This window comes from Ammospiza nelsoni, chromosome 2 (genome assembly GCF_027579445.1).
Source record: "Ammospiza nelsoni isolate bAmmNel1 chromosome 2, bAmmNel1.pri, whole genome shotgun sequence".
Taxonomy (NCBI): Eukaryota; Metazoa; Chordata; class Aves; order Passeriformes; family Passerellidae; genus Ammospiza; species Ammospiza nelsoni.
Window position 1 is genome coordinate 92,445,724 of NC_080634.1, and position 220,759 is coordinate 92,666,482.

The window sequence follows — 220,759 nt, forward strand, 5'->3', positions numbered from 1 at the left end:
ACCATCTGCAGTTGCGTGAAGTTGGAAGAAAGCAAAAGCTCGAGCAAATACCACAGTCAGAAGTTACTTACAAAATACTTTTTCATTTCCAGAAAAAGAACTTGATGTAAAGGTGCTGATATTTGTGATTGGAGACAGGCAGTCAAATTCTTTGACCAAGCAGCTGCCTCATCATCTGTCCTCAATAACCCTTCCTTTCTCACTTCTTCCCCAGGCCTACAATAATGGCCAATAATGCTTGTTCAATGTCAGCAAAGCTGATCATGCATTTAGCTCTGAATAGGTAAAGGCTCTGTGCTGTCACTTTAGAGTGACAGAATCATTTAGGTTGAAGAAGACCTCAAAGATCAAAGCATCCAGTTGTTAACCTGGCACTGCTGAGTCCATGTCACTGAAGTGTCACTGCCAACTGCAGTACAGTAAGTTTGTACTGCATCATTTCAACAGTGATGGAAAATGTAAAGTAGTCTGGAAACAGAATATCAAAAGCATATGCCTACTTAAAACTGGTCTTTTAAGTAGGCATATGCATTTTACTCTGGTCTCAAAGGGAGAGATGAGAGTAAAAAAAACAGCATTAATTTTGTGATTAATATGCTGGTCTGGAGACATGGAGTCCAAATTCCCTGCTTTGCCACATGCTTCCTTTGTGAATTTAATTTCAGCGTCTCTGTCTCTATTTCCTGACTTGCCTGCTGGGGATAATAGCACTTCTGTACCTGATGCCAAGTGCATTAGCAGCAGAATGTTAAACTTTGTGATGGGTTTGTAAGCTGAAATAAGTAGGCAGAATACCATATTTTCTTTAAACTGCATAGGAAGAAAATCGTCATTGGCTGCATTACACTGGAATGGAAGGAATGATCTCCTTACGAGTCTGTGGTGTGTGTTTTGTGAATCCTATTAAATTACTTGCTTGAGTATTCTGGACTGAATTTTACAAGTTAATTAGAATGCCAGCATGGTCTAATACTATGTAATGGATAATTAATAACAATTAAGAATTGTTATTTCTGTTGTAAAGAAAGACAAAACAAAAATTTAAATCAGCCCCGAGGCGCAAATTTGCTGCAAAGTGCAGACAGCCTGGGGAGGGAAACTGTGAAACTGAATTCCTGGCTTTTCTTGGTACTTAGTGTTTCCAAAAGCTGCTAGTACTTAGTGTTTGGCATTTGAACATGTTTGGGGAAGGCTCTCCCACTCTCTATGAGAATGCCTTTGCTACTTTGAGATTATATTGCTAGCAGACCAGGCTTTAGGGATTTCATATTTAAAAGCCCTGGAAAACTGTACATGATGCAATTCACTCGCTGTTAAATCCATTAAAGTGCCCTCCAAAGGAAGCACCACACCGGCTGCGCTTGTTGGCTGGCACTGCCTGTTAATAATTTCCAGAATTTACTGGTTTGCAGTTTGCGGCCCTGCTAGTTGCACACCTGCCCAGCCACCTCCCTGCCCTGTCAGGCTGGGCTGGTCAGAGGTGCTGACCAGGGACAGCCACCTCACACAGCTCCCCAGCAGGATCAGCAATGAGAGAGACCCTAAAATCCTTGCACACAAGCTGAGGTTAATTAAAGACATTCATGAAGCTGCCTACAAGTAATGGCAGACTGCCCAAAGCAGATTAGAAAAAAACAAAAGGGTTGTATTACCTTCAGCTGGCACAGAATGAGTACTTACTTCTTTAGGTGATATAAGGAAGCTTTGCTGATAGACTCATGAAAATGGGTGGGTGTTTTGGGGTTGGGTTTGGTTATTTTGTGGGTTTTGTTTTGTTTTTTTTAATTGAGGAGGGGTGGTGTGATTGGTTTTTCAACATAATCACGCCATGGTTGAGGTTGGCAGGTAGCTCTGGGGGTCACTTGTCCAACCTCTCTGTTCAAGCATGGCTACCTACAACCAGGTTCCCAGGATCACATCTGGATGTCTGTGGAGTACCTTCAAGGGTGGAGAATCCACAGCCTCCACAGACAACCTCTGCCAGTGTTCACTCACTCTCACAGCAAAAATTTCCCTGATGTTCAGAGGGAACCTCCTATATTTCAGTCTGTTCCCCCTGCCTCTGTTCCTGTTGCTGGATTCCACTGAAAAGATAATGGCTTTGTCCTCCTTTCACCCTCTCTTTTCAGATATTTTTATGAATTGGTAAGATGTCTCTGAGCCTTCTCTTCTTTGGGCTGAGCAGTCCTAGCTCTCTGTCTCTCCTCACAGGAGAGGTACTCTAGTCTCTAAAAAATATTAGTGACCATTTGATGGGCTTTTTCCATGTCTCTCTTGTACTGGGAAGCCCAGAACTGGGCTCAGCCCCCCAGGTGTGGCTTGAGCAGTGCAGAGTAAAGGAGAAGGATCACATCCCCCTCTTCTGGCATATCATCCCTTCCCTTTTCAGCCATATACACTATTTTCCTCTTTATTGCAGAAATGTATTCTCTGTGATGCTAAAGTCTTGCTGTGTTTGATTCCTCATCTTGGCAAGCAAAAATGAACCCTGCCAAGGAAAAAAATAACAAATAAACAAACAAAAGTACTACAGACAGTCTGTGTTTCTACAGCTGTGGTCCTCTCTAGAACCATGCTTCTGGCACTGCCATCAAATACCTTTTGTGCATCATAATCCCCAAAAATTACATTCTTTTCCTGGTTCTGATGGATACCAAAGTGGAGGTGCTCCATGTTTGAATTGTTCTTTCTGATCTGTGCTCACTCATCCCTGTCTATGCTGATCTTCACTGGCTTAACACATTCCTTTGGGCTGTCTTCTTGGAGCCATATAGATAATTCCTTAATCCTGGCAGGCAAATATTTGCATTTTTCATTCCAACCCGCCACTTCCTTGTTCTGATTTTAAGGACAGCAATAGGTGGTGATACAGACAGCTCAATAATATCACCTTTTCTGTTATGCTCCTTTCATTTATCCACAGTCTGCCTTTGAACCTCCCCTGATTTGGAATGAGGTCGCTTCTCTCCGAGTGAAGTGGAAGGTTTGGCACTGTTGGAGGTAACTTTCTTACATTTACTTTATACATTTCTGAGCCTTAGCGAGGTGCTAGCCTTTCCCCACACCGTTGCTTATTAACGCTGTTGCATTCTTAAATAATGTTGATCTAAACCGGACTCTGGCTCCAGCAAAACTCACCTAAGTATATTTGGCACTCCAAGGTGTGGCGAGAGCTTTCTTGCTACAAATTATCCTGCACTACCCAACCACGTGTAGGAAACAGTGAAAATACTTGGAATTGTTTTGACAGCAATTTTCGGTTCTGGGGAAAAAAAAAAAAAAAAAAGAAAAAACAAAGAAAAAAAGCCGAAAAACACGAAACCAGCACCAGCCGCTCCGAGGAGGCACCTATTTCACATAACTGCGGGGCGCTCCGGCCCCAGCATCTCCCGCAGGGCGGACAGAGGAGGCGAACGATGCCTCCCGCGGGTCCAGCGGGAAACACATGGGAGGGACAGGGGGATCCCAGCTCTGGGCAGTGACTCCGGTCCGCTTCTCGGGGAGGGCAGGGAGATCCCATGTCCCGGCGGTGCCTGCCCTCTCTCCCGGCCGGGAGCGGTGTGATCCCATGTCCCGGCGGTGCCTGCCCTCTTTCCCGGCCAGGAGCGGTGGGACCCCATTTCCCGGCGGTGCCTGCCCTCTCTCCCGGCCGGGAGCAGTGGGACCCCATGTCCCGGCGGTGCCTGCCCTCTCTCCCGGCCGGGAGCGGTGGGACCCAATTTCCCGGCGGTGCCTGCCCTCTTTCCCGGCCGGGAGCGGTGGGACCCCATGTCCCGGCGGTGCCTGCCCTCTTTCCCGGCCGGGAGCGGTGGGATCCCATGTCCCGGCGGTGGGACCCCATGTCCCGGCGGTGCCTGCCCTCTCTCCCGGCCGGGAGCAGTGGGACCCCATGTCCCGGCGGTGCCTGCCCTCTCTCCCGGCCGGGAGCAGTGGGATCCCATGTCCCGGCGGTGCCTGCCCTCTTTCCCGGCCGGGAGCAGTGGGATCCCATGTCCCGGCGGTGCCTGCCCTCTTCCCCGGCCGGGGCAGCGCGATCCCACCTCCCGCCGGTGCCCTTCCCTCTCTCCCCGCGCGGGGGCGCAGCGGGCGGGGCGCGGCGCGGGCGGAGCGCGCCCCCTGGCGGCGGGCGGGGCCGGCGGGGCCCCCAGCGCCATTACCGCGGCCGGCGAGGCCCCGCCCGCCGCCGGTGGGGAGCGCTTGGCGGGAGCGGCGGCAGCGGCGGCCGCCGGGATGCTGGGGGTGGCGGCGGCGGCGGCGGGGATCAACTGTAACAGGTAGGAGAGGCGCAGGGGCCGCCCGCGCCGTCCCGTCCCGCCTCCCGCGGCTGGCGGCTGCCGAGGGCGGCGCTTTGTCTCGACCGGGCCGCTGTCACCGGCTGCTGCCCGGGAAAGGCGCGTTCCCGCTGCTGCCCGGGCGCCGGCGGGGTCGGGCTGGGGTCCCGCCCAGGGGACGGGGGGCCCGCAGCCGTGCAGGGTGTCCCTGCCGCTCCCTCTGTGAAGTGTGCGTTCCACGGGCAAACTTTGCCCGTCCCGGCAGCCGCAGCGAGGGGCAGTGCAGGAATTCCCTTCTCTCCGCAATCCCTCCTCGGCGTTCGGCGCTCGCTCGGAGCGCTGGGGCGGGCCCTGTGCCCTCGTTGCACGATCGGGAAAAACACCCAGACCTGCGGCTCGCACGTCCCAGCAGCGGCGTGAGCGCCTCTGATGCCCAGTGCGTTAAAAGGCGCCCTGCCCGGGTGGTGGCTCTGTTAAAAGCATCACACTAAATAACCTCGGGTGTGGATGTGGTGAGATTCGTGATGTTTTGTGCATATCACACAATTAGCGAGTAGTCTGTCTTGGGGACGGGTTAATGGGGTGGACTACGGAAAGCAAAGGCTGTTCTGCTCATTGCTCAGCGTTTCAAAGCCTCGTCCTGTGCAGTTATTTCTTGGGAAGAAATGGCCCTAATTAAAGCACTTGGCAAAGTGTTGTGCTAATAGGTCAAAACCTAGAGCTGAGGGAAGGACAAAGACTGATTTTGTGACTGCCTTGGACTGCAGGTATAGGACGGCTGCTGGCACACAAACTTTAGCCTGTCTAAGGACTGCCTTATCTTTCCCGCGCCCGACTTCTCCTGCAGGCTCCTCCAGCTCTCTGCCATACCTTTGGAGAAAAACCGTGTCAGTTGCAAAGTCAGGCTGAGTTTGGGCTACACAGGTGCCATCCTGAGCGAGGTGAGCCAGCTCTGCTCCCAGGGTCAGTGCTCTGATGTCCTGGGCAGGATCTCACCAGCCTTGACCAGCTCTCGCTCCAGCTGCAGTGCAGCCACATGCTTAGAAAAACATGATAATGTGATTCAGGTGTCCATATGTACTGTGGGTGACTGTTTTTTCTTCAGATGTTCCAACAGCCACTTGCTTTTCATAGTGGGTGGTAGAATCCAGGCCAGGATTCTTTCTGCATTCCTGAAAGTGGCCAGTTGTCAGTATTTGTGCTGCCAGCGTCAGTCTGTGCTGTGTCTTTCGGCCCCACACAGGTGCTGGGGCTGAGCCGCCTCTCTGGCCAGGTAAACAGAGCAATTGCATATTTGGCATCTGTTCTGCTGAAGTTGTCAGGGAGCGGGCCAGCTGCCCTGCTGGTACACGCTTCCGAGGATATGAGCTAAGCTACACCCCTGGCACGGTGTGAGATTTTGGGACAAAGTCAGACTAGAGCCCTCGCCTGCAGAAACTTGCAGAGGTGGAGTAGCAGGGAGGTTACCTGCAGCAGCATGAGCCTGGCCAGCACTCCCTGGGAAACACTGGTGGCAGCAGAGCCATCCAGGGTACAGCTGGTGGCTCAAGCATCCTTTCACAGCAGCAGGAGCAATCATGCTGCCTCCTGGCCAAGCAAATGCTCCCGTGGCTGAGAGTCAGCCTGGAGTGCTGCTGCTGCTGGTGTGCCCTACATAAAAACTGTTTGCCCAGTAAAGGCTGGACGTGGGGCCCCTTGGCTAAACTGGCTGGCTTCCTCTGTTCCTCTCACTGTTCGTTTGGGGTGAATGGGTGTATGGAGGACAAGGGACTGTGCTGTGATCAGGGAAGTGGAGGTGCTGTGTGCTTCACTGTCACAGAGGCTTGGCTCGAGGGAGCAGAGGGAGGTGCTGGCCTGGACAGCAGGGCTGCTCATCTGGCAGGGTGGCACAGTGTCAAGAGGCTGTGGAGTCAGCTCCTTCAGAGGGGGCTTTCTATAGACAATTCCAGTCCACTGAAATCAAAACAAAGGGATGGGGCTCTTGGAAAATGTATTTAGATTTTGTAAAATACAAGGAGGGAAAATTAAAAATGAGTGTGTTTTCTTGTTCTGATTCTTTGGATTTAGAAAACCCACTAAAAATGTGAATATTTCATTCAAACCTACTTTTTGACAAAATGTAAAGTGATCTGAAAGGCCTCCACAAGCTGAAATTCCCAAAGGGTTTTGTATCTTGATGTTTGGGTCTGATTTAGAGAGTTTAAGTGATCTGAGTTTTGGTGAAGAAAACAAAAAAGGAAACATTGATCTGAGGTCTCTCTAGATTTAGTGCACGGAAAAGCAGCAGACATCTGGTCAGCAGGTATGTGCAAAGAAATACTCTTCTTTTTAATTTTTTTTTCCCTCTCCCTTTGTTTTATGGAGGCATTTTGAACTTGAGCCACTCCTGTGGCTTTTGTTTTGCAACTAGAGGAACTTGGAGGCTGGTGCTGTCACTTGCACAGTGCTTACTGAGGCACAGCTTTCTCACTCAGAATCACGCTGGGAGACCAGACTCTGTCCTGGAAGAGAGGGATTTGGGTAAGGAGGGATGTGCAGAGGGTCGATGCTGGGTGGGCTGCTCAGCATTGCTTGGTGTGCTGCCTGGGGCTGATAGCTCCTTGTGGCAATGCCTGCTTGCTTTATAAATGTCCTCTGAGTTTTGTGGGCTGCTTTTCCCGCTGGTTGTGCTGAACTCATCTTGATGTGTTATCATTGGAATAAGTTTCATATGTGGTTCAGAGGAAAACATTGGCTTCTCCATTCAGAGCCATTATTATCTTAAGCTTTTGTAGTTTCCTAGAACAAACAGAGTTTTTCTTTGTAGCAAGAAATACAGGCCAGTATGCAGCAAAATACTGGAAAAAGCCAGGTCCTCTTTACTCCAAGCATAACTCCACTTGAAAAACTAGTACAGACTCATTGGATTTACAGTTCTTATTCCACTGTAGACTGTGAAGCTGAAAAACGGGGGCACTTCATGGTGTTACTGGCTCTGATAGGGGATTCTAAATAAGAAGCTAAATGTGGTGCTGTAGTTTAGTCTCAGTTGTAGTGTGCAGGTCTTTTTCTTAGAACTTGTTTCATACAATTACTGCAGGGGAACCATTAATGGTCTGCAATATACAGAGGGTGGTTTGCACAGTTAACAAATTCTTTTTCAAGTTGCAGTGAAATATTTATTATTGGAGCACTTAAGGCAATGTTTTCAGCTCCTGCAATTGTGGCTTCATGCTGTGTGTCAGGTTACACATCCTGATTTGTCTGTGCTTTGTTCTCCTCCAAAGCCCAGTTCAAAAGTTTTTCACTCTGTAGCATAATGCAATCTCTTATTACTTTTCAATACAGGGAAGCTTTAATTATTAGCTGTGCTAAAAGCAGCTTGATAGTCAGTGGGGAAATTACTCGTGTCAGGTTTTCCCATGATGGCAAGTGCTGATGACAAGGAAAATGAAACTGACAGTCACATTTTGATAGCCAAAGCCTCCCCTTGTCTAAGCTATGCCTGGTGAGAAGCAAGCAGCCGTGTACGTGGTCTGCTGTGCTTGTTGTGTTGGGATGTGCTACAGAGCACGTCACCCCTAACAGCCTGTGCACAAGTGCTGCTCTTGGGGCAGAAAGGGTGAAAGGCCCTCATTCAGTCTGGCAATTAGGGAAAATGTAGCAGGGGACTGTGCCCTGGGGTTAATATTTTTCTTCCAATTAGGATGCTTCTTTGCAATCATTTCAGCATTTTCCTTCCTGTGGTGTGTAAGTCTTTATGAAAATGCTGACTTCTGTTTTTTAAGCAGATAGAAGCAGGGGGGAAAAAATCAGAATACTGTAATTTCCTTGTAATTACTATGGTTTTGTGTACCATAGCAGCTCTTTATGTCAAACAGTTTGCTGAATTTGTCTCAGCATCTGGAGGCTGTCAGCAATATGCAGGATGCCAGAAGCTGATAGTGTGGCCAGTGACAAAATATGGACAAAGTGGACCTCCTCTACAGCCTGAAACCATGTTCCTCTGCCAAAATGGCATAGTCTGGAGCACCCTATAGTGCATGAAAAATAGCATTACAACATGGTTGGCACCCAGGAGGAGGTTTTATGCTCTGCATTTTTCATATTGATTGCTTTTTTTTATATGTTAAATAAGAAGTTCTTGAATTCCAGCTTGGATGTCCTTTCTTTCATCGCTTTTTGATTTATTAAAAACCTCACCAGCCACTTCTGTAGAATTCAGTGAGAAGGTGGGTCCTTAATCATGTGGATTTAGGGTTGCTTCAAACCCTAGTCGTATTAAATAGTTTGAAGAACTGAGAACACACTGGTGGGTGTTGTCTGAGTGAAACATAAACTGGTGTGAAGAGTAGAGTTAAAACCAGGGGAGGGATATTTCTTGCATCATGGGTGGGGAATTGATGTGGATCATCTGGGGAGCTAAGGCATTGTAATGACTTTAAGGACATTTCCTGGGTGGCCAGAACAGCATGGAGTAGCTGCTGTGCTCAAAATTAAAAGGGTTTTCTGTATTAATATGTTGTTTCATTATAGTTGGGGGCACTGGGGAAGACCACAGCAAAGCAGTGCAGTAATGCCTGGAAATATTTGGGAGGCAGCGACATGGCAAACTGGCTTTAGTCCAGAGCCCACACTGACATTCAGCAGCTGTGGGATTGATGTGGGGAGAGGGAACCGCGCAGAGAATTAGTTTCAAATCCACCCTGGGAGGGAAAAAAGGGACCTTGATACTTTGCAAGGACTCTCTTATGGAGGCATGGCCATCCCCACTGGGGCTGGGTGCTGCCTGGCCAGGGCAAGGAACTGGCTGCCAGCCTCCTGCCTCGCAGAACAGAGCATCCCCGAGCCCTCCTTTGGTGTCTCCTGGCACACTGCACCTCTCATTTGGGAATGCAGAACCCTCTTGGCAGGCAGGGGAGCAGGGCGCCACCAGCACTGCTGGGGAAGGCCCTGCGGAGTCAAGGCTGAATTGGCACAGCAGCCTCTGCTTGCAGAACCCTCTGGCTTTCCTGAGGAAATGCTTGCACATAGGCACATATTGCTGAGCTTTGCATGTGTGCTCTTCTGAACTGTGTTAGTAGCAGGACAGACTTGTGTTTCATGGCAGAGAAACGGACATGTGTGCTGTATTAAGTAACTTATTTTTGCTGGGGTCTGCTGTAAGTGGGCTGAGATTCACTTGGCAATGGCTGAATCCCAGACCCATCTCTGGCCAGTGTTATGCTTCAGGACAGATCATCTATGGGCCATGCCAGGGCAGCTGCTCTTCCCATGGGCAGTGATGGTTACAGAGATGTTTAATTAAGCATGTGCTTGTGCTACAGCCGCCTGGGGTGACCCACACATTCCTGTCCCCCAACATTTCTAGTGCCAGCACCATGGACCTGAGCCAGCTGAAAACCTGTGGTGAGGGAGATTGGTAGATACATAGATTTAAAACTGAGTTTGTCTCAGTCTGTATCAATCCTTGATCTTGTGGGTGGTAGTGATGTCCATAGGAAAGAACTTGGGAAAGGTGGCAATACCCATTTTGGCAGAGAGCAGTGTGAAAAGTGGAGTTCTGTGACAAGGTGTTGGGGATTTGAAGAAGGAGGGAGCAGTGTTTGGTGGTGGGCTGGGCTGGGTCTGGGGACTGCTTGTGGCTGCCCTGGGTGCGGTGTCAGGGTTGGGACTCCATGGACTCCATGCTCTCTTGCACTGGAAGAAGGATCACCCACCTGCCTGCAGGTGTTGTGGAAGGATTGTCTGGGCAATTTTGCTTTCTGCTGTGGGAAGTGCACTTGGGTTTGTTCTCTCTGCAGCTCGCTGTCCCCTCCTACTGCTCTGTCTGAAGGGAAACCACCCCAGCAGTGGTTTTGTCACAGTTCTCACTGAATTGGTTTGCGGAAATTCACCTTCAAAGGACTCAGAGGAAGGAAATCTCGTGTCCTACCCTCCTGACATGTAGTTTATGGTTAGAAAGGGTACAGAGAACAGTGACACATCTTGATGCCTGTTTAAATCTTCCTGATGTTTGTTGCTATGATGAGACTTCATGATCTGGAGATGCCCATGGGCTTTCTTCACCCATTGCTTTCAGGTCCCAGAGGAACTGGAAGCTGTTTGTACCCGCTTGTACTGTCAGAAAAAAAATGGAACAAGATCTGCTGTGAGCTCTGGCAGGCTGAGCTCTCCATGAAGACACAGAGAGCTGCTGGCTTTTTCTCAGCCCCTGTGTCCCAGGCTGGGGGAGAGGGGCTTGTTGGGAGGTGTCGATCAGCTTCACTGGAACTGAAAAAAGGACAGGCACTTCTCTAATGAGACATTTCTGTAGTACTTTAAACAACCCAGAAAACATTTTTTTTCTCCTTTCTGTGCTTCCTTTTGTGAGTCTATGCAGTTGCAAGAGAGAGGCAATATTCTGATTATATGAAAAAAGATTTGAAATGGAGCATTTTAAAGCTGCTGCTGTTAAGAAAAAGCTGACTTTTGAGTCTTTGTTCCTTCATTCACATTTTTTTTCCTTTTTCTTGGCCAATCTCAGGAAATGAGAACATTCTTTTGGCTTTCTGTGCCTGAGTCACATCTTATATATATATATATATATATATATATATAAATACGTTAAAACATCTGGAGATGTTTGTTTCAGAGAGGTACTTGTTTTGTATTAGAGTGTCTGAACTCTTAAGTGTTTATACACAGTTGGATGTTTCCAGAATTTCCCATACTTCTCTGGTTACAAGGACATGTATATTGCTCTCAGAAAAGCAAAGGGAAATGTGCTGATAACCTAGGGAATATACAAATAAGTAAAAGTAAAGCCTTTCAAGAAAGTGAGAATTTCCTTTTTTTCTTTCCAAAATTAAACTATCAAAGCTATTGTTTAGCTTGAGTTGCATCCAAATATGTAGTTGTTTAATGTTTGCTAAGTATGTATTTAAAAAAGAAGGGTGTGAGGAGGAAATCAGAACATATCAGTATCTTTTTCCTTATTCTTTTTTCCTTAAAGAAAGGGGGAAAGGAAGTATTTAAAAGTTTACTACACCCATCTCTGCTACTGAGTGGGCTGACACTCCCTGGGCTCTGGCAGTGTTCTGAGTGCACGGTGGGGTCTCCCTGCCTCCCTCTGTCCTCCCACCGGGGTCACACGGAGATCGTGAGACCGCTCTGAAAGGAAAAACAAAAATCCATTTAGTTTAAACCAAAGGCCAAATATTTAACTTTAGCGGGGGAGGTGGTGGGATTTAGGAGAACAAGTACAATTTCCACCCTTGGTTGTTTAATATAGCTGCACTGAAAATGATGGGAAGCTGGGATGGTGGGTGCTGCTGGTGTCCTGTGCAGGGAGGGATGCAGGGATGGCAGTGGGGTGTGAGGATTCCCCTAAGGGGCTCCATCTGCCATGACCACATAATCTCCAGGTGCTCACAGCAGCTTCTCCTCCCACAGCTTCCACTGAAATGCCCTTGAGTTTATGGCTTGGATACAAAACGGCTCACTGATCAAATATTTTGATTGCATCCCGGCCTTCCTATTAGTTTCTTTGATCTTTTCTTATTAATGGATTATAGCAGACTTTCAAAGGTCTTGTTTGTTGAAATAGTTGTATAAATATGATCCTCAGGGTAGGTGTTGCTTAGGAAAGTGCTTATCTCCCAGAAAAAAATCTACCTCCTTTTGCCCTATTAGTGGGCTCATTTGCTATTGTGCATCAAAGTGTGATTTCTGTAATCATATCCGAAAATGAATTGTATCAAACAATTAACAATAAACTGCTATTCTAAGGCCAGTAGGTCTTATTCTTTTTGCTGATTCCCTGCTCATTCTAACACTGAAGAACTGTTTCAGGTTCACATTAAAAAAAAATAAATACAAGAAACTCACAGAGGCAGGACAGTCTGGGGTGGGGTGGAACTAAAGGGTTCGCAGCCCTGGGATGAATCCCCCTGTGCTGAATTCTCTCACAGTTAAAACTTCTCTCTTTTCAAAGTGAAAAGGCTCCCTTCTCCATGGGCATCCTGGTCAAGCGATGCCCCTTCTGAAATGGTTCATACAGCCTCCCTTAATGCCATGCTGGAAGCTGGATGTCTTCAGGCACTGGCACAGGGCAGTCTGGTCACCATATGGGGTTTAGCTTTGGGTGGTGGAGAGATGAGTTGTGCCACAGCTTTGCAGTGAGATGAAGTGAGGGAGGAGGGCTGGGATATTGCTGGTGGCTACTCATGGTGTAAGCCTGAAGGTCAAAATTTCCAAACTTTGTCTGAGACTGAAAGCCACATTTTCCTTATTGTCACATGCAGGATGGGAATTATCGAACTTCACTCCAGCAGGACCTGGAGAGGATCTGAGGGTTTCCAAAGGTGGTGGGGTGTTCCATTTGTCAGGATTCTCAAGGAAAGGTGGGATTCTCCTTGGTGTCAGCTCATACCCGAGGCAAATCTCACCCTGCAGCTGCTGCTCTTCAGACCCATCCTGTCGAGGTGAAGATGTCCCTGCCCAAGGCAGACCTGTCTTCCAAACCATTCTCTTATCCCCTCCACAACTTGCATTAAAATCTGCTGCTGGACCAGGCCTTCATTTTGAAAAGTACAGGGCAAATGAAGCATTGTTTCCAGTGTCATGTATTAATGAAGCTGCTTCATTTTGATGTGCGTGAAGCTCTCTGTGCTTGTGATTGCTGATGCGCTGCAAGGGGGAAATAATTTGGACTTCTTGTGTCAAATTGCATCTGAGTCACAAATGTGAAAATCAATATTTTTATCATTACCATGCAGAGGTGGGCAAACAGTACAGTTAAGAGGATCCTTGACATTACCCTTGGGAGAATTACTAGCGGATGATAAAATGGCAAAGGATCCAGGAACAGTAATATTGCATTACTGCTCAGGTTTCATGAGAAATCTTTCTGCTCACCTTGGGCTATTTACTAATTTATGAATAGCTTTGTCAGCTTGTACTTGAAAGAGACATTGAAGAAGTTTAATGTCATTGTGTGATACTGGTGTCTTTTCAGGGTGGTTTCAGGCAGGACAGATTCCCAAGGAAGGCAGGATTACATAATGAGTATTTTGTGTCATCTGAGATAAAAGTGGTCTAATAAGTTTTACCTGATGGATTTTGGTAATGTTTAGCTGTGTAGCGGCTTGATTTCAAGAATGGATTTTCTGCTAAGTCCAATAGCACACAGTTAAAAACATGCAGCAGTGTTATGTCCATACATGTGCAAAAACAAGCACCAGAGTTCAGGGATGGGATATGGGGTGGGATGGGGCAGATGCTGGGATCTGAGTCGCTGTGTGCCCAGCAGAGCAGCTGTAGCCATCCCAGCCATCACTAGGGTGGCTGAGGTGGTGTAATGTGGCCTGGGAGGTTTTCTGTGGGAAGAAGGGCTCTGTTCTCCCAGAGGAGGAACTGCACCACTGAAAGCTGTCTTCTAGTGTCCAACCTGTGTAGGCAAGAAGGGTGTTGATGGTACAAATGTCAAGCAGAGGATTTTTCTCTTATATATGGAGTGATGTTCCTTCCTTGGTTTGCATTGCCAGGTATTTGCCAGGCTGGTTGTCCCTGCCACAGAGGGAGGGGAATATAGTGAAAAGCTGCTGAGTCCAGATTTTTTAACCTGTCATTAATCCTTTGTCATGAAAGCAAATGCAAAATGAGCAGAGCCTCAGTTCCAAGTCAAAAGGTTTTTTAAACTTGGAAAAAATCATAGAACAGGTCTGTGTTCGTGGTTTAAATAGTAACGTTCTTGGAGTTGATCTTGGAGATGCAAGGAAGGCAGGGTCTACCTGAATTAATTGTGAAGAAATCCATAGTTAAAAAAATGCTTTTTTTAATAACACAGAGGTCTTGTGGTATCAAGTTCATGTTGATTTAAAGTTTAATAAGGCAAAAACATCGGTGCTGTCAGTTTCATCTTTTAGTGCTGAATTGGTGGTCAAGTGGAGGTGTTGCAAGGGCATTAACAGAATTGCATTAACTGAAAATTTTTTGCTGTGCTATTTTCCTAATGGTATTAAGAGAAGTCAGGGAGGACAAGGAGATCATATTTGTTTCATGTATTCTTATCTTAAATTGAACAATAAAAATGTTTAGAAAGGACATTTGCTTTTCAGAAATTAATAGACAGTGAAATGTATTTAAGTAAAAATAGTCAATTTATTTAGTCTGAAGACAATACAGTCCTCTTGCTCATGCAGAGCCCTTAAGTTAAATTCCTATGTTCGCTCAGGTCAAGTTATGAGTTTAAATTTTAATTTCCTTGAAGCCAAGAACTCAAGTGCAAAACACATGTCCTCAGTTAGCAGGACCTGGGTTCACCCTCACAGTTAGTGGCTTATGTGAGGGTTGAGTGCATGTGTGTTCTGTATTCTCTTTATAAGCTTTTTTTGTAACATACATCTATCTGGCACATAAAATATTTAAACCAACAACACAGGTAAGAAGAGTAGCAGGAGAAAATACAGATTTTTTTTTTAAGTGATTCTGTCATAAATTTTACCTTAACTATGTTCATTGTGTACAAGCAGGTGTTGCAATAGGGTGTTGTTTCCAAATTACTATTAGCAGTTGCCTGGTCAGGCATATAAACAAATACAGAGTGTCACTTCTGAAGTCTTTCTTTCCAAAGGCAAGAAATGCACCATCAGGAATTAAGATTTTAAAACCTTGGCAGATGATGGTGTGGCACCAAAAACACTTTGGCAAGGGGTGCTTTGGTGCCTGTCACCTCCACAAATGGTGTTTTGACATTTTTGTCCTGGATGCTGGGAAGTTGCAGCTGGCCCTCGATAGGATGCTGCGTACCGGAGCTGATGGTGTGGCGTGGCACAGCTCAGCCAGGGAGGAGTCCCAAATGGTTGCTCAATGGGTGGTAAAGGTTACTGACTTGCCTGCCATGTCCATCCTCATGGGCTTCCTGTGCCAGCATGCAAAGTTTGCTCCATGTAAGTAACAAAGGACTTGAGGAAAGCAAGTAGCAGCATCGGGAAGCATCCAAACACAAGGCAGTAGTTGGCAGCCTGCATAGTAACATGGGTGTGGGAGCATTCCTGGCCAACTATCTTTTCTCAGCACCAGAAAAGTCTTTTTTCTTATGTATCTTATAATTTTTTATTGCCCTATATTACCTTATGTTGCCCTGGTTTTTTGAGATTTTCTAAGCCTTCTGATGTTGACATTCTTGTAGTGAACTTTCTCACACACTTTCTGTAAATAACTCATTGTTTTTCATTCCTTTATGGAGGAGGAGAGAGTTGATGGACTGTTGGTTTAACCTGTGTCATTGCAGAGGTGTTACTGTCACCTTCCAATCCACTGTCACTTTTGTAAAACTATAAATATTGGAGTCAGAGAAAGAACTTCCCTTTTTTCCTTCACCTTGAGAGAGGTGGTGTGCTTGTGTTCTTTCGTGTCCGTCAGCGACAACCTTATACCTACACTATCTTATATTTTTATTACCTTATACCTACATACTATAATGTTTGATTTCCTAATAGCTCAGCTGTATCCTGTTTCTTTGCTTCTGTAAATAACACATTTGCTGTGCTAAAAAATGTGTGCTTTTAGAGAGGACACACATCTTCAGTGCTTCATCAACCCACACTGCAGCAGTGGCTTTCTCTTCATCACAGAGGCATACTGCTGTGCTGTGAACCAGTTGCACTCATAACTTATGTGCAGGGGGAGAAGAGAGGAAACTGCTGAAGTCACGGATTGTTGGCTTATTCAGTAGTTATGAAGAGCCAAGCTGAGCTCAGTTCTAGCTAGCTGGCCAGGGTGCTACTGCTTGCTTCACTAGAGCTCTGCATAGTTACTGCCTGCATGACCCCTTACAATCCAGTTCCTTTCAAATCTGCAGGGGTCTGTTATTAACTGCAACAGAAATAGATTAATGAAGCTTTGTAACAATTCCTCAAGACTGTATGCATATAAATGGAGAATTCTATACCAGTTTGATTACCTTCAGCACATAGTTAGGGATGAAGAAATGACTGTATGTGTGACCTCTCACTGTTGAATGTTTCTGATAACGTGCAAATTCTAGAGGTTAGAGTGTTAAACTAATACAGTTAGACAGCAAGTCTTAACCAGTTTTCCTCAAAGCCATTTGAAATTCCACTGCCCTGTTTATTGGAGCTTGATTTAGTCTTAAGGGTCCATAAGTTGAACATCAATGGCCAAATAAGACAAAGTACCTGCTAATTCTTGGAAACTGGTTCTGTCAGCTTTGAAACCTTGCTGCTTTGTCTGAGGTATAGTGACAAAACCATCACTGCTCTGAATTCGCTCTGTATTGATGGTGCAGTAAGGTCAGCCTTGTAAGAGGAGGATATCTTCCTAATCTCTGACTTCTCATATTTAAAGAAGAGCAGCTGGTTATTACACAGATGGGTCCAGCATCTTATGTGACACCACCGTGCCTGGCCAGTGTCACATCCCTGTGCCTACGGATAAATGTCTTCAGCTGAAGTTGTCATACGCTGGATTTGATACCTATTTTGTATACTTTATACTTGTTTTTATAAATACTAACTAAGGCTGTTTCAGCTTTTTTAAATACAAATGACCTGAATTTAATTAAAAAATTATCATTGTAACATATATATATATAAACGATGTAGTTTTACTTACAGCATTTTTCAACAGATCTCTGTGATGCCTTTTTTCCACTGCAGTTGGGTTTGCATGGTTTGGCAACTGGCCATGCAAATGTAAATGTGTGAAAGAAAGCAAAAATTCACCAAGCAGAGCGAGCCACTGTCACCACAGGTCTGCTTGCTCACAGGGTCAGAGCCCATATGAATTTGGTTTCTGTCTTATGCAGTGGAGTGTTACAAAGTTGTGTATTAACCCAGTGTACTGCTAACTGGTATCATTTAATTTACATTTTTAGCCCAGTAGTCACTTGGTAGTGGCCTGCATGTTGTTCTTTGGTGCAAACAACGTGGTTATGGATGGGGAAGCAAGGAGGAGGTTCCTGTTCACTGGAGCTTTTGTGTCCTCAGTCACACCCCTCTGAGGTGTGAATTTTACAGCAAGTGAGTTGTGTTCATGAAAGGGAGCTGAGCTCTGGGTTGGCAGTGGAGTTGCAAGTGGGTAGGGGTTGGAGTGGGGTTGGTGTCCATGGAACTGTGGACTGTGGGACACCTGGTGACCTGCCTGAGAGCCAGGCTCTGCTGAGGTGAGGTCAGGGCATCTCTTGGTCCACTCCCATGGTGTGGTGGTGTTCTGCACTAGTTAAATTTTGACAAAGTGAGAACACCATTCAAGAAAGAGAGAGCAGGGGAGAAGTGCTGTGCCTTGTAACAGTGGTTAGTGAATGATACATGTGAATAAAAGAGCAGCAGGGAAGTTGACATTTATGCACCAGCTTGTTAGGAGGATTTTAATAACTTATGATGCATCCCACGAGCTCTGAATCACCTGCAGGCAGTTCAGTACTGAAGAGGTTAAAAAAGGAAAGTGAATATAACACAGTGTCTAAGTCACTGTGGTTTCTAAGGTGTTTTCTGAGAATTTATACTGCTTGCTCAATGTTTCTTGCCTTAGTTGGCATTGTGCAAGTGTTTTTCAGTGACATTAAGAATAGCACATTGGGGTTTAATGGTAAAACAGTATTTCTGTTAATTTAGTATCACCCCCTTCTTCCCTATGAACTAGATTTGATTTTGGACAACTCTAATGATTTATCCATGAAGTTGCTGAAATAATAGTCTCTGTGAGTGTTGTTTTTTGGGGGGTTTTTTTTGCATTTCTAATTAATTTATGCTGGTGATTTCTGCTGAGTGCTGAGCACCTGGTTGGATTGCTCAGAGCTGCCTTTTATTATCTCCTTTATAAACACTTGTGGAAAAGCCAATTTCTGAAGAGGATAGTTGCAGGGCAATGTTAGAGCAGATTTGCTGCCCTTGCAGTAGCAAGTAAATGTGATATTAGACAGATGATTGGACTACTTTTGCTTTCACACCGCAGCATTCCCATTGTAGCATCCCAAAAGTCAAGGGGGTGGGAGAGGATAGGGAGTGCTTTAAGTGCAGTGATTGCTAAAAGCCGTTAAAAAGAGAAGAATAACTCTGCTACAATGGGATTTTTAGAAGGGGCTAGCATTTTTAGATATGTTTTATTCCATTTAACAGTACTGGCAGATTTCATTTGGGCTATAAAGAACTCTGGTTCCTATCCCACTTTCTGAAAGATAAAAATCTTGGTAGTTTTCAGGAAGCCTGGTACAGTGAAGTGCAGCTTAGGATTGGGCTTACACTTCTGTAGGATGGCACTTGGTGGGACAGCCATGCTCAGACACAGGCACAAATGATGTCTGTGTTTAACTGGGCAGAGCACTCAGCACAGAATTTATGCCAGCTGTTGGAAGAGCAAAGGTAACTTCATGGTGGTGTGTTTTACAGCAGGACAGGTTACCTGCCACAATTGTTTTTTAAAACATCTCGTCAGGGTAAGAAAGTTTCTGTGGACTGGTACTCAGCATCATCCTGCTGCAGCTGTGAAACAGGCTCTCTTTAAACTGTCTCTGAACTTTGATTTCAAGGAGATGGCAACTTGCTGAAGGTCAGAGAGCAAGCCAGGAATGGTATACAGATTTTGTTGTTGTTTGTTTGTTTGTTTGGGAGAAAGAAAGCTTAAAAACAAACACACACAACCAGCAAACAAAACAAAACAAAGGAAGCCTTTGCTTTCCCAAACGTTTTGCTCTTAAGAGCATCAGCAATGAGGTACTCTTGAACTGGCATTTCATCTCCTACCTTAGAGGGTAAAACAGCCCCTTTTGTTCCTTAGTATCTGGTTTATGAATCTTTTGTTTTTATACTCTCACTTCCAGCTTGATTGGACTGATTGTTCTGTATTTAGGAAGATTCCTTTGAGCAGTCAAAGCATACATTAATGATTGGCTTGAAGATAAAGCAGCCTCCTCCCTGGGTAGAGGGTAATGCTCTGAGCCCAAAAGCAGGGAGTTGTCCTCCAGCTCCTGTCTGGAAGGTGATGGCAGCACAGCACAGTCCCCTCAGTAGCATTCATCCCTCCCTTTGGGTAGGTATGGGCCATTGGCAGGGTTAGCCTATCTTAATTCCTTAAAATTTAATAAAACCATGCATTTCTATTGTACTTTATCCACATACAAATAACATTTTATTAAGATTTCCCTAGCTGAAAGGAATTCAGTGAGAAATCCTGTGGCTGTTCTGACAACAAGAAAACTTTATCTTCATTTCTCTTTCTTCTTTTTTGCCTCTTCCACTATATAATTGCTGTTCCATGGTTCCTGGCACTGGTGATTAAAACTGAGGGCTGATTTAAATTTTAAATTTACATTTAATAGCTTTTGACATTTATAGGTTGCAAATCACGGACACAGGAGAAACAAAATTTAAAGGAATTTCGGACCACTTCGAGCTTTTTTTTTTGAGAAAATCTGATTTAATTTCAAGTCTGAGGTACAGAATAGTTCAGGATTATTTAAATCTGGGTAATTAAAAAGCTGTTTTTCTGTAATGAACCCAGGAAGAGAAGCCTGGGTTACAAGTCCTATTTTGGGAACACTGAGCATCTGAAGCTGTTCTCATTCATGTCAGCAGAAGTTCAGAAACATTTCTCCAACCATTTTTTTGAAGGTGCTCCCCTGAGTCTCACTTTCATTTCACATATTGTATTTCATATAATACTGGTGTGTGTCATCTTCTCTGGCTTTATTACTGTCTTGAATTCATTTACTGGAATTCCTGTGCTTTCCTCTAAGCATCTACTCTTAACCACTAATAAATCTGGAACATATTCAGACTTGGTGGGACGTTGGATTTTACAGGATGAAACTTCGTTGTTTCCCTTTATAGGCTGTGGCTTCCAGAATACCAATTATGGTAATTGCCTTCCCCTCCCTCCCGCCGTCCATCATCTGCAGTCCTCTCTTACTGCATCAGCTTTTTCTACCCAATCTGTCTCTGCCTGTTGCTGCCTTTGTCTCCACTTCCTGCTGTGGGAAGAAGATTCCTTGCAAATCCCATCTGAACTGCTTCATCTGCAATGACTGCAAGAAGTTTTAAGTGACTTGAAATGGCACAGAAGAACAGCCAGAGGCCAAGTCTGAAAGATAAGATTTGAAATTAGAATACATGCCTGACATCACATATTTTACTGAATTCTTGTTTTCACCCTTTTTTTTTTTTTTTTGGGTTTTCTCTTTTTGTCTCATTTTAAGTAGTTAGCATGGGTAATGTCTTCACATTTTTGTAACTGCCCCCCCTCCTTCTTTAAAGCTCAAAAATCAGTAATAAATGTGTCCCATAAATCCCAGAATCATGGAATTCTTAAGGTTGGAACGGGATCTCTGGAGATCATTTTGTCCAACCCCCCCTACCAAGGCAGGGTCAGCAAGAGCAGTGACACAGGAATGTGCCCAGGTGGGTTTTGAATGTCTCCTGAGAGGGAGATCCCACAGCCTCCTTGGGCAGCCTGTTCCAGTGCTCTGCCACCCTGAGTGTAAAGAGATTCTTCCTCATGTCGAGGTGGGAATTCCTGTGTTTTAAATCTCTAGCTGTTGCAGGCACCAGCATTAGCTGGTGGGTTTCTTTGGCCCCAGTCTGGCCCACTGTGTCTTCCTGGGCTGCATGTTCACAGTCATGGAGGAACTAAAAATGACAGAAAACTTCTGCTTTGCTCCTGGTTGTCCCTGCTCGCATTTCACAGCATGGCAGGGATGGGGTTGTCTCTGGGGTGGGGCAGGGAGCAGGGCACACGGGAGATGCTGTGGGGATCTGAGGAGCTGGACTCCTATGGCTGATCTCCTGGCTGCTCACTGTGGTTGTCTTTGGCTGTTTTGTTTTCTTTTGTTTTTAATTAAAACTTCCTCTACATATCCCCCTCCCCCCCGAGTCTGAAGGAACCCAGATTGTTTTTCCATATGTGCATTCAGATGAAAATGCTTTTCTTCCTCTTTTTCTTTCTGTCAAAAGAACTGTTGGATTTTTTTGGAGTAAAGATTTTTTTCCCCTCAGGCTTATTCTTTATGTTGGACCAATGCCTCATTTTTCAGTAGCAGATCAGAGCTACCAAAAAAGGAGTTTGATAGACAAGCAAACTTCTTAAAATTTAATTTGGTACTTTCTTGATACACCAACATTAGTAATTGTTTGTTACTGGCCTTACCATTATCTAAAAGTGGTAGTAAAATAAAGATGGTTTAAGCTGGCTTTTTTTGCTGTCCTGAATGAATTCTGTTATGGGCTGTGTTCAGAATAGCTTGGCATCCTTGCAGATCTGTAGTACTTAGAAAGCAGAAAAGTCAATTTTGCAAGTAACTTCTTTCTTTTCAAATATCTAGTGCACAGCATTCACTTCTACTTTTTGTCGGACACAACATCTGGGGATTTCCATTTCTTCTGTTAAGTATATGCTCAAATTAGGGTGGTGAGGGTTATTCTGAAAGATGTGCATCAGGCTTTTTTGAGCTCTATGGCAGCACTATTTTCAAATAATTTCATAAGTTTTGAGTGCCTGTGGAAGTTCCTGGTTAAAGCAATGTCTGTATAGTACTTATATTTTCCTTATCTATTGCTATCATTGATATTAGCATGTAACTTACCATAAGGGAATTAATTAAGGGAAAAAATAAACATATAATTGTAATACTGGTTTTGTTACTGCTCTTGTTCTTCTAAGCTTGCTGTATTTTCCACACAAATAAAAATGACCTTTACCTTACCACACACCTGATGTTGTTTATCTTTTTACTTATTTATATGCTGAGTATTTGATGTGCTTCATTACTTGATGACTTGCTATTTTTATAGCAGTTAGAAATAAATAGAAATTGAAATGGGAATGTCAGAGTGCCAAAAACCTGCTGCAGGTTAGTACTGACTTCAGACCTGGTTTTTTTTCTGGTTGTTAAGGGTAACCCATGAGAGTAATTATTTATCTGAATATGATTGTTTATATGCTTAACACATATGTGACCCATATTTAGATTGCCTTTAGAATCTCTGTGAATGCTCCTTCCTTGCATTCTTTCATGAAGGGTGTGTGTCCACAGAGGCTTTGAAAATTACTTTTAAGGGAAAACAGTTCTTGAGAAATGGCACACACTCTTGCTTGCAAGAAGCCTTGTGCTGTTTTTCTTTTGGTTATGTTTCCTTTTGTTTTCTTTTTCCTTCCTGAGACTGATGCTACCTGAAAGTTGCCCTGGAGTATCTGATGGTGGTACTGGCATAAGAGCCTGTGTGATGGGCCAATAGCAGTGAGCAGATGATAGTTGCTGAGACCAGCTCTTTAACCCCTGCAGTCTGCTTGTCTGATGTTGGAACTGTATGCACATAATTTATAAATAAATAAAGGTACCTGTACTGGGGATACGAGCTATTTTTTTTTTCTGATAGAAGTACACAATCAAAATAATTTGGAGACCATAGCTCTAGCAGACTGAAAATAAGTTTTCTTTTTTTCCCCTTATTTGCCACCAGATTATGGCCTTGCTAAATTCAGCCCTCTGCAAATACAGCCTCCTCCCAGCTTTCAGACACTGATGAGATGAATCCCCCACGTAATTTGGCTGAATACACCACCACCTCCCCAAGAGAAGACATAAATGAAGGGGTCTGACTGAAAGGGAAGCCTGTTTGCAGCCTGCCTCACCAGTGCAGTTAATTGAAATGCATCCACGTGATCCCTTCCCTTTGATTTGAATGGGAGCTGGCTGGTTTCCCAGTGCAGGCAAAAGAGCTGTTTTCTTCTCCTGAAGTGAAATGCCTCTTTTTGATGCCCCATTTACCAAGGACAGTTAAGTGAAGTAAAGGAGAAGGGGCACAGGCAGCCAGTGGGGTGACTGAGGCCAAGGGCAGCAAGTGTGGTGCCATAATTGTCAGGGCTGGCAGGGTGCAGCAAATGTGCAGATGAGGTGATCAGGGCGGTGTTCCCACTGATCCACCCCACTGTGCCTCCGGGCCTGGATTCCTTCCGTCCTGCCACTCCTTTTCTCTTAGAGAAATGCTTCCCTGCCCTCGCCAAAAATGAAAACACAGGCGCCTGCCAAGGTGCTTTGGAGAATGGCCTCTGGTGGGCTGCAGGAGCTTGATCTTGCTCCCCATGACAGATGAACAATCTTCAGGTGAATCTTCAGTATCACCCTGTGAATGTGAATTCATCCTAATGGCCACCACAGGAGCACCCAAGTTGGCCACTGGTGGGAGGGAAGCGATTCCCTCTCTTCAGACTGCCTAGTGTAAAAAACTCAGGAAAAGGAGTGGGACAGACAGACAGATGGACATTCCCTGTCTTACTGTGTCCCCAGACAGCACTTTCATATCTGGCTCTGAAATGCCAGAGACCCTCAGCCCAGCCAGCAAACAGGCTGCAAACCCAAAGCTGAGGTGGCATTCTGCTGCTAGTGAGGGTTTTGCTTGAGAGCCTTGAAATGCTTCCCTTTTGTTCAAGTTAAACTGCTCCATTTATTTTCATTTTTAACTAAGCATCCTTTCTGCTAGAGTGTCTCTCCAGACTTCATGTGATCTGAGGCAAGGATGCAAGTCCAGAGCAGGATTTGATCCCCTGTGCTGCACCATCTCCTGCTCCCGACTCTTTGATAAATGGTGTTGCCTCTGCCCCAGCTCCAGAGCTGCCAGCTGAGTTCAACACCACCTTGTCTTACAGGAGTGCTTGAGGATAAATAGTGTAAGGACCCTGAGATGTTTAAACACTACAGAGTCAGGCCTGTACATAGCAGAGGGAAGTAGGCAATGGAGGACTTATAGGTAAAGCAGTTAGTCATCTGGGGAATGGCAGACTGCCTTGACACCCCCTTCTCCTTCCTAAAAAAAGCAAAATCAGGTAAAGCTGCAAGAGGAATACAGTTCTGAAATTAACAGAATGTCTAATATTCCATGGGTGGAATTGCAAGCAAAAGAGGTGTTGATGTTAAAAAAATTATTTATAATTTATTATATTTATTTATTATATTTATTTATTTATTATATTTATTATATTTATTTATAATTTATTATTTATTCAGTACTAAGCAGTAGGGTGATTGAATGTGATTTATAATAAAAGTATTCTTGTTTCCCCTTTATGATTGGTTTTGTTACAGCAAGCAGAATGGAGTAGTACCTTACTTTATCTTGCAGATAAGACTTCTCTGCTTTGCTGTAAAGTGCCCCTATTTTTTAGGGAAAAAAAAAAAGATTCTGGTGTCAGCTTGGAAGGTTATTGCATAGCTACTGTGACATAAAGCAGAATTTATAGTAAGAGCTTTAAAATATGTACAATATGTGCATTGACTTCCTACAAACTGGCATTCTTCACAGTTCCTGGTAGAAGTTACGCCCAAGCTTATGTTTGTATGGTCAAAACCAAGATGTTTATGGTGAATAATTACAGATCAGTTGTTTTGGTTTTATCTTCTGAATGATATCTTTTTGCTCTTTACAACAGGGAGCACACACTTGTGCCTCTGTGTTGCTGCACATTTCTGCTGTGCTGCTGGAAAAGCACCCATATGGAAAGTCCCTGGATGAGCCATTTGTGAGGGAAGAGGAGAGTGCTGGGGAAGGAGGGGAGGGTGTGCAGGGACTGGCAATCCCTCTGGGTGACAGAAGGGGAACTGGATGATAAACAAGGGTGATTTCTGGAGATCCATGACCTCACTACTCTTGACCTGAAGGGGTGGAGTAGTTCTTGAGGTTTACTGCAGTGATACACAAGACAGACATGTGGACTAGGAAGGGCTGTCTGAATAAAAATACTTCAGGCTTTTATGACTTCAGAAATAAATGCTGCATACATTTCTAGTTGCTTATAGCATTCTTCTGTAATAAAAAACTTGAAGGCAGTTTCATGTTGGAACACAAATTTCTTCAAACTGGGATCCAGCTAATTATGCAATGGAAGTCCAATAATCCAAACACGTATTCATAGGTGGGGTTTTTGAGCTGGAGAGCCTGCAGACTCTTTCTGAGTCTATAAAGTACTTTGGAGTCTTGTGAGAGATTGTGCTGAGAACACTTGAAATTCTTAAAGATGACTCACTGTATTCCCCTCCAAACAATTAAGTTGTTTCAGTGAGCTCATCTTCACTGGTCTGGTATGTAACAACTTGTTTTTCCTTCTGCTGATGCCTACATTTATTCCTCCAATAGCGTTCTTAAATGTGCAGCTTCATGATGAACTTTTTCTGGTGCTACAGTTGATCAGTAATCCAGAAGTTCATAACTGCATGGAGGATTGCCACAGATCACATAATTCTGTGCAGCTTCTTGGTCTGAGCATTGAACAAACCACACCTGAATGAAATCCAGTCTTTGCAGTGCATTTTTCCTCAGGTTAGGGCAGGCATTTATGCCCCAACTCTCTGCTCTGCCCTGTGGTCCAGCCCTGGCCAGGTGGGCAAGTCCAGACAGACATCACCTCGGCTGATCCTTCATCCAGAGAATCCTGAGTTGGCCATGAGATTCAAGGACAAAGCTAATGTCTGTGGGTGCTGTGGATGCAGGGCTTCCTTTAAAGCCAAGCCACCGCCTGCATTTTGTGAAGGTTGGGGAGTGGGGCAAGCCCTTGCAGTGCCCTGGTGAGACAATGCCGAGCACAAGTCACTTGGTATCGCTGGGAGGAGAGGGGGAAAGGAGTCCTTTGTACTCCCGACTTCCGATGGGTGCAGCAGTGAGTAGCAGAAGGGAGGTGCGACAGAGGGAAGCAGGGTGGCCGGCAGCGGCCAGCTGGCCCCGGGTTGGTGGCAGCGCGCCTGGGAGGGGAGATCCCTGGGCCCCTGCCAGCGAGTGTGGGAGGAAAGCAGCTACCGATGGTGTTAGTCAGTGTGACTGCTGAGTGCTGTTCAAAGGGCTGGAGGCTCTAACAAGGACCGACTGGGCGTTATCTCATTTCCTCTTTCGCATAACCCCAGGGAAAAGGGAGAGCGTTAATGAAACCCTGGAGGTGAATGGAGCCAGATCAGGCTGAAATGTGTAAAGAATTTCTCACAAGAGATTTGTCTCTTTGGTCCTTTCATACCATTCCATAGGCATAACCTTCATGGTTGCAAGTTGTTTATTTTCCCTTGGCTGCCACTGTTCCTGTTTAATCCTTAAAGATAATAATATGCATTAGTAATGGTGAGGAAGAATGCTTTTCGTGACATTAATGTCAAACATAGTGTGATACAATTTCTCTAATATTTTGGCTTAATACTGTGCACATTGTGCCAGCAGTAGTACTGGATGATTCAGAGACTGCTGTCAGGCCTATTAGGGATGCTTTTTCAGAGCTCATGTAAGAGGCCCCAGAAGATTGCCCACAGTTTTTATATTTGAAAATGATGACAAAAACAGGCTGCTGGAGAACTAAAGCTCAGTCAGTCTAACTTTGAACCCTAGCAAGTCATGAGTGCAACTAACAGTCAATATATAAGCACTTACTGAATAATAGAGCATTAAAAGAGCCACATGGATTTCTAAGAACAGATTGTTTCAAAGCAGCCAATTTTCCAGGTCTGGCAGATGAGCGTGCCTTAAAACAGAAAAGAGGAAATAGATGTATCTGCTGATGCTGTCTCACACAAAATTTCATAAGCAAACTTGAGAAAGAGGCTTTAGAATTCAAGTGATGGTGATTGACTTTGTTGGAGCTTAAGCCTTGCAAATTCTCTTCTGTGTATCCACTTGTCTTTTCTTGCCTCTCTTGTTGTGGACCATTCACGTGAGTGCTGCTGATATCTCCTCCTGTTTCTTCATCATGTCCTTTTAAGGTATATTAGTGTGGACTCAGGGCTTGGTTTCAAGAAAGCATATTGCAGTTTAGAAATAACAGTCTAGGTGAAATTGCTGGAAGGGAGGTGTGCAAGTGTATGAAAAGAAGCATTTGGACAGGAATTGATGTTTTGACAGAGCCACCAACAGGATCCCCCAAACAGAACCTGCCTGATTGCACCTTTCAGTAATTCTCTCTTTTATCACTTGCATTTAGTACTTGATCAGTGACTTGGATGCTGCAGCTGAAAGTTGGCTTATGAAGTTTGTGAATGTCCTTGACTTGGATAAACCTTTAGGGATACAGGAGATGAATTAAAAATGATCTTGGCAGTCAGAAAAGAGGCTCCACAATCAAGAATTGAAATTTCATGAAAATAAATGAAAAGAGTGGTGATCACGAAAGAGAATTCAAATGACCATGGGCTGGGCCATTTGAAGGATTATTTAAAAGCCTTATCATGTTTTATGATGTGCCTGCAGAGAAAAACATCTTATTTTGGAAATGCTATGCATTAAATAGAAAGGAAGGTTGACCTAGATTATTTTGAAGAGACTCTGTATTTAATACTGAAAAAGCCTGAGAGTTGTTGTCCTGCCAGAGGAGGATAACAGAGAGGCCTTGTTAAAGCAACAAAGCACTTGAAGAAGATTGGAAATGTACTGACTAGTGAGTGCATGCTTCTTTACTGAAGCCTAGGAACAGGGTTGTATCCATGGATAGCAAATCCTTTTTGATTTTTTAGTGCATCTGTAGTCTCTGTAAGTGAAATAGAAGAGATATGATAGCCCTACCCTGAATTAAAATCACTTTTTTCTCTGAAGCAGTATTCCCTCCTCCAGTGTGCTGTTGTGTCAGAAAGGAGACAGGCACAGTGACGTAGGTAGTTGAAATCAGGGATCCTGAAATGGGGCTCATGCCCTGATGTACCCTTGATGACTGTGTCAGTTTGGCCCATGGCTGTGCTGTCCATGCAACAGGGTGTGTGCATCTCCCTGCACATCAGGACGCAGCTGCAAGGAACCATCCAGTTGTGCTGGGCATTATGGAGCCATCCTGTTTGTCTTGCCCTGCCATGGGCACTGTGGAGGAGGAGGCTGGGCAGAATGGCAGGGATGTTATCTTACTTCTAACAGCAGTACTCTTGTGGAAAGGCCAAACCTTTCTCCTGTTATTCATAAGCATTTTAGAGGAGGGGAAGCTTTTGACAGCTCCTGGCATCAAATACTTCCTCTGATCAGCTGCTGCAACCCCATTCCTGTAGTGCCAGGCGAGCCATCTGCTCATGGCCAGCACTTGGGTCCCTGCAGCCTGCCCCTGCTCCAGTCAGCTCTGCCACTGTCATGGCCCCAGGAGAGGACACTTGGTGAGGAGAGTGAGTGTAGTGGAGGAGCTGGTGTTTCCCATCCCTTCCTAGCTGAGCAATGTAGTTCATCCTAGGGCATTGCTCCAGGCCTGGCTCAGGTGTAGCAGTAACCCTTTTGAAAAAGTTGTCTTCAAGTACTCGTTCAGGAGAAGACAAATGGCTGTCTGTCCTCTCATTGTTTGAGAGCAGACTGTATTAATTGGTGCCATTTCATAGTATCATAAAATTTAGGGGGGAGGGACATTAGAGGCCATCTAGTCCAGTGTCCCTGCAATGAGCAGGGACATCTAATCTATCACGTTGCTCAGAGCCCCATCCAGTCTGACCTCGAATCTTTCCAGGGTCGGGGCAGCTACCAGCTCTATGGGCAGCCTGTTCCAGCATTTCACCACCATCATAGTGAAAAATATCTTATTTGAACGGCTGAAATTGTGACTTTTTACCTGAGCTTGAGTCAGTCTGGCTGGGAGGTCTGGCTCTGATGGACGTAGATTTGCTGTTAGCTTTTGGTGGCCTGGGCTCTGCTTTGAACGGCAGCTGTGATGGCACTGACAGGAAGGACTGCAAGGGGAACCCCAGGGGCGTTTGGGGCTTTTTTCCTCAGTTTTTTTGAACAGGCCTCCCCCGGTGTGGGGAGAGAAGGGCGCTGCGGGCAGGGGACCCTTCGCGGGCCGGGGACGTGCGGAGAGGCCCGGGCGGCTGGGCCCGAGCGCGGCTCTCGGGCTCCGCCTGCCGGTGCGAGCGCGGCCGGGCTGGGCCGCCCCACGGCGGGTCCCGGGCACGGCCCGAGGGGAGGGAGGGGGCGGCTGCAGCCGGGGGCTCGGGGATCATGATGAGGGAACATCTCACTTCTGCTGAGCTGGAGGGATTCTTCCTGCATCTTGTGCTGTGTATGGCACGCGCTGGTCCTTTGCCTTACAGCAGCTGCATTCACTAACCCACCCCCCGCCAAACCCGGTCTTTTCCCGTTTTCGTGGCTGGGAGAGAGCTCTTGAGAGAGGAAGACATGGGCTGCTCCTTGCAGCTGGGGTGAAGGTGAGGGAGGAAGGAGTGTATGGGGAAGGGGAAGGAAGAGCGTCGTAAGTTGAAAAAAGGAACTTGGTGGTGAGCTCCAAGGTCAGTTCAGCCGTCTCTTGTATACACCCTCGGCAAACTGGAACAGCTGAGGCATGAGTACATATTTCCTTCTGCTTGTTTTGCCCCGGAGATGGTGATTTCAGGGGGTGGTGAGACAGACAGCTGCAGGGTGTGACTGTCTGGCTTCTCTACCAGCTCCTGGCACCTCAGAGGTCTCCTTGCAGAGGGTGGTTCTTGTTGCCTGGAGCAGAGAGGACGCTGACTTGTCCAGAAGCTGCAGTATTGAGCATCCCAGAGCAGCTCTGGGGATTTGGCACTACCTGTGCTCTGCAGTTCTAGTTCATGTTGGCCTGCTAGAGGGGCAAAGAAAAATACTCTGAATCTGTGGAAATGTGGATATGAACCAGTGGTTCCCTTCCCTAGTTAACTTTTGCTTGTAGACTAACTTTTTGGTCGAACTCTATGCTTAGTGCAGGTCCAGCCCCCTCTCTGTTACCTCAGGAGCTCATGATCACTGCAGAGCCACATCTGCTGACCTGTTTTGCAGGAAGCCCTGGTGCCAGCAGCAGCTGATGGGCTCGGCTGAACCGTGTGACTTTGTCCAGAGCTGTTTGTGTGACTCTGCCCTGCACTTCCCATCAGGCCTGGTCTGGGCAAGCACCAGCCTGCAGTGATGTGTCAGTGCCTATGAGCATAGTCTCTCTGGGGCTGGTCTTGTTCTGATCTCATTGGTCATAATTTTGTTCACAAGTTTTCTTTTAGCATGGCTCTTCTGGAAAACAAGTTGGTGATAAAAGAGAGCCAAATATTGTGATGTGAACAAAACTGAAAAACATGGCTTAGCCAGGCCAGCTGGTTAATGAATTGCTCAAACATGCTTTAAAACGTTAATTGAAGAGTTAATGCTTATTTTCCTAGTTCCCTTTTAGTGGATGCTTATTCACATTAACCATGAAATGTTGTAGCTTGTGCAGTTATGGTGAATCAACAAACTGGCCTTGCTTTATATAAAAGCGGAACTGCTGGCATATGAGCAATATATTCAATAATATGAATTGCAGTGGCAACCAAGGCCTCTCATTCTGTATAACTTTTTTTTTGTGATTTATTTCATGCTCAAGAGTAAATGTGTTACCTTAACGTTTGCCACATTATTTTGAGAGGCAAAGCTGTAGTGCATTCTTTCGCCTGGGAGGGTAACTGTCCAGTGATAAGTTTATTGAAATTTTACTGCTGCTTTTGTACTTGAAAGGTCTTTGCAGGAAGAGATAAGAAGTTCAAATGAGGAAGCACTATGTGACAGTATGGGAAACAGCAGCTTGGAAAGATAACTTACATTGTTAATTTGTTCACAGAAAAGGGTTAGCGATAATGTTAAGTGGCCTAAAGACAGAAATAGGAGCAAGAAACAGGATGTAGAGACATGATGAAGGAAAAGCAAAATTGGCTCTTCTGGTATGGCATAGCATTATTTTGTGTGTATGGTGAAAACAGGTGGTAAGGAAACTTTCCTGCCTGACCATTTGGGAGGGTGCACTGGCAATCAGGGGGACCAAAGCCTGAAGCCCTACTGCTGTACTGAGATGGGGACACTACACTGCTGCCTGCAGACATCAGGTGTGGCCTAATTTCTTTGTCACTGATGGTGAGCAAGGTTTCAGGCTTTTTTTACAGATCTTCGTAGCAGCTGATGGGGTAACATTGTTGATTTTAAAGGTATTCCTGCCTGAGGCCTTGAGGTGTCCCAGGGATTCAGATTGCTTTAGAAAAACTGAGTTTGAGTCTCTGTCCACACAAGAGAGACACATCTCAACTCTTGTTTTTCTGGGCAGGTTCACCACCCTAACCTGCTCTGTGAGATGGTGGTTTTGTCCCCAGTTAGTCCTTGTCTTGTGCTGAGGTTGTCAGAGGTGGCAGTAGCCTTACAGTGTGTGACACTGTCTGCTTTCATCTCAGAAAAGAAGAAAATCAGTGAGTATTCCTCTTTCTTAGCAGGTGGGAAGGTGGGGAGATGGAGATGTGATCTTCCCACTCCACATGGCACTGACAGACGCTTGTGATAGGTTGAAGTGGCCCTGCTTGACTCTTTGCTGCTCATCAGTGATTCCAAGGATTGCTGTTCCCATAAAAGGACCTGGAATGCTGTCCTGCTGTTCTTATGGTTTTGTACTTCTGTACCATACACTGATGGTATAATGAAAGCTTTAGCCTTTCCTATGAGGTGGAAGGTTTGCTTCCTTCTCTGTCCTTAGTGGTTATGAGATGGAGAATTGGCATGACACAATTTGTGGAGCTGAACTGTGAATTTTAGTAGATTTAGTCTCTCTTCTTTACAGCATCAAGTTTTTACAGGGCCAAAGAAGGAAGTGGTTTACTGAGTCACTTAAATTATTCTTCTTTTAAATTTTATCACAACTACCAGTAATAACCACAGGGAAAGCATGCAAACAGTGGGCATTTGATGTGCAGCTTTATGTGGGAAAGGCTGCTCATTGTGAACGTGCTGCCAGCGAGGCGACAGGCTGACAGTAAGTGTGCACCTGGTCAGTGGGGCTGAGGGTCTGGCTGAGGCATCTGCTGGAGTGCACATTGTGCTGCCTTCTGAGCCAACAGCCTGGCTAGGAGCTGTGTGGGCTTTTAGTCACTCACAGGGAAATTACTGGGAGCAGGAGCCATGCATGGGAATGGTGATAAATAGAGTTAGGAAGAGGACAAATAATAGTTCTGCTTGCTGGGTTTTATTACTACTTAAACCAAGCAGCATGGTAACATAGCTTTTAGCAAAGTCCTTTGTTGTTCTGGAAATGCTGAGATATTCTGGTATTTCCAGTAGTTTTTTATCGTTTGCTCAGTGGGAGTGTTTTTAGGGATGCTGTTTTGTCCCCACCCAGAGCAGAGGATTCACGGTCAGTTTGAAGATACACCACTGCTGACAGGTCTTCTGCTGGCTGAGGAAGAGGACACTGTGACAGAGTAATTGAGCCCAAAACCATAATTCCAGTGGAAAGAAAAGATTTGTGCCACTTGTTACAGAAATTGTGTTGCTTCTGGTGTGGTTGTTTCAGAAGTCAGTAACTTTGCCAGCGAAACAGAGCTTTTGCGGTAGGGCAGCTGTGCATTATTGGTTTAAGGCTTTTGCTCTGATTTAAGACTCTTAAGTATGTTTTTCATGTGCTTTAAATATCATGAAAAGTCCATATGAGATCATATTTTTAGGTTTCATGCTGAATCTCAAAGCAATTTTTACAGCATTAAGGGAAGGGGGGGGATGGCTTTTCCATTTTACATCATCATACTGAATGTCCAGGTTGAATTACTTTCATTTCTTTTGCACTGTTTTTGTTTGTTTGTTTGTTTTTGTTTCATTTTGGTTTTGGTTTTTGTTTTATTTTTTCCAGTATGGATTTTTCTGCTTGGATATGAATTACAAGTTTTAATAATTTAGAAACCAAAATGTAAATACTTAAAACTTAGAATTTTTTTGAGTTGCTAAAAATTGCACCTTGCCTGTGATTTTTAAGTGTTTTTACATGTGTTCAGCTTCATTCTTTGTAGACACCTGATCTACTTTCTGTATTTTGCTTTAGAGAATATATTAGTTCTTATATACAAGAAACCATCATACTACAGGTTTCTGAGCATTTGAAGATGATACTCTCTAGGCACCCACCATTTTCTACCTTTCTTGGAAAAGCTGGTCAGAGTATAGAACCACTTGTCAGTATGTCTGACCTGTGTTGTCTCAAGTGTTTTCTGAGTGTCCTCACTGCCTCCTCCCCTTTCCTCTGTAATGTGTTTTCCATGCCTTGGTTTTTTGGGCAATAGAGATTGTGTGAGGTGACTGAGGGATTTTTTTACAGGTGTAGAGTCAGGATTATTGCTGCTTCTGGGCTGCTAAATTCACCAACCCTCACCATACAAGCAGCAGCATTCAAAGGCTCTGGTGCTCACTTGGGAGCTCAGGGTTGAATTGTCCTCCTAAAACAGAAACCCTTGGAGCTGTAAAGTAGTGTCACCTGCTGCTTTCATTGTATTTGTTGTGTTTGTTTGTGTGCCAGGAGGTGCTGGTACCTTCAAGCATGTAGTCAGGGTTACCAGCTTTCCAGCCTTCTCAAGGGAATTGTACTGTACTCTCTTTGGCATTTCATTTCAGTAAAAGGAGACAAAACCTTGATGAGAAGCTTTTCTTTCTCTATGTTTAATGGAGCATTAGTAATTTGAAAAGTATTTGTAAGATGGATCCACGAGAGTAATTGCTGATAGTCAACAGAGTTTATAGGCTGCTGTAGTTTTGTTTGCATTTATTTAACCCTGATGAGTGATGTTTGGAGAAAAATTAGGATTTCCTAATAGTCCCATTCCTTCTCTGAAAGGGCAAAGTCAGTTTGGGACCTGTTTTGAGATGTCCCAGTAGCTCTCCACCCAAACCAGGGCTCAGCAATTGCCCATCTGATATGTCTCAGTCAGGTTTTCTGCACCCTGGAAGGGCTTGCTGGCTTTCAGAACACAACCTGACTGCCAGAGCTGGTAATTCCTTGGGGTATCAGGACAGCTGCTCTCTGGGCAATTTCCTGTTTCCTTCATTTGCCACCTGTTTTCTAGGTCTACTTCTTTCTTTTAATTTTTTTTTTTTTTAAACATGGAGAAATCTTCAGTCTTTTGAAGCATCTACTGGGAAACTTTTAACTACCCAATAAGCCAGCTGGCACCTGGGGCCTTTTGCCCTCATTTCCAGAGGCAATTTATCTTATCATGATAGAATAAAGTAAACCTTCTGGACATATATCTACAGTAGCAGAGTGCAAGCAGAAATAAACTTTTTCAAAGATAAGACTTTTCAGCTTAGGATCTTCATGCATCATAACCAAGGTGCTTAAATGTAAAAGGTAGGTTTCTGACTGGCTTTGAAAATCTCTGTTGGGAAGGGGTTTTCAATTCCAAGACAGTAACAATTACTCAGAAGGCTAGGTCCTGGATCTAGAAATGCAGGGTGGGAGTTGCTTGTGGTTTTTTGCTCTACATGCTCTGGACTGTGAAAATAAATCTAAACTGTGATTTTATTGGCTTTAAACTATCTCTCCCCTCATCATTTTGGTGTAGGTTTTTTTTCCCCTTTCTCTTTTACGATGTTACCCTGTCATATACCGGGTCCATATGAGTAATTTTACCCATCTTAGGGCATCACCTGTTTGCCAGCTTGTTTGTCACTCTTTTTTTTTAAGAGGCCTATGTACAAATGGCAGGACAAAACTGATTCATGCCGTGTCACGCTTTCTTCTTTGCACACCTACTCATGCATGGATCATCTGCTGATTAACAACATAAATTTCTGGCTATGATGCCAACCTGCATCTTCACCCGCTGGTCTCTCATTCATCTCTGCTCTCAGCTTGGCCCCGGTCTGAATTACTAAAGTAAATGTGGGTTGATCCGTACCTCCCTCTGGCTGTACAAAGAAATACTGGCACGAGAAACGAGGCAGTATTTTCCCAGTAGAGGGAGGTATTGTAAAACTCAGCCAAAGTAGGTTTCTGCTTGCTGGAGAAGGGTTTTTGCAGGGTTTTTTTTTCCTGCTTAATTTAAGAGTTCATGGAGCAGCATGTGCAGAGAGCTTGGAGAAGGAAAGTAAAATACCTTGCTCCATGTTCAGGCAGACAGAAGATTTTCCCATGTTTGCTTTTTTAAAATTATTATCAGAATAGAATATGTGGAATGAGAACAGGGATCTCTGCCACGCTTCACCAAAACCTTGTGGGCTGCCAGCCATGGAGGTGGAGATGCCTTTGGTACTGCCAGGATCAGACAGGACCCCTTTTCTCACCACAGTAACCCTGCCTTCACTTTGCCCCATCAAATCCCAGAGGACTCCAGTGGGTGGAGTGCATCACTGCTCTGAGCACACCATAGAATCGTTGAATGGTTTGGGTTTGGGTTGGAAGGGACCTTAAAGAGCATCTACTTTGAACCTCCCCATCTTGCAATGGGCCAGTACACCTTGCACTAGACCAGGCTGCAACCATCATGTGGGCTTTTACTTTACATTGTATGGCAGGGACATGCGGTAGTAGATGAGGTTTAACAAAAACCAGTAACTACTGTTAAATTGCAGCAATCTCACTTGGTCAGCTGGAGCATGGACATAAATCCAAAACTCTGCTTTGTAGTGTGAACATACATTGATCGAGTGCCTCAGTGCTTAGCCTAATCCACAGATTAAATTTGCATGCTTCAGGATTGATTTATCACTAAGTGGAACATGGGAAGAAACATCAAAACGGATGTTGGAGTGACATCAGACCAGAAGGAAGGAAACATGTAATTAATTTAGCTCCTTGAATCAACAGTTTAGGCTCCTGTGAAGCTTTGAAATTCTAGTTTCAAGGTGTGTGTCCTTAGCATTTGTGCTTGGTATTCTCTCTGTGCATTTCCTTTTATCACTGCCTGTCCCAGCAGGGACTCACAGTGTGGTACACTATTCCTTGGCACCCAAACCCATCTGTGGGGACTCATTCTGCAGGTCCAGAAAGCTGTGAAGCTTTGTTGGCATCAGCGCATCATTTGGGTGCTTTGGAGATTCTTGCAAAACTGCCAGAAGGGTTATTACCACCTTCCTTCATTTTCTGCAGCAAGTCCTTCGCTGATGTATAAGCCTTTTCCTTCACTTCAATATGTGCTTTCTTCCAGATCTTGTGAGAAACAGTAGAAAACAGTCATTCCTGTACACATTCCTCTGGAAACTGATTCCAGTGATAAACAGGATGGAGGAATGTGCTTATTTGAACACACAGCCACCTTGTAACTGTGAGCACACTACAGGCATTCCTGTGGTATTAGAATACTCTTCTGATTATTGTTTTGACTGACTGTGCTGCCATGAAAACAATTTTTTCTATCGATTTGAAAATCTTCAACTAAATTTAATTGAGATTTGGTAGGTTTTTCAAAGGTTGAAAAAAAAAAACCAAAAAAAGAACATGCCACTGGAGGGAATAACAGATGACACACATTGACTTTTCTGTGTGGAATAAGAGACCTAAAACTTCATCTTTTTTGGTTTCTATAGCTAGTGTATATTCTCTGTAAATATAGGCTTATGAAGAAATGTCCTGAATTTGCAGCACTTGACATTTATTGTTATTTCTGAATTCAATTACATGTGTTACAGCATCATGAATTGATGTTCATATCCCTTTGAATGTAGTATAAAGTAGCCAGGCATAACCTGTCTATCTTAAAAGATTTTTAAACTGGAAAATTCTGCTGAATACCTAGAGTCACCAGAACAGCAGTACTTCTACAGAAATTTAAGGGAGAGCACTGGAGGCCTGGAGTATCAAGATAGTACTCTGTAGGACTGCTGTGAAAACTCAGCCATGAGCCTTGTCCCACATAATAAAAAGTTATTTACTGCTTGTGATGAATGAAGGACTGCATACTTTGTGCTGGTTAGACATGGGGGAATATTTTCCTCTGCTGAAAGACAGGTACCACAATGGTTATCTGTCACATCACATCACATCACAGTAGCAATGTTGGCTTTCTCTGGGGGCAGGAGGATGGTCAATAGCATCAGAGAAGAATCACCCACTGGAAAATGAAGAGAAAACCTTCAAAGTACAGGATATACAAGAAGGCTGTGCATTACTGGTAATGAGAAAAGCTGTGGTAACTTGGCTGGTCCTCAAAAATTCTGATGGAATGTGAAAGGTCCAAGTGGCCCCATCCCATGTGAGAAGAATGTAATCTCTCAAAAAAGGAATTATAAACAGCAGATAGGGGCTAGAAGGTAAAAAGGGGTGTGGGGAACAGGAGGCACTCTCTGGGAAAGCTCTTCTTGGAGAGCCACGTCTGTCCAAGTTCCTTTGTGGAAGCATTTAAGTTAGTCAAGAAATAACATTTGTGTTCTGCAATGTCTCTGCAAAAAACACCCTTATAACTTGTATTTGATACTCAGAACCTAAAGTTTGACTGCTTGGGTAAATTCAGATTTGAAACCTCGTTTCTTGTGAGGATTCATGGGCAATCCCACAGTGCTACTAGTCCAGTTTGTGTTTCTTCTTGTAGAAAGCTTTTAGCTTGTTCAGAAGCTCTCCAAGGAAGTTTTTTCTTTATCAGCATAGATTCATGTTGGAGTTTGCTGAAGAGGCCTGTGAAATGAGCTATGGAGCTGAGTCACTAGTTTTACTTTAAAAACCTAACTATCTTGCCCTCCTTTATATTTAGTTGGATTTGATCTTTCTAACAACTGATTTTTGTGTCTGGACTTGCTATATTCCTTTAATTTGCATGCTCTGTCTTGATGCAGCTCTGGTTTCCAAGGACATTTGAGTAAAAGTTGTTGCCCTAGCCCAGCAGCTTCTCGTGCAGATAAATAAAAGTTTAATGAAGTGATGTGTTTCAGATTAATGCAACGTACAGCAAAGTGGGTGAAGAATTGTCCTTTTGGTTTTTATTGGCTTGAGTCATGTTTAATACAAAAGCATTAAGTATATGCTGAACAGAGGCTAATGTAGTGAATAAGAATCTGTGAACAAATTTATAGGTGAAAGTTTAATTTCAGTAGTTTACAAAGAGCTTTTTCACAGAAAAAAAATGTACTCATCACTTTTTAGATTTTTTTATCTAGAATTGATCATTGGACAAAAATAAGTCATATGTACACAGATATTTAAAGCAGAATATAAACTGTTGGTAATGTATAAAAGTTGCTGTGCCATGAACATCTGTCATCTGCCATCCTGAACCTCCACTCATAACAGCATTAACTTTTCATTGGATTGCTGATTGACTGACTGCAGGGAATTGGTATTTAATTATGTTTAAGCTTATCCTACTGAGTACTGAGAAACAACTATAAATACTTCATTTGAAACTGGAATGCAGCATGTTTAGGCAAATATTGTGATCGTTCTTGCTTTTATTTTCCGAGGATGGGAGCTCAGATGTGTACAGCTCGTTGATAGTTCAGTGTGCACAACCCTCTAACATCACGTAAATCACTGAGTTTTTGCAACCATTTTCTATTTGGCATGTTACATGATTCCTTTTCCAAACAATTTTGTTATTTTTCCATTGTGTGATGTTTAATATTATGCACTGATCACATTCCAGACTGAAGCATATTGATAGTTTTATATAAAATTACTGAGTTTGTGTTCAGTCTGGCAATCTCGACAAAATTGGTGTCATATGATATACCCACTATTACCTATGTTACACTTTTTTCCTCTAGAGAAATTTAAAAATACTCTTACATATATTCTGCTACAAAATAAACACTTTATTAATGAACTCTATAATTCATACCAGATAGAACTCGTTTCCTATTATAGTCAAAACAGTCCTTGCAAATTGTTAGGTTTCTTGGCTTTTATTAAATGCAAATTCATTTTAAAAACACACCTTCCCAATTCACCATGTAGAATGTAAAATCTCTGAATTAAGTTTTTGTTTATTTGTGTCAAGAACAATGTCAAAGAAATAGTAAACATTTTTCAAGAAGTGGTAAGCTTTTTTGATGCCTCCTGAAATTAAGTGCTTTATTTACTACTAAAAATTTACTAATTGAAATGAGACACAGAGCTTGCAAAATTGCCTGCTAACCGCCTTCCTGCCTTGCAGGAAACTTCAAGCGCTTCCATTCCTGTTTTACAATTACACAGGACACTCCATCACTACCAAATGTGACAAACTGGTAGAGTAGTTTGTGTTTGATAGCTGAGAGTAGGAAGAAAATTACTTTGTGGTTTTCTTCTGATTTTCAAGGTAGAAAAAAGAAAAGTGCACAGTGCTGTTGCATTTCCAAGAGAGCATTTTAATGCTAGTTACCAAAGTTACTTTGCGGCACACTTTGCTGCATTAACCTCCCTGTCAGAGCTTGCCAAAGTGCTTGAGTAACTCTGAATTTTCATAGCTCTAATGACTTTCCTTTTGTCATAAATTAGAACAGGAAAGAGTAAACAGCTCATTGCAGTCCTGGAGATGTGTAGCTTTTTGCGGCTGGGAGGGCCGCCTGCTTTGCCCAGCACAGGTCGTGCCTGTCGGGGCGGTGAGAGTTTGAGGAAAGCTGGAGAGAAGGGGGTGAGCTTGTCGCACACATCCCTTAGGTGTGATCGAGTGATAAAGGAAATGTGGTGCCCTTTGGGAGGGTGTGTACCTATGAGAAACAGGAAGCAGCTCGGCGGGTGCCTGCCCTGCCTGCCTGCCTGCCTGCAGAGGTTGGTGGCTCGGCGGGCGCAGGTGTGCCGGCCGGCAGACAGACAGACAGACAGACAGACAGACACAGCGCCCAGCCGCTGCTCTCCAGGCATCTTGGCAGGCGCGCTCCTCGGCACCCACAGCTGCGAGAGGCGGGGGAAAGAAACCCAACCCAAAGCCAAAACACCCCCCTCACCTTTAAAAAAAACCAACCCTCCTCCAGGTAGGGGAATATGACGGCCTTGCAGCTGAAAGAGTTGTCACATTCAGGTCTGTACAGGAGGAGACGGGATCGTCCCGACAGTGTCCTGCCCGGGTCACAGGAAGAGAGCCTGAGGTGAGTGCGAATGGATGGGACTGCCGGGGCACCGAGCCCTTCTCTGCTGCCCGCTCGCTTCGGTGGGTGTAACAAACAAAATGCAACCACAGCTCTGGAAAGGCCCTGCAAAACACATACATTGAGAAGCAGCCCCGAGGCACGACAGAAAAACCCCTGAAGGACCCCTTGCGCGCTTTGGAGATGGTGTGACAGCCTGCCCTAATCTGGGAAGGGCAGATGTTAGCCGTGTTTACTTTGGGATCCCCTCTGACGGCCAGCACTCACAAGTAAATAAACATTTTGGAGCCAGCCAACTTTGCTCCGTCTGCTTTGAAGCTGGTTCTGGGTCACCCATGTTCTGTGGATCGCGCAGCCTCTTGGGTCTTGGCACAGTCCCTGTGCCAGGCTGGGGCTGTGGAGCTGGGGTGGCTGCTGGGCTCTGGGGTTCTTCATGGGGTTTTCTTTCTTGCAGAAAGGGCTTCAGACAAAAGAATGCAGCTGGGCCACTTAGCCTGACCTTACTCAGCGAGGGTGACCAAAAGCCATTTAATGTCTGGGGTTATCTTCCTGCTGCTGTGAACCTTTTGAAAAAAATTAACAGTGAATTGCAAAAAGCCTCTGTTTGGCGCAGAAAGATTAAAGATCTGTTTGTAACTTGAGTAAGTGCAGATACCCCGCAAAAAAAGGTAAAAATGCTAAGATGTTTTTCTAAGTGTGCTCAGCATGAAATCCATTCCCACTTCAAGCTCCTCAGCAAAGGAACCTTGTATATCTGCTAACTAAAGCCTCAGTGAGAGGAAGTGCTTCCTATCTCCTAATGCCTGTCTCGTATTTTTAGATTATTTTTCCTTGGTAATGGTTGTGCATCAGGTTGGAGTGCTGTGTAAGTTGAAAGGCTGTTACTGTGTTTGTTTCAACTGCATTAGTGATTTCAGAAGAATGGTTATTCAGATCTGGGGGATTTACTCTTTGTTACAACTAAGGACTGTAATTGTGGCAAAATGTATGATTGTAACTTACAGAGATTATCTGCCATGAGAAGTCAGAAATATCATATCACTTCTAGGAATGTGTTAACTTGCAGGTTTGGTATATGTATTTGATATCTCTTTGTAGTATTAATTCTGAATTGATTTCTGAGATGGATGTCTAATAGTATTAGCAGTATATATGTTATATTCATATGACTGCAGTTGGAAGAATAGCCAGACTTAGAAGAGTAAGAGGTAAGTGCAGAGATTCCTGACATTTTTACATTCAGCTTATTTTGTACAAAACTAGTAATGAGGAAAAATAGATCTATTTGGGGAAGAGAAAGCCTCTTTTTAAAGCATACACATAACAATGAGTACTAGCTCTATATGGTTGTGTTGCTGTTATTACTGTGCATATCTAAGATAGGAATGAGACCATTTTGGGGCTGGATAGGGAGAAGAGGTGTGTTTACTGCACCAGTACAAGTGTGGGTGTTTTAATCTCCTGAGTCTCTTCTGGTTAGAGATGAGAAATACATGAAACAGGGATTAGTCTTGGGAAATAAAATCCACATGGGAGGAAATAACAATTCAGGGGCTTGTGAATCAGCAGAGGGCAGAGTGTTGGAGGTGCAAGAGCACATGGTCAGGTGATGCTTTTGGAGCAGGGGGACAACCCATATGTCTAACCAGAGCTTATCTTATGTTTGCTAATAGCTTAAGCTGGTCCTTATTCAAACTAAACCTTGCTCCTTCCTAACCCATATTGTGATAGTGTGTTGCAAGGCAGGCTTATTTGTCATTTTTACTGCATTCTCCATGACAAAAGGCTATGGCATTATAAATACAGAATTATGACATATCAACAGGGCAAAGAGCAATTGGAAGCAAAGAGGAAAAGCTCATTAGTTTTCTAAAAATGGAAAGCTCTAGTTTTTTCCACATAATCTCCCAGTGCCACTTAGACGCCTGTCCTTAGCAAATACTTTCAGAGTATGTACAGTCCACAAGAAAGACAAGAGGTTTCTTTTATGTCTGCTAAATATATCTTGCCATCCACGGCTTTTCAATGCCTCCCATAGTATCTCTCTCCAGTTCTTTGTTCTAGTGCCTTTGTATTTTGTTTTACATACATATTAATCCAGATGTGTTAAATAATATCAGCCCTCAAGCAACAGTTCACTGAAACCTGCTTTCTGAGTTCAAGTAGTGTTCTTCTAATCCTGGGCCAAAATGTACTCAAGATGCCTGTGTCCCCGGGTCCCCCTTGGAGAACTTCTGTCTTTAAAACCTTCAATTTCAGCTGCTGGGTCCAGCCATCACAGCAGGAGCCAGATGTGCTTGGTAGGACAGGGACCTGTGTACCTGCAAACTGCAGCTGAGACATAGCCAAGTGTTGGCATTACAAAGCAGCTCAGCAGGGCTTGGTGCCAAAATTCTGCCTTTTTCTTTCCTGGGAATGTCAGTGTGATTTGTACTTAAAATGTGTGAGATTACTAATAATTAGGGAAACAATGTACTGCGAAACAATGGTGAAACAATGTACTGAAACTCCTAAATGTGCACCAGAAACATATGTTTGTCATGTAATGTATCACATACATTTAATTTGTCCTGACAGCACAGCACAGCACATTGGTGGGGATGGGAAATTTAACTTCTCTTTCTGTCTCACCCATGTATCACTTAACAAACCTCATAAGCTCTGTGGCAGCCTTTTAATCTGTTGCTACAGATGCAACTTGTGCTTTACTGACTTTTTAGGAAGCTGCAGCCTGTCTGTGCCATGTAAAAGATGGTCTGGATAGCTCATTCTTTTCTTGAACTTGCTCAGTACAAGAATGTGCTTGGTTTAGACCTCCAGTGAGGCTGGCGTGCTGAATGCTGACCTCTCTTTGCCTGTTTGAGCAGACTCACCAGCTCATAAACCTAAATTATACAGGATGCTCCCCGGGTGCAGAGTTCAAAATGCAGGAGGATGCCAGGCACCTTCATCTCTCTCCTGTGTGCAACAGATGCAGCCACCCTTGAACTAAATGCAACCTGAAAAATCTGCTTTTCAGAAGAGACTGTTCTGAAGACTTGTTCTTTTCCAGCTATATTGATTTAGTGGGAAAACTGACATCTTCTGTAGGTCTCGACTTGCTTTGTCTTTAGAAACAGCACCTAAAAAATTCTGACTGTATGCTGAGCTATTCTTTCTTGCTTTTCTCAGCAAACAGGATGCAAAGGAAATTGTACACATATATTTATGATTAATCATTAGGAGTCATTTAGCAATAGCAGTATGCTTGCTATTTTTGCTCTTTCCCCTTCTCATCCCTTGGGTCTTTGTAAAAATAGAATGATTCCTCTAAAAGAATTGATACTATTAATTCTCAAGGCTCAGTACAAGGTAGTTGCAAAAGCAGAGGCAATTATCTTTGAGGTTTTTTTCTTGGCAATTACACTTAAAATTAATTTGATCACTGTTAGCTGCTATCTGTAGCTCTCTTTTCCAAATTCATATGCATTCAAATGCCATTAAAAATGTAAACAGCTTTTAAAGAGGTTAGTTTCAAGTTTTTTACCAAGTAGTAAATTTCAGCATTTACAATAAATAATCATTGATGAGCTTCCATCAGTGGCTGTCAGTCACTCGTAGCTCACTGCTCTGTGCTGTGCAGAAAGCACTCTAGGTGTTTTCCATATTAATAGTTTTAATTTATATTTGCATTCCTTTTGCTCTCTGCTGCTGAAGTGATGGGTACATGCATGTGAGTAGGTGCAGACAATCTTCTGCTGGATCTGTTCAGGCTCCTGCCTGCCTCTGCACATTGACTCCAGGCTGGAAGGCATGTGGATGTGCCCCAAAATTTCAAGCACAAAGACTTCCTTGCAGATGAAACAGGAGGCATAAGCACACTGTTATGTCCCACTGAGCCTTTGGGGGACAGGCTCTGCACAGCAAGGCTTTTAGGTGAGTGTAAAAAGAACCAAATGAATAAAATTCCCCCCATTGGCAACATGGTAGGGCTTTCTCCCTTTGTTTATGAGATGCAGCATTTGGGAATTGTGCAAGGTCACAAATCTCCTTAATCTGCCATCAAAAGCATGTGTAGCAGCCAGACAAGGTGTACAGCTACTTGCAGCCATACATCAGCTCTGAAGACCTGCTCTTCCTTGGAAGAAAGAGTGAAAATGATGGTTGGGAACTGTCTGGGAAACCAGGGATCTGTTGAGCTTTCAGATGCTTTAGGGTACTGAGAGCCAGTTAAGGTGAAAATAAAGACCTGTCTGCACCTGGGAGCTTACTTAAATTTGATGTCTCCTGGTAATGCTTCTTTATAGCATCACCAATGTCAACATTTATATGGCTGCTTTCTGTGGGAGTTGTTTAACTTGTTCACCCTGTCAGTGTCAACAGGTGAAGCAGATAACTTGGTAAAAAAAGTGATTAATTTGTTAAAGCAGGAAAAACTTTAAAAGAAGTGCTAAGACAAAAAAATTGTGCTTCTCCCTAATAGCTCTGTGAGAATAGTGGAGAGCTGGGTGCTACAAATACTCATTTTAATCAGTGCTTGGAAGCTCTGAACTAAAAAAACTTCAGCTTGTCAGCTAGCTGATCTAACTGAAGAAGGGATTTGTCCGTGTAAATGTAACGCTGAGTTGGTACCATTAATTAGAGTAACTTACAGCCAGCAAAAATATGCTTCATGGTTAGATTTAAATATTGGGATACCTAGAATTTGCATTGTACCTTAGTTTGAAGCATCCACATGACTAGAGGCTTTTCTGTTGATTTGTGCTGTGCTTTTCATTGCTCTAGGGGTTAAAATAACTCCTGAGGAACACACCCTTTTCTGCTTGCCTTCTCTCTCACCCCTTGTCTCCTACATTGCATAACCACTGAGTGATTTTGTTTGACTTGCTCACCCGACTATCACCTCACCTCTCGTGAGTCCAAATGACTGGAGATAGCTGCTTGTGTAACATCAACCAAAGCACTAATTGCTTTTCCTCTTAAATATATGATTTTAGTAATGTAAGTTTAGTAATTTTAGTAACATGTAAACTTCAATTAGGGTTTTAATTATAGCAATTCGGATTTTCACTGCTCTTATTAACTGGATTAGCTGAGTAAAGGTAAATTGTACATTTCTTTTCTTTTGCTATTGTTTTTGTGTGTCCTCATGATACCTAATCAGAGGTGTTCTCTAAAAAAAATGTTCTGTGATTGGTTATTATTCTTCATTGTAATTAAGTTATCCTTTGAATGCTTCAGTCTGTCACACTGAAGTGAGTTTAAACACAGAAGAGAAAAACTAAATTATGCCAATGTTACTATTTAATAAAAAATTACTAACTTACAGGTGTTTGGGAGAAAAGTTTAAAAGGTTGTAAGTTTGGATGCCCTTTCTGTATATTTTTTATTTGGTTTTCCTGAGGTCTCTGAGCTGTTGTGGCAAACCTGAAGCTAGCTGATACAGTGTCCTGGAGAGAACCATGAGCCTTTTACATGATGCTCTCCAGGCATGGGAACAGCTTGCCAAGTATTCTGCTTCTGAGGATGGCCAAAGGCCGATGCCTGTGGAGGGAGGTGGAAGGAGAAGAGTGAGCCTTTTATGGGATTGCCCGTGGTACTAACCCCAGCTTGCCACCAGCTGTGGCTCAGGACTTCCTACAGAGTTTGTGGCACTCAGTGTTTTTTCCTTCAATTAACTCCTCTGGACTTGCCTTGCACCCAGCATTCTTGGGGCACTTATTAAGTCACTCAGTGCTCTGAATTGTCATGTGTATTATCTGATGGTGTAGCACACACAGTTATGTGCTATTTTTTTCTTTGCTTGATTTGTCATAGCAGCTTTAGGTTGCCATTGTCCGGCTCTGTAGAAATTCTTATTTTAGGTAGTTGCTGGTAGAATTCTGAAATGATGTTTTTATATATAATACTCTGTGAGCAGTGTTTTTTGATGATTGCTCAATTTTGCCAGCAGATTCTAAGTCATCCTGTGATGTGTCTTTGTAGATGAACCTTTCTGATCTTTTGGAGCTTTTTGTCCAGGAAGAGAAATTTGGGTTCTGCCTTTTGTAACATATTTCCTTGTAGCTTTTCTGCTGTTTCTGGCTGCCCTAATAGCCATAATAGTACTAGAAAAAATGAACTAAAAACTTTTTACTATTAGCCTCAAAGGAAGTAACATACTGACAGACACAAATAGCAATACCTGGCAGCATTTCTCAGCTTGTGTTTTTTTAAATTAAAGATTCAAAATATTCCAGCTGTTCCAGCAAGGAATGAGTGGACAGAGGTAGAGTAAATATGAAATGATGTTTGTCTTTTCTAGCATGTGAAATCCATGCATACCACACTCTTCATAGATCATAAAGTTCTTGATCCCAAGGTGAGTCTACCTTTTGAACTCTGTTTCTATGCAGCTATTGGTCTACCACTCAGTCATGCCTCAGAACTGCCCTGGCTGGTCCCCTTGTTCCAGTATGGGAAGTTTGCATTGAAAGCTATTTGTCCTGCACAATATTTGGCTTTTCGGTTTTTCTTTTGTACATTTCTTCTCACTGACTTCAGAAACTGAAGTGAAGCATACCCTGTATTTCTGATACATTGCAAAGTTGGTCCTCATACATATACTTTTTTAAAGGACATTGTAGAAGTGCAGAATAGGATAACTCCATGAGCTGCCAAGTTGCAGGTTATGAATTTTGCCTGAACTGTACAAGTAGTTGTGTGGCTTTAAACTCAAATTCTTTCTAAAGCTACTCCTCAGATTACACCAGGGTATGTAGCAAAGCAGGAGGCTTGGCAGGGCTCGAGCCCCTCTGATTGAAAGCTCAAACCCCTGTCATCTTCCCTCCTTCCTTTGCTTCTCTTCTGTCAAGCAAAAAAACCTGCTGTTCTTTTGGATGATCCCAGCAGAATATTCTTGTGAGGGGTAACTTCTGTATCTTCTTCCCTCAAAAGTGATACAATAGATACTGTAACTGTCCACTGCTGCTTCACTCGAGTTGTTGGGAAAGAAACCATTACTTTTAAAAAACCTGGCAAAAAGGTTTAAAAGAAACCTTGCCAAACCTTCTGCTAGAAAAATGCATGGAAGTCTTCCTTAGCACAAACTGCTACTGAAATTCATTCATGTTTACTTGACAGGTGTGCTACCAGCATGGAATATGGAATAGCTAATAAATGTAAAGTACAAGATTAAGACCTTTAGTTTGCATTACCCTAAATGTTAAGACTGTTGTAATAAAGTCCAAATGCTATTTTGTGTTAGTGTTATTTGTTGACACATTACTCATTATTGAGTGTTAGGAACATAAACTGCTTCTGGTTGTTCTCTTGGCAGTTGAATATTAGGGCTATTATTATTTCATGCTACGTTATTAACTGCAGATGGCTTAGCTGTCTGCCATCCTCTGCAGGTTTTAAAGCCTGGTGATGCTGTAGTGAATGTAGGAAGAGAAAAATGTGAAACTGAAACCTGGAGTGACTAATAATTACAATTTGGTATGTGTATGAGAGAAGAGGAACAGCTGAGATGTTTTCTGTAACACATTGTACTTCTGCTCAAAATTAATTAATTCAGGCAATGAAAAACTTTGCACTTCATCATATAGAAGCTCGAACTAATGAAGGTGAGAAGAGATTATGTTGCTGAAAGTGTAGATTAATAGTAATAAAGTAATAATAAAAGATGTGTGTGATGTGCAGGTTACTAAAGCTGAAGGTCAGTCCTCAGCACGGTGTCTCCAGTGGAGATGTGACTATAATAAGGATGTTGCTGTGGGTGGGAAGCCTGGTTTTGCAGTTCTCTCTGCCCTACAAGGAACTGCAGGGATGTACTGGAAGTCTCTCCTGATTGCTGGGGTGTTACATTGAGTCACAGTATTAATTATAGCTCCTGGATGAACTGCTCAGGTCATAGTGTTCAGCTTGTCAAAACATTGGTTCCACATAGTGCAGGCAGATGACTCAGGCAGAATCAAAGGCTGGCATTTGCCATTATGCTGAGGATTCAGTGGAGGATTTTTGGTCGATGTCAGTGACAGATGACATGAACTGAATATTGGTGCTAGGAAACCATTACCCTAAAGAGAAATATGTTACTGCATCATTTTAATATCATAGAATCATTTAGGCTGTAACAACCTCTTAACGTTATCAAGTCCAACCAATAGCCCATCACTGCCAAATCCACCTCTAAACTATGTCCCCAAGTGCCACATCTACATGTCTTTTAAATAGTTTCAGTGATGTTGAGTCTGCTCCACTTCTCTGGGCAGCTTGTTCCAAATGCTTGACACCCCTTTGCATGAAAAAACAAAAAAAATTAGTGTCCAATATAAACCTCCCTTGATGCAACTTGAGGTTGTTTCTTGTCCTGTCAATTTTTTGGAGCTTGGTGGACTTGATCTTCTCTTTTCAGGTTTGAAAAGATGGTTCTTTTCACAGCAAGTGTCTCAGGGACATTTGATGTGCAGCCACTAGTATAGAGTGGCTGACTGTTTTTATTATTCTTAAATTGGAAATGAGAATGTAAGTGTTGTATGAAATGCATCAGTGCAAATACAGCCTCAAATTCTATAGATTTTGAGGAATTTGGATACAGAATTTGGATGCCATAATGTAGTAGGCACGCAGTTGACTATGCAGGGTGGAAATTTCAAGCATAACCAATAATATGCTGTGTCTCATGCAACACAAAATTATTGGAATTCGTGGGCTTTTCATATATGATACTGTTTGTTTTGTTTTTCCTGTCTGCACAGGATTGAAAGAAACAGTAGTGGGGGAGGAAGAGATGAATGTTTTAAAGAGTACCAAATATCTGTACACAGAAGTCATTGCTTGGTTTACACAGAGCATGGCTTCATTTGGTAATAGACATAACCAGCAGGAAGAAAACACAATGCTTTGCTGAAATATTACTTATAACAGGGAAATGCTGTAGTTGCACATTGCTCTCCCTTTCTACAAATTCTGTCAGAGGCTGATATTTCACTGTGCCTGAATGACTGATAAACATTGTGTGGGAAGCTGCTGCTTACCTGTCTATTCCAGTTATATTTACTTCCTTATGGAGAGATGGAATGTGAACCTTCTCTGTTTGTGGAGACCAAAGCATTTTTTGGACATGTTTATACTAGAATAAATATATACTGGAGGATATGAAACAACTAGAATTGCCTTTTTGTTTGCCCTGTTTGAACTCCCACCACATAAGCTTAATTATGCATTTTGAGGTGAAGACTAAATAATGAAACTTTCAGGAACACTCAGAATTCACCCGATTTTTACTGCAGTGGTTTCACGAGGGTTTTCCATATTTTTTAACACAAAAAGTAGTTAGAGCAGTGCTGAGCACATGTGAAAATCCTACCTGTAAAATGTGCATTTGAATGATATAAAAGATTCATACCTTTTTTCAAAATGCCTTAGGAGACCAGCTTAACATGGAAAGTATTTTATTGCTTAAGAGATAAACAATTGCAGCAACCAGAACCCAAGAGTGTTTTTAATTTCAATAAAAAACCCCCACAAAAGGTCAACTAGTGCTTTAAAATGTTGGTGCAGAAATCAGAGCAGGGCACTGCAAGCCCACGCGTCTTTTGCAGCCAAACTTCTGTTCTCGGTTGTTCTGTTTTTGCGTGTGAGAGTCACCGCATAGCATCTGTCAATGCATCACTGAAATGAGAGCGCTCGTACCTGCGGGGGAAGGGGTGGGACGCGCTGTGCTGACTCATCCCGCCTGTGCCCGTGTCCCGGCGGGCCGGCGTGCAGCGATATGTCACGATATGTCACGGTGGCACAGAGAGGTGGCCGGGCAGCAGCTGCCTTTGCCAAGCACCTTGTTTGGAGCCGTGGCTGCTCCGCGCACGGCTATTTGTGGCACGGAGCGGAATGCTCCGCGGGCTCGGCTGGCCAGCGAGCCGTCTCTGTAAGAGTCCCTGTGTGCCCCTGGCAGCATGGGCAGCCAGGCCGCAAGGCTGTGCAGGGAGAGCAGCGTGGAGTGAGGCGGCAGTCATCCTTCAGCAAGGATCAGGCACTGCGCCTGGTTTTGCTGTTGTTTACCAAAGCCCTTCTGGTAACCGCAGTGGAACACTTCTCCCTCCCTCTTCCACCGTTTCCTTCAGCACCTTCCCCACCGCCAGTTTTGGCTTCTGATAGGATCCTCAGTGTGCCCAGAGGAGACTGTCTATTTCTTTCATACCTACCTTTTCTAGTTAAACATTCGACTTCTTTTCTCCCTAACACTGCCTTACAACAGGCTGCTTGCTATGTTTTGTCCCATATCCCAAGGAATGCCCTTGGGAAGCTGCTGCTGCAAAACAACCTCTTACATACTTCTCACTCCCCATGGGCAGCTTCACCTCAGAGTAACCTAGAATTCCCTAATGAAAATGCAGTGTATTTTTAAAATGTATTTCAGATCTTGGCAGCATGCCTCCTACAAAATGTCAGAAAAGAGAAGGATGGCCAGCTGCTGATTTGTGGGTTACCAGACCTCCACAGTAGAAGCTGTGTTTTGCTTCAGTAGCATAAAGGACCATTTTAAACTCCTATCAAGCTTGTTCTTGTTTAATGGAAAAAATCAGGAGTCATTCCTCCAGCAGCAATGGTAATATGACTGGAGAACCAGGCAGCTTCTACTTATTGCACATATGGAATCCTATTACTTTGAAGGACTTCTTCCTGACAAAACCTAGGAAGACAAAACCAGGCTTTTTGGATGGACATCTTACTGCACTGACTTGCGGTACTACTTGCTTTGCTACAGCCATGCAGAAGACTGCACAGTAGCAAGCTGAAGAAGCAATTAAATGTTTTCTTGTTGACCAAAGAGGCAGCAGAAGTGACTTCCAACCACATTGGTCACCTGTGGATTTCAGGTTATTGCAAAATTGTAGTAGTCCACTAGGAGAAAGTGTCTACAGGGCACTTTTGATTTGCAGCAGCCTCTTCCCAGGAGAATTGTCTGTGATCTGGGACAAAATATAGGAAAAGAGTTGGGAAATTGTTGAGAAAATAGTGATAAGAGGAAGAGATAGGCTGACTTGCTGTTTATTATCTTAGTGGCTTTGGGCACCTTTACTAATCCTGGGTAAATCAGCATTTTTAGTCCACTGCAGTCAGTCTCACTGAAGATTTTTATACCCACAGAAGCTCAGCACTGACCTGTGCAAAAAGTGTTGGGAAGCAAGAGGAAGAAGAAGAACTGGCATCACTATACCTCTGCATGTTTCTTGGCAGACACTGCACATTTTCATCACTCATGTTTCAGAGAATGCAGAAACCTTTTATTCCAGGAGTGCAGTGGTGCTCTGGCAAGATTTTTGTGGCCTTGGGCTACAACCTGATAATTGCTTCATCTGCAGCTTGCCCCATAACAGATAAAAATAGGGTTTGAGCTGCAGCCAGGCTGTGTCAGTGGTGAGGGTGCAGCCTCCTTAGCCTGTTAGAGCTTGACTCCTGGTAGCTCTGGCATAGGGTGAATAATCATACCTACAGACAGGCAGATGAGGAGGGTCATGCAGCCTGGGTTCCACCTATGCAGGGAAATAGCTTGCCTAGGGGGTTGCTCCTTGTTGAGGGGAAGTGAAGGAAAGACACTGACCGAACCCATTCTACAAATTTGTCAGCAGAAGCAGCAGCATAGGACTGTGTTGGCTGAGCTGCAGGAAGGTGGCTGCTGGCAAGCTCAGGCCTGCATGGACAGTGGCGTGTGGGCTGCTGTATGCTTGCTGAACAAGCTGTCCTAGCTGGTGGTGAGAGATATGGCCAAAAACCATCACCAGCCAGACCCTCTGTGGCAGGTCCTAGGGAAGGTGCAGGTATATTAAGAAATTGTAGCCTTGACTGGACATTCTGTCATATCCTGTGACAGTACAAGAGGAAATGGCCTCAAGTTGTGCCAGGGAAGGTTTAGATTGGAGATCAGGACAAATTTCTTCACGGAAATGTTGTCAAACACTGGAACCGGAAGTGTCCCAAGGAAGTGTTAGCATTACCATCCCTAAAGGTATTTAAAAGATGTGTAGATGTGGCACTTGGGGACATGATTTAATGGTGAATGTGGCAATATTAGATTAATGGTTGTACTCAGTGGTCTTGAGGTCTTTTTCAATCTTAATGATTCTATTATTCTCTGATCTTAGTTCTAGTTTCTCTGTTTGTTCCTGTTACTCATCTCCTTCTTGTCATCCTCTGCTTCCTCATGCCCCCTCACTGACTGGCAGATTCTTCAGCTACCACTGTGCTGTGTGTCACGAGCACAAAGTGCATGCAGTTCTGCAGTTCAACTGATTGCTAACAAGGCTGAGACAGTTCAACACAAAAGTTAGTTGCTCCAGAGGGCTTCCCAAAAGCCTTCCTTTTCTGCAGTTAGGAAGTGCTGGAAGCTGAGTATCCCAGATCTGCCACAAGTACTATGCTTCAAAGAGAGAGAGCTTGAAGGAGTCTGAATTATTAGCTGCAAATCTTACTTCAGTTAGTGTTCTTACCTTGGATTGTTGTTCTAAATGAAGCACATCACTGGAAATAAAGGTTTGGTTTTCCTCCATAAGTGTCCATTATGGCATGCCTGTCAGTTTTGTTAACGGCCTGAGAAACACAACAGAAATGAAACCATCTGCCTGTACCTACCCCTTGTCTGAAGTACTGACAGGAGGAAAGACAGTAAATAGATAAATTCAACACATATGACTTAGAAGACACAAGTGGAGCATTAAAGGTCATTTTTACAATGTAATTAACACACTATGGGCATTAAAGCAATATTTACCTGGAGACAGGAGTCTTCTGTTCCTGCTTTCCACTGTTCCTGGTTTTCCCATGGCAAAATATTGTTGGATTCTGCCTCCATGCCCCCTCAGCAGAAAGAAGCTGCAGCCAAGTTTGGTGGTGATTTTATTTGCTCACATGGCTTACTCACACCAGAGCTCTCCTGGGCAGCTTCTGTCGGCAGCCAGCAGCAAAGAGCATTTCCAGCATCCGAGTTTACACGAGGGCCTGGCAGGGGTGTTCTCCTCTGTGCGCAGCCAGCCTCAGTAAATCTTGGCGTGACAGGCTCGCAGCCCTGCTGCTGAACTTTTAACTTGAAGCTCTAGCAGGGTGCTGAGTAGCTGCAGCTACATGACACGAGCTGTGAAAGTAAATCACTGCGCTGGGAACAAGGGGAAGTCCAGCATATTGTTTTGCAGACTTTGCCTACAGCTTCTTTGCAGTGTAAGGATAGAATATATACACCTGGGAAAGCAGTCAGAGCAAGATGGACTTCCAGCACAGAGCTCAGCCCTTCCCCATCCCAGAGGATGAAGAGGTTGCGTACAAGGTCGCTCCCAATGCTCACAACTCTGCGAGAAATGAAGGCGAGAAACCGGTGTCAAAACTGCAACGTAGGCACAGTGAAACAAAACTCTACAAAGAGTTTTGTGACTTTTATGCAAAATTGTAAGTTTGTTCTGTTCAGCTTTGGGGTGTAACTGCAGTGGCATTACTGGTTTATTGTACATAATGTATTTTATTATCTGGGGCTCAGGCTGTGCAAGCTGTTCTCTCATCCAACCTTTGCCACTGTTCTGCTTGAAACATTGCCAGTTGTAACTGCCAACTAAAATTTGAATTGTTAATTTAAATTTCATCATTAATTGCATCAGAAACTTTTACCAGCAGTAAAAATGGTGTTGGAATTTTTAAAGTAGTCTCTCTGCCTTCAGGTTGTTTGCCACTTATTCTGGGCAAATGGATAAACTGCTTCATTAATGCAGGAGTATTACATACTTCACTAGTTTTACATATATGATGTGCTTCAAAGTGAAGCACTTTTCCCTGAAGAGGTAAACTGTTTTTATTTGGTCCTGAACTTTGTATCATGTTTTTTCTTGGATTACACTTTACATACAGCAGTGCTTAGCATCCTTAATGCTAGAGCACTGTTGAAGTGGTGATGAAAGATCCCAGTTTCTCTTGTGATTATTCTTAATTTAGATTGATAAGGAGGATAGGGAAATGGTCTGAGGTTTTGCCCCACAGAAAGCATACACAGTCCATGAAGACCATTGGTGAGCTTTATAGTTGATCACAGTTTATGTGTATAGCCACTGCAGTTTGTCCATAGGTCTGTCTGTTATGTATGGGTTAGACCATCCTGCATCTGATCTTCACATGAAATTTGCTCACTCATTTCACTGTGAGGACAGTGGATATTTGGATTGCAGTTGCCGTTTTCCTCATCTGCGAAGATCAAAAGAGAGAGAAAAAAATGTGCCAGCTAATAATAACATGTCAGATGTGACCTTGTGTAGGGCTCTTCTGTGGGACAGAGTAACAAATAGATAAAACACATTCCATTTTGAACCACGTGCTAGGTGTTTGCTTGCTCCCTTGGATGGTGTGCAAGGAATGAATTCAATTCCTGTTGAACATGGTGGGAGCCCAGAGTATCCCCTTGAAGGGATAAGAAGGAAGGCTTGGCATCTTGCAGAGGACTTTGGGCTTTGCACTTACAGGCACAGCATGATAGCTGTATCAAAATGTGTGCATGCATGCACATGTGTTTCAAATAATGTCACTTGTCTAATAACCTTCCAGATAAATTTTGACTCAGTGGTTTTGTAAGCTGACATCACATTGTAATGAAACTAGACCATTGCCCTATATTTGCTCTCTGCTATCACATTTTACTAGCGCAGTGGGATGATCCTGAAAGGCAGAGCTTTGAGAGTCTATATACGAGTGGCAAAATGTTTGCAAAGGAAACATTTTTCTGGCTTTAATTAACTGAAGCACAGCTGTACTGTCTTCTGCAGATGTGGACAGCTACCACACTGCCATTTTTTTGGTCCTGTGCCTTTGAGAAACAACAAAGGTTGCTGTTTCAATATTTCTTTGCATCCCTGGCATGCGTTTGCCAGCTTTGTTGGCCTGTGTGTTGGTCTCTGTGGGGCAGCCAGAGCATTCCCACCCTACCCCTTGGCCCTGGAGTGGGCTGGCAATGATGAGCTGAACTCCCTGAGATAAACCTTAACAAACCAATCAAAAATCCCATGACTTCAAACCAAATTTGTGAAATTACTTCAAGCTATGCAGAGCTCGTATAAAGGATAGTTATTTAACTACTCTGTTTCTCAGTAATATCTGCCAGACCAGATCCTGCACTTTGTCACATTGTTTATTTAGAGCTCTGAACTAATGCCATTATATATGTGTATTTTAGAATTTATGTATGTATATATTAGAATTAGTTTACAATAAATTGTTTATGTTTTCCTGTGTGATGCCAGTCCTCCATCATTAATATTTGCCCTTGTTTTCAGTAATATTAATGTATATCATAATTTTAATAGTACTTTGAATTGCCTTTTTTCATCATAAGAAATCTGTAACTGTGTCTGCAGTGACAATGTTTCTGTTTGTGGTTTTCAGTTAGTTAGAGTGTATCACAGGGATTTTGTTTCTAAAGAGTTAGAGAGCAGGGAGAAGTGATAGCTTTATTTCGAGGAGATGCCACAAGCCATGAAGTTCATTGAAAAACTTATGTTGAGCAGCTTAGCATTAGAGTGATGCAGTTTGGCCTGGTGAGGGGGGGTGGAGACCCACAACCAGTGTTGCTGTCTATTTGGGCTAATTTTCTTTTTTTTTTTTTTTTTTTTTTTTTTTTTTTGTTTCTTTTGAATGACAGCAACATGGCGAACGCTCTTGCCAACGCCATCTGCGAGCGCTGCAGGGGGGGCTTTGCCCCTGCCGAGAAAATTGTCAACAGCAACGGTGAGCTGTACCACGAGCAGTGCTTCGTCTGCGCCCAGTGCTTCCAGCAGTTCCCCGAGGGGCTCTTCTATGAGGTAAGCAGGGCAGAGGAGCCCTCCTGTCCCCCCTCTTGAGCCTTCATTCCCATGGCAGAAGTAGCTACAGGCAGGTGGATAGCTTAGAAAGTCCCATGGGAGGATCTGGGCTCTGAAAGTGTCTGCCCAGGAAAGGGAGAAAAAAAACCAGGAGCATTTCTGTGCTAATTTGGAGGACATCAATGTATATAAAGTTCTTTAAATGTGCACCTCAGGGTTATCAGCGCTGAGAAAAAAATTCCTGGAGATCTTTTTCTCAGCGCAAATTTTTTCCATGAAACTTGTGAATCTGATGTATCATACCAGAAATACATAGGAAACATACTTCTTAGAGAAAGTTATATAGAGGGAAATCCCCTCATCCTGTGGTCCATAGGAAGTTTGTCACTGAGTTGAGTGAGTCCAGCTTGGCATTGGAAAAGGGATGATCTGTATGTGAGCATGCTTTGATCCAAACCAGACAGGGCCAGTGTAAGATCAACTCTTAAGTTTAACAGTCTAGAGCATTCAAAATTATCAGTTCTTAACACACTTTCAGGGGTTTAAGACCTGATCACAATAATATTTCTCCAGGTTTATTTTCCTCAGCTTAGGAGGGTATTTTGGAACAGGTTTCATTTTCTTTTACATTTCTCCATTGTGTGAATTCAGAATGTGGCTCAGCACAAAGTGGTAGTGAAAGCTCTAGACTGGTTCATAAAATACAAAGTGATTAGTATAGGGAACCATAGATGGTGTCAGTCAGGGAATTACTGTCAGAGAGATAAGGCTCTGCTCGAGGAGCTTACAATCCATTTTAGGGTAGCAGTTACAGGATTTGTGTCATATGATGATCTGAAAAGGAAAATGAGCAGAGTGTAAAAAGAACAATTCTGTGCTCTCACATACAGGTGTCATCCTTTGGCAAGAGCACAATAGTTTATCTTCCATAGAAGCATTTCTGATTTTACAGAGCTGTGTTATATGGTGATGAGGAGAGGCTGAGGGAGGAGTGTGGATTGCAAAAGAGACTGGCTAAGGGGATTCCTGGGGATTTGCTTTTTCTCACTTTGTTTGAGGATCAAAAGGCTCTAGGGATAGTGTTACACAAATTGTAGTAAATTAGCCTCTAGTGTTCTATAAGACATCAAAAGCTGAGCTGCAAGGCAGAATTAATTAAATAGAAACAAAAGAACACCCCTCTAGATACTTAACAAGTTGCATTACAGTTGTTAATATATACTGAGCTGACTCGGGAAAGAGTTCATCCTGACACGTTAAAACCTGAGGCAAATGTAAAGCGATAGGAATGTTTCAAAACTAAAATATTGGTATTTATGTTCATAAAATTGTCTTAAACCAATAAAATGTATTTTCTCTTAATAATTAATACTTTTTTCATTCTTTTTGTGACTCAAAAAACAGTAAGTGATTCCAGGGACCTCTTTCAGAAAGTGGAATGGTCCTTAAAGATAAAAGTTTGGGAAATCATGCTCTAGGCAGCCTGTATCTTCTGGAGGAGACTACAGCAGAAAAAAAGTCTGACTTTTGGACATAGTTCAGGAGTGTTGCAATCTCTCTGTGTTGCTCATGGGTGGCCATACCTGAATCTCTGTGGTAGAAGAGGCAAGTATCCTAGTGGTGCTTAGGTACACTGGATGTAGGCATTTTGCTTCCTACTGCTACCTTGTTAACATTCATATTCAGGATGACTGGTCTTTGAGCACTCTCTTACTGAAACATGCTGCTCTCAAGACAGTAAGTCAGAAGTGAGTGCCAGTAGATTGTCCCAGGAATTAAAATAACACTGTGTGCTAAACATGTTTTGGCTAATGTTGCTAGGGGTTTTTTTTCAGGCTAGGTACCCTGAGAAATGTTGCATGGAAAGTGGAACGTTTCAGTTATGGATAGATACTTTTTGCCACAATTATTACACAGGTAAAATAACATTGGATAGGCTGAGGGTGTTGGGCCTGTTCAGACTCAAGAAGAGACGACTGAGAGGGAACCTCATCAATGTATATAATTATCTGAAGGGAATATGTCAGAGGAGGAAGACATGCTCTGCTTGGTGGTGCCAAGCAATAGGACAAGAGGCAACAGGCAGAAGTTGATGCACAGGAAGTTCCACCTGATCAGGGGAAGAACTTCTTTACTGTGCATTGGTACAAGTTGCCCAGAGAGGTTGTGAAGTCTCCCTCACTCAAGATACTTAAGAATCATCTGGGTGCAGTTCTGTGCAGTGTGTTCTAGGATGACCTTGCTTGAAGAGGGAGGTTGGAGCAGATGATCCCACCTCCAACGTGACCCATTCTGTGATTCTGTGAGAGGCAGGAAAGCCCTGAGCAGGTAGAAGGTGGGCTTAGCTTGGTGAGTGCTCAGGAGTGCCTGACAGTGCTCAGAGAACTTGAGATAATCTGTATCACTGTCAAGAAAAACTCTGACTGGAGAAGAAGTGCAGAAAGCACATCTTCCTCAGACTGGCTTAATGCACTTTTTGAGAGGATGGCTGTGTTTGGAGGTGTGGCCAGGTAATGTGTTTTTCTGAGCAGGTTCTGTGGGTAAACACAGGCATTGTTGGTTGCCCAGCATGAGCTTGTGTTTACTCTGTGCCTGGTTTAGCTAAGCTAGTATTTCTTGGAAATGATTTCCAGCTCTTAGCAATTAGGAAGGCAAATATTGTTCCCCTGCCTATTGCAAGCCTTGCAGGGTTCCCCCAGTTAGTCATTAAGCTGCTTATCACACTTGCTGTCAAACACTGCCATGATAAGCCTTCACACTGTGTTCCACGGGTGGGGGTGGAGCTGGTCAGGTCTCCTGTGCTGCAGGGCTGATCTCGGGGCTGCCTTGCAAGCCCCCCCATCAGCACAGCTCGCTGTGTGCAGCACTGGAGCCAAGTCACTCACAGGCACAAGTGGTGCCCATCCCCTGGTTAGAGTCTGCACAGCATAGCAGGGGTTTTGTGGATGGCCTCTTGTATTAGAAATGATAGTTTGGATTCCTGAGACCTGCATGCCTAACGTTGCACAGAAACTGTGGGTATGGTGTATTTGATTTGTGCTTCAGTTTGCTCAGTAACATCATTTTAGCAAGGTTTTTTTATGCACTCAATCTAAACAAAAATTAACACAAGTAGATTCCAGTAGAGTTCTCTGTTCTTTGCTGTTGGGTGTGAAGTGGTAGCAATTCTGGTCTGCTTCTACTCCACCACCTGGAAGATGTGTATTCCCTAGAGCTGCTGTTGTAGAATTTCTCTACAGGTAGCAGTGCACAGTCCTCTACTAATGGCAGAACAGATGTTCATGTTTGTTTCCATTCTCGAGTATTTTCTTAAAATGGTTTTTACCAAAAGCTGCCTTAGAGAAACAATCTCTAAAGTCTCAGTTTTTGTGCATGACTTTCCACTTAAGTTAGCTAAAAACATGCAGGTAAGCTGGAGGTTATTTCACAGTGAGATGTTTTATGCAGGGCCATTCACCTCATGGACCTTCAGCACACAACAGTGAAACACTTACTTCTAAACTATGTACTGTAAGGTTTGTTACAGAAGCTGAAGGCTTTCTGTGATAATAACTGCTGGGTCATTCACAAAGGGCAGCACAAAGGAGCAGAGGTTGAAAATAGAAACAAGACTGAATGGAAACCAACCTACCTGACAAAAACAAAGAGGGGAAGAAAACCTGTTTGGTCTGTTCAGATCAACATGTGGTGGCTTTGAAATCCAAGCAAACCTAAGCATCCCCCGGTGGACCACCTGTTTAAACAGATCAGGAAGCTTTCAATTTTTTTTTCTGTTTGGAAAGGATTTTATCATGCAGGAAGCAAGCACAATTCACAATGAATGAGTAATTTCCATTACTCCTTGAGAAAGTAATAGCCCTGTATCTCTCAAATATTATTTTTTTTTAATTAAAAAGTAATCTGTTTTAGAGTATTACACTGGAATAACACTTGATAAATTTCTGACAGAGACTTCTGAAAAGGTCTGTACTGGATTAATGTATTTCTGTTCCTAATAGGTGCAATTCAGGTTTGGCACAGGAATTTTCTAACCATAAATATCTAGTGAAATGTTTTATTAGATCCCCATCCTGCCAGCTGCAAAAGTATTTATTATATTTATATTATATTAGAATCTTGCCATTTCATATTATACAACAGGTGATCTTGAACCACATTTCTCTGTTTTCTGTCTATGCACAAATACTTACTTTATGGGTAGTATTTTACGCTACTCACTTAGTTTTGTCTTAGGCCCAGTGAAAAGAAAGGAGCAAGGTTTCCTGCTGTCCTCCTTGTTCCACTGTTTAAACTGAGACATTCAAATCCAAACATTTTATAGCATACCTGATATGTCTACCTGGTTTTGACATGCTCATTGGCATTTGTGTCTAATAATAATGGTGCCTGAAGGTATCTAAACATTTCCCTTCATTTCAGCACATATTTGCCTACATGTTTTTACATATTCATTGGCTAAGCTACTAATGCAGTGCTGTTGAATCTTTTTATTCCATATGGATTTTTTTTCAATGGGAGCTTGAACTGTAGCTGAACTTACATAAGCTGTGATAAAATTCAAATCCCTTAAAATAAATTTAACTTGATCGATGTAGTGAACTTTACTCTTTAATATTTGGACTTGAGTATTTTAAGGATCTTTCCCAACCTAAATGATTTTATGATTCTATGAAATAAACATCATGAAGGAAAACGCTTATTTTCCTTCATGTTTTGGCTGAACTGCTTCATAAATTGCAAAGATTTCTGCCCCTGTGTGTTCTTCCTACCCCAACCTCCACCCTCTGGTATGCTGGGTCATTCTGGCAGGAAATGTAGAATGAGGAAGACATCAAATAGGTTTGAGGAAAATGCTTCTCCCCTCCTGCTGGCCAATACTGTTTGTTAGCTAATTTTCTGCTCAGAATATGTTTGGTTGCTTCAGTTTCAGTAGTCTGTCAGAATTCAGATGTCTCTTGTGATGTAAATGGGTGACGGAAAACGCCTTACACTCTCAGCAGTACTGGAGAAATGGTGTGCTATTAACACTACATGCTAACTAGTAGGTGAATTAAGGTGGGTGGGTGTAATGCCTAGCACATGTAGCTCATGGTCTGGTTGCTTTTGCTCAGCCCCTCTTGTTTTACTACCTAATTGTATCTGGAAACACAATAGGCTGTTACTGCATTTTATGTTAAGTGCCAGTTCCTCATCCCTCTTTCTATTTTCAGTTTGAAGGGAGGAAGTACTGTGAACATGATTTTCAAATGCTTTTTGCCCCTTGCTGCCATCAATGTGGTAAGTTTTAAGGTGAAATACTTCACACTGATCACAAATGGGAGTGTCACTGGGGGAAGCTGTGCTGCCCTTGTATCTGTTTCCTGGGAGGTGCTTGTGTTCAGCTGAGCATCTGTACTTCAGGAATGAGCTGGACTTCAGGCAAACTGGCGAGTTGCTTTTTCTAAAGGTCATAAACCAGTAGGATTTAAAATATTTTTTTAATAAATAATTTTTAAATAAAGTTATTTTAGTAAATAATTTAGCTGTTGAGCCAATGATCCAATGCACAGACCATTCATAAATTGCATATACAATTGCATATACAATTATATATAATACTCGTGATTATTTATATCTATACATCTCTAGGTGCTGACATTTGTCCCTTCTCATGTAGCTGAAACCATGCAACAAGACTTTGTCATCTGCTTTGACTTTTGTAGCCCAGCTGTGCTGTCCTACTTCACAGAACCTGAGACAATATTCATCATCTAGTGTTATAGTCAAGTGATGGTCAGCTGGACCCTGCTGATTTTTTTGAAACATACCTTTCAGGCTTCAGTGTCTAATGTCAATCCTACATGATACTGAGAGCTGCTTTTTATTTGCCACTGTTGATGTAGATTCTTGTGCATCTGTTGCACTGTAATCACTTGCATGTTTTCTTTTTCCCCTGTGTGTGGCACATTTTGGTGGGCCATAGCTGGGAAGTTATTATTTGGCTATTTCCTAAACTGCTCTGGAAGCCCTTGTGTTTCTTTGGCACCTTTGGCAAGGTGCTAAAGCTTTAATTTATCTCAGTGAGGCCTTTCCTTTTGTGGAGGGAGGTGTTGATGCTAAGGGAGGTGTTGACCAAGGGAGAGGGAAGCAGATGCTATGGAACTGTGAATTTAAGGCTGCATATGTGAACAAGCAGAAGAAGAGGAAGAAATGAGTTGGTGGCAATTTGTGAGGAGCTATGCTATCTCCAGGATTTCTCCTGCACAGTTGGCACAGCTCCACCTTCTCCTATCCTCTCTCCTGGTATTGCCAGCTCCCTTAAAACGTCATCAAGGTCCTGCCCAGAGCTGGGCTTTTCCACTGCTTGTACTTAATAAACACAGACAAAGTCATTGGGGCTGTTGTCAGAGATGGGGCCTTGAGCATTCCTGACATGTCTGGAGTCCATTGGATTTGTTCTTGCAAAGCCATGACTTCATGGGGATGCTACAGAGTAGCATGCTGGATGTTGTCATCCACACCTTTACCTGCCTGAGCACTCCCCTTTGGCAGCCATTGGAGCTGTAACCAAAGCCAGAGCTCAGCCTCTGAGAGCACTGGGAAGCTGAGCTCCCAACACATTTTGCACTGCTCAGAACCCCTGTTACACTGTCCATCAGCATAGAGAACAATCAGTGTGTGACTGTACTGCACATGACATCACATGTCAATCACATGTGGTGGACATCACTCCACTGCCTGTGCAGTACAGTCATACTGCATGCACAACACTACTTCTCACATTTTTTTAAAGCCTTATGGGGCAGGACTCCTTGTGGTAGGTCAGAAGTTGCGTGTGTTGGATTGACTGTTCTGCAGCTTCACTGCACCTTTGCATTTGGACTCCATGGGAGTTTTTTTGCAGGATATTCACAGCCACCCAAGTTCAGTTCTGTTGTGCTTTGAGTATAGAATACCTTCAAGTCCTAGTGGAGTAGAAACCTCTGCTATGTACGTGACAAATTAACATTGTCATACTCTTAAAGAAGGGAAGGAGAAAAATGATTAGGACACAAGAAAGCACTTACTGTATTAAGTACTCCATCAATTTCCTCATAGCTTGAGAACAGATAAGTAAAACCAGTGAAGGGACCAAAATAGGATTATTGCAGGGAGAAGGTGGAGTGTGCATGTTGAAGGACTTGTACATAAATAGCAGAAGGTCCTCTACCAGCAAAAATGTTTTCTTTTAACCCATAACAAAAAACAAACCCAGATTTCCAGAGTTTGGAATCAGAACTGTGATATTGAAAGCAATGTGTCCTACCAGATTTTGGGGTAAGGAAAGGAATGATGATTGTAGTCATTAGTGATACATTTGTGAGTTACTTTTAAGTTTGTCTAGTATGGTGTTTTACATCCTGGTGTTGTGTTTCTTACAGGTGAGTTCATTATTGGTCGTGTTATTAAAGCCATGAACAATAGCTGGCATCCAGAGTGCTTCTGCTGTGATATCTGCCAGGCAGTATTGGCTGATATTGGATTTGTCAAGAATGCTGGCAGGTAAATCTCCACCCTTCCTTCTGTTAACTGGTCATCAATTAAATGAACTAATAGTGGGACTGAGAGGTTTTGGTTCCTGAGGCTTTCCAGCTTGAATGGAGCATCTGAGGTATTTTTTGTGATATGGTCTAATTGGGCATCACAAAACCACAAGATCTTAAAAATACTGACATTTTGCCTGCTTCAACAGCAAGTTTCACGGCAAACATTTTCTTTACCCAGTGACCTTTTGGGATCATTGTTATATGTAATAAGAGAGTAAACTTTCAGATAAAGAACCATTGTATTTTTTTTATAAAAATGTTTACTTTCTTTTTCCAACTTGGTTCTTCAATTTTGGTCTAGTTTGGCACCATATTTAATAACAATTGCTTAATGTTCAGTTGGACCCTTCACATAGCAGGATATTTTTGCCATCTATGATCAAAAGAATGTTTTACATGTGCATTATATGGCCATTGGCTTCTTATGTATAATACAATATACAGAATTATCTACAGAAGGAGAACCTGTGTGCTCATACAGCTTCTAATCTAAATTTTTAAGATTTTGAAAATAAAACATTAATCAACAAGAATCTATAAGAAACCTTGTTTTCTGTGTTTCAATACAGTTTTAACTCAGCTGAAGAAATGATACCCCTGTGGTGACAGAAAATTAAATGATCACCTGGAACTTGGGCAATCATTTTGGTGCTTTGAACTTGGTTTGTCTTAGCAAGGAAGTTGTTTTAACAAGACTCAAAAAAGAGCTGATAGAATTGAGGTTCTGAGAGATTTTTGGTTTATATTTTGCACTGTAGTACCTGGTAGCAATACTTACCTCTCTTTTTTTATGCCATTTCAGACATCTCTGCCGTCCTTGCCATAACAAGGAAAAAGCCAGAGGCCTGGGAAAGTACATTTGCCAGAAGTGTCATGCTATTATTGATGAACAGCCTCTCATATTCAAAAATGATCCTTATCACCCTGATCATTTCAACTGTGCAAACTGCGGGTAACCTGAGTTCTGCAAGGGGAAACAGGAAAATGCTGGCCTTATTTGCTTTAAATTAAAGTGGAAACTTGTCCTGTACAACTGACAAGAGGGGGTGGGGTTTGGATGTCTTGTGGCCAGATGTGTATTACTGCTTTTGGCTTGTGGGGTTCAGACAACAGCTGACCTACTGGGGAATAAAGAAAGATTGGACCCTGCAGGACAAGGCAGTACCTTACAAAATACCAAGTACTGGCACAGTTATCATGTCTATAGTAGTGAAATGATAGCTTACCATTCTGCTAAGAAGTGGCTCTTTTTTGTTGCTTGAATTACTATCTTGCCTATGTTTTTTTCTTTTTTTAGTTCAACGACATCCAAACTTTGTTCTCTCTTTTTAAAGCCTGTCTGTTTTAGAAGCCTTCTCCCATCTCATTTTATCATCTTCTGCAAGTGCAGCTCATGAAATTGCACCTTTCTACATCCTGCACTTATGCAGAGATGAGCATTGGAGCATGGAGCATTGTAGGACATAGCATGGATTCTTAGTTTAGTTTATTTCTGCTGCAAAGGAAGCTACTATCTCAGTGCCACAGCAAAGGCTGATTTGAATAACAGTATGTAGTGTTACATCAGTGGCAACCAGTTGAGAATCTTTGTGATTTCAGTCCCTTTAAGGTTTAGCTTAAGGTTCTCAGTATCTAGCCATGCAAATTACTAAAAAGTAGAGTTTATAAGATTCTGCAACAGGAAGTGAACAAGTCTAGCTCATGTGGGTCTGTAGTTCTCTTTCCCTGAAGTTTGATACAAGGAAAATGTAACTAGATATAGAGGACTGCATAACTGCATTTTACTTTCAGTTGCAGTTATGCAAATCTAAAATAAACTGGTGATAAGTGCCAGAATATAAACCAAACATGTTCAGCTTTCACACACAGATTTGTGCTGCTTAAGCAGAATGACACAAGGGCAGTAGCTGTTTCCAGAGGGACTCACTGCACCTTGCTTTGCAGCCTGTTCTCAGCTTACTGAGATCAGAGCTGAACTGTGTTGAATTGTGTTATATTTGATGCTGCTGCGTTACTGTAGTAAAAATATAATTGCTAAAGCAAATGCTGATTTTTTTTTCACTTTTCACTTGAGAGTAGAAACTCTCAAGAGTTGACATTTTTGAGTGCCTTTATTCATGCTCTCAATTCATCAACTTCTGAACAGGAAGGAACTTACTGCTGATGCTCGTGAGCTGAAAGGAGAACTCTACTGCTTACCCTGCCATGACAAAATGGGTGTCCCCATCTGTGGGGCTTGTAGGAGACCAATTGAAGGCCGTGTGGTGAATGCTATGGGCAAACAATGGCACGTGGAGGTAAACATCAGATGCTAAATGATCTCTCTTACAAATGTAAACCGTAGCATATTTATCTGTGATTTTTCTGTTCAATTTCAATGAAAGGATTCTCAGAGTTTGCAGCAATGATTATAAATGCCTTCTCCAAATCCCTCTTCCACCTTACTGTGGCTGGTCTTCCACTGTGAAATAGGAATTACTTGTCTATCACCTTAAAGAGAGCTTTGACTGTGGAACTAAAATCAGTAATTCAAAGGAAGCCCAGCAAGGTCCTTACAAAATAAAATTTCAGAGCTCAAAGCAGTACATGTGGAGAAGCAGTCAAATCTGTGCCAACCATGTTACTAAGCATCATAATACCCCTAGGTACATATTTCTCTAACAGTTCATGTGAGAGTTCATATTTCAAGACCACATACAAGATTTAGTTCCACATCTTGCATTTTAATTAGATAAATTGTTTATTTCTTCTGTTGTTTTGAAAAAATCTCCTCTAGGAAATGCTTTCTTCACACGGGTATAATGATAATGCCAATTATTTAACAACTCTTAATTCTGTTCATTGATAAAAATTGAGACTCTATTGCTTGAAATTGTTTTGTAACTTTTAGATTGAAGACATTAAAAGAATTAATATTTTAATGGCCTAAACGTAGAAACAAAAGTTTTAACTCTGCTTTTCAAGATGGCTTAGTAGACTTCAGCCATGTTCAAGTAGTGGACATGGTTATTTTGCTTTCCAGAAAAAATAACGTTACTTCCAAAAGATAAAAAAATGTATTGTAATTTTCTTTGTAGCATTTTGTTTGTGCAAAATGTGAAAAACCATTCCTGGGTCATCGTCATTATGAGAGAAAAGGCTTGGCATATTGTGAAACCCACTACAATCAGGTAAGGTTGCATATTTTTTAAATGGCATTAATTGGTAAACTCACAAATAGGTTTTATTAGATACAGATGGAAAGACATGGACATTCTTCTGTTTTGTTAAAAGCACCTCTGGATGTAATGGCAATTAGCATGCTCTGTTGCATTTAATTATAGAGGTTTCCCTATTCATCTGTGGAGCATAAAAAAAGAAAACTGCAGGTATTTCACAAAGGCTGGCCAGGACAATCAGCATCAAGTTGTTCTTCGAGCTTAGTGGTACTTAAATAGAGCTGTTACAGAGCTTTGACGTGTCTGTGGATCAGAGCAGCTAATGACAAGTAATCTCTCCTAAGAAAATAAAGATTATTTTTTAATCTTTATTAAAAACGTAACTCACTAACTGCGTTTGGAGGCCCCAGTGAGTGCTGTGGGTTTCCCTGCAGCTGCTGCTCTAAGACACTGTGTGTCGATGTGTGCTCCTGCTCAGTCATTAGGCTAATAAAGACTTCCAAGACTAAATTTGTCAGAAGACACCCTCTAGTGACCACTTGCATTTATGTAGAAGTTACATGTGGCAGCAACACTCCTCTCCAGACACCCTTGGATGGGGAGCCACCCCACCATACACGGACATATTTTTCTTTGGAAGCCATCTGTGTCATGTCACATTCACCTCCCTTGCCTTCATGAATACCTGAGAGGGTTACACCTGGGAGTTGTATGGCATCTGCTAATTACAGATGGACTCTTAATTGGTCATTAGTGATGAAGGGCAGATGATTGGTGCTGGCACACTTGCAGACTGTAAATGCTGTGACGTTCACAGTAATAGTGTTGCAGCTGGGATGGGCCAAGTCTGTGCACCAGAAAGAGCTGTATGTAGAGTGGATGTCTTTTCTGAGGTTAACTACTACAGTAAAAAAACATACATACATGAAGTTTTTGGCACTTCTTATTATATTGTGGACAAAGGTTAAGCCTGGAAAAAGAATTTTTTTTTTTGTCTGAAATTTTCCTTTTTTTTTAATAAAGATAAAATGTTCTTACAGTTACAGCAATGCATTATTTTAGTCATGCATGTTAGTCCAAATGTTACATTTTCTGGTTAGTAACCATATGTACATGACACCATTTTCTGGTTAGTAACCATGTGTACATGACACCAACTGCTGTATTTCAAATCTTCAGGATTAGAGAAATCTTGAAACAAAACAAAATCATACTTACAGAGAATCAAAGGCAGATAAATGTTTTCATCTTTAATATTATCATGACTTTTTGTGATGAGATGATGCAAAATGTCCTTGGAAAACCAAACCAGACTTGCCAGCATTCTCTTTATTTCACTGGAACAAACAGGAAAGCGATTGTGCCCATCAGCTGAAACATAGTTGTTTTATTAGTTTGATAAGTTACCTTCAATAAAATCATTATATTAAAAATTTATTACTTCTCTTTCCTGTTCAGCTGTTTGGTGATGTTTGTTTCCATTGCAACCGTGTGATTGAAGGAGATGGTAAGCACTTCTCTGTTTCCTTAAGGTTCCTTTTTGATGGAAGTTCTCTTTAGAAGTGAAAGTAAGGGGGAAGCAGCCCAGTTTTCATTAAAACAAAAACAGATGATGTCTTGACCAGAAATTAATTTAGAGCTGATTAGTCAGAGACCAAACGGTAGGAAAGCCTAATGTCATTTCATGATGGTAGAAGACCACCCCATGGCCAAAGAGAACTGTGAAACCCCTTAGTGACAGTAGAGGCCAGGGATGCTGGAAGATGCTCAGAAGTCACTTCTGCCACACCACCTTCAAAAAAGAACACATGCAAGGGTAAGCAGGAGCATACAGGCATCTCCACAAATGAATTTGTGACTCATGAGCCAGATTTGAAAAATATTTAGATACTAAAAGACATAGGTGGGCACTGTTAGGAATTTTTTTTTAAATGCCTTGTTCCCATTATGTCAGTTTGAATCCTGGAGATATTTACCTATCTATTTCAAGCACCTGTCTTTTGAAAATCTAGGCTTATGATAATGTCACAAAACCAGGAATGATCATACTTGGAAATATATGTCCTGTAAGGAAGAACTGCAAGTAATGTGTTTGGTTTGTTATTGTTTCATTGGGGTTTTTGGGAGAAGGAGGTGGGTTTGAGGGTTTTTGTGGGTTTTTTTGATAACTAGCTCTGATAAAATACCAAAAGCAAATTATTCTACCTGAAATAATGTGGCATTATATGCCTATTTATCCTGTTCAAAGTGAATACTGTGTTAGCTTCATTTAAGCCAAAGGCATTAGCAAAGCAGGAGCAAGCTTCTAACATTCAAAAAGAGACATAAACTAGTTTATAGTGATGTAACTATAAGGTAAGACATGCATCCTGTAGATGTGCTTTCCCTGGATTGCACTATGCCTGCAGAATGACAACCCAAAATGCTTTAGAGGAAAGAGTCCTCATTTTCAGGAAAATTCTACAGGAAGGAGCAGAAATTGAACTTTTCTGATAACTACATCTCTGTATGATTCTAACCTTTCATCATATATTCCGATACCCATAATTTAAGTTTTGGTCTCTGAACTGAAAATATACAGTGTACATTAATTTCTTTATTTTCTGTGCATGTCTTAAATTACATTTCTTCTCTCATTTCTGAATACAAATTTTAAGTCAGCTGTCACAAATTTGGTATCCAGCATTGTTTTCTGTTGGTGAAACAAATATCTGTAGCAGCAGTTTTTCAGGAGGGTGTCTATGACTGCATTACTGAGGTTGCTTGGGAGCAAAGACTTTGACCTGTCTAGTATTATTCTGGAAAGTAGTGGAATAACTGTGTATCTGTGGACATGCTTGCCCCATAGTGCAGAAAAAACTCTCTGCATGACAATGCTTTGGTTCTCCTTGTTGTTGACAAAATACTTTGAGAAAAACATTGAGAGATTGAGTGAGAAAAACATTATAAGAAAAATATTGCCCTGCATTCCCTAAATTAGGAAAATTTTGGAAGGGGAAACTAGAAAGCTGTACTGAGAGAAAGAACAGGAACTGGATTTACCCACAGAACAAATAGGAAATAGTTACTTTCTCTTCAACACAAAGAATAAAGAGAGTCCATTTTTTTTTCACCTTGATAGGGCTGATTTACCAGCAGTGTCTAGCTGCTGCCCTTACACTATTTACTTCAGCTGGGCAAGTGCAACTGTTGATTGCAGGGCAGTCTGAACTGGATCTGAGAAATGAAACTGTATGAAAACATAAACACAATTGTGCTGGATTGCTCTTCAGCTGGAAGCATTTCCTGATTAAGTTGGAACCTGGCCTCACAGAACCATTGGAGATCAGCTGGGTATGAGATGAAGTGGAAGCAAAAAATAGGAGGCAGAAATAGGTTAAGCTGGTCTTGCCTCAGGGACAGCTGTATCAATGCCTCACAGTCCTGCACATTACTCTCTAAAATGTGCCTCGCCAGTCTGGCCACGTTATGATGATCCTTAATACAAGAATCAATGAGTGTTCCTTACACCTCATGAATATGTAAACTTAAAATTTTTGTAATCACTTTTTTTTTATTGTTAAGGCTAATGATTTCTTTTTTCCCATCTCTCTAGTTGTGTCTGCTCTGAATAAGGCATGGTGTGTGAACTGTTTCGCTTGTTCAACTTGCAACACTAAGTTAACCCTCAAGTAAGTTTATGGATAAGTGTGATGTCTTCAACACATATCACTGGTTCTCTTCAAAGTGTAGATGTTGCTATAGTGTAGCTGTTCCTGTATGAAAAACATGTAAGCAGCATCGAGGAAATAAGTGTCTCTTCCTCTTGCTCCACTCAGTACTTTCCATCTCTTTCCACTGTCTCTTCAGGTCTTCCTTCAGTTAGTCTTCCTAACTCTTCTCCTTTTCCATACTTTATTTTTTCTTGTTTAACTCTAAAGGGATAAGTTTGTTGAAATTGATCTAAAACCTGTCTGCAAACACTGTTATGAGAAAATGCCAGATGAATTTAAGCGACGACTTGCCAAACGGGAACGTGACGCAAAGGATAAAGAGAAGCAGAAAAAGAAAAAGCCAATCTGTTTGTAAACTTCCTTTCCTTCTCACCGCCACCTCTGCTCCTTTCTTCTGTGGTTAGTCCTGAGGATGTTTTTTTTTTGCACTTTTGCATGAAGTTATGGCAGTCAAAACCAAAACATCTTTCACGCAGCTGCAACTTGAAATACTAACCTGTTATTCCATTATCTTATGTTTAGTCTACAATTAGATTTGAAAGGCTTTCTAAATTACACTGTTAATAAATATGAGCTTTTGGGTAAAATCTGCACAACTTGCTCAACAGGGTATTGTAATCACTGTCTGCAGTGTACAGAACTTATAACTTAGTGTATTTGTAAAAATTTATTTGTATAAATTTGTGATTACAAAAATTGGGGAGCTAATTTTTTGCTTGTGCACATTTAATAGGAGATTTTTTAAAATTTTTTTTTACTATCTCATCTGTTAAAACTTTGTCTGTTTCTTTTGCTTTGTTATTTTAGGAATAAATTTGTTGAGTTTGATATGAAGCCGGTGTGCAAAAAATGTTACGAGAAGTTTCCTCTAGAGCTGAAGAAAAGACTGAAGAAATTAGCTGAAACTTTGGGAAGGAAGTAAAGACTTCATCTGCTCTCCTCTTCCTTTGTGAAAATCTTACAGATAAATACTTGTGGGGTAGGGGGGAGTTGCTGCTTTGAGGCTGCAGTCAGACAACGGATGCTGATGCATGCCTTCTATCAACCCAAAATATATTAAGATTCTCTGTTCTCTCTACATGATGCTTACTTGTTGACAAACAGACCATACTTCCAAAATAAATACCAGCTCACCTGAAAGGTTTTTGACCAATAATGCCATTGTACTGATGCAGGTGGCCCGTTCTATACACTAATTCTCTGTGGAACTCTTCAGAGAGAGAAAATTTGCTTGTGAACACCACCTGTGAAAACAAACTTGGCAAATGTACCCAACTTTAGGGACGTGTATTGTCATTTATGTTAGTGAAAATATTAACCTTCATATTAAGCATGCAGACAAAACTCACCCAAGCCCAAGTGATTTGGGCAGGAAACCAGGACGCTTTGCCTCATGGAAAAGTTCACACTTGAAGTTCAGGCTGAGTCAGCTCATTAAGGAGCCTTGTTTCAGATGGTTTGAAAACTATCACATTTCTAAATACAGCCACTGTACAAATGACATACATAAAATGATAAACATGATAGATTATGCTTACATGAAGAATGTTTCTACATCAGGCTTAGCATGAGATACTTATATAAAAAATGTATTCCTATTGCAAGAAATGAGCATACTCAGAACTACTTGAATTTTGCTATATTCACTTAAAATAACACATTAACTTCTATATATGCTTTTGCATTCTATTTACTTTTTGTGCCTTATTCTGCTGGACCATACATAACATTGTACCATTAAATATATATAGTTTTATATTTTATTTCATATTTTTATGCAGAAACTATTATAGAAGGTATTTTCAAAAGATAACATACTTTGCCTTAATTATACAGGATGCAAGAAGAACTTTATTTGAAATGTGAACATCTGCATTTAAAATCTAGCTTCTAGACTTCATTGATTTTCAGAACAATACTGAAAATGCATATTTCAATTAACTGGCAATATTACTTTTACACCTCTGTGTGTAAATATGCAAGGTTTGATCCTGCTAGGATCTACTTTAGCCATCTTCAAGGACTGAGATTACAAATAATAAAAATACTTTATAACATACATTTAATTGTTTTATACTGTTGAGTTCTGTCCATGCAAATTTTTTTTATTTTTCCCTTTGTTTTAGAAAATACAGCTACTTAGGTCTTCTTGATGGTACGAAGTATGCAAACTTTTTTTTTATTTTTATACATTAGTGACTTAAACAGATTTCATGTAATTATGTAACAGGAAGTAAAATTTTCTCTCCTCTTTATGAAAAATTAGTTACTTTAAAACATCTGCTTTCCTGTGTCATCAATAAAGGCCATGTTATTAAACCTTGTATTGCTTCTCCGAAATAAATGCTTGGGATGGGTGTGAAAGCAGTAAAGCCCTCTTGGATCCCTGAGCTTTTACCTGTGACTGTAAATACCTGTAAATACCTCCTTATTAACTTGATTTAAAGGAGACATATGCCTTTCCTAAAGGCATGTGTCTGTATGTGGTTCCAAGGTTCATAAAAGAAACCACAGTTTGTTTCATAAGGAATAGCTTGATTATTCTGGGTATTTTCTCAATTGGCACAGTCACTAGGTTTTCCTAAAGAAAGTAACTTGTCTGAGTGTAAAACATATACCCTCCTGTTAACTTTGTCTCTCCTGTTTTCACTGTAATGAAACTGTCACCCCAAACTTCCAGTTTATTGCTAGATAGGGTATTTTCTGGCTGTTTTATGCTACATAATTATTGAATGCCATAACATTCATAAATGTAGTCAGTCCCCGACCCTGTTTAAGACTATACAAGTTTAAAATGTCCTCAAAAATTGTTTACTTAACTAGCACAGTAGCCCTGTTGGAATTTTGGACTGTGCCATGGATTCAGTAGACCACACTCTTGCTTCCTCCTCAAGTTCTGACTTCTAGGTTTTCATGTTACACTGCCTGTACATCTCCTCCTTCAGCCTGTGTGTGCCCAGCCTTACTGCTCAGAGCTGGGAAGGGTCACTAGCCCCAAAGCTGAATGACAAGATCTGGCTCATATCCACACTGCTCAGGGTTACATCCATCTGCAGCACAGTGGCCTCAGATTTCCCTGCCCTCTGGTGGCCCTTGGGCCTGGCACAGGCTGGGTTTTTCCATTTCCAAGTTCCCGATGGTGAACGCTGTGCTGCAGTTCACCAAGGCAGCCCCTTCTGTTTCATGAACTCTAGTGTGTGTGTCAGACCCCAGGATGCAGCACTCAAAGCATCTGAGGGTACTTGAGGGTTCAAAGCCTGATGAAGTGTGGAAAAATGTTGGATGGAAGGGACCCCTAGAGATCAGCTAGCCCAGCCAACTGCTCAGAGTGGGTCTAACTTCAGAGTTGCATCATACAGAAGGTCTTGCTTGGCCAAACTGAGAAGATCACCATGCAAGATTTCACAGGGCTTTGTGGATAGTATGTTCCAGTGCTTCATCACTCTCATGGTGAAAATATTATTACTGGAGTCCTATCTCAAGTGGAGTGTTCCCCAAATCCATATGCTCTATTGGGAACTTTGCCACAAACTGTCATTGGTATAATACCCCTGCACATGGTCATGAAGAGGATTAGTTAAAAGCAGTGCAAGGCAGAGCCAGGGAGCAAGCTAGCAATTAGGCAGCCTGGACAATTACACGTCTGGTGCTGAAGCTCACTTCCTGGCCCAAAGTATTATAAATATTTGAGTAGCTGCACATACTTTCCTGAAAGATGTTTGCTAGTACTCTTTTTCTACCCATGACCCCCTGTAAGGTCTGTCAAGGAATCTGTGAGCCATGTGATTTGGGAATGGATGCCTCAGGAGCTTTGTCCCTTTCTGCTGCATGGATCAATTCAATTCTGCATGGGCAAGAGAGGTTCCTTTAGACAGCCTGGCCAGGCTGACAGTAGGGAGCACTCCAGAAATCCCAGTGGATGTCGCTGTGGGGGGAAGAGCTGAGCCTAAAGCCTTTTGTCCTGTGCCCAGTTCAGTGAGCACACACAGCCACGTTGCAGGGACAGCTCTCTGCAGTACTGTCCCACACAGGGGACAGGATCACCAGGGACAGCACAGGGAGTGTCACTTCTGCAGCACCGGGTGAGACAGTGACCAGAGCCAAAGCATGGACTGGTCTATATGAAGGCAATTTCCCATGCCTCCCCATCAGCTGAGTGCAGGAATATTCTCCAGTGAGTCAGGAAACTCTGATGTTCTCCTCTGCACCATTACCAACACTGCCATTACTTAGCCTGGCAGGTGCAGATAATAAATTGTTCAATAATCCCAGCTGCAGGCACACCATTCAGAGTACAGAAAAAAAATATTTTTTGTGGAATTAAATCCAATGTCCAAATAAATCACCATTATAGAAGAAATAATAAAAGAAAGGATTAATGCTTTCAGTCAGGGTCTTACATGGATGTTGCTGGTCTTAGAGAAAAAGTTGGCTATGTTTCCTTATTTTCTCTGCAAAGAGGGTAAGAGCTGTGAGGCTGTCAGTATATTTAAGGTGTAGCAGGAATCCTGTGACTGTCAGTGGGTTGTTTGAGATTGAGAACTGGAGAAATTTTTAATTACACTTCTTCAGAGACATGGCCCAGTGGCCTCATTTTGACCAAAGCATCTGAACTGGCAGGAAAGATGGCTAATTCCAGTGAGTAGAATTTGAGGCTTCCTGCTGGGAATTTCACCACAGGGCTCATCCTCGAGCCACCAAACCTGTAAAACTACAGCTTGCAAATCTGTCCTGCCTTGAGGATTGCTGGTCTATCTTTCAGTCCATGTTCCCAGCTGTGTTTTAGAGCTTAATTGTTTAATTATACTAGCCACAGTCCTTGGAAAAAAAGGTTTCTCACCACAGCTGCTACAATATTTGGAGACTCATTTTCTAGAACACTGGATCTCAGTAAGAAGGGCCTTATGCTTACAGATTAAATTTATAGTTGCTCTGAAGTATAGAATCATAGAATATTACAGGTTAGAAGGGACCTTAAAGATCTGGTCTTTAATGGGGGATACTTACCACTAGGCCAGATTGAAACTGCCTGGGATGGGCACCCACAACCTCTCTGGGCAGCCTGTGCCAGTGCTTCACTGCCATCACAGTGAATAATTTCTTCCTTGTAGATAACCTAAACTGCCCTTCTTTTAATTGTACCCATTACTCCTTGTCCTATCACTACAGTTCCAGACAAAGTCCATCTCCTGCTTCCCTGCAGGTTCCTCAGATTCCGGAAGGTTGCTATGAGGCTTTCGTGGAACCTTCTCTTCTTCAAGCTGCACAGCCCCACCTTCCTCACCCTTCCTGAAGGGGAGATGCTCCAGTCCCCCCAACTTCGCGTCTCTCCTCTGGACTTGCTCCGACACTTCCACGTCCTCAAGTCATTCTTATGGTGAGGGCGCCAGAACTGTTACTTAGCTTTAGGGGAAAATTTGTTACCTAAATATATATATATATGTGTGTGTGTGTGTGTATATATATACATATATAGAGTATATTATTTAGGTGATAAATACATAATCACCATATATATTTTTATATATCACTGAGGTGAGTTTGTTGTAGTTTCAGGTGAGAAATTGCTAACATTTGGATTCTCACAGTTTTCCACGACAGCTTTTCTCCCCCTGCCCCCGCGCCCCCTGTGCGCATGCTCAGCGCCGGCCGGCCCCGCCCCCGGCCGTTGATATGGGGGCGGGAGGCGGCACGCGCCGGGGCTGCGCGCGCTGCGCGGCTGAGCGGGAACTTGCGTAACGCGCGGCGGCCGCGTCGCTCCTGCGCTTCCTCCCTCCGCCTCCCCTCCGCGGCCGCCGGGCCGGGGCCGCCGCTGCCGCCGCGCCGGCCGGGAAGGCGCGTTCCACCGCGACAGAGGCCGGGCGCGGTCCCCGCCGCCGCCGCGGCGCCATGATGAGGCGAACGAAGCCCGAGGTGGAGCGCTACGTCGCCTCCTTGCAGGCCGCGGCGCCGTCCCCCAGAGAGGTGAGCGCGGCCTCGCGTTGCCCGTCCCCGCCGGGCCCGGGCGGCGCTGCGGCCGCTCCGTGCGGCCGGTGCGGGGCCCCTTGCCGCCCCGCGTGGGGCGCTGCAGGCCCTGCCGCGCGTCCTGAGGGGCCGCGGGGAGGCCTCGCTGCCGTCGGGCCGGGGGCGGCTGCGCTCGCTGCCCCTGCGCCGCCGGGCTGGGGCGGCTGCTCTCCGCGGGCTCCCGGCGCCGAGCCCGGCGCCTCGGTTTGGGGGCTTGGTCTGCTTGGCCCGTCCGTCCTTGGCGGTAAGAGGAAAAAGGATCCCTCTCTGCAGGGATGTCTTTCTGGAGGTAGTTAAACCCCACCTGGACGCGCCGATATCCCGTGCCCTAGGTGACTGAGCCGTGGCAGGGTGTTGGACTAGATGATCTCCGCAGGTCTCTTCCATCCCTGACTATTCTGATGTTCTGTGAGTTAAGGTGTCTTTGGGAGTATTTCTGAGCGCAGAATTTCTTAGGGTCTCTGTAAATCGAGTGAGATGGGGGGAGCTGAGGAAGGGCCCAGGTGTTTGGCGTGCTGAAGGTGCTTTCCCTAACTGAGAGCAGTGGTTTAATAGAGCTGTGCACCTGTAATTTACAACTGGTAAGCCCTAGTGTAGTTTTAGGGTCCATGAGTACAGACTACTTCAGTTTTGTAAGAGTTAAGTTCCTGTGTTTCCCGAGTTTCGTTTCTCAGACCAAGATTCCCGGGTTTCGTTTTTTCAGAAGAATCTAACCAAGGAAGATGTGAAGCACTTTCAGTTTTCTTTTATGTCTTGTGTCATTAATATTCTTGTATTTGCAGTAGTATTCGGAGAGGAGGAACTGGGAAAAAATAATTTTTCTGTTATATTTTAGTAACTGGCCAGAAGGATGAGGACCTCTGCATAACTTGTTACCATTTTTCATTGTATCTGGAAAGGATCTCAGTGAGCAGTCTGATGCGATTCGTGGGAGCTATTTAATCCTGAAAAATCCTGTTCTACTGCTCTTGAATTGATTTTTTTAAAAGTTAGAATATTCAGCACTGTGTTGTGTAGTGTGAATACATCATGTTCACTACTATGCAGTAGGGCCTTTGTGCGGGCCTTGTGTGCATCGTCATTATTTGTATCTGTTTCCCAACAGCAACAAAGTTGTTCTGTGGCTTAATTGCTCTGGGTGCTGTTTAGAGCAGCCAGTGTCAAGGGCATTGCTCTCAGAACATAGGTGCTCTTTAATTGCTTTGGTGTTCCTACTGAGCTCAATAACAAAATAAACCCTCTCCTGTTGTGCTAAGACCAGCTGGTCCATATTTACTTCTTTAGTTTTTTTTTTTTTAATAAGCAATGCTTACAACTAATTCTATAAGCACAGTCACAGGTGGAAATGTTACTGATTTTCATGTTGTGTTGATTTTAGGAGGGGGGTGCTTATAAGGCTGCAAAACATTTATATTGAGGTTTCCTTCATCCATGTTTAAAAGGAGATGCCAAATGCAGCTCCATTCTGACTTTGTGTTTCTCTTCAGTGTTTCCCTTTTATAGCAGGCTTCAAAAATACAGTCTGGAAACTTGAGGTGTGCTAGGAGGCCTGCTTTCATTTGTAACTGCTTAAAATTTTGCATTAATTACAGTGGTGAGGGAGGGAGACTTATAATTCAAGTGAATTCAAAATATACACACTTGTTTGGAATCACATTTCTAACTAGCTCCAGCATTTCTTTGTTTAAAAGCAAAATTGTTTTTGAACTGATATTGAGAATTCAAGCTTTAAATTTGTCTGATTTGTTTGTAACTCAGTTCTTTAACTCGCTCCTTTCACTTTTCCTCCTGATCATGCTTCTGCCACTTTGGCTTCTTTTGTACCACCTTGTAACAGGAAGATTGTTTCACCTCTTGCTCCTAGGGTGTATATGTTAAAGTTATTTTAGTCAGAAATCAACTGGTGCATAAATGCCTTTCTTACCCAAGTGAGATTGACTTAAGCAAAAGTTGCTGTTTCCTCAAGTATACTTACACAGTAGTGTCTAATTACAGTGCACTACAGTAGGGCTAAATGGCAGATCTCTCTTGATTTGTGGAATATATTTTTCCTTGCTACATTACACAGCAATAAACTAAATGTAGATAACACTGTTCTTCCACTCTCTTTAATGAGTCATGTATGAAGTACCATGTATATAAAGGCTTGTTGTTTTCTTCTCTTGTAGTCTCTATCTTCCTAGTATATTTTGCTTTGTATTGCAAAAACTTTTATTCTTTTCATTCTTTACCTACATCTTTCAGAAACAAACCCTTATATATGATGGGTGGATTTGAGCTGATAATGAATCATCAAATTCAGTCCCTTGAGTATTAGGCATTGCTGAAAAGAGAGGTCACTCATTAGGGATTTACTTTTGAAGTACTGAATGTCTAAAGTGTGTTTGTCATGCTTTTTCTCCTTCAGAAATCGATGAAAGGATTCCTCTTTGCTAAGCTGTATTTTGAAATTAAAGAGTATGAACTTGCTAAAAGGTAACATGCATTGATGGATATTTGTTTTTTTCTTCTCTAAATGTAAAAGAAAAGCTTTGTTTTTATGAAGTAGACCAGAGAAACCAAGATGAGTATAATGCTGCTTTAAGCTAGCAGTGTGGACATTGAATGTTATTTAGATTTTTCAAATAATAGAACAATAACTTAAAAGAAGATAAGCTAAGTGGTACTGAAAAAACTTACCTGGCTGAATTGGCTGATTTTTTGGTCGTTGTATCAAGTAGTTCTTACCATTTCTACAAGTTCCTGCTTTTGCTATTTCAATCAACAGAAATACTGGCTGGTGAGGAAATAGCCTTTGTACAGGTGTAAACCATATTGCTGCTTACTTAAAGGTCCTGACAAAGTGTCTGGAACAAAACATGTCTGTGCTTCTGTGGTTTGCTAAAGCATTTAGAACAAAATATGTCTGTGTGTCCTGTGTGGCAGATAAAGTTGCTGTTAGAGCTTGGATGGGAGGGGGAGTGTTAGTGAAAAGTACTTGTTGAGTAACAGACTCTTTTTCCCCTTCATAGATATATCTCTACATACCTCAATGTACAAGAGAGAGATCCCAAAGCACACAGATTTCTTGGACAAATTTATGAAGCTGAGGATAACATAGAAAAAGCTTTTGGGTGTTACAAGGTAAGTACTATGTTGAGCTACAACCCTTGATGTTCTGATTTATTCCTTTATAAAAGGACTTCTAGAACCCTTCTGTGGCTGAACAGTCTCAAACCCATAGAAGAAAACATGCTCCTGGGGAAACTGTGTCATACACATTTAACTATGGAAAGCACATGAACCACTGTGGAGAGGATTCTTCACTTGATATTGCTTGCTTCTGTAGTATATTTTGAAGTTGCTTCTTTGTTTTTTCTGGACTTGATCTTTAACCTGCTGTTAAATTCTGCCCAAGTCATGCATAGACTCTTGGACTACTGTCACAGAATCCTGTCATACAAACTGTGATGACAGCTGGAGTTTAGCTGCTGCTAGAAGACTAGAGGCTTAGTGTGTTTGTGGTTTTTTGTTTGGTTTTGAAGAGGGCAGGAGCAGAGGGGATGGTCAAATCTAATTTTGATTAGGCAAGCATATTAATGTCAAATTTCCAGTTGAGTTTCCTTTGTTCCGGTTCCAGAGAGACTCAGAAGTCTGGCAAATACAACTCTGTGTATGAAGTGCTATCACACTCCTTAAACTGTGTCTTAGTTTTTTTTAAAGTTTTTACACCTGGCTAGACTAGAGGTTGTTGTAGTCCTGCTGTTTGTGTATAGCAGTAGCTGGTGATAGATACAGAGGAAATGGTTTGCATTATTTCTTTTATGCTTTCCTCAATTTTAGCAGTTCTATTGGGGTGCTGTAAACTAGTGGGAGCATGTAGAAAGGCTTTTCTTATATGCTCTGTATTTATAGGTTTAACTCATTTGAATAGCTGGGTATGTTTGTGGGGGTGTAACTCTTACCTGTTGTACATGGACCATAAGTTAAAGTTGCCTTTTTCTATTTTTACTCCTGTGTCTGCATGGGGAAAAATAGCGTTCTGTGGAGTTGAACCCAACACAGAAAGATCTTGTACTGAAGATTGCAGAGTTACTATGCAATAATGACATCACTGATGGAAGAGCAAAATATTGGGTTGACAGAGCTGCTAAGCTCTTTCCTGGGAGCCCTGCTATTTACAGGTTGAAGGTAAGTTCAAAATTACTTGGTTCAAAGGCCTGAACAAGCTTTCAGTACCTGTGTGGAGTGCCTTTTGCGTGTTGCCTCAAGCAAAGTCTTGCTAAATTATTTTAGTATCTTTAATATTAAAGCAACTATTAGATATTATGCTCCTAGTCTGACATTTTTGTCCAGTTTTAAAGGAAGCTGCAGCTGCATGCTTTCATACCCTTTCTAATGTTTCAAGTTGAATTTTCTTCCAGAATGCTGAGAAATTGTTATTTATCACAGTCAAGGAGTTGAAGATTAGATAGGTGTCATTTGTTCTTTCCATTGTGTCTCTGGCAGGAAGGTAGCTGATCTGTGAACTCAGACTTTGTTGCTTTACACTGCTTTTTTTTGTTTTGTTTTTAAATCTGTAGTGTCATAATTTCTGTGGTGTGTGAAAAATGCTGCCATTCTCAAATACCATGTAAATACTTTATGCCATGCAATGTCACTTTTGCACTGGTACGTTAATTTTGTGTTGCTTTTTAATTTTGTGTAATTTTGGGCAGCAGCCACATTGAAGTCTCAAGGTGTTTGGGTTTTTTTAAAGCAAGGTAGTCTATGGCATGCTCTGCTATCACTGAACCAAATGTTTTGAGAAGCACTTCTCTCTTGGTAAGAGGCAAATTCTTCTGAGGACTTTTCTTCTGTGATCGTCATGTACATTTTTAAATATTTGAGTAGTTAATCAAACTTCATGTAATACCTGAAAGCCATTAAGAGTACTCTACCTAGAGCAATGTAGTCTGTGTAGTGAAGAATGATACTTAGTACTGTAGTTGCTCAAGAGACTGATGTGGCAAATGAAATACTAATATGTTGCCTTCATATTTCAACAGGAGCAGTTACTGGACTGTAAAGGTGAAGATGGGTGGAATCAGCTTTTTGACCTGATTCAAGCAGAACTTTATGCAAGACCAGATGATGTCTACATAAACATCAGACTAGTGGCGCTCTATCGTTCAAATAACAGATTAAAGGATGCTGTGCTCCACTGTCAGGAGGCAGAGAAGAGAATACCTTTGCAGTCAAGCTTGGAATGGTGTTCCTGTGTTGTAGAGACATTTGAGGTGTTTAATCATATTTTGATCCTGTGGTAGTCTTCCATATCTTTTTACCTGGTCTATTTCTCTTAGTATCCTTATTCTGGCAGCTGTTTCTCAAGGGATTTAACTCCTTCAAATGCAAGTCTGCTGAAACCAGTGGAACTACAAAATACTTCTTGTGTGGTTTTTTTTAATTGGAATTTTCTCCCTAAAATTAAACTTTATAGAGCTATTGAGTTTCTAACTTCAAAAGCTCAGTTAGACACAGCAGTTCCATTAGGGATAATATTGCTCAAGCAAGTAGTTCCCTGGAACTTTGCTGCTGAAGAATATGTTAAGTCTCACCTGTGAAACTGGATTGTGCAATAAATGCTACTAGTGTGTTTTGGAGAAGTACTGCCCTTGTCTTCATGGAAGGATGACTGTTCCTTATCCTGTGATGAACTTTCTTCTTTAGGAATATCTGGAATCTTTACAAGACTCGGAGTATGATAAAAATAACTGGAGAACTATCAAGAAAGATCATCTGCTGGCCTATTCCAGCTTTGTCAAACTGACACTTTCTTCTAGAGATGTTCAGGAATGCAGAGAGGCACTTGAAAGGTACTGTTTAAACTTTTCTGTAGTAAGAAGTCCTCTTAAGAATTGTTTGGGGTCACATAACATCTGCTAAGCTTCTGTTTCACAGCTTATCTTGTTTTTGGATGGGAGAGGAGATTCTCTGTACTGACCAGCAGGAGTGTTTCTTACTGGGTGTGAACCCCAAACTATCTTTGACAGATGCTTGAATGGTCAGCACACAGCCATGGAGAAGACTCATTTATATCCTGGGTCTTGGTACCTTTTCCTCTGATTGGAAAAGTTGTTCTGTACTTCAGCAGTTGACTAATCCAGATTTCCCAAACAATTGGAAAAAAACACTGGCCCAAAAAAACTCCAATCCAAAGCAACAGAAGTCAAACTGAAAAGCCAAAGCTACCTCTTGTGTGTGTCAACTTTGTCCTAGTCATTCTATTATTAAGTAACACAGCACACTGGAGTAATTAGGAACTTTGTGTATATAGTGTAATGGGGAGGGAGGAAACCACCTGAAGCAAGAATAGTCTCCTTCAGAGGAAACTGGTGATGTTACAGCTGGCTTAAAGGCTTACCATCCATGGTGCACCTAGAATAGTACAAAATAGTGTTTGTAGTCAATAATTTGTGTGTTTGTTTCTTGCCATTATCTTTTGTTTGTTACTGGTTTTTACTAATTTGTTGTTCCTCAGTACTATAATGGCTGTTATATTGCAGTCTGTAAAAATATTCCTGAGTCTGTTGATCTTGCATGAGTATTTGAAGCAGTATAGAATGGATGAGCAATATTTAATACCCATGCATATTTTATTTTATTTTTTTCCTCTAACATTGACCATGTGGGGTTTTCTGCTTCTGACTTATTAGAGAGTTTTGAGATGTTCACATCTGAAGCATTTCCAGATCATAGCAATGCTGACAGCCATTATAGTCTTGTCCAGTAATTGAAAAAAATTTTTAACTGTTTTCTGGAAGTCCTCTCCTGAGTGGGGCTTGTATAGTAATCTAAAGGCACTAGAATTTCTGTAGTACCTTCCTTTTTTGAACAGCCTAATAAACAGTATTTTGGACCTTTTTGATAATAAAAAGAAATGGCAGAATCAATAATACCTCCTGTATGTCTCTAAATCTGCAGTAGTGAACAAGTTTATCCACGTGGTTCAGGACAATAGTTTTAAAAGTAGCTGTGCAAAAATGTGACGAAAAAGACTAGGTATCTAGGTAGTGCTTAAACTTGAGAGCTTTGGGAGTGTGAGGTGATGATACTTCCTAGTAACTTGGGTTTAAGCAATAGAAACAGTGCTTAGCATTGACTCATGAAGTTACTTAATTCACAGTTAAATAGCATGAACCCCAATCAGCTGCTGTAGCTTTTACCAGGACTCTGTTTAGAATTAGTCTTCTCTGCATTTTAGTTTTGATCGTGCACTTCAGTCAGTGAAACCATATGTGAGTGCGGCTGACGAGTTGTCTCGTACCTACGTGGAAATGAGAGGACAGCTGTACATGCATGCTGGAGCTTTGCTGCTGAAAATGGCCCAGGACAACGAGACACAGTGGAGAGCTATGTGTGAACTAGCAGCATTGTGTTATCTCCTGAGTTTTCAGGTAAATGATTTTTCAGTCTAAGCCTTCACTTGATGCTTTTCTTGACATTTTCTAGTTGTTCATATGTTGAATTCCTGTATTCCTGAGATGAACTAGTGTTTGTGTATCTAAAGGAGAACTGTCCTCACTCACCAAACCCTCCTCTGTCACAATTGTTTAAAATTTTCAAATGACACAAACAGGCTAAAAGTTACCTTCAATTGTTCCCCTTGCCAGAGTAACCTGATTCTTAAGTATTAGTGCATTTATTTCCTGTAGTGTATTTCCTTTTTCATAATACAAGTACACATGATGAGTGTTAAATTTTAAAAATTTAAACTTTTAAATTAAAAAAAATCAAGATTCTTTGCTTTATGAATTCTTTGCCTTGACTGTCCTTTTTATACCATTGCTTGCATTGCAGGTATTACTTGCTCTTGTGTACATTTAATGTTACTTTCAAGAGCTATACTTGCACATCTGTGTACTTTAGGTGGGTTCTCTGCTCTCTTTGCCCATCCCACACAAAACCATAACCCAATATATGTACCTTCAGAATGAATAATGCCTGTTTTCTTATAGCTTTCTAATGCTAAAAATAAGCTTATTTCTTAATTTCTAAGGTTCATTTAAATGTCCTGCTCTTACTGTGGTAAAACCTGTAACAATTTTCTCCTTACTTCACCAGGTTCCTAAACCAAAGTCAAAACTCATAAAGGGGGATCAAACTGGACAAGATATGCTAGAAATGTTGGCCTGTGATCGAAAAAGCCAGTCTGGTAATAAAAAAATACCTGCTTAGTTCCATTTTAGTGCTGCAAATCTACTGTAAAGTCTAAGATTTGTTAAAGAACACATTTGTGTATCTTGTAACGTTGTCACTCCAGTGTATAGTAAAGCCTTATAGATTCCGACTACATATGTAAAACAAAACACTACTTTGGTTCTGACACCTAAAGTTAATTTTCTCCTCTTAAGCTGCTGGTAGAGTGTGTTCTCCTTGTTTCAATAGTGGTTGGGGTTTTTCCTCCTTTTTGACTTTCTAGTATGCTAAGGTAGAATTTAACTTTTATCATCTGTTAAATCTACTGGAAATGGCTTCTGCTTGCTCATGCTGTTTTGCAAGTATTGTTAGCCCCAAGAGGGAAAGAAAAGATTAGCTTGTTTCCCTGATCTTTTTATCCTTTCACTTGTTCATCAGCTTAGGTCTTTTTCCTGCCAAGTATAGACAATGTTTCAGTCTACAAAATTCTTAGAGATGAAAACACATGAAGCTGCCAGACATGAGGTTCATTTACTTCAGAATGGATTTTGTTCTGCTTGTATCACATCTGTAAGGTCACTTGCAATGCCCTTAGAAGATTCATGGTGGGAGGGCTCTGTTTTCCTAAAGAACTGCATTTAAAAATTCTTTGGGGTTGTTGTCACTAAAAGCTTGGAAAGCCTATGTGCTGAAACACTGACCTAATTACAGGGAGAACATACCTGAACAGTCTGTAGGTTTCATAAGGGGAAATCCTGATTCCCATCCAGCTTTCAGTAGCAAAGAGCAGTCCAGCATAGCAAATAGTGCTTTCCTTGTGTTCACTGTTTTATTTATGTGAAGTGGTATTTTTGTGTTCTAGGTCATATGCTGCTGAATTTAAGTCATGGCAAGCAAGACTTCTTTAAAGAGATTGTGGAATCATTTGCAAACAAGAATGGCTCATTTGCATTGTTTGATAGCCTGTTTGAGAGTGGAGCCTCTAGAGAGAGGTCTTTTATTGGCACAGATGATATTGGAAATGTCAGTACACAAGCACCAGTGCAAATAGAACTTCACAAATACGATATTGGTAAGAACTGTTACTTTCTGAAACTCAGCCCAGCTCTGCGTAGCATAACCTCTTCTGCAGATACTTGTGGAAGAGGTACTGGTACACAAATACTTGTACTGTAACAAAAGACAAATACCTGGAATGGCTGTCCAAAGTTGCCTTAATGTCATAGAAAAGACTTATACTGTATTGCAGTGTAAAGTAGTGCTTCTTCAGTACTTCCTTAAGGATTTTTGGAGAAGTAAATAGGTTTGCTAAAATCAGTTATCTGTTGGACAGAATAAGCTGAGAATGGAATAGATGAGGGTCATCCCCTCAGAAGCTTCAGCAGTTGATGGCTTTGAGCACTTAGATGAACTTGGTATGTTTGTCTGTACTGAAGTTTGTAACTCTTTGTAAGAGTTCCAGAAACCTGGAATCTTGATGCTCATTGGTCTTAAAGTATCTTTGGCCCTTGTGACGGAGTGCAATGTGAAATCCAGCTTTGATCAGATAGTGGTACTGAGGGCTTGCAGGAAGCTGACATTTGCATCCAACCTTGTTTTCTGCGCAGGTGCCATTCGATTGCACAATGGCAGTCTCCAGCACCTCGTGTGGCTTGGCTTGCAGTGGAACTCCATGTCAGTCTTACCCCCCATGCGCAAATGGTTAAAACAGCTCTTCCACTTGCCCCAAGAAACATCAAGACTTGAGACAGATGCTCCTGAATCTATTTGCCTGTTAGACCTTGAAGTAAGTGAACTTTCAAGTTCTTTAAGGTACTGTGCAAATTAAGTTTTTTGTAATTAATAACTCTAATTTATTTTTTAAAAACAGGTATTCCTACTTGGGGTGATATTCACTAGCAACTTACAACTGCAAGAGAAGTTTAATTCTCACTACGGTGCACATCAGCCTCAATTTTTACCATTGCCAATATGCAAACAACTCTATACTGAAAAGCAAAAATCCTGGTGGGATGCTGTTCGTACTCTTCTTCAGAGAAAATCAGTGTAAGGCTTTTTCAGTTTGGAAATGTTTGATCAAGCCTTTAGGGAGCATCTGCTACAGCAATTTGGATTGTCCCTATAGATTCTTGTAAAATTAATTTTTTTTTACATATTTTTTACATTGAATCTTTCCTGTAGTAGGGACTTGATATGCTTGAAAGATTTCTGTACCTAGAGGCAAATTAGGACTAAAGCTGCAGGCTGTATTCATGAAGTGAATGGTATATGTGAACAGATGACAATCACAAAATACTAATCAAGGAATGTTTCTTGTATTCAGACCAGGAACAGCAGCAAAACTGAGGCTTATTGTGCAGCATGGCATAAGTACTCTGCGAACACTGGACAAGCATGGCCTTCAACCTGCCTTAATCATACACTGGGCAAAAAGCTTGCAGAAAACAGTAAGCTGAGATTAGTTTTGAATACATGGAAGCAAAAGTGTTTTTCTTATTTTATCAATTATGAACAGACTGAGGGGCTGGGATGAATGTGTATTATTAAGAATATCTGAATATTTTATCAGACAAACTTATTGTTCTTGTCACTTTGTGAAATACTCTTGTCTTAAACTGTTGTGTTATTTTCTACGTGTATGTTACTTAACGTAGCTTTTCTGCTTCATGTCAGAAAAGGACTTTGGAACTCTTAAAGAAAATAAGAGAAGGATATGTAGGAGTAGCATTTTGACTTGCATTTGTTGAAATAACATCTGCATCTATTTTCTTTTCTTCACCAGGGAATTAACCTTAACTCCTTCTATGACCAGAAGGAATATATTGGACGAGGTGTCTACTACTGGAAGAAAGTTCTGCCAATGCTGGAAACTATCAAAAAGAAGAGGAGTATTTCTGAACCTACTGATCCTCTCTTCAAACACTTCCATAGTGTAGATGTTCAGGTACAGATCAATTGAGACAAGGCTGAAGAGAAGGGTCTGTGTCAGTAATGAACAAAGTTGTGGAATTTTTGTCTACATTGTAGTATTCTATGTTATTACTACTGTGAAGCTCTCAAAGGTGAGATTGGGTAATAGGGTTTTATAAAGGGGGAAAATTCTCTCCTTGTAGCTTTGGTCTTGCCTTTGAAATGGTATTTATGATTTGAAGGCACTGAACACCCTCAGTACCAACTTGCTTGAAAAAGAATTCTCCTGGTGTTACAGGAAAAAAGGTTATGTCGTTCCATTGTTAAGTATAAGTTTTCCTTCACTTTATTTGTAGGTCTTTCAGGTTGCAGCGTATGAAGAAGAGGCACAGATAGCATTTGCTATGTTGGATGCAGTTGATGGCAAAACTGATGATGCTTTAATAGCATTTGAAGCTATTGAGAATGTGGTGTCATACTGGAATCTTGCCATGGTAAGTTTGTAAATAGCATTACCCAGAAGTGCTTCTATTTATTCAGTTTTCTTCTGACTGATACTCCTCACTCTTGCATCCTATTCTTCAGATTTTCCAAAGAAAAGCAGAAGAAATTGAAAATGATGTCATGCTGCCAGAAGAACATGAAGAACATAAAACTTACCTTCTTAAAGCCAAGTATTATCTAATGAAAATTATTGCAGAAAGCTCCTCAGATATGTCAGTTGCAGAGAAAGTAAGTAATTTTTGCTTTAAAAACTTCTTCCAATGAATGCAGTAGCTTAGGTCCATTTTGAAAAATGAAATCCTTTGCATTCAAGGTACTTATTTTTGGTCCAGGCTTTCAGGCAAGTTAAATCCTGGGTAACTTCTCTAACCGACCAGATTGTGTGGTATCTTGGCTACCCTGTGGATGAAAGCTTTAATGTCAATAAAAGCTTTTGCCACTGTCTTTTAGTTTGATAGTCTGAAAAAAAAAAAAATTATTTTTGTGTGAGTTGTTTACTTATGTGAATCCTAGCAAGGTAAGAGCTTTGCTGAAAAAAACTCCAGTGTTTACATAATAAGACTTGTGAATTGCTCAGCCAGAATTCTAAATGTAGTTTGTCTTGTTCTGAGGAAGAATTGCAATCATGACTCGTGTTTGAATAAACTCTCTAGTTACCAGTGTCTCTTGAGACTGTGAGAGAAGTGTTAGATACGGTGATCCAGGAACTTGGTGAGAACTGTGAAGAGGGAAGTCTTGCCTTCAGAAACGGTCTGTCACGAACTGTAGATTCAGCAGTGAAACATTCCACTCCATCACCAACCAAGTTCTCTTTTTCACCAACTAAGACCTACAAGGTATGTTAGCCAGTTATTATTTCAGGGAATTGTTATCTTGTAAGAAAAACTCAGATGAATCAATAAACTTTTTTTTTCCTAGTTCTCTCCAAAAACTCCCCCTCAGTGGGCAGAAGACCATAAATCTATACTTCAAATGATTTGTCAGCAAGTGGAAGCTTTAAAGGTAAAAATTCTGTCACCATTTTCAGTAATGAACTGTTAGTTTTTTAGTTATGGTAAGGATCTAGTGATAAGTGCATGGGCTAACTTACAGTTCCTAGAATTACTTTCCGTAAATAGCTTCATAAAATTAGTACCAGAGTAAATCCTTTTGCTTAAAAGCTCCTCTCTGGGACGTGGGCAGGAGTGCTGAGGCAGCCCGTCTAAGGGACTCTTTCTCTATGTAGAAAGAATTCTGCTTTTATCAGCTTGGTTCTCATTCACTTGGTTCTGGTTTTTTTAACTGGCTTGTTCTGGCTTTAGAACACAATGAAAGTACTTTGTACTCCATGCACATGTCTCGCATGATCTGGCAGGTACTACTTTTTTTTTTTTTTTAATTAGTCCCATACCATGGATTGAACATGCTTTTTAATAGTAAAAGGGAGGTGATCATGCCTTATATTTTCTTTGACAAATACCTGTGCAATCAATACTTACACTCTTGCTTGGCACCCTATCTCAACAGAATGATTTGCAAGAAATGAAACTTAATAATTCCAACACAAATGCATCTCATCGGTGGCCTGCTGAAAACTATGGAACTGATGCAATACCAGACAGTTATCAGAGAGCACAAAATCTTCATGAAGCCCCTTTAACAGGCAAGTTGCTGCAGAATTTTTATCTAAATGCTTAGCTATATCAAGATTTTTGAAAACAACGCTAAAATGTCTTAATGATTCACTGTTAAAATCTGATTGCTAGCAAGAGTATGTAGAAAACAACAACAAGAAAAGATAAGTGTTGACTGTTTTCCTGGTGTTCCTTTGTAGTTGCTACCACTGGCCCATCTGTGTTCTACAGCCAGTCACCTGCCTATAACTCTCAGTATCTTCTGGGAACTGCTGCAACCAATGTAACACCGGCAAAGGTGAGAATAATTTTTTTTCCTTAAAATGCTTCCAATGATCTGAAAACGACTGACTGGTTTTGATTCTGTACATTGTTGGATGTAATTGCAGTTCCTTATGCAGAATTTGGTCAACTTAAACTGCTAGGGATAAAATTATAATTTGTCTCCCTGCTTAACTTCTGGGATATGGAGTTTGGGTGGAAAAGCTAGAAAAATATTTTATATGTGTGTACATTTCTCGTACTGGTATGTATGATAGCGCTTAACTATTCCCCCCTTAATTGTGTGGCAAAAGAGAATGGGGTTTTCAAAACTTTTTTTCATGTAAAAGCCACTCATATTGTGCCCCTTTTTCAATGTTTGTTCTCAAATGCCCATCAAGTTTCAAGCTAAGGTAAAACTGGTTTAGGTTTAAACTTGAAAGCATGCCTTTCTTTTAAGAGTGCACGTTACACGGGCTTCAGCACAGTAATATTTTGTCCTCTTTGTTACCCTAATAAGCAGAGCACTTGTTGTCTGCTTTTTCTTTAGCCTCCTGTCTATGGCATGAACCGACTTGCGCCTCAGCCACATATATATTCCTATCAGCCACCACCCATGCATACACCACCTCTGCAAAACACTTCTGGTTGTATGTTTTCCCAAGAAATGTATGGCCCACCTCTGCGTTTTGATTCTCCTGGCACTACACTCATTTCTCCTCGTACAGCTGATGACTATTACAACTACAGTGTTCCACAGGCAAGCACCAATCCAACACTGCCTAAACCAGGCTATTTCACAAACCGTTCAGCCACGCCACCCACCTTAAAGCCTGCAGAACCAAAAGCAATGCCTAAATTTGGACAGCCAGGAACAGCAGAAGGATCAAAACCACCCATGTCAACACCAGCACAGCCAAGTCAGCCAACAACTTTTAAGTTTAAACCTAACTTCAAGTCTAATGATGGAGACTTCACTTTTTCTTCTCCCCCTCAAGTTGCTCCACAGCCCCTTAATGCACCTTTTAATAGTAGAGAAAGCCTCTTGGATCTTCTAACATCTGACAAACCTTTACAGGATGATAGATACGTTGATCAAAAGCCAGTTAGTGATCCCACAAACAGTTCAAGAAATATTTTCAATTTTAGCAATAAACATATTCCAGGCATGTCTCTCCGAGATAACACAGGACAAAATGTACACAAAAATGTGGGTTTTGAGAAGAGTGATACATTTAGTGCTCAAGAACCAAGTAAGCCTGTATTTATGGCTTCAAATTCAGATTTGGCCAATAGAAGTCATGAAACAGAAGGAGGAAGCACCCATGGTGGAGATGAGGATGATGATGGTCCTCATTTTGATCCTGTAGTACCACTTCCTGATAAGATTGAAGTAAAGACAGGTGAGGAAGATGAAGAAGAATTCTTTTGCAACAGAGCCAAGCTCTTTCGTTTTGATGCAGAATCTAAAGAATGGAAAGAAAGGGGTATTGGAAATGTGAAAATACTGAAACATAAAGTATCTGGCAAATTTCGTCTCTTAATGAGACGGGACCAAGTGCTGAAAATCTGTGCAAATCACTACATAAATACTGATATGAAATTAACTCCAAATGCTGCATCAGATAAGTCATTTGTATGGCATGCTTTAGACTATGCAGATGAATTGCCAAAACCAGAACAGCTTGCAATTAGATTTAAAACACCTGAAGAAGCAATGCTTTTCAAAAAAAAGTTTGAGGAGGCACAGAATATTTTAAAATCCTTGGGATCAAATGCTGACACGTCTGTGGCTCAGAGCAGTGGAACTGCAAAAGAAACAGCAAATCAAGACATCAAGGAGCCCAACAGAACCACTTCTGGGACCATGAACTTGGGCTTTCAGTTTCTAAAAGATGGAACAAGCAGTGAACCTGACAGCAAAGGCACCCTTACAGCTACATCCACTGCATCTAGCACTACCATTTCATTTGGGAAGGATGCTCAGCAAGCCTGTTCTTCTGGTGGGTTTGGGCAGCATCTCTTAAAGAAGGACCAATGGGTGTGTAAAGTGTGTTTAGTTCCAAATGAAGCAACTGTAAAGAACTGTGTAGCATGTGAAAGTCCAAATCCAGGTATGTGGGAAACACATGGCACTCCAATGACTGGCTCTGCAAGTTTGAAACCAAGTGGTAACACAGTGCAGGACAAGTTTGGATCTCCTTTTGCTAAAAAGGAAGGTCAGTGGGACTGCTCTGTATGCTCAACCCGAAATGAAGCAGAAGATGTGAACTGCTCTTCCTGTCAGAGTCCAAAACCTCAAAATCAACCAAATACATCCATACCTTCTGTTCTGGCATCTGCTGGTCTGGAGCTTGGTTCCATTGCTGATACAAGTAAGCCACAGAAAAATGGGTTTGAAGGGCTTTTTACTAAAAAGGAAGGTCAGTGGGATTGTAGTACTTGTCTTGTGAGGAACGAAGGTTCTTCGCTAACCTGCGTAGCCTGTGAAACGCCGAATCCATCTGCTAAGCCAGCTGGCGATGCTTTGCCAACTCCTGCTTTTGGCTTGAAAAGTAAATTGCCTGAACTTGGTGGAGGACAGTTGGCAACAGGCTTTAAGTTTGGTCTTGAGCAAGGCAAGACACCACCATTTACATTTCAGATTTCTTCTGATACTGAAGCTAAGCCTGCAAAGGAAGGATTTAGCTTTTCAATGCAAATGCCTGCAGGTGGATTTAAATTTGGGATACAGGAGTCTAGTAAATTTGGGATACAGGAGTCTAGTAAAAATACCACTAAGAAAGATGAGCCATCCAAAGAGCATACAACTGGTTTCTTAAAAAGCGTTGATGAAAAAGACAAAAAGGAATTGCCCTCAGACAGTGGAATTGGATTCCAATTTCAAGAAACAGCAGACAAGGAGAAAATTGACTTTGTTTTTGGGCAAAATAGCAGCACTTCTACTTTTGCTGAGCTTGCAAAAAGTACTCCTAGGGAAGGTTTTCAATTTGGCAAAAAGGACCCTAACTTCAAAGGCTTTTCAGGTGCAGGTGAAAAGTTGTTTTCTTCACAAAATTCTAAAACAGATCAGAAAGCTAACACCTCTGCTGACCTTAGTGAGAAGGATGATGATGTGTATAGGACAGAGGAGAGCGATGATATCCATTTTGAACCTATAGTTCAGATGCCTGAAAAAGTAGAACCTTTTACAGGAGAGGAAGATGAGAAAGTGTTATACTCCCAGAGAGTAAAGCTGTTCAGGTTTGATCCAGAAACAAGCCAGTGGAAGGAACGTGGGGTGGGCATTCTGAAGATTCTTAAAAACGAAGTTAACGGCAAAGTAAGAATATTGATGCGGCGTGAGCAAGTACTGAAGGTGTGTGCAAATCACTGGATAACGACAACAATGAACTTGAAACAGCTGTCTGGCTCAGATAAAGCATGGATGTGGATGGCCAATGACTTTTCTGATGGTGATGCAAAGTTGGAGCATCTGGCAGCAAAATTCAAGACACCAGAGCAGGCTGAGGAGTTCAAACAGAAGTTTGAAGAATGTCAGAGGCTACTACTAGATATACCACTGCAGACACCCCATAAACTTGTTGATACAGGTAGGACAGCTCAGCTTATACAGAAAGCAGAAGAAATGAAGTGTGGCTTAAAAGATCTCAAAACTTTTCTGACAGATGACAAAACCAAACTGTCAGAAGAGGAAAGTGGAAACCCTGCTTGTACCAGCAGTACTTCTGATTTGGTTATAAAGCCACATGCTGAAAGTACAGGCCCTACTCTGGAGTGGGATAACTATGACTTGCGTGAAGAAGCATTGGATGATAGTGTAAGCAGTTCTGTATATGCATCACCTCTTGCAAGTAGCCCTGTAAGGAAAAATCTGTTTAGATTTGGAGAGTCTACCACTGGTTTTAGTTTCAGCTTTAAATCTGCTTTGAGCCCATCCAAATCTCCTGCCAAACAGAATCAGAGTAGAACATCAGTAGGCACAGATGAAGATTCTGATGTTACTCAAGAAGAGGAAAGAGATGGACAATACTTTGAACCTGTGGTACCTCTGCCTGATCTTGTGGAAGTGACCAGTGGTGAGGAAAATGAGCAAGTTGTCTTCAGCCATAGAGCCAAACTCTACAGATACGACAAAGATGCAAATCAGTGGAAAGAGAGAGGGATTGGGGATATCAAGATATTGCAGAACTATGACAACAAACAAGTTCGTATAGTAATGAGAAGGGACCAGGTACTAAAACTCTGTGCCAATCACAGGATAACACCAGAGATGAATTTGCAACAAATGAAAGGATCTGATAGAGCCTGGGTATGGACTGCATGTGACTTTGCAGATGGGGAAAGAAAAGTGGAACTTCTGGCTGTGCGATTCAAGCTGCAAGATGTTGCAGACTCATTTAAGCAAATTTTTGATGAAGCAAAGCATGCCCAAGAGAGAGAGACACTGATAACACCTCTTTCTTCTCGTGCCAATACACCAAAGGAATTTCCATGTGGTAAAAATGCTGTAGCTGTGCTAGAAGAAACAACCAGAGAAAGAACTGATGTCAGCCATGGTGATGATACTTCTGATACAACTGTAGAGGCTGCAGAGGTGGCAAGTACTTCTGAAACACCAACAAAAACAGTGGTTTCTCCTCCAAAGTTTGTATTTGGATCTGAATCTGTCAAGAGCATTTTCAGTAATGAAAAATCAAAGACATTCACATTTGGAAATACTTCAGCCACTGGTTCTCTCTTTGGCTTCAGTTTTAATCCCCCAAGAAAGAGTGAAGGCCATATTCCAGCATCTCAGGACACAGCACAGAAAGAGCCAGAAGGCTCTGAACCACCTAAAATCTCAAATGCTACTCAGAAGCCTGTAGACAGCAAGGTAGACAACTTGCCAGCTTCATCACAAGATGGACCGTCCAACTTCTCATTTAGAATTCTGGAAAAAGGTGAGTAGGAGTTTTACTAGTAATTCAAGTATGCAACTTACTAAGCAGTCAGCTCTGTGCTATTCATTATTGTTTATTCTCTTGAGAATAGGTAGTGTCTTTCAGTTTTGATGCAGGTATCCACATGTTCTCCAGTGGTTCAACTAAAGAAGGGAATTTCAAGTCATATTTTCATTTTTATTTGAAAATAACTTTATGATGCAGGATGGAAATTTGTGTACTGAGATCAGAATTTTCAGGTAGAGCTTAAACTCTGAAGTGCTGCATCTGAATCTTGGATTTAAATGCCCAAAGAATTTGTGGATTTGCTTTTGGGACTTAAATAGATAGTTGATGTTGTATGTACCTGCGTCTTTACTCTGAGTGGCCAAGTGTGAGAACAGCGGATGTATGCTTCAGCTAAAAATTGCATTATCCCCATAATTAAGTAGATGGGTATTCTGGAACTTGTCTATACTTTGTTTCAAGTGTTAAATACCAGCCTCTGTAATTTTGGTTGTGTAGCTTAACATCAAATGTCAGCCTGCTTCCTGAGCCTGAAAAAGAGATTGTGATGGCATACTCAGTTGTATGGTTTCTGTTATAGTCTGAAAAAGATGCACAGGCAGAAGCTGTGGCTGTGACAGGAGCACTGTAATGGGCTGAAGTGTCTTTGTGAAAAGGATGGGATGTCTCAGAATTATGAACATGTCCTGTCTTTTTATTAGCTTAAGTGTAGTGAAGTGACATGGCAGAAGCTGATAGCTGCAGTTCATTAACATGAGTTGGATAAGCTTGTGTAGAAACAGATGAAATTTCCTGCTGTGAAATATGACTATGGAATACTTGCAGAACATAGAGAAGTCTGTTCTATCCTTTTAAAATTATATACCAACAATTTATTTTTTAGGGTTTAATTTTAGCCTCTTTAAATCTAATCCAATGGCCTTTTGGACAAGCACATCCTCCATGCAACCTGATAGTAAAGGTATTTGCATACTGCACTGAATGTGTGATAAAAACACTCTAGCAGGCATGGACAATAACCCAGCTGGGTCAAAGCAGCTGGCTCAGTAATCCTTATAATTAACATGCATGCTGAAGGAGAGTACTTAAAATTGTGTGTCTGACTACTCTATTTGTCCTGTCAAAGAATGTTTCTAGCCCTTTGTATGTTTACATGAGCCAGCACAATGGATGGCCCTGTTTAAGCTTCTGGCTTCTGTTTGTCCTGTTTTTTGAGGATATATGCCCTGCACTTCTTCCATCACAGTTTTACTATGCGTGCACACTAGATCTCTTAAATTCCATTTTTCTAGAGAAATTACATTTTTGTTTTCAGAGAATGCCTTGTGGTGCCTGATGTGGTTTACTCTATGTCAATGACATAGCCTGAAGATCTTGAGACAGCTTATCCAGTCAAGAGCTTGAATGTATTTAGCCTCTGTGGAAGTGTTCTCTTCAGTTTCCCAACTGTCAGTGTTAACTGCTGAGCTTTTAGAAAGAAAGAATGCACAGAAGTGAGAGCCACCTTCATATATAATCTATAGTCCACCTTAGTTGTTAGAAAACTTCTGCCAATTTGTAACCAATTTGTTTACATTCAGATCCTGTAGACAAAACTGCTACAGCTTATAGTTTGATTAGATTTGACTGCTAGTGTGCTGCTTGCAAGTATGCTTGCTGTAAGAATGCTCAACTTACACGGTTTTAAAAGTATTTTAATTTTAAATAACAAACTTTTGGTCTGCATAAGACAGTCTTCCAGTATTAGTGTCTTGCATTGTTTCAAAGTGTCAAAATGTCATTTGATAAGCTGTTCTTACTTGAGCACTGAATTCCTGTTCTGTATACATAACCTAAAGTCACTTGCTCTGTATTTTCAACCATCCCTGTGGATGGAGTTTGTGAACAATTAATTTCTATTTTCATAAGTGTCCATAATGTGGAGTGATTAATCATTCTGTGCCAATGCACACATGCAAGAACTTTTCCTACCTCGGATTGATCATGGTTTTATATGGGGGCATATGGCAGGGGGAATGTATTTAAAGAAACAAAATAAGCCTTTCTGGTACTTTAGACTGTTCTTCACTTCTACTTTTCTAATAATTAGGTTGTGATTATATTTTTAGTGGTTTGTTCACAGTTGATAATTGTCTTCAGTGTAACTTTTTGTTCTTTGAGCTCTGACTTAATCGCAAAGGATTTTGAGAAGTCCTTCCTAAATTAGGTTTTCAAGCCTATCCAGTAAAAATATGATGTGAATTTTTCTTAGGGGGAACTTCTTTTGGAGAATGGTTTCTGAGTTGTGCTGGAACAACATTTAAAAGAAGTTTAACCTTGGTAGTTCTGCACCTCCATGCATTTACGTTTTTCGGAGATCAGGTTATAAACTTCTTCTAAGTTCTTATTTTAGTTTTGGCTGGGATAAAGTTAATTTTTTCTCAGTAGCTGGCACAGTGCTAGGTTTTGGATTCAGTGTGAGAACAATGCTGATTACACACTGATGTTGTGGTTGCTGCTAAGCAGTGCTTACCCTAAGTCAAGGACTTTTTTTTTTTTTGTCTCATGCTGTGTCATTGAGGAGGTACACAAACAAAAGCTGGGAGGGAGCTTTGCTGGAACTCAAAGTGGCCAAACGGATATTCCTCACCATAGAACATCATGCCCAGTTTATAAACTGGTGGAGTTGTCTGGAAGAGGGGTCAGTAGGAGTGTGGGAATGGAGTCTGGCATTGGTCAGCAGGTGGTGAGCAGCTGTATTGTGCCTCATTTGTTTTTCCTTAAGCTCTACTTTTTCATTTTAGTATTATTATTTATTTTATGTCACTTCTGTTTCAGTTTTTAAACTGTTCTTATCTCCACCTGCAAATTTTACATGTGATTCTCCTCCCCATTCCACCAGGTTACAGGATGTGCAGCAGCAGCTCTGTGGCACTTAATTGCCAACTGGGCTTAAAGACACCAGTGCTTTACAAGTCTGAGTCATGTCAGTTGCAGGCTACTGTACCTGTTAGCATGCTTTAGGGTTTAAACTGGTGCTTTCTTCTTCTGTTCAGAAGATATTAATTGATCAATGCATGAGGGGAAATATCAGCATTGTGACTAGCTAGAGATATTTAATGTCAGTTCAAACAAAAGCAAGAATACAGTACAGCCTTGAAAAGAACTGTTGTGCATGATATTGTTCTGAATTCTGTTTCTTCCATATCCTAGTCTGGGTGAAAAAATCTACACAATTGTTAGGAAGTTCTGTTATCCTAAAATCAGGTCTTTTGAGAATACATTGTATGTATGTGTGGCATTTGTTTCATGGCTGCCTATGAAGATATATTTAAAGTGTTTGCAACAGCAGTCTTTGTTGTTGAAGTCTTTTATCATTTTGAGTAGATGTTTGGAACACTAGAATATATTCCAGTGTTTGATAGATCAGTTTCACTGAGAACTTCACCTTTTGACTAATCTGAAGTGACCTTAAATATGTTTCTTTTACTCAGGTATTTTGCCCAAAGGGTACTGAAAGAGACTGCATGATAACTCCTTAAATGCTGTCAAACCTGATGAGCAATGAGTGTGGTAAAACACTGGAACAGTGTATTTGTTGCCATGGCTTCTAGCTGGATTTCTACTGCTCCAATTAAAGAAAGCACATGTTTTTACCATCCATCTATCTGAGTTGAAAGAAGTGTTTTGTTATATTCAAAGATATATTTTTGAAAATTTTCTGATTCTAAGGAAAGCTGCTGCTTGTTGTAGGACTAAATGCTCCACACTTAAACCTCAGGTGAATTTGATGCAAACTTAGTCCAATTAAGACACTTGCTTAACTAACCAGAAAGAATAAAACATAGCAGGATAGCTGCATATCTTCATAACACACTACTAGATGTACTTCTAATCCTTAAATCAGCTAGGGTGACTGAGATTTTTGGATTCTGAGAAGATGTATGAAAACATGTATGTCTCGCAGTCCTGAGATGAACTTAGAAATTAGCTGTTCAGGAATTTTATCCTACACGTACTTTCTGCAGGCTCAGAGAACTTAGTGGCATCTAAAAATATGAGTAGAAAGAATTAGTGTAGGAGAGTGTGCTGGTGATGGGTTTAAGTTACTTTGTAGCTCTGGTGTATAAATGCCTGAAATTATCAACTTGTAAACAAAGGTGGGGCAAAGACTGAAGTGGTAATAATCTGAAAAAATATATGAATTTGAATCAGTACTTGGGATTTAGCTGTTACTTTACTTTATGCTGCTCTTAATCTACTGGATGATTAAATAAAAAGTAATGAAAGCTGCTTTTAGTAAGCAGACTTATTTTAGTGTGTTAGTTGTCTCAGAGGATCAAAGGACTTGTCTGTAAATGTCTCCTATGTCCTTTTCTCCTCTTGCAATGATAAGTTAAACTGTATAATCAGAAAAAATCAAGAACTGGGTACTACGTTTCTACTGGGTACTGGTTTCTAGCTGGATATTTAGGTTTTCTGTGATTACACTGTGCCACAGACTTACAAAAATTTTTTTAATGAAAAGCATAGCAAGCTTTTGAGACCAGCCTTCAGATATTGACTAAAATCTAGAGAACAAATAATAGGCTGTTAGCAAATAGGCTGAGGTACTAAAGCAATCATTTTGTTCTTAGAAACAGCTGTTGTGGCTATTGATGTGCTTCTGGGGTAATTCTTAAAAATAATTCACAGATTTATTTCTTAGCCCTTTATCCCCAACTTCTCCTTCTCAAAACAACACAACCTAAACAAGCAGAACCTCAACCAAACCATACCTGATGTTTAAATTGCTATATCCTCTCTCTTTGCTTCCATTCTCTCATAATAAATATTTGTTTCCAAAGCTGTCTTGCAGCCATATATTTTATCTGCAGTTTTATCTAGGCTTTACTTTCACCTTTAACCTTTGCACTGATCATGCACTGTTATCAACACTGGTGGAAGGAATAACTTAATGTTGAAGGCAAGAAGACAAAAAATTAAATAATACAACTGATGGTGATATTTCCATGCAGCAAAAGCTAGTTAAATAGGCTGAAAGCGATGGGTTTTTTTGTTTGATAGTGGAACTAAGAATTACTTTACTTTTGTAACAATCAAAGTTTCAGCAAAAGCTGTTGTGGTAAATTTATTATTAGCTAATAAAAGGCTCAGCTGTCCCATAAGTAATCTGAAATGTGTTCTATTCAGTTGCTTGGACAGGTTGTTGTTCACAACTTCACTTTTTTTCAGGCCTGAAGTTTTCTTATTTACCTCTGTTTGTCACCTCTGTCACTCTTCTCTGTAGCTAGCTCTTATTTGACATGAGGACTTAATTAAACAATCTGTTTAATAATATAAAGATGCAGCCCTGTTTTGTTTTAATGCTTGAATTCCAAAAGCAATAGAACAGTGTGTAAGTTTTGCTGTTCTGTCCTTGAGTCCTCTAAGTTTGTTTCCTGTCTATCAGCAGAAAGTATGTAGGCCCTTAGAATTAATTAGGTTCTGTAATAATGTGGGGTTAATGTTATTTCCTGTTCTGAAATTATTCTGTTTTAATTGTTTGTTCAATTTCTGTAAAAAAGCTGAGAAGACCACAGTGTCAGAGGATGATGTTCCATCTGATGAGGTTGTAATAGTTTACGAGTTAACACCTACCCCTGAACAGAGAGCTCTTGCTGACTTCCTCAAGCTCCCTTCAACATTCTTCTGTTACAAGAATAAGCCTGGATATGCAAGTGACGAGGATGATGGTAAGGAATGCCAAAATTTCTATTTGTACTGCCTTTTTGTGGGGAAAGGGTGTGTGCAGTTTGGTGTAAGAAGGATCTCAAACTGTTGGATGGTGACCAAGGTGAGCAGCCTTGAGTGCCAGACTCAGAGCAGTGGCTGAGGTCATTTGGTTTGTTCAGCTGGGAGAAGACAAGGCTGAGGGGTGACCTCGGCACAGTCCCAAACTTCCTCAAGGGATCAGCAGAGGAGGAGGTGCTGATCTCCTCTTTCTGCTGCTCAGCTATAGGACACAAGGAAATGGAATGAAGCTCTCAGGAAATTCAGATTAGGAAAATGTTTTCCTTTGAGAGGGTGGTCAGGCCCTGGAACAGGCTCCTGAGGACAGCAGTTAGAGCAGCATGCCCATCAGAGGCCAAGCAACATCTGGGTGCTGCACTTAGTCATATGGGTTGGTTTTAGGTAGTCCTGCAAGGAGCAGTGAGCTGCAGTTGGTGATCCTTATGGGTCCCTTCCAACTTGAGATAGTTAGCACTGTTAGAACCATTAGACACTGAAATATTTTTGTGTGGGCCAGTGAGAAGTAATCATGTCAGTGTCCTCCTTATGGCCAAAGATGCTCAAGTCTCCAAAATAGAATAGTACAGTGGAGGCCCAGGAGTGACTAAAGGGTATTTGTTTGATGTATTATGGGTGTTCACATCATTACCAAGGTATTTGGTTAGGTAAGAGGTATTTGAGCAAGAGACCTACATTAGTAAGTATTTTGAGACATATAAAAAAGCATTTTTTATTAAAAACAATCTAAGGTTTCTTAAGTGTTATACTAATAAGTTACTTTTCTTCTAAATCAAATTCCTAATACTATTAGTTAACTTACTTTATGTCAAACCGTACTGCATGTAATTAAGATTAATTTTATTCAGCAGCAAATATTTTAAATGGAAATTCTGAAACATTGTATTCAACAGAAAATGGGAGAAGGCAAGCCTCCTCCCACAAGTACCTGATCTTGCAAGTTTTTTTGTAAAAAATCTTCAGTCTTCTTTCCCAAATCTGTTTAGTGATAGTCTTAATAAAATCACTCAGTAAGAAATGTTTTCCAAAAGCAAAACCTGTGCCACTTATCTGTAGCTATCTAGGCTTAGAAGAAGTGTTAATAGCACTCTAGAGCACATGTAAGCAAAACTAGAAGTGACAGCTGACTTGATTTGTGTAGCTCTTAAAGTATAAGCAAAAATGACATATGCCTGCTAGCCTTGTGAGTTGGAAGGGCATAGCAGACCTGGAGTGTGCCTGAGAGCTTACTCTTTTTTCCTGTGTTTAAGATGAAGACTATGAAACAGCTGTTAAGAAACTTAATGGAAGACTCTATCCCAGTGATTCAGAAGAGAAAAAGAAAGGGCAAGGTCCTGTGAAAGGTATGTCTTAAGAAATTTTCATTGTTGTACTTCATGTACTGAGACATAAAATCTGAATCTGAAGGACACATGGGCAGAGGTTAATTTTTTATTTCCTGGGATGGTTTCTAGAAGCAGAGGTGCTGGGTGCAGAAAGCCTGCATCTCAACATACAGAGTTAAGCTCAGTATATTAAACTACTGGTTAGCAGTAAAGGGGTACCTGAAAGAGAAATGTACAATCCAGGTGATCTCTAAATAAGAATATCAAAGTCTCTTCCTATCTTGAGTTCCTTCTGAATATGAAAAACTTGAAAACTTCAGCTTGGCATGATACTGCTCAAGAGAAAGTTTTCTACATCTTTGAATACTTGCTACTTCTGCAGTTACTCAATTGAAGCTTTTGAGTTAATGTTGTTCAATCTAAAAAATGTTGTTTGGTCTCTATACTAAAAGTACAGGTGTAGACAACTTGCTTATGTGTGTCTGACTGTCTCTCAGACTTCAGTGTTACATAACTTGAAGGTAGGTACTTCTAGAAGTAAAGGCTGGGGTTTCTTTGAGGATGTGTTAGAAGGAATTAATCCATCTGAAATATTAGGAGATACTGAAGGAAGTTAGTAGTAGTGGCAGCTGCATGATGAAATTCTTCATCATTGCATGGAAATTCCCTGATAGCAGTAAAAACCCACTGATTAAGTATTTTCAATTCTAGTCACCCCAGGTTAGGTTAGTTAGTCTTTCCTTCCACTATTTAAACAGTAATGCTGCTGTCTGTGAAACTCATGAAGTCTGTCTTCAAGTTGATCTGGCTGTTATGAGTCAGATATTACAATTTATAATGTCAGGGCTAAAAATTATTTCAGTATGTAGCTACCTTCACAGCTATTTTCCATTGATTCTTTACAGTGGGCCTTGCAAAGAAGAGTGAATTTAACAATGAAAGAGAATGTGCTGCTACTTTGGAAAGGAAACCAGCTCCTGAGGAGAAAGATGGAACAAAAGCTCTGCAGGTTCCTTCTGCATCTGTTTGTGGTGTCAGTACTGATACTGAGGGTGACACTCTGGAAAACTTCAAGTCAGAAGCTAAAATTCAAGAAATGAAAGTAAGAGCTAAAACTTTACTGAATTTCTTGTTACTAAACTTGTACAATTACTTCATGTATGTGTGAGACAGTACAGTTCTACAACTAAAACATCCAGTGGGGAAAAATTGAGTTTTTTCTAGCAGTGCCTCAAGTGTATGCCAACACAGCAGATTTGATTTCAGGAAATAATAGTATTGTTTGGAAAACAGACTACTTCAAAGATACTTTAGTCTCTTGTCAAGTTAACATCCTTATGTGTTAACAGTAATGAAAAACTTCAGAAAGATTGCAGCAATTTTTCTTGGTGTTCTTTATTTTTCTGTAAGGACTGTTCTTAGACTCATGGGGAGGAGGTTTCAATCCCAAGGTCTCCTAACTTATTTACCTATTACATTACTTGTTTGATTAATTGCAGGAGAATGAAGTTGCAAACTCAAGTGACTTAGTCTCTACCAGTAAGGAAGAAATACCCATTCCCTCAAAAGATGAAGTGACAGAACTTGCCCAGTCAGGTACCAGCAGTGAAGAATCACATTCCACCACAGAAACTGTGCAAGTATCCCAGACCTTATCACGAGCTGAAGACAAACCTGTAGATTTGTCAACTAAAAAGAGTGATTCAGATGGTTCAGAGTCAACACAAGGTAAGGTCAGGGGTATATGCTGAGGTTTTTTTGTAGGAAGCTATGCTTTTCTGTGGATCAGTTTACCAAGCATAGTTGCTGTCATGGGGAGTAGTACCAATACTGAATTAGAAACATAGGTACTAGTCTGGTAAAAATGTGTACTTATCAAATTTTGAGTTGAATTTTGCTACAACAAAACAATGCTAGTGTCTATTGTGTAATTTAAATATGATGGACTTTCATTAGCTTACTGTTAAATACCACATGAGCTCTGTGGATTGGCATTTAAGTAGTATGCTGAAACTTGGAGTCTTGGGCCCATTTTTCAAACCACAATAGATGGTCATTATGACAAGTGTCATTCAAACTTTAAATTTATTGGGAGGAAGGAAAAAATGCTGTAGTCAGTTCTCCAGTTTATTCTTGTGACTACATAAATGCATTTTCTTTAAGAAGGTAGAGAAAAATCTTTGACTTTCTCCTTTTTATTTGATAGAAAACAGAATCATCTCATTTGGTTTTGGCAATACCACAGGCCTGTCATTTGCAGATCTGGCATCCAAAAGTTCTGAAGACTTTGCTTTTGGCTCAAAAGGTGAGTTCAGCTAGTTTGAGACAAACCTCAGCTGGACTTTTGCTTCATACAATATACCTTTTGTGTACAAAATGTCTGCTGATCATTAGAAACAATGATTTTTTGCAAGTTTTTGTCAGAAAGAAAAAAAAACTACATTAATTTTAAAATGTCATTCTCTTAATTGTAGATAAAAACTTCAAATGGGCAAATACAGGAGCAACTGTGTTTGGAGATACAACTCGTAAAGCAGATGAAGATGAATGTGGTAGTGATGATGAGGTAGTACATAGTGATGATATCCACTTTGAGCCAATTGTGTCCTTACCAGAGGTAAGATGATTTCTGGAATATAAAACAACAATTAAGATAACTATCTCTGCTAACATAGCAAGCTTTAAAATGTTTTGCTTAACTAGCTTTGCTTTCAATGTTGTTGTGCCTTGTTCTGCATGTTTTACACTATGTTGAAGCACCTGTTGTTTTAAATCCTAGTACAGCATAGCCCTGGGGAGGTGTCTGGTGCCTCAGTTAAAATCTTCAAGTGATTTCATTGTAACTTGACTGAGAGTTGATGAGGATGCAGATTTGTACACATACCTCATAAAAGCTAAGCCATTTGTATAGCATAGCTGAAAATCAGCAAGGGGGAACTGAATAACTGCTAGTGCTTATACAACTCAGCTGTGGCTTTGTATCAGTGACCTGTAGATTCAGTTCTGTGAAAGCTATGCCAACTAAGAATCTTTAAGCTAGGCAAGAAATTCCTAGAATCACTAAGAAAAAAGATGTACAATTAATGTCACCTGAAGGCTAAGGGAACTAACTTTTTTAGTTTGAAAATAAATAGTTTTTCAAGAAGTAGGAGAAACTTCAACTTTGAAGGTAAAAACAAATGAAGACATGAATAACTGTGTGAACTTACTGAGACTTCACACAGTTACTCATGTCTTGATTTGGTTTTTAGCCTGGTAACTATTTCAGACTCTTTTGATGATATCTTCATATTCTCTGACCTTTCTATAAATAATAAAATTTAACTATAGATTAGTACAATTATTGAGCAAGGCAAATAGAGTACAAAGGAACTATATGTGGTGTCCTTCAGTTTGAACAGCTGGTCTGATCTATTTTGTAACATGCCTTCAACTTCCTTCTTGAAAATTTGGTGTGCCTTTTCTCATTTGTGTGTCACATTATGACTTCTATCATGCTTCTCTGCTTCCCTTTTTTGGTTTCACAAACAGTCTTTTGTCACACATTTCTTAAGCTCTCTCAAGTGTTCATATCTTTGGAGAATTGCTAAATAAAGTGGAGAGTAGAGGCTAGTAACTGCATATATAAAGTGAGGTGGAGATACGTCTGTCAGGCTGAAGTTTTGTATATTTGGTGTTTATTCTGTTCAAATGCAAATATCAAATTCTTTAACAATGTGCTAAAGATAACTCTGGAAATTGTAACAGTACTTGGTCTTCACTTCTCAGTGTGCACATCATTCAGCAAACCTGAAACTTGGGAAACTTGCCAGGACACTTGATGAAGTCATGGGTTTTTGTTAAAAGAAAAGAAACACTTAAACCATAAAGAAAACCCCAACCAAGCAAACCACTCCCAAAGCAAAACCAACAGACACCCACCACAACTACATGTAGCATGGTGAAGGAGGATTGCAGTGCTGTAATTGCTCTCAAACAGTGGAATTTGTTGGGCACTTAATTTCTGAAAATGTTTTACCCGTTTTGGTGTGATGAATGGGGTGTTGGTGAAAAGAACACACTGAATAATTTTCCACTGTAATATGTCAGAATCTTCAGAAGTGTATGTAATAATTATTTAATATCTTTGTAGCAAATGGCAGGTTCTCAGTCTACTGTGCTGTTTTTTAGGTGGAGGTAAAATCTGGAGAAGAAGATGAAGAAATTCTCTTCAAGGAGAGGGCAAAACTTTACAGATGGGACAGGGATGTTACTCAGTGGAAGGAGCGTGGTGTTGGAGAGATCAAAATTCTCTTCCATACACAGAAGAAATACTACAGAGTCCTAATGAGAAGAGACCAAGTTCTTAAAGTTTGTGCCAACCATGTTATCACCAAAGAAATGAACTTAGTGCCCTCTGATACATCAAACAATGCTTTCATTTGGACAGCCACAGATTATGCTGGTGAGTTTTTTCACGTGGTCTTTGTTTTTTTCTAGGTTGTCTATAGTTTCTGTGTTTTGTTTTTCCCTGTAGACTATTACAAGATGAAACTAAACAGGCCTTCTTGGATTTATTTTCAGATGGTGAAGTAAAAGTAGAACAATTTGCAGTCAGATTTAAAAGCCAAGAAATGGCCAATTCTTTCAAGAAGATGTTTGAAGAATGCCAGCGAAGCTTATCGGAACTACAGAAGGGGCACTTGTCCCTGGCAGCAGGACTGTCAAAGGACACCAACCCTGTTGTGTACTTTGAAGTTTCTGCTGATGATGAACCTTTAGGGCACATAACCATGGAGCTGTTTGCAAATATTGTACCTCGAACTGCTGAAAACTTCAGAGCCCTGTGCACAGGAGAGAAAGGATTTGGATTCAAGAACTCCCGCTTTCACAGAATAGTCACAGACTTTGTGTGTCAGGTAAGGATAAAAGGAAGACTTCACTGAGAGAATGAGATGCATCTTGACTAACAATGGCACTTCAAAAAATGACTTATACAGAATAGCACATTCTTGTTGGCAGCATGGATCCACTGTGCAGGATAGTCTCATCTGTCCTTTCCCTACAAGGAGATAAGAAATGGTGCAAGCAGCACATGATACCCTAAGATGCTTTTCACCTGTGCCTACCAGTGGCCTCATGTTTCAGTGTTTGCTAGTACTGTCATGTCAGGGTGAAAGAAAAAAAAGAGGGAGGTGGAGTCCTCTTACAATGGACAAGGGGCCTGTTGCTGAACAGGAACACCAAGGAAAGTAGGTGTTCCCAGAACTACCATTCATCCTTCTCTGTCCAGAGAAGAATTTCTGTATGCTCACCTGTTAAGAGCACTTACTTTCCAGGCTTATCTTGGACTTTGAAGTACACTTTATATTTCAGATAACATGCATTTTAAAACTGACATTTCAAGTATCACAGATGTTAGATTTCAATCTAAAACAAGTCTTCTAGATCCAATGACCATGTAGTGGCTTGTTTACTAAAACATCAAGTTTTGTACAGAGAGCATTATCCTGCAGTATATCTGTAACCCCTGGTGGACAGTGTTGGTTTTAAACCTCTGTGTGCATTCAGTAGCACTGGCAAGTTCTTCATAAATGCTGAAGGCTTGGGAGATTGATAATAGCTCAGATGACCTTTCTTAAAATTCTCATCAATAGTTCATTTGGTTACTTGGAACAGGCAAAATGAACCAACATCAGTACATGCTATGCTAATCTGCATGTCACTACATCCCTGAAGATGAGGCATGTAGATGACTTTCTGCAAGCCCAGATGTGTACAGTAGTACAGGAAAATAATATACAAAAGTAATAATAAGGACATCAGCCTGTTGGAGTGAGTCCAGAGGAAAGCCAAGCCTTTTAAGAAGGATGGAGCACTGGTCCTATGAGGAAAGGCTCCGAGAATTAAATTTGTTCAGCCTGGAAAAGAGAAAGCTTAAGGGTAATTTAATGGTGTCATTCCAGAGCCTGAAGAGAGCCTACAAAGAAGCAAAGAAGATGGAGGGAAACATTTTACAAGAGCATGTAGTCACAGGACATGGGGGAAATGGTTTCTAGGTAAAAGAGAGCAGGTTTAGACTAGATGTTGGGAGAAAGTTGTTTGTTGTGAGGGTGGTGGGACACTGGAACAAGTTGCCCAGAGTTGTTGTAGATGCCCTATCCCTGTCAGTGTTCCAGGCCAGGCTGGATGAAGCTCTGAGCAGCGTGGTCCTAGTTCTAGGTGTCCCTGCCCATGGCAGGGGAGTTCTAGATGATCTTCAAGGTCCTTTCCAATGTAAACCATTCTGTAATAGTATATGAATGGCTTGTCACCAGAATAAAATATTAGTCTGTCTTTTGATTAGCTATCTACATGGGTCTGAAGTATGCACTTAATGGTTCTTTTGTTAAACCTTTGTGCCTTTCTGATAAACTCATTTAGGATTTAAGCTTATTTCAGGGTATGCTGCATTCTAGAACGGAGCAGACATTATTTTAAAACAGTTAACTGTACCATGTGTGCCTTGACAAAGTGAACTTCCCTCACATTAGATGTGCTAGAAGATTAAATGTGATTAAATGTGTTTGCTCTGCTTTGCCTGAACTTTCTTTTGAGGTACAGTGAGAAGCTCTTCAATGGGAACTAAGGCTGTGCAGTTTGCACTGTCACCTTCATGTGTATACTCAAATTTATCAGGAGTTTGCTGCCTTCCAGAAAGATAAGACACACACCATGCTGCTCAACCAGTTGCATGGCAAAGCTGTATGGAAGTATTGGTCACTGCTTTGTTAACCTTTGTCAGGTGATGAATTCTGTGCCTGCAGGGACTAAGCAAGGATCTTCAGGGAGATAATGCAGGTCCAGGCAACTTCCAGGGCCAAGTGATGCAGGCAGCAGGAATGACAGGCCTAGAGGAATGTCACTGTGGGGAGCAGGATCTTCTGTGTTCAGAATAAACAAGGGATCCACCTTCTACTACTGCTTCCCTTACCACGAACAAACCTGCTGAAGCTGGGAAGCCCTACATCTAAGGAGATACTGATACTTGTAAAAATGAGTTCTTCCAAAACAAAGTCTTTACTGTTGAAAGGAAGTATAACTTTTGGGCTGTGTTTTGGAACTTGTCAGTTAATGCTGTCTGGTTGTTTGTTTTTTTTTAGGGAGGAGATATAACTAACCATGATGGAACAGGTGGACAGTCGATTTATGGAACAGCATTTGAAGATGAGAATTTCATAGTGAAACACACTGGTCCTGGATTGTTGTCAATGGCAAATAAGGGCAGGGATACAAATAATTCTCAGTTCTTCATAACACTTAAAAAAGCAGAACACTTGGACTTCAAGCATGTGGTATTTGGGTTTGTGAAAGATGGAATGGATGTTGTGAAAAAGATCGAATCCTTTGGTTCTCCTAAAGGGCTAGTAAATGGAAGAATTGTCATTACAGACTGTGGGCAAATATAGAATTATTTCTTTGACTATACAGATGTTTTTGCAGTATAAATCAGTACTTAGATGTTATTGACTAATTATTTCAACTTCTTAAAATGGACACTTCTGATGTATAAATGTAAAATTACAGGCTATAGTTGAATTTTTTATGTGTTCTAATTGATTTTTTTGCATGGTAAATAAAGTTCAGGCACTGGCATATTTCAGGTGTATTTGTGTTATCCTGACATATTTGTATTAAGTGTCAAATTTTAAAAATTAAATCCTAGTCTTGTTAAAATAAATGTCTTGTCTTCACTTTGGTTTGTTTAAAAGAAGATGACTTGCATAACTTGGTTCTTGCTCTCATGAAGCTCTTTTGAATGTGCAGATGATAGATGCAGATTGCTGGACAGTACAATGAAGGCCTTTGAAAGTTGATAGGTATTGCAGCATGCAGAAAGCAGGCTGCGCCAGGTAGATGTTGATTTGTTCTGTCTGCATAGTTTTTAAATGATTGATCAGTGTTGTGCAAGAGCAATATGCCAACTTTTTTTTACTTAAACTATTTCTAAGGCACTTGGCTTAATGAAAAACATCTAGTTAACACTGGGATTTTACCTGACATACATTAAGTATAACCTTCTGACTCTGTTCAGTGTTTATTAGCTGTGGCCAACTTCTCTGACCTTGCTGCAGGCTCCAGCTTGTGTACTCCAGCGTGCTCGTACCTTTTACCACTTTGCCTGTCAAGAGTGAGTATGCATGGGTAAATGCAGGGTGTATTTAAACTTACAGTCCATACCTCTCCTATGGGCAATACCCATTAAGATTTGCTTTCTTTGGGGGGTTATTTATTTATTTTTAAAGGATGGCAGTAATATGTCTTCAGGTGTCCTGGGGGACTGTACCCCTCTCTACACCCACTCAGGTGCCTGGAGGTGGGGCTGGTTCGGCCTCTTCTCCCAGGCAACCAGCGACAAGACAACAGGTCACAGACTTACCGAGGGCACGTTTTGGGAGGGCAGCTGGAGCGATTTCTTCCCAGAAAGGCTGATTGGCTTTGGAATGAGGGACCCAGGGCTGTGTCCTGGAGCTGTTTAAGAGGGTGGCACTGAATGGTCTAGTTGCCAGGGTACTATTCGGTCGTGGGTCGGACGCGCAGTACAAGGGTGAGGAGGAGCGCTGTGTTTGTTGACGATGATGATGATGACGATGCTGTGTGCCCGCCCATGGCGACGGCTCCCCCTGCCCGGCTGTGCCCGCCCGGGCCGGCCCCGCCCGCGGCCCCGAGTGCGCCTGCGCGGCTCGTGGCGGTTGGTTCGAGCGCGGCGGTGCCGCCATGGCGGGCCCGGGGCCCGGCCGCTCCGCCCCGGCGCTGCAGCGGCGCTGCCCGCAGGGGCCCGCGGGGGTGAGACGGGGCCGGGGCGGGCGGCCCGCGGGGAGGAGGAGGCGGCACAGAAAAGCCATTTCTTCGTCGCCGCGTCCCTGGAGTGTTCGGAGAGATGGAGGGTGGGGGGCCTGTCCGCTGCCTCGGGGTCCATTGTGAGCGCCGTGCTGCCGCTACCCGGGCAGTGCGGGACCAAAGTGGGGTTTGAACAGAGCTGAGGACCTTACGGGCTCCTGCTGCTCCTGTCCCTGACCCCGCGCCGAGGTGCTGAAGAGTCGTCTGTGTCTGAGCAGGACGTTTCGCTGGAAATTGCAATTCTAGATTCTATGCGGTACCAAGGCACAGTTTAGCTATGCAGGTTTTGCTTAAGAGCTGGTCCCTGCCAGCTGAGTGTGAAAATGTGTGAATCCTCTTAGGAGTATATTAACCTTGTATGAAATATAAATAGTAAGAAAAATGAGTTATCTTTTTTTTTTATTTTTTGCCCTAGTAATGGACAGCCTTACTTAGAATGCATTAGATGTGTTGTGATTTTTCTGTTGTTGTTTTTTGGGTTTTCTTTGTTTACCTTAGTGATTAGCTCTGTTGTGAGAGAGTGGGAAATTGTTCCATATCTAGTCAATCAGGAATCAAACCCATGGTTTATTAGAGACTGCGGCAGTGACCAGACGGTAATTTTGGTGGGTATCAGTCCCTTGCCAAGGTATGGCAGTGTTATTTTACACCAGAGAAGGCTGGATTCTTTGCACTCAAATGAATGAAGGAACTGTATTGTGGTTCCTTTCTTTTTATTACTTGTGCTGCCAAGTCAAAACTGGTCTGCCTAAGAATTCAGCAGCAAAGACCCTTCACCCATGGTGGTGTTTCAAAAGCCTTTGATATTCAGTAGAAGGAATGCATGCTGGCCAGGCACCTTTATTTTGCCTGAATTTTGCTTATCTTTCAGTGAAACAAATTTTTGCTGTTGTTTTTGTGCATCTGTATTCCCTGGGTCAAATGCTTCCAGTGTGTCTGGGGATAAAAGGCCTTAAGTGCTCAGACTCATCCTGCAAGGGGAAGTAATATAGTGGAGTAATACCCACAAGCAACCAAAGACTGGGGAGATTGAAATTGAGTTAGGTACGTAGTTGGATTGGGATACTGAGTTAGTCCTGGGAACCATCAATGAATACAAAACCCAGCCTTTTTTTTCTTAGTATCATGCCAGTTTAGGATCAGGAGCCATCTCAAATGTGATGTGAAGATTTTGATCTAAAATCAGGCTGTATGTGCCCTTAGTTCCTGCTGAAGGATTTGCAACTTGAATAGCATTTGATCTAGATTCTCTGGGGAATTTTTCTTGGGGAATATTTGAACTACAGAACTCTACCTTAAAGAAAAGTAATTTTAAAAACTTATTTTTAGAAGACTCTTGCTGAGACCTTAATGCTTGCAAGGAAGAAATGTTACATGTGTTTGTGTGTTTTGTTATTTATTAAAAAGTGGTCATTCAAGGGTAGGAAAATACAGCAGTTGGTCACTTGTTCTAGAACATAGCAGAGAGATGCAGTGAAACATGTAAGAACATGAGAGCTGCCTTGAGTCTGATATTTTGTAATATACATTTAATTGATTTGGGTTGTGGCATAAAATATCTGTCATTCACTTTTTTAGTATGTACTTATAAATTAGTAAGAAAAAGAAGAGCAGGAAACTTTGGCCTAAAAAGCCTAGATATGAAGGTAGATGGCACTCTTTCCATTATTACCTAATTCTACTTTCATGCCTTTATTTTATAGTGCTTTATAGTTTCTCAAACATTTTAACATAGAACACTAAAAGTATTTTGTTATTAGACTGTAGAGAATATATTTGCTTCTTTATGTTAATATGAGGACCATTTACATTTATGTATTTAGAAAACCCCCCCTGCCTTTTCAAAGCCAATAATTTATAGTAAGAATGCAATGGTTTTGTGCTTTCTTATAGGATTGCCTCTCAGGAGCATTGCATACTAAATGTAAAAGCAGAAGCTCCCTAGTTTACAAAGGTAATACCAAGCAATGGTGCTTTGATATCTTTTACAGGGAAAACATATACTAAAGCTGCATTGTTCCCAAATTTATTTAGTTTTGTATTTTCTCATTTTAAATAGATAGGTAATCTTGATCAGGGCGTTGTGATACCTGGGAGCCAACCTGGGAATTATGACAAGTAAAGAGTGCAAAGGATGTTTTGGAGCAATGGTTCACAGCCTGTTTGTCTTTAAGTCCTGCTTGAGTTAGTTGTAGCAGTTTACTTCATAATGCATGTGTTTAGCTTTAATTTAAAGATACATAAATGTTTAATATCTAGAACGCATTTGGTCTCTTTCAGAAACTGGAGCATGGAGACAGCTGGTTATTTGTCAGATTTCAGTGACAGAAAAATTTCTATAGGCAGACAAGCTCTAAAATTTCAGAAAGACAAATCGTGTGAAAGCTAAATAATTCTTACTATGCCTTAAGCTGTTGTAATTAAGTTCATAATTCATTGGGCTGCATCAATGGTGGTTTTGGTTCTTAAACCTACATGGCAAGTCCTTCTAATAAGTCCTTATTGATTTCTTAATGTCAGCTTCTCAAATGTGAAATACAATTGTTGCAATTTTATATATTTCAGGTGTCACTGACAGCTCACTGAAAAATATAACTATTTCTTTATCAAATTGTTCCTTAGAGTCAGAATTTACTGTAGCTGGAAGAGAGAAGAGCATCAGACCTAGTGATTTCCAGAAAAGTTCAAAAAACTGTGATTGGTAGGAGGTGTTTTTATTTCTCCTTTATTTTTATTCCTCATAAAAGCAGGGATAAAACAGATGTATTTGGACAGTATAAAAGTTGCTTTAAGCTTCTTGTTTTCTTGCTAAGTAAAGAACTGTTTGTAGTTAATTTATGTGATCCATGAGGATGCTGATTTTGATGAGGAATATTGTTTCACTTTCTAATCTAATTGGTGTATGTTGGAATTGCTAAGGGAATACAGGAATGACATTAACTTAACTAGGTGATAAAAAATTAACTAGGAGGAAAGTGAATAGCCCAGACTGATAAACAGATTTATGTTTATTTAGAGATAATTCAATTCCAAATGCCTGGAAATCTCTTTTAAGGGCTATTTTACACCAAATAGGAAAATACAACTTAAAAAGGGGAGTTGTATTTTTAGTTCTCTGGGAATTTGGTGGTTTGTGGTAAGAGGAGAGTGCTGGTTTTACCTGTTACTTATATGTGCTTACAGCGTGAAAAGCCTAGTTATTGTAACAACTTTTAAGTCACCAACATGTAATTTCTGTGGTTGAGATTTGTGAGTAACAATGCCTTTCATCCAAATGATTTAATTCTGCTATTTGTTATCAGTAAAATATCAAAGTCTTACATTAAGCAATGTTTGCCTTTTTATACAGACTTGTTTCAGTCTCTGTTATGTATCATGTTAGAAAGGAATTGAGTAATTTAAAGTTAGTGCTCTTTTGTACTTCTAGTTTTGATGATGAGCAAGATTATTTTTGTGGTTCAAGTGGTCTAGACATAGAAGAAGACAGCATTATTTGCTCTGAAACTGATGCAATTCAAAATACCGCTATATACACGGGAGCAGGTAATAAAAAATTAATTTTATACATTCTTACAACTCTCTGTGAAGTATAACACGTAACTTTAAAAACTTCCTAGTAAATGTATTTCTATTCAGTTCAGAAATACACTAGTCACCTAAAATGTATTTTAATGTGGGGATTTTATCTTTCACAAGAGTACTTTCTTTAGAATTATTTTAGGAGGTTCAGGCATACTTGAAGCAATACTAACGTTATTTTCTCATGTGGCATCCAGTAGTTTCTTAAGTCTTGTCCTGTTTACTTAGATGTCACCCTAAGGTCTAATCAGCAGCAGATCACTTACCTGAAGCCCCTACAAAAATAATAGGAGATTTTGGTGACATGATTCAGTCTGTGCACAGATTCTATACAGATATCTCTGGGATTTCTATATTGCAGTGGAGGGCATAGTGTTACTTAAAAAACTGTTGATTCTTGGTCAGTTTGAATAAATCATGGAACAAGAACTTGGATCAAATCTCTGTAATTCTTTAGATTACTTTCACATTCTTTAGATTATTTTCACATTTCACATACATCTCTCTCTGTACTTGTAACTCTGAGTTCCTAGAACACATTTTTGCTGGTTTAGTACAACAATCATATCAATATTTAGCTAGGTCTGATTTTTTAATGTAAAATGCATTTTTATCCTGTCCACAGGCCTCACTTTACCATCTAATTTGGCTGCAAATACTCAAGAAAATATGGACCAAATTAGCAACCATGGTTTGTTAAAGAAAATTGTGCATGGAACTGGTGCTCAGGCATGCAATAGGCAAGGTTTAATACCACCTCACATCAGTCAGATTTATGATGAATTATTTGTCATACATCAGAAGCTCCAGGTAGGAACTGGAATCACCTTCAGATTTTTGTTGAATATTGCTATGAATATTCTCACTTTGGAGAAAGAAATTGGAAATTAATTATATAGTAAGACTTACTTATATATTAAGCTATTATTTTTTACTACTACTTTGTATTAATCACAGTTACTTATATTCTAAATCTGTTTCTCTATCTTCCTCTTCCCCTAGATTAATTCAGTGATTCAGTAATGATGCTTTGACTTGAATTTTGGGTAGACCAGGTAGATGGGTAGGTGGGCAGATTCAGCTTGAGGGAGCTGGAACCCAGTGTTTCTACATCCAAGACTGTCTCCTGACACACTGTATGTGTAGAGGGAAGCACTCACAACCATTGCTTCTCTTGAGAACATCTGAAACTCTTCTCCTGACTCTAGGCATTCCAAAGTGCTGCCTTCGTGGCCTCCTCCAAATCCCACCAGCTTATCTCCAGGTTTAGGCTACTAATAGAAGAACCTCCTATATGGTTTTACTCTGTAATAGTTCCTAAGCTTCTGCTGGATTCCCTGCCATAATTGTCTTTTCCAATATATGAGATAAAAATAATTTTGTATATCTTTTTTTCTTCACTGCTTTTTCAGGGATGCTTCTCACTAGTTGAAGAAACAATATCATTAATCTAGTGTTCAGCACAGACAGTCACATCAGACTCTGTTCTGTCTTACAGTTAATACCATTATCCAAATATTTTGAAAGCAAAAGCCAAAGTTTAATTTTCTGGAGCATTAATGTAGAGTTGAATTTTGCATTTTGGGAGGCTGAGCAATTCCAATGCACATGGAGGTCTTTGGGTTAATGTGGGAGGAAACTGAACAGAGGTGGCTGCCAGGATACTTTGTATTAATAAGCTCTTGTGTAACTATAATTTCACAAAGAGCTAAGCATATTTCTGGGATAAAATTTTAAATTCAGCATAATTTGGGAACACTTCACATGGGTTTTAAAGTAGCTTAACATTTTTTTTCTTGATACAGAGAGAAAGTTCAGCACAGCAGGAGTATGCTCTGCAGCTGCAGAAAAGAGAGCGTTGTCTAACAGAACAAGAAACATTGTTTTTTCAACACGAAGCAGCTTTGGCTAAAATAAGAGGTGTTGAGGAAGAAGTTCACACAAAAATTGCAGCTATAAAAGAGGTGAAATAATATATTTAATGATAGATATTGCTCTATATGCCCTTGAACTAATTTGTAGTTACCTGAAGCCACCACGTTTGCTGTAAATCCTGCTTATTTCTTTGAAGTCCTTGAAGTCCCTAAAGGAAAGATTTAAATTAAAAGTACTGAACAATATTGCTAGAATTTCTGTATGACTTCTGTTTCAGAAGGGTGCATTTACTTGTCTGATGTGTAGTACATTTTCCAGTTACAAGTCAGAAAAATTAGGTAAATTTTTTTGTAAAATAGTGAAAGCTATGTGACCCTTATTAGAGCAAAAATGTGGTCTATCTGTAATTGTAAGTTAAATGAGTATCTTTGCATTAGCTGTAGTTGCAGTGGATTTCCTTGGGAATGCTTTAAGACACATTGAGATCTTCTGATATAGCACCTATTGTGGAGAGTACTAGCAAACAGAGATTCAAAAAGTTTGGAGGAAGACCAGCCTAACTTTGGGGGGGTAGAAAGAAAGAGTAGTGAAGAAGAGTGAATTCATGGAAGGAGAGAAATGAAAGCTAGAATATTTTCAGAAAAATAAAACCTTGCTATTTTACCAAATCTGAGGTACTTAAATTGAAGGTCCAGAGAAGATTAAATATAAAACAAATTTCAGGAGTAAGAGATGAACAGCAGTAGATATGCAGGTTTCGTAATTCATATGTTTGTTTTGTAAACCAGAGCCCCAGTCTCTACAAGGCATAGGGTTAGTTTCTCACTCTGTGTGATTCAGAGTAAGCAAAGCCAGAAACGTGAGTTGAAACTCCAAAACACAGTCACAACTTTTTGTAAATATTTGGAAGAGTGAGCTGTAAGTGAAAGCTTTGTCATTAATTTTAGTTCATAAACCCATCCCACATCTGAATTGTTTGAGAAATATACATATATTTAGTTGGTCTGGGTAGAATAGGCAGCAATAGGAGCTATAGGCTGTGCATGTTGCTCTCAGTTTCTGTATAGATCCTTCTTAATAGGCAGTACAGAGATTGTTTTTCTCCCTGCTGACTAAACATGTAAATTTGAACATGAAGAAATTCATATTAGAACGTTTGTCCAACTCTTAACACTTACCTGGAACTTATTGTTTCTTGAATAGTCTCTTTTAAAACATGTTCTTAAATTTGGTATTTCTACAGCAACATGAGGCAGAAGTTAAGCAGCTGACAGAAGCCTTGAGAGAGATAACTAAAGAAAATAGGAGGCTGAAGTCATCATATGACAGCTTGAGGGATGTGAATGACTCTTTAAGAAAGCAGGTAAACTTTATTATTTCCTGTCATAAATAATTCTACAAGCTACAGTCAACAAATATTTGAGCAGCTTGAGTTGGCAAAATTGCTTACCTTTTGTTTCTCTAAGTCAAGAATTGTATGAATGACTGAAAATATATTTCTCACCTGTTTCTAGTACTTGAAATTTAGCCTTTCTGGTCTTTTACACTATACAAAGAAGTAGGATTTATTCTACCGACTCACTAGCTACAGCTAATTGTTAGGAAGGGAAAGTCCATTGAGAATGGATGGAGAGAAAGTATTTTGTTCCATTTTATAATGGAATCCACCCTGTGCAGATTTGTTGTGCCAAATTGCTATGCTGATTCTACTAAATAAAAAGGAGAATGATTATTTCTAACTTCATGTTTGGTCAGTATTTTCAGTTCTTTTTGCAAATTGTAATAAAGGCAGTATTTTCTCAATTTGTAAACTAGAATGGTGTGTTTCATAGTAATGCATAGAGTAGGAATTTGTCTCACTTGACTTTCAAGTCTGATCTAAAATGGTGATACACAAATTAACTAAATTGTTTGAGCATTGTTTATTCATTGACCTAATTAATGTTCTGATCATCTGAATACAGTAAAAATCTACAATAGAGTCTTATTCTTTCCCTTTAGAGGGTCAGACCTAACTCTCAGGATGTTGATAGTTCTGATGCAACCCATCTGTCTTGTTATTTCCTCTCACTATAAAATCTTTGCATTTCTGTGCAAACTGAGGGCTTCTGTGATGATCATGCTGTTAATTGTTGTATGGAGAAAGTATGGGTTTTGTTTATTTAAATAGAGGTTGTAATTTTCCTGATCTTTTCTCACCAAGCAAACTGGTTTTTTAGCATGGTCAGCAACCACCTTCCCCATTAACAAGACTATGATTAACATTCTTGAATTTGTGCATTTTTGTCACTTCTTCATGACAAGTAATCAAATGTGAAGTGCATGTATATCTAAGAGTGCCATTGTAGTGCTTATTCTTCCCCTGCACTCTGAAAGATTGCACTGCAGAGATACTGCTGCTGTCTTATTTATCCTGGAACTTATCCTTATTTATTCTGGAATTTTTCCTTATTTATCTTATCACCACAGAGGTGATAAGAGTCTAACTCCTTGGAACTATTCAAAAGCTGTCTGGACATAGCAGCCAGACATAAGCACTACACTGACACTTCTTCCTGGCCCAGCTTGAGCTGGGGGTTGGACCAGGTGTCTTCCAGAGGTGCTCTCAAATCTCAACCAGTCTATGATTCTGTAATTTGTTGAGGGAAGTGAATGATGATTTTGTTTCTGTCACTTTTCATGATAATAAGAAAAAACTTAAATAATTTAGCTGCTCAGCAAAATTAAGTTACTTCAGTGTGATAATTAAGTCAAGGTGTGAGTTTTGAATTTACAGACAGTTTAATATTTTTTCCTTCTTTCAGTTAAGTGATGTAACTGAGTTGAACAAGAAGTTGGAAGGTCAAGCACGAAAAGCAAAAGCTCGTTTAGAAAACCTACAAGTAAGGTTTGTTCTTACATGTACCTGCTTTTATAATAGGTAGCCAGTGAAATATAATTCATTGTTATATTTTGTTTAGAGGAAGCATGAATTTTCAAAGGTATGGAAATCTAATGATTTGTGTCAAGTGATGAAAGAAGGCAAACCTGTGAAACAGGAAAAAGTGATGGCAAAATCAAGAACTGCTACGGTAAGAATTAAGACGAAGTCTTGAATGTTTTCATTTGGAAGATATTAGACAATGTAACGTTTTCTCTGCATCTGCTAGAAATTGCCAAATGTAGCATTTTATGAGGTACATTATGAAGAGAAACAGATTATACTGGGGGAAAACCCACACTTAACAAAGAGTTAACTTTGTTGCTAAAAATATGTCTTGCATTTCATATTGCTTATGTGTATGTGTATATTTTTCTTTATATGGCAAGTTTTCCTCCTCAGATCATGTTATCTTTCATCTGCCAATTAGAATTATAACCTGCATCCACTGTCACAGGTTTCTTTTGCTGCATCAGAACACATCTTAGACTCATTCTGGTTACTGCTACAGTACAGCAGTATCCTTATGAGTAACACCAGGTAAAAAGTAGTCTTTCAGAAGTATCCAATAAAGAACCTTAATCTTCTAAACCAAAAGCAGTATGCTGCTATTATTTTTTGGAGAAATAATCTTTAGTGGAGGATTGAGATTAAATGCAGTGTTATTCACAGTTCCAAAACAATCACCTTTTTTCCTTAAAAAAACCTTCTTACATCACTTAATGAAAATCTTTCGGTCTCCATGTTGTTCCATTTATGGTATTACTTTGCCAACATCTCCCAGCTGGTTATGCTTTTTTTTCCAGCTAGAGGTAAACTGTGAAATGAGAAAGATATTCACACCACCCTATCTAATTGATCTACAGTGAATGTGCTGTCCACATATAGCAAACAAAGTCTCTCCATATAGGTTTTAGCATACTTTGTTGTACATGAAATACAAATAGTATCAGTGGTTATAGTTCTGAGTGAAGAGGAAAAGAGTTATCTGAAGGTAGATAGAAGAAAAGTTTTGATGTCTTTAGGGAATTGTTCATGCAGTCTGTCTTCAGAGATCTCTGGATTTCTTTTGTAGAGTATTTAATTGCAATGTAGTAGAGCCAAGATGAGAGTTTCATTAAATCTTTGTTCTTTTTTTAAACAATACTAGTTACCCAGTTAAATTATCAACAGTGGATTGCATGAAATGAAACGAAGTAGGTCTAGTATATTGAAATAAGAATTTCCCACACCCTTTAAAGTGAAGGACTTTAAAGACTTGTTTTCTCCTGTATTTCATTTGTCCAGAATTATAAAGTGTAATGATTCTGTATGAATTTTTTTGCAAGCTGTTTTACTACCATTTAATCAAGTACAAAATAAATTATGGGCATATGTTTTTCACACCAAGAAATCATCACTATAGGTATTTGTTTTGCACTGGGGAGTGAAGCGTGAGAGAAAGAGAAAGAAACACTGCAGGGTTCCTTCTGGATCTTTGTAAGAAAGGCTGACAACAAATGGCTTCATTAAATGGCTATTAAAATAAGGCAGAGTAAGAGGAGGAATATGGGGAGTGAGCAAATCTTGTGTCCCTTTAGATGCTGGGAATATTGTGTTTGTGCAACATCAAATGGAGCCCTGGTGGACTTTGCCCAGGGCGTGCTGAGCAGAGCCTGTCCATTGAAAAAAGCCCCTCCTTTCTGGCCACTCAACATATATATCATTTTACATATCTTGCAAGAAAACAACTCTGTTCATGAAGGACGTTCATGGGAGAAGAACTTGTTGCCCTTTTAGACAAGGCCAAGGCCAGGCAGGATCAGCAGTACCAAGAGGGAGCTGCCTGAGTTTACCCTGCAGCCAAGCACAGGATAAACTGTGCAGGTGGTTATCTGTGCAGCACAGCACAGGCTGCACTGCTCGAGTTACCTGTGGTGTGGGTCTCTGACTTCTTGATGTGCAGGGGTCTCCCAGACAGGACTGCCACCCTCCCACCTTTGATCTGCCTACAGTTTACCTTTCCCAGAGATGCTGTAAGGTACAGTTCCATTCATGCTATACAGGCTTCTCAAACCCTAGGTACCAGGGCAGCAGAGCACACATGGCCTGTTCAAGATCACTGTCTGCTTGAATGCATTTTCCACAAGCCCACACTACAGTAACTCTCAGATTTTATCAGGCATAAAATTCTCATCCTTTCTATTATGCATAATATTTCATAGCTAATATACTGTCATGTGTTTCAGTCTGTTACTATTTTAGCTTAGAAAATGCATTAAATTGAAAGCTGAAATATCTGATGATGTGAATATATTACAGCTACCATTGAATTCACAAGTCTATGAGCTCTTAACTTATCTTATGGATTGGATCTCTGACCAGCATCTTAGCAAAATAAAAACACAAGAAGAGAGTCATAAACCTAGGGTTACCCAGAGCTCAAAGAACTTCTGTACTCAGGAAAAGTGTATGAAGGTAAAGGGGTTTGGACTGTTTGGGTTTTTTGCTTGTCTTAATGTTTTCAGATTTCACTGTGTTTTAAATGATTCTGAGAGTATAACAGGTCATCATGTAATTAAAACAAAATAATTGTTAGTAAGTCAGTATTCTCACTGCAGCAGTGAGATATAATAGATAATTTTTCATTTGTAAAGCATACAGATAATTTTTAATAAAAAGTGATATCCTGTCTCAACCTAAGAGCTTCAGCATTTTATTTCAAGTGACTTCTGTGAGGTGATAGCTTGTCTTTGTGTTTTATGTGTGATGCATTGTTTTACGGAGATCAACAGGTCAAATTTAAAATAATTTTATGCCTATTTAAATACTAAAATTTCAATTTATCACCAATAAAAGGTGATATTATGCTGTATTTCAACACCTCTATTGTTTTTTCTTGTGATACCAAGATTTAGAAATCAGTGAGGTGTTCAGCAAATTAATTTTGTTGTATTTATTTATTATATAAAAGATTTGTAGTCACTGTGATTTGATTTATATGAGATTAAGCTCACATGTATCTCCACTCTCACATGTAAACCTATGTAAAATTTAACACCTGTGTATGCATATAATTCTGGTGGCTGTACTGGATCTGCCCAGAAACATTTGCATATGTAATCTGATAAACTCCAAGAGAAAGGAGGTTTGTTTGTTTTTAGAGAATAGTTCATATACTGCATGTAATTCTGGTTTTGTATATTTTTGCAGCTTTTGCCTATAGCTGCTGAGCAGCTCCAGTGGATGCCATATGTGAATCCTAAACTGCACGTGTCTGTGATTAAATTTATTTACTGGTCTATAAGACAGTTAGACACTGATACACAGGTAAAACAAGTAGTCATCATGTAGTATATTTTAAAAAAATCATGGAAGATATTAATGGATTTTACATATTAAATACATAGGAAAATTGGATATTTTCAGGTAGCATATAGAAAAGAAACTGTTGTCTTTGTAAAACATAAATTCATAGTGTTGACCACAGAAAGTGGCAAATGAAAAATAAATTCACCTACAAGTTAAATTTAAATTTTGCACTGTGTATTTAAATGTAGTTTCCCTATGTATGTGATTTCTTTTGTGATGTCTAAGCACATCTGAAGTTCTGGTTTTGCATATGTATTAACAAAGCTTGCACTAGAGAAGGCAATTATTTCATAGTGTGTCATTTATGGGAATGAGATTTGTTGAACATGATGGAAGTGAGTGGCAAAGCAGTGAAGAAATTTTGATTTTTCTGTCTTCTGCTTGGTGTCTAACCAGAAGACATTCCTTGTTCTTTTTGACCAGTCTGCCATAAGAAAATATTTAGCAATATAATAAAGAAAAAGACAGTTGTACTGTAAAGACCCAGCAGAGTGCTGTCAATGTTCAAATGCTAGAAACTTTGTAAATATCCTCAGTTTAAACTCAATACAATAGTAAGATGTTTGGTTTAGTTCTAATAAGTGACTATATTTTAAACAAGCATATTGTGAGGTTTGATTCTGTGGAAATATTTCTATAGAGTTTATGATGAAAATCTAGTAGATGTTACCTCTACAGTGTTTTTCAGCTTCATATTTAGACCTTGATTCTTTACATGCTTTTAAAGGATATAACTTCAGGCAAGCTTACAAAATTGATTTGACTGAAACAGCTTTTTCTGGAACCAGAGGCAACTTAAATAACATCAGAGTATCCAGGACCCTCACTGATTAGTCTCTTGCTGAAGTGTGTGTTGATAAGGCACCATGTTAATATTGTTCAACAGCTTTTGAAACAAAGCAGTATCTCCTGTACTGATTATATTCCTGTACATGGTCAAAGCATTTGCAATTTAGTGTTTAATTGCATGGAGAACATATGTATGTCAAGTTGTAATGTTTGCACTAACCACATGCACTGTTTGAAGCAGCACACAGCAATGAGATCAACTATGAGGAGACTTGGTGAAGATATCTTCAAAGGCATAGTGAGTAAGGGAAACCCACAGAGTTCTTCTGAACAGCCTACAGAAAGTAAATCAAAGTCAGCAGCTTTCTTCAAGAGTTTCTGTATGCCTCTGAGGTTTCTGTCGACTTTGATTGTGCTTAAAACAGTGAAACAAGGTAGGTCAAGATTTTTTTAAATTTATCTATTTCAGTCAGATGCCTGGACTAAAAGCATTTTAATGATACTGTGGAGTCTATTATGCTTTATTAGTGAAAAGTGATTTTACTTGGGTATTGTGAAGCAAAATATAATAGTATAAATCTTGCTGTTATTCATTTTATGTTAGAATTTGTGTTTTTGTCAGTATGATGACTTGACAAGTCAGCATTTCTGAAGAGGGGGGAGAAGATAAAGGTTTCAAAGTAGACACTGTGAGATTACACTAATCAGATTGTGTCTGAACAGCGTGAGAAAAGATGTGAAAAATACAACTCAAAGAATAAGAACTCTTCTCTCAGCTGATTTTTTAACTGCTGCCTTCAGTTTTAATGTCTTATCTTTCTTCAGGAGAAAAAGGGAACAAGGTGTTGCAGATCCTTTTTTATGGAAGTCAGACAGAAAAGTAAATATCATTAAGAGCAGGTGTAAGGTGTGATTGCTGTTTACCTGCAGCAGCTCAGCAGTACTGTGTGTCTGCATAACTGGGGCTTTCTGCAAGAATAAATTTTACAAGGATAGCATAAGAACAAACATCTCTATCACCCTTTTCCAACTCTTTGTGGTATCAACCACTTATTTTCCCTTTTCAAAGACAATCTAAAAGCATGGATCATTTTGATAGCAAGTAATTTTTTAGTGGAGTTACAACTGAGCAATCTAACCTAACCTCAGAGAAGGTTCTGCTTTTGACAGGAAGGTTGGACTAGATGCCAACTTGAATTATTCCTGTTTCCACTTTTGCTATCATTTTTCCTCAGAATGGTTTGTATTTTAAAATATCTTTACAAGTAGCACGTTTCTTTTGTCAGTAACATGAAGAGATTGATACAGATTACAGAGATACTAATTTTCAAGGTACTCCTGAAATACCATGCAAAAAAGTCAAAATCAGATGCCTGCTTTGGCATCTGATTTTTTTAGTCTCTTCCATGAAATATGTTAGGTTTTGGGGCAATTCTTAGACAGCAGAGATCCACATCACAAAATTGCTACTATCTGTGGTCCCCGATTGACACAAAACAGGAATGCCAAATATTTTAAATGCATAGATAATGAATAGAGTTTTTATTCATAGAAGTTGTGCTTCTGGTTTAGATGTTTAAGCAGATTAGTGTGTTTTTATGCTTAATGACCTGTGCAATATTTATATTGTGAGTATTTATAGTTAATACTCACAGGAATAAAACATTGTGGAAGACCATCCTGACATCATTTATGAGCTAACACAGTGTTCCAGCTGTTGGAGGGAACTATTTCAGTCAACATATTTTGGTGAAGCATGATAATTAGTCTCAAATTGATACTCACATTCTAGGAATGTTTGATAAAAACAATGCAAGAAGAATTGAAATAAAAATGTAGTCATTGCAGAGACTGATTTTCCCTAAGCAGATGAACACTCCTGATTAGAATGAATCAGTTTAGCTTTTCATGGTTGCTTTGTACTGCTGGCTACTGTAGCACAGAAAATATGATCTGTTGTTAAACATATGTCAGATATCACCGTGTATGAAGTACATGAATTTTGATCACTCTGACCACATGGCACTAATGATGTGATAAAATAGCAGATTTGGTTGGAACATATGTCCTCATTCCTTCAAAATGTCAGTATCCAGCAGATGGCACCGTAGTTAAACTTATGCAGTAGGATAACTTGTTTCCTTCTGCTTAATTTTCTGTGCTCCAGATGATCAATGCAATACCAAAATTCTGAGGAAGATTTGACAGCAGGAAGTTAAGAAAATAGATTGGTTCACTTAATCTACATCCTTTGTATAATTTCTCAAAATGGATGAGAATTTAAAATGTTTATACTGAAATATACAGCTTTTTAGAGAAGGAATGGGATTAGTTGCTCTCATGAAAATAATTGCTCTCACTCAGACAAATCAGCCACTGACTCCCTTAATAGAGGTTTCCCAGATGTTGAAACCAACATTGTCTCAAACTAACTGTGCAAGTTTGTATATTTTTTCCTCTTTAACAAAATATTTGCAGGACTTTACATTTGTAAGTATATTTTTCTTAAATATATGAATTGTAGATAATCTTTTTCTCCACTCACAATGGATTGTTAAGGAATAAAAGTAGGCAGAGGGCATCTTCAAATAAAAAGTAAATTTAGTATTTTCAGCTGTTTAACTTTTAAATGTGTATCTGCCATGGTAGCTGTCAGATAGTTGTTCACATGGCTTAATTAGACAAGGATTATAGAAGTTTTATTGCCTGTATTTGGTATTTTCAGTGGATTACCTGGCTCAGGCATTTGAGTCCCTTCGTGCAGACTTGAAGACAGATGAAGGGAAGGCCTTATTTTTGGAATACCAATGTGTGCCTGTTGTATTAAGTCACCTAAAAGTATCCAGTACAAGTCTGCTTTCCAGGGCTCTTGATGGATTACTTCAGATGACCATGGAATCTGGTAAATGTGGGTAATTACAAAAAAAAATATCATTATGAAAACAGGAGAGGAAAGCATACAAACAATGGACAAGCATATAAAAATACAGTGTAAAAGCTGTATAGTCTAATGTACTATTAGCAATTCTTTGTACATTCAGTAAAGACATAAAATGTATTTCTGAATTGTCCGTCTTTTTCTGAGCCATCTTGTGTTTTCCTCTCCCTCTCAGCCACTGTTTTGTATTTCATCTTGGTTACTTTCTTATTTCTTGCTGTGAAATTTTGTAGCTATATTTGGTTGGGTTTCAGTTTATTCCACTGTATTACCTTGCTGATATTTTTCTTTGAAGTCTGGCTGTGCCAGGGAACCCAAATCATGAAAACCTGCCAGAAGGTGGAGATAAAAAATAGGTTCTATTTTAATTCTCTTCCTAGTTTGGATGACCAGCTCACCCCCAATCATTTTTCAATTTCTAGGGTTTGGAAATGGTATTTCTAGATGAGATGTTTATGTTTTGCTGAATTTTACTTTGTGCTTTGGCCCTAGAAAAGCATTAGTAATCTTATTTGCCACAGCATTTCTCCAGGTGATACAGGTAAGGATCAATTGATAACCACCTGGATGAGCATGAAGGTAGTGACACATTCCAATGCCATGTTGAATAAACCTTGTGGGTTTTTTTTAAGATAAAATCACTCACTGCCTTTAAGAACAGAATTGTATGTTGTTTTGGAAGTATTTTTTATTATACATTGTATTAGTGAAATACAAAGTATGTTTGACTTGGGATGGAATGTTGAGTAAAAAGCAGTTTTGTAGCAACCTAAGTTCAAAAATATTTAACTGGAGTTCTGTTCTTCCTTTTTCTGACCAGGTAATGAATGCAATTTTACACTATTCTTCCTAGTAGTCATAACTGTGATTGGGAAGGAATTAATTGAATGCACAAAGGTAACCATCTAAGCAGGATGGACAGTGTTTGGTGTTTCTTTGGGTAATGACTGTGACAGTACATCTTCTGTTACCTTGCAGTGGTCATTCTGATACACTAGGTGCCTGCAGTTTGAAGAATAATGAAGATATATTGCGAGACTCAAATTTTGCTTGCTTGCTTCTCAGAGAAGTTGTGTTTATGTAAAATCAGGGAAGGAAGAGTACTGTGTAATTAAATTGACATTTGATTGAAAATTATTTCTTGGCAACTGGATATCAAGATTATATTATGTAGACGTCTTTTGTAGAATAAATTTCCAATACACAAATTAGGCATGGTCTGCTCTTTTCCAATACATAGTGTTTTGCAAGAAATTTTTAACAATGAGAAATAGTGTTGCTGATGGGAAATTGGGATTTCATTCCTTTGTAAGCTTCCAATTAAAAAGTCATTAAAGACAAACTTTGGGAGGCAGCAGTGACTATTCAGAAGAGAGCTCTCTGTGTTAGAGTAAAACAGAAATTCATGCTCAGTGTTAAAGCTGTATTCATGTGCAGCTCTAAATATGAAGACATAGGTAGTGGCTCTTTACTAAAATATGGAGTCATATTACCCAAAAAGACAGCATCCAGTCAACAGGAGGCAAAGTCTAGACTTCTATTTTTTTATGAAATATGTACCATCCTAGGCATTCTCTCAATTTGTTGCAGTAATTTTCTGGCTCTATGGGAGTGTTACAATACTCTTGCTCAAAAATAATACCTTTAGAGATTAAGCTATTGGAAATTAAATTGAAAAAAAGGCCACTGGAAATTTTTCTAGCATATGATTTTCTATAGCTTTGTTTTTTAAGGTTATTTTTTATGTGATGTTTTTACAGATTCGAATCTCAGTTGTCCAGGCTGAAAAATGTGAATCAGATATGAAATAACTACTGTGTTGCAGTACTACTCCCTGTAACTGCATGTACCTTTTTTTTTTTATAATAAGCAATGAATGCTAATGTTTCTGTGCAGTCCAAGCTTAGCTGAGGTCTTTAGGTAGGTTCTTTCCCCTGTAAGAAATTCTTTTTCTCATGTTCCAGAAATGAAGCCTAGGTTTCCCTCATATACTGAGGATAATTACTTAAGCTGCATGTGAGGAATCCCAGAAACATAGAATGTGCTGAGCTGGAAGGGACCCATCAGGAGCATCAAGTCCAATGCCTGGCCTTGTGCAGGACACCCCAAGAGTCACATCCTGTTCTCCAGACTGTTGTGCAAAGCTTCTTGAATTCAGACAGCCTTTGTGCTGTGATCACTTCCCTGAGGAGCCTCTTCCAGTGTTCAACCACCCTTTCCATGGATATCCAACCTAAGCCTCCCCTGACTCAGCTTCATGTCATGTCCTCAGTTTCTCACACTGCTCATGAGAGTGACGAGATCGGTGTCTGCCCCTCCTCTTCCCTCTATGGGGATATTGCTGACTGCAAAGGGGACTCCCCTGAGTCCCCCCGAGGCTGAACAGACCAAGTGACCTCAGCAGCTCCTCATACAGCTTCCTCTCTTTGTCATCCTCGTGGCCTTGCTTTGGACACTCTCTCATACTTTAATGACTTCTGTATATTTTATTCCCAAAACTGCCCCCTGCACTTGAGGTGAGGCCACCCCAGCTCAGAGCAGAGCAGGACAATCCCCTCCCTTGCCCAGCTGGCCATGCTGTGCCTGATGCCCCCGGGACAGGACTGGCCCTCCTGGCTGCCAGGGCCCTGCTGGCTCATGTTCACTTTTCTGCTGACCAGGACCCCCAGGTCCCTTTCCTCAGTGCTGCTCTCCAACCTCTCATTCCCCAGTCTGTCTGTACATCCAGGGTTGCCCCATCTTAAGTGCAGAATCTGACACTTCACAGTGTTAAACTTCACATGGTTGGTGATTGCCCAGCTCTCTAACTTGTTGAGGTCTCTCTGAAGGTACCTACTAGTCTAAGACAGGTATTTCTCTTGATGGAAGCTAGAATGAGAGTCTCCAGTACTGCTTAAGCAGATTTGGGATTGTTTTGCATGTTCTTAACATTTTGGATCAGTATCATTATTTGGCTTCACAGTATGTCTGGTACAGTGGGTTCAAAATTCAGTTTTCCCTTGCAAGTTCACACAACACTGATGGTGCTTCACTTACTGAAAATATGATGTGAAATGCAACAGCTGAGGCATTAGTATCATCTTTTTTCTCTCTCTGTACAAGACCTTAATGGCAAATTAAAATTAATAGTCTCACTGCTGTGGATGTTACTGGCAGACAGCCTTTCATACAGTCCATCTCCAGGAGTTTAGCATAACAAGCTGTGAGAGTCCTGACACCAACATTTCAATGGGAAACGATAGAGGACTGAAAGGTGACATACCTCAGTACTTTTTTCTCTTTCTACATCTCCTCCGTACAGGGGTAGATAACACCTGGAGTGTACCTATCCAGCTGAGCCACTTGTGGAATTCTGTGAAGAAATGTTTAAGACTTTTGGTACCCTTAGGAAGCTAATTTCTATGTGCTTCTTGAAACTTGCATCAAGTTTAGCTTATTTTCTTGACATCTGTGAGTTTCCATGCCATTGTAGAATTCTAAAAAACTAATCCCACTATCTAATCCCCTAATATAGTGGGATAGCCCTGGCTGAACACCAGGTGCCCACCAAACCACTCTGAAACTCCCCTCCTCAGCAAAACAGGGAAAAGAAAATAAGATTGAAGAAATAAATTTTGGGTCAAGATAAAGGCAGTTTATTAAAGCAAAAGCAAAGTCTGCACATGGAACCAAGGAAACCAAAAGATCCCATCAGTAGATAGTGTCTGACCACTTCCTGGGAAGTGGGGCTTCAGCATGCATAGAGTTTGCTCCAGAAGACATGTCATAAATAAGGAATGCCCCCTTCCCCTCTCATGCCTTCCTCCTCCTCTCTTCCCTTGGCTTGTGTTGCTGAGCTAATGCCATATGGTGTGGGAGTCACTTTGGCTCAGCTGCTCTGCCTGTGTCCCCTCCCAGGACCTTGCCCAACCCGTCCAGGTGGGGGGGAATTTACAGAGACAGTGTTGGCACTGTGCTGGCACTGCTTAGCAGTAGCCAAGGACTGGTGTGTTACCAGCACCTTTCTAGCTCCCCATACAAAGCACAGCACTTTGAGGGCTGCTGTGAAGAAAATTAGCTCTTGTCTCAACCAGACCAGTACACCCAATCATTAACATATTTGGAATTGTAACAGTGTGAGTGATATACAGAATATATATATATGTGTGTGGTATAAATATATATATATGCTGATCTTGTTTGCCTCACCTCTTTTACACAAATCTTAGGGCCTAAGGAAGAGAAAAATGTTCTACTGATCATTGTTCTTGTCATATACAAACTCATTCATAGCTGGACCAAAGGCTGACTTTTAAAAATCAGGGGAGAAAAAAGTTGAGCCTAGTATGTTCCTCAGGGTATAAGAGTGAGAGGAGCTGCTGAAGATGTTATGCAGTAATTCAGACAGTTTACTTTGTGTCAAAAGAGCTTCAGTTTCAGTTTACTTTTATACTCTCGTAGTGTCGAGGTTTTTTCCATATTCCAGTACTTCTGTGGATTCTGTTCATTACTTTTACTGTTTGTAGATTTGAGGAACAAAATTTTGCAGCTGTGTTTTGTAAGCTGGTCCTTACCTAACCACTTGCATTTTGTTAGCAAACTGCTTATTTTTACCTTTTCTAGAAAGTTAATAAGCAACTGAAATGAAATGTAGGCGATTCTTATGATAAATAATATAATTCTAAAGAATTTATATTTCATGTTGTTTATATGATGGAGAATTTTTTTTTTCAGATGAACTCAGTGGCCTAAGTTGCAGTGTGGTTAGTTTAGTCAGCTCCCTTTAGGGGAAGTAATAGGTTGCTTCTGAATTCTAAATGTGGGAGTGAACAGCTTGTTTTGAATGTGATAGTAGAAAATCAACTCTACAAAGATATTTTATCTCTTTCCTCTTATTACATTCTGCTAATGTTTTTGTTTAAAACTGTACATAATGGTGTATAAATTGGTTTAGCTATATTTTTACTGTAGCTATCTCATTGGTTCCTTTCTTGTTCCATGGTCAGACAGGAGGACTGTCAGTTCAGTTACATCCTTTTCAATTTCTTTTTTGTGCTCTGTACCCATTGCCAGTATTTCGATCCATATTTGTTTTCTGGAGGATGCCAACCTTTCCCTTGCTACAAAGATTGACTGATGAAAGCAGAGTCAAGGGATCAAGTCCTGCAGTGTTATTTTAGTCATGGTGCTCTTTTCCTTGAATCTGAGGCTTCAGATGAGTGCCATAACATTCAGCTTGATCCTTCTTTTGGTCTATGAATCTAATGAGTGGTCTATAAAGGCATCTTCCTTGCTTTTCATTAAGGAAAAGGATAAGACATCTATTCCTGCTCATTTAATAGGGAAGAAAGATTTCAGTACCACAGCTTTTGAAGGTTTCCTTACTTTAGTTAAGGAAAACAAGCTACCAGGCCATGGTGTTCAGTTTTTAGTCCCATCTCTAAGCTATGACCCTTGTGAAGACAGATCTAAAACCAAAATCTTCTCTGTTAGAATTGTCATAGAAAGTAGGTTTAATATCTTGTTAAATGCTGAATGACTTGTGATTGATTTCCACAAATGCAGAGTGCTCTGACTGCCTTTGAAATTTTGAGAGCAAAACATTAACTTCTACATGCCAAAGTTTCAGTTTAGTCAAATGGCATATAATTGCTTAACAAAGCTCTTACCATTTCCCATTAAAATTACTATGAAAATTAATGTTTGATAATTAAAGTAATTGTTACTTCTAATTATCCAGATTGTTATAGTATGAAACAGTGGCTTCCAGGGCATCTTCGTACCCCAAAGTTCCCTCCCTAAGAATACAAATATCTTTCCTCAGCAGACCTTGTTTCTAGAACAGTACTTGCAGCACACTTTTCAAGAGAATTCCTGGATACCAGACTTGAAACATTTTCTGGAAACAATATAGTAATAAGTAGCATGACCTCATCAAGAAAATTTGTTCTGTGGGTGTTGAAGAACATCACATCATTGGTATTAAATCACTTTGTAGCTGAATACTTGTCATATGCAATCTTGTTCAATAATGTTCTTCCTGTCTTCTCACACATCTTACCGTGTTTATTTTAAACTTGTAAATCAGTTTAAAGGGTTTCAAATGATGTAGTGAGTTTATATTCCCCTATCAAAAATACCATTGTTAACTGCAGTCTGGTTCATGCCTGATTTGGAAACTGTTGACAGAGAGCTCCCTGCCTCGGTTTCACATTGTGCACTTTTATACAAAGACATCATGTGTCTTAAATTCCTCCTGCAGTGGTATCTGACTGTATCAGGTAGATTAGTACATTCCCCTTTTCCAACTTTAGGTTCATTCAATGAAATCAAAACTTACCTTCTGACTGGACATTACAAAACACTGGCATTTGCTTTAAATAAAACTTAAATGTACTTTGTCTTCAGGCTTGTTTCTGTTTTGCAGAGAGTATATTTTATATGTGTGTACTTATTCACAAATCAAAATGAGAGCACCTTCAAAAAAAAAGTCTCAAAATGATGCTCTCAAGTTTACTGTAAGTTATGGCACATTCTGGTAGGGCTTACGTGTGATTTCTTAGCCATATTGACATAACTGAAGAATTTTAATAACTGCAAAAATGAGCTGTATTTACATATTTACTGAACCTTGCTTATAGTTTTAATTTTTTTTGGGAAGAAAATATTATGGTCATGGATAACCAAGTCTGTAGTCTCAGTCCAGATGTAGTCTCATAGGGAAGTTAATGAAGCCAGTGAAGATAGAAGGATTTTCTCCATAGTAAGAAGCTGTGTTTATTTAAATGTAAACTGGAGTCTTCTTACATTGACCATCTATAGGACACTTTTTTCCTTTTTGCTGGAATGCTTCTGTAACTGATCCTGGGAATTCTACAACATGCACTGTTCTGTGGGTACTTCTAAAAAGCTAATGGTCAGAATTTGCCAAGAAAACTCAAACCTACCCCTTTATGTTTCCTTTTGAGTCTTAGCATTTTGAGACTTTACAGACTACATCCAGTGTGGCATGGAGTAAAAAATGCTCATATGCCTAAACAGATTAAAATTCAACATTTTCCAGCATATTATCTTTACTGGTAACTTTGCAGGATTGCAGCTTTTCAAGTGAGTTTTTTCTGCAGCACTGGAAGGATAGAAATGTCAAGTTGGTGAATATTGTACTAAGATAGGATTCCACTGACCTGTGTGAAAAGCAGATGTGAAATTGTCCTGAGGACTTGTGTTTTGAAGCTATAGTGATAAAAATGATTTACAGCTTACGTGGCATGAACACTGAGATACAAATCATTTGAAAGGAAATCCTTCCTCTATTATCCTATCTTACCTTTGTAATTTTTATTTATTCTTCTGAAAACAGTGGATAATTGTGTTGGATTAATAAATGTTTTAGTTCAATATTTTAACCACAGATAAGGATCTCTAACTCTGTTAAATGCAGACTAGATAATGCTAGGACCCACCTATATGTGCTGAAAGCGAGCAAGTACACCAAAATTTTGCACACATTTTTGTTAATTCAATTAAAATTTATATTTAATACTTTGATTTTGATGAAATTCATTTAGTATGAAGTACCCCTCTCTAATAACAAATAACATCTGTGTCATTATTTTCTCCCTCTTCTAGTACAAATCATGTAATAGTTAGCCATTCTGAATTTTGGACCCCTGTCTCATCTACTCCAAAACAATAAATAGAAGAAGCCATTAAATATAAAGTTATGTAGAGCCAAGTAGCCATTTCAGAAGTAAAGGTTCACTGTCCATTTTGGATAATAACGTGGTTCTTAAGCAGTGTATCAATTTGAAGGTAGATGTGAATGTTAACTTTTGAAAATTATTTTATGTTAAAAAGAGTTGTTTATATCAGTATTTGGATATACACATCCCCTTTCCAGTCAATTTAAGTTATGAAATCTTTAGAACACTGAAGTTTATTCAAGTAAGATCTTGTTTGCTCTTATTTACTAAACTTGCATATTTTTAATAAAAACTTTACAATTTTATCATTTTCCATAAAATTATTTAAGTAGGAAGAATATTTTTATACATGTTTTGTTTTGTATTTGACTGTTAGAACTATTGTACTTTTTAGCCAGCTTTTTTTGGAACAATGTCATAATTGATATAATTCCATAATGAAAGGCTTTCCTTGGAAATGGAAATTTAAAATTGTATAATTTGAGTAATGTCTGTGCATTGTCAGAGTTCAGACTTTATATACCCTCTCACTTTAATGTTACAGAACTACAGGTGATGCTTTTATGCTAAGGTTTTCTTAGCATTTGTGTTTGGAACAAAGCTCCTTCAGGTGTGTGCTGAGAGAGATGTGATTCTTTCTGTGATTCTGGTATTTCATTGAGCCTTTTCTGGCTTCTTGAACAAAGAAACCCATAGTAGTGTACAACTGCAATTTAAAATGCTACCTAGGTTATTTGTAAAATGTTTTTTTCTCTCTGTCAGGCCTTATCAGATTCAGTCTTTATTGGTAAGGCTGTGTTGATTGCTCAAATACAAGCTGAGTTCAATCAGCACAGCAAAAGCTTTCATCCTCTGATGATCAAATCCATCCTTTGATCCACTGATCATCAGTGATTTTCCAGGAAAATTGTATGTTGATTTTTAGTATATCAACTTTATGCTTCTGCTATTCTAGCAAGTAAGATAATTCTGATTTCCATGTATTTTATACCTGCTGCATTCTAAGTAGGAAGTTCCAGCATGGAATTTTATTAGACTATTCCTACCTTTATACCATAGTCATTAACTAGTACACTAGATAAGCACAATTGAAAAAATCAGTGTTTAAAACTGGAGTTCATTTTTAGTGAATTCCTTACAGAGTACACCTTCCAGCCATTCTACTAACCCCCATTTTCTGCAATAGAATATCACGTGTTGCTTTCTCAAATGGCATTGACATTTAGATTAGTTATAACTGCTGTAAGCATTTATTTACCAGACAAAAATACCTGACTATTCTGCCTCAACAACTGGAATTCCTATACACATACTTACAGAAAAACCTATTGTACGTTTTATTTTCTTTTTTATTTCTCAGCTTTAGTTCCTGAAAGGCACATATATTCAGTTTTCCATTTTTTGGTCCAAATCCAATAAATACATTGCATTGACTGTTCTCTCTTTGCAAAGTGTTGCTTCCTGACTTGTTTTTTACCAGTCGGGGGGTTTTTTACTTGTATTTTTACCCCCCAAACAGTGCCCTCTTCCACACATTGAGCAGCCACTTTTTCAGGAGAATGCTGTGAGAAACAGGGTTTTAGTGAAGTCCAGGTAAACCATATCCACGGTCTTTTCCTCGTCCACCAAGCAGGTTACTTGGCTGTGTCTGGAGATGAGGTTGGTCAAGCAGGACCTGCCTTTCATAAACCCATGTTTGTGCTGGCTGGGCCTGATCCCTGCACATGCCATGTGGGGACACTCAGAATGAGCTGCTCCATGACCTTCCCTGGCACCAAGGTTGGGCTGACAGGCCTCTGAATTGTCCTTCTGGCCCTTCTGGTAGATGAGTGTCACAGTTGCCAGGCTCCAGGTATCCAGGCCTTTCCCCATGAACCAGAACTGCTGGTAAATGATGGAATGTGGCTTGGTGAGCATTTCCCACTGACTTCCTCAATACCCTTTGGTGGATCCCATCTGGTCCCAGAGGCTTGTCTGTGTGTCTGAGTGGTGTATCAGGTCACTGACCATTTCCCCTTGGATTATGGGAGCCTCCTTCTGCTCCCTGTCCCTGCCTTCCAGCTCAGGAGGCTGGATACCAGGAAAACAACTGGTGTTGTTATTAAAGACTGAGGCAGTGAAGGCATTGGGTAGTCTTCTCCTCATCCTTTGCTATGTTTCCACCTCACTGCCAGTAAAGGGTGGTGATACTCTTGGTGGGGAGACCCTGCTGCATCACTCACTTGCATTGCTAAGATGCATTCTCCTTTCTTCCAGCAGATCCTCTTGCAATTAGAAAATGAGGCAAAACTGGCATCGGTAATTTGTTGAAACATGAACTTAGAGTTGTCATTTTATTTCCTGAAGTGACATAGCTTTAGGTATGAAAACAGAATTTTCTGGGTAACTATAGCTGGTGCGATTTTATGCTGTGTGACTGATTACTTTGAGGGTAAATTTCATATGAATCCTGTCAACAATGATAAATTGCTTATTGTTCGTTGCAGTCTACCAATCAGGCCAAGTTAATGCAACTACAGCACGCTCTAATGTTTTAAGGATACCGCTGGAGGCTTTTGCAGATTATTTTAAATTGTGACAAAGTCCTGTCAGGATAAATTCCAATTATATTTTTCTAAAATAGTTAAAAGCAAAATCTATGCAGAATCTAAGCCACCAAAATATTTAAAAATGTGAAGTTTATTATTTTTAGTTAATCAGCTAGAGATGCATTTAAATTACATATTTATTTTGTTCATATTCTGATTACTTAGAATATAATCTTCAAAAGCTTATCTGAATTGAATATATAAACAGTGTTCAGAAAGTCCATTTAAACATGTACTTTTTTCAGTTGGGTTTCACGTGATTAACTTTGCAAATATTTAGACATTAATATCATGTTAGCTTTTCTGTTTTATAGGAAAAATCTTCTGTCTTAAAAGTAATGTTGTCTTTTTACGTTAATTTGTAAAATTCAAAGTCAGAACATTCTTACAGCATATATTTGTGTGTGTGTATTTTTTTTTAAATGTAATATATTTAAGGAACCAGTAAGGGCAGGTCAGCAAAGAAATATTCAGGTCAGCTAAATATGGTATTTGTTTACCCTGCAGAAAAGGAATTAAAAGCATTTTATGGCTATTTAAGCATATTTTTAGGAATAAATTGTAGGATTGCCCTGTTCATCCAAGCAGTCTTTGTTACCTTCAAATCTCTCATGAATCAGAGGTCAGATGAGTCAGAAGTCATGCTAAATGAGTTTTTTAAAGCCATTTGTTGTCTTAATAGGCAATAGAAAAAAGAACGGCCTTTCTTCTCAGTTTGTTTCTTGAATGTCAACATTCTCATAAAGAAAAGAATAAATATATGTATTTGTTCTTTTCTTCTCTTTTTGAAAAGCGTCTTTGGTAAGTAAGAGATACTGTTTCAGATTTTTGTTGTTAAAACACATTTCATCAGCGGTGCAGTGCAGGTTGATAGGACCAACCATTTCTCTTTCTTGGGAATAGGCAGTCATTTGGGGCAACTGTTGCAAATTTTAGAAGAATCTCTATAAATTTGTAGCTCCATAGAATTACTATAAAGTTACAGACTATATAATTTGTAGTCCTAGATTTTCATTGCTTTAGAGAAGGTTATCTCTTCCTGCTATTGTACAGAAACTTTACTTCAAACACTCTTCAGTGATGTTTTGTCAAGAAGCACTCTTAAGATGGTGATTGTGTTCATTGGGCTTTGCTTATTTGCTGTTTCTGTTCATAGTTTTGTCACCTCTTCTCAAGGATTTTAACAAGCTAGACTCACTAGGGCATTACAGCATCATACCAGAAGTGAAATTTTAGTTAATCTTTTTTCCAGGTTTAAGGCTCTGCTGTATGTACTTAACAGCCCCAGAGTTCTGCCACAGAGAGCAGTGGCTCAATGAAGAGCACCGAGTGTATGTCAGTCACGTATCACTAAATGTAGCACACGTGGTGAACTCATCTAAGGATTTTCTGTTTGCTCTAATTGACAGATAACCCTGAGGTTTTTTCTATGACAATTTCTGAAAAATTATATCTTCTGCAGAGAAAGTATAGAAATACTGAAAAAAATATTAAAAGTGTTATGCCTTGAAGACCATAAGCTAAAATAAAATTAAAAACAGTATATTTACTTGTCTTTTTTTCACTGATTGCTGCTTTCTTTTCTACTTTACTTTCCTTCTGGTTTAATATTTATTATTATTACAGTTTAGAGACAGTGAATTGTAACTGGAAGTAGTACTAAAACAGAGAAGACAATGTGTATTGTCCTCTCTGTTTTAGTACTACTTCCAGTTACAAAAGCCATAGGTGTATTAAACATGGTAGGAAGAATGCAAAAAACACAGAAATAGATGTAAACAGAAAATCAAATTAATTTATAGTGATTTATTTCCTTGATAATGTGTATGTCTTTGACTAATTGTTGTTTTGCATTGCTTTGGGTAAAGAACTGAGGATACTTCAGCTATGCAAACCACAAAACATCTGCCTGCCTTTTCCAAACTTTACAGAACGTCAGTTGTTGCTTTTTATTGCTGCAAGGTTGGCCTCTTGCTACCAAGCTCTGTTATTATCCTGCATCTGTGTGTTTTCCATCCACACATTCCATTATGTATGTTGTGGATTCTGTCTGATGAATCCAGCATTTTAAAGCAAAGGAGCAAAATCACCTCTGCTGAAAAGAGAGAAAAGATTACGTATAGCTGTAGTTTCTCTGATCTGTGATAGAGGCATTTGCTGCTTCTCAGTCTCTTTGTTTGAGGGTATAAACCAGGAAAGGCCCACAAGTCTCTAGAGTTCCCTGTGTATCAGAGGTGGCACTTGGTCATTTGTTGGAATAGGAATAACTGGGTCCTTACTGAATATTCAGCATAAATGCACAGTGCAGAAAATTAGTTATCTAGGCTCTTGGGCTGACTTTAAATGCCAAGTTGATTTGTTTTTAAAGCCCTATTTCAAACAGTTTTCCATAGCATTTCTTCAGATTTTTTTATCAGGAAACCTTCTGAAATAAATTAAAACCTTGAATTCACTCCAAGGCTACTTGTTACATTTAATAAATGGTATGTCCTTGAACAAGGAAGGGGAAAATTTTGACCAAAATGTACATCCAGCCCTCTTTGTACTGATAAAAACATCTTGAGATCCTATTTATAAATTACAGTATTCAGGTTATGAATTTTTCTTAATGTCTTGTTTGTTGGTTTGTGCTGTCATTTGCATATTGCAGTTTCTTATTAAGTGGAACACATTAAATATTTTAACATTATGCAATTAAAATATTTTCTTCACATGTGTGTTCTCATAATGCAAATACTCTGTGGTATATGAAAGTCTGTTAATTTTAAGGAAAAACAAATTGTTACTTCTTCTCTTTAAGTTTTTGCTATAAATTAATCTATAATATAATAACCAAGAATGAAATAACCAGATAACAGATTTAACCTTATTATGAAGTTACTAGATTTTGGGAGATAAGGTAGAGGGAAATGCTTTTCAGTGAGACATAAAAACTCATCTGCTATTTTAAGGGAGGGGTTTTTGGTTTTAATTGTTGTACAGATCTTACTTTTACCTCTTAATTACTGTGTTTACTCTCTTGAAACTGAGTACAGGGACAATATGCTGATGATGAAAGATTATCAGGTCTCACACAATCTCTTATATGTACTATCCCTACCTATGTGAACTGCAGCACTTTAAAGTATTTCTTTCTGAGTCATTTTGCTCAGCCTAATGTTCCCCTCCCATGGTCTGAAGGAAAGAACCGTGATAAATGAGCATTACATAAACATTTTCAATGTAAGATTTTTTATTTGAGTTTAAAATTATTCTGTTTCCTGTTTTCCTCTGTTCTCAAGAGAATAGACACTGCTTTAGTTCAAGGATCAATAGTGTCAGAACTCTTAGGAAGATGCATTTTTTCAGTTTCTAGTTTTACCTGAGTTTTGCATCACATGTTCAACAGAAACTGAAATATTTGGATGTTGTAATTATTGCACAGCAAGAAGCATTTAAGGCCTTCTAAAGGTATCAATAGCAGTTACACTTTTCTCTGCACTGAACTCTGTGATACGGTTTTAAAATAATTTTCTTTTCCAGGTTCCTTACAGCCTTTCCTTGAAGCCTGCAGCAATGAATCCTTCTTCCAGACTTGCTCTGTATTGCTTCGAAGTTCTAAGCTAGATATTGCAGTTTTGGAAAAGCTCTGTGTTATATTGCAAAAACTCTCCAGAATAAAGTAATCCTTTATTACCATTATTCTGTTAGCTATTATTAGGTTAACGAACTTGGTGACCTTTTTTCTTTTCCAAAAACTCATCTCTATTTCTCTGTTTATTCCCTCCACCATATACAATGCTGGACTTGTGATTGTAGCAGTTAAATTTAGACTGTTCCTGCCATAGAGGTTTAAGATAAGCTTCTCAATTAGTGCATAAATCTAGTTCAATTTGCAGAGTACAAACTAGAAAAAAGCCTCACAATATAGACTTAAAGAGGAGTTATTCCTTACATCTGCAGGTGACAAAAATGCTTAGAATTCTTAGCAGAGAATCCTAGACTTCCAGTTTTACTCAGCTACTTAGTAGTAAGTGCCTTTGAAATTTTAGTCTTATATTTGACTTGCATTTAAGCTTCATCAGTTTTCATTTCCTTAAAAAATTTAAGATTTTGAGCCAATTGAGCCCTTTTGGGAATGTTCAGCTTTTTAAAATGTGTTCCCATTGCTTGCTGATTATTGGATTATTGTAAAAAAGGTCATCATATCAATAGTAAGGTGCTGCTGAGCTTCACTGGCACATTGCTCAGTGGGGTGTTTCATTATTGTAAGGCATATCTAAACTGAGGAATTTCTACATTGGACTTAAAGCTGTTGACAAAACTGAGGTTTTCATTTCTTGTAAGGAATAAAATTGAACTCTAGGAAAAAGAATTTTCCGATAAAATAATCTAAAATTGTAACTGGCATTTAGTAATCAAAGTAAAACTGACTCACAAATCCTATTTTTTTAATTTGTCTCTGAAATCCTATTTCACATAAGTGAAAAACCCTTTCCTTGAGCTTTCTCCATTTTAAATTGACAATTTTTTTATTCAAAATCTTTTGCAGAGGCAATAAGAAGCTGTTTGAAATGTTTGGTCTTCATCGAATGTTCCAAGAACTGCGCAGAACTGTGGATCCAGGTCACACCTTCCTTTGTATAAACCTCAATTCAATTCTGCTGAATTTGGAATTCTTGACAAGTAACTCTCTTGACTCCAGTCTAAGCACAAGTCACTAGCACTAGCTTTCAATCTAACTATTGTTCTGTATAATTGATACCAGCTGCCTATGTTACTTGAAATTTGGAAGGGTTTTTTTACTGATTTGTAATAAATACATTAAACAGCATCTCAGTACTGTGCAATTTGCTGGCTATCGTGTGGATTCTCACATTTCACTCATTCATAAAAAGGAAAATTAAAAACTTTGTAATATGCTAGATGGCTTTCTTCAATATTTTCTAAAGTGAAATAATGCTGCTGTTGTACATGACTCATGCAATTGAATCCTTAGAGTAAAGATCAGAAATACCAGTCTTTCCTTATAGGGATGACTCTTACTTATTTTTGACTCTTCAGAGAATTTTATAAATTCTTTAATTTATTTTATGTTGATAAGTAGCAGATAGGTATCTTAGCAGATTATCTTTTGATAAACCTGCAGTTTTAGTGATTAAAACCAGATTTTTATTTAACATAACTAGATGTATTGAATAAGGAATTTTGTTGGTTTGATTTCAGAATTTTCTTAGAGTTTGTTTGATCTTTTCCTGTATTTAAGTAGCATTTAGTATTTTTCCTCTTTTGTATAGTGCAACTTGGAATGATAATATCTTTGCAAATGTAAATAAAAGCATTTCTTAAAATGGTTGGCAATAGTAATCTGTAACATAAAATATTTTATTGCTTCTGCTGCATTTTGTTTTAATTTGCAATACATTCTTCACAGTACCCACATTTCTTTTTTGAGTATGAATATATTTTTTGTCTGCCACAGTTCAGTGTTTAGAAGTTCTTACACAAATTGGAAATAGGATACTTCTAAAAATAGAAATAAGTGTTCCATTGCTGATTTGTACTGTAATTACTGAAAATCTCTATTTAAAAAACTGAAAATGCAGTTAAAGCTTAAAGATCTGCTGTATTTCAGTCTTTGACTAACACTGACATCAGTATAAAACTTCAGAGAATTTTTATTTCTCATTTTTTGCCTTATTTGGTTGGTTTTGTTTTGGTGAGTTTTGGTTGGTTGGCTGAGGTTTTTTTATTTGGTTTGGTTTGGTTTTGTCTTTTGGGGGGGGCGAGGTAGGTGTTTTTGTTGTTGTTGTTGTTTTTTACCAGAAGTCTGTGAACTGGTCTTTGAAATTGAATCCTAACTGCAAATATTTTTCTAGCAATTTGACTTAACATTTCTAACAAGCTTTTCTATGAAAGGAGTCTACACCAGATTTGGCATCAAGTATGTCTAGAAGAGAGAGCAAGCACTGTGCACTCTCTTGGCAGGAAACTAACTCTAGGTAATTTTTAAATAACACTAATCACAGATAAAAGAATTTCCTCACAATCAATTACATTTTGAAATAAGTATTTCTTCGTGAGTAGTTTTGGGTTTCTGTCAAATTCACCAGCAGTGCAAAAGCTTGCATATACCTTTGGCTGGAGACAAAATCCTGTTATTTAGGAAGAATATTCTCAGTCCTCATGTGCTTCTCCATCCACTACCATTTAAAAGTACTACAAAAATCAATAACAAAAAAAACCTGTAGAAAGTTGCTGGCTTTCTTATCTCCCCAAGAACGTTGATTGTGCTCTTAATTTTCAGCCTTCGTTGCTGTAGTTTAATATATTGATCTTCCTTGGGATCCCAATTTAACACAAGGTGGTCATCTAATAATGGCAAAGGTAATGCACTTAAAAAATACACATTGAGTATGGTGTAGTTTTTAATATTGGTCCCTTGTGGTTTATATACAGTATTGTTTACACTCTAGAAAGTTGAATCACAGCTAATTTCAAGTTTTTATGATCTAAATGTTAGGTTTCTGTTAAAATGCAAAATAAAAGGGTTTTCCAATCTGTTAAATATTAATGCAGTATATTAACAATGTAAGCATTAGCCTTGTTATTTTGATCTTATGCAGATTTTTCAAGGCCAGGTTAGATGGGGCATTGAGACCCTTGGTCTGGTGAGAGGCATCCCTGCCCTGAACATTTGCCTTTTGAGCCAGCCCACCCCAGTTGTTCACACCAGCCCTTGTCATGGCCTTGCTCAAACATCCCCATCCTGTTATCATCCTGTTATCATTCCCCTGAGTGACCTTGGCAGTCTCTGTGGGGGAGGGGAAGAGAGGAAGCCAGTTGCATTCCCTGCTGTCATTTGTGGACTTGTTTTGGCTTTTGGAAATGATAGATTTCTGTCAAGTTGGCCACACTTTGGGCACCTCTTTGTATTGTCTTTCCCACTCAGATGGAGCCCAGAATTTCCTGGGTATTTTTCTGCTTTTGTGGCATTTAGATACTATGAGTATCTAAATTTCTTCTACTTTACCTTTCTTCCAGAAAACTGTCTACAAGAGATGTTTGAAAAAGTTAACTGTACCTGTAGCTATTTCCTGCAGCTCCCTGTTCCCTAAGGAAACATGGTGCATGTGATTTCAGTTTTCTGGTTTCCTGCAGAAGAATCTGCTATTTTAGATATGCCAAACACCTCTGTCAAGAGGTAAATTAATATTCATCCAAAGTATATAATTTTTCAACCATTTTTGGGAGAGAATTTGAGGGGAAGCAAGAGACATGATGACCACTTGACCTTAAAAGAAAGGCAGGGACCCTCACACTTCCTGTGAGCTGATCAGTCAGAACACAGAGCTTCAAACTGGCTACATTCTGCCTTGTCTTGCTTGTGTGTAGGTCTCCAAAAGTGATCAGCTACCATCACTGGCATGAAATAAAGAAAATTTCTTGTAGTCACAACCTACTAATTTAAGGAAAAATAAAGAATTAACACACAATTTTGTCTTGCTGGGTTTTTTTGAAAAAAAGCTTGAGAAAGTCAACATGAGTATTGCATCTCTTTATGTTGAGACAGTTTTCCTACCAGAAAAGACTATCAAATATGATGAAAAATAATTTCCCTTTTTTTTTTCTTACAGGCCTGTCTACTGTAGAATTGTAATCACCCTTGCTGTTTATAAAAGGTTTCCTATTGATAAATTTTTCAGACCTCATCTACAGAGCCTAGATTTAGCAAATCTGTGATAAAGATTGTTCCCTGGGCACAGGACACTTGTATTTTCAAAAGCTTGGCATAGCTAAATAAAGTAGGCTTACATTACCCAACCTGCACAGTTGTGCTCTATCTCTTCATATCTGTGACTTTCACCAGCTGATAAAAGGTCTGAAAGTGGGATTTCACAGTTATTTTCCCATTCTCCTGAGCATGACTGGCTTGCATCTCTTTCTAATGTTATATAGCTGAATTTGATATATATAATAGGGAAAGGTTTCTTGTAGCAGATAAATTTACCTGGAAGGTGAAAGTATGCCGAAGGCAACAAATTTTGAAGGACTTCTATTCATGGTCAGCATCAATGTCTAAAATATATGATTTAACTTACCAGACCAGATTTAAAAGGAGCTGTAAGTAGAGCTCATAATTCAGAGCTGTTACACTGAATCCTTTAATTATATACTGAATTTTTCACCTAAAACTTATATGGCTTTGGAGATTGATGATCTGATAAAAAGCATTTATCTGCAGGATAATGTATTTAAATGTAATACAGAAAGCTGGAAATTTTGATCTGTGAAACAATTTGGTAATTTTCCACTTTGCAAATGGTTAAAGGGACTACAATGGCAGATCAGTGACCACTTGTGTTCCTCTGAATGATTTTTAAACTCACAGAAATTATTGTAAGAGTAATAGTGTTGTGCAGCATTGAGATCCTGGCTATTACACATCCCTGAAGAGCACTGAGATGGGCTCTTGCTTGTGTGTAAGTCTCCAAAAGTGATCAGCTTTATGTGTGACACTGACTCTTGTAGTGTGTTGTGTCAAAACCACCGCTATCCATCTTGTGTTTGGGCTGATGAAACCCTTGAATGCCATCTTCTGACCATGGTTAGGAATATCTTTGTTTATTAGACTTAGGTTTTTTACTTAAGTTTGAAAGCAAGTGTATCTTGTTACTACTAGAAGAGATAGCTTTGAACAAAATCACGTTCTGTTTGCTTGCTTTTAGGTACTTATTTTTTTGAACCATCCCAAATTGAAATGTAACAAGACATAACAAGATATTCTGATCTCTAAAGTCACACTGAGAGAATTAACTGGGGAAAAGGGATCTGAGAAGCTATATATATTTTTCCCAGAAACCAGTTCTCTTTGTGCCCATTACTCAAGCATATTTAGACTGGACCCAAGGAATATCCCCCTGAATATAGCATGTCTCTCTGATCACTGCAGCTTATTGGTAAGTAATTGCTCTGATAGATGTACCCAAGCTAGGGCTGCAAATTCAGTGGCCAGGATACTCCTAACAATAATTGAAAGGTCAGCACAAAAACCATTCCTACTAATAAGTTTACTTTAAGATCATCTTCAGGTCCATAAAATGGCATCCTTAGTACACTTAATTATAGAGAAAAAAATAAGTAAAAATAATCTTTCCAGCCTCAGGCAGAAAAAAAGTATAATACAGTAGAGTTTCAAACAGGAGCATAAAGCCCACCCACACATCAGCTTTTTGGAAAAGTAGCAGGCTTTTGAAGAAGGTTAGAGATAACTAATGTTGCCAGACTGGGTTTTTGCTTCAGAAGAAGCAATATTCTAGTGTGTGGATTCAAGAGTTATTTATATAAGAAATGCAATTAAACATGTTTTCTCAGTTTATGATCCTTTGAAGCCACAAAGTAGCAATTGGATGTCTGCTTGATTTGTCCTCCTCCCTGCTGAAGTGAAAAAATGTGAGGAGGATTTCTTTTCACAGCAGTCTTGCATACCAAGGCTGAATTTCAGAAGCTGAACTCTGTTTCCTTCCTGATTCACTTGTCTTTCTACTAAAGTCTTCAGCACTACCTTCTCCTGATTTTTTGTTTACTTCTATGTGGTAGATTAAGTTGGAAAATTCCTGAATTGTCTTGCTATTATACAAGCTTGTTATTATAGCAGCCCCAATTATTTTTAAAAAATTAACAAAAATAAAAATTTAAAAAAAATAAAGCAGATGAGCAAATGAGATGCCTCTGTGTGCCCTGTGTAACAGCTAATCACTGATGCCTTCTGCAGCAGTGCATGCAAAGGTTTTTTACCATTCTTCCCTAAGTATTCAGACAGTCTGGATGCGCAGAAGAGTGGCAAAAAGGAATCAACATTTTTCTGTCCTTGAAGAGTAGTTGATAGTGATAAATTAATGCCTGAGGTAGCCAGTGCTATGCATTATAAATCACATCACAATAAATAATCAAAAGCACTTATTTGGATGTGGGGATAGAATATATATGCAGTATTGTGCATCTAGAACTAGATATAGCCTGAGACAGTCCATTCTTGCCCTGTTTATATTAATAGATTTAGTGAAATGTGCACTAGGAAGCATCTCCCATATATAATGAGGGCATGGGCTCAATTTTTCTTTTTTATTATCAAAACAAGTATAGAGCTTGCTTGCAGAAGAGTGACTTCTGAATACAGGAATCATTGAGGTACCTATGGGTAATGATTTTCACCTGCAACAGTAGGAATTTTTCTCTTAATTGCACCTTCCCTAATGGAAAGAAGAATTGCTGAAGTGTCTGAAGCTTAGAGTTTGACAGGGAGAAATGGAACTGGCATGCCTTTTCAGTTTATAATCCAACCCATACTTCTGGGCATTTATGCATATTATTCTTTGTTCATGAATAATGTGAATATTTAATTATCCCAAATTATAGCATACAAAGGCATTCAGCTGTTGTTGCTTTATACTGCAAAGCTGGGACCTACCCTTTCCTGCCCAGCTCACCTCTCTTTATTTATGTCATCAGTCTGGGACCATCAGATACTGAACACTGTGTAGAGGACAGTCCCTGATTGCAACCAGAAATCAGAAAGTCTGCAAAGCCCAGCAAGTTTCTCTAAGGAAAAAAACTGGGACAACATTGGTCAGGCTAGGAAGCTGGGATAAGGTGAGGAAAGTCTTACAAGGTAGTAAGTAGTTCAGTCTGGGGGAAATTCAGCTTGGGGCTCTGTTGGTTTTTTTTTTTTTTTTTTTTGTTTTTGCTTTTGTTTTTGCTTTTGGTTTTTTTTTTTTTTTTTTTTACAGAAGCTTGCCATTCTTCTGGTGGTCCCACCTGTGCAGGCTAAGACTGCAGAACACAATTATCCTGTCATGAAATGAAAGCATCCAGTTAAGATTTCTGGTAATGTTGTGAAGTAGTGCTAATTTAGAAATGCAGAATGAAGACATGGTAATGAGGGTACTGTTACTGTGACGTTACTCACCAGTCTCAGAGTCTGCAGAGTTCTCAGTACACAGATAAAAACGTACAGATTCTATGAAGAATGGCAAGGGGCTTGGCATTTTCACATTACCTTCAAGGTGAAATACTGAATACAAATTCTCTTGACAAAATGGTTTCTGCTTCCCAAGTGATGTAGAGAATCAGTATCCTACAGGAATGCAAAGATTGCTCCATGTGTGTTAACAAGACACTCCCATACCACAGGAATGTGCCTGCCAGCCCTTGGCTAACCTATTTAATGACAGATTTATAAGGCAATGTGCTATTTAATCAAAGAAATGGCAATACAACTGTGTTTGACCTCTTTCTTTTATTAGTATATTTTATGTTTATATTTTACAATGTAATAAGTTATATATACAGCATTAAACAAAGTTATTAGAAAGTAAGCTTTGGCAAGACCTACAGGATTCCTTTTTCAATCCTGTACATCTCTTGTATAACAATAAAAATACTGTGTACTAAATAAAATAATGTTAAATAGTCTGTGTTTGCATTGGCACCATCAGTTTCAAAACCCTAACTTTTCATGGCCCAATAAACATAAAAAGAAGATTCCTCTATCTTCTTTGTCTTCCTTTTAACAAATATGTGATGTGTTGTTGTAAATGGTGTATAAAACATAGGAGGCAGTCCACTGAATAACACTGCAGTTACACTGGCACAAGAAAAAATGACTTTTGATGCTTAGGGTTTTTTTCCCTTCCTTCCTTTCTTTCTTTCTTTCACTTTTGTTTCTTTTTAATTCTAGTAGCAATAGTAAAACCTGCAAATTCACGGTCTTGAGAATGATGTTGAAGATTGCTGAACTGTAAACATATCTAGAAATCTTATTGAAGCCTGTTGAAATCAGTATGAATTTGTCATTGATTTTAAGACAAGAATTTCACACCTAAATTCAACATCAATCAGCTAGTTAAATTTCAAATAAGTGCAGCTTGCTGCATCATTGAAAGAAGAGTTAAAATCTTACCAAATTTGGCATATGCAGATTAATGAAGAGTGTGTTATGATATCAAAGAAAGGGTGGAAAAAGAATAACGAGAGGGATAGGTTTTATGTTGCAGTATTTACTTCCCTGATATACAAATCAAGTGCTGAAACAATACTAAATATAGATGTTAAAGGGTGATGATAAATGTTTTGCACAATTATGATACTATCATAAATAAGATCTAGTTACTAAGTGATGGAATTCTGGTTGTTAAATTCTGGGTAATAGTAAATATTTTTAATAGCATTTTGTTCAGTCATGCATTTTGGAATTTAAGTAACTTTTGTAATTGACACATCTCTTAATTTAGTGGTTACATTTGGTGAAATCCATCATCACTATTTTGGCTACAAATTAGGCAAATAGGTTTGGTAGAAGACACTGACCTGTGGTCTGAATGAATTTTAGATAAATTTTAATTGTGAAAATCAGACATTAGTTAAAAGAAAACCAAATTAGGTCAAATTTTGTACTTCACAAACTCACAGTAATGCATTACCTTCCAGATGAGTTTAATGTCACTGGTGGATTCTGTGCTCATGGTCTAGGCTTACAAGAGTATAGCATTAAAAACACTTTTTCCTCCGCATCTCAAGGGTCACTAAAGAAATCCACTCTTTTTGCTCTTTGTGTCACATGTGCATCACTGTTGTCTGGAATTCCTCTGGCTTGAATATAATTTGATATATAGATGTCATCATTGGAAAAGTATATCTTAATGGTAGTGGACAATCTGGTTTTGGTTTTGCTTTTTTCTTAACAGTAAAGAAGATTTTGCTCTCCACTTGCAAGGAGTAACTGCCCACTTTTACTGCCCACTTGCTAACCAGCCTGTCCTCAGCAAGTCAGCTACTTGAATTTATAATTTCTGAAATGTCAGAATGGACCAAGAGTGCATTAATGTGCATTATGTAGATTGTTTTGAAGCACTTCAATCTGTAAATTATGGTGACTCTTTTTCCATGTAGCATAGTTAGTCAATCTGAGGACTGTGCATATGCACCTATGCACATAATGCACATAATTCTAGATTCAACAAACCCATAGTAAGTGTAGAAAATGGAACTGGTTGGAGCAGATAGAAATGTATGTGCCTAATGTGTATTAATTGATACTGTAGGTGTGGTACTGCTTCTGACTGTAACTGTTAAACCATTGAACCATTGAACGAAGCCCTAAGAGCCCTAATAGTTCTCTTTTCAGAGAACTATTCAATGCCTTTCCTGAAGGGTTATTTGCCCTCCCACTCATACACAGACTGAAAAATGGATGTTTGTGTCTCTGCTTATTATCAGTAACTTTTTAACACGATCATTTTGTTTCATGACATGTTTCATGCCAAGCTTCTTGGGAAATTTTTGCTCTCGATTTGGTGGATGTGTTACTTCACTTTTAGAAGTCAAAGAGAAGAACTTCCCATTGGCTATGGTGAGCAATTGTGTAGGAAAAGCATCAATGGTCTTTAGTCCAAAGTCTTTGATGCAGTGCTTACTGGAATCACACTTCTGATGTGGAGGTGCAGGCCCCAGGCAGGCGTGTCAGGACGTCCCTGCTGGTTCAGGAGCCGGCATTGCTTGTGCCCACTCCAGAATGTCTGCACACAAGGATTCCACGGCATCCAGCCGCTCGATCTGCACCAGTTTGGTGAGCAGCTCTGGGATGCTGTAGCCCGCCGTGCTGATGCGGTCGAAGAGCTGCATGCCGTCCGTCATGCCGCCAATCTCGTCCCGCTTCAGCCCAAAGCTCTCGGCCAGGTGACGCCACGTCTTCACTATGGCCTTCTCCGTGTTGTAGGTGGAGCTCAGCATTCGGCTGGTCTTCTCCAGGCAGTCAAATGGCAGCTCTGTAGGGCTCAGACCTGCAAAGGGATGGGGAGATTGTCAGGTGCCTCTGGGTACAAGTCTTGACATTTATTAAAGTACAACAGATTACACTGTTAGCAATGAATACGGCTAAAATCTATAAGTGATAGTACATGATTATGTCTAGGTCCAAAGTTACTATTGCATATTGCCAAATTAATTCTTCATAATGACAGTAGAACATCATAATTAGGGTAAAAAGCTGCCTGGAAAAGAAGTCACAGACAGGTTGTATGAATTCCCATGGCTCTGCCCTTTCCTTCAACAATTTACTAGCTGTTAGAAAAAGTATATTGCAACTATGTCCCTAGTGAGCAGCCCCATTAATAAACTCCTACACGTCAGGCTCAGTGTTTGAGCTCCAGAGACAGCTTTGACCCTTCCCTGAGACTGTCACCAGCAGCTGCTGAAACATATTTGTAATTGAAAGTGGTCCTCGTAGGAAAGTAAGAAGAGAGGTGAAGCAATGATGCCAGATGCAAGCATAAACATCCCTGCAAGTGCTGAACTGTCATTACTATTGTGAATCTCTAGGGAGGATTTAACATTCATCCTGTGGGGAAAAGGCTATTTTCTCCTGGACATATTTTCTATGTATTCATGTTCAGAAAACAGAGGAGAGAACCAGCTACAGCATTTTTCCCAAACCAGACTTTTGCTTCTGTAGTTTTCCTGCTTCTTACCCATCAGAAATAATCTGATGGAAGACAGAGCTCCCTGAATTACAGCATACTCATAAATGTGCACACAAAGTGTGTGTGTGTGTGTGTGTGTGCGTGTGTGTGTGTGTAAAGTAAATGCAGTCGCAGCTCCTGTTCTGCAGGGAACTTTATATATCCGGCTAGAACAGTTCAGGTAGTCAAGTGCTAAGCAGAGTCAAAACACTTACAGCCTGGAAACTCCACATTTTGTTGTGAGATGTGGGACAGAATTTAGAGAAGCAGAGTAGGTTGAGATTTGTGTCTTACCCTCAATCCTGACCTTCCCCAAATCACACTTTCATATTTGTAACTTTTTAAAATCTGTTATCTAAAGAAATAAGACCTCAGGTTTCCTCTAGATGGGGAATGCAAAACTGCTTCCCTCATCTTGATCTGCTTGTGTGTCCCAGCACAGCCCACCCCAACTCTTGCTGCTCTCCACAGGAAGGCCGGCCATGCACATGCCCGGAGAGAAGCCGTGGCCTGCTCCAGCCCAAGGCCAGCCTGGGCAGCTCTGGGGTCAGGGCTGACCACAGGGCTCCTGGCAAGTGAATACAAATCTGCCTACAGAGGGACCTCCCTGGTTTGGGACTATTTTCCATAGATAGCCAGAAGCCTTTCTTACTTTATAGCAAATGCTCATGATCTGATTGCACATTTTAACACAGGCACAAATTGTTCACTCACCTTCTGCAACGTCACATACGTTAGCATACACGTCAAGTATCTTTTTCCTTCGACTTTGAATCTAAATGAGAAGAGATTTATATCATTAATTATTCAGTTACAAGATTAAACAATTAGCAGACAGCAGTGGAAAGTCTGTGGGACCTCTCCATTTCATGGGGCTATCACACAGTGTCCTCAAAGGTCCTTTTCTAAGATTCAAAGAAAATGACACAGCAATTATTCCATGAAGCATAAACATATTTCTGATTTCACTTGCCACTGCTAGAGATCTTTCATCTCAACTTCTAGACTTTTTTTGAGAGCCAGTACCTTTCTGCTCCAACTCCTGAGAATGAGGATAATTCTTGTACCATACATACAATGAAGAATGTAGGAATGCCTAGGTAAACCAGGTCAGGACTGGAATTAAATTCAGACTGAAATTGCCTTCTTCCAACAATCTAAAAGGACTGTAGAGGAGGGGCTCTTCCTTTCTGTCTCTTGATGTAGACCTGCTTAGTGCATTACTAATTAACTGAAATATTTTACAGATAGATTAAGAAAAAAAAAGTGACGTTTTAGAGAGGAAAAATCTGACGTCCAGGGGGATCTAGTCATTTTTGACAAGAAAGAAACAAGACTGAAAATCTGACATTTTTCAAGCTAAAAATGGACACTTTAATATAGTTTCATTTAGCAAAATATTCTCAAGTTTTGGCTTTGGATTCGATGTGGAGTGAAAACAAATGTCAAAATGTCATGAGCTCTCAGGGACTGAAATTTTCTTCCCTGAGCCAGCTCTCATTAGAAAAGCTGAAAAGCTGTCTTTTTGACAGGACTCTAGCATTATCTCCACAAATTTGTCACTTTTCACTGTGAACGAGGCTTGAATAAGAGCTCTGCTTTCAGCACTTGGTTTTGTGGCAAGATTTCCCTCACTTTATTTGGGCAGTGAGGGGCGAGGTGCATCAGTGACGTGGATTGATGGAATTGCAGCTGGAGAGCGCAGAGTGGCCGCTCCAGCTGGAGCGCGCCTGGCGGCGCAGTGCGAGCGCATCGTGCCACGGGGAAACGCAGTGCGGGCACCGAGTGTCCTTCACCCCTTCCTCCTGCAACTTCCCTGTGCTCAGTCAGTTGTGTTGCCACTGTAGGCTTGGATCACCTGTTTCAGAACCTTGAACCTGGGAAATTTAATGGGGTTTATTAAAACCCCTCCTAAGAAAACTATTGGGTGCTTATTTTCATTCTCCCTCCAGTTCTAGGGTAAAGAAGCAGGTTGAGTAATTCCTTGAAGAATTATGCAAGATGCTCTTTTTACCACAGCCAGATGATGGTGGGGGGTTTAAAACTTAAGCTGAAAGCAAACAGGAAATGTTTAGCCTGATGATCCTCTGTGTGGCTGCACATTGCAAATGGGCTTTTGTATAACTAGGAAAAAGACTTGGCTAATAGCAAGCCTCTAATTTTCTTTATCCCTAAGTGCTCTGAGTACTCTTTCCTGTGCTAGTAACTTAATTCCCAATCTGAAGAAAATTATTGCTTTTCTAACTTCTGGCAACCAGCTTAATTGTGACATCTTAGGTATGGAGTGGAGAATCTTGATGCAATCTGCTCTTTCATTGAAAAGTCTGTCTTCAGCCTTGTCAGCAGTCTTTAGTCCATGAGGATGTGTTAGAACAAGTCTGGAAGAAGTAGTCCATGCTTTAGGTGCACTTATGAGTTATCTATCTAAATTACTGTGGAGAATGTATCTATGATGTAGGGTCTTTTGAAGGTAACCTGCTTCTTATGGAATATTCTGATTTCATGACTACCCAAGGTGTATTATCCTATTTCAAGCCAGTGCTTACAGAAGTATCATAAAGTTGGATATTTAGAGAGACCTCAAAAACCCAAACTTTAAAGTGTGAGCATTGAAATAGTAAGTTATTTTCAGATGGCCATAAATATCTACAACTACAAAACCGTTTAACTTGTGTTGAGATTTTGTGTGTCTGATCTCAGCTGAAAAGTGGTGTGTTTTAGAAATTTTGAGCTGATTCTCCCAACAATTTAAAACATGCAAATATTAAAAGGTGCATTTTCAAACCTATTTTTTTCTTAAACCAGATTTGATATCTGATATTAATGATGTGATTTGGACCTAGCTGTAGCCATTTTAAAATAAATTAGAAATACTAAAAGATCAGAGCAGACACCTTCTTTTTAAGGGTAGTTGGATGTTAACACAAACTGAAAGGTTGTGTGGGTGAGGTGTGGCCTTAACTGTGCCTTAAAATACTCCAAGTAAGATAAAAAGCCCTGAGCAGGACATGCTCAGCAGGAAGAAGCAAAGGCCTTCCACAGCAAAACAGTGGATTACAGTGTCCTTCAGAGCACAGGAATCACCTTCAAACTATGTGTTTGTTTTTCAAAATTCCACATGGAAACCAAGCACAACACCAGATATCATTGAGAAATCTCTGCTGTGGAAATACCAATGCAGCTGGGTCAAGGTACTCAGATGTTCTGCTGTCAGCCAAATCCAGCCTGCTTCATTATTTTATTTTCTTAGCATTAGCTATGACAGGGGATTGCTGTTACATGGGTCTTTTCTTTCTTGAAACTATAAAATATAACACTCAAAAAAGCAAATTAATTAGTCTTGTAGAAACATTTATTTCTATCCCTGAACACTACACATATACATATATGTCATTATGCAAAGGAGATTCTATAACAAATTTATCTGGAGAAGCTCTTGTAAATCAGTCTGATCTACCCTACTGTGCATTTTGGGGGGTTGATAGTTCATACATTTTTTTTCTTTAAAAAAAAGTAGAAAAAGGCTCTCAATTTTTAAATCTCAAGGTACACTTACCCCAGTTGATTTATTGCTTGTAGAAGATTTATCTCTGGCCAAATGCACTAAAGATAACAAGCATCTCTCTGGAGTCCCTTGCTTGTCAACTGCAGCTTCTTCATCACTATCCATACTCCGGCTTAAGAGTCGCTCATTCTCAGAAGATGCATCATTTTCACTGGAAAATGAAGGATATGGTTATCTTAGTGAAGCCCTTCATGGGTTGACTCCAGTCATCCTCTTTTTGCCTCCTGAGACTAATGAAATAAAAGTGTTTTCCATGTTTAAAATGCCTTTCCTCTGAAATCCTGTGACTGTAAAGGCCTTCACCAGCCCAGTGTGTACGTGCAACGCCCACCAAGCCACACAGTCACAGTAGCTTGCAAGAATCCTTTCACAGGGGGATTTTCCAATGAGGACACTGTTTAGCCCACCCTAATAATGTTACCCAGGCTGGGCAGAGATAAGATGAGGAAAACTCCCACAGCTTGCCATGCAGATGATGCTAGGGACAAGGTTTCCTTAAGGCCTGCAGCAGCTATTTTTACTCTTCCCGCCTAGAAGGGAAGGGGAAGCTCAGTAAGGCCATGTGGGTGAGAGCTGAACTCAGGCCCCAGAAATTAACCTCTCAAAAGAGGAGATGGAGGCCAAAGAGCTGATGAATTGGTCATAGAGGGAATGGGGAGGACACAGGTGTCTCTTCATGATGTCTGTTATCATCTCTTAGAAACCAGTGGGGAAGAGCCCACTAAGGCATCTGGTCTTTGCCCTGCTGCAGCAACTTGCCAGCATACCATCAAATTTGTTTATGTGTTCCACTGTACCAGGATGAATGATGACCATGTGCCTCCCCCATTTCAGTGAAACTGGCAATATATTTATCTTTTACCCACCTTTTGACAGCCTTAGCTGGAGTTGCTGTAAGTTTTTCAAACTCTTCTTTCTCAGAGAATATCACAACATTATCTGTAGAACAACAATTAGAGAAGTTTAAATTGGCAATAAGTTTCCAAACCAGTGCTTTGTGTCAGGAGTTAGTTCTGCTGGCAACCCTACTGACAAAATAAATCTCTCTGCTCTACTTTTAATTGCTATCAGAGGATTAAGTGACATTCTGGAAGCACAAAAAACTAGTATAGGCAATTCTTCAGTAAACTGATGAGGGTTTTACATTCTCCAAAGGAGAAACTGTAATTAAGAGAAAAGTATTAGGAATATTTAAGCCCAGTGTTGTCTTGGATAGAAAAAGCAAAACTAAAACAACTTGTACCTTGCACTTCTTTCTTCTCTTCCTGAGTGTTAGCCTGAGCTTCGACGTTTTTTACTGAGTGGCTCTTGCAACAGGCTAGAATATACAAATATAACACTAATTATTCTCAGATTAATTCTAAAATAGAATTTAGAATATTCTAATAGAATAGAATATTCTAAATTCTAAAATAGCATTTGCAACTAAAATTTTACCTGCTGAACAATTACCTTGAGCAGACGGCTTTGTTTTTACAATGTAAAACATGATGATGAGGACAATGGCAATAGCCATTATGAAGATAGTGGACATAGCAATTATAAGAGCTGTAGCCAGATGTCCTTGTCCTGAAAGATCTGCTGGAATGAAAAAAAATAAATGAAGGGGCAACTCTTAGGATCAGACTAGTTAACAGTTTGTAGTCTGCGCTACACATGGTTTGCATAATTCTCTAGTAGATCTGAGTCTTGGTTACTTGTTAAGCATTGAAAAACTTAGTGTTGTGTCTCAAAGCCAAGTTAAAATTTGTCAAAATTTTGATATTTATGCATAAACCAGTTAGTAGTATTCATTAAGAATATTTGATGGTATGATTTATCAGATACAAAGATGTAGGAAATTGTATTTTAATATGGGAAGCTGTACATAAGCGAGAGCAGAAGCTTTTGTAGCACTGCATTCTTGGAATGACCGTTCACAAGACAAAAGCCAGTAAATATACAAAGGGAGAAAGAGCTAAAATGACTGTTGATAGCTGTGGCTGCCTCAAAAGCTCTAAGTTAAAAGGAGGACACAATGCACATGTAGAAAAATGGATGTTTTTCTAACAGAAACTTAAAAACCAGTATGGCCAAAAGGTGAATTTAAAATAAGCAAGGTGAAAAGATATTCAGAAAGAAAACTTGGATGCAAAAGGCCAGAAGTGAAAAGGTGTGAAAGGATGCAGAAAATTATAGATATGCTAAAAGGCATGAAAGCTTTAATTTCTCTGAAAATGTGATCCTAGCAGTCATGTTTTCAGACAATACCAAGAAGAACAACATTGTCAGTACCTTGTTAACTGCAACTTTTCTATTTTGTCTTCTCAGGTTCAAAAATTTTAAAAGCCAAATAATTGTGCTGGAGAACTGTTTATGTTACTTCAATAAGAGACTGACCATATTTGTGCATGAAGTTGTTTTCACCATTCTAAGCTAAGCTTTGCTGAGGCAGAGTGCTATTTCTGTAAAGCTACAAATAATGGGCTAAATTTATTGCTGGCATCACTGGGTACAGCTCAAATCCTTTTTATGTTCAGCTGACAAACAGCAATGTTGATTAACTGAGAAAAAAAATGAATTGTGAATTATTTCTAATAGCAGTTCTAGAAATCTGGAAATAATGACAATGAAAATAGCAACAGATATTTTCAGTTTGGTTGCACTTTGTTGATGCCCTTTTGAAAGCAAAAAGCTGCTAAATTAACCCTCACAAAAAGTGCATTCTTACCTTTGTGAGCATGCTGGTAAGGTGAGAAAGTGCTTGTGCCAGAGGTGCTTGGGAAAATGGCTGAAATGCCAGAGTTAGAGCCTGCACCTGCAATATAAACAAAAATGCCATAAAATTCCCTTGTTATTTGTCCAGTCAAAGGAATAGGTTGGCTCAAGGAAAGAGAGCCTTTACTTGGCTTGGTTGCATTCCCATTTATTAGCAAAGGACCCAAGAACTACATGCTCTTTGGGCAGTCCGTAATCCCAAAATGTGTTACGGATACACTGAAAGTTGGGTTGCAGACCATGTTTGTGCACACTGCCCAGAAGGAGTGAAAGTCAAACTCCTGAACAGATATGAACTCAGAAGAAAAAGCCAACTGTTACACACAGATTCCCATGTTATGGATCTGTCCTGGGCAGCAGAGAGTTTTTCAGGGTCCAGCTGATTACTCAATTTACAAACAACTCCAGTATTTGCAACTGCAGACTGAGACTTAGGTGGTAGATTCCTCAAACTAGTGCATCTCACAAGCAGCCTTCACTAGCAGCATCACTGTAAAGCTGGTATGAAAACCCTCATGACTCCACAGGAAAACCTGGGGAAGGTGACAAATGATGGTGTTGATTGCTTTTCTGTTCCATGGAGGTGTACTGTCCTAAAAGGGAATTTTAGAATTTCCTGTAATGTAACTGGGCAGTATAAGCTTCTTATGAGCTCCTGTCAGTCCAAGTCTATATTCCTGGGAGAGTGAAAATTCATTGAAACAATAAATGAAGAAGTTATAGGAAAACTTCATCCTGTCAGAGGGATGAGATTGTCCAATAGGGGTTTCCAGGTCTAAATTCTACAGTCAAGGTTAAAGTTAGTCTTTCACTTAGTGTCATGCACCAAATTTTCAAAGCATTAAACCAAGTAATAAAATAACATATTTTGACAATAGCAATCAATAGTGCATGTTATTTGGAATAAAGCTGTTTATGGGAATGCTTTTATATAGGTGTTTGCACAGTATTCCAAAACAGAACAAAAATGTGTTGGGAGTAAACGTAATCTTCCTTCTCAAATGAACTTTAGTACCATTGGTTAGTATGTAATGCAGCTACTATCAACAGACCCTGAAAATAATTTTCTGTCTTGGAGGAAGTATGAAATTCCTCCTGCTTTGTATTAGTTGTCTGTGGAAAAAGTCCAGTGATAATTCAATTCAGCAGTCTTAAAGGCAAAAAGCTGTCCCAGTAGTCTGGTAAGGTGTGCACAGCACATGGCTCCACAAGCTGGTTTGACAACTAGAGTAGATGAGAGCTCACTGTGCCCTTCTTTTGACCAAGTAAATATTCAAACAAATCAAATCACCAGGTAAACTTGACAAGAAATCAAGAATGGTCTGGAATGGTCTGAGAAATGTTCTATGATTAAGAACAAAGCAATATGCACATTCTTCAAATGAAGAGAAATGGTTTTTTAAAAAGGAAAAAAAGTACTATCTAAAATGAAACTATCTAAACAAAACATGTCTGCATGTTGTGAATGAAAAATGTTCATCTAAAGAGGCTGCAAAGTATGAGTTGCAGGTGTCTCCAAAAGAAATTTTCTCTAACAATCATAGAACTTCTTTCAAACATCTTTTGTTGGAAGGAAATGGATTAACTCATTATAATTGGTATCTTTTCAAACTGAATAAGGGTTTTCATTAGGTTTTAAATATACTAGTTTATTAATTCAGATGCATTTTGTATTTTGCAAATGAAGGCTAAGACTTATGTAATAAGTCTTGCCCCTGGTCCTTTCTCTGTGACAGATTTCTTTCTAAGAATTAGTTATGGGCTCCAGAAACTGCAGTGCAATAAGACTATCTAGGGATCAGTAAATGAAGCTGCCATCTGCATTTAGTGGATATTAAAGACAGGTAATTTGTAAAATTTTCAGCAATTCTTCACAAAACTGAAGTGAATCATCCTTGGTCACGACCTCTGTGTTTACTTATCGTGGCTGGACAACAGAGGAAATTTAGCAAAAGGCCAGAGCTGTGGCCTGATACTTTCCTTCATGTTCATGCACAGACACCAGGCTTATGTCTATTCTTGCAGCCCCCCTGGCAAATCCAATTACAGCCAATTGGAATCCTGCATGGTCCTTGCAAGCTGCAACAAGTCAACAACAGCTTCTCTGACACTGCCCCTCAGTGAGCACAGGCAAGCTGTGCTGCTTTGTCTGCTGGAGTTCAGCTAACAAGCTTCAGCTCATCTCCCCAAGTGAGTTTTAGCAAACTTGCTTCTCTTTTCTTTCACTTGAAACATGAATGAATTGAAGTATTTCTGCCTAATAATCTTTCATTGTCTTGGTATTGTTAACTTCATGTTTTTCACCCATCTGTGAAAGGAAGCAGAGCCTTTCAAAGTGGGAAGTCAGGCAGCAGCAAGCAGCACAGGAAGGGTAAGGAGGAAGGTCACCACTCTCCATTCAGCATCATCATCACACTTGACCCAGCTGCACCCCACACCAGGGCAGGGTGTGCTGCCCCCACCATGCACACCCTGCACAGCACAGCCCCTCTCCTGTGCTCAGCATGAAAGCCCTCAGCCCCACAGCCCAGGGGCACAATGTCCTCACATGGGAACAGAGCCACCTCCTTTGTTCCCCAGTGCTGGCATGGCAAAGGCAAGGCTGCACTAGACTGTGGTGGCCTTTCACACATGCCTGGGAGGGAGTTAGCTGTTACACATATTTTAAGCCTACTGTCAAATTTAATAATTTGGCATATCCATTATGAGCCAAAGTTTTTCTTTAGATGTGGCTTAGAAGAAAGTGCCAATTCGTGCACCTGCACTACAAGAGGAACCAAAGTGCCACCTTCTGTTGAATTTCAGTTTATATCCCTGTTGCATGAGTAAAAAGAAACTCATAGCTGCTGCTTTTTCCCTGTCAGCACCACACCATGACTGCAATGTCAGTTGTTGCTGTGCACATCCAGTTTTGCATCCCAATCACATTATTAATTCTGCTTCCAATATAGATGACACCTAATCTACAAAGACTTAGATATAGCTCAGGCAGAGGCATCCTGAGGTGTTATAGAACACCATATGGAAGCAACTCTATTTTTTAAATAAAGACTGATGGCTGTAATATAGCTGTGCAAAAGAGTGGTTTATATTCCTAGACACCTGTATGTAATACTGTAGGAATGTGATAAAGAAATAAGGAAAGAAGTTGATCACTGGTGTTTGGTCAACTTTTGCATTATAGATGTTTTTATTCAAAAAAATTGTGATTTAGTTGTAACTTTCTTGGAGTCTAAACAATAAAAAAAATGTTCCATACTTATTGTTTAAAAGAACAATTGAATCTGTGTTCACTTTTGAATGTTTGGGGATTTTAACTCAAAAGATAGCTTTAACTTAAATTACCATGCAACTGCCTTTTGTTCTTTCAAGAAATGCCGGGCAATAAAATACTTTGTTGTTGTTGTTTCAATGAATCTTTCTGCTTTATCCAACAGACTATTCCAGTTGTTCTTGTACCTTGAGACAGAACTTACAGTAAGAAGTAACAAACAAAGCCACCAGATTTATGAGAGGAGGAGGGGGAGAGCACAGGGAAAGGAGGTTGTACCACCACGCCCCCTTGCAAGTGTTTGTGAGGGAATAAAATCTGGTGACCATAGGAGTAGTAGGAGACCATATGTGCCCCTGACATCTGTTGCTGTGGGATCAGCTTACTGCTCCATTCAAAGGACTGCTGCTCACAACCAACAACAGATTTTTGTGAGTCTATTTAATATTTAATAACATGTTATAAAAATCCCCAAATCTGTACATAACAGACTGTCAGAGTGATTATAAAATAAGACACATTTTAAAAACCTGGTGTCTATATGTGTATCTATTTGGTGCTCCTGAGTGCAGCTTGCTTTCTCCTGATGCATCCCTCCTCTCCCAGGCACAGTCCAGTTGTGAATGGCACAGATGGGCTCTGAGTGCCATCACTGAGACTCTTCTATGGGCTGAAGTAGCATAAAGCACACATGCAAATAAGTAACTATCAGCCTGAAATATGAGATGAAAAATAAATTATACTGAGTTGAAATTCAATAAAAGTAGACAGTTTATGGCTGACAAAGTTAAAACTGGATTTTAACTAAACATAATAATAAATAAAAACCTATATATGTAGAAAGCAGGGGTCAGAACTTTTAAATAATCTGTACTCAGGTACTTATGGGAAACGTTGGCTTTCAAACTTAGGAAAACAACATTCCAAATGGAATGCCTGTGCACTTGGAAAGTCATGCAAGCTAAAGCAGCTGGCAAAGCCAACCTGCTTTCTGAGGTGCCTACATATGACTTTAGTAACCAAACATAAACCAGCTCTGAAAATATCACAAATAATAACAGATAACAGAACATATCCTAGGCACTGGAGGATTGCCTGAGTGATCTTTATTTTACAGAATATTATAAGTTACTCTGATATTTTCTGGAGTCACAGGTAGATATTTCAGTTAGGTAGGTAGCAATTACACCAGGAAGAGCATGAAGTAAATTAATTCCTGAGAATTAAACTTCTGAAAATAATGACAGGAAAGTTCCTCCTGACTTTTGTTTTCAGTCTGGTCAATCTCTCTGTAAGTAATCACATCACATAAAAGGAAATATTTTTTTTCTGCTGTGCTTTCTATAATGTCTATAACTATTTTATTTCTCTCTCCTTTTGCCAGGGCAGGAAAGTGATGATGATTATAGGCCACATGGCCTTAATCTGACAATTTATTTGCATCTGTTGAAGTTTTTTTTAGGACTCCCTAGGAGCTGTAATCATTACACAGCACTGAAAAGTCAGAGACAAACATTCCATGAACTCCATGAACTAAGCCTCTGTCCAGGAATTCAGTGTTATCACCCCTTTCTCTATGCAACATGAAGGGGATAATTGCTATTTAAGCTTTGCTGTCATGATTTTAGAGCATTGTAAGGAAGAGAACAGACCTGCCTGGAGCTGGTCTCCCATTTCCCTGGTGTCCTGGTGGCCAGCCCATTGGAATGGGTGGTCCAAGGCTGCAGCTCTGCACATTTTCCAGCTCCTGAGCCCAGTCAGAGCAATCCTGCAGAGACCTCAGTGCCTCCCATGGGCAGGTGATGCTCACTGTGGGAGCTGCAGCTCCAGCACCAGTGAAAACATCAAAGCCCTTGGAGTGGTTTTATTGGGAAGAATTGCACCAGGACCACAAAACCTCCTGAGGGATACCTGAGCTCATCTTTCCCAGCAGCTGAGGACAGCAAAGCCCACATTTTCTCCTCAGATCCCTCCCCTTGGAGGCTGATGGCTGATGCTGGCCAATTTTATCCTAAGGTTAGGCTCCTTCCTAATATGGAGAAATCCTCAGAGAAGAAGAATCAGGCCATACCATCAGTGAATAATAAAGCATGGCCTTCAACATTTCTCCCAGTACACATGTGAATAGCAAATGGGTGTTCAGAGATCAAGAAACTCAAAAAAAGAAAAATATGTTAGTTCCAGATAACAAGCCTATTTGTTTGTAGGCATAATTTGAAACAGAAGGAGAAAAGTTCCTGATGTTGATTGTATTACAAAAGGATAAAACTGGCAAGGAATGGAAATTAGTGATTCAAAGAATGGAACGTTAAAATAAAATTCTCTGAAATAATTATTTTAACTAATAAAGTGGTTTTGGCAATAGGCTTGTTTGTGTTAAGCCTTTCAGTTAAGGAAGCTGAGGTCAGAGTCTTCAGTACATGGGTTTGGATGTGCACCCCTGATTATAGCTCTTCACATGAAACATCAATTGTTAGTCAATTGTTCCATCTCATCTGTTTAGTTATTTTTGAAGTTCTAATGATACAATGATAAAAATAATATTTTCTATTTCTAGATGTCATTTGCTCTCTAATATTTAAAAAATAGCCTGACCACATATATTTTCCTTTATCAATATGCTTCTTCTTTTTTAATTTTCCCAAGCTATCATTGGTAGGTGTGAGACCTAAAAACTGACACAGGCTGTTTATTGTATCTTTTAATATATAAATCCAGCAAAAAAGGTGAGATAAATAGCATGAAATATTTTATGCACATACCCACTTATGAATATATACAGTACATTAAAAAGAAAACCCTCAATCAGTTGCTGAAGTTCTCTAGACCAATAATCTGTGAGAGGAAAAGGATTTGTGTATTTGATACAATTGCGTAATTCTACTTCAAAGTTTGCTCCTAAAGTTAGTGTAGCAGGGTTTGATTTAGTTTTTCTCCAAAGTTTTTGAATTGGAGTGACAAATATCAAAGTTTGAAGAGAGAGTTAATATACATAATTGAGAGTTTCAGCTGCTAAAAGACAAAATCTCTTCCAGCAGTAACTGTACCTCTCTGCAAGAAAAACTCCATATATGGCTAAATCTTCTGTCCCTTGCATATACTTTTACACTGGATAAAAGAAAAAGAAAACCAAAAAAACCACTCTACATAATCAGAGGCCTGAAGTGAGTCGAGTTCCAGAGGTGTTGATGAAAAATCCAGCACCATTAACTGTGGGAAGTCACATCTTAGTGTGGTTTGGTGTTCATTACCTTAATAGTTTGATTTACATGGAAAACCTGCCTCCCTGTCTTTTGCAGTGCTGTTATTTATCACAGAGGTATCAGATCCCCATTTATGCCAGCAAGGGGCATTGATGGCTCATGATCTGCCTGAAGCACAGCTGAAGCTCTCACACCTTTGGCATTTCACACTGTGCTCAGCACGGAAGCTCCTGCACAGAAGCTTGAGGGAGCTGCACGTTGAGAGGCCAGGAATGTGACACAGCTGTTTGACAGTGCACAAGATGGGGCAAACTGGAGACTTTATGGTGATGTTCCCCTTCTTCACAGTAAGAAAAAGCTTTCTGCTACGCAAGGCACACATTGTTATGCTCATGTGTGCCCAGCCCTTTCCCCTATGTGCCTGCTGCCCACAGGCTGCCACTGAAGCCTATTATTCCTCCCAGGCTGCAGAACTGCTGCTCCCATCCTTCAGAGCAGGGAGATTTTCAACACCATAAACTAGTGACATGTGTGCCTCAATTAAACCTCCAGCCTCTGTGAGTCATCTCCCTTCCTCCCCTCTTTTCCATGATATTTTGTGCTATTTATGTCCCAAGTCCTTTGAGAGGGAAAAGAACCCCAACAAGGTGACACAGGCCTATCAAGGAATTTCTTTTTCACTTCCAGCCCTTTTTTCACTAGTATTTCCAGATGCTGGGGCATGGGGTGTTCATCTTGTGTCCTTGGCCATTTCAAGTTTGATTGACTGCACAAGAGCTGAAAGATATTTCCTTGGCCTTTGATCAAACCCAAACACTTTTCTGCCAGATGAAATGTGTCATCAGACAAGTTCCCTGAACAAGTTTCCATGCAGGGGCCCATACCCCTGGACCTGGCCATCTGTAGCACATAGTCCAGGCACTTCCCCAGCAAGGAATGTTTACTGCTAAGGAGAGCCCCACAGTTCTCCCATCCTGTCTGATTGAGTTGTCTCACTTTCACCCTTCTGGTTGTCTTCCTTGTGTGGGTGGGAGTAAGTGACTGGCTGTCTGGGGCTGGACTGTCAACCTTCCTACCCTTGTGCTCCCACTTACCTCTGCACCTCTTTCCTGTATCTCCATTTGGGTCCTCCCTAGCACCCTCACCTCACCTCCTCAACAGATGTTATCTCACCGAAACCACACTCACCCTGCCCTTCACCCACTCCCACTGTCTTGGGCAGAGGGCAATGTCAGGGCTGGGTCAGCCAAGTGGGATGAGCAGCTGTACGACAGGGCAGTACTTGGCATGCAGACAGCTCAGGGAGATGGCCCTGGACTGCTGCTGCTCACCAGGAGCTCTGTGAGGTGCTGATCATCCCCTGGCTCCTCTGAGCTCTTAAACTGTAGGAAGTGGTAGGTATTCATTCCTCTCCTCTTTTAAAGAGCACCAGTGATACACAGTTCAGCATCTGAAGAAAGCAATCGCTATTTATGTACATAAATAAATGCTCTGGGACTTTTAGCCCCTGCTTTCAAATCAAGCAGACAAAATACTGCAATTCCTTTTCATGACAAATGTTACTCTAAAAGAAGAGAACATAGACAGGATTTTGGTTTTAGAGGCATCAAGTTTTACAAGGGAAGTACTCATTTTTTCTGCTTGTTTGGGTTTTTGTTGTTGTTGTTTAGTTTTAAAGCTTTTTGTCCTGATTTTCTCCAGATTCTCTGAGGGGGTGTCAAAGTAATTTGGTCATTCAGAGAGAGCCTCATTTTTTTTCCTTTTCATTTTTTTTCTTTTTCACTTTCTTTTTCTCTTTCTGTGCACCCTAAAGGAGACATCAGTTTTCTGGGGGTTGCCTCTGCAGGACAGAGGTGGTGGTGTGAGCTGTCCCTCTCCCCATGGCATGAGGATGGATAAGCCATTGCTCACACATGGTATGCAAACAAACAGGTGTCACACACATTCATCCATGATTTCCTCAATTAGCAAACTACAGACCCTTTTGTCTGTGAAATTTACAGAACTAATTCTCTTATCAGTTCTGACCACCAGACATCAGTATTAAGCCTTGAATCACTTTGCAGCAAAAGGATATGAAAAGGAGTGAAGCCCTTTTACTCCTACAAATTACAAATCTACAAATTGTCCTATGTTTTTTTTTTTTCACAGGTGAACTGAACCTCAGTTTAAAAAAATACAGAGACATGGGATTTTCTGGACCTACTGTTTAAATAACCCCAAGAAATCCTGCATGGGATCTCTTAACAGATGCAAACTGGGGAACAAATGAGCAATAGTAGATTCTAAAATAAAATATTCTGATTATTCCTCAAATGATAAGCACTCCCTCTCTTTGTTGGCAAGGCTAGCTGGAAGCAGAAATTGTTTAAATGGAGCTGGGTTTATTGTTTGAACATAATTATAATCACTGAAAATTTCACATTGAGCTTCCAGATGATTTTAAGTCAAAACCAGATGAAGCACACAGAAACAGCAGAACACTTACATTCCTTGGTGTTGGGAGGTGCCAGCAAGCACGAGTAGCAAACCATCCCGTAGATGTTCCGAGGTCTGTTTTCCAGCATGTAGTAACTGCAGAGAAGGGCAAGAAGAGGCAAAACAGTGCAAATTAATATGATATGACTGAACATGGTTCAGCAGCAACCAATTATATGGAGATAAAATCATTTAAAAAAACTTTTATAAGCAATCTGAGGCAAAGATTATTCTTTTTTTTTCCCCCGAATTGCCTGAATAGACACTGTGTTTCTCTTCTTCCTTTCCTCCTAAAATGTAATTAATCAAACATCTAGACATGACAAGAAGTGGTAACATTGCCTAAAACAACATTAGTCTCCCTGCTGAGTTCAAGCTGCAGTTTAGAGCATGCCCTGAAATAAGATTTTTCAAAGAGAATGCAGTTTTTTGAAGCAGTAATCTTTCAAGCAAGACCACCAGTTGGATATGGTTAGCTAATTTTACTCACAAACACTGTAAGAATAATCCCTGTAATCTTAGAACCAAATCTGAGCCAGATCATAATAAAAAATATAGGAAAAACAGACCCTCACATGGCAAGGCAGATTAGGTTTTACAGGTTTGGTTCATGTTTTAAAATTTCCTTGCTGTATTGTTTATAAATTAGTTCTTGATAATGAAATTACAGAGTGAAAGGAAGGTTTTCATAATTTGAACTTCTGGGCTGCTAATAAAGTTAGTGTTGAAATATGGTAATTGGCTACTCAGGAGCTGGATCCACATGCACCCTAATGAGTAATTACATCAGAATCATACATATGTTGATGTAACATCACACCGTTGATGTTGCAGATATGTCTTTACAAATCACTTGTAAATCACTACATATTTTAATGGAGAGATGAATAAATTCTTAATCTATTCTGTATAGACAGGAACTCAACACTACAAACATTTTATGCAACTGGAGATCTGTTTTCTGCTCTTATATACCTGCCTATGCATGTGAAGTATGGGTTTTTTCTGGAAAATTGTTAGGAAATCACTGCTGAAACCTTCCATCAAAATCAGTTGGTGTATTAATGAATGACAAATAAGAGATCTAGGTCCAGGGAATGGAATACACAGAGATGCAAAGGGGAGGCAGGGACTGGAGCAAACCCAGAGAGCAGGGGAACCACACATGGTTCCTCATTTCTTTCTTACTGGTTTTAAAAGATTCATCCTCACTTCATCCTTTAAATATCTCTTGTGCCCCATGGGCCACTCAACCATTCTCAGGAGCAAAACTTCATCTTTCCTCTCTTATGGGGCCTATATAATTTTAGGTTGTAGAGCAGTTAATAAATACAGAGGAAAAGGCTGCCAAACCACAAAACAAAAGAGTGGAACCCAATGACACATATAAATCTATGAAGAAAAATACAGGACAGTTAGGATCCACAGTGCAATAGCTGTGTTGGTTTAGGAAAGACAATCCTTCTGACAATTAATTAAATCAAGCTGGTGGAAGAATTCTTGGTTTTCACCACAATGCAGAATGGTGGAGAACATGTAATGAAAACTGAAGAGGATGCTCATGGAGGGAACCATTCACTCACGTGAGTAGGAAACTCTGCAGCTGCAAGCATTAGTGACTCACCCCCACAAAGTAGTGGCAACAGATTTGTGTTTCCAGTTACTTTCCAAAGCACCAGATATTAAAGGTAATGTTGGATATATGTCATAGCTTTTTATCACCAACTAGAGAAGTGACCCACTAATGACAAAATGAATTTTCACAGTATTACTCTTCCACTGTGATATTTATTCTTTCTTTCCTTGGCACCTGTCAGGCTCAGGTTTGGAGGGGCTACAGGCAAAATCCAAGAACAGAGGCTAGACTGAAAACTGGACTTGTTTTTCTGCTTAACACCATACTGGCTTATCTTGGGCTAACCTCGGTGGTGCCATTGCAGATTCAGGGATTTGGACCCAGATTTAGGTCTGCCCTCCCACCATAACAGGGAGCCTGGGACTGGAACAGGAGATAGAGAGGAGTGGGTGCTCTTCTCAGCAGGGGATGGTCTGCAGAGAGACATCAAGGAGGAGTATCCTTGGTGGAGGCATCTGCTGCCTTATCCAGAGCAGCAAGGGTGGCACTTAATTTCATTAGAAATTCACTGGGTAAACCTTTCCATGCAGAAAACAGAGGAGCATTCACTCCTTCTCTTAAAGCCTCTCAGAGAACTGATCCTGCATTTGCTGTAGCCATGGACAAACACATGAAATGGAGAAATGTCAGTAGCAGAGGCATTTCAGACTGCATTTAAAAAGAAAATTATCCCATTGCAATTTTATCTTGTAGGGGACTGGAGACTTAGCCCAAGCTGAAAATAGGTGCTGGGACAGCATAAGGAATATGTGTTATTTGTACTTGACCTGTACTTACTCCTTACGACCACTGCTGAATGAAGACAGACAACCAGGCTAGAGAGACCCTTGCTGTGACCTGCCATTGCTGCTTGTAGTCAGCTGTGATCTCAGTCTCACTCCAGGAACACCTAATGGATCACTCCACTGAGGGAAATAGGCTGAGTCACACCTAATTTCCACATTCTTAACCTGTCTATTTGGCATGATGGAAGAGCTTCTGGGCAGGGAGCAGAGGACAAAGCCTGCAGTGTCCCAGGAGGTTCAGTCTAGGTACCTCTAGAGTTCACTGGAAACTGGACTTTGGTTTTGAGGATCACAGCTTTGGAACTAAGCCTTGAAAATCTCCCCTGTCTTGCACACTTCCTGTGAACACAACAGTGTTATTTCTATTTTATATGAGAGGGAACACAAATAAATGGTGGATGACTTCCTTTCTTGTACCAAAGGCCTCCTTCTCCCCTAAAATTGGTCATCAGTAACAGTGAAGAAAAAAAGAGAATAGAAGAAAAAAAAAATTATCCAGCACCTAATTAAGATAAAGTACAGAGGATGGCTCTTGTAGCCACTGGGAAGGGCTGCCACTTCAGTGGTATTTTGTCTGAAAAGTTTGGTGCAGAGCATGCCATATGCTCATCTTTTCCTCAGGCTTCTTTACTGAGCTGGTGAAAAATAGCAAAGGGATGAGATGTCCTTAAGTGCAAAGAGCAGCATGTGGGCTGTTACCTTGGGCAGGTCTGCAGTGTGTTATGGAAGCAGTCCTCTCAAAATGGAAACCTTGATTTTATCCCTCACATGCACTCAGGGGCTCTCTGAGGGTTACTGCCCAGGCAAGGGAGCACCCTGCCAGTGCCACTGACCCTGGTACCTGGCTGTCCCTGTGGCACAGGGGACAATAAGGACAATCAGCTACTCACCAGCTCTCTGCTCTGACACACAGGCTCTGCATTTCAGCCACCAGCACCCAGCAGCAAACTCTGAGGACTCTAAGCAGCATGAGGAGTCAGGGCACTTCAGAGCTTGTTTTAGCTCATGTTTAGTTTATCTAGAGAATTCCATCTATTCAGGCTTGCACTGAGAGGGTGTTTTTCCCTAACTGTTGGCTTTGCCAAACAATCCCAGGACCTGAGCGTTGCAGGAGGAGGGGCACACAGCCAGATTCCGGCAGGCCAGTTTCTGCTACAGGCTACACCTGTGCAAACATGGTGTTTTGAGATTTCTCCCCAAGCACCAGCTGTGCAAGCTGATTATTTTCAGCCAGCACCCTGCTCCCACCTGGGTAACCTCATTAGTCCTGACAAAAATTGCAAAACAGCAACTGTGACCACTGTTTAAGTTTCTTGCTCTTTATGATATATGAGAGGAAGTCAAGAGGGAGCTTTTTCATGGCACATCATCAGTCTGTTTGGCTGGCAGCTAGACAAGTCCTTCATTTTATTTGTAAACTGTGAAAATTTCACAAAGATTTACTGGTAAAATAAACCTGTAAGCTTGCAGGGCCTCTTTAATGGGGCTTCCTGTGCTATAAGGAGTGTGGGTTATACAGCATCTGCAAACTGCACAAAAGCCAAATGTCAATAGGAATTACTCTCTAAACCAAAGAGGAATAGTGGCAGAAACTAAAAAGGTATGTAAGGAGAGGTTGTATTTTAGAGTATTTACTCAGCCTACAAAAAAACCATCAAGAGTGCATATGTATGCTTGAGTTTACAGACTTTGAAATGTAATATTGTCAAGGATATACATATCCAATGTAGCCATTTCTTTCTCACTGTTATTATGAGAATTATACTGAGTGTAAGAGACCATCACAAAGATAGACTTAATAAACAGCACCTATATAAGCCCCTTCAGCCAGCCCTGAAACATCTTATGACTCTGAACAGCACAACACACACTACATTAACAGCTCCTCAGACTCCACTCTGTTGTGTAGAAAGGACCCGAGAGACTAAAATACCTTGGTAAATCTCACTGAACAGCTATGTTAGCTAATACTGTCAACTACTGACATATGTGCCAGCTGTTCACATCTGGAGAGGAGATATTTTATGCCCCTAAACATGCTATAGTGCCAGCATAGACCCTACAGGGTATTTAGGTGCTGTCATGCAGCTCATATGTAGTAAGCAGGACTTAGAAGGTGGCCCTCTGAAGCTACAGCTGGAGGCCAAGCTGGATTTCTTCAAGTATTTAAAATGGCACTGCACAGCTGTGCTTGTTCCCTTTCCATTTCTAGTAAGAGGAAAAAGTTTTCTAGTTGTTACAAACAGTGAGATTTCAGTAAGATTAAAAACATCTTCTTTAGGGTCCCTTCCAGACCTAACTATTTTATGATTCTGTGTTTATTAAATTCACCAATGCTTTAAAAACATTTAAATGTATTGTTCTGGCAGAGATGAAAAAGCATAATTTACTAGTATTGTACCTACAGTCAGCTTTGACATGGAGAGGCTGTCAGAGATTTTGACATTAGAAAAGTACTTCCCAGTGCCTTGGGTAGAGCAAAGGTCTGTGGATAATTCCTTACCCTGGGAGACAGGGACCACACTCTGCATCATTCTCCTGATCCCCAGGTGTCATGACTGTGGCTCGAAAAAATCCCTCGCAGTCCTTGTGCCGTCGGCATATCTGGTACCCTCCTTTGGAAAACTTCTCTGAAGGGCAGGGGATGCAGCCATAGTCCTCGTCTTTGGTGCCATATCCACATGTCTGCAACAACACACAGTCACTCAAAAGCAGTCTTGTGCTGCACACCAACTTCTAGCAAAAGAGAAGCTCACAACCTGCCCCATTGGCCTTGCAGCACAAAGGAAGGGGAGTCTGTCATTTGGCCTGTTAGTGTCTATCCTAAAAAGACCATGCAGGGATATAGGGATGCAGCATGCTGTGTGCTGGAAAGGGAGAAGGGGCACTGGAGAATTATACTGTTTGTAAGTGGTCCCCCCAAACTATTTCTATCATAGTCCAGCAAATTGTGGAAGTGAATTTCAGCTGCTGCTTGGATAGAGAGAGAGCTAAAAATGGAAGAGTAGAGAAGACTCCTGCAGGAGAAACACAGCTGCAGCAGGGCTATCAGCAGTTTCAGGCCAGGAGACCCCAGAGGGAGCAGCCCAAAAGAAAAATGTTTGGATGAGATTTTGTAATCTCTGAATTCACATGTTCCAGCTGAACATTACATTTAGATTAAATAAAACTAAACCAAACTGGTTATTCAAACATATTTGTTTGGGACTACCAACTGTGTGAAATGCTTGCAATAGGATGTTTATCCCATTAAAACCAAACAGGATTTCAGTAATTTATTTTTTTTTAAATAGGCAACAATTATCTGCTGTAAATCAAATGGTTACTTAGGAACCATGATTTAAAATATTGCAGAAACAATCAAGTTCCTCTAGTGCTGAAATATCTTAGCAGGAGAGCAAAATTAACTTGTCAGTGTGAGGGACCAGCAAGCAAACCAGACTGACCGATTTATCACTCTGTGTTGGAATGTCAGCATCAGATTCTAAATAACTACTGAGATGAGAACAGACTGGCAGAGACTGTGAACGGAACTTCTACCTTTCCATTTTTACAGCATCCCTTGTAACAGGCTGCTCCTGGGACATGGATTCCTGGTGTGTGCGCAAGACGCCTCACCCCCACAGCACACTGGGAGGTGTGAGTGCCCCTGCTTAGGGGATCCACAGCTTTCCATTTCCTTTCCCACCCATTACTTCCACACAACAAAGCATTTGGGTTTTTTGCATTTGGGGCTTGGTACGCTCCCCCCAGCAGCAGAAGAAGCTGAAATTACCATGTAGGGCTCTTCACCCGGCTCGCACTTGGGGCAGTCGTGGCACATGCCAGTGGTCTGGTTGTAGTACTCGTTCTCACCGCAGTTGGAGTATTCGGCGCTGGCAGAGTACACCAGGGAGACCTGTCACCAGAGAGCATTCCAGAGCACTGTCACTTCCACTGCCATTGTCCTCCATGCCTCACCCCCTCCCCTTGCACATCTGCTGTGGTTCAACAGGCAGCAGGGCCAGCACTGCAGGGTGAAACACGCCTAAAGCTCAGAAGCAGAAGGGGTGACACTATTTAAATGGAAGCAGATGCAGGTTTCAGCAACCTGGTAGTTCCAAGAGTTTCTCAGAGACTGACATTCATGCTTGTTGGCACTGCCACTCCTTAAAACACTGAAGGCCATGGTTCCTGACCTGTTAACTCACATGCTCTCCCACGCTAGCAAATGCCAGAGTTCACACGCTCATCACTCCCAGCTCTAACGAGCCTTCATAAATGTGACTGCAAGGGACAACTACAACAACCAGAGATAATGCACTGCCTCAGGCCTCAACCACAATAGGGCTGGGTGTCATGTGATAGCCAGGCTAATGTGCTCTTCCAGCACTTTCTGTCTCTGCTCCATCCTGGGTCCTTCTCCTTTTCCCTGCTTCCTAGCAGCCACCGTTTAAACTGCACATTCTCAGGTGTTTTATGGAATAAAAACGATCACTGCATTGAGGTTCAGTACCACACATCATGTGTGGCTCTGCCATAATTCACAGGCGGTTATGAATAACCCAGGCAGAGCCCTGTTATCTTTGCACACTAGAGAGACATGTACACACAGAAACACCTACCATCAGGAAAGGGAACACGTGAGTCCATTTACGTTCACTCAGGTGAGCCATGCTCTCTTGATATTTTACCTGAAAAGATAGAATTGGTGATTGTTTATGAACATGAGTAAATATTTGTGTGTGTTGCCAAAATAAGAACAGAAGGGCTCATAAGCAGAACAAAGGTTACATGGGAGCAATGCCCAGAGGTCTAAACAAAGAAGGGGTAGATGTGCACGTGCAGTCATGCACACACACAGACACCACACCCCCTTACTGCACACCTCTTTCCTCTCTTTGAGCAGATAATGGCAGGAGGGGATCCAGTCTTGCCATATTTGCAAAAATCTGTGAAAGATGAGGAACCAAGTCTGAATTCTGGCACCTCTTGGCTTGCTGAGAAATCCTCCCATGGAGGAATGGAAGGCTGTCTGACCACTGAAATGAAGCAGCCTGGCCTGTGGCCACACCAATTAGTGCTTGACCACACTGCATCAGGTTTGTCTGGGAAAGATCCATACGGAGCAGCCAAAGCAGAGCCAGGGAGGGAACCAATGGCAAGCAGTGTGGGCAGTCAGGACACCAGGGCTGCACTTTCCTTGCCAGCTCCTGTGGATGCACTGAGAAAGCCCAGAGCTGCTTTCCCTTCTTCAGGAAGCATCAGCTGCTTTTTGGTCTTGTTAAGCAAACTGCAAATTTAAGAAGTTAAACCCAAGGAAGGAGCCAAACCTTATATTCGAAAAGCTATAGAAACAGTTGGGAAAAAGAAAGGCTGAAATCAATGTTACAAACACACGTGCTTATTTAGTTAGTTTTTAAAAATTATTAATTTTGAATAAGACCTAATGTTCCACGTTCAAGTACTGGATTTCTTTCTAAGGTGAAAAAAGAGACAGGAAAAGGAGCTCAAATTGTTTTTTTTTTTAAAGAACGATAGAACCTATTTAATTATATTGTTACAGCACATAATATGCCCTGGGGGTTTCAGAGCTCCAAATTGCAAGTGTTTGAGATACAGTTGCGACATTTTGCTCCTACCAGATGTAAAGTACTCTTTCAATTTTCCTCGTCTCAGACGCTGGGAGACTTTTAGCCTCCCAGAAGAGTACAATTACTGCTTTGTGCCACATTCGAGCATACAGCTTACATGAGAGCAGTGCTCTCATTTGAGATAGCTGCTAACATTTACATTTTTAAACACTAAGTAGATTAAGCAAAGATTATATCACTCCAGCATCAAGCTATGAACTTGCTTTATATGTTCCTTCCAGCAACTGGGCTAGCTGAGACAGGCAACTGGGTGGGTGGGTGGACAACCTGAATCATAAGTATATTCGTTTGAGCAGGAAATTGCACTTTGAAACCTAGAAACAAAAGAGAATCAGAGATAAATTGTCCTAAATCTGGAGGTAAGAGATGGAAAATAGTATTTCCATTGTATAAAGTGTCAAACATGAAGTTGGAAGAAGTCTGGGGCAGTGCAGTTGCCTGGAAAAGTTCCAAGAATATTGTCTTAATGCATATGTATATTAAACTGTACCCTAATTATAAAAGAGTTTGTTAGACCTTAGATATCAATATTATTAAGGCCCCACTGATACTGCTTAATTATCACATTTATTATAAATCTGGTCTGAGGCTGCTCAGAACCAAAAATTTCAGCAGTAAATGTTGAATCTGTAACTTTACAGCAAGGGTCTATCTTACAGCAAAACCGTGCTTCAGTTGCTTTCAAGCCACCCAGATGTTCTCTGTTTGAGGTACTCGTATGCAATCATAGCCAGATTTGAAAAATGGAAATGAAGAAGTACAGCCCACTAATGTTCCATACAGTCTTCTTCATTTGGCATTTATTTACATAAAATGTTGAAAGTGTCAAATTATACATATATAAATAAAATATTTTTCTCTCTCTTAATATAAATATGCATGTGGGGTATGTTTTGTATGTAAACATACTTTTCCCCCCCCTGCATTCCTTCATTTTATGCAGCAATGTGTCAAGCATATGGGAAATACTTCTTTTAACTGGAAAAAGTCATTTCAAAGTGCTAGATTAGAACTCCAGGGGAGGCTTTTCCCACAAATTGCAATATCAAAAAAGTTAAATTTTGGTATTCATCCTCCTATTCAAGTACACTGCCATAAATTGGCTGTGTTGTTTCTGTTGGTTTTATTTGTTTGGGGGTTTTCCTCCTTTGTTGTTAAAACTCAAAACACTTATTTTATAACACTGGAGTGAACATGGGAGTGGGGGGAGGGAGATGAATGAAGTTTCTGGCAGTAGGGCCACAGGTAGTTACTCAGCTGGGGATATACCAGAAGGTATCTACCAAGACATGCCAGGCTGCTCTTGGGCTTGCTGTCAGTTTTCAGGCATGGTAAGCTGTATCTGCACCATGCTATCTGTCACTCATTAATCCCATCACACAACAAAGGGTCTTCCAGTGCCAAAACTGCTTTTGTTTCCAGCTGACACCTACGAAGACACGTTCAACCAGCCAGCTTCTGCCAATAAGCAGGGAAAAGAGTGACCAGACATTATGGCCCCTAACCATTAAAATAAATTAGTTCTTAATTAATTATTCTCCTTCAGCTGAAGCAAATGGCTTTCTCCTGTGGGCTGGAATGAAGCAGGAAGGAGCTGGAGGTGTACTTTTTGATGGGACTCTGGTATCGCTCCTAAGGAATTCGGGATCTCCGGCTGCTTGTCTGCCAAGCCCTACAGAGATGCTGATTTGTGTTTTTGTTTGGGATGTGTGGGTGTCTCCAGAGAGGAGGTGTAAAACATAGATGGTGTCTTTGTGGATCAGGTGTGCAACACACAGCAAGTCTCGTCATGACTAGCGGGGGTTGCTAATTACAGCTATATTTGTCTTTTGGGCATATTCGTTAATAGCTGGTAAGAATATATCTGTGAGATGACAGGAAAAGGAAGACTATTTTCCCAGTGGCAACCACAGCAAGAAATGCTACAGACTCCCTGTCTCAGCTATTTTCCTGTAGATGCAAGGCAGAAAGTTGGGGAACAGAAAAAAGAGATGACTGGGACCCTATTACTCAAATATTTCTCCTCTCAGACCAAAAATCCTTCCATACAGTCCTTGTGGTTTCCTATCAAGAACTGGTAGGTGCAAATAAATAAGTAAATAAGTAATTAAATAAGTAAACCACCAGGTAGAAAATGTTTAGTACATGCTGTCTAAACAAAGAAAAAGCATCATTCATTGTAGTTAGCCTTCAAATTTGATAATTTACTTAGATAATTAGGTAGCACTGCCATGATTTATTTACAGCATCCATAATTATAATCAGAATGAATATATGAAATGTGCAAACAATGAGGTTACCACAGCTGGTGGACTAAGCCAAAGTTCACAACTTTCAATGGATGACCTTACATGTTCTTCTAATTCTCTGGCTTCAGTAAGTAATACAGTGGAAAAATAATTTCCTATCACAGACTTTTTTGGTTTTTAAAATACAGTTGAAAAAAAAGAAGAAAACAAACACATGGGCTGGAGCATAGGAATGTTTCTCATGTAGACAAATGGGGGCTTTTTCATATCTCTGTATTTCCTTCATTTCATCATTGACATAGATATACTTCAACGACAGAAAACAACCTTGTGAGAGGGAAAGGCACAACCACTGTCTCAAACAACTTTGCCAATTCCAATAGGCCTATACACATTTCTTTTCTGGGGTTTCCTAAGCAGCAGTTTGGTTATCAGTGGCTAGGAATGTAATCCCTAAGTAGCTGGCAAATTGGTATCAATCATTAATCCACATCCAAGACCCCAGCTAACAACAGCAGAATGCGAGACAAAGGCTTTCATAGAAATAGAAGTGGGCACATTTCATGTCCTTCACAGGGCCACCAGCAAACCCAGCACTTGTCCTGAGCTCCCAGGATTTATGGGAAGAACCTCACAATCCACCTCTTCCACAGTATCACAGTTTTTTGCATGAGCTCAGTAGATAATCTCTGTATGCTCCCGATGGTGCTAAATCCTTCTTAACTGAGATAAGCATATAATCCTCACTGCAGGGCCTCACAGGCTTCAGAGTTCAGCAGCAGAGTTCAGCCTGGCTCCAGACTTCTGAGAAAAGATGCAGTCTGAATTTTGCTTTCAGGAGGGAAGCCCATCACTGAATGACAATGATGGCACTGCATGCTCAGGGACAGAATAAACTCAGCGAATTAAAAGTAAATGGAAACACAGAGATGATGGAAGAAAACTATTTTGCAGCCTTAATTACAGTTTGCATTGTTGTGAAAAAATATTGTAGGGAACATTATTACATTCGTAGGACAACACCAACTATACTGTTTCCCACTGTTTCTTTATCACTTTGACCTTGCAAATACTTTAAGAATTTCTTCAGAGAGATGTAAAAAGTGCTAAAATGATACAACTCTATTCTCCCTTTTCACCCAAAACATCAAAAGGCAGTGAGAACAGCCCGAGCTACACATAAAACTTTAATTGCCCTGTGATCTGGCAACCCTGTCAGAAAAATAATAGATTAATCCAGCACAGAAACAATACTTTTTCCAGTGGGAACAGTATTGACAAGAGGAGACAAAAGATTCTTTAATTTGTTAATGGGGGCACTGTGTTTTGAGGACTTGGGGACAATCAAACCTAATGAAAAGCCATCCACTTCCTACAGGGTTGCCTATTTGGAAACCACGTCTGGAAGTTGATATTTGAACCCGTTTTTTCACCATACATAAAGACGTGTCAGCTCTCAGGTAGGCGGCCCATTGACTTTATGAAACATTCTTTGGGGGAAAAAGAGGCTACCATGCAGGAGCAAAGCAAAAGCAGGAAAGAAGGAAAGGCTTTTCTAACACACTTTGCATGACTGGCACACATTTGTGCAGAAAGGGGGCATTAACAAGGTCTGAGAGGAGCCTGGGGTTTCCCACAGTGCACACACTGTTGGCTGGTACCGAGCCAGCTGTGCCCCTTGCTGCTGGCACAGCCCTGATTCAGCCTCTCCCCCGGGCTGACATTGGTTTTACATTGGATGCCAGCAGCATCCCTTCCAAACCTAACCCTGCCAGGCTGCTGGAGGAACACAATCCCACTCCAAAGTCCACTCAGGGCACATGGCTCACAGGCAACTCCTCTCCGTGCTGCTCCAAGTCACTTGGGGATGTGAGAGGGGACTGAGCATAGGATTGGTTTTTTGGGCAGGAAAATGGCAATTAATTGATCTTGCAGCCTGCCACCACAACATATCCTCATCAGCGATGTTCGTGCTAACAGACTGGTGTTTGGGTGGGGAAGTGATACTGAAGGGAAAAGGCATTTGTGACCTTCTGCCATGGAGGCTACTGCAGCTGGTGACAGAATTTACTGAAATTGTAAACAGAAGAAAAGTCCCATGGTGACCATTCAACAATATTTTCTTTATAAAAACAGAAAAATATTAGGGCAAATTGTGAGAAGGGATTTGCATCTCTCCCAATCAAAAGGCTGCCCTGATCTTAGGAGAAGTTACATAGGCTCTTTTGCTTTCTTATGGGGTGTTTGACTATAAATAAATTTGAAAAATTAAATAAATAAATAAATAAATCTGTGATGTGTCCTGCTGCATAGTTAGGTAAAAAGCCCCAGAAACCTTATATTTCCTACACACACACACACACACACACACACACACACACACACACACACACACACATATATAATACAGGGGAAAAAATCTTGAATGCTTTGGCCAGTCCCCAGAAGGATTCTCCTCAGTGGTACAGGCTTGCTTTCCACCTCTGCTTGTTTTTCTAAGGTGATTTCCAAGAAGACTTTCTGATTATTTTCAGCTCCTCCCAATGTCTTCCAGAAAGTGCTACAACAGACATATTATTCCTTCTGGTTTCCTTGCTTAGGTACTTGTTTTCAGAGGGCTTGGTCTTTTCTTTTGAGAAGCACTGGCAAAGGTGGTGGTGCTGGGGGCACATTAGGGCTGCACCCCCTTCTCCCCAGCAGATCTGCTCAACCACCCAGGTGAGCTCACCCTGCTGCCAGCTCAGAGCTGCCAGAGGGCATCTGAGCTTTCCATGGAAATAGTGGGAGGAAGGATCTTACATCACCACGAAAAATTGTAAGTGAACATGCTAGACTTCCCAGCCTAATACTTCTAAGATGAAAATTAATGAGCAGCAACACAGTCATTCCCTGGATTGTCTCAGTGCCACATCTGCTCAATGCTCTCTTCATCACCATTTCCTAAGAAGTTTCTCCATCTACTCTTACCCAAGGGACAGGAAACTTGTTTTTGGAATTTTGCTGCAAGGGGCAAGGTAAAACTGCTGATACAGAAACAATTTAAATTCAGAAGCTCTCCTGAGACAAGTATTGCTTTCCATTTGGAGCAGAAAATTAGGAAAGTACAAACTACCAAAGCAATGATTGTGCTTTTCTAACACCTTTTCCTTTTTTCTGTGCTTTACTCTTCTAGATGAAAAGTACCAAAGTAAGAACAGTCTGTGTCTTGTTTTTCATTATTAGGACCAATAAGGATTTGAGATCACACTTTGCCTCCATTTCTCAGGGTTTGTTCCTGGGAGCTGCTGATTACCTTCAAAGATCATAATATTTGGGAAGCAGATGATTGTTACCATAGTGCAGACAGTGTCGTTCTTTAAATACAATAATGGTTGATTATTATATTTATTATTGCATTATAATTTAATACAATAATGGTCGAAATTTAGAAATACTTCACATGAAGGAACTGAGGTGAAACCCTGCAGTGACCATTGACAAAATTTATTGAAATTGTAAAGAGAATAAAAGTCCCATGGTGACCATTCAACAAATAATGTCTGTTCTCTGCTCTACAGTACATTTGCATTTCTCAACTCAAAGCCAAATATTGTCAGAGAGATCAACACACAGTTCTGTTTTTTCCATGGTTTACACGAGAACATCTGAATTACTGCATGTGACAGGCACAGAGAGCAGCAGCTGGGGTGCAGCGGGAGGGAGATGCAGCACAGCATGGTGGTGCCTCTGGAGGTACTGCAGAGCCGGTCCCTGCGTGGGGCAGGATGTTATCGGGAGGGTCCTGGCCACGGATTCTCCTCCCTTGTACAAGTGCATTAAACAATGGTGCAGCAGCTTCACTGTTTGGCAAAGGTAATTGAGGCAGTATCATGTCGTGGCCATGTATATTTTGGTACTTGATATTAGAGTCCCGGAAAAGCCTCTTGTTTGTCAATGGGCCTCTCTCTTACAGACAAAGGAATACGTATGCTGCCAACAAACATTAAGTTTTTTATTATTCTACTTTTTACATAACTGTGTTTGAAGGGGACTTATTATTTTTGTAAACTAAAGGCTGGCTGCATTTAAATTCAAAGCTTCATCCCGAGCTGCCGGGCCACCATTGTTGGGAAGAGCAGGCAGAGAGAGCAGAGGAGGGGAAGCTCCTCTGGGAGCGGGGCCCACACAGCGAGCAGGCGCCGTGCGGTGCCCGCGGGAGCGGCGGCTGCGGGGCACGGCCGGGCCTGCAGCACCAGCCAGCCCCGGGGCCCGGCAGGGCACGGCCCGTGGGAGCAGCCCCGTGTGCCCCATCCACCCACCCATGCCATGGGCAAGGCTCCCCCGGGGCTTCAGCCAGGGGAAGGGGCACAGAGGCTGAAGCACAGCTCCCGGTGCCAGAGCTGGGCAGAGGAACACCCTGAGCAGCCAGACCCCCTGTCTGTGGGCACTGGCGAGCTCCGGCCTGCCGAGGCTGCTCTTCGTGCCAAGCACCACATGCACAGGCAGGAGAGGGAGCAACCATCACCTTGGCTAAGGAGAGCTGAAGTTCCAGCCCATCTCATGGACATGCCTGCAGGAATCACATGTTTACAGGCATGAGTGTGTACACAAACACATCTATTTATACACACATGCCTTCAGAGAGACTGACTGGCCTTCACATCTTTCTTCAGCCAGGATGTCCCAAAACTCCAGGAATGTCCTAGTGCAGTGGCATCTCATGCTCAACATGCTTGGTAGGGTTGCAATTACAAAGTATGCTGCCTTTGCTCCTAGAGAAGGAGGGAGAAATGGGTTTCTCTGTTGGAATACTTTCTCTTTCGAGTCGATAATCATAAAATCTCTTCATAATTTCTCTGAGGCCCTCATTTCTTTTTTAATGAAGGTGTTTACATTCCTAATTAAGGAGTGCATTAAGCCTAGTGGTACCTTATCTGATAAAACCATTAGTAGGCTATGTCAAGCTGAGCCTTTCAAGGTAGCAAGCTAGCTTTAAAACTGGTTATCCTCTGGGCTGAAACATGCAAACCAAGAGCTCACAATTAACTTGGGTTAATTACAAAATACCAGAAATGTAATAATATATTTAAAAATACAACACAGGTGCTAATAACTTTTTTTTTAGTTTTCTCCTCCCCTTCTCCTTTTTTCTCCTCTCTGCAAGAGCTCACAGCCTGTCACTTTGTTCCCAGGGAACACCCCCCATGCTCCACAGGTGTTAACCACCTTTTTCTCTCATGTGGAGGGATTCATTAGCATAACAAGATTGATCCAAGAATTCTTGCTTGTGCCTTGCAGTTAGCATGGATTTTACTGGTGCTTTCTGGAACCGATGAACGAACTAGGCTTGAAATGTTTTTTACAAGGTATGTCAGTGTGTCTAATAAATGACATCACCTATCTCTCCTTGCCTATTCTCCCAACACCACCATCACACGACTCAGGAACACTTTGAGACACCACCTCCTTGCCACACAAAGTGTCAGCTGGTGGAAGTACCACTTGACCTCCTTCCTTGTGACTGCACCCTGCCTGTTTGGGAGCAACTATTGCTTTCCATCATGGCACACTCAGCTGCTTGTCATTGCAGCTTGCAGCCCAATACACTCACTTAAATAAGACTGGTTTTGAGGGACCAGGCAGGAGTCTTCAATTCACTTCAAAAAGGAGTGGCTGCTCTTTTGATGTGACCTGTAGGACTGGTCTCGTTCTTTATGCATATGAGTGTCAAATGTTTTATCAAAGACCAAGGATTACATGGTACCCTCTTTATTAGGAATTAAAGCTTTCTGTCAAGGGGAACTTAGGAGCCAAGTACTACCTACCAAGGACATATTGCACATTTAATTTGTGCAATGTCTCTACTGTGATTTTACAGGTGAGTGAATAGACTACGAGTGCCCATCTTGGAAGAAGGGGCCAGAAGTGTCCAGGGGTTGCTTGCTGCAGGTAGCTGAGCAAGCCTCCTGTCAGGGCAGGTGTGGGTCTGCCTTCCATGGCTCCCACTGGTGCCTCAGCCTTGATACCTGTGGCCTGGGAACTGAGGTAACTGGAAACCATTGCACATGCTGCAGGGCACCCTGCAATGTATGAAGGTAAGCTTTGCCACCTGTTGAGCTGACAGCAGAAAAGCAGAAAGCACAGGAGAAGTGGGGAGCTCAGGCTGGCAAACTAATGGCCTGGAAGGCAAGCCTGTGTGGTGTTCAGAAAATGTATCTGCAGAAAGGAAGCCACACTCATGCTGCTAGTGCTGTGCCAGGTGAGATTTCCCCCTGTGCACAGCCAGGTGTCTGTGACTCCCTGCCCCAGTCACCTGGGGAGAGCTGCTCACTGTCTCTGGCTTGGGTACTACTAACCCTAGCCTATATATTCTCTTCAAATACACCGTATTTCAAATCAGCTTTATATTTCCTCTTCTCCTCACTTCATTAATTGTCCATTTAGCTGATTCACATGCCTTTTCTGGTGCTACAACCCAACTAAGCTGCTGAAAAGATATTTTTATCACTCATAAGCACATCTACTGCCTCATCCCATTCCAGTGACATGGGACCAAGAAAACATGGAGATGCAGTTTCAGAAGCACTACCCTGTCCTGACACAGAGGTAATATGATGAAAATATGGCAGAGCACTGTGGAAAACATGAAGAGGATGACACCCGAGAATAACTGACACAACAGTGAGTGACATAGTCTTAAAGACCATGAATGTCATGGTCTTGATTTTTATCATCTACATGTTTAGTTTTATGTTTAAAAATTTACAGTCATGTAAAGATACTTTTTGATGAGAGTCTTTGAACATGTCACGAGTCTGACTGTTGTGAACCTAACCTCAGGTTTTATAATATTTTGTGTTGCTGCAGAAAAACTAAATGAGGATAGGAAAGGGACTTCTGTGATGCAATGACAGTCTGAAGATCTATGGAAGACAAGGAGCCAGTGGGAGTATTTAAAGTTATCTCCAGAAACATCCGGTATGATCAGTATTTCTGTTACCTACCAGAAAGTGACATGTTTTCCTACCAGATGCTGAGGAAGGTTGTTTTGAATAAATACAGGTCCTGACAGCTGCTTTAATAGTTATGTGTCATACCTCATCAGCCCTAAGATATTTTAGACTTGGCTATTCTCTAAAAATGAGAACTTCCTATAGCTCCTCTTAGAATCTTGGGAATGTGAAGCATCACCCACAAATAGCTGCATACCTTCTGTTCCCTGTAACTGCAGTGTTTGCTGAGAAAGGAGAAATGCAGGGACAGCACTAACTGTACTGCACATTTAAAATTAGATGTGAATCCTCCTCCCCATAAAAAACATTTGAATAGATTTAATACTGCCCCATCAATGGTTAATTTAATGTTTTACCATATGTCCCAGGAGTGTTCTCTTTACACACTTCACAAGTGAATGTTGGCAAAGCTCAATCTCCTGAACAGGATTCCAACTCCACTGGGGGGCAGTGCATTAGCACATATATTAATAATGCACTCACCTGCTTCTGAGAAAGCAAGATTTCCAGAGAAATGTTTAGCTAACATGAGACATTCTGCTTAATGGAAAAAAATGCACAAATATCTCTCCTGTATGTGCTGTTAGATTACTGACTTGCTAGCTAAACAACCAATGCTAACCTGAGGATGGAACCAAGTCTGAGTACAGAGATAGTTTAAACTATGTATTGGCACCAGGATCAACAGATTCTAAATTAGCTACAAAGCTGCAGGGAATCCTGAAATGTGAAATCAGTTTGGTGTGGGATTTTTTTTTTTTTTTTAAATTCTTAGCCCCTCAGGAGATTTGAGATGGTTTGATCTTCACCTGGAGACTTGTCAAAATTCCATAGAAACCTAATAGCTGCCAACATGGGTGGTTGCTGCTTGCAGGCATTTTGACATGGCAAAGGTCCTGTGTGCACGCTGCAGACCTGTATCCGTCAGAGGCTGCCTGGAACAGCACGAAACCAGGAGCTGTGTGGTGTCAGAACGCCATGTGCAGGACTGCAGGGTAATGTATGCACATCCCAGCTCTCCCAGGGCCGCCAAACTTTGTGAGGAATCCATCTGGCCCCTTAATTATCCTGAGTTCTGCCTAGGAGTTAAACCCCACAGGGTGCTGCCACACCTCTATACCAGGGTTTGGGTGGGACGGCGCTCTGTGCTCTCTGGTTAGAAGAGAAATGAAGACTGGAGGGCAGCTGGGGAGGAGGGATGAAGCTGGGCAGAAGCAGAAACCAGGGCAAAAGCCTTGGCATGGAGTGCTGCTGTCCAGACCAGGAGCCTGCTCTGGAGAGAGGGTGCCAAGGGTAGAAACAGGAATGGGAAATGTGGGATAACTGGAAGGCAGCAGAGCACAGGCTGCAGTGGCCCTTGGTGGGGTCCTGCCTGCTGGCTGCTCCATAGCCAGTTGCCTGGTGGAGTTTGGGTTACATGAATCTGGATGATGGAATGGGGCCTCCAGGTCTGGAGGTAATCAGAGTGCATAGGGCCTCCAGGCTTGGGAGCAATCACAGCGTGATGGAATGGACTGGGTTGCTGAGGCTACTTCACAAAGCAGAACTGGAGCCATCCTGTGCTGGGCAGTGGGAGAGGAACAGGATGAGCCTTAAACCAGCCTTGTGATGAGGCTCAAACTCTTGCAGGCATGGTAAAAGACAGCTTGACAGAAAGCTGGGATGTCTGGCTCATGGCAGCACAGAGAGACACTCACATTTCCCCAGCAGGGCTCCACTGTGCTGTGCCAAGTGCCTAGGGATGGTGACAAGAATTAGAGCCATGAATTAGCCAGTAGGACAAAACTTAGTTACACACCAACCTGAAGGAAGACATACAGGTATTCTGGCCTGAACCCAGGAGCTGGAAATTGAGGGATACATATACACAGAGCAGCTACCATAGGTGAAACACAGGAATTACATGGCAGGAAAGAAGGCACTTGGGCAGGACCTGCCTTTCCAAGTGAAGCCCTTGCCCTGAGCAGTGCATGTGGAGGAACCGGTTAGCTCAGGGGAGCCTGAGCTGGCAGGCAGCCTGGGACTGCCCAGGACATGTCCCTGGGAGAGACATGTGCTTTTTGTAACTCAGTCACCCTCTCACTGGGGCCTTAACCTGCTCTCACTGGGGTCCTCATAATGGTTTTGCAATTGCATGGCTGAGGTGAGATGGCTGCTTCCCTCTGTCCTGTTTCAGACAGGTAGAGAAATGTAACATATTCACCCCTCACTACAAAAAGCACATTGAGGTGCTGAAGTGTGTCCAAAGAAGGGCAGTGAAGCTGGTAAATGGGCAGTGATCTGGAGCACAAACCTGATGAAGAGCAGCTGAGGGAGCTGAGGGTGTTTAGCCTGGAGAAGAGGAAGCTCAGAAGGGACCTACAACCACCTGAAAGGAGCCTGTAGCCATTTGGAGGTCTCTTTCTTCTCCCAAGTGATAAGCAACAGAAGAAGAAATGGTTTCATATTGCACCCAGGGAAGTTTAGATGGTATATTATGAAAAATTTATTCGCTGAAAGGGTGGTCAAGCATTGGAACAGGCTGTCCAGGGAAGTCACCATCCCTTGAAGTGATAAAAAATCATGTGGATATGGCAGCTGGGGACATGGTTTAGTGGTGGACTCAGCAGTGCTGGGCTAACAGTGGGGCTCTGCTCTTAGAGGTATTTTCCAACCTTAAAGATTCTGATACCTGCACCAGGATTATACCTGTGTTGGATGACTTGCACTAATCCCAGTCACTGTTCTTTTTTCCCTTTGGGTATATTTGAGCAGGTTTCAGAGCAGACTGGGGCAGAAGTGTTAGAGCTATTTAGCATCCCTCTAGGCTACGAAGAGGCAGAACTTGCTGGAAGTTTGTGCTTACTCATCAGTTTGTGCTTACTCATCAGTCCCTGGATGTTTGGAGCCTGTGGAGGAGGAGGTTCTCACTGGGCTTTGTGAGTTTTGTTTTGTTTTGCCTTGTTTTGCTTTGCTTTGCTTTGTTTTCTTTTTCAGGGCTGGACATGCCATGAAGAGCTTTGTTGGTGAGCCTTGCAGCCAAGAACAGATTGGCCTCACCACAGGCTGGTGGATCGCACTTGGACTTCACAAGGAAGAGAGGAAGGGCTGAGGAGGCACTCAGAGAAATGGCCTGACTAGGTCCCACACAGCTTAGCAGCTGTAGTAGGGTTATGGCAGGATGAGGGGTGAAGTGGGATGTGCCAGGGAGGGAGAGATGGGCTCTTGGGATCAGAGCAGTAGGTCCCTGGTGGAGGAGAAATGCTACATGTCAGGCTGGAGGTAGGTCACTCCACTCAGCTTGTGGATAGCACAGCAGTGCAGGGCAGAAAGCAGAGCTAAAACTAGCTAAGATAATTCTAAGAAGATTAAAAATAATTTTGGCAATTAATGGATAATTCATATTTATCAGGATTATAAGAAAGAAGAAGAATAGCTTACAGCTGTAGATTTAAATGCTTTTTTTACTGTCCTGGCACTTAAGAATTCACTGTAATTGCAGCAATGAGAAGCTGAAGGGTCTCCTTGGATTACAGGTGCCTGCAATTCAGATGATACTGCAAACACTTCTTCAGTTCTCATGGATCTTTATTGGAAAACTTGGACCATAGATGCTTACTGGTGTGCATATTGCATCTCCATCGTATGGCCTTCATGCAGTTTATTACTAAACATGGAAGGAATTAATTCTCCCTATATTTCATTTCTATCACAACTGACAGCTTTGTAGTTTGTGTCTGTGTGTGCAATATTTGTGGCCAAGTATTTTAACATAAAAATTCCTTTTGCAAGGCCAGAATGGATATTTTTCCTATACTTCATCTCCCACTTTTTAAAGCAATTTTGATGATGAAGTAATGTTAATAGAATAAAGTTTACACTGAAACAAATCTCAGAACTACATTGAATTAACCTAATTAAAACAAAATTCTTGCATCTTCTCAGCTGTACTTTCTTTAAAAGTATATGTACCTCCAAGGCACACCCAAAAAGACCAGACCATAAAGCCATCAGATTCTGCAGAGAATTATACAGACCTTTGATAATTCATTGTATTAGTACATTAAAGTACATCCTGTCAGAAAAAGAAAAAAGATGTTTCTGTGATAAGTGCTTATTTTATATAAAAGTTATCAAATTATTCAGTTGTCAAAAAAACACCAGGACAAGATGGGACCTCAAGAAATTATCTTCTGATTCACACTCAGAGAAGTCACCCTTCTGATTCATACTAAGAGAATCATTCTCTGCCACACCAAAAAACTTTTATCTAACTGCATCTTGGGAACCTCCAGTGACGGAGACTACACAGTTTTCCTTCATCTCTTTATTCTACTGCTTTTCCATTCCTGCTGTTAGGCAGCTTCTCTGCATGTCTCATCTGCATATCTCTCTTCATTCACTTGGAGCTGCTGCTGTTTTTCTTACCCACCACAGACATGAAGGATTATTTCCTTCTGCTCTGCAATAGTCTCCTAGGTATCTGTGACCTCAGCTTGGTCATATTTTATGTAAAACAGCTCTGATTCATCCAGTCTTGCACCATTACCCATGATTTCTAGAGCTCTGTCTGCTTTTGCTTCTACCTGGATGTTCTCCACTGTGACCTCATCTTTCTTGAAATGAATGTCTAAAGCTGAACAGAGTAATTCTATGAAAGCCTTGGCCCCCTGGATAGAGCATTGCATAAAAAAGTTTATAAATTCTTTTTCACACATCCCTAAATGAAATTCTGAGAGAATAAAGGTCCTGAATTCAGCTAGGGATCTGCTGAAGACTAAAATCTCATGTATTTTATTAAGCTGCTACAAGTTTGAAGCTGGTAAGTCTTCAACTTGCTCTTCTCGTTTCTTCCCCATAAGATATTTGGCATTACTACCAAGATGAGAAAAAATATCTTGCATTTGCAAGACATATATCAGTTTTGCAGTGTTTCTATTTATACCCCAGCAAATACATTCCAGTTGTGCCTAACAACTGTCCTGGGTTTTTCATTCTGCTGGAGTAAACTCGGCTGAATTTTCTGTTCTGCCAGTGATGCCATAGCAACACATTCCCATTCTTCATGCTCCTAGCTTTGCCAGGCTGGTAAAGGGGATGTTGAGACTGCTATGGTAAGAGGACTTTTATCTGGAGAACAAAAGCAATCTGCACCCTCAGAAAGCTGTCATCATCTCTCCTGCAGACTGCTGAGCCATGCCAGCTCACATCTTTTTGCTGTGATGCTGGATGAAAGCAGTGACTCCAGCAACACGAGCTGCTATTTTGAGTTGGATGCTCAAGTTGCTGAAAAAGATTTTTCTGGCAGAATATCTTTGCAATATTTCAACTACAAAATCTGCTTTTATCCTCAAATTCTAATGTCTCTTTTTTGAAGACTGAATGTTTTACAGGCAACACACTTGCATGGTCAGGAGAGAATACAGTTTTGAGGGCTGGCAAGAACAGTTCTACTTTAAACAGAGCTGGGAAATTGCTCCCCTATGTCCATTAACTTCTCCAAGTATCTCCTATGTCACTTGTTGGCCAACTCTGAGCTCAAGCTACTGGATGATGCCTTAATAGATAACATCTATTTTAACAAAACAACATAAAACTATCAATGTCTGCAAATATTCATTGCAGATATTTAACTGCTCTTTAGAATAATTGTGTTAAAATTTGGTTAACTCCTTAAGTGACCTGGGAGAAATGGGGTCACTAATTACATTTACCGGCCATCCTGAGTGTAAAAGCAAAGCAGACTGATATGTAATGAGTAGAGCCCAGGAAATGTCATAGTGAAACTTATATCTTGTCTTTTTGGAGTACATTGGCAATGGCTTCGTGTTGGCTACATTTTTTTCTGTGTAGAAGACTGAAGGATGTCTTTCACATGGAGACACTGAGCTTCTCAGAGGCTTTCTTTAGTGTAAAGCAGTGACTGCTTCTCCAGAGCCAGCACCTCTGTACCTTTAAGATCAACAACTTAGAAGAAATATGGGAAGCTTTGATTGCATACAAACCCTAATATTTTCCCATCATTAAACTATGTGCCCCCTACTAAATCAAAGTTAGGGCAATCAGAGAGGGAATTTTCCATGCAGGGGGTGAAATTTTAAAGGACCCCATCTTACAGGTCACAGTTAAATGAAGCCCCAAGGGCAAAAGAGAGATGATGAAAATATATGTTTTTAGCTTTCTGCTTTTTTTTCAGTCTCCTAAAAAGATAGTGCATTGAAAACATACTGGAGTGCCATGCAGGTATATTATTGCTCACCTGACTTTGCACCCTGAGAAAGCACTAGTTGGAGTCAAGTATCTGCTTTGAAAGAGTCAAACAGGTCAAAATTCTGCTTACACCATCACATGAACAAGGCAGTGCTAACTGAATGTTTTTGGAGAAGTACAGGATGGGGAAAGACCGTGTCTTTTCTGCCAGCAACTCTCAATTCTAGCTGTTGGGATGGGATGGGACCATATTGTTTTATGTTGATTGAAAAGTTTGTATGTACATGAAAGCCAGCTGGAGAAATGGGAGAAGCCTTCTCTGTCTGAATCAGCTCACACACAACTAGGCCATACTGGTAATATCTCCTTCAGTATTTTCTGGAGCACCTTGAGGTGCTGCCTGGAGTCAGTTGGTGTAGTAACCTCCCCTCCTGAACAGGACAGATTTTGAGAGCTACCTCCCAAATCAACTTGATATATTTTAATTAGTTACATTTTATGTTAAAAACATGTGTGTGTTGTTTCTGCAGGGCAAGTTAGGAAAAAACCTTATACCCAGCAAAGTGATGCCTGCAGATCAGATCTGTGATCTGTGATGGGACAGGCATGTACAGCAGTGAGGATTGGAGAAGCGTGGCACAGATAGGGCGCCTGTGGTTTAGAAAGGTAACCAGCCCAAAAAGAACTGATGCTGGGTGCTCCTGGGCAACATGTGGGCTTGAGAGGAGCTGGTGCTGCTGCCTGCACAGAGCTCAGTGTCCACACACCTGGAGGAGACAGGAGGCAAGGCAGGACATGCAGTGAACCCACTGTCTTAGAGCTGAGAATGGTAAATCCATCAAATAGCTTTGAAGAACCAGAAGCAGAAATACGTTGTTTACTCCTTAAAACCTAAAATGTTTTACAATTTGGAAACAGAATGGATGAGACTTCATAGAATGAGAAATTTTGAGGCTATTTTTTCCCTTTTATAAACAGCTTTCCTCCTTGGTGGCTGGTAGGACAGCCAGACTTTAACCCTCAGCCAATTCTTTTGTCTTTGTTAGAGCTGGAACAGATGTTGGAAGTAATCTCACCTTAAATTAAACTTAGTTTTAATAAACATGTTTCCAGGATGCAGAACTCAGCTCATTTTTTGTGGCCAGTTACCTTGACCACCCTGAAATCATGGCTGCTGGATTACCATGTCTCTTCATGTCCTTCCACCTTCACTACACTGTAGATAGCAAATCACACTAATATTAACAAATTTGTTATACCTAGAAGCATTGCTTTGCAGCTTCAGAGCTACAGAGCTCTTGCAAACAAGTTCATGGTTTCTGGAGTCCAAAGGCAAAATTCATAAAGTATTTTATGGTGCTGGTGAACTCACCTAGCCCAAATTTTTGGGAGGTAGTGTTTCTAAGCTAAAAATTGCAGCAAGGTGGTTATCCCTTACTGGTCACAACTAAAATTTAAAGTAATTCTACCCTTTCTCCAGGTTAAAATGTCTGCTGCTATCAATATGTAAATAAGTCAGACACAGACAGTTCTGGATCACACAGGTGACTGTGGTGTTCAGTGGATATAAATAACAAGGAACTATTACCTCTTGGAGAAGCTGTTTTGGTAAATTCAAGTCTAAGCATGAAGCAAGAGAAACATAAATTTTAGGCTTTTCCTGTCAAACACGCTGTCTCGTCCCACTGGTTTGAAAAAGAGCAGTTGTTTCCCTTAGAACAGCATGAAAGCCTTGGCGAAAATTAAAATGGTGAGAGATTCAGTATGTAAAATATACAGTGCAGAACACTAGAGAAATCTCAGTCTAGGAATGAAGAATCGCTCTTGTCACAAGCTGGCAGGAATTTTATTCCTCATTTACACAAAATTGAATTTGGGGGATTGATCGGTGTGCCTGCTAGGTGAGCCATCTACTGGCTGCTCAATGCAGTGCCCAGCTGCTGACCACCTCCATCAACTCCACGTGTTCGTAGGTTGAGGAAATCTAATGCAGGAGGATGTGTGTCTGGGTGAAGCAAGATGTTGTCAATTAGTCTGTTGCTGGAAAATATAATTCGAAGAATTTCTGGAAGAAGAAATGCCAAGTTTCTAGTTAAACTTGTTGAGTATCTCTGGCAAATTTGAGTTAGAAACTTTCTCTGGAGAGTCTATAAAAATAACTGTTCAAGCCAAGTAAACAATGTATTCAATGTATTCAATGTGACAACTTTTGTCTTTGTGTCAGCTCTGATTTTCACAGATTATGATAAATGCATAAGCGAAAAGCTAAAATAACACTAAAGGCTTGTAAGTGGGGAGGGGATTCTAGGAGAGGACCTGAACTGGTAATATGAACTAAACCCATGGAGTTAAAGCACATTAAACCTCCAAGGCGTCTTCTGAAAGCGGCTGCTAGAGCATTCTCAATCTGCTTACTTAATTAATTTAACATCCAGCATGAAGAAACCTGGAACAGCCCAAGACTCACATCACTGTGAAGCCACAAAAGCACTGAGGGCCACGCACGTAATTGTTCTCCCATGCTTGACATGGCTGCTGCTACCTCCCTCTGATTAAGTCCTGCATGTTGGCATCTCTTCTAGCTGCAACTTTATCTGAGATGTATCTGAAACTTCCTGACTGTGCAGCAGCTGGAAAAGGGGAGTCTCCTCTCATAGGGAAAGACAAGGTCTTCCTATATATATATATATATATATATATATATATATATATATATATATATATATATATATATATATGTATTTATATATGTATATATGTATATATGTATATATGTATATATGTATATATGTATATATGTATATATGTATATATGCATATATGTATATGCATGTATGTATATGTATATATGTATATGAGAAACTGCTCTACAGTGTGACAAAGGACTAATGCTGCCTTTCCAATCCATAGGAAATCCAGGCAGACCCCTGGTGCATATTCTTTAGGTGGCTCAAAGACAGCATGCCATTGTGCAGTGCTGTTCTTGTTCTTGGCCTCACATTACTGAAGGTTATCCAGCAGGGAAGGGAGGCTGTCCTGGAAGTGAACTGCAGTAATGGAGGCTGGAGCATAATGTGTACAGGTAAGTAGACTGGCAGAATTGTTTGTTGTGTTGCATACTAGGAGCTTGCTTTAAAGGGAGGGGCTGAAGCACAGAAGGATGATTCCCATGATAGACTGACTGCTGTAGATCGGTTTGGAAGCAGTAAATATGAGAGACATTCTCTCTTATGTAAACATGTTTTTTCTCTAAAGCTTTGGACCTGTATTAAGAGGGTGAGCTCATGTGCAGCTGAGTAGACTTTAGTTATCTTCCTATAGATCAGTCTGACAAGTTGCCATAGATGCTTCAGATAACTTAGAAAACCTGTAACCATTACTATGCCCTGCCTTGTGTGCCTCCATGGTCCACTGGAGTCCTTATAGTTGGATATGAGTCAAAACACCTTCCAGGCTACTTTAATATATTTTGGGACTAAGCCAGGAGAGGCAAAGCCCAAGGCATACCTCAGGCTCTGTGCTGAGGCCCTTGTTGCCACGTGGATATATTTCTTCTGCTATGCAAACTACATGGTGTGCATGCAGTAGCTCCTGGTGACACTTTGCATGGTGCTTTTAAACAGACATAGTCAGCCCAGCCTTGTTTTCTAGGTAGGCTTTTTTCCCCTGTCCTTTAGAAATTTTTCTCTTGTATTAGGGATTTAAAGCCTGCAATGTCCAGCATTTTTTACCCTGGAAGGCACAGAGGGACACAGCTGTGTCTCTGTGAACAGTCCCATGCTCCCTATGTGCTGGCACTCACTTCCATCTGCTGAGGCAGGGTGTATGCTGAGGTGCCTGACTCCAGCCTGGGAGGGATAGACACCACTGTTCCTAGACTAGGAGGGGCTGAGACACTTGAGAGGACGTGGGTTGTCTGAACAACCCTGTTTGAAAAGTACAGCCTGGCAGCTGGGGATGAACAAGACTGCTTCCTTCCTGAGGTGAAGCATCAGGCACACCTGTGCACGTGAAACCCCCTAAAGTCTGCAGCGAAGTTCTCAGTGATGCTGGAGGCATCTGCATTTGAGACGTGAGACACAAAGAGCACATTCTGTATGGCAGTTGACAGAGTTAATAAAAGAGAATCATGTAGATAAAACTGGTGGGTGTTCAATGCACTCAAAGGAAGTAGTCTTATAATTTCTCTATCAAAACAATACCACTATAAGCACCAGAGACCTACTCTAACATAAACCTGTACTTAGCATTTTGATCAGAAACCTGAAAAGTATCTTGAAAATAGCCAAATCTGAGCTCAGAGACTGAAATACAACACTCTATACATTCCAAGTAATGGAATAATCACTAGCACATTAACAATTAAGTAACAGTTCAGTTACAGAACATATGAGAGGTGCCATAGCCTTTGCTGTACCAAAGGGTTTATTTGTAGTCTGTTACTTGCACTGAAATGACATGTTACAGAGAGATGAAGGGAGCCTGTCAAAGCCCATTTGAAAAGTCACTTCTTCTAAACAAGGCCATCTGCTTTCATCCCTCTCTGCATTATCAGTTGAACTGCTGGCACCAGGTATTCAAGGAATTTCAGTGGGAAGCACAGTATTTCCTTGTCACTGTGATGAGTTTGACAGAGCATTTGGACAATACAGCTAGCATCCTGTCACACAAATTGACATCTTGGGAAAGCAACAGGCTTTAAAAACAATACTCACCTTTCTCTAAGACTGGGATATTCAGTGATGACTAGTGCCTCTTTTACACATGAATCACTCACTTTCATCCTTTAAATGTGTTCAGAGAACTGGAGGTTGGGATGCTTCTGCTACAGACTACTTGGGTTTGTAATGAAAGTGCCCACCTCCACTCTTGCTTGTTCCCATATACCTGCATCTCAGGGAACAGGTTTTCTCTGCTAGAGATTGAGCTACTCCCCAGGCTGCTGTACATCTCAGAGACAATTAATCATGTTTGCAAAGGCTATTGTTTATGTGGCCTGTGGTTAGTGGGCACGGCCTTAGATGAGATGCTGGGCTTTACCAAAGGGGCAGGTTTGGCACTGGTGACTGGAGACAAGACAAAGAGAAACACCAGCTGCTGTGCCAAGTGATGTGGGCACTCTTCCTTCAGAGGACTGGCACTCAGCCAGCAGCCTAGCACGGTCTTTGAAGTATCAAGCTGCTGACAGTGCTGTTTAAGATCAGAAAATAGACATCCTATTTAAACCATGCTTGGTGCTTGAGAAAGGGAATGTTATCAAGCTCAAGTCTCGGGAATGCAGGCCCACAAAGGACCACCCCACTCCCTGCAGTGTGGCCAAGCAACCAAAGTCCCACTGCTCTTTCTAGATGAAATCTCTGAGCTTCCCCTATGAGGCACAGTCCAGAGCCCATTTTTGTTATACCTAAAACATTACCCCTCCAGTCACATGCTCCAAACACACACACCCTACATGGAAATGGAAAGTATTTCCGGGCACAGCACAGTGCTGTGTTTAAAAGGCAGTGGCATGCTGCTGTGAAAAACCATTACATATAATTTGTACATCCTTTATAAAATCCTTCCACGTATTTTGGGATAGAAGTTAGATGAATAAGAGAGAAAAATATGGTCCTATCTATTATTTTCCTTATTTTTAATGACTTCTCACCATCCTGCTGCATGCTGTTTCGCAGTAGTACAACACAAAGTGTTGGAGACATATGAACCTTGGGCTTCTGCACTTCAATGACATCCTGAATGAACTCAAAGGACCCTCAAAACAGTGCTCTGGCTTTGAATTTATCCCAGACAGACATGCACAGTCCTCAGTTCTGATAGTTTTTTTTTTTTTTTCTCTCTTCCACTGCCTTTTCCCAAGAAACAGCTTGCAAACCTAACTCTGCCAAACTCTGCCCATTTTTATTTTCAAGTCAGAAATATATGTCCTAACAAAGACCACTTCCATAATAGCTCAAAGCTTTCAAACTGCATCTGTCTTTCTGTCACTTTGCCCAAGGAAGTGACACTTTGGTGAGGGCAAAATGGTTTCTCACTTCTTGGAAATCAGAGCTAATTTTTCTCAATCTTTTCCTCACATGATTTATCTTTTAGGGAGAGGCTAGTTATGGACAACTTATGGGAAAATATTTCTAGGCAATTATTAGGATGCATGCAAAGAGTTGTACTGCAATTATCTCCCCTTAGAGTAGTCAGGTGCAAATAACAATATTTCAAGGCTCCCAATATGAATGAAGTAAGCCCCCGACTTCCTTCAAGAACTTGTTCTTCTATGTATAGAGGAAACAACATTAATTTCTCTTTGCTGTTTTGGAGGAGTACTGCATAGCAAAAGGCTTCTTTCTCTGTTCATTTACTATAGAGGATCAGGTTGCCTGATGATTTCAAAGAAAGTATCCAACCTGGCAGGACCAAGCCTGCCACCCAGTACCTGCTCAGGCCCTTTACCCTGTGCTGTGCAAAGATTCAACCAGAGACTTTCCCAGATATCACTGACATTACAAGGAGGAAGCAAAAGGTGTAACTCTGTCTAAGTGAGTCTTCGATAAGAAGATTAATTTAAAACTGTACACTTTGCTCATTTAACTTTTTTTTTTTTTTTGCAAGGAAACATAAACCAACACTGTAATTGTACTTTGGCCTGTGGGAATAATATCCCAGAAATAACGTCTCTACTGGAAATCTAGTAGCTTAAGATCTCTGTGGGGCTGCTTCTTTCACTGTAAAACCTATAATTAGCCATCCATTATGGCATTGAGCAGTGATCCTGAGAAAGCCCGTATTTTCCCCCCAAGCACCCTACACAGACATGCCAGAGAGCAGGTAGGGAATGCTCTGGAGTTCACCCTCCTTCTCAACAAAGGCACCTCAGGGAGACCCTCCCTGGTGCCCCTTTGCCAGGCTCTTCAGCAGGGACACTCTGTGGGCACCTCAGTGCTCTCACGTGTCTGAGGTACTTGGCTCACACAGTGAACACCAGGATTGCTACAATCTAGGTTCTAAAGCCATGGTGCTGTTATTTGAGCTGCTCCCCTACCTTCTTTTTGCTTTGGGGTGAGCAAAGACAGCAGCTGTCTGGTTAGGAAGGATGAAAATCCACTAAGCCAAGCACTCCTTTCCTCGGCCTTTGGAGCAAACATGGCTGCTTTGGAGATGGAGTTGGCTTGGTGGGGCTGCTACAGGTCTAGCAGTCTGTGCCTCCAGGCAGCAGATGCTTTCCTAGCATGACTGGAGGGCATAAGGACATACTTCCAGGGTATTTTACTGGCCAGATTGAGGACTGAGCTCAGACTGGATGAAACGGTGCATACAAAGAAGGCCTGGCCAAAAGGGTTTCCCCATGGTTGTGGGAAAGATTTTTGCTCCCCTTAAAATAAATAAGCATTTTAATCAGGTAAAATACTATAAATATGCAAACTGTTTCACATAGCAACTCCTACATTTGAATTGCTTTGTATTTTCCAAAGCTGTTTCCCAGTAATACTGTCTAAAACCCTTTCTGAATTAGAACTGAATTTATAAATTGTTTCAATTACTTAGAAACAGTGTTAACAGGTTTTGAGTGTGTGCCTGTGAAGAAATAACTGGCTGAAAAACTCCTTTCTATGTGTAATCTTTATTAACATTAACACAAACGCCTCTGCAAAAGTGGCCTGGAGAACTCTGGTGATGGACACAGGGCTGAGGAGACTGGTCCTCATCTTGACACATTTCAGGCACTGAGACCAACATACAGACAGTCCCCAGATGTGCCAGACTTCACCCCTCACAAAGCTTCCTCTGAACTGCCAGCCGTCCTAAGCCTATGTTTAAAAAAGACATTAAGTTCCTATTGTAAAAGCTCCACACTGACTTCTATGGGGATCGCCAAGAAGATGGGCTCTCCAAGGCTCAGCTGCCCTGGGAACACTGTTTCATGGCAGCTCTTGTGTTATTACCTTGTAGCACTGTGTGCAAAGTAAAGCAAACAATGTTTTTTATAAGCACTTCATTACTGCAGATCAATGCCATCACAGACTCAAATTTGCTTTTCATGGATTCAGTGCAATGGGCACAAAGATGGTTCCTTTAAAATACCAAAAATACAGGATCCAGAGCATGAAAGAATGTAAGAGAGGTAGTTCTCTGCTAGATTTTTAAATGTGATTACTCCTCACAAGCAATATTGTACATTGATCCTCACTAGCCTACTGCCACTGTGAGAAACAAATCCATGACCTGCCTCAGATGTAGATACACTTGAACTTCATTTTGTCATATGTCTTTAATAAAGAAATGGGTCCACAGAGAAGTGAGGTTTGACTTAAAGACAGGTCCTGTTTTTCTGAAATTCCAGATGATAACACTAAGCTGAAGGTTTGAACAAGGAGCTGGTGTAAATATCTAGACACTGCAATAGGTGTAATATAAACTGGTTTTTTTCAGGCTTGAAAAAAAGCAGTTTATATTACCAGATAGGTGCCATTTCTTTATCTAGCAATTTTATATGTTGAAGTATACCTCATATTACTCATTCAGTAATGTCAAAGCCTGATCATCTTCCAGGCATCTTTGGAAACATGGGGTAATTTTCACAGGGCATAGAAAATTTATATATTTTTAAAATAGAGTGATCTTACTTTTTGGACATTGGATGTTATTGGGTCGCACACTCAAGAACCCCCTACTTTGATCTTATATTGTAGCCAATTTTTTATATTCTGTTCTGTGATTTTCATAGAAGTTTGCTAGGCATTAATAATCAGTTCATATTTGTGATAATAAATTACCTACATAATTTTGAAACCCTACTAGGATGCTGCAAAGTGATCATATTGACATTCAATGTAGGAATCCACTATATGCAGTGGCAAATGTAAAAGTTGTATTTACTTGGGTAGCTGGGAACACCCATGAAAGCAAGGAATAAGAAATGTATGATATTCCTGGGGAAAAGGAAGTTGTCTAGAGACCAGGCAGTGGATCAGGAGCTTCCTGGATCTGTTAACTAAGCAATTCTTCTTGTTGCTGGCCTCAACAAGGCTCAACACAGCTGCCCACATACAGGGGGGTGGTGGCGCCTGAGATGTCCTGTGGACTTCTGCCTGACCCCAATGTGCCACTTCAAAAGGCAGTGAGTGGCTCCCTCAAGGTCCTATGTCAGACCTGCCAAGCTCACATGGACATCTTACATAGCACAGCTTAAAGCAGTAGCCACACGTAGGCAGGCAAATGAATGCAGCTCTTCAGAGGATCTCATACTCATTTAAAATCACAGGCAGAAAAAAACAACACTAAAAGATCCCATCTTTGAGACCACATAAAAGAAAGATGCAGGGTGATTTTCTGATTTCAGGTTATTATGGTAACCTGTTTTCTTTCGGGGAAAGAAGGCAGATACAAACTTCCAGTGGCTGGTGGCCATGCAATTAATTATTTCTACATGATATGAGAGTGAAAATACTATTTTTCTACTTACTTCATACTCTTGCAAGTCACCAGAAAAAATAATCATGTCATGTGAAAATTGCCATACAGAGTCAAACCAGCTGTGTTTTTACCTATAAACAGAACATATATGTGTAGGGGCTGTGTGGTATAAAAGTAAAAGCCATCAAAGGTGCTGTTCCTCTGACTTTGAAGCAGGCCTGCGTTTTGAGGGCAGGATCAAAAATCTGGGGCCTCACACAGTAGATCTTCTGGATGAAAGGGGACAGGCAGAACAGGTAAAGAAAAATCCCCAAACACTACCTTTTCCTGAACAAACAGAGCCTGTTAAGTGTGAGTACAGTGACTGTAGCTTCCCAGAGCTCTCCAACTCCTCCTGAGAACATCCTTATCAAAACCTTTTCATGAAGATGGCTGTGATTAGCATACACATAGCATGAGGTAGAAAGAAGCAGAGGTGCAGAAATGTTGTTGCACAGACAACCTCAGCTGCCTACTGACCAATGCTGCATTTGGGGTTCTCTGATTGAAATCTTCAGGGAGTTCCACGTTCTATCACTTTGTTTTGAACAAAAACTTCAGCTTGTTCACACTGTTTCTCACTCCCTTCTTAATTGTTAGAAATTAATACCCTTGACACACTCTTAAACCACACAGTTTGGCAACTACTTTACAGTGTAGGCAAACATTTGAGCTTAGTGCTAAATATGCGGGTGCTGTACATACACAAATAAAGACTGTCTCTTTCTCAGAGATCTTACAGTCTGAAAGATAAAAGATAAAAGAGTGCTTGGAAAGATGAGTAACTGGGGGGATTGTGGGAGGGGTTCACCTCAGTTAAAATGTAAAAACCTGGATAACATTCAAAGAATGTACAGATTTTGGTCCTGGAAGTGTGCATTTTCTTGTGTATAACGATTTTGTAATTAAGGAAAAGGCTGAAACTGTTGACATTTTCTTGTGCCTGGTTTTGCTATGACTGAGGTAGCATGTTGCTGCTAATTCTCCTGACACCCCCAAGCCATCCTGCCACAGTCATCCTCTGCACAAAGCCCATCACTCTCGTTCAAACCACTGGCCCTGCTTGGGCTTTAACCTTGAGAGGGGTTAGATTTGGAGACCAGATGTCTCTTGTTTATGATGGATAACTTTACACTGAAATACAAGAAATTTTTAGCCTTTTTTGCTTGCATATAATCAGGAAGCTTATGAGTCACAAAGTAAACAGAAATAAATGTGATGCAATCAGCATGTGCAATTCCATTATTTAATTTTGCAAACATTTCTTCAAACCAAACCTATCTATCTTCAGACATCAAGCATGGGTTAAATACAAGGACCCCCAGACACAAGGATACTGGGCTGCTCTCTCCTTGGGAAGGAGTAGTTGGACTGTAGGCTGCTGGGGCACAGCAGCAGGGTGCTCAGCACTGCCCAGAACCCTTGCTCATAGTTGCCTCCAGGCTTCTAGACATGCAGTTTTTTGCTCCTGGAAATGGAGGCATTTGTCATCAGGTAGCACTTTTCATGGTACAGCTATGGTGCATTAGATATCCATGGGTTGTAAGTTCTTCATATGTCACCTTTCATGTGACACTTGCATCCACAATGAAAGGACAAAGATTAATTCTTCTTTCATTCTAAATGTGGTTTAGTACACATCAGATGGTGCCTCTCTTGGTTTTTGGGATCACACCATGATAGCTTGTTCCTCAAACAATGTTTGACATCAAACTTAACTGCAGATCACAGAGATGACAGAGATAATTTTGCTTTAGCAGTGTAAGGAGAGTTCAGATGGTAATAGGAATGATGCAGCTGCAGCTTTTTTTTTTTTTTTTTTAATCTAACAAAGTGCTAGCAGGATGCCACATGCATATGAAACAGGCAATCCCTGGCATAAGGATGTTGTGTGTCTGTTGTAAAGGCAAAGGCTGACGTTGCCTTGTGAATCCAAGTGACACACTTGGAGCCATCCACATTTTGATTTCAAGCCAGTGAAAACCAGACTTTCTTTTTGCTAGAGTTGCTGAAAGGTTGGTGAAGTGGGAGGCAGCTAGTGCCAAGGTAGAACTATGCATGTTTCTTGTCATATGTCTTCAAGTGATGCATTCCAGGGTTCTTCATTTAATCATCCAGAGATAAACAAGCTACTACTGATTAAAAACTAATTATGTGTTAAGCAGCCCAGCTAAAAGATAATCTGTGTTACAGAATTCCTAGTGGCAAAACATCCAGAATTTTTTACATGTAAAATCATGAAACTGTTATGATCCTTTTGAAGTTTTAACACACTCATGCATTTGCTTGAAAACTACTATGGAAGCAGTAAAAACTCTTGTTTGGATCTGATTCTTCAAGGTGCAATACAGGTATCTCTTCACTCAACTTCATGGGCTTGGTTCTCACAAGTCTGACATAGCTGATAATATTTTTGAACTATGTGTTTGACAATCAATGCAATATAAAAAAAAGATCTGTGGTTTTAGTATTGATTAGTCTCCTCACCAAAAATTACATTCCCAGTTAGAATAATGAAGAGGCTTAACAAAGACACTTTGAAGGGACAGAAACCCCAACAATGCCTTTTTCTTTTGCTTCTCTAATTGCTGCAGATGTTGTGCAGTTGCATCTATGAAAAGTTAAATATTATGTCTCTGTAACATTTTTGATCTTCATTAATTATAGCTCAGAAAACCTTACAAAAAGCAGCCTGCCTCTTTAATACAAATAAGATTAATTGCATGGGTGTTCAGAAAATGAGCCATCAGTAGTTAAACAAAAAATGTTTGTCTTTAAGCAGCCCTTGAATGATTTTTTTTTTTTGAAACTGTTACAGGAAGTGAAGAGGCTGCCAAATTACTATGCCCGTGAGCCCCACTCTCATTATCAGCCTAAACGAATGCACACACCCCGTCACTTTCATCCTCTTCCAGGTCCAAGAAAAAGAAAAAAGGAGGCAAAAAAACCCAACCAACCTTCCACACAAAGAGGTGTCTCTGAAGTCTGGAATGCACCCTGGCTGTTTGAAGACAAGATTTATACCTGACACCCTCCTTTAAGCTCATTGTTGAGACTCGCCTGCGTTCAAATCAGCCGCAGACTGGCTGCTGCAGGTACCTCATCTTACAACAACCACATCATCCAAGATAAATGCACCAGGAATTGCTATCGCTTTGAGGTGAAAAAAAAACGGGTGGAGGGGAGCAGAAATCAAATTTCTGATGCAGGTAGTGGGTGGAGGAAAAGGCAGACGGGCATGAAGGAGTGTGTGAGGGTGTGACCGGGGAAGAAGCCGCGACAGCCGCCAGCCTGCGGCGTGGGGCGCAAGGATGAAATGGCTCTGGCTGCCTGCGTGGGCACCTGTGCTCTGGCCCAGCCTCTCCTTGCCTTTGGCAGCCAGGCTCTGGGACCAGGCATTGGGCGGGATCCTTGAGCCACCCCGGTGCCAGGGAAGCGGTAACCACTCCGGTGCTTGTGAAGGACTGAAAGGAGCCATTTGACTTGGTGGGAGACAGTGAGAAGGACTGCTGCCATCAATTCATGTCATTCCCATGTTTTCTGAGGCAAGCCTGATTTCTTCATTTTAGGATCCTGTCCCTAAGTAAGCTGTGGTTAGCTACTTTAATCCAGCTTCTTAAATTTCTCTGGAGGAAAACCCTTGGTAGTAAGGACTTAATTTTACACTGGATCTGTCTGGTGGGAGGCAAAGCCATAGGGCACTGAGTTAGGTGAAGCAAACAATAGGAGAGACAGAAGAGTGTGCTCAGGACAGTGTCAGGATGTAGAGAAATACAGCTGAACCTCCTGGAGTTCAGGCTGCTGAAACTCTAGCATTAGCAGGAGTTGAGCTAGTTGTTGAAGGCTTTGAAGCGATGCAGGCAGAAAACCTCTGTCATAATGAGAGAATAACACCTGGCAATTGGCAGAGATACTTGTTGCCTATATCATACTATTGCTCAAAGGCCCAATAAAAATTGGGGGCAAGGATGCAATTTGTGGTGTAGAACCAGCTAAAAAGCATTTTCCATGGTGAAGAATTACCATGTCATTTGGAATAATGCCCCATTAATCCAGGGCATTCAAAAATGGTTTTGAGGAAATAGTCTGAAATTAAATTGATAGAGAAAAGAAAGCAGAAAAGATGACAGCATAGGTAGTTAATGCAAAACTTTAAAGTTTAAAAAACCTGCCCTTCTGAAGCATTACATAATACCTATCTTGGATCCAGAGATCAGAAAGCAATAAGGGATTAGCAAAAAACTAAGGTTCCTACACAAGTTTGACCTGCTGTTGTGCAGGACCCATCAACATGTTCTGAATTTAACCCAACAGAAAGATCTTTGTTTGGTTTTCTGGTTCTCCTTTGTCAAGCAGTTGTCTCAGGGCTTTACAGGGCTTCTTCCAAAACTTATGGACTGACAGGGATGTTTGAGATCTGGGAAAAAGGAGCTGGCTTAATCCATTTCAGTTATAGAAAACTTTCTATATTTAGGATTTTAAATTATGTTTCATTAAGAATGCAAATTATGAGCATTTCTAGGACTCCAGGTACTTGCATGTCCCAGCTAGCACATAAGCCTCACGCCATTACAAATCTGAATAAGGCAGGTTAAGTTTGCAGCAGAATTAAAATAGAGCAAAAGGGAGGGAAGAAAGAAAGCTTGAACAACACATTCAACGTTTGCCAACTTGGGTGGGAGGAAAAACATCTACACTAGCACCAAACTGACACAACTGCATGTGAAGCTGCAGCATCAATCTCAGCTTGGCTACAGGTATCCTGTTACCATTTATAATTATTTTTTAGATTTTTTTTCTGTGAGCGGTTTGTAATTTTGTTTAGGTTTTTTTTTTCTCTTGGGGGGTGATATCTTCTACCTGGTGACAGCAAAAGATTCTCAGAGAAATTGGTTTCATCAACCTGTGACCAATGTATTTAAAAATGGAGCATGGCTCCGCTGCAGCAATCACGGGAAATGTTGCAGACACTTAGCCTGGAGCCTCCATAATTTGTGACACCAAGCTTCTGAGGAAATAGCATTCAGTATTTCATTCTGACATTTCAGCTCTTGACAGCGCTACAGAATGCTGCTTGAACCTAAAGTCAAATGCAATAAACTGTGCACAGCTTTGCCAAAAAAAGAAAAAAAACAAAACCAAAAACATGAGCAAAGCCCTCAGATTGCCATCACAGGGAGCCACAGGAGTGGTAAACAGAAATACCTGGCTCTAAGCAGCTGCTTCACTCCTGCCTGCCTATTAAAAATAATAGAATTTTCAAGAAACAGTTACAGGCACTATCAGGGCCTTCTGGCCTAAACACAAAATCATAAAACCATTTAGGTTGAAAAAGAACTGTAAGATCATTGAGTCCAACTATTAACCCAGCACTGCCAAGTCCACGAACACGCAGAATCATTGCATTCTTCCTTCGCAAATGTATCTTCAGCATCTCCCAAAACAAGAAAAGTTGATAAAGTATCTCACCAAGTGATAAAAGACCATCAGAAGATGCAAATATGAATATGGATGACAAACTTGTACATTAACTGAGATTGTTCACATAATTGTTTGTGATTAACTACTTGGCCAGGGTATAAATGTATTTTGTATTTGTACACAATGTGCATCTGTTGCTGATGTTGAACAGCTCTTACTGCAATAACATGCTAAAAAGGTTCCAGGAAACTTCTGTTTACTGGTAACCGCTGGAACTTTAAATTTCTTCTGCGCCAATGAAAAATGGGAATACTTATTTATATGTTATATATATATATATATATATATATATATATATATATATATATATACATATATATGTTATATGTACATATGTGTGCAGGGCTACATGGTAGATCCATAGACACGTTTTAGGCTCAAGACAGTTTTTCTGCAGCCTATGAAATTTTGTTTGTACTTTCCCCCCTCTTTGTGTTTCTGATCTAGTGATTTTACTGTTCTGAAAATGGAACTTCAAAGTTTGGTGTTCATAATGTTATTCAAGAAGAAGAGCACCAGCAATGAATTAGACAGCAAATGCCCTGGATTCACCAACAATTCCTTCTCCACCCCCAGAGAGATGCAATCTTTCTCCCTGTACTCCATGCATTTGCTGGTTTTGTCCCCATTCGGTCCTTTGCCTCTGATTACCTCAGTTTTTCCCTCACCACACGTGCTTTGTGGGGCCAATGACTCCTTTTTAATGCTGTGTGACTCCTCTGGCTGCCATTCCTCACTCCACTGTAGCTCGAGCAGCACCTCAGTGGAAAGCAGCAGGTATCCCTTCCCCCTGCCAGCACCCTGTGCTGTTCCCGCAGCCACTGCTCATGTCCCTGCTGTTCTTCATACTTTTGGGAGCCCAAGCAGGATTTAAATATCCTTTCCTACAACCCTCATGTTTGCTGCAACTCTGACTCTCTGTTCTACCTGCTCCCTTCATGTACCTGTTCTCCAGAGCCATTCAACTCCCTGCAGAAAGAAGGTGCTGGAAACCCAAGGCAAGTCACTCTCACCTGCTTGGTGCCAATGCTACCAGGGCAATGTGGCACCATGTATCATCAGCCTCTGCCTGCAAAGGGGTGGGCAATGTCAAGATCATCTTGCAAATTGAAATACAGCAGCAGTCATGTTTATGATTTGAGAGGGCTGTGAGAAGAGCCTCTTCCTGCCTCCTGGCACACCTGTTTCACTCCAAGAGCTGAGGACAGCCTGCCCGATTCAGAGTCCCTTGGAGTCCCCCAGGCCCTGGTCTGGGGCAGCTCTTAGAAGATGGCTTAGTCTGACTAAATGTGTTGCTCTGTGTAAGCAGTGGAAAAGTCATATTTGTAGTGGTAGCAATGTATTCTATAGCAAAGCCCCATAGTGGAAAATTATTTATTTCCATGACTATTTGCTTGAAATAAAAAAAGGGTTATAGAAACATAATTTCTAGAAGATAAAACTATCAAGTGCACAACAGCAGCTGAAGAACTACATTTCTTTTACAGCTTGTCTGAAGTGTCACCTTGCAGGGACCTGAGGGCATGTTAAAGTGAAGAGCTTTAAGACAGCGAACAACGAAAGCTAATTCTTCTCCAAAAAAGGCAAACAGGAAACTTGTTTAAAGGACAAAGCTTTTGGTGCATAGTAAGTGCTTGTGTTCACATGTGTGCTCAGGTTGCGTTCAGAGTCTGTTTTTTTGGCTCTCTTGGCTCAGTCTCCAAAAGACATCTACAAAAACTCATGTATGTGTGTAAGTGCCAAATGTGTACACAGCATCTCAGTCACTTTGACAGCAAGCGACAGTTAATTCAAACCATGCATTGCAGGGAGCTCATCCTTTCATGATAAATGGTGGTATTGATAGATGAGTTATTTTTACATTGAGCTTAATTATATCAAATCTCAGCCCACAAGTGTGCAGCAGAAAGGGTAGCATTTTCCTTTGTTACTAATAAGCTGTGTTGTTTTTCTTCTGCACTATTCACATGTAATTAAAAGTGACCCAAACCCACGTAAATTATATGCCAATTAAAACCCTTTCATCTTTGTTGTCGTGACATGACATACTGGATATACAAATCTGTTAAAAAACCCCAAAACTAAAAATATAACTAACAAAAACCCTGCCATAAGACCACCCCATCTCTTAGCACCTCATGGTGATGTAAGTTGAAAGCCTCAAGGAAACAATTATTGAGTTTGCTTGTCTGCATGGAATCAGTTCTGTACATTTTTCTTGCCCAGACTGTTACATACATAAAGCTCCTCACCTGAAACCCTGATGTCCTGTTTATTTCTCACACATGTATTCTTCTTGTAGAAAGAACCCAAAGGTGTATACAGAGATACAAATTTGTTCCCCCTAATTTATGTGCCCAATAAAGCAAACTTCTCCAAAAGGGAGTAACTTCAATTTTTAAAACATAAAGATAGAATTGTGCTGTTCCTGCTCTCAAAGCAGCATCAGCAGCTGGCTGAGGCCAGCATGCCTACTAACAGAAAGGTATATTAGCTCAGTCAGCAGTTTCTCAAATAAAAACAATTAGTTTACAATACAAATGTCAGTCTTCAGAAAATGCTAGAACATTTAAACTTCAAAGCCACTCAGAAGTCTGGAAATACAAACCTAAGATGACCACTGTGATACCACCTATCACCCCTTCACTGAAGTCTGCCCTGCAACATCTTTCTCCTAAACCTCTGCTGTGTTCTCTGCTTGCACTCTGAATAACTGTTCTTTAACAGATTAAAATGTATTCCTATAACTTTAATAAGGACTAAAGGCTTGATTACAGGGTATGGTTAGCTCATTTCAGAGGAGTATATGGTTTCCACAGATCAATTTATTGGTGCAGGTGTATGACACACTTTGAGTAAAATGGGATGACATCAAATACTCCCTCTGTTTAATTTGGATCAGGGAGCTGAATTTCCAACACCTGCATCTCAAGAGAGTGCCAAAGCTATGGGGTTATTGGATATTTGTGGCAGGGCTACTTTGTGGTTTTGGTTTTTTTAAAACTGGGTGTATTTACCCAAACTTTAAGTGGATTCCAAAGCAAATGGGCTTATTGTGGCCATGAAGCAATTTCCCACACACTTCCACAGCTTAAATGTGCACCCCCAGCCCCTTTTCCCTGGGCACCCCAGAGGTTTTATGGTGCACTACAACATGTGACAAGGGTGCCTCGTGAGCCACTGACAAATGCACAAATGCAAGGTCTTTGCAAATGTCCCAGTGAGAAGAGCTTCGTCTGGAGCTGGCTACTGGCCACAAGACACTGAAAATCAGAAATCATTCTTCATGCTTGCTAGTGTTTGTGGAGCTATTTGCCTCTTAGCTGTCTTTGACTTTAACTAGCCTGGACTAATGTCCAGCATTTTTCCCAGGAAAGTTTCCTGCTTCACTGGGGATCAGGCCAGATTCACAGCAGGAACAGTGCCATAATGGACTCAGTGCTGCGCAGCAGACACAGAAGGTGGCAGCATCCTCGCTACAACTAGAGTCTGGGAAGGGACACCTCAAAACAGAAATCTTAAAAATGCCTTGGCCATGACCCTGGCAGGGCTTAGAAACCTGACAAGGCTTGGCCATACGGTCCTCCAGACTCACCCCAAATTCCGGCCTATGGAACATTTCCTACCACTGCTTCATATCTTTGCGCTTAATACCCTCATCATCTACAGGGCAACACAAGGCCAAACATCTCCACCTGCCAGGATCCTCCTTTGTTTGAACACAGTTTTGTAAATCTTCCCTGTGAGCGGCTGGGAGCCGGCTGGGTGGGCTCCATAGAGAGGGAGCTGTTCAGAGCCCCTGGCCAGGCAGCATGGCTACGCAGGCTCTCTTGGGTTTGTCCAGCTCCCTCCTCTTGCAGCTTTTCTGTTTTGCATGAGACAGTTTTTGTCTCTTTTTCACTCACTCACATGACTTCCAACCCTAGTGACTGGGGCACCACCTGGGTCAGGGTTTGGAAACTGGGCTACAGTTCTTACTCCGAGCTAAATTTAGATATATTATTACCCAGAGCCTACATCTCCACACACTTTGGCAGGTGTGTATGGACACCCTAGCCACCATGTGGCAGCATTATTTTTCTTTTGCTCTCCAAATTGTCACTTATGCCTAGGAAAATTTTACAGTTTTAAAAGCAAAAGGAATAGACAGGCAGACACCCCTTTTGGAATGCAGAAGACCTGGGGCTGGGGACGCTGCTGTGAGTAAAACAGCTAAAGTCTCTACAGGCTGAGAGACACGTTGAGTCCACCTGAGCTCCCCGAGCATGTAACAGTGTGACCATGCTCACTGGGAGGACTTGAAGTGTGGCATGTGGGTCTGTTCACCCAGCACAGGCCAAGCCAGGTAAAGCATGTCCAGAAGCACACGTTCAGGCATGCAAGGAACTCACTGGATGCAAACGTGGGCGTTGAGGTATGTAGGCACCTCTGCAGTGAAGAGGAGGCAAGCAAGATTTCTCAGTATCTAAGTTTCAGACTTAGCATGTGAAGTGACTTGTCTGCTAGGCATCCAAGTTCCTCCTTGGGATTAAGTCCTTGAAGATGATCTAACAGAAAGTGTCTGCTTCTCACTTCAGAGTGCTGCTGAATCAAAGACTCTGAGAGTGCCTGTTATTCTGTGCACTTTTCACACACCCAGCACTAATTGCTCTTCTGTGATAAAGAAAAAGTGTTTTATCTATATATATACAAAAAAGCATAAAAACTCCAGATGAAAAATATTGCAGAGTTGAGCAGAATTGTTTATGAGTTTGCATGTGTTCTGCGAAAGTCAACATACCTATGAAGATAAGCAAAGGTCTGTGTGCACCTCTTGTTAGATTAATCCATCTACAATTAGTAATGGTAGGGAAAATACTACAGAGAGCAGCTTCTGCATGTATTTCTGGGAAACGAGCTGTTAGCAATGTCTTTGCACTTGGCTTTGCAATGGGAAAAGCAGATGTCTTTCACTCATTTTGATTAAACTCATACAGTTTCAGCAGCTTGTGCAGGAATTGCACCTTTAAATTTTAATCAATTTCTGACATAGGCACAGGCAACAGCATATAAAAGTACATCAACATTTTGTTAAAATAAATGGCAAAACCACTGACAACATCAGGACTGAGGCAGCATCTCAAGTCTTCCCACTCAAATCTTTATGCCAAACTGTTTTAAAATGGCACGAACAGAAAGTTCTGAAGAAACAAAACAAATCCAGACATCATGCTTTCGTCTCATTTTCTTTCCTTCTGCATTTTAGAACTCCAGAAAAAAGGCATGCATAAAGAATTTTTTTTACTTTAGCTGCTAAACGCATGTATCATTCCACTGCTTTTGTCTTATTTTTGTCACATATATTTTAAGAAATAATTTTATGATGCTTCTTATGGGCATCTCTGAAATTCTCTAGGGAGACTTGCATAATTAGCAAGATCTTACTGAATTAATAAGCCAGAGCACTTTTGTAAAGGCATTAAAATAATGCTAAGGCTGTGCTGTGGATGTTGAGCTCAACTACAGTGTTTTGTTGAAAGCAAGCACTCCCTTCCAAAGCAGCCAGTGGCTCTATCAGCTGTAAGCCCATCAGTTTGCAGTCACAGACTCTTGCAGTGATGCCATACAAAGCCTTTCGAGCCGCTACAAACCACAACAAGTTCAAAACCTGACTCATGTCTAGAACTTCGACTCCCTCTCTGTTGCTGCCTTAGTCACTGCCAGCAGCCCTGCATGCATCTGCTGATCCTGCGGTGTCCTCAGCACCGTTCCCTCCTGTGGGAAAGCCCTGGTTAGTCAGACTCGAAGTGAGGCAGGGTATTGTTAGATTTCTCTTACCATTGTGCTGCTTTGTTCTTCCTGCATTCTCATCTTAATGACGGTGCGAGCTGTTGGCCTTCCACACTTTCTTTGTGCCTATGTAAATTCAGTGTTTGATGCAGAAGAGGCGGAGACAATTTCTAAGTCAAGGGGCAGGTGTGAGTGAAAGGAGCAACCCAACAGCCAAACTAGTTGAAAAAGAAACCTTTAATGTCTCATCAGCTCAGCGCTAAAAAAAAAAAAAGCCTTCATAACTTGCCTCGAAAACTGGAAAAACAGGGTGTCTAGCTATAATTTAAGACATTAATAACAACAAGATATTGCAGTTCCCTACACATTTTGACTTTTGCATGGTGAAATGCTATCTTAGAGCTAGGTCTGATTATAAAAATGTGAAACACGGTCAGTGACAAAGAAATTAAGGACAGGTTTAGCCCAGGCTAAATTTTAGAACACACCTGAAAAAACTGTTCTTTCCCTTTCTTAAATGGACATTCTGACAAGGATATTTGCAATGTAACAACTTTACAGGACTGACCATAGTCTTCAGAGGTATTTAGTGCAGCCTTGGGATGTGACACCTCAATTAACAAAAAAAGTTTCAGCAAAAATATTTTTTACCTGCAAGCAGTGAGTATACAGTTTTCCAGTCTGGGAGTCCCCTTTCTAGCACAGAAATCACAGTAAAGCAAGAACACATCCTGTCAGATGGGAACAGAGGACAGTACAAGCTGTCTAAACCGCCACAATTTATTTTTATTTCCCTGGTCTAGAAAAGGCTTTCAGGCCTGGAGTTAAAGCTTAAGAGCATGAATAGCTTGCTTGCCTTTTGTGGGACAATGTGACTATTTGAAGTTTTGTGTGTGCTTATAAGCTCTACCATTGTAAGTTACGATTTACAGAAAACAGGCACATAAAGTTTCCTCACCACAAGCATCTTTACAGTCATCATGGAAATCTCAACAAGAAACCCAAAGTCAAATTTCTTATTGGATTTATTCCTTCTGCTGAAATAATAATTTTTTCCCATGGCTGACTCATCTAGAAAATTTTTATGAAGTTAGTAGCAAATGCTCTTTGCCCCTTCAAAGCTATCACATAAAGATAACAGTGTTTTCTTTTAATCTTTTTTTTCATTACTGAATATTATGCTTACAACAGTCCTGCTTTGCTACAGATGGTTTCCTGTTGTTTCTGCCAAATGTGAAATAGCTATAAAACTTGAAAAGGTTCTGATGCTGTCACTGCATGAAAAATTACATCTACAAGGGAAAATTAAATATGAGCCTTTGCCTTTAATTTCTTTAATCTTACTTAGTAAGTGAACTTTTTTACTCCCACCCCCAACTCAAAGCTTCCGATAACATGACCTGAAGGGAAAAACACAGCTATGTATTTTAGTCAGGTATAAAGCCTTCATTAACAAAAACAAAAAAAGAGGAAGGGGAAGTAGATAATTCTCATGTCCAGACCAACCAAACAGCCACCAACTCCAGCTGACAAGAGCAGTGCCTTTGGCTCAGTTTCATAAAATACATAAAGTCATTTCTGTTAGAAGACTGTGAAGTTCCTGTTTTCAGAGCTATAATAAGGAAATCTGTCACCTGAGCAGACAAATTACTAGAAAATGGCTTGTGCAATCCCAAGGGGACAGAGCCTTTGCTCCTTGCATGGGCAAACCTCAGTGAACTCAATGACAACTTTACTTGAACACAAGAGTATTAAGAAAGACTTCAAAGAGAAATTGAATTTTATACGTATGATGAAGAAAACTCGTGATGCTCTGATGCTCTCTATAGGCATAGTTCAGTGTTAAATGGGCAAAGGGCTAGGAGAAAGGTATTTTACCAGCAAAGTAACTTACTAAGGCACATAACTTATGAGTGGAGCATCAATGAACAAGTGAGCTTCACAGCTCTCTCAAATTTCTGTCAGTGTTTGACTGGCACCACATCAACAGACTCATTTTCTGGTAAAAGAAATTCAGGGAGCATTTAACCACATCCTTCTACCAACAAGGTAAGACTGTGCTCAGTGCCATGGATCTGCCGCTACAGGCACTGGGGGTAGAGACAGAGTAAATATGAGAAATTGGTTTGTCATTTTGAGTGCATTTGTCTGCTGCTGTACATAGAAGGTCTGATATCTTTGAGCTCTGCAGCACAAGAAGCAAGTGTTCTATGTTACACGGGAGATTTGGCAAGCACCCATTTCTGCAGGAAAAAAAAGGCATTTAATTGTAATCTCACCGAACCAAGACATTAGACCTCAACTTCCCAGCTGCTTAGATCCCTACTAGGGATCATTCTAGGGTTTGGATCTGATACTCATTTGCTATAAAAGGAGTTTCACACTTGGTTGGAAAGTGAAGTTGGTGGAGTTTTAAAAAAATCTGTGGTGCCTTTCCCCGCTGTGGAGGCTGCAATTTAAAAGTGGAGGTAGAGGTGACATTGTGGGCAGGAGTGAGTGGAAAATATGTACACTCATCAAGCTGCAAGCAGATGTCTCATCTACATGTGGACGTGCCTCTCCCATGTGCTGTACCCCCAAGGGCACCACTCACTGCCTCCTCAAAGTTGCTCCTGGTGTTTCCCCATGCATAGATATTTGCAGCAGAGGTACTCATTTGTTTGTTTAGTCTGACTTCCACCAAAGCTAAATTAGAAACAGCTTATGCAAGCTCTGGGAGACCGGCACTATACTGGGCACACTCCTGTAGTTCAGCCCAGCTGTGGCTCCTTGGCCCTTGTGAAGATACCCAGGTCTGGGAGAGCTGGGGTGCAAGGCACCTGTAAGGCTGACATGCTGGGCCTGCTGCTTTCTCTGAGACACCCTGCCTGGTGCCTGATTTTGTTGTCTGTGAAGACCACTGACTGATCACTTGAGCCAGGAAAGCACTCACAGACAAGCACCCTTTATTTCTCTTTTGCAGTGTAGCCTGTGCACATGAGGATCTTGCAAGAAAATCAGAAATTGACCGGCAGGTTGGATATCTGCTGACATGACAGGGTCTCCTGTTGGCTTTATTGGCAAGTATACTGAGTCCCTTTACATTAATTTTATCGGGTTGGGGTTTTTTTGGTTGGTTTTTTTTAATTTATTACCATTATATAATTTGGTCACCAGCTGAATCATTTGCACCTTTCACATCCAGTTAAATACGACAAAGTGCTAGTAATGGATTTTTCTCACAACTGGTTAGAAACCATGATAAAAAACATAACCCTACCACATCAGAGATGTTCTTTATATACCATAAAATATTTGCATTTAGGTTTCCTTGTTGCTAGCCAGTGCCATCTGTTATCTGTTTTGGTCTGCTTATAAGAACTGGCAATTTTTGAAAATTGAAAGCAAGACAAGAACAATGGCTTTTTCCTTTGTATTTTATTCCCCAAAGAAACCAACTGGATCTACACATGCACAGAAAATATACCCCTCCAACTGGCAATATATTAGCATATGCTTTTTCTGTATGGAAAATTTAAAGAGACAAGACTCATCACAGGGAAGTATTTGAATTTAATGAAATAAATCTGTGCTCCACAATGCCTGGATACTCAGTTTTACTTTTGTCTCTCTTGGAGGGTGTTGACACTCAGACTTGGTGATGGAATAAATGGTGACAGCTGAGATAGTTACTGCCCTCAGCTGTGAGCTCTGTCCCTCTCTTGGAAATTATTACCCTCCTGCAGCTGGCAAAACTGGATGCTTCGTGAAACCAGCTTCAGACTGCCAGACTTCACGCCAGCCCATAAACTCCCGTGGCTTGGAGGTGAGCCCAGGAGCCATCGAGCCATGCCTGCTGTGCAGGTGGTAAACGCTCAGACAGAAAGGCGGTGGCCAGTTGAAGGTGCTGCTGCTTCACTTGGCCCCTGTCACGTACCACTGTATGGGTGGCAGCCCACAGATCATTCTTTCCTATGTTTGTAAGTACAAATGTGCCTAACTCAGGGGACACATTGTCACAGCTGCCCACCGAGAGAAGAAACGGCAAAATCCCGAGTGACAAAAACAGAACTTGTCCCCAGCCTTTCTGGTTTTTGTGGACTCCAATAGGAAGAAAAATGTTACTTAAGGATGGTAATTTCAAGTTTTGCTTTGTTATAAGAGGTAAATTGAAGTCCTTGATGTTTGAGGATGTCGTCAGTTTCATAGTTTGGAACTATGCAGGCTATAAACCAGCACCAGGTATTTTAATAGACTCTCTCTCTTTTAGCCTTTGATATCATCTGTTCCTCATATTTTTGCAGTCCCAGTATTTCTCTTCCAAGATGTGTGATAGCTATATACAGGGTCTTTTAGTCTTCTTCTTTTCAGTGACAGAAACCAAGTTCTAAAAAGTCTCAATTTATCAGCAATTACTGTACAGATCTTTTTCCCTCCCTGGTCCTTCTTCCAAGAAGTAGAGTGTGTATAGAGTTCCAAAAGAAAAATGGAACACGTCCTAGGAATGCATCCTTCTAGCCTGGAAAATTACAAATATCTAATCCTGAACTAATAAAATGGTTCTTGCTTCAAATGAAACGCAAAATTCTGACAATCTGCAAATAATTGTGTGCTGCTTAACTGGCACTTCAGTAGTTTTTGTTTGTGATATATCCAGAGGAAGAGATGGATGCACTGTCAGAATTAAAGCTCTCTCATTATTTGTCCATATGTTTCTGCTTTGGTCCCCAGGCTGTTATGTTGCTGTACAGAGGATAAGGCCTAGTCTTCATATGCATGTGGAGTAGGGAAAAAGTGAATTGTTCCTGGGCTCCTTCTTACTCAAGAGCTGTTTTGGACTTGGATGCAGCTAAGTTTTGCAGCACCATATCATTCCTGGCTGCAAAGCCCAAAGAACCAGAGGCTCATTGAGATGATCTTCAGGGAATGTGCATTCATCAGCACTTGCACAGCAGAGACAAAGACAGAAAAAACTGGAAATAATGGATTTTTCTATGCCCGGCTCCAGTAAGGAGCAGGTATCTCACTGAGGATTGGTTGGGAAGAGCTGGATGCTGAAGGGTAGAAACTAGATTGATCTTGAAGATCAAAAGGGTCTCTCAGTCCATCAACATTCAGGATGCTGCAAATATGATCAAATTAAGTTTTCTGAACTCTTTTGCTTTTTCTCCCCAATTCACCCATAGCCATTGATTGCATCAAAATAACATTCTCAAAACACAGTATACCATGCACATTTTATTATCAGAGCAGGACCCTGGATAGTTAGGCCATTGAGACCCTCGTAGCTTCCTATGCACAACAAGTAAAGCAAAGATCAGCTGAGATACCACCAACTGCTGGAGAGGTTGCTTGTGGGACAGGGAATGGGACAACATCAGCCTCCTCAAAAAGTCTTTCTGCTATAAAACTTATACAGCTCTGGCAGTCCCTTCTGCTACATAAACTCTTACCAGCCATCTCCTCCCAAAAAGCAAACAGGAAAAATTTAAGGCACCAAATTAAAAAAAAAAATCTCAGCTCTGCAGAACAGAGTCTAAAAAAGAATGCCAGAAATTCTGTGAAATCCACCAGGGACTTAGCTATTGATTTTGTACTGCAGATGGTCAGACATTATGGTAATGTGGCAATGTAAAACCTGTTGCTAGATTCATGGTGAGTGATTCAGTTCAAGCATTGTGGCTTAACTTCACAGAATGACACTTCTGACATTTCAAACTAGCACTTGCTTGCGTCAGATCAGGAGGATGTGGCTCTGACTCCATCTCCACAGAGATTTGAAAATCCACTGGCAAAGCTTTAACTTCTTCATAAGACAATAGCAGATAATGCTTTTAAAGTCATTTTTGTTTATCTTTTATTCTTTTGTTTCTAATGGACTCCTTCTGAATTTGGAAATAACGTCCTCTCTACTTTTGTTCTGATTTCCCCAGTGGAAAGAAACTGAAAAAGCTGATCTACGTCAAGTCAGAAGAAATGTGTGCAAAGTTAATATAATTCAGGAAACAGTGTTTGATCACTGAATGTAGCCAAAGAGCCAGCAAGAGCTGAGCACACCACCCTTGTGGCAGTTTTGCCATTGACTGCATCGGCCCAGAATCTTATCCATTTGTAATAGAATTGGATGAGTGATAAATCAAAGGAACAGCAAGTTACTTGGCTCCAAATAATATTTGTATGTTCTAGTCTTCGCTGTATGAAGGTTCTTAGTTTTCTGGGACAAGTATAGTTGAACACTTGGTCCATAAAGTGACCATTGGCAGAGGTCAGTTACATTTGCTAAGGTGGATAGTTTTACACATCACAATTCTGTCGTTGTTCAGTAATAATCTAATTCTTTACGGGGACTTACCTTCTTGGAATATACATGGCAAGAAAGTGTCTCTGTTTTTGCAAATACCTCCCTGACCTATTGATACACCAGCCAAAACTTTTCTACATGTTAGGAAAGAAGGGTTTTCTGCAACAAAAGCTGCTACTTCAGGACCTGTTGAGTAAAAAGGGGTACCTGTTACCTTCTATTGCATCATAAAATATATACTGGGTCTTGAGAGCCAGGAGGGTACCAGAAGGCACTAAAGGCCTGGTTTCAGAATAATCAGAAGGAGAAATTAGAAACATTTTACAGGAGTGAATGGAAAGGCTGGTCTGCACTCAGCTTCACACCAATGACTCATGTAGGGTGGGGCCATGCTGGCACCTCTCTGGTTATTCTGCTATAGGCAGTAGTTCACATTGCAATTTATCTACCTTTTAGCTGTAAAGAGAAGTAGCACAGATATGATCTGAGACCCGGTTGCATCCTAGCATGGTTAAAGGAAACAGCTCTGTGGATGATATTAGAGGGGAATTCCTCCATTGATGACAACATGAGAAAAACATTATCTTAATATTAATCTGATCTTCAAAAGCTTATGCTGCTATTTCTTGAAAACTGAGACTTGGATCATTTATGTAGCACAGCTATATGGGTTCGGTTAGAAACTTTAGACTCCATTAAAATATTTCAGTCCTCCAAGAAATGCCACCTTCACACATAAAGTTGAAATGTTCCACGTGAAGTAATTTTAAGAGGAATTCTTAAAAATGCTATGGTAAAATTGCGTTCAGTTCAACATTTTCAGTGAGATGATTTCCATGGCACACAATTCAATATGATGCCTTGAAAATGGCCATCTCACGATCCTATGTGAAAAATTAAAGCATCACATGTTTTTCATCTAGCTGCAATAGAGAAAAATCAGTCTATTTATGCCAGTGGTTTTCTGCAAAAGCTATCTATGTACTACAAAAAAAAAAAGCCTGCTGGCTTTTTCTGGGCACATTCTCATCTGAGCTCTTTCTTGTGGTCAGACTACATTATTGCAAACAGAACACAGCTACGCTGTGCCCTACCAACCAGACGAGCTGGGCTAAGCTCTGGTAACAGTTTCACCATTGTCAATGATCTCCAGTGAAAATGGGTTCACAGGAGGTTACCTGACGGTGGACTTGTTCCCACTGAGTAGTGTGGAGCCAACTTGCTGCTGCTGAATATATTTCCTTTATTTGAGAGTTCTTGTGTTTTTCAATTTATCAATTAATTTCTTATTAGTACTGGTCTTCAATAGAGGATACCCAAATTTTCTTTCTTTTCACTTTGTACAACTTAGGCATTTCTGAGTGAGAAGAACAAAGAACTGAGTAATCCTGATAATAGTCATTGGGTTTGACCCTGCTTTGCAGTCACATAATTTCCTTTTAAAACTTGCAATCTCTCACGATTTTTCCCATAGAGCTGCCAGAGATTTCCACCATTTGCCCAAAACATTTCAAGACCTATCATTCGAAACTGCAGCACACGACATTAACTCCCTCCTCTGCTGTAGAGGAGGGGCAGCATGGCCATTGGCCTTGTCTACTCAATGAGAAACAGCCAAAATTGTGAAAGATTTCCTTGTACTTTGAGGCATGTAGGGAGGTTTGGGGTGGTACCCCAAGGAGGTGCTGGTCACTAAGCACCTTGGCATTGTTGTGCTATCTCACTCCATGGGGGACAGATCCTAAGTGTCATCCATTGCCCTTTCATATAATATCTAAAGCTTCACTAGCTGTAAAAATGAAAACACCTTTTCTCTTAGGCATACCAGTGTCTAGCTGCACTTTCACTAATACAGAGTATCAGCGCTCTAGCTGCAGCAGCAGCAGCAGCTAAAACCACCCAGCTCAGTACAAATGACAATCTTTCAGAGTCTGCAAGGTTCACAGAGACCACTTCACCATTGGAGCAGGTTCTGCAGTCCCAGAGGAGTTCTCTGCTCCTCCAGGCATGGCTGGGCATTTCAAAGCTACTTTGACACCACATATGGCTGCAGAGTCCTGTGCCTGGAGCAGGTATGCCACACCACTCTGCCCAGGTACTTCTCAGTGTGGGCAGCAGCCTGCTTTCCTCTCTGGACCTCAATCTCACAATACCCTTTCACAGTGAGATTGTGGAAGCAGGGAAAATCAAAATCAGAATTATATGAGCACGTATTCACATGTGTATGCAGTCAGCCACAACATTATCAGTACTGTGATATTTTACAGCAGCGGTTGGGACTTCAAAAGTATAGTAACAGTGTAAAAAATATATGCAAATTAGTTTGCAATGTTAAAACAAAACTCGAAAGAGCAATTCCACTATTTTCTGGAGAAATTTGTACTTGTATTAAAATAAAAAACACACTAGATCCTCTAGAGTATAGAAACCAGTCAGAACATCAGTACTTCTAATAATAAAAAAGTCTACCACCCATTCTGTGTGAAGAAACTAACTTCTAACTAAAGGTACTGCCAGGAACTGCAGCTGCTTCCTAGAATTCACAGAAAAATTCTTTAGTCCTGTGCTAGCAGCAGAGAAACTCTCTGGATGGTAGACCTCTTTCAAACGAAGCTTAAGCCCAACACGATATCCAGCCACAGCCCTCAGTGACATCCCCGTGACAGTGTGGATCCTGTACAGAGGCACGCTGGCTCTGGGGAGAGGCAGCCGACGAACTCGACGGGAGCCTACCTTGCACAGATGGGCTCACGGCCTCCGAAGCCCGGAGAAGGGCTGCTCCGGCGGGCACACAGGGCGGGATGCCCGCAGCTGCTCCGGCGGGCACACAGAGCGGGATGCCCGCAGCTGCTCCGGCGGGCACACAGAGCGGGATGCCCGCAGCTGCTCCGGCGGGCACACAGAGCGGGATGCCCGCAGCCGCTCCGGCGGGCACAGAGAGCGGGATGCCCGCAGCTGCTCCGGCGGGCACACAGAGCGGGATGCCCGCAGCCGCTCCGGCGGGCACACAGACTGGGATGCCCGCAGCCGCTCCGGCAGGCACAGGGCGCGGGGTCCCGCTCGCTCGGGCTGTCACAGGTGCCAGCGCGCGTCTCCTCCGCTCGCCGAGTTTGTCATGAATGTCCCCAGCTGTGTCCCATTGAGCCCAAACACCTCGGAGCCGTCAGCCCACGGCCCTGCGCTCCGCTCGCAACTTCTCCTTCCCTCGCTCTCCGCTGGAAGTTCGGCAGAGCCGCGGGCGCCGGAGCGGGCTCCGCTCTGTGCGAAAACTCGCCTGCCCCACCTAGAGGAGCCCCGCAGGATGAGGAGGAGTCCCGAGCCCATGCCCGCTGCCGCCGAGCTCGGGTTTGGCTGGGGAGCAGAAGGGTTTATCTGGTTTGGCCGAGAGAAGGGGAGCCAGAGCCTGGGTGCCGGGGAATGCTTCTGGGGAGCTGCTGAGAGCAGAAGTGAGGGGGAAGTTTGATGACTGAACTGGTTCAATTTAGTGAATGTTGCTGTGGCAAAATCAAACTATCCTGCAGGAATACCTGGTTTTCAGATAATTTGGAGCGGCTCCTCTGAAGCCCACCTCAGTTTCCTATTTTTCAGTGTAAGTGTTGGAGGCTCCCTGGACTTCCCGTAGGACTCTTACCAGAAAGGGATAGCATGGGAGACTTCAGGAATCACTGGTTCCTCAGGAGCACAAATAGCTCCCTGCTGCTTCTAGAAAATTCTAAAGAATAACCTAGACGATTTACAAATTGAAAATGTCATAGGTACCTTTCTGAACTATTGATTCTTTTATTCCCAAGCAAACCTGAAATATTCTTATACAGTTGTGCTTTCTAAAGGTGGCAAATTCTGGTTGTCAACTAGCCTTGGAAAGGGAATTGCCAGTATTTCTGCAAAGACAGTGTTCCTAAAAATCAGAAAATGTGAAATAACCTACTCAGATAGCATTATTTATCACTGAAGTGAAAATAAACGAAATTTAAAACACCCAGCCCACGTGCAAGTGACTTGAGAGCAGTTAGAGCACTTAATTCAGAGGTCATAAAGGAGAAACATATCAACACTACATCTTTTTTGAGCATCCAATATGTAGTATGGAAAACTGACAGTGCTAGACCAGTGGAAAATACTTTTCAAATGAGATCTTTCAGCCTTGTTGGATACAAGATTCTTAAGTGTGCATTGGTGTGTGTTGTTCTTGTCACTCTGCAGCTGACCTTACAGTCACCATCCCACTGGGCAAAGGCATGCATTGATAGCAGGGGTGCTTTGGTT

The 220,759-nt window shown here is 40.8% G+C and overlaps 4 protein-coding genes and 1 long non-coding RNA gene across 16 annotated transcripts; 3 read left to right on the forward strand and 2 right to left on the reverse strand.

Moving 5' to 3' along the window:
* The first annotated feature begins 4,167 nt into the window (after nt 1-4,167).
* On the forward strand, nt 4,168-72,509 carry LIMS1 (LIM zinc finger domain containing 1). 8 transcript variants are annotated; one of them, XM_059493664.1, is made up of 11 exons: nt 4,168-4,274; nt 55,590-55,749; nt 60,960-61,026; nt 63,150-63,270; nt 64,117-64,266; nt 65,461-65,611; nt 66,392-66,484; nt 67,931-67,979; nt 70,068-70,143; nt 70,393-70,584; nt 70,993-72,509. In XM_059493664.1, the coding sequence occupies exons 1-10, from the start codon at nt 4,231-4,233 to the stop codon at nt 70,538-70,540; spliced, it is 1,059 nt and encodes a 352-aa protein (XP_059349647.1). In that variant the 5' UTR covers nt 4,168-4,230; the 3' UTR covers nt 70,541-70,584; nt 70,993-72,509. The 8 variants fall into 8 exon arrangements, with proteins under 8 accessions (XP_059349647.1, XP_059349648.1, XP_059349650.1 ...); XM_059493665.1 differs by lacking the exon at nt 4,168-4,274 and adding an exon at nt 6,761-6,791; XM_059493667.1 differs by lacking the exon at nt 4,168-4,274 and adding an exon at nt 31,888-31,952.
* LOC132087443 (uncharacterized) lies at nt 49,442-52,954 on the reverse strand. The gene is made up of 3 exons (XR_009420515.1): nt 52,692-52,954; nt 52,411-52,510; nt 49,442-49,615 (listed from the first exon to the last, which is right to left on the reverse strand). It is a non-coding gene; the product is annotated as an uncharacterized LOC132087443 (long non-coding RNA).
* Nucleotides 72,510-75,921: 3,412 nt separating the features above from the next.
* RGPD4 (RANBP2 like and GRIP domain containing 4) lies at nt 75,922-109,378 on the forward strand. 4 transcript variants are annotated; one of them, XM_059494045.1, is made up of 30 exons: nt 75,944-76,149; nt 78,596-78,663; nt 79,200-79,311; nt 80,206-80,358; nt 81,216-81,446; nt 81,880-82,025; nt 83,414-83,606; nt 84,274-84,364; nt 85,211-85,420; nt 85,956-86,134; nt 86,219-86,394; nt 86,672-86,795; nt 87,131-87,292; nt 87,615-87,752; nt 87,844-87,990; nt 88,416-88,598; nt 88,681-88,764; nt 89,269-89,404; nt 89,576-89,673; nt 90,187-94,579; nt 95,469-95,546; nt 100,132-100,299; nt 101,605-101,697; nt 102,585-102,781; nt 103,179-103,407; nt 103,886-103,984; nt 104,154-104,296; nt 105,850-106,123; nt 106,243-106,577; nt 108,801-109,378. In XM_059494045.1, exons 1-30 carry the CDS (start codon nt 76,075-76,077, stop codon nt 109,104-109,106), a joined length of 9,021 nt encoding a protein of 3,006 aa, XP_059350028.1. In that variant the 5' UTR covers nt 75,944-76,074; the 3' UTR covers nt 109,107-109,378. The 4 variants fall into 4 exon arrangements, with proteins under 4 accessions (XP_059350031.1, XP_059350028.1, XP_059350029.1 ...); XM_059494046.1 differs by lacking the exon at nt 95,469-95,546 and having other exon boundaries at nt 75,947-76,149; XM_059494048.1 differs by lacking the exons at nt 95,469-95,546; nt 100,132-100,299; nt 101,605-101,697; ... (5 more) ...; nt 106,243-106,577; nt 108,801-109,378 and adding an exon at nt 98,059-100,076 and having other exon boundaries at nt 75,922-76,149.
* Nucleotides 109,379-112,441: 3,063 nt separating this feature from the next.
* On the forward strand, nt 112,442-141,164 carry CCDC138 (coiled-coil domain containing 138). Its single transcript, XM_059466008.1, has 14 exons — nt 112,442-112,492; nt 113,161-113,239; nt 113,966-114,081; nt 114,743-114,927; nt 115,923-116,081; nt 117,236-117,355; nt 118,797-118,874; nt 118,953-119,063; nt 121,214-121,369; nt 122,105-122,221; nt 123,294-123,486; nt 125,778-125,954; nt 139,783-139,921; nt 140,792-141,164. The coding sequence occupies exons 4-14, from the start codon at nt 114,787-114,789 to the stop codon at nt 140,961-140,963; spliced, it is 1,563 nt and encodes a 520-aa protein (XP_059321991.1). The 5' UTR covers nt 112,442-112,492; nt 113,161-113,239; nt 113,966-114,081; nt 114,743-114,786; the 3' UTR covers nt 140,964-141,164.
* Nucleotides 141,165-147,523: 6,359 nt separating this feature from the next.
* Nucleotides 147,524-219,594, reverse strand: EDAR (ectodysplasin A receptor). Of its 2 annotated transcripts, none has more exons than XM_059467023.1 (12): nt 219,227-219,594; nt 173,058-173,126; nt 172,229-172,351; nt 170,957-171,138; nt 166,043-166,128; nt 157,034-157,120; nt 155,776-155,901; nt 155,567-155,641; nt 155,190-155,262; nt 154,315-154,474; nt 151,473-151,533; nt 147,524-150,080 (listed from the first exon to the last, which is right to left on the reverse strand). In XM_059467023.1, the coding sequence occupies exons 2-12, from the start codon at nt 173,106-173,108 to the stop codon at nt 149,761-149,763; spliced, it is 1,344 nt and encodes a 447-aa protein (XP_059323006.1). In that variant the 5' UTR covers nt 173,109-173,126; nt 219,227-219,594; the 3' UTR covers nt 147,524-149,760. The 2 variants fall into 2 exon arrangements, with proteins under 2 accessions (XP_059323006.1, XP_059323005.1); XM_059467022.1 differs by having other exon boundaries at nt 155,776-155,904.
* Nucleotides 219,595-220,759: the final 1,165 nt, after the last annotated feature.

What these genes read in the sequence shown, in the direction of transcription:
- RGPD4 (XM_059494045.1), top strand. Translation starts at nt 76,075, where the DNA reads ATGATGAGGCGAACGAAGCCCGAGGTGGAGCGCTACGTCGCCTCCTTG. An exon ending in TGCAGAGAGGCACTTGAAAG is followed by an intron (nt 82,026 to 83,413) that starts GTACTGTTTAAA and finishes TCTGCATTTTAG; the next exon opens with TTTTGATCGTGCACTTCAGT. An exon ending in AGGGCAAGGTCCTGTGAAAG is followed by an intron (nt 101,698 to 102,584) that starts GTATGTCTTAAG and finishes GATTCTTTACAG; the next exon opens with TGGGCCTTGCAAAGAAGAGT.
- CCDC138 (XM_059466008.1), top strand. Translation starts at nt 114,787, where the DNA reads ATGGACCAAATTAGCAACCATGGTTTGTTAAAGAAAATTGTGCATGGA. An exon ending in CTCAGGAAAAGTGTATGAAG is followed by an intron (nt 121,370 to 122,104) that starts GTAAAGGGGTTT and finishes ATATTTTTGCAG; the next exon opens with CTTTTGCCTATAGCTGCTGA. An exon ending in AGTTAGACACTGATACACAG is followed by an intron (nt 122,222 to 123,293) that starts GTAAAACAAGTA and finishes TGTTTGAAGCAG; the next exon opens with CACACAGCAATGAGATCAAC.
- EDAR (XM_059467022.1), bottom strand. Translation starts at nt 173,108, where the DNA reads ATGGCTCACCTGAGTGAACGTAAATGGACTCACGTGTTCCCTTTCCTG. An exon ending in AGAGAAGAAAGAAGTGCAAG is followed by an intron (nt 155,263 to 155,566) that starts GTACAAGTTGTT and finishes GTTGTTCTACAG; the next exon opens with ATAATGTTGTGATATTCTCT. An exon ending in CAAGCAATAAATCAACTGGG is followed by an intron (nt 151,534 to 154,314) that starts GTAAGTGTACCT and finishes CTTCTCATTTAG; the next exon opens with ATTCAAAGTCGAAGGAAAAA.
- LIMS1 (XM_059493660.1), top strand. Translation starts at nt 53,178, where the DNA reads ATGGACTTCCAGCACAGAGCTCAGCCCTTCCCCATCCCAGAGGATGAA. An exon ending in CCGTGTGATTGAAGGAGATG is followed by an intron (nt 67,980 to 70,067) that starts GTAAGCACTTCT and finishes CCATCTCTCTAG; the next exon opens with TTGTGTCTGCTCTGAATAAG. An exon ending in AACACTAAGTTAACCCTCAA is followed by an intron (nt 70,144 to 70,392) that starts GTAAGTTTATGG and finishes TTAACTCTAAAG; the next exon opens with GGATAAGTTTGTTGAAATTG.